The sequence below is a fragment of the Malaclemys terrapin genome, chromosome 8, assembly GCF_027887155.1.
Source record: "Malaclemys terrapin pileata isolate rMalTer1 chromosome 8, rMalTer1.hap1, whole genome shotgun sequence".
Classification (NCBI taxonomy): domain Eukaryota; kingdom Metazoa; phylum Chordata; order Testudines; family Emydidae; genus Malaclemys; species Malaclemys terrapin.
Window position 1 is genome coordinate 23376316 of NC_071512.1, and position 288358 is coordinate 23664673.

The 288358-nt window shown below is 41.4% G+C and overlaps 1 protein-coding gene across 5 annotated transcripts; it reads right to left on the reverse strand.

The window, feature by feature from the left end:
- Positions 1-2758: 2758 nt before the first annotated feature.
- On the reverse strand, positions 2759-238793 carry ATP10B (ATPase phospholipid transporting 10B (putative)). Of its 5 annotated transcripts, XM_054038560.1 has the most exons (24): positions 238430-238793; positions 212274-212358; positions 75330-75623; positions 74142-74336; positions 56723-56927; positions 51656-51741; positions 48031-48137; positions 44074-44205; positions 41051-41178; positions 39259-39511; positions 35857-36092; positions 26309-26497; positions 24297-24909; positions 23668-23774; positions 22341-22467; positions 20602-20786; positions 15678-15993; positions 13931-14007; positions 13302-13427; positions 11722-11922; positions 9790-9870; positions 9603-9707; positions 8861-9048; positions 2759-5277 (listed from the first exon to the last, which is right to left on the reverse strand). In XM_054038560.1, exons 3-24 carry the CDS (start codon positions 75602-75604, stop codon positions 4776-4778), a joined length of 4434 nt encoding a protein of 1477 aa, XP_053894535.1. In that variant the 5' UTR covers positions 75605-75623; positions 212274-212358; positions 238430-238793; the 3' UTR covers positions 2759-4775. The 5 variants fall into 5 exon arrangements, with proteins under 5 accessions (XP_053894535.1, XP_053894536.1, XP_053894537.1 ...); XM_054038561.1 differs by lacking the exon at positions 212274-212358; XM_054038562.1 differs by lacking the exons at positions 75330-75623; positions 212274-212358; positions 238430-238793 and adding an exon at positions 72223-72304 and having other exon boundaries at positions 74142-74214.
- Between the last annotated feature and the right edge of the window lie 49565 nt (positions 238794-288358).

The following is a 288358-nucleotide window of genomic DNA, read 5'->3' on the forward strand; positions in this document are numbered from 1 at the left end:
AACAATTTCAGTTTCAATGCTTTTTAATTCATTTTGATTCTTTTCCTTTTATGTGCGTCAATGGAAAATGGGAATGGAAGCATAGAAGGATGTATAAGGAGGGGTGTGAATTAGGCTGGCAAGTGTAGAAGGTGGATTCTTCTTTGTAACACTATGAGATTAAAACACATTAGATGGTGTCCAGTGAAGGGGCCATTGTTGATATCAAGAGATGCATTTAGGCCCTAATTCTCAGTTAGACCATCCCTGTGCTCAGCCACGTGCCTCCCATATTTGGGGGTGAGTGCAGCCCAAGCAACCTGTGGGCCTTAGAGCATTGTGCTATGGGCCACACTCCCACCTTACAGTACCCTGGCACCTCCCTCCCATTCGCCCCCCCAATGCAGGAGTTTGGAGTGGAGTGAAAAAGGCTGCTCTAACAGCTCTGTGCTGGGTGGAGGGAGCTGCCTTATACAGGAGCTAGTTTCTGGGGCTTTAAGGCAACAGAGAATCAGCTCAAAGTCATTTTCCTTTTGAAAGCATAATAAATTCAACCTCTGTTTTCCATCCCTGGCTTGTCTACGTAACTGAGAATAATCAGGTGTTAGATTATAATAGTTAGATGGCAAGTCCTATTCACATTTGGCTCATGTACTGATAATTGCTGTGAGTTCCAATCACCAGCAACGTCAAAAGTACTTTATAGATCGTGTTATTTGGTCAGCCCTCTATCTCCCACCCTCTGGGATCATTATCTTCAAGAGTCTCTTATCTTCTCTTAGCGTTTATATTTTTAGTCATCAGCACCGTTTGCAAGTATCTAATTCACACCGCATCCTGTCTTCAGTCATCTTCCCCCCACCCTCCAAAGCAAACAGCTTCGTACTTCTACAGTGCCTGGTACTGCAATCAAACAAATGAATTAAACATTACAGATGTAGCGCACAAGTTGCAAAATATATGGCAATCTATCCTTTAGGCAAAACAGACTTTCTTTGCTGCGGTGTTACACCCACCTCTCTGTATAGAATATTACTGTCAGTGTTGTGCTGAACAAAAGAGCAAACTGTGTCCTCCCCCCACCTCTTCTTCTTTTGGGCTTTTAATCTGAACAATTACAGCCAATATCTAGTAGGCCAAAGGGCACATTTCCAAAGTGTTGCACTAAGAGGTACAAGCACAAATTCAGTTAAAGTATAACAGGGTGTGTACACACCTCCATCCCCATGCACTTAAAACGTCCCCTCCTCTAACAGGATGGTTGGCTCTTCTCTGATCATTGCAAGCAGCTCGGGGTAGCTTGCATTACTTTGTGGATAGCCTAGTGTAGGTGAACACCTGCTCACTTATATGAGAGAGAGCTGGTCACTTACATAAGAGAAGTCACCTTCAGTTTGTCTCATACGTAACAGTGCCTCCTCTATGTGGCTTCAAGCATTGTTGCTTGTGCAATTACTTTATTATGATAAAGTGTCACAGACCAAAAGAAGATTATGTGGCAATTTTAATGAGACTCACTCATTTTTAATATTTTGTGGTCCAACTAAATGAAACAATGAAGTTGCTACCAGAAGCAGGCAAATGAAAATGCTAGAGACCCACTCTGCTTTTTGACCGTTCACACTATAACCGATGGAGTGTGTCCTGAAAAGAACTCATTTAAAATAAGCCACGGTGCATTTAGATTCATGAAAATAAGCAACCTCTGTCAAGCAAACAAAACAGCCCCTTGGGAAATAAATCCTCTTTGGGCTTGATTCGGCTCTGAGCCTAAGGCAGGATAGGTAACAGTGTTGCCACCATTCTCGCCCCAAGTGGAGAGCTGCCAAAGGACTGCTTTACTCTCCAGTTAGTATCCTGCTAGGCTTCTGAGGCCTGCTCTTGCCTGGTGCCTTGCATTTTGTGGGCTACATCAGTTCACTCTGCCTCCACCCCCAAATGGGTGGGTGGTTTACACTGTTCTGGTGCTGCAGAGCTTTCTGGTACTGAAGACCACAGTCCATTCCACAGATAGAGGAGTAAATTGGGCCATTTATTGTAATCATCTACCACTTAATGGCGCTAGCAGGTAGCTTGTTGACAAGCAGATTAAAAAGCACACTTACAAACGTCTACTCATTCGTCTAGGAGTAAATACTTCTGTTTTTAAGTTTGTTGGGCAGGCAGAGTGTCTCTCTCACTCTGTATAATAGGTGGCCCTAAGCATCATGGAACCTCTGGATACATTCAGACAGGTGAGCACATGGCAGGGAATCCTCCCTCTTTCTTTTTAACAGAGAACTGCTATTCCCTGCACTGCACCCTCGAACCAGCTGGGAGGGCAACCTGTATGATACAACAATTTTTCAGGTGGTGTGGTGAGAAGAAAAATCACACATTGATTCTTGAGGCTTGTAGACAGGGGACTCAATTAAGAGACTCCACAGCGATCCCCAGGTTTGCTTGAACTGGTCTTGGCTGCCCCCTGCCCCCTCTCCATACACCCACACAAATCTACAAGATATCCATTATTTTGCCCTTAACAAGTTGCCAGTGTGACCTGGTCGATAAAGCACTAGACTAGGACTCAGTAGACCTCGTCTTGGCCACTGGCTGCTCGGTGACTTTGGGCAAGTCACTTCCTCTCCGTTCCTCAGTTTCCCCATCTATAAAATGGGGATAATGATGCCAACCTCCTATCTAAAACACTTTGAGATCTGCCGATTAAAAGTGCTATATAAAAGAGTTTGGTATTATTACTTTTCTCCCCCTGTCAGGTAAGGCTCATCATGAATAACACTCTGAGTCATAAATGTATTAATTTTATTACAGTGGAAATATTCCACATTTTGTCATCATAAAATACATGAGAAAAAACTGGTGAATGGCACCTCATTTCCCCGAGTTCAGAGAAAATGGACTAGATCACATAAAACCAGTAGAAAAGATTTGATATCAAATATAGGCACCGAAGGATTCATTCTTACCCAGTAAGCAGGCCACAGAGCAATCTCACATCCCATTAACAATAACCTCAACTATACCTAATTCCCTTCATTCGTACATCACACACAAAAAATCTCTTTCTAAATGGCCTTCTACTTCCATCAGAGCAGACAATACTGTATTGGTTACAGTTATAAATGAACTACAGTTTTAGTACAAATCTAAGTGCTAGGTATGATATTCAGTCCTGCCTGACTTGTTTTAAAGTAACCACAACTTGAAGATATTAATTACAGTAGTCCTCAGATTACACAAAGCCAAATGAGTGTTTGCTAAATGGGTTATTAAAAAGGGATCACACATTGTGATATGTCATAATAAATTAGCTAAAATAATACATGTATATATAGGCTAAAAATATTTCTAAAATAGAGTCAGTGGTTGAGTCACAAGTGCCAGGCAAGATAAGTTTAGTGCATGATTGGGTTCAGTTTAAGCCCCACATTGTGAAGATTTTCCTGTGACATCTTGCAACCTGACATAGTGCTAATAAGTCAGTATTTCTATGAGAAACAACAGAGACATCATTCACTGCATTGCAACAGCTAGTAATGTTGGAGTCATTTATGATTATTCTTATTTCTTATTACTTTGAGGTATTGAAAAAGATCTAGAGATGTATTTTTTAAAAGCCTTGAAGACACACACTTCATTTTAGTCACCATTTGCTATTGCAACTATAATGTGATTAGCAGCCTGTATATGTTGTAAAATATTTTCCATCTCTTCAGCAACTTTCATCACAAAATGATCCCAACAATATTGATAAACATGTAGGGATGTCCACATCTATTATTGAATGCATCCAGCTCTGGGGTAGAACATGATATGTGTTTGACAGAACACAGCAACACTTCATAATAGTATAGGGCAAATTGAAAAGCTAGGAGAATTCTAGTTAGGTTGAACGTTTACTTGAATTGAAATTCGGCCAGGGTTAATATATTTCTATTTCACTTTTTGGTTTAAATTAGGTAGCTTTCAAAAGTACAAGTCCTACACCTTCCCCGAAGTTCTCCTGCAAGTTTTTGTGTGTGTGATTTTATATGAACATTTTTTTGTTTATTAAAATCTTTTCTTCACTGCCCTCTACTGCTGTGTAGAAGATCAACCCAGACAAAAAGGGTGAAACTGACTATAGAAGGGAAACAGTGAAACTGACTATACACAGTATTGTTACATGCATAAAGCATACAAACTGAAAAATATACCATTTTTTCTAATTTCTTTCTGTTACAGTCACCTTAGGTATCACTTGTAACCGTAGGAGATTACACATTGTCAGATAGAAGTGTGATTTTTAAGTTGCTGGTGCCCCTTGAAAAAGCAACAAAGCTTGAAAGGAGCTGGAATGGGATTTGCCGCTTTAAGGCAAGGCCTAGAAGACGGTTCCCTCTCACTGTAGTTACCATTTAATCAACACACAGGTATTCAACCACCATTATTGTGAAGGGAAAATGTTCCCTGGTGAGCAACCTCTTTGGTTTTCATCCATATTGTGCATTTCACAGTGACTAATTGATGCTCATGTCATATTGCCCTAGTTAATCAAAACCAACCAACTAGTGACTCCCACTCCCCAAAAAGATACATGAACATGGGCTATGTAAGTACTAGTGATTATATTACACTGTTCCAGCAGGTTTGTAAATCCATGTGTCTGTCTATCTAGAAAGCTTCACAGTTGAATATAAATAGAAACATTATCTCCCCCTTCTGTACTCCCTCTCCACGTGGGCCGCACAGCAGCAGCACAATATGTCCAGAAAAGTGGTCACATGACAAGTTCAAACACCCTTCCCCCAAATCTTTTACAGTGTCACTGCGCTCACAGACCTCCGATGGCTTCCAGGGGTAAGTTCTTCAGCGTTATCACTTGTCAGATGGCTAGCGAATGGCCCAGGAGATGCTATCCTAGTGGGCTCAAGTAGATCTCGCCCAGGGCAGGGTCTTGCTAAGGAGTTGGCAGCAGTAGTTTCTTCCCCTGCCCACCTCCTGGTGGAAGAATTACCTTCTCCATTTAGTATCCAGTCCCTTAGGTGATTCATTTCAGGAGTGGAGAGTCCCTGGGTATCGTTATTTCCATGGGGTGTAACTGCTGCTTGGCCCAGAAACTGTGACACATGTAAATTGCTGTTGGTTCGGTCAACCTCATCGCTGGGTGATGCCATAGGTGTGCTTCGGGTGGCTTGTTTTCCTGACCTCCACCTCTGGATTTCCAGCTCTTGTTGCTCTTTGGGGAGCTTATCCAGTTGCTGAGCTTTCAGAATCGGAGATGCTCTGAAGGTTCCTCGCACGGCCAACATAAGATACCTGGAGAAAGGTGAAGAAGAGTACTGCATTAATAACGGGCTTCACCAGTAATTTACCACAACATGAAAAAAAATCTAATTCTGTTCCTTCAGCTTCCACTGTTCTGCAGGTTTCTGGCAGAGGGGTGTAATGTTTCTAATGGAGGCACTTAAATACACACAGTCCTCCTATTGTACGGAGTCATTTACACTTATGATGCTATATAAATTACGATAATACAGGTTTGTGCAGTCACTGCACAGGGCAAGGAAGGTCAGACACAGCTCTGGTTTCACTGAGAGAAGCACTATCAGTCAGAACCCTGGGGTTATAGTCTCCCGTATTCAGAAAGAGGGTGGGCAGAAAGGATCTTAGTTTAACATATCATCTGAGCTTGGAAGTAAAAACAATCCCAGCTTGTGGGTGGCTCAGGAACCAGCAAAACAGCTGGCCTCCCTAGAGAGATGATTCCTGTCTCTACACTACCAGGCCATATTTGAAAACCAAAGGCTCCCCGTAAGGACGGTTTCTGAGAAGGGCTTGGAGCACGATTTGGCCTTTATCCACACGGCTGGCCAATATATATCCTAAACAGGGCCGGCTCCAGGCACCAGCCAAGCAAGCTGGTGCTTGGGGCGGCAGATTGTTCGAGGCGGCATTCCGCCCAATCCTAGGGTGACACCGCTGCTTTTTTTTTGTTTTGTTTGTTTGTTCCACTCCGGCCGCCCTGTAGGGGGCGGCAGTGCGGAGGACGAGAGCGCCCTGCAGCAAGCCTGGCGTCCTTCCCTCCCAGCCGACTGGAGCAGTGCGGAGCCTCCCGGCAGGTGGCGCAGTAGTCAGGGCCGTGTGGCAGCGCCCCGCTGAAGCCCTGGCCGCCCTCCTTCTCTCTCTCTTCCCTCCACCGCTCCCTTCCCCCTCCACCTCCCCCTCGCTAGCCGGCCCTGATCCTAAACCAATTAAGAGACTCCTTGCTTTTATACTGCCTCCACTGCACCCACTCTTCTTCCAGCTCCCTGGCAGTGCCTGAAAGTTGAGCAAAGGTGCATGAAACTGGGAGCTCACAAGCAGCGAGATTCATATTCTATACTTAACAGGAAAGCATAGTCAAATTTTTTTGGTCATGTGCATGGGTAGAACTACCACGGAGAGCTACTACAAAAACTCTGCACACAAGCAAGGGCAAATGGGTATGTCCTTCACTGAACACTAAATGTCTTAGCAACTCCAACCTATAGAATCAATAAATACAAGAAGTTGTGGCCACGAGGAGGAATTGAGGCTCCAGGATTTTAATCCTACCTCCTAGAGATAGTCAGGAGTCTCAAAGTTGTAAACTCCAAGTGGGAAACAGAGGAACTAAGGATCAATCAGCATGCCAAGAGGAAGAACGTCACAGAAAACTTAATTTGAGTGTGAGGCTGTACATCACAGGAAGGAGTGTTTTCGATATAACGGAGTTCTGGGGGGGGAGGACTTCAAGCTGGATTTTGTGTGAACAGAGACTCCTAAAGACAATATTCTGGGGTGCCTGCAAGAGGGAACAGCAGTGCTCCACCCCTGAAGTTATCAAGACACAAATCCTTAAACTCAGTATCCTGCTGAGGCAGCAATGATCTCAACCTTGCTGAATCCCCAAGATAGAGACATGAATTCCTAACTATGTGTTTGATCTAGCTCTTCGTAGCAAGCTCAGGGTCAAAAATGACAACAGTGAATATGGGCTGATAGGAACCCAACCAAGAACAAAACAGACAGTAAAAGATGCTGTACCCCAAAGATGTGGGCCTGCATTGAAATATGAGGCACTTCATCTTTACCTTATATAGCACAGCATATAAACAGAAGTAAATCTAAAACCACATGGAAAAATAGTACTCATTGGACAGGTATTATTTGAGGAAAAAAAAAGTTTAGTCTTAAATGGTCACCTTTCTGATAATTTCGGCCCATATTTTATAATGTGTTTGACAAGTGGTCCTACAGAATACAACATTAAAGGAACTGTTTTCATAACTAGTATTTACAGGTCATGACAACCACAAAAGTGAAACTGACTAGAAACAAAAAGTGAAACAAACTAGTCTTATTTCATTGTCCAAGTTGAACGTAGTGCAAAAAATAAATTAGCAGCATAATTTGGGAATAGGAGATTTGTTTTTATAAACTATTTCAGTTCTAATAACCTAGGGTGTTAACAATAACCCACATAAAGAAATTAAAGTATATATTTTTAGCCTGTCACCTGTTAAAACAATTGCATTGTCACTGAATATTTTCCAATACATCCATTATTTGGCATATAGTTGTGACTCTGCGAGCCCCTCCATACCTGCTGGCAGAGGGCACACTATACTGTAACTCACAATAGGTCTGACACACTCAGTGCCCTCAACACATCATTGCCATGATATTCATTTAACAGGTGTCTTGTAATAAGTCATTTGAAAACTACCACCATGCTTGTCATTAATATCACCGTGAAATGTATGTAACAATGATGTATGTGAAATTAAGCATGCCCTCTGATATTGTTTTGTAGTCTGTAAACAGACATAGGAGGCAAAACCGTTTCCTCCCTGTTTTTTCCTTGTCTGACCAGCTTAATCACAGGCAGAGGACAATGGAGGTACATTTACATATAAGGTAAACAAAGCCATCAAGCCAACAAGCAGGGGAAAAGACCACTTAATGATCACAACCACAGATGAAGTCTGTACCCCTCTGGAAGCCTTTCTGGCTCTTGAAACAGAGACAATGGACTTTGGGGTAATATATGTGGGGGCAAAGAGATATTTGAGTCATCCGTCTCCTGGGAGAACAAAGAAGTCAATTCACTGTATCTACAAAAGATGGGTCCTCCTATTAAACTAGTTGGAGAACGCTGATAACTTAGTGTGAGTAAGAAACCAGGGTGAGACCATTGTGCTGTGAGCATGCTGCTGGTGTCAGGGCTCTGAGCCAAAGGTGCACAGCACAGAGGCAATCAGGGTTCCAACGCAGGTGGTGAGAGAAGCCCTTTTTGGTCTGAGTGAACCCCAAAAGCATCACAATAGTAAATTAAGATTTTGGCTGTACGGAGATGTTTATATATAAAGAAGTTATTATTAATTATCCGCAGTAATGCATTGCCAAATTTTAAGATGGTAATTATTTAAAAATGTAGTATAATATAGTGACATGATAGAAGTAGATATTTTTCAAGATTTTACTGCATTTGGGGACAATTCAAAATTTAAACCTACCCTTTATCGAACAGTGGTACACTGAATATTGCTATACCCATAATATTGAACACTTGCATAGCAGCTTTTCACTTGTAAAATCACAAAGCACTTCACAGAAGCATGACCATGTCCATTTTATAGATGAGCAAAAGGAGGCACAAGTGATTTGTCAAAGATTAGATCATTGTATGAGCCAACGGCTGAACTGAGAATAGAAGCCAGGTCTCCACGTTTGACCAAACATGACTCTGAGACATCTAAGGAAAATACAGTTTTTATCTATACAAGGCATCATTATCATCATCATCATTATTATTATTTTACCCTAATGCCCTCAAATCCCAACGTTGGGAAGGAAAAAAAAAATCAAATGTTCAAACCTTGGTAAAAGTGCTATGACTGGTGTAATGAAGCACACTAAATAAAAGCTAGGATCTGACAGCTGATCCTCCATAAGCCAGTAGGGGCTTGTGGGTTCATTACAAACAACGCAGACAGCATTGTAGATAGTTGAGAAGGTGAAGTAAAGCAGAACACTTCCAATCATTGTGATCCAATGGAAGCATGTCTATGAACAGAAGCAGAGAACACATTAATGGCACCAAACACTGATACTAGATCCCATGACTTTAGTTTTAGTACAGGGGAACATATAAGGATATTGGAAGGAACATACCTGTACAGTTCATGTTATTGAGAACTATTACATAATGCAATATGTATATATTACAGAATAAAACACGCCCTCCTCCACATAACTCACTGAAAGGACAATAACTTGCAAGTAATAAAGACTATCTCTAAGAGCATGGCACAAAGTCTCCTATTCTCATGCCTAACTGCAAGAATTCTGCATTGTTCTGTCCCAAAGACATTGTATGAATAATCAAAGGTATTCCAGGGAGGCAATTAATCTAGGCAAATCATCCATTTTTGTTGGCCCATTGATGATACCTCGCTGCATATAAGGAAACGTATTTCCTTTGTGTGATCCAGAGTTAAAAAATGACTCAAAGACAATTCCATGGCTTTCTGTAGGCCCTATCTACACTATCTTATAATCATATTTAAACACACAAAAAGTAAAATTGTCATCTGTACACATCACATTTACAGACATACCCAAGTTTTCATTTCTAGAGCTTGGTGCAAGAGAATTGTGAAGAGAGAGATGGTATTGATGGGGGTTCCAAATGTGAAGACATCAATGTCAGAGTCCTTGTACATCTAGAAAATAGACAAAAATCAGATATGCATTCTGACTAGTCAAGGTTTAAAGAAGTAGTGTTTAAATCCTCTACTTACTTACCAAATAAGGGACAAAGAAGCAGATGAGACTCTGGTAGAAGGCATCCAACACGGCAATACTAAAAGTTGACAGCTTGTAGGTCTGTAGGAAGTGAGGGATAACCATTATCACTCCATTTCTGCTAGTTTGTAATGCATCCATTAACTCATCTTTAAGACCCTGATCCTGCAGTTCTTATTTAGGCAAAACTCCCATAAAAGCTGTATGTTTGGGCCAAATGTTATGCTTTAAAACTCCTTTCCATGGAACAGTAAGTTTAGGGAAATGTAATGTGATTGCACATGTTGACATTTAAGCCTTTATCATGACTTTTAATGCAAGAGCTGCAGTAACCGATAGGGTCACTATGGGAGTGGCAGGTTGATGAGGCCTTCAGAATGCCAGAGCACCAATGACTATGCCCTTTGAAAACATGAAGAAATACATTCCACCGAGACCAGGCCAACAGCGGGTGTTGGAAGAGGGTGGGACCTCTTCAGAGAGTCTGTTGGCAGCATGACTACCTTCCACATTTTGTATTCCAAGAGCTGGACTGTCAGAACATCAAAGTGAAACTATTGAGTCCTGGGCACTCAGCACCACTGAAAATCACACCCCAAACTAAAAATGTGACTGCTGCATAAAACGGAGGAGCCCTGACTCCTTCTGTATTCCACTGTTCTGGGACCTGAAAAGGGCAGGTCAAAATCTGCCCTCAAAAAAGGTTTTGATTAGAACAGATTAGAAAAGAACAGTTGAGCCCAAGCTAGGCTAAGCATTTTAAAATGACATAGAAAAAAATGTGTGCATTTGTAATAAATAAATAAAAGATCAGCCTGGTTCTCTGAACTTGACAGGGAGGTTTGAGAAAAAGCTTAATATAATCGCTTATACATATTCCCTGATTTTTATCAATTTCTGAGTATTCAAAGGAAAAAATGAAAGCATCCGGGCCTGGAAAAGCAGGGACACCAAACTCTTATAGTGACAAAAGAAGTACTTTGTATATTAAAAGGACTATTTCTAAACATAACAGCAGGAGCGCATACACGCAGTCTGACAGCCTTTTGTTGATCTAAAGTCTTAAGTTTATGTGTCACTTTCTACTGCCATCTTCACTTTAAAAGCTTTTCCTTTAGAACTCCTGCTTAGGTTACAAATACTCAGACCCCATCAGAATTTAAATCAGGGGCCATGCTGTTTTTACACTCAGCTGTTACCTTTCAACTCCACTCATTTATTTCTTCCTACATCCCCCAATAATGAAAAACAAAAGTCTTTACAAATTCTTCCACTTCATCTTTCTTCAGGTCAGAGACATTACACCTTTCTGATGTTAAGAGAGTCTTCAGGGTTTCAGTGTATAGGGCTTGATTCTCCAAAGCTGCTCTCCACTGACTTCAGTGGACTTACGTTGTTTGCAGTGGTGTTATAACTGTGTTGGCCCCAGGATGTTGAAGACATGGGATGGGTGAAGTAATATCTTTTATTGGACCAACTTCTGTCGAAGAACAGCTTTGTGGAAGCTCCAAAGCTTGTCTCTTTCATCAGCAGACATTGATCCAATAAAAGGTATTACCTCGCCCACCTTATGTCTTCAGTGGACTTACACAGGAATGAAACTGGAGTGACTCAGTGGCCAATCAGGCCCAGGAGATTTGTGACCGCACCAATTCTCCGGTTTACACCTTCCAACTCAGCCCCATCATTGGCACCAGCACTCAGCCCAGCTTCCACCACCACCTCCACTTTAAATCCACACACAGGTACTTCTCATGACCCTAGTTACACAATCCTTTGGGTGGCTGTAAGCAGAAGAGAAAGAATAGGTGGATAGTGGATATCGGGGGGGGGGGGGGAAGGGGGAGAGAGAGCACGAAAAGAGTTGAGAACCACTGCCTTATCAAACAAAACAGCAGATCTCATACAGTTACACCAGCAGCCAAGACCCACCTCTGAATTTTGCCCACTCTTGTATAGTTCAGGCAAACTTAGGAGTGTTTCTGCAGATACATCTTTATCCAGGATTCCAAAAAGGATGGGGGGCATCGAGGTGAAAAAGAGGTTGAAGAAGATCATCTGCCAGTAATCTATCATAGTGGTCCCTGAGAAGCCACAGAAGAACTGGTACCAGAAGAGCAGGCTGACGTAGCTCTGTGAGAGAAGTGAACAAAAACCACCAAACGATGCATTATGAGTAGACAGTCCCAACATTTCGAACTTGCAAGAAAAATTGCTTTTGGTAAGTATAAATTTCATTTTACTTTGGGCTCCTGAAGCCACAAAGTCACAGTTCTCCTGTGGCCTCTTCTTTGGACCTTCACCAATTGTGATGGTCTATTTGGGGCTGGTGTGAGTTCCTCATTTTGCAGTGCATAGTTAATCCCAGCCAATAGGTCCACCAATGGGGTTTAAATAGCATGGAGAGCTCTGAGATATTCTTCCACACCACATATCCATTCCACCTTTAGCTACTTGATATTCCACATCACACATCCATTTCACTAAGAGAGATCTTAAACTGATAGCTTTGCATTCCTTCACTTAATCAATGCAATGTACCTTTAAGGAATATTTTGGTTTTAAATCAATGCATCACGGTGTATTTCCTTTAAGAAAATACAGCAGAGCAATTCAATCATTCAGTTCTGAACACCAAGTTTTAAATCCTTTTACAAAATTGGTTGTGACTGTGGAATCAAAAGGTCTCTCCCCACTCCCAAATGGTAGCGGGGAGATAATGAACAACAGCATTCCACTTGAGAAAACTATTTCATGTCGCAAATAAATATCATTTAAGCTTTGAAAGCATGCCCAGACCAAAAAAGTTTTCCATTACAAATTTTAATATTGATAAGACATGATCCTTATTTAAAATGATGACTTTAAAAAAAATTTAAAATGTGAACACTTTGAATTCTAAGTAAATAGTCTTTCATGCTCAGAATGTATTTCAAGTTAAATAGACTTGTTTGCACAGGCTTGCTGAAAGTGTATTACTCTCAAGTTTATCCACTTTACATTATTCTTCAATGCACAGCTTATTTGCATTTACATTAAACTTTTAATAAAAATGCTAGATATGACCGCACCAGTGCTTGCAAGCAATTCCTATAAAATTAATAACAAAAATTCACAAGTTTCACATGCAATTCTTGCCTAATGTAAAGTCATCTTCCATCTTCTAGCACTAATCTACCATTCCTTATGCAAATAGGTAGCAAATTTTATTTTGAGGCTCATGAGTGTTACTGGAAAAGTTTCTGAACTAATAAAAGTCACTAAACTGAGGTATTTCCTCTTCGGGACAGTACTATCAACTTGTACAGTGAAAGATCTAGATGTTACTTTTTCTGAAGGCTTTAGGTCAGTAGAGTAGTAAGAGTGAACTTGTGAGTAATCATGAACTGTCCAAGTGAAGAAAAAGGAATTTCAATTCAATGAACATTAAAGAAACATGGCCTACAAGAACTGGTACTTTAAGCCAGCTTGACTGAAGTAAACCAAGGCATCCAGGATCCTTTGCATCTTACCACATTTTTGTAGAAGAAGTAAATCACCATCTTTGCCAAGCGAGAGTAGCACCAATGTCCATGGACCAGAAGTAGCTTCTTGAGATGTTTAAATCGAGATATTGCAAAGTCACTGGCCATCACAGCCTTAAATAAAAAAGTATTGAGATGATTTATTAAAAATTCTATTTCTCTACCCAGCATGATCTGATTCAAGAATGAACAATGAGGGAACCACCCACTATTGTGTTGACACTTTGAGGCTGGTTAACTAAATATGAAACTGCACCCTTCTGCCTTCCCAGAATGCACCATAAAAATGTATTAATGAATCCAGAATGATGAGGGAGGGGGAACATCTGGAAAGAAATTAGGGCAAAAAGCAGCCTTGTGCCAGAATCTTGGGGAAATTCTACAGAAGAGGTGATCCAGAAAGCTATTCCACTGATGGATACTCATCTGCTGATTTTTCAAGCTTAGGATAAACAGTTAGTCCCACAATGATGGAAAGGATAATGTCAGGATAGCAATAATGCCAACTTGTATCTTAATTTCAAGTTGTTACTTAGAATAAAGGTCCTTCTATAAGCCCTTGAAGCTACTCAAATATATTTCATAAAAATAGAAAGGGGGATAAATTTAAGGGATACCTGCATGCCTTCCTGGCCAGAAATTCCAATCCCAACATCAGCTGCTTGAATCATACTCACATCATTTGCACCGTCACCTTGAAGAGAAAAAAGAACCGATTTCCAGAAATATGAAAATAAAGGATAAAATAATGCCAAGGTTTGGTCTTGTTCAGTGTTATATGCCTGTATCTGAGAGCAACATCTCAAAGTATTGCTGATAGACAAGTATCTTTACAATAACACATTTAGGGTTGCTGGTGCCTTTCCTTGTGGTCAGGTGGATTAGGATTAGGTCAAACAGTCAAGAAACTTGAGTCTGATACCTCCTTGCTGTGAGCCTTTGGGTCACAAACTCTTGGGATGAAATTCTGGTTCCATTGAAAACAATGGCAAAACTCCCTCCATAATACTTGCAAGCATAAAGTATTAAGCAGAGTCAGTGACTGAGGTAGCAATACATGAACTCATGTATTTTAACGATCACATTTGTTCAGATTTCCCAAAGTACATGCTATTTTTTATGGACTTTCTACAAAAATAAATTTACTTCATGAGGTTCAGCTTATTTACTCCAACCATCACCAAAACCAACAAGCCAAACAAAAAAGCCTTAGAGAACAATTTGTTCCCCCTTCCTCCTATGGCAAAAAAGCAATTTTTTCCATTTTATCATAACTCAAAAATGGCCTAAAACATTCAGATTCAGACAGGTACCATGCATGGAAAAATTCAGCCCAAAAATGCACGTTTTCAAAAGTTCTGAGTAAAAGAAACAGGAGTTATAATAGTTTTATGACGGCTTCCTTCTCACATTCTCTCTATATCACCTGATACCAAATATAAAGCATATTAACAATCACTGTTATGTTTTTTCTTGGTGGAACCCAAATGATCAAAAGCATGCTTTTGTAGTAATTCATTTTGTAGATTTCTTTGACTTAAATCACACAAGGTAATGCAAATTATACAGTATAACAAGCCACTTTAAAACCACAATTCTACTCATCATAATTTTGGTGACATTTTCAAGATCTTTGACTACAAAGAATATCCCAGTGGCAAGAATATTCAGGTTTGTATGTAAACATGTAGTCTGTGAGCAAGGTAAACTAGTGAAGTGGCATAAACAAAATGGAAGTGTGGCAATATATATCTTGCTTTTACATTTTCCTTTAAAAAAAATGATGCAAATCTAGAAATGTAAAAAATTATCAGACCCTTCCCTTCCTGTTAATATTTTGTTTGGTCCCTGCAGGCCTTGGTTATGTTGTAAGTTTTTAAGTCAATTCTGCAAGGATTTTAGTAGAATCGCACATGCTGAAACAAGAAACTTGCTGATTTCACATCAACTAGTTTACTTGCAGGTTAAAAGCAAGCGTGTCAGTATCTAATGCTGCTCTGGGGATATGCCCTGTTTTGAAAAATTGGGAAAAATCCAAGAGTAAAAGGGAAATGTTAACACAACAAGCAGAGTAACTATTATTATGATTGGTTTTCCTGAACTGAAGAGTTTTGGAGGGAGGTGGGGAGGAAGAGTTGATCATATTCAAAGTTGCTGGGTGCCCTCATCTGATCTTTGACTTTAATGGGAGATGAGGTTGTTCAATGGTAGGAAAGAGGAAATTTCACCTGCAAGCGTATGGCTATTGCTAAGGAGAGAATATTTAGCACCATCTTTTTCCCATGTGCTCGTAACTCATGATGAATATAAAAAGCATAAAACCAAAATAATCTAGAATTTCAAGAGACTAAGGAAGTTAAGTACCTATTGACAGTGTCATGACTTTTAATTGTCTCCGCACTAGTTTGACCACCATGCTCTTCTGCAAAGGAGTGGCACGGCAGCACAAAACTGAGCGACAGTACTTGGTCAGCTCCAGAAACTTCTCTTCCAGCTTTCCTTGGAAAATGACGTTCAATGTTTTCCCATCAACTACCAGCCCAATGTCAGGACTGGGGGCCACAGAGGCTGGTAAAGATGATGACAGGCTAATGCCAAAAAATTTCCATTTTGTTCTTTCAACATTAGAATTCTTCCTTACTTCTTCCAATGTTAAATCCAAGAGGGATTCACAGGTTTCCTGGAGGGAGATGAGATCATTATATAATGCTTATATGCATCTCCCATTACACCATATCACCCATTGGTATGTCTAACCAGGCCAGGTGCATTAGAGGATGTCACAGAAGCATTAGGAACAATTAACAAAGCACAGCAATAGTTTACCACACTGGAGATGACATCAGTGATGTTCTCAGCTTCTCCACCCGTACAAAATATGTTGAAAACACTGACCATTTTAACAGCTATTTGCTTCCAATATGACCTTTCATTTTAAAAGAAAGTCTAGCTTTACAAAGAGAGCCTATATTTGCGTATGCAACGCTGAGAATTTGGGGAAAGCAACATGGAATAATTGTTTTTAATAATAAATTGTATTGTTGTAGCCTTTTCCATGCAGGGATCTTAATATTCATTCCTAACAATGTTAGTAATAACAACAAACATCCCTGTGAGGGACAGTGAAGTCATGATTCATATTTCTCTTTCAGACACGCACACATGGAATCTGACAACTCCCATGAGAGGGATGGTGAAGGCATGATTCATCTCTCTCTCTCTCTTTCTCTCTCTCTCTCTCTCTCTCACACACACACACACACACCCTGACATAAAAATTAAGGTCCAGATTTTTAAAAGTAGCCACTGGTTTTGAAAATTAAATAATGTGTTGTGACACATCAAGTGCACGGCATAGTTAGGAACTTAACCCAGGTTCCAACAGCACCTGCTTTAGTCACAGAACGATACTTCCCTCATTAGTGCATTTCCCCGTTTTGGACCGAATTCTTCTTTCGGAGGCACACAGTCCCTAGAATGGCTTAAGCAGGAGCTGGATACAAACATATCCAAGGATGGATAACTTGTTCCAAATTGCCTTCTTTTCCCTAAAATTTCATAAGGGCACAGTGACAGTGTGACATATGGTGTCACCCAAAGTTCATCTTGCTGTTCGTGCTAAAAGTCTTTTTCTGTGGCATGGCATAGAATACCTGAAGAGCTAATCACTCCCCTTTTTTGCCTTCTGTCAGCCTTACTGAGTGATGATTCAGCTCTAAAATGTTATTTTCATGTTATGTTGCATAAGGTGCACCTGTAGGATGCTGTAAGATTTAAATTACACGTAAGTGGGAGGTTCTGAAATCAAACGTACCTCTGACACCTAAGAGGAAGCTGCATCACTAAAATATTCTAAAAATGTTCCTGAGGAACAGAACCTTTCTATGTGTAAACCAGGAAATATATACTGAAAATTTAATGTATTTTGTAATTAACCCTAAAGAAATTGGCTAATTGCCCAGTGCTGGTCACTAGGAATACATCTAATTTCTAGGGTTTTGGTGAGTCTTTGGGGTAACTGTAGCTAGGAGAAGAAACGTCTGAGACCAGTGGGAAAAATGACGGGTTGGGACCCCTTCTTGCAGTATGTCCATCTGGTTTCATTCCCCACTATTCCAGTCAGGGAACCATAGCCCTTACTGACAGCTGCCTACCCCTGCAGCTGGGCCTCACCTCTTCCTCAGCTCAGGAGGAAGTTGAGTGATGCAGAACAGTGACTGAGGGTACAGATGTCCTGGCATGGAGCCAAGAAAGGTTTGATGTTGTAGCCCAAGCTGGGCAGCAAATAGAGTAGGTAAGAAGAGTAAAGTTCCCTGCCCACTTGAAGGGTGGCAATATCAGTGAATATGGTGGACTAGAGATTTGGGGGAAGTTTTCCACCTGTACAGAAATGGGTCATGTGATTTTGGGCTCAGGAGTGGGGTGGAAAACAGTGCATCCCAAGGTGCCTAAAATGGGCATATCTATCGTTAGCACCCTTGTGTACACCACTGAGTATGTGTGTTTTTATCTTTAAGGAAAAGTGACATCACAAATACAGTAAAGGAATTTCCATTTTAACAACCAGACCTTTACTATTGCATATGTGTGCCACTGCTCTCTGCTGGATGGGATCAGAATGCTCAGCTGTGTGTCATGAGTCATATACTGGCAACAGTTTCTGGAACAAGAGGATCTGAGTCATATCCCAACTACTGCCATGTAATTCTTGGTAGTCACTGTGACAACTATGAAGTCCAAGGTGATCATAGATTTGTTAGATTTACAATTTCACCAGTCATTTTTTTAACATTAAAAAGTTATTTTCAGACTGCTAAATATAATTAAAGCAGGGTGCAAGTTTTATCACTCTCAGTATAGGGCTCGCAGAATCACTGGTGTTTTTCAGTATTACACTGAATGCCAGAAGGCCCCCATACACCCATTTGAAATCAAAAACTTCAACTTTATATACAAATGAAAGTTTGCATGCACTAAGTGTATATCCCATCAGGTCAACCAGGGCGCTGCACTTAGTAAAATATATGCCTCTTTTCTTTAAAGCAGACATGTGTATCAAATCAAATTTACACATTGAAGCAGAGAACTTATTCCATGCCAGATTCTGTATCAGCTTTGAATGTTTTCTATTTCCAAAAAGAATATATTTTAAAAAAAGACATTTGTACAGAATTCTGTTCCTGTCTAGGGAGCTGCTAGCCACAGACAAAAGAAGCTACAAAGTAGGCCATCTAACTTCTCTATAAAAGTGTCCATCACAATAAAATATTCAACACTTATTCATTGCTTTTCACATTCAAAGCACTTTACAAACCATTTAGTTAATCCGCACAACAGCTGCATGGAAGCATGTGTGAAACTAACTTGGCTGTCACTTGGGCAGATAAATCACATGATCCTGCCATATGCCATCTGAGCTGTAGCATAAGCATCACTCCTGATCCCAAGCAAAGCCTAGAGATGACTTGTTCTAGCCCACTTATGAGGTGGTCCACAATTCTGGTCAGGAGGAGGGGTAATGTTCAGGCTCTCTTTTGGTTGGGTTTGGCCTCCCACACCACAGAGTATGGGAGATGGATAGATCTCTTCCATGGGGTTTAAATATCATCTCACCATCTATGCAGATTAGAGATGAATTGGCAGGAACACACAAGCCCTTGTTGCACAATTCAATACGTCTTTGTGCAGTAATTGTGCAGAGCTGGGCTAGGTCTTGGAAATGAGCAGGCCTATTGGGTGGGTCTTGGGTTTTAGTGGACAGTTAGAATGCTCAGGATGTGAGTAATGAAAAGCGAGGAGGTGGGTGGCAGCTGCCTCTCCCCCCTTTTAGGGCTGCCAGGGCAGGATGGTGTGTCATGGCATCTTATTTTGTCATCTGAAGTTACGAAAAAGTTGTGGTCATTTGGCCAAACTTGCATCTATCCTCATTGGTACCTCCCATTTGCAAGAGTTCACCTCACTCTGTTCTGGTTGTTTCAGAAGTTATAGCTCGCTCCATCGATTGCTTGCTGTGGCTTCCCTTGTGTTTTGAAAACTGTTAAAATTAAAAGCTAACATTGTCAGAGTAAGAGGTTTCCTGGTCCTGCTTGCAAACTAATGGGTTCTAGAAGGAAGCATGCAATCTGGGTCTTGTGCAGCCAAGCCAGTCTAGAGCAAGGTGGGTTCAATTGTGACCCCCTGCTTTAAGGAGCAGCTGCTTTGTCTCTGTTTGGTTTTTGGTTAGTGTGCGTTAGGGTTCTGGATTTTAAGAAATAAAGTAGTATTTTGCAACCTTCCAGAAAGAGTATTTTATGTTTTTATCTAACTTCTCTGTATGCTGTGAAACATAACACCTCTGAGTAGCAGTGGCTGAGAACGATAATCTAGAAAAGTTACTTTACCCACAATTTTGCAGGGTATGCCTGTGCTATTCACTGTATGAACCTCTTATTACCAGTGAACATACAGGTAATATTTGTGTAAATCAATGCTAGCCACACCACAGGGAGCATCTAGGAAATGATCTCATTATTTTTACAGGACCATGAGAACTATTATGAGAAGGTTAAATAGAATGTACACTGCTGACCCAAACAAAGAGGCGGTGCTAAATGTTCCCTACTAAATAACTAATTTATTTTGAAGCCTAACTACTCTAACTCCATTGTACTACACCTAGGGTGACCAGATGTCCTGATACTATATGGACAGTCCCGAATTTTGGGTCTTTTTCTTATATAGTCTCCTATTACCCCCCCACACCCTGTCCCGATTTTTCACATTTGCTGTCTGGTCACCCTAACTACACCTTGGTATTAGGTTTTGAAGGGAATGGAATCTACATCTGCACATTTTTCCCAAGCTGACTCATGCAGTACTTTAAAATTGTCCTCCTACAGAAATCACCTGGAGCTAAATTATCGTTGCAAGTGAAAATTCCATTGCAAGGAGCAAAGCCAAACATCAACACTATTATGCGATCAGGCACTTGAACTGCAAATTACCTTTTCTCAAAAGCATAATACTCAATGCCCCTTTTTTTTTGGGAAAAAAAAAAAAAAGATTATTTTCATGTGGAAAATTCATTATATTTTAATCTCATAAAAATAATCTATAAAACCTGCTTGAATCATACAGCATGATGTGTGATCAAAAGAGTCAAAGGCCTTTTTCCAATAGGCCTTGAGGGATTATTTTTTTTTGGCTTTTCATGAAGCATTAATACAAAATGAAGCATTTCCAAACCCCAAATCATTGAAGGAAATGGAGTGCACTTCCCAGCAGGCTTTTCACCCTTTTCTGGACGTACCTTATTTTCAGTATTAATGGTAAACACAGTGTCTTTTTGGTCCAGAAGTTTACAAGAATATGCAATATTAACTGCTGTTTCCTGCTTGTCTCCAGTCAGCACCCAGATTTGTATCCCAGCCTCTCGGAGAGCTGCAATCGTATCGGGCACTCCGTCTTGCAGCCGATCTTCAATCCCTGTTGCTCCTAGTAAAAGGGGAAGATGAGAAGTGAGCCAATTTATTTCCCTTTGAAAGCTGTGGTGAGATGGTTTAAAAAAAAAAAAAGATATCAGAAATCTTTGATTCTAAATAAATAAATAAAGATCCAGCATGTATCAACAGCTAAACCAATGCTACCGTCCAGTGGTTGATATAGACTTCAAAAGGCATAAAATTAAGCCTGAATTGAGGGGAAAATCTTTATGTAGATTCCCTATATTTTTGCATTATCTTAAGTCTCACATCAGTCCTGTAGGGAATATATGGATGAATACTGAACAGTTCTGGTGATTAACACATACAAAAATCTGCATTTAGATTGAGATTTAAAAAAAGAAACATAAAACAGCAATCAATGACTAGTGACCATTCATTTTACTTGGCACTGTAGTGACTCATTTCATTTCTTTTGAATACTCCAAAATGACAATGTACTGGCCAAGGAATATACTACGTGCATTTTTTAAAAAGTATGGTATCAGTTCCCATCACAGCATGCAATTCTACTGAATCTTGGCTGTTTAATTGAAAGACACTCTACTGGCAAGTCAGATGCTTCTTCCATCAAAGGAATGAGATAGGACACAACAAATGTCCTCTTTGGAAATGTGAAAACTTAGCTGAAGAAGCCAATACTTATACTGAAGGTAAATCACCATATGAAAGAGTGATAAACAGTCATCTCTTATCTCTTCCACTAGAGGCCACTTTGAAGTTGCTGTAACAGTGATACCATACATTAAAGATCAGTATTACTTAAAGCAGAAAAGGATACTTCTCTGAGGAAAATTAAGTAGGAGTGCATACAGAGGGTTTGTAGTTGGCAAAGGTGAGAGATTCTGACAGCTACACTAGCTCACCTACAGCTCTGTTTACAGTATTTACTGTTATTATCCTAATTTTTACAAATATCATTGCAGAGATTATGAAGAGCCATAATAACAACAGGCTGCAATTATATAGATCAGGATGACAAAGTGCTGAACATACGGCACATAGGTAAATAGGTTAAACCTGGGCTCCTTTGAAAAGCTAAGCCTAAAATAGCAAAACATTTGGACTCAAGATAGAGAACATTAAACTACTCTCATTTTTATGAAAAAATCATGATGCTTCGATCCTACAGGGATGGGTGCCATAAAGTACCAAGATGGATAACTTTTTGCATGATGTACTGTAGTTTTTTCAAAGTGGAGAAAACTAACATCAGAACACAGATAAATCATAAACCCATTGGTAAGCATGTGTGTGTGCATATGTATACAGAAAGAATGCATATGGTACCAAACCTTAGGTACCAATATAAAACACTGTGCACCAACGTTAGTGCTCTGGACACAGCTTATATATATAAAAATATTTGCCCTTGGAAGCTGCATCCAGCACTAAAGAGTTTGATATTTGTACCAAAGAATTGCAAAGGGCCACAGCAAGACCTTTTAATATAAATTCGTCGAAGTCATTGTTTCTTTGGTTACCAAGAACATCACTTGAAAGCAAGCAATGTTTCACTCAGTAACAAGTCTTTATTTTTAGCTACCTAGCAAGGTGAGTTTGGTCTCCAGATGCTGTGCTGTGTCCATTAGCAGCTCATCTCTGTTGTCAATCGCTGCCTCTGCCTCACGACGAAAATTGGCCCATTTCCGAAAGTCATCTTCACTCAAAACCTGTGCAACAGGGATACAGGTATGCCTCATATTCAGATTTAGATAGAGCAGTTGCTCAAACTGTGTGTAGTCTGTGGCCCACCATAGTGCAACACAACCCTTTCCTGGTGGTTCACAGAATGAAACAGAGCCAGGATCAAGCAGTGGGGAAGAATTGGGGAGTTGAGAGAGGAAAGGTGTCCATGAGAGGAGCACTGTCTCAGCGAAGTAGTATAGATGCGTAATGGAAAGTTTGCACAGGCAGAGTATTGTTCAGGTAGAATACCGAGTAACAGATTTTTAGAGAATCCTCGGCTACAATTATGTTTTAAAAATAACTTCTTTCTTTGCATTTGAGTCTTATCCTGTAAATCACAATCTTGCATCTATTACTTCGGTCTATTGGTATAAAATATTTTGATGCAATGTTTCAGCATTATGTCTTCCCCACTGCATCTAAGAAGAGCTCACCTTGTTCTAAACTGGGGAAATAAGGCAGCAATATTTTGGATCCCAGAGTGGTAATTACTATCCCAGAGTCCATTTGCAACATATCACATGACCTTTAACCTTGCCCAACTGAAAGCTGCATGGACAAGTAGCAATGAGGAAAAACAGACCTGCCTTCTCAATTTGCATAAAATGGTATAGACAGCAGCTGTCTTCTCTTTAAGAGAGGCATGGCCTGGAAAGACAACTGGTCCCAGTGCTGCTCAGCAAGGACCAAGATAGAGCATTGCATGCTGGGACATGTTGTTTCTGAAGGCTGGACTCCAGACCTCCATGGGCTGGATTTTACCCATAGGCTGAACTTTCATTAAAACCATCAGGATAAAGCACAACTGCTCCAAATTGAGTACAAGATGCTTGAAAGCTGAATGCCAAATAAAATTTAAAAGAACAGCTAATAAATTGTGATTCTGTTTGATCTTGCCTGGACTCACTAACTAGGAATGGATAGGGTAGTCACGGGAGACAGATATTGCTGACCAATGAACCATCTAGATAAAAGATCTTGTCTCTGACAGTGACCAAATACTTCAGAAAAAAGTGTAAGATCAATTTGTCCGTAGGAAAAGTTCCCTTCTAATCCTAGGCAGTTAGGATTTGGCTTGTGGCTTTATGCATAAGGGTTTATAATTCTCACATTTCACAAGTCATAAATCTGTTCACATGTACAGGACATCGTTAACAAATAGCATTAGTCCGATTACTCCTTACCTTCTTAGCTATGCACAGGGTTCGCAGGCCATATCGTGCATACCAGTCCAGGTGTTTCTGTGTTTTAGCATGTATTCTTCTCAGCTTCATCCCCATATTAATGTCAGCTTTGAAAAATAAGCAGTCAGCTACTTATTTCTAGTACAGAGCATTCCTTACCCAACAGCCAAATTAATAATAATAATAAACAGGCAACACAGGAGCTGGTGTACTAACACAACAGCAGTCCCTTGCAAAGCCCATAAATATTAATTTGTGTTCCATAACCCCACAAGCATATGCTCAAGGATGGCATTTCTTGGTCTTCTTTATGTTACTGCTCCATTGCTGCCAAGTTAAAATACACTGGTCAGGGTTGTATGACAATATTATTGCGGAGTACACCATCCAGTTAGTTTAGGCTGCCTGTGAATCCTAATTAGCCTTTTCCATATTTCAAGCCCTCTTCAGGTTAAACAAATACTTCTATTTTGATCTGCAGCAATAATACTATACTAAGGGACTTATTATTCCTGTATAATCCTAAAGCTTGGATATAGTATTGTATGCAGGAAGAAGTACTGTAAACTTCCCGTACTTATTAACAGACAACATAACGATAATAGTTTACTAGCTGGTGCACTAATTACCTTTGGCAGGGTCTTCCAGTAAATCCATTATGACAGAGTCAGCTCCCTTGGTGTAGACAATTATCTCATTGGTAAAGGGGTGCCTCACCACCACAGACATCCTTTTCCTGACTGAGTCAAAACCCAAGGTGCAAAGTATGTCAAAGGTCAGGAGGGTACCTTGTGGCAACCTCACAGTTACCTGCTCAGGGGTCCTGGACATTAAAGTGAAACTGTAAGCACAGGCAGCATGGACAAGGGCTGCCTCATCTGGGCTCTCAGCCTCGTAACAAAATTCTGGCTGCAAATGGCCTTGACTAACAGACCCAAACACCTCATCCAGGGAGGCGCTCCGCATCTCTGTGCTGGGCATTGCATCTGCTCTATCATCACCATCGTAGTCACCATCTGTTGAGTTGGAGCAAGTGTGGGTGGAAATGTCATCTTTCTTACAGGAGTCTGTGGCAGCTGGATTCTCTTTACTATTCTTTGCATTAACATTTGCTCCTAGGTCTGAACTGGACTGAGTCAATGAGAAAGATTGACCAAGGTTTGCTAATTTTAGCCGTTGGAGCAGCTGGTGAATCCTCTCCAAGGAGATCCCTGATGGTTTCATCAGTGGTGGCGCTGTAACCTTGAGACATGAGAAGACATTGGGAACATTACACCTGAAATTAAACAAGGTGAGCCACAAGAACATTTGCAAACTCCCAGGGCTGTGCTGTGCATCAAAGTAATGATTTTTAAAAAAATACGCGGCTGTCCTTTTTCTAACTAATTATGTCAAGGGATTTTCAGGACAACAGTTAAGTTGGCTTCTAGATTCAATGGTGATCTATGGCAGAGACAGAGTGGTGCCCTAAAAAGTTCACCAACTACCTGAGATAATTAAGCAAAGTTTTTCAGTGAGAACCTCGTAGCATTCAAAATATTTCCTAAAGTAGAAGGGAATGCTGCAGACACTGAGGTAGCCATATTGATTTATCTTACTTAAGACTGGCAAGTTCTTAAGGGCCACCATGATGGACAGGGAGATTTGTAGGTAGGGATAGAGAGGAATTATTTAATTTAAGAGCCAGTGTGGACACAAGACCAAAAAGAGATAACTAGCCATCAACAAATTTAGGCTTGAAATAAGGCAAAGGTTTCTAACAATCAGAGGAGTGAAGTTCTGGAACAGCCTTCAAAGGGGAGCAGTGCAGGCACAAAAGCTAACTAGATTCAAGACTGAGCTTGATATGTTTATGGAGGGGATGGTATGATGAGACTGCCTACAATGGCATGTAGCTGATCTGCGACTGCTAGCAGCAAATATATCCAATGGCTGGTGATGGGACACTACATGGGGAGGGCTCTGAGTTACTACAGAGAATTCTTTCCCAGGTGTCTGGCTGGAGGTCTGACCACATGCTGAGGGTCTACCTCAGGGGTCAGCAACCTCTGGCACACAGCCCATCAGGGTAATCCATCTGCACCACTTCCCACAGCTGCCATTGGCTGGGAACGGCAAACCATGGCCACTGGGAGTTGTGGGGGGCTGTGCCTGCGGATGATCAACGTAAACAAAATGTCCCGTGGCCCACCAGTGGATTACCCTGATGGGCCGCATGCCGAAGGTTGCTGACCCCTGGTCTAACTGATGACCATATTTGGGTTGGGAAGGAATTTTCACCTGCCTCTGCAGCGTGGGTCACAGATCACTTTCAGGTTTAAACTAGTGTAAATGGTGGATTCTCTGTAACTTGAAGTCTTTAAACCATGATTTTTGGACTCCAGTAACTCAGCCAGGGGTTAGGAGTCTATTACAGGCGTGGGTGAGATTCTGTGGCTTGCAATGTGCAGGAGGTCAGAGTAGATGTTCATTATGGGCCCTTAATGGTTGAATAGCACTCATTAGAATTATTGCAGACAGAAGATAGAAAACCATATGGCAATTCCAAAACAGTGCTTTTTTACTACTGCAGATAGCTTTCAATTTTAGTATACAGATTTTAAGCAAATCAATTCTCCTTATGTATTTAAAGTGAGATTACCCTTTGCCTTGGCTCCGTTGCTGTGGAGACCACAACAGTATTACAGATAGCCAGTGCAAGAAAAAAGTCAGTAACGGACGTGGTGGAGCAGGTGTCCTTTGCAGATGGAAATGATGCCAAAGACTCTATCTGGAGTGCAGCATCTCTCACTTTCATCAACAGCCTGTTATCAGGGGTCACATCCTTTTCCTGGAAGAGAAGTTATTCAGTAAGGACCACATTTGGGATTGTGTATGACCTGCACCTTAGGTTTTCTAGAGCCTTCAAGGAAATGCTTGTACAGTATTATATACTCTAATGTACCCAGCATATAGAAAAAAAGATAGAATTCCCACTGTTGCATAAATAGATGGTCAAGGTCACACATAATCACTAATGAAATCTTCAGGGATCTTCCTGAAGAAGAAAAGATTCTCTATCTCGGAGACTATGCAATGAGGTGCTCAGATATGATGATGATGGAGGGTAGAATAAGAGCCTACATAGAACAAAATAGAGAAGTGGTCACTTCGCTGGGCTTGCAAAAAGTGCAAGTCAGGCCAGAATCTGAACCTAGATCATTAAAATTCATGTTATACAATCTGCACTATGGCCCTAAACCCAAACCCAGACCTAAATGGGCAGATCCTTGAAACTGCTGATCACTGAGTTAAATGGAATGCTTAACAGGGACAAGTGACCACCCAATGAATTCAGGGCCTATGTTTAATTTTTGCTCTTCACTCTGTATGGCCAATTTCACATCTTGTTCTCATACCATAATGTCATTTCCAAAAAAATTAAAGAAATCAATCACACCCCTCAAAGTGTTTTCACTGATTTTTTTTAAAGAGATCATTAATTCCTGTGACATGGTATTGTAATCCCTAGGCCCCACTTGATTTTTAATACATTTGAATTTAGTTCAGGCCATATTTAATAAGATCTTCCAGTTTTAAAATACAAGCCTCTGTAGGAGCCAAGGCTTTTAGATTTCTTCTTTAAACTACTGCCAAAATAATTTAGCTTCCTTCTCAGTTCATCTCTGCCACTGCCCTCTCCTCCTTCAATCTGACACAATTATTATGAAGTTCCCTAGTATGCAACAACAATAAATCAATAACCTTCAGGGCTGTGTTGTGCTGAGCTAAATGTGTTACATTTTAACTCCCGCTTGCTAAAGTGAATAGAGATTCTTAAATGATCTAATCATTGAAAATTGAAAAATAAAATTCATCGCTAATTATACTGGACATATGCATTAAGCTCTCAGCTACAGTAGACCCTCTTGTGCCTCTGAGGTTGCTGATTTAAACTAACATTCCTTTGAAATAAGTGAAAGATTTAGACACACCAAGTACGTTCAGCAGCAAAGAAAGTGCATTTGTGTTTACTGGCTGCTACAGCATCACACAGTGGAAAAAACCACAACCTGAGGTTCCCTATTACTTGCATAATTTCAATGAAAAAACACAAATTGTACATACAAAATCCCAAAAGCCAATGCAAATTTTTCCAGGATCCTAATATAGTAACTATTAATTACTGATTACTGAACATCTAGCTATTTATTCTGTATCTGTGCTCTTTTTATCAAATCCATGAAGGTACACTCATGCAAGCAGCAAAGCACAATAACATACACCTCTCTCTTGCTCCTGTCCATCATCCATCCATCCAGTTTCTACTGCATCTATATCATTAGTATCCAGTCCTGTAGCACCATGCAGCAGATGAAGAATTATTTAACATCAGGTATGCTACTTGTGCAGAAACTTTCTGTACTATATTTCTCTGCATATTACAATTATTGAATGTTGAGGGGACACTGTCAGGTTTGAAAAGCTAGATAGTGCACAACTGAAGCTTAGAAGAAAAGTTTTCATTATCTTAAAAAATGAAAACAGATGTTGGCTTGGATTTATATGTTTCCATGTAGCTGGATGGTAATGTATAAGAGACAGATGGTGAAACTGACACATCTATTTTCACTGACCAAGCTGAGTGAAATGCAAAAATTAAACAATCAGCATTAAGAATGAAAAATCAATTAAAATTTAAAAATCCCTTCATTGTTAGTAGGCTAGTTCAATATTTATAAAATGGGTAAGGCCATTTACGTTTTAAAGGGTAATTTATTAATAGTTTTCATTTGAGTGTCCCTTTAAATGAATCCAAAATTAAAAATAAGTTATTGACTTTAAAAGACGTTAACTATGAAAACTGCCAGTCTTCAAGAAATATTTCTAATAATAGTGATATTTATAAGACATGCAATAGCAGACTTATTAAATCTAGATCAAGAGTGCTGTAAGAACCTTAATTTAAAATGCATAGCAAAGGGAATATGGACAGTGATAATCCTCTTTCTATCTTTTTCCATAATTTATTCCTTTTCATATTGTAAGGTTTCTCCTTCCATTCTTCTATAGTACAAGAAAGTCCATCCCAGGGTCTATTTTTTATTTTGTAGCACATGATTTGATGCAGCCTTTTTCGCATGGAGAAGTTGCAGCAGCAGCAGCAGGAGACAAAATTAATAAAATAAATTGGCGATCTCTCCACTTGAGACACAAATAGAAACCATGAAGCTGGCCAACATAAGGGAACATTTGTCGGTCCCAGCATGAAATGGGTAATTCCGATTGGGCTGCAGGCTGTTTCTCAGTGAAGCTGGGTTTTGATGGATACAAAAAGAATTAGTTTTCATTGTCATCTGCGTCTTGAAGGAAAGAGAAATCTGATTTCTCGCCTATAAACGTCTCAATAGGATTGATCTTTCACCTTCCCCACCCCGCCTCTCCATTTCCTCACCGAATCAGGGAGAAATTAATGACACAGAAAACATTCTATCTCTGTGGCTTTCTGAAATACAGCTTTTTTACCATTCTTTATTCCTTTCCCACCCATATGATCTTAAGTTATGCAGAGTCAATACAAATTCCCTGGCACTGGTATAAACACTACAAACTTGACAGGTATTCTGAACTTTAAATAATCTCTCTCTTTCTTCTTGGGAATTGATTAGGTAGACCGATTTTCAACCTGGCTTTAACTCGACCTCTAATTTTGCAGGGGTAATTGTTAATGGCACCAGACACAGGTAGCTTAGTATACAATTGCTGTCATTTATGCTAAAACTTACTATGAGGTGAAAAACATGGGCACAAGTATTTGCAGGAACACAAATAGAGGACACTACTGAAAAATTAGACTATGCTGCCTCTTGCATCATATCTTTGTAATTTCTATTCCAGAATGGACCACACCGTGCTGCTTATATTTTTCTCCAGGATCAGCAGACTCCATTTTCATTAACGCTATCAAATGCCACGAAAGAAACAACATCATCATCTGTTTCCTTCTCAGGATTACACTGACAGCAACATATTAATTGATGAAACCATCTCATATTTCAACAAAACAGCAAAACCTGTCAAGCATAGATGCACTCACAAAACATTCAAGCTTGGATAATTCTTGTAGCCACCTAGCTCCATAATCCTAAAACCTCTCAAGATATAGCGATAAAGTGTAAAACCCATACAAGAGGCATTAGGAAATGTCTGGGAACCCAACTGGGTTTGCGGAGGAGGCAGCCAAGCTAATGGCTGGCACCTCCTTGTGGCGGATGTCCAGTGCAGGTACTCCATAGGGAAGGTATACAGTGACCGGATAATGGGTTGGAAAAGGACTTAAAAAGAGGTGTCAATAAAGGAGCGAATGGGGGATGGTTTGGGACCCCTATGATTGATACAGCAGGGAGCTAACCCCCATTATTATAGTCCACCTTAACCCTCCTATGAGGTGGTGGTGGAAGGTAAGGTCCTGTCAATGGATTTGCTTGAGTGACCTGGGTGGAAAAAGAGGGGGAGCTGGTAAAAAGCCCCCTTGGTAATTATGAAATAAATATGGGGTTACCTGCACTGCACACTTTTATCTGCCAGGTAGTCCCAGACATCTAATAATAAAGGTGAGGCCTGATTAAACCCATGTCAAATATCTGCTGTCTTTCTTTCGGTATAGCCAGACAATAGAGTACTAACAGTATGAAAACACTTAAAAGTAACTAATGCAGACTGCTTATCACCGATTCATGTAAGACCACTTTCCAGTTGGCTTTGCAATCACAGTATAATAGAAGTGGTTGGAAACTTTTTGACAAAAACACTTTTTGTTGGAAAATGCTGATTCATTACAGAAATGCATTGGTTATAATTAAATTTTGATCAGGAAGATGTTTTAGGTCCAGAAAGAACTGCTGATGAGTGAAAGAGACCCATTTGCCCCAGAATAGCCTATGGCAGGGGTCGCCAACTTGAGCCTGAGAAGGAGCCAGAATTTACCAATGTACATTACCAAAGAGCCACAGTAATACATCAGCAGCCCCCCTGTCAGCATCCCCCGTCCGGTCCCAGAGCCTCCTGACCACCGACAGCCCCACCGATCAGCGCCTCCCGCTCCCTCCCCACACCTCCTGATCAGCTGTTTTGTGGTATGCAGGAGGCTTGGGGGGTGGAGGGAGAGGGGGAGAAGCGAGGGCATGGCAGGTTCAGGGAGGGGGTGGGAAGGGGTGGAGTGGGGGCAGGGCCTGTGGCAGAGCCAGGGGTTGAGCAGTGAGCATCCCCCGGCACATTGGAAAGTTGGCGCCTGTAGCTCCAGCCCCAGAGTCGGTGCCTATACAAGGAGCCACATATTAACTTCTGAAGAGCCGCAAGTGGCTCTGGAGTCAACCCCTGGCCTATAGTCTGTTGGAGAGTGCCGACAGAAACAGTCTCTCTCTCTCTCTCTCTCTCTCTCTCTCTGAGAGGGACACTAGCTCTACAGCCAGATGGTGAGAGCACTCACTTGTGATGTGGGAGACCCAGGTTCAAGTCAATGGTACAAATCCAGGCAGATGAGGAATTTGAACCTGGGTCTCCTGCTTCCCAGGTGAGTACCCCAACCAGTGGGCTGTTTTTCTCATGAAACAATTTAAAAGGTCTTTGCTTTGTCCTGCATCAAAATGGAAACAATATTAAAACCTTGACATTTTCTGCAAAATTGAATTGGTGTTTTCCAGCCAGTCCTACCAAACAGAGAACATTGTTTAAACAAAAAAAAAAAAAAAAAAAAAAAAAGGAACTCTTTATACTTCCTTTTGGTTCCACACCTATTTGGCATTTACAGAAGATTCTCTCTTGTTCAGCACTATATTACTTTCCATTAAAACTCAGCAAATTCCGTAGCATACTATTATATTAACAGCTCTCCTACTTTAACACTTCTCTTGGCAACAGTCCCACCAGGCGGGTGCTCACAGCAGATGCTGTGCTAACCTGTATCCAAAAAACACTCTTCTCAGCATTGCAAAGATTGCAAATTTTCCTTTTATCTGGGGCAACCAGTTTTCATAGCTGGTACAACACTTGGAAACTTGGCATTTAGAAGCCGAAAAAAAAAAAAAAAGGAGAATCCCAGCTTGCGGCCCTTTGGACACTCCTGTCTATTATATAGAGAAGAATTTTTTTCTTGCCCTTTGTCTGTTTGATACCAAAATTCAGGAAAACGTACATAGAGAATCCAAAGTCTAAAAACATAAGAATGGCCAATGGTTCATCTAACCCAGTATTCTGACTTCTGACAGTGGCCAATGCCAGATGCTTCAGAGGGAATGAACAGAACAGGCAATCATTGAGTGATCTGTCCCGTCATCCACTCCCAGCTTCTATGCAGTCAGAGGCTAAGGACATCCAGAGCATGAGGTTGCATCCCTACCATTTTTGGGTATAGCCATTGATGGACCTATCCTCCTTGAATGTATCTAGTTCTTGTTTGAACCACGTTATAGTTTTGGCCTTCACAACATCATCGGGCAATGAGATCAACAGGTTGACTGTGCATTGTGTGAAGAAGTACTTCCTTATGGTTGTTTTAGACCTGCTGCCTATTAATTTCACTGGGTGACCCCTGGTTCTTGTGTTATGTGAAGGAGTAAATAACATTTTTTAATTCTCTTTCTCCACACCTGTCATGATTTTATAAACCTCTATCATATCCCCTCTTAGTCATCCCCTTTCTAAGTTGAAAATTCCCAGTCTTTTTAATCTCTCCTCATATGGAATCTGTTCCATACCCTTAATCATTTTTGTTGCCTTCTCTGTTCCTTTTCCAATTCTAATATATCTTTTTTGAGATGGGGTGACCAGAACCGCATGCAGTATTCAAGATGTGGGCGTACCATGGATTTATATAGTGGCATTATGATATTTTCTGTCTTTCCCAATGATTCCTAACATTGTTAGCTTTTTTGACTGCTACTGCACATTGAGCAGATATTTTCAGAGAACTATTCACAATGACTCCATGATCACTTTCTTGCGTGGTAACAGCTAAATTAGACCTCATCATTTTGTATATGTAGTTGGGATTTTGTTTTCCAGTGCGCATTACTTTGCATTTATCCACATTGAATTTCATCTGCCATTTTGTTGCCCAGTCACCCAGTTTTGTGAGATCCCTTTGTAACTCTTTGTACTCAGCTTTGGATTTAACTATCTTGAGTAATTTTGTATCATCTGCACATTTTACCCCTTTTTCCAGATCATTTATGAATATGTTGAACAGCACTACTCGCAGTACAAATCCATGGGTGACCCCATTATTCACCTCTCTCCATTCTGAAAACTGACCATTTATTCCTACCCTTTGTTTTCTATCTTTTAACCAGTTACTGACCCATGAGAGGACCTTCCCTGTTATCCCAGCTCTTAAGTAAACTAAGCAGTCATAAGTGTGAGACCTTGTCAAAGGCTTTCTGAAAGTCCACTATATCCGCTGGATCACCCTTGTCCTCATACCTGTTGACTCCCTCAAAGAATTCTATTAGGTTGGTGAGGCATGATTTCCATTTCAAAAGCCGACTTGACTCTTCCTCAAAATATTATGTTCATCTATGTCAGGGGTGGCCAACCTGTTTCCTCCTAAGCCACATGTGGCTCTTCAGAAGTTAATATGCGGCTCCTTATATAGGCACCGACTCCGGGGCTAGAGCTACAGGCGCCAACTTTCCAATGTGCCAGGGGATGCTCACTGTTCAACCCCTGGCTCTGCCACAGGCCCTGCCCCCACTCCACCCCTTTGTGCCCCCTCCCCTGAGCCTGCCATGCCCTCGCTCCTCCCCCTCCCCTCCGAGCCTCCTGCATGCCACAAAACAGCTGATTGGGAGGTGCGGGGAGGGAGGGGGAGGCGCTGATCGGTGGGGCTGCCGGTGATCAGGAGTATCTGGTCGAGGAGGGGGGTGCTGATGGGGGGGCTGCTGATGTATTACTGTGGCTCTTTGGCAATGTACATTGGTAAATTCTGGCTCCTTCTCAGGCTCAGGTTGGCCACCCCTGTTCTATGCGTCTGATAATTTTGTTCTTTACTACAGTTTCAACCAATTGACTTGGTATTGAAGTTAGGTTTACCGGCCTGTAAGTGCCAGGATCGCCTATTGAGTCTTTTTAAAAAAATGTTATTATATATTAGTTATCCTCCAGTCATTTGGCTTAGAGGCTGATTTAAGTGATAGGTTACATACTACAGTTAGTAGTTCTGCAATTTCATATTTGAGTTTCTTCAGAGCTCTTGGGTGAATACCATCTGGTCCTGGTGGCTTATTACTGTTTAATTATTCAATTTGTTCCAAAACCTCCTCTACGACACCTCAATCTGGGACAGTTCCTCAGATTTGTCACATAAAAAGAGTGGCTCAGGCATGGGAATCTTCCTCACATCCTTTTCAATAAACACCCATGCAAATAATTCATTTAGCTTCTCTGCAATGGTCTTGTCTTCCCTGAGTGCTCCTTTAGCACTCAGGGAAGTTGATTGTCCAGTTGCCCACCGACTGTTCAGCAGGCTTTCTGCTTCTGATGCACTAAACAAATTGCTGTTAGTTTTTTTGTCTTTTGCTAGTTGCTCTTCAAATTCTTTTTTTGGCCTGCCTAATTATATTTTTACACTTGACTTGCCAGAGTTTGTGCTCCTTTCTATTTTCCGCAGTAGGATTTGACTTCCAATTTTTAAAGCATGCCTTTTATTTTGCCTCTAACAGCCTCTTTTACTGTGCTGTTTATCCACAGTGGCATTTTTTGGTCCTCTACCAGTATTTTTTTTTTTAATTTGGGGTATACATTAATTTTACTCTCCATTATGGTGTTTTTAAGTAGTTTTCATTCAGCTATATTCACCTCTTGGACCAGAACCATTTACGACTAAATCAAGAATTGCCTCTCCACTTGTGGGTTCCAGGATTAGCTACTCCAAGAAGCAGGAAACCCTATTTCTAACTCAATTTGCAAAGTGAAGTGAGAAAAATTTTAACTCCCACCCTTAAAAAAATGCAAAAAAGAACTGGAGAGAGAGGCAAGAAGCTATAGATTCTGACTCAATTATTTTACAATAATAGAAAAAATAGTTGGGGAAAAATTCTCTTGAAGGAGACGTTTTACACACCTGAAATGCCATGATCCATAAAGCAAATAGATACAGAGAAGTTCTCAATGTACTATGTGGAAAAATGGGATGGAAGACAACAGACCAGCAAGCAATAAGATTATCATGAATTAAACAGATTCCAGAAGTTAACAGAGTACTAACTGATGTCCACTTCTACATAACAGAGATACTGAGTTAGCAAGGCAGAAGCTTGTAATAAATGCATTCATAAGCCTACATCCCACAAACAAAAGTCACTGGGAATCAGTGGGCATAAGAGATTGCCATCCGGAGCTTCTTTGCAGAATGAGGGCTTAGGGTTCGACCCCCTAAAGTGATGAGCACTCTGGCTGAAATCCAGTAAAGTACTTGAGTGTGTGTGTGTAACAGAGCAGAGTGAAAAAGTAACAATATTTGGGAAAATTTTGTTCCTTTTCAAATTTCAAAAAAAAAAAAAAATCAAAATTCTGAATTTTCAACCTGCTGTCACAAAAATGGGACAAAATTTTTACAAAAATTAGAACTGAAAACGTTGACCCATTTTTTCTGCTGAAGTTCTGACAAACTTGTGATGAAATTCTGCAAGTTTTCGATCAGCACTAGTATTTAATTTTAAGCATGTGCATAGTCCCATTGGTGTCAATGAGACTACTTGTGTACTTGAAATTAAGGATGTGCCTAAGTATGTTGCTGGATTGAGGCCAGAGTGCTCAGCATTTTGTAGGATTACAGCCTTATTTTGGAACTACATTTTATATAAAACTCAAATTTTATATTTTTAACTTTGTACTAAAAATCATACTAGGTTCACTGTATTTTATCTGTAGTGAAGTGAGACCTGTCTTCTGACAGAATAACAAGATACTGGTAACTCTCCTGGTGGCTCAATTTGTCACTTTTCCATGATATAGTGTAATAGACTGAAATTCATCTGGGGTGACCATGTATAGCATTCTCCGGCAAGTAGCAGGTTATAGTTTCCTTGCTCCCAATCTAGTAAATGAGTGCTGTTTCATTGACTATTTTCTCCTTCGGCTCCCTCCTCCCCTCAAAAAGTTGCATGAAGCAGAGATCTCAAAAACATATTGACCGAATCTGAAGTTACTCACTATGGTACTGCTGAACGCCACTTGAGACTGAAGGCTGTCACAACGCCCCAATGATTTCTTCCTTGAATGTCCCTGAAAACGAGCCCGGGCACTTTGGCACCTCCTCAAGGGCTTAGTGTTTTTCTGTTTTAAAGTGTCTGGTTTCTCGATCTTGATAACAGGAAGAGCGAAATGCTGATGTCTTGTCCAGTCTTCATCATCTGAGTCCAGTTCCTTATGGGTTTCCAGGCGTTTGGCTGGAAGAGAGAAACCAAGATCTTGCCTAGTCTTTTCTTGTTATTAGCAGTATTACTGAGAAGATTTTATTATTATTATTACTAACTCTGATAATCTGTGACGCTCTGTACCTCAAAATGACACCCTGTACTCACATATTCACCACTGTTATATGATTGAATGTTTTGTACAAAGTGTGTCTTGTGAGGTATCATTCAAGAAGTCATGATCTGTGGAACATTATTATCCTGTTGAATTGTATATATTACCATTGTATGTGAAGTTATGGAGTTTGCTATATGTTTGATATTGAAATATGTTGTGAGTCTGGGAGATGCCCACAGCCTTTCAGTAGCAACAAAAGAGCAACTAACACCTCCAAACCAGATTTACATTAGGGATAGCCAGCCAGATTTGATGGCCCATTAAGGAGAATCCACTCTCCCAGAGGGTCCCTCCTGAAGCACATAGATGGAGGCCCAGTGTCACTTGGCCATTTAGAACATGTGACCTCACTCCATGTTTGAGACACTCTCTTTCCATGCACATGGATTGGGGGGGGGTATAAATTGGGGACGGTGACATCAGCCCCTGGCCTCTCTCCTCTCCCACCTATCCTGAAGGCAACAAGAACACTGGGAAGACAAAGACTTTGAACTGGGGAGATTGGTCTCAGGCTGAGAAGGGAATTTAGCCTGCGTATTAAGAACTGTAACCTGCCTGCAACATCCAATGGGGTAAGAAAAACTGATTCAAATCTTGCTTAGTTTGATAAAGTTTAGAATTTAGACTGTGATTTTATTTTTATTTCTTATGTAACCAACTTTGATCTCTATGCCTAACTCTTATAATCACTTAAAATCTTTCTGTAGCTAAAAACACTTATTTTAATGTTTTATCCTTACCAGTGAGTTTGTCTAGAGTGCTTGGGGAATCTGCTCAGATTATAAGGGCTGGTGCATGTCCACTATCCTTTGATGAATTGTCGAACTAATTAATGAACTTGTATTGTTCAAGAGAAGATCTTGAGCAGGTACATTTCTGGGGTGCAGAGTTGGGGAGATTTGCTGGTGTTTCCCTGTGTATGGTTCATGAGTGGCTTAGAGCAGTGTCTCTCAACCTTTCCAGACTACTGTACCCCTTTCAGGAGTCTGATTTGTCTTGTGTACCCCAAGTTTCATCTCACTTAAAAACTACTCGCTTATAAAATCAGATATAAAAATACAAAAGTGTCACAGCACACTATTACTGAAAATGTGCTGACTTTCTCATTTTTACCAAATAATATTAAAATAAATTGATTGGAATAGAAATATTGTACTTACATTTCAGTTTATAGTATATAAAGCAGTATAAATAAGTCATTGTCTGTATGAAATTTTCGTTTGTACTGACTTTGCTAGTGCTTTTTATGTAGCCTGTTGTAAAACTAGGCAAATATCTAGATGAGTTGACATATCATCTGGAAGACTTCTGAATACACCCAGGGGTACACATACCTCTGGTTGAGAACCACTGTCTTAGAGAGCATTTGTGCAACTTATCTGGGTGCATCCCTGCATATTGTTGACTGAGTGATCATAGCATCTGGAGGGGTTTGCCACTTGTCACTAGCAAAACATCACGAGAGACAGCCCAGGTTGGACAGTTAAGAGGGCACAGCAGTGCCACAGTTCCAGGTTGTACACTGGGGACACACACAATCTCTAAACCATCACCAGAAAAAACTTTCATGCACAGTTCAGTTTCTTGGCAAGCCTCCCACTGAAATGTTTATCATTACAAACCAAAACAACAAGAAACTGATTACTTTTATGGACTTCTGTTAACTACAGACTCTTTAGCTGCACTTTTTGCAGTTCAGTGGAACAGAAGAATGAACTATTGTAATTCACAAATTTGGTAATGTTTTCACTCACAGAGCATGAAAATCTATTTGGCAGCTGCTGGCCAGCTTAATGACATTCTAAATATAATGTAGAGGTGGAGTAGTTATATGCATAGTAAAGCACTTTGGGCCTAATCTTGCACTACCTACACAGGAAAAACTCCCACTGAAGAATACAACATGAAAGGGAGTTGCAGTGAAATGGGAATTTTGCCTTAGCAAGGACTGTGAGATTAGACCAATAATATTGTTATCCCTTTTTGACCTAAGTGGCTTGTGAAAGTTTGTGGCCCTGTGGGGGTTGCAGTTGGATGTAAAAATTGATGATGAGGTCTGGTGTTTTCTTTGAGACAAACTTATTTATTTAAAAGGAACATACAGAATCCTGCATCTCTGAATGCAGAAGGAATCAAAATGAGACACATTTTTTGCTTACAGTCCCAAGCATCTTTAGTCAGCACCAGACCCAGAAACCCATTCTCTAGCTTCTTTCATGGCCATAAACTGTGCTTGTCCAGGCTCTCTCAGTATGTCTTGCTTCAGTTTGTCTGTCCCCGCGTGCTCAGTTTGTCTGTACTTCAGCTTGTCTCTCTCTCACTTACACACACATTGTGCCTTCTGTCTATATGGTGTGAGGTTATGCCTGTTTTTAGGTGGGGCTCCTTAACTATCTCTTACAGCTATCTTAAATGAAGACAGCATTCACACCCATCAATTTCAATGAGGTTTTAACAAAATCTATAAGCAATATTTATTAATGAAAAAGTAACTATCAGCAATGGACCTAGCCAAAAATCCCAGATTCAAATACCCGCAAACTTTGGGGAACTTCAGATATGGACTTTGTCGTTTAGGCCTGTTCTAGCAAACAAATAATTGTTCCTACCTTCCGCATTACCCAGATGTTTGTATGGTAATTACTTTTGGACCCACTGAATTTAATTACCACTTATCTCACTTAGTAAGAATAAGGGAAAGGTAGGGCTGGCAGTTACTACAGTGTAGTGAATTTAAGAGGATATTTCTTCCTTGCAGTCCTGAATTGTTGATCACAGTAGAGCAGAGGCTCAGATGTTTGATGTGGGAAGATGAAGATTAGTTATGTGGCTTCAGAATAATTAAAAAAACTTCCACTCTCTGGTGAACCTTTATAATAAGACAGTCACCAAAAAAACCAAACCAAACCAAAAAAAAAAAAAAAACCAAACAAACCACAAAATGGAACACTAAGCCACATTTAGCCAGCCAGGAGAAGGTATAGTAGGATCATAATATAATAATATTTCTTTGAGTTTTACCATTTTCCTGATGTGAAAACTCATTTCCATCGACAGTACAGCGCCGAAACACCATCTTGTTCTCTGTTAGCGTCCCAGTTTTATCTGAAAAGATGTATTGGATTTGCCCCAGATCTTCAGTGATATTTAGGGCTCGACACTGTATGGGCAAATCTACATCTTCATCATACAGTTCGATGTCATTGTGAATTAAGAAAACTTGGCCCAGCTTGACGAACTCGATGGACACGTAGAGAGAAATGGGGATTAAAATCTGAAAGAAGAATGTTCCACAAGACGTTAGAACCTCAGTGGTGGGTCTTTTTTCTCTCTGTACTTTTCACTATCAGCCATGTCCCATGTCAGTTGCAGTCATGACACTTATGGAGGAGAAAAAGTTCTTTCTGGAGTCTAAGTCTTATTAACTCTGTGGCAGGGAGATTTTCACTGTCCCTGTAATTCACAGGGAATGTATAGGTCAAGGTCACCCTCACAGAAGCTCCATGATGTAACATCTTGACCATAAGCACAGAAAATAATGTTCATGCATCTCCTGACTCTCACTAAACATGTATATATGGAAATGATATACTACCAGGAAATTCATATTCTAGGACTGAGGCTATGGTGCCAGAAACAGCCATCCAGAAGTGGAATGATGCTGTACACATAATAGCACCCTATGGATAGGTGCGGTGGATGTGGGTCAAGAGGTGCTATATTTGGAAGTGCTCAGATGGGATTCACAACACTATCCAAAATGTGTTTCTAGGCCAATGTGCATCTTGCTCATATTGTTCCTAAAATAGGATGGACTAGCATATTTTTCAAGTCTTAATATAAATACATTTCATAAGTAACTGCTTTTTTTTTTTTTACCACTTTCCCCTCTCCTGTTATCCCCCCAAAAACCTCTAAATTCCCAGAACGTACAAGTATTCTATTTCAGAAATAATGCATAGCTTCCCTAGGGATTCTACCAACAGATCAGAAAGTTGTCCTCATATTTTATTCATATTAAACAAATTTTGCCTGTTTAAATCTCAGTGGCTATAATAATAAATACGAAAAATAAATCCCCATTCCATAAAATGTTCTCAGTTAGGCTTAATCAGATTCAGATATATGGTCTCCCAGTTCTAATTTATCTTCTTTTTCCACGCCAACACAGCCTTATCTAGTTATTATTCCCTGTTGGTAAAGAGTACAATAATTTTTGTTTCACTGTTTCCTCGAGCTACTAAGTAGAATTCTCATTCTGAATCAGGGGTGAAAACACTGAAAGTTCTAACATACTGATGGAATTGTCCTCCTCTGTGTGCATGCGATCAATTCTGGAACTAGTTTAATGATATTACCATCTCCTTCATATCAATACACTCGGGAAGGGTCAGAAAAAAATCTGTATCTTAAATATATATAATTGTGTGTATGTACATACATATACTCATACTATAGTGACTATTGTGAATTAACTACAATAATGTATGGGTTTTCAGATGCTGTAGAACCCTAAAACTTAAGAAGCTTTCAAGATAAAAAGGTGCTTCCACCTGATGTATAGCAACTGGTTCTCTGCCATTACAAATACAAAAAAGGCTGTTATCACTTAAGCATTCTAGAATACCGGTCCAAAATATTGCACTCACTGCTGTACACTAGTATTTTGGACCATTTCTGTAAAATACCGTAGTATTTTTACAAAAGTTTTAAAAATAAATTCAACTATCAAGAGTCTGTAACTTGACATCTGCTTGCCAGCCATTATATCACCATTTCCAAAGCTACAGATTTTTTAAAATTTCTATTTTACCTGTAACAGGATTATCATTGTCAAGAACATGTAGAAACCAGCAAGAGCTGAGGAAAGGTAGTTGCCATTCGCGTCTGGGACTTCATACGGTGGGCATTCTGAAAAATTCCCATTCCAAATGCCATGACCTATATAGAATCAACACTATTTTAGTGGAGTAAGCTGAGAAAAACAGTGGTGGGGCAAGAGTTCTGGAATATTCTATTTCTTTTACTCCTGTTACAAAGAAAAAAATATTCCACAGCAATGGCCCCAAGCAATGCTGTAAATCTCCTGTAAACTGCACCATTAATGTAGAACACCACAGCCCATTTTTATAAACGTTACATTAGTAGTAAACTTGAAGTGTGGGGATCTTTTAGGGAATCCTCCTCCTCCTCCCTGTTCCCACTGTCTGGGGGAGTTTCCCCAGAGCTCTTTCCTTTACCCTTTGCTCTTCTCACTTACATTCCATCTCTGGGTGATTCCATTTGCTTACACAGATTCAAATATCAGCTATGCTAATGACTCAAGTATAAGAGGACAGCGGAGAGAGAGATTAAATGTGTCCAGAACTTATTCTCTTCCTTTCTAAACTTCTTCACTTCCCCCCTTCTTTTACTGTTGACACTACCACTCATGCTCCCCATGACTCAGTCCTGCAGTTTGGCATTTATTTTAAATTCCTCTCTCTCCCTTTATTTACTAGTCTTAGGCAGAGGTGAAAGTAAGTCAGTACAGTCCGGCTGTGATTTAAAGGGCCCGGGGCTCCAGCCACTGCGGGGAGCATCGGGCCCTTTTAATCACCTCCGGAGCCCTGGCACCGCAGGGGCAAATTTAACGGGCCTGGGGCTCCAGCCGCTGCGGGGAGCCTCCTTCCACCTCCTACCGGGTGGCTCCAGCGGGGATTTAAAGGGCCCGGGCTTCCCGCAGTGGCCGGAGCCCCGGGCCCTTTAAATAACCTCTGGAGCCCTGCAGCCACTACCCCAGCCCTAGCCTGAGCCCTGCTGCCCCGGGGTAGTGGCGGCAGGGTTCCCACAGTGATTTAAAGGGCCCGGACCTCTGCGGCGGCTGGAGCCCTGGGCCCTTTAATTTGCCCCTGAGCCCTGGGGCTCCCAGCTGCCTCTGCAGCTGATAGCTCTGGGGTGATTTAAAGGCCCTGGGGCTCCCAGCCAGGGGCCCTAGGGCCTTTAAATCTTGAAAGGCCCCGCCTCTTCCCATTGAGGCCTGGCCTCTTCCGGTTGAGGCCACGCCCCCTCAGGACTTCGGCGTACCGATAAGTCCTTTAAACTACTTTCATCCCTGGTCTTAGGCCACATCCAGAAATGGATGATTCTTCGTCCTCAATTTCTCCAAGATCTCTATCCTTTTCTTTCCATCCCTGAAGACTCTCTTCTTCAAGGTTTCATTGCTTCCTGCCATGACTACTGCAACATCTTTCTTTCTGGCCTCCCAGATATGCATATTGCTCAAGAATGCTGTTAGCTTAACAACACTGGAAACTGAATTTCCATACAGAACTAGTGTAGTTTGATACTGTACAGGCAGTCAGCAGGAACACAAGCTTCCCCTGCACTGTTTTGGACTCTTTCCTAACACTCTTGAAGAAGATGCTATTAAGTGCCAATTGTGGAAGCAGTTTTTGTGGTGTGGACATCTGTCCTACTAAGAACTGGATAGAGACTCCCAAATTATTTCATGCTGGCCATGAAAACACCTGTCAGATGGCAACAGCTTTTGGCTGCTAGAGACCTTATCATATTTGAACAAGGATGATTATCCCATTACCACACTCATGAGTTACCTACTCCCCCAAGTTTTGCTAATATTATATTATCTGCAAGCAAGATACTGATCACTAAGTCATAAGTAATATTTTTTTTTCTGAAATCCTATATTCAAACAATTTTATCACATAAAACAAACTACTAAACCACTGTTGGCGCTGAAGGTCATTTTAAGAGGATGAAATCTAGTGGATTTATTACTATTTTACATGTTTCACTGTATGAACATTTCATGTTTAATTCTTCTTTTTTTTTAAAGATAAGCAGATAAATTGGTTTTTAAATATTGACTTTTTGCATTTGTGTCCACACATCGAATCTTAACTTAAAGGATTTTGCTACTCAGGGGTACATGAGCATGACAAATACAAGAGTCTAAATCTAAATGACAGCTGCCCTGGAACAATGAAAATAAAATCTCCCTCTCTCTCTCATATGCATACAACTCAGCTGTCAAACTGAAATCCCATTTCTAAGCCAAAAAAAAAAAAAAAAAAAAGCTCATTCCAACATGAAGTAGCAAAATTAAAAAGGGATTAACTCAGTTCTACTGTTCATCTTAAACAGATTCCTCTTTTCTGATGCTCCCTTACTTCTAGAAGTACTAATCTAATGGCTTGCTGATATGTCATATTACAGCTCTCATGGGAAACTACCTGGAAACTTGTTAGGGCTTTAGTATGGTATGATACAACTCTCTGTGAGTGAACTCCAACAAAGCTGTGGCACTAGGCAACTTCATGGCTGTGCTGCAATTTAGTGAAAATGCTTCAAAACCACAAGAAACCTACAGGAGCCTTTGTAACCTCTTTAAAGTCATGGCCCATGGAAAACTCATTGGACTCCAACTTTGGCCCTTTCTTCATTAAAGTTAAGAAAATGTATTGATCCTGCTCTAACTAGGATAGGATCACAGTCACTACTGGAATGCAAGCCTGTGCTGAAGCTTTCTGCAATGCAATGAAGACGACCTCCTCCACGATTAGCATCTAGCAAATCCTTCTAGAATTGGAGATGAAAATTCACACCCACAACTGAATTTCCTCCCATTTGGGATTATTCAGATTTGAGATTTTGATTCAAACCCATTATAAAGATATGCATCAACCCTGAATTTTCAGTTAAGTTCCCCAGAGTAAAGGTGTTCAGATCTAGGTTTTGGAACATACACACGCCTAATAAGAACAAATCTTAAATCACCACAAAGAAAACCAAACATTTCAAATGGAAGAGGAGATTTTCACCATTGCTCCATACCTAGTGCTCCGATAAGACACATGATGAACAGAAGCCCAACACAAAAGAAAATATCAATGTTCATGCGCCGTTCTATCTTGCTGCGTTTGTAACGAGGCCCACTGTTATTCAGCATGGCCTTGGTTTCATGACCTTCAAAAACACAAACGTAGAGAGACTTGTTTATTTAGTTTCTTACCTGGGGGAGGGGAGAGGGAAGAGAGACAGACTTAATACACATCTATATCTGACATGCTGGTGCCCACAATCTTCACTTGACTCCAAGTGTTCCACTGGGGGAGGGGGCACGGCGGAGGGGGGTTTCAGATGGGAGTGGTGTCAGGGCTGGAGGATCACAGGAGGAGAGGGAGTGTTTCCCTGCCTTCTCCACCTGGTATCATTTATCAGGAAGGAGCGTTCCTGTGCCCTAAGTCACAGCAAATGCATTGCAGAAGGGCCTTTTACCTGTACAGCCTAGTGGGGCCCAAGTCTATCACACACCATTCATGCCACTGTCCCAGGCATTCACATTTATACTAAATTGATGCATTTAGGTGGTAAATACAAGGACCCCAAATTCTCACTTACACTAAAGCCCCATAAGAATAGCCGCTTGCAAGAGGTCTCCCTGGCTAGCATAAGGCATATGCCAGCTCTGGTCCCAGTTCCTGCAATACAAGCATCTCAAGGGCTGACTGAGGTTGTGGCTGGAGTATAATGTACAATGGCTAATGTCTGCTTTCCGGAGACAAAAGGAAGCAGAGCATACATTAGAGCAAAACTGAGTGGACTTAACTTACACCAGCGCCAGACAGGTCCTGCCTTCCCCAGAACACAAGGGTGGCTTAAAAAGCTACTTTTCCTTCCCAGCCTGACTTCCTGCCTAAAACACTTCATTCCCCTAACTGAGAATTGAGGCCAAGAATTTGAATCCTGCTTTAAAGTGCAAATCTGAATGCAAACTTAACTATGGAGTTGCTTCTGACACTTTCATGATATACACACAAATAAGTACACACACACACACACACTGTACAATGTATATGTTTAACTACAAACAGAAGACACAGAGAAACTTTTAAGACAAAGAATTTCTATGAGACAGACGTTAGGGGGAGCATGTTTCACATTAGAGTCCAGCTTTACAAGCCCTAGAAGGAAGTAAAGATTCCAATTAAGTCTGGAAGGATTCCAAAAAAACAATTACATTACAGATTTCAGCTGTCACACACATTTCACTCTCACAAGGGCAGTAGAATCAGCGGGACCACAAGGCTTGTACCAACATTTGAAGATGTGGGGAAACATGTACGTGCTTCTACTTAACAGCTAAATCTGCTTGACGTGAAAAGGAAATAAAATAAGATTTGTAAAATATAAAAATCTTCTACAATAAGATAATATACATCTTATTTTACTTTCTTTTATATATAGAAATAAAAACCTTGATTAGGTGGTCGACTGATTTCTAACTACTTTTGAATATCTCAGCAGCTAAACTGGCTTAATTAGAAGCTGCTAGTCACATTTGCCATGTGCGAACTTACAGAAAACCCAATATGTCAGATCCAGAAGTGAATGATGTTAATGTTATTTAGCTCTTCATTATATGACTTTAAAGTATGAACAACACAGTAGGATAGAAAAATATTAAACTTATTAAATCTGAATCAAGTTACTACGCTTGTAATGGCAATAAGAAACTAGTGTAAGAAGTGCTAACATGAAACCTGCACATAAGAGCCTGCTTTTTCTATCCTATTAATTTTTCATACTGCACCCCTCACTGTGATAGCTAAATTACTTCCAGTGGTGCTTTAAATGATGTCATATGTGATTCTTTCTCCATTTATCTTTCCAAAGGATAAACTATGTATAGATTTTTGTTTGCAACTGCATGGTATATGGGAACGATGGGGTTGTTTTTTCTTTTGTTTTATATTATGCTAGATGCTTTTATTTGGGAAGACAAAGTCAAAGCAGCACGCCTTGAACATGAAGAGGAAGTGATCAGCAAGTGGTCCAGCAGTGCCACTAATGCTGTTGCTGTTCCACATCGTAGCCCAAATTCATATTGCACAGCATCTATTATTACTCTTTGTTCCTATTTCAGTAGTGCCTAGAGGCCCCAATCAAGATGACGGCCCCAATGTGCTAGGTGTTTGACATTTACATAGACACACCACCCTGACCCCAAAGATAATAAAATCTAAATAAATATCTCAGCAAGCTCAGAATGAAAATTTGATCTCGATATCATCTTGCGACAGGCTAAGACTATGAATTAGAGGTATGAATTACACTGCATTTCTAGGCCCTCCCCATAACTCTGAATATGCTGTTTAACTCACCCCCTTGCTTAGCTGCAGGGGGTAGCAGATGAACACTAATGTCTCTCTCACTTTCTAGTTGCTGAATGGAGGGAAGAACTGCTCTTGGCTGCAGGATTGAAGTTTCTCTCTTGCCTCCTACCACCTTCATGTCTGGGGTGAGTGCACCTCATGTAGCCCCTCCTCTATCATGGTTGAAAGAATGCATCACCCTGTGTTGGCTGAAGCTTCAGCGATGAGGCCTGTATGCACTTTTCCCTTAGCACAACTGCCTCACATTTAGCCATCTGCATAGACATGAAAAGTAAAGTCACACACCAGTGAGATGTGAGCCACACAGGCTAGGCAATCACATTGAGTGATTGCTCCACAATTCGCAGATGTCTCCATTAAAGGTTAGTTTAAGAGGTAACAGAGTTATACAAATGGAGAACATGTCATCATATAAATATAACAGAAGTGATAATGGTGATTCAGAAAAAGAGGTTACAGATCTTGATTAAAAGTCACAGTATAATCAATGTCAATGAGTCCCAGAAATGAAGCTAGTGCTGGCTCAGGGAAGATGCTGTACGTGAATCTAATTTTAGAAACAAAAACGTGAGAATAAACTCTTACATTGACATTAACAAGTGGGTCTCAGCTGAAAAAATCATATTGAAGGCATGCTAAGGTCACAGTCACCATGGCTCAAGAATGACTGCAAAATTCTAACCTTCAAAATGAGCGGAGGAAGCAGTGAACAGACATTCAAGTAAAGAGCAGAGATGCAAACCATATTAGGGTCCGTGATCAAAAGAACATACCAAAAATGACTGCAATAGACATGCAACGAGAGAAGTAGGATTCCTAAAAGGAGAAGTGAAGAGAAATGATCCCAACTTCACAGTGAACAGTTGCCCCAATTTTGTTTATAGTAGCTATTTCAAGGAGGTGAGTGATGGGGCTTGGCAGTCTGTGCTGGAGTAGTACAAAGGTTGCCATAATAGAAACAGGTATTTCTGTTAGATGGACATTGTCACAGCATTTGGCATCTAGCCAGGGGTGCAAATGAATGACACTCACGGTGAATGTCACTTCACATGTCAGCTAGCAAGTGTTCTGGGAGGAATGGCCATTGTTCTTCCTCTATAGCCTAACAGTCAACTGTGGAAAACATTTGAGCTCAAGCAGACTGGAAATAGAAGGCCTGACTACAACTGTGAACCTTGTGATGCTGCTACAGATCAGGGCACTGATGTCTTCATGGCTTGTATATGTATACGTGGTGTCTCTAAGCTCCGTTCCCCATCACCTATACTGGACTCAGTCCTGGGATGTGGAGCAGATCACTTTATGCCTTCTTCACTCCAGCAATTTTTGAGTAGCTGCTGCAGGACATCTGAAATCAACTAACAAGCAGGATCATCTGCCATCACTATTAGCCACCAGGCACCGACGGGCGGACACCTTAGCTTCAGATTGGAACCAAACCTTAAGAGATAAATGGCCAGTACTTTCACTTTATCAACCTATTTTATTCCCATAAACTACCACTTCTTAAAGTAAAATATTATGGTTCAGTATCAGACTATACATATTCATTGTAAGATATTTCAAGAGCAACTCCATGCTTAGCTAAATGAAAAGGTAAAAAGTGCATTGTTACCTGCATAAATGACAATTCCTATTGCAATCTCAGTATTTCTGATTGTACAGCCACGAAGCAAAAGGCTTTCACTGCCAAAACCAATCCGTTTGTGATCAGGCTGCTCCCTACAAAGAAGAAAATAAAATGATCTGATTTCCCTTTTTGTTCTGTTCTATGTATTTTTTTCCCCTTCGGGTTTGAATCTGCAAATTGTGAGGACTGAGAAATGTTTCACTATATCTGGCTTCAGTCAGGGATCCACACTGGAGGTGTATAGAAGTCTTTGAATCTTATGATACAGAACCTGTTTGTATGGACTAAAGCATCAAAATTTAAATCTTAAAATAATTTATGTGGTTGAAGCCTCTGATTCTGTTCTTTGCCTGGCAGATTTAGTATTTAATAAATGCAGATAAGACAGACTGTGCAATTTAACCCACAATTCAGATTTATTAAAGAAATCTTATAGGTGTTCTCTTTCCGAGGTTAATGGTTAAGATTAATAGATTTTGTAATATTGTAGAAGCACAACTGTACAGATACCACATGTGCATATAAAGAATATCCTTTGTCTGCTGTGGTTACCATTCAGAGGCTCATCTCTGTGAGGCACCAGGTGGGAGGAGAGATTTTTCAAAGAAGCCTATGAGTCTTCCCCTTCACAATATTATTGATCCCAGCATTCTTTCTCCTTTACAGAGTCCCAGTTTAGGATGCACATTCACAAGACAGACCTCATTGCTAGTAAGATGGGCAGTAGCGAAGGTTCGATTTACATGCTGAGCAAATCACTATGAAGCTGTTCCTTCAGGTAAACAAGTCATTATCTGCCTCCAGCAACACAACAGCGAAAGTCTGATGTTTTCAAAGACTCTATTACACACCAAGCTAGGTTCCTGCTGAGGTCATTCAAGTTGGGATTTATGATGTGGGTCAGTCCTAACATGGCGGAACTGATATTGCTACTTTAAACATCAGCATTGAACAGGAGGTTCCCAAGTGTTCATGGCTTCCATTTAATTTTTTAAAAATATATTCAGCCTCACTTCTGTGGGTTAAGTATGGTATTATTCATAGGTGAGGCCTGATTATACACTACCTCACACCTTGCATAATCACTTACACCTGTGCAAATGAGTGTAAAGTAAACGAGTGCACTCACAGTGTTTTCAAGCCAGTTTGTCCATTTGTAAATGACAACACAAGGTGCAAGGCAATGAAGAATTATGTCAGAATGTTTACAAAAACTCCATGACTGTTGGAAACCACTTTGTTCTTAAGTTTCATGAGCTAGGCAAAGTAGCATATGCTCCAGTTTGCAATGTAAACCCACAAATCAGTCATGGGAATGAAAGGACAGATTTTCAAAAGTAGCCTGTAATAGGCTCACATTTGCTCACAATAAAGCAATTTGCACATGAACATCAGGCAGTCAAACATTACATGCTATTTGTACATGAAAATCAGTTTATGGAGCAATAAAGATTAAGTGTCCCAAAATTAGTGACGTAGCAGCGTAAAGTTTTGAAGTGAGGTGAAACTTAGGGGTACGCAAGAGAAATCAGATTCCTGAAAGGAACACTGCTGATGTGTTAGTTAAACTGCATTAATTAAAGTGTCTTCACTAACACACAAAAAACTCTAGCAACCTCTTTTTTTCCTCATCTAGATAAGGCATTGGTAAGATCATTTCCTAAAAGCTTCTATGTGTCCCTTTGCTCAAATTTCAATCCAGTAAGGAACACTTTTTCAAGCATGTCAGACAGGCATTGTGATTTCAATAGAGCCAGTTCTTAGGAATTACTATAGTTTTATACCGAAGCTACAGAAAATAACTGTACAATTTAGAAATGGTTCTTGGAGGAATTCCAGTGACTCTCAACCTTTCCAGACTACTGTGCTCCTTTCAGGAGTCTGATTTCTCTTGCGTACCCCTAAATTTCACTTCACTTCGAAACTACTTGCTTACAAAATCAGACATAAAAATACAAAAGTATCACTGAAAAAATGCTTAATTTCTCATTTTTACAATATAATTATAAAATAAATTGATTGGAATATAAATATTGTACTTAAATTTCAGTGTATAGTATATAGAGCAGTATAAACAAGTCATTGTCCGTATGAAATTTTAGTTTGTACTCACTTTGCTAGTGCTTTTTATGTAGTCTGTTGTAAAATTAGGCACATATCTAGATGAGTTGATGTACACCCTGGAAGATCACTGCGTACCCCCAAGCGTACATGTACCCCTGGTTGAGAACCACTGTTCTAGAGCAAATTCTTTGCTGAAGACATTGTGTTCATTGTATGTTGGGTCACACTCATTTGTTGGAATATCAACTTTTGTTGGAAAATTACTTAAAATAATGCTGGTTTCCTCTGACTAGGCTTCTAAATTGTCTTAACTAATAGTAAAACTAGAGGGAAGAACTCAAGCCTCATTGATCATTAAATGCATTAAACTACAATGAATATTTTTTGCTGAAGATTCTTTCTGCTGTCTTTGGACCAACATGATGAGAAACATCGAATGGATTCTACATCCACTAAGCTTGGGAGGTAGTAAATATTTCTGGAATGGATTTCTCATACAAAACTCCTGTCAGAGTTCCAAAAATTGGGATCAGATCCTTGGTTCCATCTGATTTGCACACAGTGCAGTCTGTGTGTGCACAGAGGTCATATACAGCCCATCTTTGCACACCCCGTATCCTGGTGCAGCCTCTATGTAGGGCAGGTTGCCCTGTGCCACGGCAGCCTAATTGAGAGGGCTGTCATAGTTTATGCTCCAAGCAACTGGTCCCAGGAGGCCAAAACTGGATCAATATTAAATAGGGGTTTCCTAGGTGCACCCCTTGACTCTTCTAAGATGTCAGATGGGAGAGTAAGTGGAGGATCACCTTACACTGGGTAAATCTTCCAGGCCAGATTCATATGGATTTACACCAATGGAGCAGCACAAAGTGACTACACCGCAACAGAAAACCTGGCCCATACTGTATTTTCCAGAAGTTTTAATATTCTCATTGCTCCTCTGAAGAGGCATTATGTATGCTTTTTATAACCATTTTACAAAAGGTAACAGAAAATAAGAGGTAGATTCTTTCCTCACTTGCACATATTTTACATTAGTATAATCCTATTGACTTCAGTGGAATTACTCTTGATTTCTGCTAGTACAAGAAAAATCAAGCCACAGTAGTTCATCCCTGGATGCCTTTTATTTCCTGTGAACATACATATAGAGAAACTAGAGCCTTGAACCTGAACCCCTTTGAACATTAGGAGAGATTTAGATTTAGACACTGGCCCAGGACAAGTCCTTCTGGTGTTGGTTTCAGGTCAGATTTAAAACTTAAAGTGACTTTTACCTGGGTTCAGACATAGCTGAAATCTCATGAGAAGAGCTCATGTGATTCTGGCAACACTGAATCCAAACCCAAGTATTGGCATTGACTTAGCTACAAACTCCAAATCCCATCTACATTGGACCTACAACACAGCTTCCACAGCCCACATTTAGGCAGTGGTGGAGCTTTTAAACCCATTACTTTCTGTAAAATACTTAGTTCTAAGATGTGTTAGTTTAAAGCTCAGAGGTGATTTGACACATTTATAGAAACAGATAGCAAGTACTTACACAAAACCGTTGAATTTATTGAGATCATTATTTGGCTTTTCACAGACTATGGTATTTTGGAAAAGTTCTGGATCAAATGGAGTATTCTACAAAAGAAAATACATTGGGGATTAAGTCCAACATGTACTTTTAAAAATGTAACAATCAGAACATCTCACGGCAGTCGTGACTAGCAAACATATCTATGATTGCTAGAATGGGAAGCCTTCTGTTGGAAGGGTCATATAACATTAGATCGAATCCAAGTCACTACTGCAAAATAAAGAACAATGGGCAAGAGCTGCTGAGGGCAAATTCCTGGCTTGCAACATACAGACACATCCAGTCTTTTGTTTCCCATTATTGTATAAAATATGAATTCTGACCTTGGATTTGTATCCAGAGCTTTTATTGAATTCAGTGAGCTGTGGATGCATCCAAAGGCAGAAGTTGGCCGAAGTTGGCCTAACTTTGCTTCTAGCTTCTCCAATAATCTTGTTTTGATGAGGTATTTACAATATAACCTTTTTTATGTAAATCAATCCAGGCCTTTTCCTTATGCAAATTAACAAAAAGTAAAACTGACCATATTTCTATTTAACTGAGCATTTTCATCCCATTCAGCATAGTAGACATTTCATTCAATCTTTGGCTTTTCTGGGAGCACTAGCTGCAGTTCTATTGTTTCAACATTTATACAGTACACAAATACCCAGTGACACATGCTCACAACATGATGTGGTGCTGACAACAAACATACAAACAGCAGGAAGTCAAGGGAACAAACTGATTAGTTCATTAAACTCTAACCTCTAACACTACTAGATACCACCACAATCCAAACTGCTTTCCACCAAGCTTACTGAGATCAACATTTTATACATGCAAAAAGCACACATTAGGGCATGTGGTTTGTTTAGGTAACTTGAAGGTAACAAGGTAATAACCAAGCTAAATAATCTGAGTCCAAAGCACATTTAACTCAGAACACAACTGTTACTGAGTTGATAGCTGATGAATTGAGGATGGCCTCCTATTAGTGCAGAATTTTGTGTTTTGTTTAACTTTCAGGTTGCTCAATTATAACATAAAAGGTAGGAAATACAAAAGATGTAGTTCATAAGGTATCAGTAACATGGTAACATCACACATATGTAATATTTTCTATTCCTCTTTTTCCTTGTTAAATATGTAGTTCAATACATTTTGGTTTATGTTGTTAAATCAATAAAATAAAATATACAGATTTCAACTATGCTGGGCAGAAAACTTAGTTTCATGAAACATTTTGAAGTTTAAAAATTTGTTTTCATTTTGATGTGAATGAAAATGAGACTTTTTGAAATTTTGTTGTGAAAAGCAGAGAAAAATAAACTCCTTCAAACAGCTAATAACCCTGATACAGAGCAGGGACTTGAACCCAGGTCCCCCATATTTTAAGTGAGTGCCCTAACCACTGGGCTATTGGCTATTCTGGGATGGGTTGATTTCCCTGTTGCACTTCTTACCTTCCATCTCAAGTCAAGACAACTTCCCAGCAAAATTTTTGTTGAAATCAGTAAGATTCAGTTTTGATGATATAGCATCTTTCAACAGAAAAAAGTTTCATCAACCATTTTTCAGTCAGCTCTAGTTTCAACTCTTCTCACTAAGAAGAGCCTCTCCTACTTAATTGTTACAAAGCTTAGAGATAGTTTGAGGTCTATGGAACTATAGACTTGATCTAGCAAAGCACTTAAGCACGTGTACGAGATAAATTCCATGCTATGGGTGAAGAATGTATAGAATTAGGACACCTGACTGCAACCAGTGGTGATGGTGGTTTACCCTCATTTAAAGGATACAACAGGTTCTTCCTGCTTCTTCCCTATCTGCACCTACATTCAGAGGAGTGAAATCTGAACTGTGAATGGGTGGTATTGATATTCATATTTAAAAAATATATATAAAAAAATAAACCACATGCAATGAACTAATAATGCTGTTTGGGAAAGTGCAGACATTTTCTCCCTTTTTCCATTAAAAATTTGAAGTGTTCAAAATGTCCTAACCCACTTTATGAACTAATTGTGACAGATATGGCAATTTCCTGCCAATATACTTGAAAAACCATATTGAATTAAGTTAAGTATCTTTGGGGTGCATTGTACTCAATGCAAAGTTTATGTACTATTGTGGGCTGAGACTTTATGTAACCTCTCGGGGTCAGGAAGAAGAGAGATGTGATTTAAGGCCTGGCTGATCAAAGGACTATACTGAATGACATACCAGAAGAGAACTGACTTTTGGGACAACACTTGCAAAGTGAATTTCCTGGGAAATGCCTAAGGGGAGGTAAATGCAAGTTCCCCACCTCCAGTTATGCAAAAACCCTGCCTTTTGAAGCCACTCTCTGAGGAGAGGTTCTTTGTTTGCTGATTACCTGTTCCTGGATACTAGACATCAAAGCCACAGCTGTATGAAGAAACGGATGAACTGCCCGGCTGCTTTCTCTGGTTCTAAAATCTGAGACAGTTATGAACTAAATCTGAGACCATTGTGGGTTTTCGAAGGTTGACACCTACCAGAGTCTGAGTTTGGAGTTAGGGTGACCTCTGGTAGGCTTATTAGCATGCGTATAAGTTCTTTTATAGTTGTTAGAGTTTTCTGTGTATTGCTTTCATCTTAAGAATAAATGTCCTTGCTTACAAAACGTGGTGAAGTAACTTGTGACTGTTGTCCATTACAACTGTTCATAGCCTTCGGAGAGAAAACAAAGTACAGACACTGGCCTGTTTAGGCAGTCTGGCTTGCTGGGGATGTCACAAAATCTAGGCAGGGGACTCCGCAGCCTGAAAAAATCCCAGTCAGAAGGGACATAGACGTGGGTCTCTGCCCAAGAGAGGTGATGGCCGAGGAGCAAGGAGCTTAGAGTGGGTCCCCTCGAGGGACCACGAGGTGGAAATACAGGTGCAGTTGCCCTGAACTGTGACACTAATGATGATGATCTGTTGTTTCATCAGAGGATCAATTGTGCTGCAAGTAACCTCATGTTTAATGTAATAAAGTAAATATAGTCTTTCATTTGCAAAGAGGACTAGCTACAATTTTGGACTGCTTAAGACTACCAATTAAGTAAATAGTCTTAAGAATGCAAAATAACTGTGGGCTGCAAATCTATTCAATGGGAATTTTAATTAGGACAAATTTTTAAACAGTGAAATAAACAGACGAATAAAACTATTAGATTAATAGAAGATTACATTAATTGGAACATTAGGAGATGAACTGAAACCACAGATCCTTTCACATTGTAAATGGAGTGGAGAATTCAGAACGTGCAGCAGCTAGATAATAGTTACCGCACAATGCAGTTTATCATCCTGTACCTTAATAGCTAGAACAAAAGCTAGTGGGAAGACAAATTATTTGAAAGAAACAACAGATCAGTGCAATGGGCCATACTGATTTAGGGCCTGATGCGGGGAGGTGCTTATTGCCCTCAACTTCCATTTATCTTCATTGGGAGGTAAGGGTGCTCAGATCCTTGGAGGAGACAGAGCCTCGCAGGGTTGAGTCCATACATTTTAAAGACCAGTCATCTGAAAAAATGGAATGTTATTGTTGTTCAAAATAGTAGTATGGGCTCTGAACCTAAAAAGCACAAAACATAAAACCTACTGAGTAAAATTATTTCTTTGTTCTCTCCCCATCCTTTCACAGAAATGTTCAACTAAGTACAGCTCCTCCTTAAAAAAAAAAAAAAAAAAAAAGACCACAGTTTGTATGTGATCTTATGAGTATTAACTTACTTAGACCCTAAAGATCGCTGAAAAATGCCTTGTATGACAGCCGTAGGAGTCTCCACTGAATTAAATGAGGTGGGTGGATGGGGGATGAACTTGCTGCCAGATCTACCTAACTACTGAACTGCTGAAGTGAATTAAAAATGGGATTTAAAAAAAAAAAAAAAAAAAGATTTTTTTTGTGGTACAAATATTTATTTGGAGATTTCTGCAATAGTTGTTCCTATTTTTGTGCTTTATGTGTATTCTCACTTCCTGCTAACTAAAACATTGATGTTTAATTCCAGGAATTATCTACATGTTCTTTATTTTTGCCCTATTCGCAACTATGGTTCCAATGGTACAAATTGTTCCATTCCTCTTGATGTAGCTGATTAAACTTGTTTTGTCTTATCTGACACCTGTCACTAGTATGTTTGAAAAGTCATTCAAGAGTGTGATGAATACAACTCTTCTAATGTCAAACTGTCTCAATTTAGGATTTCTCAAAAGGTGGCACCAAATGAATAATTCAATCAACTGCTTCTGAGAAAGGAACAATATGAATTATGCAATAATATCAACATCAGATATTTAATTTCTCACTGCCCAACATACAAACTGATGACTAGACAGCCAATCTTCAATTTTAATTCAAATTTGTCCTAATAGCCTACACAATAATATATTGTACTTTCAAGAAGGGCCATTCACAAAGTTATTTTCAGTTTACTGTGCACTGGAACTATTTATCCACTAGTTAATATAAGCCAAAGTGTTGCTTAGGAACCTAACCATAAAAACTCATGGGGCAGAAGGGTGGCTGGAAATGCTGTGAAAGCTACACCCCAAATCTATGCACAAAGACTGAATTGGAAAGGGTGTAGTGAATTGCATTGCTAGTTCTATGCAGTAGGCAGGTCATCCCTCACCCAACTCTCTTGTTTTTGCCTTGTATCCAATCACAGTCTAAAGGAGATGGAATTCCTTGGACATTCGGAAATGGCCACTGCAGATTCTGCCCAATGGGAAGCAGAATACCACTTGCAACCCGGAAAGTACTGTCATCTGGTCCTACAAGCAGGAAATAAGCACTTATTTGTGTCAGATAATATTCATTTATAGTTGTGCATGTCTATAGCACACCTACACAAATCTGTTGCTTACCGTACTATACATTCATGGCATGCATCTGTGGCTGTATGAGACTGAGCAAGTATTATTCAGCCCTTCAGAACAAGCTTATATTGCATTTCATGACACTAGTTGTCATGGAAACAGAGGCAGAATAGCCTGAATATTGTCACATTTCCAGCAGGCCTACCTGATTAGAGAACCCTTTCACAACTTGTCTTTGTTTAAGATTGGTCTCCCCATCGAGGTTTGCAGTTTCCAAGTGACAGATCCCATTCTGATCGGAGGAGTACAGTAACAGGATATCAGCTGGGATGATCTCGTTACATTGCAGCTGCACAAAGTCTCCCACTTGCACATCTTTCCAGCACTTCTCAACATAGTCACTTTCTTTCCTGTTGTGTTAAAGAAGTGCCACATTTGAATAGCCACATTAGGAGCAAAAGGCTATAACAACTGGTTCTTTACGAAAAAAAAAACGGGTTATTCCATAATTTAGGTTTTGGTGCATAGGAAAACAGAGAGCACCAATCTATAGTCTCATAGCATCACTTCTACACACCTAACGTTGGAAAGCAAGTTGTGTAACATACACAATAAGATCTTTAACCGAATCCCATTCGAAGTAAAATGATACCATGGTGATAACTGTCTAAGACACTAGCATCACCCCATGTTATGTTTAGTCTCTTACTAGAAAATATTAGGTCTTTAAGCCTCACAATGGTGGGCACTTTTAAAAATATCGCATTTTAAGCCTGAAGCCCGAAAGCTGCACTGAATAGAACTTCTGTAGTGAGTTTCAAACTTTCCACAGAAAATGCTACATTACATGAGGCTGGAAGGCTATTTCTTCAAGGTTTCCCAACACCAAAATAGAGACGCTTGAACAAGTCAGACTAACTTCTCAGCTGCAGTTATTTCAGCTCTCCCCGGTTCGTAAATCTTGAAAGGTTATGACAATCCTCAGGCTTAGCCCATATGCATGGTTTCAACATACGCAACAACTGAGAGGTACCACCTTAAAAATAAGTAACATACTGTGATTTTTTTTTTAAAAGGGCAATGCAAATCTTAAGGTGAAGGACATCTACAGGTTTTGAATTAGTGAAAACAGAAAAGAATTTTACCAGATTCATTCCCAGTCTGAATCTCCTCCTGCTTTGCTAGCTTATCACCAAGTTTGTGTTCTTTGCTCGCTCCCCAGGTGTAAACAATTTTCTTGCTCTGGAGTAGCATGTGTATCCTAACACATCACTCAATTTTCATTTAACAATTATATCCTATTTAACCCTTCATTTGAACAGTTTATTCATCAAAGCCTTGACCCCGAAATTATCTGTTTCACACTTATGAAATGCTCATCATCTGCGTATACAGGCAATAAATACAAGTCACATTCATTTCTCTGCATAATTTCTTCATTTAGCCATGAGTTAGTAATGGGATTTTCCCCCCGCTTTCTTACTCCATGCTGCTCAGTTGTCCATCAGCTAGTGTTAGTGGGGAAAACTTATGCAAACTAAAGAATCTTGCAGAGAAAGGTTATTTTTGTAATGTGGTTTGTTTAAGTATCTTATTTCTGAACCTACAATAGGGAAAGATACTAGAATAGATGCCTGCTAAATGATTTAAGTGGTGATTCAACACCCCAGTTTCTCTTCAGTGTTTAATTACCAGAAATTGCCTTGTATTCTTCTCCACCTGAAGCGTTATCCCTTAATTAATAACTATGTCTCATTAGGAAGGTTGGAACAGATCTTTTAATTGTGCAGGTGACACTCTTTTCAATGTGGTCATGGGAGCTGAGCTGAGGTGCTCACTGAATTCTCTTCCACACTTTCTGATTATCCAGCTCTGCACCCTGACATACAAAATACGGTCATGCACTTTTCTGCTGGGTTCTCTCCCATCTTGGGATATGGGCTTCATTTACCACCCCAGTTACCCCAGAGGAATATTAACAGCTCTGAATTATCAATGCTAAACTAATAATGCAGCAGCACATGACTGAAGCATTCCAGAACACTGTAACTTGATTAAGCATCACATAGGATGAGATCAAAAGCACTCGGCATTGACTTAACTCTACTCCTATTGAAATCAAAGGGACTTTTACATTTGACTATAGTGGGAGTAGGGTTAGGCCAATGGCGAGTGCCTTTGAAAAACCCTGCGTTAGACTTGCAGGGGTCCAGGGCAGAAACTACGGCTTGGGCCCGCACCCCGCCTCCCTTACCTGCTCACTCACTGGATTTCTGCAACGTTTCTGAAGTCAAAGCCTGAGCCCCACTGTGCAGGGTCCCCTGTGGCACGTGGCCTTTGGCAAATGTCCTGCTTGCTACCCAATAACGCTGGCCTTGAACCCACAAACACAGCCTGTCAGGCATGAACCTAAGAGTTTCTGCAGCTTGATTTATTTTTAAAGTGCTATAGAAAAGGCCACAGAGCCATGCCAGATATTTCATTCTGAGGTTCCTTCCCACCCCCTTTCATCTTCACATAAATATCTCAGTAGTGCTCCACTCAAGGCTCTTCCAGAATTTAACTTTCATTTTCATTAACAGAAGAATTGGTGTCTACATCAGACTTGGAGTCAGGACTCCTAGGATTCTGTTCTATAGGTTTACTAGGTCTTACCTCTAATTAGATGATCTCTCAAGTTCCCTTCCAGCCCTACATTTCTTGGCTTCTATGACACCCAAGTTTTAAAAATCAGCCTATTCCCATAACTTTTGCTTACTCCCCGTAACACTCTACTCAATTCAACCATGATTTTAACAGCCAGCATGTCTCACGAAGCCCAAGAGCTAGAAATAAATGTTTTACATAATCTGAAAAAATCTGACTCCCAAGAGTTCAGACAGGGTAAAGTACTGCCTCTAATACTCTTGACCTACTCAAAATTAGGTCAGAATTGAAGTGGGAGGGGGAAAATGCAATAACAATCGGAAATACGTGATTGTAATGTCTAATATCTCTCAAGCTATCAGGGCTAGTAGTGAATCCTACTAGTGATAAGCATTAAATTTATAGCTCTGAGCAGTCACGAACTCTCAGGGCATAATAAAAAAAAAAAAGCATATCCCAGATGTTGAACCAATATAAAGTTTGCTCCACCTACAACACACATAATTACTACTGATTTTTGTGAATATGAAGATTATTGTCTCGGAAGATAAATAACTCTGCAGCTCAATAAACCTGCTTACGTATTGACAGATAACACTTTATATATTATCTACCTCTAGGGGTTTAAATGCTTGTATCTAAAAAGGTAGAACATAACATACTGCTACCCAGAAACCTCTTGATGCCAACACATACCATTTTCTGGTAACATTTTTTAATGCAATACAATTGTGAATCATTTCCTCATTGCATCCACTCCACATTATTACTTAAAAACCTATCCTGTAAGAATCTTCACAAACCCCTCTCAGTGAATATACTGGGTGTGAAATGTGTTTAAATATTTATAGCAATAATAGTTAATTCTTAAATCTTCCCTCATTTCTTCTTTTGTCCCCTTCTACTCCATACACACTTCTGCTTTTTGTATCCTTCACCCATTTCTGACTTTGTGCCTTCTTTCATGCCATCCTGCATGCTCATAAAAACTTCTAAACTAATAGATGTCAAGCTCTTTTCCCACCCTCAAAGAAAAAAAAAATACTTTCAACTTCTCAGAAAACTTCCAATTCACCCACCACCTTCTCAATACCTTTGAATAGGAAGGAAACATTAGAGAGGATGTGGTAGTTGTTTAGGTCATTTTTATTATTATTTATCATGTTTATTACACCTGTGCTTTGAGGCCAGCTGAAAACGGGGCCCCACTGTGCTAGGCATTGCACAAATATAGAAGAGACATCTCTCATGCTCCCATGAGCTTACACTCTAAATAGACAAGATAGAGAAAAGGAGGGGGAAGGGATAGAACATATAAGCAAAGCAAACAGTGCAATGGTGGCAAATGTCATGTCAGTTCTGTAATTTTTTTTTTGTTATTTAAAATCATTTCAGTGGGGCTTCGTTGGGGTGTGCGAGAAGGAGAGTATTTAGCTGGAAAGACAAAGGAAGAGAGGAGGTGGGAAAAGTTTGGTACAAGAAGCGAAACAGCACAGGGGAGAGGATGTTCAGAGTGAAAACTGCAGGTATCCATTCGATGAGATCATCAGTGTCCACAGATCCTTGCTCAAACTACTTTCTGCTGATGCTTTTCTGGATTCAGTCACTGAGATAGAAACTGCAGGGAAGAGTCAGCCAAAGACCACATGGCTTGGGGAGGGGGGATGCAGCATAGGTTCTAGTGTCCCCTAGTGTCTTTCAGTTGTCTCTTTTGCTTAGTTCTAGATCCAAGGGGTCTTGGGGGGGGGGGCAGGAAGAGGGGTTGGGTGCTCTGCTCGGGCCCTATTTTGCTCCCCTCACGCCCTGTGCATCAGTACCATCTTAAACTGCTTTCTGAAGCTGCTGTGCTGACTTCAATGCTGCATGAAGTGCTGTTTTCTTGAGCAACATTTATTTTTCAAAGATTCTGAGGCACTGACAGTCTAGTAAGCAGTTATCTCAGGGATTCCCCATTCATTACAAGGGGAAGGGGTCCATTTTGTATGTGGCAGTACAGATTTCCCTGGCACTTTTAGAACCTTTGCTTGTGAAGAAAGATCACTCATTTCTTCCCTGGCTCCATCTCTTCAGAGTTGGAAAGTCTATCTCAAATTTGGCTAATCTAATTACATAGACCCAAATACTAGTCACATTTAATAAGCTCTGGTATGAGTTGATCAGAGGGCTCTAGAACTGATACATAAATCAAGATTTTGTGCCTCTGGCAAAGAAGAGCTCTCACCATCCCGCATAGCTAGGGCATAAGTTTGCACTTGAACCCTGAACAAGTCTCATGACACCAACACTGTAGTTTTCTGCTTTTATGCTTTATCTGGTATAGCACACTGGTGAACAGAGGTGATTTAATGGGGTGACGTAAAGGGCATTTATGAAACATGTTGATTGCGGACAAGTTATTTAGTGTGATACCAGTTCAGCAATCCACTGGTCCCACAGATGGACGCTGCTCTGCCAGTATCCTGGGTGTAAAGCCAAGGTCTAGACTACATATTCCTGGCCAAACGAGTGGGCCTGGAGATCACATGGGGAGAATATCATGGCAGTCAGGAGGACGATAAACTGCCTTTATAAACATCTGACTCACTTCTTAAAGGCTTGTGTCTGTAAGGCACTGGCCGACAATGGAGGTATGCAGAGCTGCACTGCCCCAACAAGACTTCCTGGAGACATTGTGTTTCCAGGAGCACCTGGGGATCATGCCCACTGCTGCCTTCCTAGCAGGGTGTGGCATGTGCCCCATCTAGGGTGACCATTTCCTTGTTTGTCCCGCACATAGGTCGGGACACTGGACAAACAGGGAAATGCTCCAGAGCCCAGAAGTGCTCGCGCGACCCCCCCCGCCCCGACTCCGCCCCTCCTCCCCCGATTGGCTCCCTCCCCGAATCCCCGCCTCTTCCCCAGACTCACCATTCCTCCTCCCTCCACAAGCGCTGGAGGGAGGCCCGGGAGACACAGGGGGAGCCGTGAGTGAGAGTCCGGCCTGGCCCCGAGTGCAGGCAGGACTCGGTCTGGCGGTAGGGAGAATAGGGGGCGGCCCGCGGGGCCAGGCGGCAGCTGTTCTCCCCCCCGGGCAGTGGGACTCGGAGCAGCCGCTGCTGCAGCTCCCACTGCCGCGGGGGGAGGAAGCAGCCAAGCACATGGCGCTCGGCGGCTGCGGCTCTGGCACCCGGGCCCGGGCCTGCTGCGGGGACCCAGCATCGCACAAGCTGTGCCCAGCCCCTGGCCAGTCACGTCTGGGCTGCTGCCCAGCTGGTACAATCCTGCGGGCGGCCCCGGGGCAAAGGCATCGGCAGCCCTGTTTGTTCCCCTGCGGGACCCGAGCGGGACGGGGGGGCTGGGGCCTGCTGCCCCCACTCCGGGGCCTCCGCGGGATAGCACCAGCTGGGCAGCAGCCCAGAGGCGACTGGCCAGGGGCTGGGCTGGGCACAGCGTGCGCGCTGCTGGGTCCCCGCAGCAGGCCTGGGCGCCAGAGCCGCAGCCGCCGAGCTTGGCCATCGGCCGCTTCCTCCCCCCGCGGCAGTGGGAGCTGCAGCAGCGGCTGCTCCGAGTCCCACTGCCCGGGGGGAGGGCAGAGAACAGCCGCCGCCTGGCCCCGCGGGCCACCCCCCTCCTCTCCCTACCGCCCGACTGAGTCCTGCCTGCTCGGGGCCAGGCCGGACTCTCACACACCCTGGCCCTGCGCTTCCCCTGCGTCTCCCGGGCCTCCCTCCAGCGCTTGTGGAGGAAGGGTGGGGTTTTTTTTTTGCCCCGCCCCCTCCCCCCCCCCACGTCCCGATATTTGACTTGGGTGATCTGGTCACCCTAGCCCCATCCACAGTTGGCTAGTCAGGGTAGAGGGGGAATGGGGCTATGAGTACACTTCCCCACCCCCACTCCCTTTGGGGTGGGGAATGGAATTAGCAGCACTAGTCAGGGAACAGTCCTTGAGCCCATGCAAGTCAGAGACATGCAACTGTGGCTAGATCATGCACAGGGAGCAACTCCTTACACCCTCATTCTCTGCACCCCTATGCACATCCACATAGGGGCCTGACAGAATCTGGCCCTACATGTTAATTCTGTTAGCACAGCTGTTCTCAGAAATCTGTCCCATCTGTGAAGCTGGTTGCTAAGAAATATTTTCTTGCTTACAGAGCCCTGCAACAATGAGCTGAAAGCCCACACCCTAAGAAGTCAATTCTATTTTAAGTTAAGCTGATGTTCAATGTTATTTATATATTAAAAAATTAAAAAAGGTTTCATCCCAGCAACTCTGACAAATTGCTGCTTAAAAAATATTTAAGCAGCTGAGCATTAAATGCTTCATAAAAGTGGGGACAGGTATTAATAGGACACAAATGCTGAGTGACCTTTAACACTAACAGCGCTTAACACCTTCCTGGTAAAACTTTACAATCTGTTTGTACAGATCATAAAAACAAAAGGACAGAGGCAGCCGATAGTAAGCAGATGACGTGTCATAACCTTTACGAGACATACTTGGGCACAGTGCTAGAGACTGCTGCAATGCAGTCCTGTCGTTCTCTCTCCCCACCTCTTGTTTAATTCCAATATCTACCAAACTCTTTCTTTCCATTCATGTTGCTCACAAAGATCTTTGGAAAAGCCCGGCCCAATTACTGGACATCTAGAAGGGACGAAAGAGTCCATCTAAACAAAAATAGCCTATTGAAAAAATGAACTTGAATTTCAGTGAAACATACACAAAATTACAGGAAAGTTGTCTGAATAATAAAATTGTTGAGCGAGTAAACTGTCAGAAAGAGCTGGGGATTATAGCCTGATTAAAGCATTTATGATGCATAATGCCTTTCATCTTCAAGGAGCTTCAAAAACTATAATTTTACTACTATTTAACTCGTTTTGCAGAGGGGAAACTGAGGCAGGAATGCCAAATGATCTACTCAAGGTCCCAAGGAGAGTCATTTTCAGAGCATTTTTAGAATTCAGGAGTTCCCAGCTTCCAGGTCTGTTTTCTCACCACTAGACTCTTCCTCCCTTCATAGAGAATTAGAGCTGTCAAATGAACATATTTGCTTTGTATCAAAAGACTACGTTTCCCACATTTTTTTTTTACAGCACTACCTGTTATACAGTTGTTGCAGTGAAATTAACAAGTTTCTTCCGTACAAAGCATCAGGTATGTTTGAATACTTTGTAGTGCCTTCTCTATGGATACAAGGCAGGAAGGAGCTCTTTACATGCAACCCCTCCTGCTCCAACCCCCTCCCCCCCAGCTATCAGCTTTGAAACCACATAAGACCTTTCAAATGAAGCAGTTTCCTCTTAGCGATTCACGTAGACAGGGAGCAATGTCCATTTGCTATTCATGGATTTAAATGCATAGCCCAATCCCAAGCTCCCATTGCTAAATAAACAAAGTGACTTCGCAAATCTAGGCAGTTTTGGCAATGAACAAATACAAAGCGAACAATTATGCAATTTAAAAAAAATAACATGAGGTGATTTCTGATAGGTGGGGAACTTGAAACCTGAACTACTGCTTCCAGTAAGCAGTGTCAGGACATTGGAATCAGGAAAAGAAGCACCCAATTAAATAAATAAGACAAGATGAGAAATGTTACTGTACAGTCTCTGCTCAGAGAGAGAGAGTTGAGGGGGTGGGGTACAGGAAGAACAGGAGTCTGTAGGCAAAAAAAGTTGAACAAATAAAAAACAGGGACTGGATCTTTCAAAATTAGGGGTTTTCAATAGAGTCATTCTTGCTCCCACCTCCAGCTGATGGGCCTGCATATCTTATGCTTAGGATAATCATTTTCTCTTCCTCCCAAGTTGTCCCAAGGCCCACCCAACAGTCAACCAACAGCAATCAGTTGTGCCCTGGGCCACTGTTACGGTCTGCTGCTCTGACCTCTTTCCCACTGACGCATCCATTGGCATGGATCAAAGGTCCTTTCTGAATCTGTATCTGAGAAGAAAGGCTCATAAAAAATGGAGTGGCTGCAAATTGTTGGATATGGGGACATGAATAAATGATTTGCATTGTGTCAACAATGTTCTCACAGTTTATTTCTTGGACTCAAACAAGACTGGGATTTCCAAACCAAGACTGGGATAGGGAGGAAGGTGAAGGGGCACAAATGGGTATTAAGAAAAAATAACATTAATCTGTCCAAGTGGAGACAAATCAAAGCTAGCCACTCTGGAGCACTGTAATAGCAAGACTTTACCTCGAGGGTGCCTCTGTGCGCCTCAAGGGGGCGTTGTAAGGGTCATCGCCTCTAGTGCCCCCTCTTGATCACCTCCGCCCGCTGGCCAGGTCAAATTTACATTCAGTCCCCTTTCAGGGTAACAAAGGTCCAACTTTAAGTTGACAAACAACCACACTAGTAATTCTCATGCTTCTCTTGGGCTACTCAGAAGTTCTCTGCTTTTGCCCCTGTTCCTGAGCCTGCAGAGCTTTTTCTCTGTGCTTCTTCCAATCAGAAGTTTCCTCCACTGCCTCCATTCCCTGGGGACTCTGGCCAATTCCATTAGAGATCTCCCTGTTCCTTACAGGCCCTATTACAGAGTCCTTTCCCACGGAACCTGACCTACGTTCTGTGGGTCTCCTCCAACCTGACTTTCCCAGGTCATTCCCTGACAAGGTAACTTCTCTTGCTCCACTCTCCTGTGTCTCTTCCTTAGGAGGAGTTCACAGCTGTGTTTAAGTACTCTTCTCCCTGATCCCCTGCAACTGAAGACAGTCATAATTAAGACTCCATTGCATTCAGCTGGGGGATAGCTGTCTGGTCACAGGCAAGGCTGAGCCTGGCTTGCCTTAAAGGGCCAGCCAGCCAGCCACAGGCAAAAACAAGAGGATTTCTCTGTGACTCCTTCTGAAATAGTCATCTAGTCAATTCCCTGAAAGGAAGAGTCCTCAACTATTCATCATTGGCAATTTTCAAACCATGTGTACTTTGCTTCCCAAAGTCAGCTGCTTTTTTTCCTCCTGTGACCGCATCACCTTTGAATCCTTCATTCTTCCACCCCAAAATCTTTTGCAGTGTTTTAAAAAAACCCTTCCCCCAGTCCTCCAGCAAAATGCTCCACGGTATATCTTTTTAAACATTTACAGTGCCACATTTGGACCAAAGCAGACATTTCCATTTATCACACATACATTTGATAACCTTCCACATTTTAAAACTATATCAAGAAGCATCATCTATAGCTTCTGATTGAAATTTTAATCAAGTCTACATTCGTCAATGCTATATATTCAGTAAACAGAATTACTGCAGTTATTTATTCTTCGTAGGTTATCTTTGCAATCAGAGAGGCTAGAAAAAAAATTCAACAAAAGAACAGTTCAGCAAGAAAGTAGCTAGGTCCCCACGGTGTTCATTCATTGGTACTCTCACAACATTGTCACCAGGGTGTCAATTAGAGTTGCATGTAAGTGATTTTTGTGAGGCCGACACATGTCTGTTTGGAATGAAGAGACCTACTTGTTTCTCAGAGGTCAATTCTGTACCAATCTTTCATTCACTACATTTTAGACTGGATTCAAACCTGTGACCTAGAGGTGAAAGTTCTGTACATCATTTGCAGATTGCGCAGTCAGACAAGTCCTAATTTGTGAAGAGATATGTATGTTCCTTGTAATTGGAAACTCTTAGGATTGGCCTTGAATGATAAGATAGTAAGGTAACAATGAACATCCTTGATATTGCAATGACATGCAATTTTCTCGAAGGTAATAAAGTATGCAGTTAAAATAATCCTACTTTCTGGGGATTGAATGATCCTTAATGCCACAAAAGGACCCTACATTTCTACTTGATAAAATAATCTATTGCCTCCTATCATGGGCACTATTCTCTCAATGCTAAAAGATGCCTATATTCTTAACTTATGGACTAACAATACCAAGTCTGTACTGATGTAAAACAGGTACTAGTCAGGAATACTTTATCATCATATAAATGTATTTTTTGATTTATCTGATTTGGTCAGATCCATTTGGAAAACAATGAGCCAGATCAACTGAAAATGTATTTATTTATTTTACAAAAAGCATTTTTGACTGTTGTTCAAACTCCACTGTCCAGTAACTTTGAGGTTCATTTTCTAAACGATGCATTCATTTGACAGTTTTTTGATTTCACACCTCAATGTTTCTGGTGCCAGGTTCTTTTGTATTAGCATCGAGAGCAGAATACTGCTGCTAGGATATTGTCTGACAGCAGATGGAGTGAGCACAACGCCACTTAAAGCTCAGTTACTTAATGATTGCTAATCAGATTCTGCATTAGCTTCCAGTTGCTTATATTGACCTGTAAAGCCTTTGGGAAGCTCAGTCCAAACCACCTCTGTCACCTCCTGACACCCCCAAGCACAATTCTGAGGGCACCGGACTGTGGCCTGCTGCTTGTCTCCTCGCATCTCCTCGCATCTCAATAAGCTGTTCACCATTGTTTCAGCCACTTAGCACCTTCTCCGTGGCTCTCGATGTCAGGGATTCTGCTGTTCATTAAACCAGAAACATAGGCTTCCATTTGCACTTTGCCTTTAGTCATTAGTTTGGTGTTGAAGTCTGTTAAAATACTGCACACTTTTTTTTTTTTTTTTGGTGAAGCAAGCTTGAGAGGTCTTGGCACAATAATGCAATAGACCTTGAAGATGTTGTTATTAAAGCAGTGCACAAACAGGTGATGGCATTAGCAATGTTATGGCAGGTGTTAATTGAAAGAAGCCAAGAATCATGACTATAGTGATGTGCATTGACTGGCAACGAGAATTGCTAATTCACTGCTCCTTGATTTGCAGTGCTGTAGCTTGGGCCAAACCAAAGTAAATGTTGAGAATCTGATGTTCTTTTAAATTTAGTCAGCTGAGCAGGTTAGATATTCTTTTACCAGATAGTTAGATTCTCCACGGTATGAATTCAATTTTTAAATTTTTCCTTCACAACTTTGATACCACAATAAGTTGCTTGGCAGCATGCAACACAGATCTCATTTATTATGATTCTAGAGCCACATTCAGAACTTGCTAGAAGCCCCAAAAGTACATCTAGCTTGCATAATAGGGGCACGTTGTATGCACCTATCCAGACCATACAGGTGTGAAAATTCCAGAGAATCTAAGTTTCACCTAGACAGTTTTTAAAGAATAGTAGAATGGACCTATATTAGCTAACTAGTATCTCCTTGTTTTCGGTATGCCCTTTCAGTATGAAAGATGCTAGATCAGTAATACTCAACCTGAGATTTTAGAGCAGTATGCAGCTGTTGTAGAATTATGGATTTCTTTTGTGCTTCTCAGGCATAGGAGCGGAGCACCAATCACAGGAGTGCTTACCACACTGGCACATCGGGCAAAGTGGTTAGTTCTTAGCAAACAGACAGGATTTGTTAGCATCCCTCCCTGATGCTCTCGGTATTCAGGAAAAAAAGATACAAGGAGGGAAGAGAGAGTAGATATTATATCAAATGGAATTACAGATTCATGAGATGATCATGGAGTGATGTTCTGACATTGCACCAATATTTGATGACACTAAGTTGCAATTTTTCCTATCTCCTAGAACTGGAAGGGACCTTCAAGGTCATCAAGTCCAGCCCCCTGCCTTCACTAGCAAGACCAAGTACTGATTTTGCCCCAGATCTCTAAGTGGCCCCCTCAAGGATTGAACTCACAATCCTGGGTTTAGCAGGCCAATGCTCAAACCACTGAGCTATCCTTCCCCCCAATGGGGAATTTTGGTGAGATGAGCACTAAAATATGATGTCCAAATTACCTTTTTGCAGTGAATATAAAATTTTAAATTAATGTATATGCTTTTATTTAATAAACTTCAAATTTTAAGATGATTCATGCTTAAATGACATTTCATGTGCTCATGCCTAATGATATTAGGCAAAACCCATCCTCAGTGTGGCATACACATGTTTTGACTGGGATGAGAGGGTAGGAGATCCTGCATGAGGGCAATCTGTGTATATGCCACAAGCAGAAGGCCTCACTGGGTTGTAGAAAGCCAGTTGAAAAGTCAGTGAGAAATTTTACCTGAATAAAAGTAAAAAGACTGAGTAAAAATCACATCAGGACTCCAGGATCTGTTCCCTACAATGTAACGTTTAAAGCAAATGAAATACTGATTTTCCTTCAAAGCAGCAAATATACCAAAATTCACATTACAGCAAAGTTCTCCAGTAGCCTACAGTGTCCTGTTACTCGACTTGATGAAGAAATGAGCTCTACAGCACTTCAAGGTTTGCTATCATGGTTGTATGTCCAATGTTTATTGCAGATGCAGAAATTTTGAAACTTGCTTTTAAAGCTGATGCTAAGTAAATTTGATAGTCACATAGACAGCTACCCTGTGTTTATCACAATGCAGACCTTCAGTGAATCAGCAGAGAAACAGCTGGCAGATGCTTGTGGAACCTAGCCAGAAATCCCTAGGGATTGAAAGTGACACAAAAACGCTCCAGTTTCAGTCTCTTTGTGTATAAGGCAAGCTCACATATGTACTCTATGCAGAGTGTATAACTATGCTCTCCTGGATTATTATAGACCATTGCTCTTACTGGGTGAAAGGATACCACTACCGTTTGCCTAGAACTTTTGGTATTTGAAATTAATGACTCATCTCCTCCTGCCTCTTCTGTGGGGAGGTTGGGGGTTTGGAACAGGATTGAACCATACCATTATTAGTTTGGAATGCCACATTCAGTTCTAGGCCCCTAGTCTCAGAAAGATGACGACAAATTGGAGGGAGTTCAGAAAAAAGCAACTAAAACAATGAGGGGGGCTAGAGGAACTGACCTATGAAAAAAGATGAAACGAATGAATGCAGCATATCTGTGCCAGGAGATAGCTGGGAGTGTGGGGAAGGGACTTTGATCACGAATATTTAAAGGATATAATTAAATACTAAGGATAAAGAAGAATTAATCAGGCTTATACAAAGGAGTATAGCTAGAAGAAATTGAATGCAATTAAGAAAGAGAAAATATAAGCTGAGTATCATAGATGATTTCCTGATAATGAAATTTAGAACTAGGCAGAAAATGTATATGTAGGGACAATCCTGTACTGGCACGGGGAGGTGACTACAGATAGGTCTGATCAATCTGCAATTAGAGTATTAACTTTTTAATTTATCTGGCAAATTAAGATGCTACAGTTTATAAACCACCATTACTATGATTCTGTGAACCTGCAGCCTATAGGTGCAAGCTTCCACAACCAATTACCAAGCCCATAAACCAGCCAATAGAGCCTAAAACACTCTTCAGTGACTAGTGCCCTCTCTCCTGTTTGCAGCTGAGTCTTATTTAAATATGCTACTAAGAAAGGTTATCTCTTACCAGTAATGACTTTACATGTCAGTTTATCTCATTTAAAAAAGGCAAAATGAAAAGGGCTGTGTTACAAGATACCCTATTTAAATTCACTAGCTCCTCCCCCTCCCCCCCATGATCTGGGTAAAGGCAAGATGGGAGATTCCCCCACCAATCTCCTAGCAAGTTTTTGGAAAAGCATCTTTCTATCAGAGATTAAAAAAATAGAATTCTGTCCTCATATTTCCATTAAAACTGGAAACCAGAATTCATTATATTGAAGTCTGAAACAACAGCGATAACACAGTCTCCAATTCAATTTCTCCTAAGGTAATACTGTAAATCTGATTAATCGTTCACCTTTAGATGGGAGATCAGTTACTGTATTAAAAGAGAATGCTCTACTGCAACAAGATTATAATTCAGTTTTACAAGGCTTCCAGTGTCTAGAAGAAGAGTTTCAGGTACAAAATAATGTATGCCAGATGATTCATAGGGAAGAAAAGAAAACTAGGAGACACCAAGCTCCTCCGTGAAAGTGCAGCTAACAAGAAGAACAAGAAATGTCAGCTTCCCATAGAATTAAAATTATTTATATTAGTTACAACACATAACAAGTCTGATGGCAGTTGTATTATCTACCATTTTTTCCAGGAGAAGGGAATCTCTATTGTCCTGAAGACACCCCACGTCCTCTGGCTTTACACCTCCTTTAAGGCCACAAATATCTGGTGAAAGACAACTGGAAAGGGCTCTTTTCAGAGCCTTCTGATATCCCTGCAAACCAAACCACCACAACATATTGGGATAGCCCAATGACTATTTTTAATGTTTGACTGACTACGTATCCCATGGCTGGAGAAAAGTGAGCCAGAGACATGATGTTCACGCAAAGCATTCATAGGTCTATCTGTAAGTTGGTAGATGTTTTTCATACACAAAAAAGTTAAAAACATATACTGGATCTTTGGGAAAACCAAAGACAGTTCATTGCTGTACTAAGGTTGCTAGGTTCAAAAAGAACATAGAGCAATACAAAATGGCACAAGAGGAAGGGTGAAGAGCAGAAAACAACTTCTGTGCATTCCCCATTTAGCACTTAGAATTAGCCATCTCTGGTAAATGGTTTTCAGAAGCAATTTATCATGCCTCTTTTGTAAAAAAGGGAGATAATTAAGATTTCCGGCACAGACTCACTCAGCTAATGTCTAGCTTATTTGTTATTTCTCTCTCTCCGTCTTCTTTGTCTGAGCAAATGTAAAATTAAACAATAAAAAAAACACCTTTTTATCATTGTCTTACCTATCAAGTTGTCAATATTTTTTCATTACCTCTGTTACAGTGTGTCATTTTTCTTAAGAGTGAAAATACTATCAATGCTACAGTTTGAAGGAAAACAGAAAGCAGCAGTTCTGCAGGCAATCCAGGAAACTGGGATCATGGACAATTTTGGTGGTGGGAAAGAGAAACTTTTTAGATAAGGTCACACATTTTTAAAAGCTTCTGAAATTAGTCTTTTCTTAGTCAATTTAGTAGGATGATCATCCTAATTTTCCCCTTACAAGGCATTATTTGTAAAGTTTGTTTTGTGATACCCCTTTAATTTTAGCTATCAAACACACAAATTCATTAGTTTCCTCTGTGGAAGAGTTTGTTCCCCAGTAGTTATTTTTTCCCCCAGAGAATCCTTCATTTTTTAAGATGCTTCTGAAAAAAAATTGAAGCAATTTTTGGTTTATGTAGAAAAACCGTATGATTTATTTACCTGCTGTAAACGAGGCAGACCATATTATTGATCTCTTTGTCCAATTGGTATCTCCGAAAGTCCTCCCAGGCATCTTTAACTGCTGTAATAGCCATAATAACACAAATTGGGATCACAGAAACTGCTGGTTGAAAAGCATTTACCACTGGCACAAAGTTCAATGCTGCAATGGCCACAAAATATAAATTGGCAAAGCGGTGAAACTGCTCAAAGATATTCTTTGGGATGAAGGATAGGAAAGTGTATTTGGTGGTCTTGATTTTATTACAGTCATAATGTCTGTTTGGGTTCTCTTTCCACTTGCAGCTTTCAAAGGGTAAGTTGGATACGACCACCCATTTATTTTCATTTTTCTTCTTTCTTTTCTTTCCTTTTCCTCTCTTCTCTGACTCCTCATTTTGTGTCTCAGAATCTGAAGCAGCATGATGGCAGCAAGCTTTCTTGAAAAAAAGTTTTTCCCTTATGATCTTCATAGAACAGCAGCCTAGAGCATATTTCCTTGACATCTTACTTCCCCTTAAAAATGTCGTTTCAAATAATAATAAAAATAAGGCACAGTGGTTTAAATAATCCAGAAGGATGCAAAGCAGTAGAATGAGGATTTGAGTTTCCCTGAAACAACTGCTGTTTTTCACTTGATGGAAAGCTACACCTGTTGGAATACAGACGTCACAGGAATAGGTAGTATCCTCCTCGAAACCAGTTCTGCCACTGTCAGTCAGGCTGACTCTGGGTCCTAAAGTCTGCCCCGTTGCAAGTCACTGATGACAAAAGCACTCCTGAAATGTGCTATTATTTGTGCTACTATACTTCCTGAAGCTTGTGCCAGGCAATCTTCTTTCTGCATATTATTATAGTGGGTGGATAAATTTGAAGACATATGCCCAGTCCTCTTCTTGAGGCTTTTCTGAAACACTCTTTTTAAAGTTGTTAGAAGCTAAAATTATTGCCAGTAAGTTAGTTCAAAGGGGAAGCCCTGATTTCACTGAAGTCAATGGAAGGCTGCTATTGACTTCAATAGTGCCGGGACTTCATCTCCTAAAACTATCCCTATCTGCCAATTGCTTTTGTCTCTACAGAACCAAGTTTAAGAGAAAAAGAAAACCTCTTGACCAAGGGAACCCGCAATGCGATCATCCTCTTTTAATGCAAGTTTACCACCTTATCATGTAGTCCCATCAGTTGTGGCAAGCTAAGAAGGATCTAGTCAGGGCAGCACTTGGACAAGAGACCTCTGATGCTGTAAGAAGATAGTAGAAGCCATTCTCTTCCCTCTGAATCAGTACTGGCAAATGCCCCAGCACAAATGTAAAGGATATTATATTTCTGGAGGTGCAGTCATTCACATGAAACTTGTAGGGACTGGCCACCTTTGGTTATTGGAGATCTGATGGCAGAGATAAAGTGTTAACACTTATGTCCAGGTCACATTCTAATCTACCGATGAAATTTCCCGCTCTGGTTTCAGTTGGATACAATATTCTTCCCTTTCTGTTGCCAATGAGCAGTGTTATGCCATGTTGTTAAGCAGCTGCAATGTTCTATTCCAGAGTTGGCTGCATTTCAATGGTGGGTGAAGGATCCTCACCATCCCTAAGATCCTTTACCTATTGAGAAGGGGTGTTGAGGCTTAATTATCTGGTATTGGTAAAGTGGTTAGAAAACTTTAAGAGAAAAATGCTATAGCAATGCAAACACCCTGCGTGGTGGAATAAAGGTTATTGACATCAGTCTAAAATTATTTCCTTAGCTTTTTACCAATAATATCATTAGGAACCAGTCCCTATATAAAAACCTTTCCAAATTTATTAATTTCACTTATTGTGATCAAATGGGGGAAAATATTGCAAAATAATGTGCTTAAACTGCACCAAATAATGTAATGTAAAAACAAACAGTCATTGTTTCATTCCACTTACTCATCATATGCTTTGGTTTTAGAGGAGTTTATCGCCTTATCAAATCTGTATCTCCTGCAGTCTTCAGTGCCATCCTTAACCATGATTACTAGCAGCACCACACCCAAAGGTAGCATCGTGATCTCCCTATGGAAAACTTCCACTTGTGGGAACCAGTTTAGGATGACCAGGAAGAAGAAATAGAGATTAGCCAACCTGAGAAGTCAAAAACAAATGACAATAGCCAGAAATTAAATGTGTCCTTTCCTGATTCATAACACTGTTTATAGGTCAAAACAGCTCGCTCGCTCTCTCTCTCTCTCTCTCACACACACACACACACACGTCTCCTTCCCCTCCTTCTCCCTTCCTTCCCCAGTAAAAGTGCAGAATATTTCCTGACTACAATGTGATGTCTCCATTCCTTATGAGGATTCTATAGGAGATATATTTTCATAACATTAAAAAGAATTTCATTTAATTTGTGTATTAAACCATTGTTTAAATCCAGAAACCTAAAAATTGTTTATCTCATGACTTCCCTCACATCCAGGTTTCCATATTTGCATTCATTTTTGATTCAAGGATTGCCAACTTTAAAAAGCAAAAAAGTATTTAAAACTCATATTCAGAAATATATGGGATTGTTTTTACAAGAAGCGGACGAGGCCCTCTATGAATTTACAGACATAAGGTAAAGAAAAAGATAGGCCAAACCATGGGATGACAGAACCTGGCACCATATTACAGAATGTTTATTTCAAAGTGAAAGATGGATGGGCAAATTTAATCTATCTTGATCAGAATGGCATTTTCCACTGGCTGCTCTTGGCAGGATTCTTCATGCCAAGGTCACTAGTCCTACAACCAGTAGTTAATCGGAAAGACTGAGCCATACAAACAACTCAGCTCTGACCACCCTTTATGGACAAGTTCTATATAACTTAATATTGATGACATCAACACGCTTATGTAAAAATTAACATAATTGTATAAAATTACTCTAAAATCCTATAGAAGCTAAGAGAATAATTTGCTTTCAGCATGTTGTTTTGAGCCCTTTGTATAATTCTAAATCAGGGATATTAATTCTCTTATAGGATTATTCAAAAACCTATAGAAACTTTATACATTTCTATCAGAGATCACTTATGATGGGACAGATCTTAAAGCTGATAAATCATTTCCTTAGTTTTGGCAAATGTATACCTGTGAAACTGTTCAAAGAGGTTTCGGGGCAAAAAGGAGAGCAAGGTGTATTTCGTGGTCTGTATCCCATTTCCAGAATAAAACCTAGAAACCTTCTCCCAATCTTTTTGAAGTCTCTTGTTGTTGGGAAACACAATCCTCCATTTGTTCAAATTGTATCTCAGCCTCTTTTTGACAGAAGACAGCAGAGGTGTTGATTCCGACTGAGTCCAGGTGGATCCTTCGGCAGCCAGCCGCTGACAACGATACAAAGCTGAGTCCACTGACAAAGCCATTCACAGAAGCAAGGTAAGGCTGAAAGAGAAATGCATTACAAGGCCTGAAAACCAATTCCATTATGGTAACAAATTCACTTTGTGTCTTGCCAGTGATGGTTTTAAAGCAGCAAACAATACAATTCAGCATATTACCTGGTCAGCTTCACGCTCAGTGCTTTCTGTACAGAAGTTAACTGGTACAACAAAAATATTTAATATGGAAAAAATCCATTTCTAACTCTATGAGAAAAATGCTTTATGATCTGTGAGTTCTAACAGTTCTAACTGTGAGTTAATGCAAATAAGGCAGATTCAAGCTGATTGTTCACAATTGAACTTCCCAAGTCTATATCATTTATTTATCTATATCATTTTATCTTTATCCAAGTCTATATCATTTTCTTTAATCAAACTGCCACAACCAAAGCTGTTGGGTAGTTTTTCTTTGACTGCCTCAGACTTGTGCACGATGGTTCTTCTGTTCATGTTCTTTTACAAAGGTAATTGGCTCAGGTGCTGAATCTTAAAGCACGCACAAAGGCTATGATGAGAATGCACTGCATGGTCATTTTAAACTCATTTACATTCACAAAAGGAAAAACATTCTTCAATCTCCATAGAAATCTGATTCAAATGCAGAACTCAACAAGGAACAATGGGTATTTTACTGGTTGGATAGATCTAGCAACTTGATTAGTAAATACTAGTGCCCTTATATAATGTAATAGTTTGAAACACAATCATACAGTAAGACCCTGATTCTGTTCCCATTGAAGCTAATAGCACAACCTTCTCCTTGGGCTGCCAACTTGACGTGGTGGAGAAGCTTGCATATACTTAAGACCCTAAGAGTGATGCCGTCAGGAGTCCTGTACTCCTGGTAGGGTTACCCATAGCGGTGAGGTCAAAGGTGACAAAGTGAAGCCCAGCACAACGCAATCCAGTATAAGCCCTCAATGACAGAACAGGCAGATGAAGCTGGATCACCTCTCAATGGCTGTGAAGGCGGACAAAGGCTGCAACAGAAGAGAAACCGCCAGTTGTTTTGGACCTCCTTGCCACTGGACACCGGTGCCTCTTCCGCCAAGATTTGTGTGGCTGCTGGTGAGCATCAGCTCCCGCACACTAAACTACTCTTGTGCAGGCTTCTTTCATAGGAGAACTTTTTCCTCACCTCTACCCATAGAAGTCCTGCGGCAATGGGTGAATCCCACACACACTGGGAGATAGCAGCCCAGGATAGGGATAACTGGTGAAGACTTGTCAGAGAGGGAACTTCCACTTTTGAGGAAAATCGCTTTGCCCAGATCTCAGAAAAATGCAAGAAAAGAAAGGAAAGACAACTATCATGCAGCAATCCCGGCCTTCCAACACTAGCTGCAATGTCTGCCAACGAGCCTGTGGCTCAAGAATTAGACTCCTCAGTCACCAAAGGACCCATGAAAAATAAAACGTGTGAATGAGATCATCTTTGCCCTCGAGGGATTGCCGACAAATAGCACAACTCTCACTGACTTCAAAGGTACGGCACTGGGCTCTATACCATTATGCCCAATTCAAACCACAGTAAAATGCATGAGTGTAGGGGCTGGAGGGAGACACAAAACGAATGGTATGGCACAAACAAGAAAAAGGATAAAGCCTTGTCTATATTCAAAGCTGTACTGGTTTAAACTCAGTTGTGATTTGAAACCAATTTACTTAAACTAGCAGAACACACAATATGGACAATCTTAATCTTATTTAAAGTATGTTAATATTGATTTAGTTTAATTCAGTAAAGAATCTGCTTAAGCAAATTTGATATCAATCTCGTTTAAATAGGATTAAGAGTACCCACATTATGTTTTGCACTAGTTCAAGTACATTACTTTTTATACCAATTTAAAATTTGACCGATCCACATTTAATATAGACAAATTCTCAGTTTCCCTACACTCGCAAAGCTACTGCCTGTGTTGCCCCCTTCCAAATCTCCTTTCCTTTTAAAAATTGTGAACAGCCACACATTCTCCTCAGGAAGAGCCATATACAAAATATTTATATTTTAAAAATTATTTTCAAAGATGTATATAACTGAGCCATAAGGAGGAAAAATAACACGCTGTGACAGTTTATGCTATGTGCCACACTGATATAGTGCTCATAGGCATGCAGTTACAATAACGTAATGCAAGTCAGACCTATGCGCTACTATTTATTAAATACTTAAAAACGTAGTTAATGAAGAGTTAAGATTGCCCAGTGGTGTCTTGTGCCTTTGCGGAATGTGGAGTGGCTAACTCGAATCTCTGAAAACCTATTTATTTCAATGTGGCTGATGATGGAGTGAGATACTGCTCAACATAAGGGAATACGAAAGAATCGGGCTCTTAGTTGTTCACTGATTTTTTTATATTCTGACTCCAACAAAATTACATATACACTTAAACTAACCTATCAGAACCCCAAATTATTAATCCTCCTAGTTCTTCAACTAGTTAAAATAAAAGTAGGTAAAATGAAAGTCCTCTACACTTACAGATAAAAATGAAGCAGAGTTGGTCCTGCTTTGAGCAAGGGATTGGACTAGATGACCTCCTGAGGTCTCTTCCAACCCCTAATCTTAATCTTTTTATCTAATCGTCATTCACAGAATCATAGGTATTTAAAGTAGAAAATATATATTAAATCAGAGCCTCTCCTCCCACCAATGCAAGTTTGTTTGCCAATTGTCTGGACAGTCTAGCTTTAAATTTCTAAAATAATGTCATCCACCACTTCTTTTGAGAGACTATTCCACAGCCTTACAGATCTCACAACTATGAAGTTTTTCTTGACATTCAGGCTGATTTCTTTTCTTACTATCATTCTATTTCATTAAAACAAATTAATGAAAGAATAAACTCGCCCTACTTAGCTTGATTCGGTTTAGGAAGCAACGTTCTCATCATGGCTTCCTTTGTAGTGAGGCCGTGAATAGTGCTGTATCTATGGAGAAGGAAGTTGACTGATGCCAACATACAATTAACTAGGTCACAGGAGATGTCAAAATGTCATAATACAAACTATGCAAAAGGACAACGGCTATGCAATGAAAAAATTATATTGATGGATATATAATCAAAGGAGAAGTTAATGACTTCCTTGTCACAGGAATGAAACTGTTGGAAAAAACAAAGCTGCAGAAAGCAACCAACATATTTTGGGATCATTAAGAATAAAGATGAATCTGACTTGGCACCTCAGTTAGGAGATGACTAGGGGAAAGGAAGGAAGATCTCACAGAGACATTATTCTGTAAATTCAGTATCACCTTACATCAGCCAACTGGTATCCAGAATCTCCCAAGTATACTAATTGCATTTCGGTGTGTCATCTGGGTCACTTTCTGAAGGGCACGGAATCCATTTCAAACATTTACTTCTTAGTAAAAGCATACTAGCAGTTCCCACAGGATTTCTCTCTCTCTCCTTTAAAAGGGTGAGGTATAAAGCTAAAAAGAAGCAGAGATTGCCATCTCTGCAAACCCACAAATATAGTGAACACATTATTTATAGCTCTATATTATGCATATATTGGTGGGGGGCTATATCTGATGAAAGTAAAGAGCAGATCTTTTCAGCATATGGTTATCAGAACAAACGAGCATCTCCCACCTTGAAGATGATGTTTTTGTACCACCAGAGGCACCCCTAAAGAAAAAGAAGGGAAGATCCAAAGAGAGTGGTGAATTATTTTTCCAGATGCTGTGATGTCACTTGGGATTTGCCTGCTACATTACTCCAGTATTAGGGTTACAGCATGTGTCGATTCTTATCCCAATACAAGAAAACAATTGTGTTCTCTCAATGCTCTCCACAGTTATCAGAAATTTAAAATATTTCATTGCTGTTAAAAGGCAATCAGCAGGCCTTAGCAGTGTGCTTTATGCCCAGGTATGGGACACAGCCTGGATTTCTAGTCATAGTCTATCTCTGAGCAGGCAGAAGCTAGAAGTGCTGGAGAGGCACATGTTCAGGCATAGGTGCAGGGAATGCCTCCATCATGTTGTCTGAGTAGCCCTCTGGCTAACCAAGAGATAGAGCAGATGAACTTCACAGGGAATGCTTTTGGCAGTGTCTCCTCTCAGCTCTCAAGCTTGGATTGCTGAGGACAAATGGCTAATAAAGTGCATTAGGGAGAAATTTGGAAAGAAGTAGAAGTTTGATGGTCTCTGCCAATGCACATTGTCCTTGTAGAGCACACTTGTCTTAAACATTTTGTCCAGTCTTTTTAGAAGTTCCAGTTGATGAGGTTTCCACCTTTTCCCTGTGGAGTTCTAATCTACACCCTAATAAATCTCACGATCAGGAACCTGAAGTTTTCCCTTATTTCAATTTATTGTTCCTAGTTGAACCTCCAAGTACCTCACAATGAACCAGACTGTGAAGCTCTTACTTATATTGATGAGCAGTTACTACTACGCATAGTCCCACTGGAACTAAGTGCTCAGAAATACGAGTAAGAGGTTCACAAGCTAGCCCAATTCCTCTTCCTCCTTTGTGTTGATACCCTTCAAATATTAAACTGTAATTATATCATTACCATAATTATCTAGCCAAACTTCACATATTGAGCTCTCAACCTTCCCAGCCCCCCGTCATTTTTATTACTCTTTTCAGATCTTCCTTAGGAATTCTTAGGACCCCGCAAGGTGTGTGAATAGCCAGAGTGTGTATAGATAGTTATTTATTCAAATACAGAAGGTCAAGAATTGAAGCTGAGAAGGAAAGCAATATGTAAGCAATTTAAGTAGCATCTGATTACATCAAAGTGAATTGAAATAAAGCACAGAATGGCATAATCAGAACTAGAAGCCCAGTTGTACAAACTGATCCAGGACAAAGCTGATGGGATTTCTGGGAAGGAAAAGGAAAGGGATGCACATAATACACAGTTTTGCAGAATGAGAAGCACATGATGTTGGTTTAGGAGGCCCAGACATTATGGTTATTTCATGTGCCTCAGTTACAATCTCTTCTTTTGTGTGTGCGCGCATGTGTGTACACACACACACAAAATAGCTGCTCACAGATGTCTGAAAGATGTTTCACCTCCTTTAGACAGCTATGGAAAGATTTACATATGAGAAAATTTATAAGAGATACTTTACCTGACAAGACAATGGAATAAGAAGCCAGTCTACAAACAAAAGTGATACAATTCTCAATCAAGAGGAAAGGTTTTGAAAAATCTGAACTTCTTTGCAATATAAGGAGAACTAACATCGTGCTATTTCTTCAGAGATTGGCAATAAGCTTTGGGGTGCAATTTGCTAGCATTTATTTCCAGGCATTTCAGAGTGGCTTCAAGTTTACCTCAAGCATGTCAATGCACAACAAACTATTCAAAGAGAATCACATTAAACAGATTTCTCCTTGCCATTTTCACATAGATTAAACTACCAACATCTTATTAACTTCAAAAGTGTGTTCCATGCTATTATTGGAAAGGAATACAATTTTTTGCCTAAAGGTTTTATAATACTACTGTAGAAAAGACATTGGTTGTGAAATACTATTGACTATACTGTCACAGTCAGGGATTTTACATATGGCTCAAAAACAACAGTAATGTATTTACTGCAATAAGCTGCCATGAATTACAACTCATAAAGCCCAAGGCTGCCATTCCTGAACCCATTATTTTAAAAGACTCATTTATTTTCCCCTCATTTTATTTGTGAGGAGAACTGTCACCATTGTTAAGACTAATGCTACAGATTCACTATATTTGCCTTGCACATCTCATCCAGAAATGAAATGTGCTCACGCCCTATGCCTTGTTAGCATCTCCTAGATAATCCTCACTGTGTTTTAAGGCATGTGCTCCCAAAAAACGAAGTAGAATTAACACACGATCCTTGAGGTTCAAGTCCCTCAGTCTGAGGCGGGTTCTGAACACCTTCAGAAGCTAAAGAGATCCAAGATTAAGATTTACTCATTTTAGTGGAGGGAACAAGTCAGGTGCCATGATGGAGCAGAAGCTTGACAGTATGTTGGCTAGTCATGGGGTGGGAGGGATGCTGTTCAAATTCGCTAAGTAGAGGTTTGGCTCAAATGGTTCAATATATCACATCAATGAATGGATTACTGGGTGCTTGTCAGTACCAAGCACGGTCCATTTGTACAATACTGCCCTTTATTGTGAAAGGCATGCTGCAACTCACTGATGCCAAATTCTCTCCCGTTCCCTCCCTCATCACTCCCAAAATAATGGGGAGATTCTCTCTTGGTTCTTCACTTCTACAGGAATTTACAGTTCCTCATACATGGTCAGTGTGACTATCAGACCGCCTACGACAGGGGTCGGCAACCTTTGGGAAGTGGTGTGCCAAGTCTTAATTAATTTAAGCTTTCGCGTGCCAGTAAAAGGTTTTGCGTGTCAGACTGGCAGCGCGGGCAGCAGACAGAACCCCAGACCGGCAGCGAGCTGAACTGCTCAGCCTGCTGCCGATCTGGGGTTCCATCCGCCGGCCCCGCTCAGCCCGCTGCTGGCCAAGTTCCATCCATCCAGGCTGGCAGCGGGCTGAGCGCAGCCAGTGGCCGGGACCCCAGCTGGCAGCAGCGTGCCACTAAAAATCAGCATGCGTGATGCCTTTGGCATGCGTGCAGCAGGTTGCCGACCCCTGGCCTATGATCTCGCAGTTTTCTCCCTACCTGCCACTAATGAGAACCCGCTTCCCAGTCTTCCTTATATTACATGGACAGTTAGCATTAAGAGACCCATGCCTACTAGGGTTGCCAACTCTGACTGAAGCTATTCAGGGAGATTTCTTTTCCTCCCAACATGACAATGTCATTTTCTTAAAATAGCCTATGAAAATCTCCTGGATTGCATTCAGTAGTCACTGGGAGATGGATGCTGATTCCAGGCCAATCCTGGAGAATTGGCAACCCTAAAGCCTACAAACCCTTATCAAGGAACAAGGCCTTGTTGTGCTAGATGCTATATAAACATCATGTCCCTGCCTGAGAAATTATAATCCCAGTTTATAACAATATGCAACAGGTGGGTGCAAGGGACAAATGAGGGGAAAGTGGGAAAATAAGGTATCAGTAAAACAAGCATGGTTTTCTAGGTGTCATTTTGCCACCAGCCTAGCCATTGTCAAAGGACAGCATTTAGCAAATATATTATGCCTTGACTTATATTATACTTTCCCTGGTTTTATATCTTTCTATTGCTAGTGTCTGTGTGACCAAGGGGTTGCAGCATCATGTCCTTTGTATTCTGTTCATAAGAGGGATGAGAAGCCCAAATTCTGGAAAATATCCTATACACATATATGTATGTAAAAACATACAGACACTAGCAATACAAATGTAAAAAACCAGGGGTAACATTTTCAAAAGTTTCTGAGTTACTTAGGAGCCTACACCAATGGGATGCAGGTGCTTTTGAAAATTTTACTCCAGGGCAAAAGTTTAGACAGAATGGAAGTTTTAAATGGAACATATTAACAGGAGCAATTTCAGTGAGGACCTTTCACTGGGATGTGTGCATTAATCGAATGTTACTAAGAAAAAGCTAATTTTTCTCTCCAAACTCTTACCTTACATTTCCACATTGAAAGAACCTATAAACCTACCCATAAACTAAGAGAACACAGATGCGCACACACTCCCTGAAACACTTAATTCCAATTTTTTCAAGTTTTCTCTCGCAGTTCGTAACTGAAAACAGCAGCAATTATTCTTTGTGTTGCCTTATAATGAAAGATGTGGCACCCATTCAAGTGAATCATTTCCAGGACGGTTTGGTTAGGGAAATAAACATCACTGAGTGAGTAGAGCACTACAGAAGGCTGAACTACACTGTTTTTAATCTGCATTGCAATTATCTGCTAGGAAGCAGCCTGTTTTTTTTTTTTTTTTTTTTTGCTATGTTATATAAAACCTCCTGTAATCAGGATCCAGTCAAACCAATCCTGAAAAAAATATTTGGCAGGTGAAGGCTGATGAATATATTGAATGGGGTGAGAGAGGGAGGCTATGATCGTTCATTAGCAGCATCTAAAATGCTGTCTGGAATTATGTTACACTGTGCTGAAGAAATAATGCATGGGGCGAGGCATCAACAAGAGTTAAAAACAGGTCCTAAAGAAATGATTATCCAAAAATGCTAACCATTGCAGGCTGCCCTGTCATTCATTGAACAGAAATGCATTATGGATTAAAATTTATATAATGTTTCTTTTTGCAGGATAAATAGAAAGGAGCTTTACGTAAGTCTAGTGCGTCATTAGACTACAATGTATTGCTATTCTATTATTATTCTATTAGATTAACACAGGCTTTTCATGCAGTGACTAGATTTTGTTTCCTTGTGGGAGAAATCTATCCTGAAATCTCACAACAATGGGTTAATTATAACACTTTTCCCAAGGCAGACATAAGATTTTAGTGCCTGACAGAATTTTCCTTCAGCTTCAGCAGCGCAGCAGCATGTTCAGAGAACCTGATTTTGCAAAGGGCTACAGCTGCATTATTAAGACTTGCTCCAAACAGATGTGCTCTCAGCAGATGCCAACACACAGGTCATAAAGACAACTATGATTATCAAATGGCTTTTTCTCAAGTAGGATGCTGCCAGTCTGAATGTAGTAATACTGGATGCTTGGTTTAGTTCATTTTTATGGAAGAAATCAGATACTGCATAAGGAAAGAATTCTGCCTTGCTGCCAATATTATTTGCTTGTCCATATGCAGAATTACACAGAAATTAACTATCCTCTTGTACAAGTATCAGGGGGTAGCTGTGTTAGTCTGGATCTGTAAAAAGCGTCTGATGAAGTGGGTATTGACCCACGAAAGCTTATGCTCCAATATATCTGTTAGTTTTAAAGGTGCCACAGGACTCTCTATCCTCTTGTAGACCTTCTTGCACTGTGACTATCAACCTAACCTTCTCAGATAGAGCAAAGGATAAGTAAATAAATTCTAGCCATACATTTGTCGGTGTAAGAAAATTCTGAGCATAGCCTAACTTTAAAGATTAATGTGCTATTTAAACATACGGTATTTCTCTAAAATGAATGGTCAACCTGATAGCCAACAGAGTGATCCAGCTCCACTACACCCATGCTCAGGAAAGCTCCCGTGGCATTTTTCACAAGCATAGGGTGTGTTAACCTTGGCATCCTAACCTAACTCCAATTCTGTAATTATATCTGGCCTACTTACATTTTTCCTGTCATTTCAGCTGAGTAGCAAACAGGAAGAGAGAATATAACAGTGGTTCTTCACAGCAGTTACAGAGGCAACAGGTTACTAACCTGAGCCTAGGGGTGGCTAGGACTAGAGTTTTCAATCACTGTGGACTATAGGTTGTTTTAGTATCTCACTGATGCATTAGTGGCCTGATCCCACAGCTGGGCAGTGAGTTCTAACAGGCTATGCTAGAAGATTATTAGGTACATGAATCTCTTGGAATGAGCCCGCAATCTAAACTTCATGGGAGAGAGATCCCTGGGTGCCGACTGGTGTAGACGTTGAATTAATCACTATGGAAAACATGAGTGTTCTTAGGTTGCCCTCCAAGAGCATATACCAAAAGCATAAATTAAAGCTGGCTGTAGCAACCATAACTGACTTGCATTCCACTGCATACATGTGTACACAAGCCAGGTTTAAGTCTCAGGTTAGCCAATTATTAACTATCCTCACCCACGTATTGGAGGCAAGAGATGAGTACCAGTCAGAGATATAGATATGTATGTGAATAAGTAACCAGACACATACACATCCCAACTTACAAGGACAAGTCAACATAAGGTCAAATGTAAATGTATTGTACTGGCAGCCCATTTGATTGGAAATAGCATGCTGGTCTGCAGGTCCACCCTAGACTTATTTCATTAGTATCTGTGTGTGCCCATTTGATCATCAGCTAATTACTCCTTCGTACATGAAGAGCATCTGCACTGGTGTGTTTTCAACCTATTTCATGTTCTAGCCAAACTGGGCGTCTTGCTGCTCTGCTGTCTGTGTTTCACGGGTGCTCAGTCGAAGCGTGGTATAGAATTCTACTGCCTCATGGGGGGGGGAGGGGGATAGCTCAGTGGTTTGAGCATTGGCCCGCTAAACCCAGGGTTGTGAGTTCAATCCTTGAGGGGGCCTCTTGGGGATCTGGGGCAAAATCAGTACTTGGTCCTGCTAGTGAAGGCAGGGGGCTGGACTCAATGACCTTTCAAGGTCCCTTCCAGTTCTAGGAGATGGGATATCTCCATTCATGTCCATGCATCTTTTTTGTATTATACAGTCCCTGCTTGTATATGGTGCCAGTTTTCCTAAGCAGTACGTACTTAGAAGATGATATATCCCATCATGCCATTGTGGAATCTATTTACTTCTTAACTGAGAAAAGAGGACACTGGAATCAAAGCAATCCTTTGAATAATAAACTTCTTTGTTCCACTTAATTTTCAAAATCAAAGTAGAGTGGCCTTTAAAAGACAATCTAATATTTATGGCATGTATGATTATAAAGCTCTTGTGATCAAGATTATTATGTTGCAGATGTACAACACTGCTTAGTTCCCATATGAACAAGTCCAGAAGGAAGCAGAAAACTTGAAAATAAATTGGGAACTGACCGGAAGATCCTCTTGTGTAAAAAACTTTTATGTGAGGATTTTTGTGAGAACATGTTGATTTGTTTTGATCTCAATTCCCCATATCTGTATGGTAAACTAAAATGCCCCAGAGAGAACAGTTATTTCTTTATGTTAAACCGAAAGAGACACAAAGAGTCTAAAAACACTGCCAAATTATATAAGGCACACTTCCACGTCACTTGATCAGCTTGGAAAAATCTCAATGAGAATTTAATCATACAATCATTTGAAAGGAATGTCCATTAGACACCTGAGACAGTGAACTGACTGCTTGTATTTAATAAACCTATTTAAATCCTTGACCTTATTAAAGTTCTTTGTAATAAGGATTACCTGAAAATGTATGTGATCAAAAAAAAGCCAGCCCAACAGTGGTGAATACACTGCTTATTTGATGTATCACTGTTGATTATGCCAGGCAGAGAGGAAGGTTGGGACAGTGATAACCTTCTTGTGGTCTGGCTTGTTACATGTTAAGGCACAACCACCAACAGAATCAAACATGCCCATCTAAAAGCCACTACCTAAAATCCCCTGCATGAAACCCATATTGAAGATGATACTTAAGAATCACAGTGTTGGATTGTCGGCTACAATCTTGTAATTTTCCTCTATCACCTGAAACAAGGTCTTCCCATATATATCAAGCAGGGCATTAAGGAAGACATGATAGACAGCAGGACCAAAGTCCACTTCGGAATCCCTCAGAATGCCTCCAGAACCATTCTTGGTATCTTTTCATACAGTTAGCATTAACTGTTGATAATCCTTGCTGGGACTGAACTCCTAGTAATCTTCCATGAAAAATATACATGAGAACAAGAGGCATGTAAATCTTGTCCAGAAACCAGGAGGAACAACCTGCAGAGCTGATGCAAAAACTCTTCAGATCTCTACACTGGATCCTGTCTACTCTACTACAGAATACTGCTCACCCAAGTTGGCAAGTGTTAAATTGAGAGCTGGCAAGTGATGTGTGGGAGCTATGTGTCCAGTATTTAACACTGCCATGTGAATCATTACAAGGACAGTAAAATCAATGCCACAACCATGGCTTCCCATGCTGGCACACATCCATCCACCTCAAAGTTGCCATGACATGAGAATCCTTGGAGAGTCCCATCATTTTAGAGGGATACAATACATGAAGACCCAAACAACACACCAAGATTTTAGCTAAAAAAACAGAAAATCTTTTGGGCTTGTAGTGCAAGAGCTCGAAGACTTAGGGTTCTTCCCTGAAACTCAATAGCGAGCAAAATGGAAGGACCCCAGCATCCTTAACAAACACTTCATCAAGGACCCAACTGAAGAACCCAATGGCTTTTCACTCCCATGGAAAATATGGCCCACTCTGAACTGCAACCACATATCATGTGACAGATGAGCCTACTTTTTCCATAAATGGGGACTGAGACACAATTGTATTTGTTACTGTGGAAAAGGACTTCACACTATGAAATGCCTCATCAACCAATGTCCCAAACTATTACATCCAAGTGGTATCCCAGCCATCCACTCTATGATACTCGAAGCAATTAACTGGAGTACAAACCTAGACATGGACATCTAACATTGCTGGTTTTAAGCCATTATAAAGATGAAGAATGTGATGAAGGGCAATAGCCTGGGACTTGGGAAATCTATGTTCAATTCCCTGTTCAGCCATGTGTGTCTTCAGGCAAGTCCTATAACCTCTCTGTATCGCAGTTCCCCATTTGTAAAATGTGAACAATACCATTGCCCTAACTCACAGGGATGTTGTGAAGATAAGTATACTAAAGACTGTGAGGCCTTCAAATACTATGGTAATGAGTGGCATGTAGGTACCTGACATGGAGATTACTACTTCTCACTGGGAAGCTATCAGTGGTATTGGCTAAAGGTGTATCTGCTGACTTGGAAACTAGTCAGACTCCATTTTACATTTTTGTCATAGACCAGGATATAGATGATCAGAGCAGTCAGAGCAGGAGTCAGGGGTCAGAGATTGAGTCAGGCATCAAGCCAAGAGTGTCAGATGTGGTGTCAGAGGAGAAGAGATCTGGAACAAGGCAGGAACCAGGAACAGGACAGGAAGGCAGGAATCAGGAGTAAGGCAGGGCTCAGGAGGAAGTGAGAAGGGAGGGTCCAATGCAGTAGCCAGACAGGCATTCACCTAGTTACTCTGACAACTCCCTGTTTCTTCTTCTGGCTTAAATAATTAGTCTGAGCCGGCTGGAGGTCTCCTTCAATTAGGAGCTTTATGGGCAGTACCTATGGTGAGCCCACATTACATGCTAGTACGAGCAAACTGCTGGGTGGTGGCTGAAGTCTGATGTTTTCCTATAGACCCGCAGACCTCGGTTTGAGATCTGCAATCCGTTACCATTTTTCCTGTCACAGAACTCATTTATTCAAATTGGGATTTTTTTAAAGTAGGAAAACACACACACACACACACACACACACACACACACACACACACACACACTTAAACGCAGCCAAAAATCTACTAACAGCTCCTCAATCAACTCAACAAAAGCCCCATTTAAATTAGTGGTTTTGGCAACAGCTAATTTAAATGGGGGCCTTTGCAAATAAAATCAACCTCCAGGGACTGTGGTAAGAGTCCAAAACTGCTTAACATGTTACAGTGCCAACTGTCTGAAGTGATGGAAAATATATTGAAAATGGTTTAAAAGCTAGGGTCATTTGTGTATGGCTAATGAAGTCGATTCACTCAATTAACTGTTCAGTAATACAGCAGTGGTTCTCCGTCTGCTAGAACAAAAGTCCAAAGTAGAGGAAAAGACAGTTTTAGGGTTTTCTTGGGAGAGGGAATACAGTAACGGTCTCCATTGCATATAATCCTACTTAAAATGTAAGCCTCAATATCTTGTGGCAATGAGTTTTACAGATTAATTATGCAACATTTAAAAAGTATTATATAGTAAGTTTATTGCTTTATATTTGTTGCCGTTCAATTTAGTTGAATGACATCTGGTTCTTGTATTATGAGAAAAGGTAAAAAGGAGCAGGTCAATTTATTGGTTCTATGCTGTTTGTCATTTTGCACTCATGAAATTGCACCAGCAGATACCTTGATAACTGTAAGTATCTAGGGTCCTGTGAAAGTGTTGAAAATTCTTCCAGCTACCTTTCCTACTGTACTTGGTCTTATTTCTTAATTTCACTCTGGCTAATTTGGGATGCCTTGTCCTTTGAGTCTGCAAAGAGCACAATATGTGAGGTTCTGTCAGGTTCACATATACCCACGCTAACTGGTGCAAGACAACTACAGGAGAAGGAGGAGAAAGCAAGAGTATTATGGTGTTCCCATTTAAGTCCTATGACCAGAAGCAGAGTTGGTGAGAAAAGAATGCTATAGAGCTCTAAATTAAAAATCGCAAGTCTGCTCTTTCTGGATTTCTATTTTCTGTTACTTTTAAATGAAACTGCTTGTTTTTCATTGCATATGATTTAATACACATTTGTAAAAGGTTTTCACTTTGTCCACTTGCTAACATTGTAACGACAAAAGATTTAACAATCTGAAAACAAAATACATAGTGACCCAAATACCACTGAAAAGTCCCACGTGTTACTCACCACAGAAGTTCTATACATTGCTTAAGGTTTTCATTCTGCTTTAGGGATGAGATAATAATATTCAGGATATTTTAATTCATATTTGTATATTTATTTAAGATAATTGTGTGGAATAGGAGGGATCAGAACTGCATAATGAAGAGAAACCCATGTTAAAAGACCACAAGAAAAGCATTTGCACAGAAGTTCATTTGTTGTACACCATTTCTTAACATCCCTGCATTAATAAAATCTTTAGAAGGACCAACATTTATTGTCAATCAAGACCAGCTGTGTAAGAGGTTTCTAATACCATATTCCATTTAAATTTCACATCCTCCATGTCCTTTCCCTTCCCTGCTTCTGCCAGTGCACAGTGACAAAGTATCAGTCTTGGAAATTACACCATTACCCACCAAAAAACAACAACAATAACAAAAACCAACACAAAAAGCAAAAGCTTCTTACAGGCAGGCAGTTTTGCCCTGTATTGTCGTGACAGTAGGAAGGGTGTAAACACTGCAGCACTCATATTATTTTTAAATTGCTGCAGGTGCCTGAAATTAATTACATACATATTGGACTCTCTTTTAAAAGCAGGAATTCATGACGTGATGGCTTTTCAGGCAACGTTCCACAGAGAAGAAGGTGGGAAATAACCAGGTTGTGAAATGACACAAGCTAGGGCAAGTCGAGCTAGTGTGAGCAGAGATTGAGAGATATAGAATAATTAGTTTTATATATTTAGTTAGGGAGTACAAAGATAGAAAAACATTTAAACATGATGGAAATGTTAAATATAAATTTAAAGCCAAAGGGGCCAATTCTGTCTTATTCCCCCTCCCCTCCCACCTTCCCCTTTATACCACTCTCATGGTAGAAAGAGGCCAGGTTGGCACTATGGGAATACCATTTGTGTTAATGGGTGTATCTGCTGGTACAGAGCTAGTGGCGCCGCTCTAGATTACTCTAAAGTGCAGCTCTGATGTAGAGGCCTGGGGAAGGCTTGTCCAGGAGGAAGTTGTTCATGAGAAGGACAGAGTATGGCTGAAGTGCACTGTGCTCGGGCTATTCTGGGGCACACAGTGATATACAGGCAGCCCTGCAAGGCTGAGATAACAGAGAGCATCACCATGAGCTTCTCTAAATAGGGCCACAGGCCCTAGCCGAATTCACTCATAATTTAGAAAACACACAGATGATATAAAGCCACCTTGTCTGCCCTTCTTCCCCCAAGCTGTGTCTTCCTGCAAGGCACAGCACAGGAATCTGGCTCCAGGGAACTAGAAATAAACTGCAAAGATAAAAATTTGCCAATTTTAAATGGTAAAGGTTTTACAAAAAAAAAAAAAAAAAAAAAAAAAAAAGACTTTTGTGCCCACCTGACACTGTCCTGAACTAACCTTATGGACTTAAGATAAACTTCACTGAATTAAAATAAACCTAACTGAATTAGGGTTAATACCTTTGGGGTACATTGTATTAAATTGTGTATGTATGGCATTGTACGTACCTTCTCTGATAGGGAGGAGCTAGGATTTCCAATTTTCTTATCGCACAAACCCGAACATCCTTGCCCTCATCCCGCCACTTCTCTGAGGCCCCGTCCCCAGCTAACTCCATCCCCCCTCCCTCTATCGCTCGCTCTCCCCAATCTCACTCATTTTCACTGGACTGAGGCAGGGGGTTGGGATGTAGGAGGGGGTGAGGGCTCTGGCTGGGGCGTGCGGGCTCTGGGGTAGGGCCAGGGATGAGAGGTTTGGGATGTAGGAGAGGGTTCCAGGCTGGGACTGAGGGATTCGGAGTGCAGGAAGGGGCTCAGGGCTGGGGGAGGGGGTTGGGGTGCAGGCTCTGTGAAGGAGTTTGGGTGCAGGAGGGGGTTCCAACCTGGGACAGGAGGTTGGGATGCGGGAGGGAGTGAGAGGGTGAGGTGCGGGAGGGGGTGTGGACTTCTGGAAGGGGAAAGGGGGCTTCCACGGGTTGATAACAGAGAAAGTATATTAGAATTGCTCCTCCTAGGGTTGCCTTCAAACTGGATTTTCCAGGGACCAACAGACAAAGAAAGGATTTTTGGATAAATGGATTGGTTTTAAACAGTCTCAGGGCCTTCCTGATCCAGCAAATGGATAGGACCCTTGGTCCATGGAGGGCTCCAATTCTTAGCAAAGGATTGGGCCTACTGAGACCTCACAAAACTGAGGGCTAGTTCTGAGCTGAGTCTGTGATGAACTTGTAGCCACAAGGAATCCCTGAGTGTGGGGAATTCCACTTTAGGGTTGAGGTGAATTCTCATTACAGCGTATTAGCATATGTGTAGGCTCTTTTATGGTTTTTAATTTGTTTTCTCTGTAATGCTTTTTTATCTGAATAATAAAGTAGGCTTTGTTGCCCGATATATGCTAGGCTAATTATCTACAGATAGATCACATTATCACTATGTACTATTGATACCACATATATTAATATACATTAAGCGCACTATATCAATATTAACATTATATTGTATACATATATTTCTAGCAGTTACTTGGCCTGAATGGGCATATCTTTTTATGCTAAAATTTATGCCATGCTGAAGTAAGCATTGGCACAAGAAAATAAGATTGGTCAGCAATGTTCTGACCAATACAAGCTGTGGAGATACCTTCACAGACCTGAAATAATAGTATCCAAAACAAAGATAAGGAAAGGGGCAGAACAAGTTAAGGAATTAGGATGAACTGGTGGGCTGGACTTTAGTGACACACACAGAGTTTTGTAATCTGTAAAATCATGCTATAAATACTCCTAGCTGAAACTTGTAACTTTGGGAGCACATTTTCTGTGTAAGCACAATTTAACAATACTGCCCAAGATGGCTTCCCAGCAGCTGTTACATTGAGTATTTCTTCCTGTATTATAGACTTCAAGGGCTATTGATTATTTGGTCTCAAACATATGTCATAACAAACCAAAGTCTGGTCAAGCAGTTGGCTATTCAATTTATCAACAGCTTGCATGGGAAGTGGTGTGTGGAAGTGCTTAAAACTGTCGTAATTATACCTGTTAACCGCCTCTGAAGAGCAAGCAAGCAGGTGTCCTTGGGCTGCCTGTCTGTGCTGGGAACACAGTGAAGGGAGGGAAGAGAGGAAACTGTGCAACCTAGAATTAGGGCAGGTCTTCACTACGGGGGGGGGGAGGGTGTCGATTTAATATACGCAAATTCAGCTACGCAAATAGCGTAGCTGAATTTGACCTATCGGAGCCAACTTACCCCGCTGTGAGGACAGCGGCAAAATTGACCTCCGTGGCTCCCCGTCAACGGCGCTTACTCCCACCTCCGCTGGTGGAGTAAGAGCATCGATTCAGGGATTGATTGTCACGTCCCGACGAGACGCGATAATTCGATCCCCGAGAGATCGATTTCTACCTGCCGATTCAGGCGGGTAGAGTAGACCTAGCCTGACTCCGGTCAGAAGGTAGAGACACACAGGTTTCCACCCAGAAATACAATGGTATTGGAGCTAGAAGCCCGAGAGAGAATACTGGTCCATTTGCCCTGAACTGTGACAGCATACACAGCATTTATGCTGGCAACTTCTTGGGCCTGATTCTCTGTTGCCTTGCACATTGTGTAGTCATTTACATTGGTGCAAAATGTTCAAGGTAACTAGAAATCAATTAATGATTCCAGCAGCACAAGAGGCAAAACTCACTATAAATAGTTTAAGAAGAACAAGTGTGAAGAGAAAACCCTAGAGGGGATTTAAGAAAACTAATTCCAAAGCAGAGCTAGGCTCTTAATAAAATTATCAGCTTGCAACTGGTTACAGGCCTCTGAGACCACATTAACATAACTTGTCTGGTTAATTACCTAGCCAACAGAGATAAGGAACCTTGAACTCTAGGACATTGTCAAGTCAGAGGCGCTCAAAATCAACTATTAAGAAGGCCTCTTTCCCCCCCCCAAAAAAAAAAAAAAAGGGAGGGGGGGGGAGAAGAGAGGAGATATTAGCTGAGGGGAAAAAAAGTCAATTCACCACCACCACCACCCTTAGAGGTTTGCAGACTGTAAAGCTCCCTGGAGGCAAACGTGATGCTACAAAAGATATTTCAGACAGGACCAGCTTTAAAAGGTGAATTTAAAAAGTTTTTTTAATTAAAATTATTGTAGATCCCACATTTTAATGATAAAAAAGAGTTTTTAGGATAGATTCAATGCACAATCTATATGCTTTTGGCATCCATTGTTAACAATATTACAGTAACAAAGGCATAGGAATATAATGTGAGATGACAAAACATAAACCATGAAGCTATAAAACAGAATAGTAAGTCTATAGCCACTCGTATAATCAGTAACTAATGTGGTTTTCAACAGAAGATGGAAATACATTTTTCATTGCCTGTATAGTATGGCTGCTTCCAGAGGCGGATTAAGGTTTCCTGGGGCTCTGGGCCAGAGCAAGTGGGGGGCCCTCCCAACCCCTTCTGCCTGATGCCCCACTCGTGACCCCACCCCTTTCTGCTCTTTCTCTGGGGCCCCGGCCCTGTTCCACCCAGGGTCCCCTCTATTCCACCCCTCCCATTGCAGCCCCACAACCTATTTGTTCCTTTCTGCCCCTCTACTGCAGCCCCAGGACCGGAGAAGCTCTGTCCCCATGCCAGGGCCCCAGGGTCGCAGTAGAGAGTGAGAGCTCCCACAGCCCAGCCCTGAGGCCATGGCAGGGAGTGAAAGCTCCTGTAGTCCCAGGGCCGCAGCGGGTTTCGAGTGCTGGGGCTTCCCCTGCCACCTCCCACACTACTTCAGGAGACCAGGGTCGGGGTGCTGGGGCTTCCCCTGACGTCCTGCATCTTCTGCTGGGCACTGGGGGCTTCCCGTAATGTCCAGCGGCTTATGCTGGGGATGGGGTTGAGGAGCGCTGGGGCTCCCCCCCACCCTGCCCGGTGCTGCTGTCGGGGAACAAGGTTGGGGAGTGGGGGCTTTTTCTGCTCCGCCCGCCCGGTGGCTGGGGATCGAAGCTTCTGCCACCCCGAGGCAGATTTTTTCCGGTGGCCCTCCAGTTGGCCTGAGCCCTGCATGCCCAGTGGCTAATCCATGACTGGCTGCTTCAATTTACACAGTGCTACACTCCATTATAATCCAAAATGGCCAACTTTCAAGGACAAATACCACAAAACAAGGTCATTATCTAAAGATAAAGTTGTGTGTGGAATTAATGTATAGTTTCATTGCTAGGCTTCCTTTTTAAAGGAAGACAATGCAATGTTAAATTTGTACCAATATGCATGCCTGCTCCTGAATCAAAAGGTGGAAAATACAAATTACTCACCCCCTTTTACTTACCCCTTGAACTACAGTTTCTAATCTTGGATTTCCTAAACTTTCCAAGCACTGGGACTTGATAAACTTCCTTGCAAAACACTTACAGACTGCATGAAACGTGCTTCTCAAACATCAAATTCTCAAATGCAATGTTTTCATCTAAAGCAGCCAACTTGCATTTTACAGTGATGATTTTATTGCGACTTCTACAGCTTTTAAAAGCATATGGCTGACATTTTCACCCATGTACAGCAGCTGATTACAGCTTGCCCATAAATTCAGTGCCTGATTCAGTCTTCTTTGCTAATTATTAAATGAGCCACATTAAGCTACGAGCCTTTTGTGGATCACAGAAATTATGGCTGTTTAACAGCTTTGTTGTGAACAGGGAATACTGCTTGCCAAATATAAGTATAACACTTTAACTTGCCTGAATTCTGCTAATTTACTAGTTATTTTTTGTAGGTTCCAGCTGGGTTCTCACTGAAGTCAATGGGAATTTCCTCACTGAATTCAAAGGGACAGGATCAAGCCACTAATTTGTATACCTTTTTCTCTGCTATTCCTTAAATATCCCCTCTAACTGGAGTCCTAGATTTACTACACGCCCCATCTTGCTACACCAAGGAATACAATGATTACAAATATCAAAGACTGATGTGTGTCATATGTTTCCTGTAATAAAGGTAGGACTAACAAGGGAGTGTTTGTAAGAGGCTGGATTTTATATCCTGGCCCCAGTCACTTTACATGGATCCAGGTTAGAGAATTCACCACTGCATTACACTGGCCCACTTTCGATAGAGACAAAAGCTGCTCTCTTACCATGCTTGCAAAGCACTTAGACTGCAATTCCTTGCCAGTTTAAGATTCCCAGAAGTTTGGTAGTTTGCCTTTCTGTAGTTACTGGACCTATCCCCATAAAGCAGGTTCCCCCTATTTTACCTTCTTTTTGTTAGATATTTTGTGATCATATCAAGGACTTTCTAAAACAATATGTTTTGTTCTATTATATAAATACATTACAAATGTGGGCTCTTACGAAGTCACCAGCCAATCTCTTCATCGCATTGAATCCCTAGAGCTGGTGACCTCAGTAAACCATTAGTTGTTCATGCTGCTCATTATCACAGCATGATGCATGTGACATAGGTCTATGGTCATATGTGCTATGGTCACATGTTAATTCTGCAACATTAATCATTTCAGTAGGGTCAGTTCCTATTGGCTGTTACTATACAACTACAGGTCAGGACTTCAGTAAACAGTTTTCATATTTAGTATTCTACAAAAAGAATGCATGAAAACTTTAATATGAAAGAATATTCTGCAGAAGTCCCAATCACTGACATCACCAGCAATGGAGATTCTCTTTGGTAACATTAGGGACCAAAAGTATAGTCACTATATATTTCCACAGCCAAAAATACATTGCTAATGGAAGTTAGCTAGTGACCAACAGACAGCAAACAGAGTTTGAGAGGGAGAGGAGGAGATTCCCATGCTGACCAAACAAGGTACATGTACCAATCTTGGGGTGAGTGAGTTTGTTTGGCTCTCTCTTTCAGGTTACCGTATTTAAAGTTCTGGAGTCGGTTGGGATTGTGTGTTCGGGGACTGTTTGAGTCTTTGTTCCCTGGATCATCCTTGATCAGCCTCTTTAATAATCTGAAACTCAAAAAAGAGTCCTACAAAAAGTGGAAACTAGGTCAAATTACAAAGGATGAATATAAACAAACACTACACGTGTGAAGGGGCAAAATTACTACACGGGCCAAGGCACAAAATGAGATTAAACTAGCTAGAGGAGACATAAAGGGTAACAAGAAAACTTTCTACAAATACATTAGAACAAGAGGAAGACCAAGGACAGGGTAGGCCCATTACTCAAAGAGGGGGAAAAACAACAACAGAAAATGTAGAAATGGCAAAAGTGCTAAACGATTTTTTTGTTTCAGTTTTCGCTAAAAAGGTTTGTAGCAATGGGTTGGTCATCTAACATAGTGAATGCTAGTGAAAATGAGGTAAGGTCTGAGAAGAGGTGACACACAATGGTGGATAGTGGGAGGGGGTGTGAAGAAGGGGACGGGGGACAATTAAAAGGTTCTGGGGGGGGCACATGGCCACCCCACATGTTGCCTCTGCCTTCACCCCCTGAAACTTGTTATGTATGTAGACAACATAAGAACAGGCATATTGGGTCAGATCAAAGATCCAACTAGCCCAGTATCTTGTCTTTTGACAGTGGCCAGTGCCAGGTGCCCCAGAGGGAATGAACAGAACAGGCAATCATCAAGTGATCCATCCCCTGTCACCCACTCCCAGCTTCTGGCAAACAGAGGGTAGGGACACCATCCCTGCCCATCCTAGCTCACTCTCACAGATCTTGGGAGACAGACCTGTCCTCGCTTACAGACAGCCCCCCAATCTGAAGCAAATACTCACCAGCAACCACACATCACACAACAAAAACACTAACCCAGGAACCTGTCTTTGCAACAAAGCCCGATGCCAACTCTGTCCACATATCTATTCAAGTGACATCATCATAGGACCTACTCACATCAGCCACGCCATCAGGGGCTCGTTCACCTGCACATCTACCAATGTGATATATGCCATCATGTGCCAGTAATGCCCCTCTGCCATGTACATTGGCCAAACCAGACAGTCTCTATGCAAAAGACTAAATTGACACAAATCTGATATCAGGAATCATAACGTTCAAAAACCAGTAGGAGAACACTTCAACCTCTCTGGTCACTCAGTAACAGACTTAAAGGTGGCATTTTGCAACAGAAAAGCTTCAAAAACAGACTCCAATGAGAAACTGCTGAACTTGAATTAATATACAAATTAGATACCATCAGTTTAGGCTTGAATAGAGACTGGGAACGGCTGAGCCATTACACACATTGAACAAATAAAAGGAAGTTCTTCTTCACACAGCGCACAGTCAACTTGTGGAACTCCTTGCCTGAGGAGGTTGTGAAGGCTAGGACTATAACAACATTTAAAAGAGAATTGGATAAATTCATGGAGGTTAAGTGCATTAATGGCTATTAGCCAGGATGGGTAAGGAATGGTGTCCCTAGTCTGTTTGTCAGAGGGTGGAGATGTATGGCAGGGAGAGATCACTTGATCGTTACCTGTTAGGTTCACTCCCTCTGGAGCACCTGGCATTGGCCACCATCGGTAGACAGGATACTAGGCTAGATGGACCTTTGGTCTGACCTAGTATGGCCGTTCTTATGTTCTTATTAATCTATTTCCCCATGTTAAGTATCCTCACACCTTCTTGTCAAACTGTCTGAAATGGGCTATCTTGATTATCACTACAAAAGGTTTTTTTTTTAATTAATTAGCCTCTTAGAGTTGGTAGTGCAACTCCCACCTTTTCATGTTCTCTGTATGTGTATATATATCTCCTTACTATATGTTCCATTCTATGCATCTGATGAAGTGGGCTGTAGCCCACGAAAGCTTATGCTAAAATACATTTGTTAGTCTCTAAGGTGCCACAAGTACTCCTGTATTTTTTAAATTAGTTAGATGTCTTCAGGTCGCCAGGGCCTGATGAAATACATCCTAGAATACTCAAGGAGTTGACTGAGGAGATATCTGAGCCATTAGCAATTATCGTCAAAAAGTCTTAGGTGACGGGGGAGATTCCAGAGGACTGGAAAAGGACAAATATAGTGCCCATCTATAAAAAGATTTTAGTAAAGATGTGGACAAATTGGAGAAAGTTGAGAAGAGCAACAAAAATTATTAAATGTCTAGAAAACATGACCTATTAGAAAGATTGAAATAATTGGGTTTGTTTAGACTGGAGAAGAGAAGGCTGAGGAGGGACATAACAGTTTTTAAGTACATAAAAAAAAGTTACAAGGAGGAAGGAAAAAATGTTTTCATTAACCTCTGAGGATAAGACAAGAAGCAATGGTCTCAAATTGCAGCAAGGGAGGTTTAGGTTGGACATCAGGAATAACTTCCTAATTGTCCGGTTAGTTAAGCAATGGAATAAATTGTCTAGAGAGACTGTGGAATCTCCTTCACTGGAGGTTTTTAAGAGCAGGTTAGACAAACATCTGTCAGGGATGGCCTAGATAATACTTAGTTCTGCCTTGAGTGCAGGGGACTGGACTATAAGATTTTTTGAGGTCCCTTCCAGTCCTACACTTTTATGATTCAAGTAGTAAATACAGAGATTTATAGGTTTGCAGGCCAGAAGGGACCATTTGGTCAAGTCTGACCTCTCGTATAACACAGGCCATACACGTTAATCTATTCACCCCTATCTTGTTCCCAATAGCTCGTGTTTGACTAAAGCATATCTTCCAGAAAGATATCTATTCTTGGAGACATCAAGAGGTGGAGAAATGAAATAATGAAGCTTAGGCACCTTCATGGACATATTTTAATCTTGTAATGTGATGCCCAGGTGTAATAGTGACTAACACGTTTGAAATACACAAAGTGAAAAAATGCCAAAGTGTCATCTCAATATCATTTCCAAGGAATAAAACTGCTTTGAAGAAAGATAGTCATGTATGAGAGCACCTTTTGCTGCCAGAGATTGGACAGCACTGTAACATGGTGGCGGTGCTTGAAATTAGCAACAAATAATTAAATGATTCTCTTAAATGGACCAGCAGCATCCTAATCTTCACACTGGTAATTACAGAAAGAATTGCTGCACTGTTGCTGAGATTAAAAAGGACGCGTGATTTAATGATTTTGCAATGGAGAAACTTCCATGAGGTTACTTAGCAACCACAGTTAATCATCCAGGAACATTGTGACCCTGCTGCTAGATGTGAACTCAGAGTCTACAATCTGTACCGTTAAGAAATGGAAGCTCTAGTCAACAGGCAGAGAGTTTAAATTTTAATTATTCTCATCCAGAATAGATTCCAACTCTGTTCAAGATGTGGATGGGAAATTCTTCACCAGCTACCATTTTAACATCTTCAGTTCAGTTTACAATTCATTAACTAGTTAGTTATCATAAAAAATTCTTGTAAGGTTGGTAAGCATTCTACCTATTTTGCAGAGAGGAAAATAGATATTGCTACAATTCAGGGCATCTGCACCTGTATTTCCCTTCCATGGTCCCTCCCAGGTACCCACTCTAAGCTCCAGGTTCCTCAGTAGTCTTTCTTGGGCAGTCTTTCTCCTTCCTGACCTGGATTTTTTCCAGGCTACACATTTCCCTGCCTACATTATGATATTCCCAGACTGTCTAAATAGCCCAGTGTCTGCACTTTGCTTTCTCTTTGAAGCTTATGAAGAGCTATAATTGCCACCAGTTATGAGTTACCCCACAACCCATTAGAGGCAAGCACATGTATTCTTAAGGTAAAACAATTACAGAAAAAAAAGAAAAAACAATAAAAATTGAATGCAAAAACCTTACTGGAGGTCACCCATCAGTCTTTAGGTACCTGCTAGACCAATTTGTCATAATTTATGCGGCCAACATCCTCTTTTTCTCAAAGTCAGGCACTGTCTTGGAAAGACTCTGCCAAAACCACTTCTACAAGAACATTGATACATGAGAGTGGAATTCTTGGAATAAATTGTCTTGCCCAAGGGACTAACCAGGGTTCCGCACAAGATGGCAGCAATATCTGTGTGAGCTGCATCCAAGGATGTATGCAGGGTGCAGCGATTCCTTGGGTTCACCAATTTCTACAGGTGATTTATTAAAGGATTCCCTAGCCAGGTTGCAACCATAATGGCGCTCCTGCAAAAGGAGCCCAGTTCACCTGGTCCATGAAGGCTCAGTTGGCCTTTGTTTGACTGAATAGAGTATTCACTGCATCATGCATCCTGATTCACCCAGATCCCACTAAACCATTTACAATCAAGACCAATGCCTAGAATTTTGCCATAGGTGCAGTCTCATGCGGGCTCCTGCAACCAATTCCACCTCTGTGCCTTTTATTCTTGGATGCTAACCCCAGTGGAAAAAAATACAATATTTGGGACAAGAAGCTACTGGCTACCAAAGCCGCTTTCAAGGAGAGGTGCCACCTCCTAAAAGGAGTTCAATTCCTAGTCCAAATCCTGACAGACCACAAGAACCTATGGACTGCCAGACATCTTAAACAACGCTAGATCTGCTGGTCCCCCTTCTTCACTCGATTTAACATTGTGGTAGCCTATCACTCAAGGATGAGAAACGGGAAGGTGGATACCCTATCCCAGAAAATTGAATATCTTGAACCTGGCAAAGAGCTCTCCTGCCACAGTGCTCAAGATGTCCAATTTTGTCAATGGGATGATCAACGGCAGTCTGACATCCTCCATCCATTCCCTGTTCCTCAATGTCCCATGCACAACTCACATCTGCCAGACCCTGACCAATGCAGGTACCCAACCTGACTCTGAATTCTGATTTCAGAATGGTCTTCTCTATGTCAAGGGTTGTAATTTATGTTCTGGAGGGACAACCTAGGCTTCAAATATTGAAACTATGCCAGGATTTGCTTTTTGTGGGCCATTTTGGCCAATTGAAGACCTGGAATCTGGCCTTGAGCAGGTTCTAGCAGCCAGGCCAATGAGCACCTATACCAAGAACCGATGATCAAAACCCATAGGCCTCCTCCAGTCTCTGCCCACACCTCTGCAGCCTTGGTCTACTTTATCAATGGATTTAATTGTGGAATTGCTCTGCTCTCAGGGATACTTAGTAATCCTGGTTGTCATCAGCTTCCTAACAAAGGTGGAGCAGTTCATCCTGTACTGTTCCTACCATACGGGAGATGGCACAGCTATTCCTGGAAAATGTCTTTCGCTAACACAGGTTACCCACAGGCATCGTATTAGACCAGGATTCCAATTCATCTCCCAATTCCAGTGGGAATTTATCAGACTACTTGTCATAGAGTCCCTCGCCTCATCCACCTATCAGTCACAGACTAATGGGCAAACAGAATGAGTCAATCAAATCTTGGAGCATTTATCTTTGCTGCTTTCTGAGTTAGCACCAGGATGACTGGCTGCGCCTGCTCTGCTATGCTGAATTTGCATATAAGCAATGCAACCCATGCCTTGATCCAATATAGCCCATTCTTTGCAAACTATGGCTTCCACCCCTGCTTCCACCCAGACTTACCTGCAAGTTCCCCAGTACCAGCTGTTACAGATTTAACCTCCCACCTACACCGGGCGCACCGGGACTCTAGGAACACCTGCAGTCGGCCAAAGATACTATAAACACCACATGGACCAAGAGCATCGGGCTGCTCTCAATCTGGCCATAGGTGACAAGGTACATCTCTCTATCCAGAACTTTAAATCGAGCTACCCATCTGCCGAACTAGACTACCAAAAGCTGGGGCCTTTTCAAGATTACAGAATGGGTAAACCCAGTGGCCTTCAGGTTACAGTTGCTTGAATCCGGTACCTGGTGGACTGGGAAGGCTACGGTCTAGACAAACAGTCTTGGGAACCAGTAGAGAACATCCATGCTGCAGACCTATTGCAAGAGTTCTATCAGAAGTACCCCAAGAAACTGGTCCCCGAGGTCCCTAGGAGACACACTCAAGATGGGGTAATGTCAGGAATCAGGCACTGCAGCACAGCCAGTCTCTGGGCAACCTAAAGAGCACAGCTGGTCTGCAGTAGGCTCCCTGACTGGCATCAGCTGACCAGCTCTTAAGCCCACAAGTAGCAGCAGTTCAGCACCTGCTCAAAGCATTCGCCCATAGCAGTGATAGCTCCTGCCTGCTTGTTCCCAGCCTTGTCCCTGCATTGGACTCAGTGCTGCTCTAGCCTTGAATCCAGCTTTGCCTTATTTGAGGTAATCTAGCTCCAACCCTAGACTCTGGCATTTGATTCTGGCTCCCACCCTGGGCTCCTATTCCTGGCTACAAACTCCTGCTCCAACCACTAGGCTGACTCCTGCTCCAATCACTTGGCCCAGCTGCCCACACCTGGTCTCTGACATGAGTCATGTGCTAATATACTTTTCTGGTGCTTATATTGTGATCTATGACATATTGTAATAATTACATCCAAATAATGAATAGTAAATAAATCACAATGCGGTGTAAATCCAAGGTTATGTCTATTAAAATAGGGTTACCATAATCCAGCAAGCAAAAAAGAGGATGGGAGGAGCCCCGCCCCTGTCCTGGCCTAGCTCTGCCCCATCCTGCCCTAGCCCCACCCCTGCCCCTCCCACTCCCCCCCTCAGAACCACCAACCCTCCCCCCGCTCCTTGTCCCCTGACTGCCCCCTCCTGGGACCCCTGCCCCTAACTGCCCCCCAGGACTCCATCCCCTACCTAAGCCTCCCTGCCTCTTGGCCCCTGACTACCCCCTCCTGGGACCCCTGCCCCTAACTGCCCCCCAGGACTCCACCCCCTACCTAAGCCTCCCTGCCTCTTGTCCCCTGACTGCCCCCTCATGAGACCCTCCCCCCATCCTAACTGGCCCCCTAGGACTCTACCCCCTACCTGTACCCTGACTGCCCCAACCCTTATCCACACCCCCACCCCCAGACAGACCCCTGGGACTCCCACGCCCCATCCAACCACTCTCCACCCCTTGACAGCCCCCCCCAAAACTCCCAACCCATCTAAACCCCTCTGCTCCCTGTCCCCTGACTGCTCCAATCCCTCTCCCCACTCCTGCCCCCTGACAGCCCCCCCGAACTCCCAAACACCCCCCCCACTCCTTGTCCCCTGACTGTCCCCTCCTGGGACCCCTGTTCCTAACTGCCCTCCAGAACCCCACCCCCTACCTAAGCCTCCCTGTTCCTTGTCCCCTAACTGCCCCCTCCTAAGACCCCCCCAAAATGCCCCCCAGGACCCTACCCCCTACCTGTACCCTGACTGCCCAAAACCTTATCCACACACCCCCAGAACCCCCCCCGAACTCCCAACCCCCCCGTCTCTTGACTGCCCCCTCCAAAACCTCCCTGCCCCTTCTCCGACCCCCTGCCCCCCTTTTTATTGGCCTTTCTTCGCCTAATGTCTCGGTGAACTTGTTCAGGAACTGCATGAGCCGCTCGTCCGGCACGCTAGGCAGCAGTGCGGGAGGAGCTCCAGACTGCCGGAGCCGATCTGCGAATGCAGGGAGGGAGGGAGGGAGTGATCTCTGCTGCAGGGGAGGCGGAGGACGTGCTCTCTCTGGCTGTCGGAGCCCCATGTAAGTGGCACCATCCGGCCGGCTGCACTGTTAGCCGCGCGTGCTCTGCATGGGGGGGAAGTCCGGACATTTACAAATTCCCCCCAGACGCTATTTTTAGTTTAAAAAGCCGGACATGTCCGGGGGAATCCGGATGAATGGTAACCCTAATTAAAAGTAAGATCATTATTTTAAAATGGAACAGAATGTAAATAAGAAGTCAAATCTATAGCAATGGGAGAAACGTGGACTAGTTAAATTCCCCTATTTTTTCCCCTTAGTTATGTTTTTTAAGTTTGCAAATCATTCCCACACTTAAAAATATTAACAACACATTTTTACCCTAATTGTATAAGGTGGCTGGCTGTTGAAAGCAAACTAATGTATTTCAACAAAGAGATTTTTATGCTTTATTGCCCTTATGGGAAAGTCTTATAACCTTGAGTGAAGAAATATCCATCTCTCTCTGTCAGCTTGGGTTCTGATCCCAAGCCATGGAAATCAATAGGAGGCTTTAATTGACTTTAACGACATTAGGATAGTTCAACATGGTGCCAGTCCATAGAAAGTTTCAGAGAATTATTGAATTCCCTATCAAGGAATTCTTAGATACTACAGACTTTTCCTTTACCAGTTCATCAGCTGATTAGTCTAGAAGAGCCATATGTTATACAGGGATGTACAACACTATAAAGAGGTAACAGAGTATCAGGCATATAGTGTGCAGCAGGTGCACATCTACATCCAGCTACAAACTTCAGAGCAGGAGATGAAGTAACTGAGGAGAAAGCTCACAAATGATTTTCCACTAAAGTTTCAGCCTCTATCAGACAGTGACTAAGATGGTCTAAACAGCATGAAGACAACTCCTTAAGTAACTATATTTATTTTACAACCTAAATATCCTGCCTGCCAGTTCCCCCTGTTGAGCACTTTCCTACACAAACAGCTCTCCTGAAAGCAGTTACATTTATGAACTCTTTGCGTGCTGTTCGCATTGCCAGCTGTCAGCAGATGAACAATCATTCACTCTGAGGAAAAGGAAACAGGGTGAAGAAAAATGTCTCTTATGGAAAGTCCTCATAAATTCAGACAGACAAATAACTGCACAACACTACCCATAACCTTAGTTTTATTAACGACACCAAGGCTTTGTTTAAATCTTCTTAGTTTCACCTAGTAGCCAAAATTTTAAGATGCATCATTTCATCCCCTTTTGCTATCCTAACTATTACAGTGCCTGCAAACTATTAATTCCCTGGGTTTGGTTTATGGGACTGCCCTGCTCACAGCAGTATACTGTTACAGAACTAATAATTACAGTACAATACAAATAATCACAGAAGGCTGAGCAGAGAGCCCAGTCAGGAATCAGAATTCAAGTCCAATGGCCCTGACGAGGACAGCTCAAGTGTCTGAACAGGAAAGCCAATGGGCATATCTAACCTGAAGTCTCTATGAAGTAAACTAACAGATTATAATTGGAAGGAAGCAGTGTGACCGAGTGGATAGCGAACTGGACTGGGACTCAGCATACTTGATTCTATTCCCATCTCTGCCACTGGACAGTTGGGTGACCTTGGATAAGTCATTGCTATTCTGTGCCTCGGTTTCCCCATCTGTAAAATGGGGATGATACTACTTGGTAAAGTGCTTTTACATCTACTAATGAAAAACATGCAAGGTATTATTATTAGAGCCACATGAAGTCAATTCTTGCTTTTCTTCTTCACAGCAGTAGTCCAATTGAGTTCAATGGAACTACCTACTTCCTCACTAAGGCTAATTGATTTAGTCTACTGTATTTATTTAATAATAAATTATTCAACACTTTTCCTTCTCCTTCTAACTATGGATCTCACAGGGTTGTACAAAACATTAATAAATTAAGACTCCACAGCTAATGTGAGGTTGTGAGTTATTAATATACACATAATCCAAGTGAAGAATGCTGCACAAGATTACTCCGGAAATCTGTCTAGAGTCAGCAATAAACCTTAGGGCTGTGCTTCAGCCTACAGCCATTCTGTGTCATTTTTGAAGAATGACAAGTAATGGAGAGTGGACCAGATTCAACCTGATGTTGCAACATGCTTGAAGAAGGAGTTAAAGTCTTTCAGAATTTATAAAAAGTTTAGTTTATATCACAGATGCTCTTTCATACTTAGGCCTGGTCCCCACTAAGTCCCCAAATCGGACTAAGGTACGCAAATTCACCTACGTTAATAACGTAGCTGAATTCGAAGTACCTTAGTCCGAACTTACCGCGGTCCAGATGCGGCAGGAAGTCTCCCCCCGTCGATGCCACGTACTCCTCTCGCCGAGCTGGAGTACCGGCGCCGACTGTGAGCACTTCCGGGATCGATTTATCGCGTCTTAACCAGACGCGATAAATCGATCCCAGAACATCGATGGCGTGCCGCCGGACCAGCCGGTAAGTGAAGACTAGGCCTTAGAAATAAGAGTGGATTCAGCAACATAATGGTACATATCCAATGCCATATATCTTTCCAATTTTTCATTATTTGTTAACAAAGCCATGGCATGTTTTATTTTTAGATTTCTCTCCTAGGACCAAATTGCATTCTAATAGAGCAGAGAGACAGTTCAGGGGGTCCCCAATAAAAAGGAGTGAACAAAAACGGATCCAATTCAAACACTCACAGATTATGTCGCAGTGAATTCTATTCATTATTACAAAATTCACAGAGCACAGACTTCATGAGGATGTTACCAAGTTTTCTTCAATAGCAGCAATGTTACATATTCAAATCTACAGATCTTTTAGCGGGATGGTCATGACTGTGTTGTTTTCAGCTTCTGAAAACAAGTTTGCAACTCTCCACGGTACTCTGTAGCCTTTATTTCCCTTTTTTTCCCCTCTTTCTTGCCATTTGTGAATAGAACAGGAGGATGTCTCCAAAGTCGAGACTTTTTTCAGGTCTCCCAAATACTTACGGTAAGTTAGTTTACAATTTTCTGGAAAAGAAGTACTTAAGCTATATTGCATAGTTGAAAGGGTTTTTTTAAATACCTTCATGCATATGTATACCAGGAGAGGGAGAGAGGTAAAGTTACATCGAATTTACTGAATGTTCACAAGCCTCATAAGCACAAAAACAAACAGATACACAATTGCCTGCTAAATGCAGTTAAGTGTAGGAGAATTTGTATAATTTCTTCCTTCAGTATAAGCATCCTGCAGTATTCATTTTAGAGAGCTGAATGATAAAACACAGTGAGAGTTTTTGGGGCCAACTTTTCAAACATCTATGTGACCAGAAGAAATCCACAATATGTGCCTGAGTGTACCCACTAAACAGACAAACTCCCACCTTGTAATTGAAGGCATTGATATTCAACTATAAAGTCCCATTAGAGTGACAAAGTGGGTGCCATAATATCTTTTTTATTGGACCTTCCATTGGCGAGAGAGACTAGCTTTCAGGCTTACACAGAGCTCTTTTCCAGGTCTTCTTCAAAGTCCTATGGCAGTGTTTCCCAAACTTGGGATGCCGCTTGTTTAGGGAAAGCCCCTGGTGGGCCCGGCCGGTTTGTTTACCTGCCGCGTCCGCAGGTCCAGCGGATTGCGGCTCCAAGCCAATGGGAGCTGCTGGAAGCGGCGGCCAGTACATCCCTCAGCCTGCACCACTTCCTGCAACTCCCATTGGCCTGAGCGGCGAACCGCAGCCAGTAGGAGCCGCGATCGGCCGGACCTATGGTAAACAAACCGGCCTGCCCCACCAGGGGCTTTCCCTAAACAAGCGGTGTCCCAAGTTTGGGAAACACTGTCCTATGGGACTAACAGAAGTATTGGGAGCATAAGCTTTCGTGGGTAAGAACCTCACTTCTTCAGATGCAAGAAGAACTTGCATCTGAAGAAGTGAGGTTCTTACCCACGAAAGCTTATGCTCCCAATACTTCTGTTAGTCTCAAAGGTGCCACAGGACCCTCTGTTGCTTTTTACAGATTCAGACTAACACGGCTACCCCTCTGATACTGTCCTATGGCATACAGTTTGCATCCTAGCTACCTTCAAGACAGCATACATCCCTGTGCACTACTTTGCCAATTCTGATTATCTGATATACACTCCCTCAAAGACCCTAGATTTCAAGTTCAGAGGCAGGGCATTTTCCACAGAGGGCCCTCAGCTCTGGAACCTGCTTTCTATGCTAGTCAAACAAGGCTTGAGTTTTTTAACGTTCAGGACACATTACTCACATTACCCATCATGGACACTAATGGTTAACATGTTATTAATGAGGCCCTACACATTCAATAAAGAGAAAGAAACACTGAAAAGATAAACTGATGGCAAGCTACTGATAAATTAGCCAGAAGTAATTAAATGTCAGGTAAAAAGTAAATACTCTTGTAAACAGAATTTGATTTTCCAAAAAACTGGCAGTAGAACTTTAGAAGTACGGCTAGCACAAATAAATCAGTAGGCAGAGGGCAGGAGGTGAGATGTGGATTTTGAAAACAATATATCACATGGTTTTACAGTTTATTACATGAACATCACCACAACACAGACACCAGGTCATTTCACTTGCCACTGAGATGCAATTGCCTTTAGGGTGGAATGCAGTAGCCAATTAACAGCATATAGCAACAGCTATATTATATTATATTATATTCATAGATTCATAGATTCATAGATTCTAGGACTGGAAGGGACCTCGAGAGGTCATCGAGTCCAGTCCCCTGCCCGCATGGCAGGACCAAATACTGCCTAGACCATCCCTAATAGACATTTATCTAACCTACTCTTAAATATCTCCAGAGACGGAGATTCCACAACCTCCCTAGGCAATTTGTTCCAGTGTTTAACCACCCTGACAGTTAGGAACTTTTTCCTAATGTCCAATCTAGACCTCCCTTGCTGCAGTTTAAACCCATTGTTTCTGGTTCTATCCTTAGAGGCTAAGGTGAACAAGTTCTCTCCCTCCTCCTTATGACACCCTTTTATATACCTGAAATATATATTATATTATATTATAAAACAGCCTTTAGTGAGGGATTTCAAGGAAGTACAACAGGAAATTTAGACAGGTAGAATCTAATTACCCATTTGGAATTTGACCAGGACACACACAACTCACTGAACTCTGCAGATGCTGCCAATCTGAATTAACTCCTCATTCCACAACTTTTCAATGGTACTATAGCTAGCCCATTTCACAGATTAAGTACTGGGCATCTGATGAGCATTTTGGACCCTCGGCTACAGTGAATCCTGCTGTCTGAATTACAAAAAAAAAAAAAAAAGAATTGAAAATCACGCAGAATGATAATTCTCAACATCTCTTATTTTAAAGTCAAAGGCAAAACCTTTCACATTTAAAGATGTAAAAAGTTATTTCACATATCAACCTCCACACAAGCAGCTATTGCCATCTGGCTTCCCTCCTACACAACCTCCTTTATTTAAATGGCCCTTGGGAACTTCACACATTTCTGACAACTCCAGCAGGCTGACAGGGTACTTTCCTCTCAAACTTCTTATAAACCAACATATTAGTGCTTTGGCTAACAGTTGGATTTCTGCTTCCAGATACATTGGTGAAGCTGGAAATGTGTGCCAGGAACCTACATTCTATGCATTTAACAGGCCATCTAAAATCCTCTAGGCACATGTTCAATATTTTCCTGCAGCTATCAGATTTTCCCCATCATGCTATCCATTTCAGGGGACAAGCATATTAGCAACTAACAACATATTAGCAACTAGCAACGCTCTGGGATGGAAATTCGGCCCATCCAGATCACTCCACCTAGTTGGCATTGGATGGAAGAAACATCATGAGGTACAAGTGTCTGGTTTACTCCTTTTCGAACAGCATAGCATAATATAGAAAATTGGCACCTGATTCTTGATTTCTATAGCCAGCCCTCCCACTGATTCATTATAATGATCCTGGTCAACTCTGCTGACCTCTCAGTTCTAAGCTGATGTGTCAGCAGTGTTAAGAGCTTTGTTGACAGCAGTAAAACAGAATTGCGCAAATAACTGATTTTTCAGTTGGCCGGCAGTTCTGAACAATCAAACACAAAATTGTTTCAGGTCAGCCTGAAACCATTTAAAAAAAATTTCAGTGAAATTAAAATTCTGAAAAAAATCATTTTTTACATTTTAACTTTTTAAATTAAAAAGGGGAAATTTGGCAACAAAGGGCAAGATCCAAGAGGTTGTCCTCCCCCCTCCAGGTTAGGGCACTCACCACCAGTGTGTCGAGTTATTCTCACGCTCTCCTTCTGGCTCAAGGAATATTTAATTACTTACACAAAGTGGAACAGCTTCAACAAGAGACAGAGACCATCCCTCCAGAATAGCCAACAACCCAATGGTCAGACCGTGGTTCTCAGCCAGTGGCACATGTGCCCCTGGGGGTACACATAGATCTTCCAGGGGGTACATCAACTCAGCTAGATATTTGGCATGCATCCTATGAAGTGGGCATTCACCCACAAAAGCTATGCTCCAATACATCTGTTAGTCTTAAAGCTGCCACAGGACTCTCTGTTGCTTTGTTCAGTAATAGTGTGTTATGACACTTTTGCATTTTTATGTCTGATTTTGTAGGCAAGTATTTTTTAAGTGAGGTGAAACTTGGGGTATGCAAGACAAATCAGACTCCTGAAAGTGATACATTAGTCTTGAAAGATTGAGAGCCACTAGGTTAGAGCACTTACCTGGGAAGGGGGAGACCTGGGTTCAGGTCCCTCTCCCGAGTGGGATTTGAATCTGGATTTCCCATGTCCTAGATGGGTGCTCTAACCCTTTGGCTCTGGGGGAGGGGAGGGAAGTGAGAGAAAGGGCACCTCTTCCTTCTCAGATTTGTGACTGGAACCTAAATCTTCTTGTAAATCTAGCCTGAAAAATCAAAATGCTTAGTTTGGAAAGCTTGTAATGAACCATTTCAACACTTCCAATTTTTTTTTGACTGAACCAATTTGTCAAAATAGACATGAATTTATGAAATGTTTCAGCTGACCCTAATCTGCATTTTTCAGTGAAAAAAGTTTCAGCTGATCAAGTTCATCCAGCTCTAGTAAATTACTGAGATGTTTAGCAGAAAGGTGCAAATTAATATTTTTATTACAATAGTGTCCAGAGGTCCCAATTGGGGTAGTTTTAAAATATATAATAAATGCTCATGCTTCAGGACATAATCCAGGAGGAAACTTTCCCTATGATCAGGTTATTCCATAACAAACTGTCTGTTGCAAGGACTCTTGCTCCTTCCTCTAAAGCAGTGTGAGATAGATAAACCACTGGCCTGACATAGTATGACCATTCCTGTTTCTATTAGTACTAGCTATAGTAGTATTGTCACTGGCAGAAAAAAGCTCAGGGAAACCCAGCACTGCTATTCTGAGCTACTAGTAGGTGCTCAAATACTACAGCAAGGAGGATAGTACAAGAATCTATTTAGAATAGAAATACCTGCCAAATTCCAGCTGTTCCTTTCAATGCTGGTGAGTAGGACTCTTGTCAATTTCATATAGCCCAACATCACTTACAACAAAGCACCAAGTAGGCTTAAAAATAGGATAGTGCAACAAAGTGTGCAACATTTATTAGAAGTTGGAAAAACATCAAGGGAAATTACTGGAAGCACCAACACTAAACAAAATAATAGAAATAGACTGTAGGGGAAAAAATCCTGCACTAGCAGGGGATAAGCTAGCTAACTTAATATGTCTTTACTTCTGTAAGTTATAGGATTCTAAGATGCCCTGGATAGGCATCACTGATGGGTCAAACATTTTAGCAATCAAAGAATTTAACATGACTGTAGCCTTTATTATGGAAAGACTGACTACTTCTTTTATCAGGGGGACACACATTTAGGACTTGTCTACCTTGAGAGCTTTCCTTTAATTAGCTACTATATCAGAACAGGAACATGTACTTTATTTCCAACATGGAATAGTTTAAATGATAGCAGAAACCATTCTATGCAATTTCATTCGCGGTCAGGGATTCAGTCATCCAAAAAGAAAAAACAATACTTCTCAATATATGAAATTTGCTTTCATCCAGAAACTAGCTGCAACAATCACTTCAATTAAGGTAGTCCGTCAATTAAATTTCCATTACACTTAACTAGGGACTGCCTGTGTTATTATTTTTAAAACAGACCGCTAACTTTTTAATACTGGGCTTAGAGGTTAGTCCAGCCAATGGATACATCCAATCTTGGCTGAAATTGACTATGACGCTCAGAATAATAAAATCAATATTATTTTAAACTAATGGTCTTATTAACAAAAGACTATCAGTAAAATCAGACTCAGCTTTTCCATTTTACCAAAGCTTTAGAGGCTAAATCCATTTCTATTACAATACACCCCTAGAATGCGGTGTGGAGCATCATTCTAGGAATGATGAGTTACCCTAGGTCTGATGTGTAATGATTACAGGAGTTCAGTCTACAGAGATTATTTCCACTTTGCCTTTGGCTAAGAGCATGTTAAACCATTGCAACAAAGTCTGTGCTGATTCAAGTGCAGGTTGGACACAAATTTCGTACTAGAGATGAGCTGTTCTTATGAAGTGCTAAAGAGGGCAGAAGGGTAAGGGGAGAATCCAAAAGTAAGTACAGCAGCGTGTTTTCTGGATAGCTATTGCTTGGCTGACATTGAGCAGGGACCAGACCTGTCTGGATGAATTATTCAAACTGCAGCAGCACGCTGTCAGTTTGCTGGCAGAAACCTTTCCCCCCTAGTCCTTGGTAAATCCCCACCTAGTAACTTACCTGCCAGGCACCACCGTTTCCAAGTCTTCCGCACTTACTTCCTATGCTCATGGCATCTTCGCTTGAAACTCATCATTTTAAAAGAGAACCCATGTTTAAAAAGGTATTGTTAGAACTGTGAAAGCAAAGTCAGGTTAGAAGCAGAGAGCAAGAGCCCATAATGCAATTGTCTGGCACTGTTTACTCAGAAGCACTGCAAGTGAGTCTGCTAAAAAAGGGGCCATGGCACTGGGTGAACCAGTAAACCTCTAAACACCCCACTGCAGAGTTTTCAATTTCAGTCATGTCAGCTGCTATTTATTATAAGATTTTATTTAGGGGGGTTGGATGCAGGCTTTGAACAGCCTGAACAACATGGAAGTGGAGCATTGTGACACTTATATTTTCACTTGCAGGAGCACGACTTGCAAAACAGCTCAGTTTGCTACCATAGCAGCCGAGACTGTCATAACAGATAAGATGTTAAGGTCCTTCTAGATTCTCTGTGGACTTCCTGAAGAGGGAAGCAACAGGCAAGCCATGGATTTAAACAGAGTATCCAATGGCAAGGCCAAGAACAGGTTGTTTAGAATAAAGAACTGACCCTTGCAAATGGTGTTCTGTTAAAGCTCCTGGAAAAAACAATACCATACTGGGTTTTCATCTCTGGAGGTCCAGGAGTCAAATCCTGTTTAGGTCACAAAGGAAAATGAGAGCTGGGCAGTGTCTTGGGAGTACTTGTTCTGGTCATAAAATGGCAGCACTATTGGGCATGATTGGCAGTCTTTGCTGGAGACAAACTCCCACCGGGTGTCTCCCAGTGTCACAGGCTCAGTAGTAGAGCTGTCTGGGGAAGCTTGCAGTATGCCTGGGGACACAGCTCCTGTCTCTAATTACTGTGTTAAATCACATGGGATTAAATATTCAAGAGTTTACAAATGCTTAGGCATTTGCAATTGAGGCCTGATTTTCAAATGTGCACAGCACCTATCGGCTTCCTTGGTGATGATCCTGGTTCCTGCTCGGCACAACACATACCGAGTGCTTCTGAAAATCTGGCCACTTACTTTGGCGCCTAAAATGGGGGGCAAGATCTTCTGAAATTCAATCCTTACTCACTACGGCTTTCCCTGGGGCAGCACAAACGTGTCTAGAGGAAATTGAAGGAGGTAGAGTCTCTGGAATATATTTAGCTAGGATTGCACAGAAAGTCAGAATGCTGTCAAACAGTGAATTCTGAATACAAAGGCAAGGGCAGCAGTTTTCATGACCCTGCTCTGTTCCTGTAGCAGCTTAAGCTTCCAATACAATGTCTCCCCTAAATTCTCAGTCTAGATGAGGAGAAATGGAGGAAACAATTGCAGCTACCAGGGAAAATAACAGGTGAGCAGGCTGATGGCGTCCTCAAGCAACGTTAAGGAAGGGGGATTTACTAACTAAGTGAGCAGAAAGGGAGAAGTCCTCACTCCTAACCTGGAAAGAAGGATTGCATTAGAAACTGCTAGGGTGGGGACTGGGAGGAAGGGAAGGGAAAGAGGTCTGCTGCTCTTTATTTATGCAGGTTTGTGACTATGTTGATCGGCAACATGTGTGGACAGACTGGTCACATTCCTGGTGTTGGTGTTTCTTCTCTCAATATCACCAAGCCTCAAGCTTTCAGCTTGAAACTCAGACCCTTAAAACTTCCTCCAAAAAGTTTCCAGGTTTTGGAGGTACAGTTACAAAGCGGTGCTGAATAGAAGACAGGAATAGCGCCAAGATTGTCCTGCCCAGGCAGGCTGCAAAGAAGGCAGAGATCCACAATTGTCTAGACTTGCTTGGAAAAATGGAAGATCATTTTATTTTTTATTTATTTAATTTTGAAAAGTCAAATGACAGAGAGAAATCTGGAATATTAAGCCAAGAGGGAAATTTCGGGCTTTTCGATCCATTCCATGATTTCGTAGTCTTTGATTTATAGAGACCCTTTGGCTAGTCAGTCTGGAAAATAAAAGGCCAGAAAGAACGGAAAGGTATCTACCTCTGTACAACAGCCAATGGGCTTGTCTACACAAGAAAGTTGACGAGGACAGACAGAGCAGGATAAACTATTCTGGACTAACTCCCCCTTGTGGCCACCATTCCTGTCAATTTCTCCATGCAAACAAGGCCTAAGTAAAGGTTTACCTTTGCATTCCTTACAATGGCTCTCTGTTTTCTCAGACCCCTGGAAATGCTGCAGCTGGCTGCGAGCTGCAGAGATCCCTTGAGGTACAGAGTTTATCTACATTCATAAACTGCTCTCCTCCTTAAGGCTTTAGTCACACGTAAAAACTATTTTCAATAAAGTAAATTGCAATGTTGCAAACTGGATCAGTACATTTTCCCTATCTAACCCAGCCCAACAGAACTGATCAATCTTGAATTTTTCACCTTTAAGCCATCCCTCTTCACAAAAGCCCAGTGAAATGGGCCTTGCAATATGCCCTGAAGATCAGGCAAACTTGGCCTCAGCTGATCTCAATTGCTGCAGTATCATGCAAAGAGATATGGTCTCCAAAGGCAGGATCTTGCAAGCCCTTTAGGACTTTAACCCCTTGAAATGCACATAGCCAGATGTTGGAAGCTCTGATGTGTTTCCTGCAGGCAGTAACATTAAGAAAGCAGATACACATAGTGCTCTTCATATATAGCCCCACATAGTAATCTAGTCTGGAGACAAGTAATCTCGTCTGGAGACAACAAAAGCATATATCCTTGTAGTGGGGTCCGCACCCAAAATAAATGTTTACAATCTTAACAAGCGCAGATGGAAAAACTACATTGTCACTTATCACCTGGACAACCAGAAGCAGCTGGGAATCCAATCAGAGCCTCAGTTCACATACATGGTGATGGGCAGTAGTAGTAAACCTTATGATGGAATTTGCAATTTTAAGTAACAAAATGGTGGGCAAAGCCCTTTGAATTGCATGTATACATAGTATCTCCTCATGTAAGCTCTCAGTTTCTTGATCCCTCTTGTCCCCGTGCCCATGCAGCAGACAGATTTTAATCTGCTTTTGGCTCTTACCTCCCCCCTAAGATACCTTACAACTGGACTGGACCCAGGCAGGGAAATTAGTACATGTTCTTCCACTCGTAACAGAATGAACCAGGTAAGCTGCTGATCCTTGTTACCCAGGCAACTGTGAAGAGTACAGCCTGTTCACTCTCATTATAAATGATAAAAAATATCTATTTTCTTCAAAGTCCTGGTTTCTGCTGTGCTCCAAGTAACTATATTCAAAAGACATATGTATTCTATAGAGGCACAATGTTTAAAGTAAAGTTTTCTGCTGGTTAAATTAACCAAGCAAAGTGACCAGTTTCAGAAATGTAATTAGCAAATTAATTTGCAAAATAATTTGGCAAAGCACTCGGTCATTGGTACCGTGACCTGGGTCTATTGGGGGTTCAGTAGTCTGAGGCTTTATAAGAGGAAATCTAGGAATCTTGGGAGCACAAACTAGATAGCGCAGAAGGGGGAAGGGATGCCTCTCTTTTAGCTTAGTCTTCGTTGAACTACTGTTTCAAATCTTCAGCAAAGGCTCAGCAGCATTTTTTGCCTATTAGCATGAGGGAGGATGTGAGGCAAACCCAGAGCCAAACCAGTGCTGCTTGCTCAGCCATCCCTCCAAGAGAGCTGCAGTGAGTCTTCACTCAGACATGCAGCATCTCAGCTGCACTGACTCACCCTTCTGACAGAGCCTGCGGTCACTCAGCCTTCAAAGCATGCAACAGCAGCCTGTCCCCTAGCAGAGCCTGGGTCTGATGATCCCCCCAGGCTCAGGTATTTCCCCAACCCAACAAAAACAGCAGATCAGACTGTGCAACACCATTACCTGGCCAGAAACTACCTTGAAGTGTAACAGATCCTCCAGACTACTCTTGATCCTATTCTTGCCCTAGCCCTGTTCTAATCTTGTCCTTACCCTCCTTTGACCTCACTCCAGCCCTGCTTCTGCCTTCTGACCCTCAGGCTCCGACTACTCGGCTTTGATCATTGGCCTATATCTAGACTCTGGCTACGGTATTAATTCTGGCATGGCTATGGACACTGATCTCAGTTCTGATCCTGGCCTGTTCTCGGATTTCAGTTCCAGCACTGCCCTCAGCTCAGTCCCGACCCTACCTCTGGCTTTGACCTCTGCTCCAACTGCTAGGCCGACTACTGGGAGGCAGCACCTGACAGAAGGATCATTTCTCCATCACAGAGAGGGATAGTATATATACCACCAACTAGGGCTGAAACAATTAGTCAAATGATCTAGAAAACATAGGACACATTATATTTTAAGGAAGGAAAACTGCAAGATTGTCCAGTTTATGGCTCCTGTTACTCTAAACTGCAGCTCCAAAATCAATTATGTTAAAGAATCTGGATTTGATTATGTATAGAACATATGCTTGTGGAGCCACACCCTGAGACATTTAAAACTGAAGTGTTTGAAAGAGCCCTTTAACCAGGGGGAAGAGGTAGCAAGCACTGCTGCCCCAGCTGCCTTGCACCACTTTGCCAGCAGCCCTATGAAGAGCTGACAGGAGCCATGAATACTCTGAGGAGCTGCCAATCCTTTCCTGCAGCAGCAGCTCAGTAGCACCCTCAATGACTTCCCATTACTTTGCAGGAGAAGGAGTGTAAATATAGGTGCTCCACTGCCTGCTTCCTTGCCAGGCTATAGGAAATCCAGGGAGAAGTAGAATAGCTGCTCAAGTGACTCTGCCTTAGCCCAAGGGAGCACCTAGCAAAGGATGACTCACCTTCCACACATGTCAGGAGCAGGGTGGGTGAGAGATAGGGAAAGCTTAGCGCCAGCTCAACCCCCCAGTTTCCTGCCCCAGTCCCAGAACAGTTTAGAACAACTGGAGGATAGCTCTAACTTGTGACAGCTGAGTGTGTGTCCTTAATGAACTACAGGCCAGCTGAGGATGGCTGGCACACTATGCTTACCAACCAAACCCCTTCCCCACTCCCAGCATGTCCTTCTCACCAGGACCTCTGAGAGATATAAGCATAGATCCCACCTACCTTGACTCTAAGCCTACTAGGGACTCTTGTCACCTCAGGGTAATCCCCACTAGAGTTGGTGGATGGTTTCTATTTATTTTGAACCACCTGAGCTTAGAAGGGAGGCTTAGGGAGCTTATGAGCCATAAACAGGGCAGCAAACAGGAGAGTTTCAGAGGGAGTTTGGAGATGGAGTGAGAGGGGCTTCTTTTCTTCTAGGTACAGTTCTTCACTCAACAGGACGGCCAGAGATGGAACAGTGATTATGATCTGCAATGTTTTCTTTCCTGTCTGAAGTCAGAAGGGACTTACTGTGTATAAAGTGCAAGTGGGTGGCTGTGTTGGAAGAAAAGTTTCTTGGATTGGAAGGGCAGGTACAGATGCTAAAGCCTCAGAGAAGCTGATGAGTTCCTGGACAACCAGATTTGGGTAGCATCACTATTCTAGCTGTAAGGAAGAAAGGAACTGGCCACTGAGGAATCAGAAATGAAGGAAGAAATCAAAGAGGAGGCTCAGCTCTTCCTAACCACTGGAAGCAAGAGGACAAGGTCACATTCTACACAGCTGGCGGCAGATGAGGATGAGCAGGCTGTGACCACCAGAGAGAAGAGGACCAGGAAGAATATCACAAGTTAGAAATTTCCAATCGATAACAGGTCCTCACAGTGTGGAAACTGCGGACGATATCTCCTGCGTGCCAAGATTGATATCAAAGTATGTATCTTGCAAGTTGAATGCCATGAACCAGTCTTGGGGATCTATAGAAGGGATTATGGAGGTCAGAGTTACCATTCTGAATTTGAAATGGTGGCTGAATCCGTGGGGAAATCTCAAATCAAGAACTGGGCATCATCCCCTTTTATCCTCAGGTTTAGAAAGTTATGGAAATAACCAGCCCCCCGTGCTCCCCCCGTTCCCTCTGAATTTCAGGGTCACTGAATCCACAGCTCCAAGATTCAAGAGGGAATACACTTCCTGCATTAAACAGAACTCATGAGAGGTGTCTCTGAGTAGCGGTGGGTGGGTGGGGGAAGGAAGTGACTAAAATTGAATGGAATATATATATAATATCGAAACCCCCTGATCTGAGGTAATCAGATTCCAAGTCTCTTGAAAATGAAAAAGACAGTTGCCAAAAGGGGGGTGGGAAGAGGAAGAGGAAGAGGGATATAAATCCTCCAGTGGTTTTGACTGGCTGTTGATGATGTTGCCAGATTTGCTGCTGCAAGGTAGATGCAAAGTGTGCAATAGAGGAAGAGGCAAAGGGCCTCTTGCACTGGAACATTTTCTTCTTAGTCAGCTCTGATGACCCCTGGGTTACTGTAATAAGTAGAGGGCCTCTGTCTAGTAAAACTTCTCCTAGGTACTAGTCAGTGAGTAGACTCCCAATGAGCGGAGAGTGGTTCTTGAATCTTTCAGAGAATGTAAGGCTTTATCAGTACACGTTACAGGCAATAGCCGTAAATGGGAGGTCTTTAACTGTTTGAATCTCCCTTGGTATGCTCAAAGATTGGAGCCAGGAAGCCCTGAGTTGATATCTGTACTGAGAGGTTGATACTGGGTGAATTGCAACTGTTGTCTCAGGTGGTACCGTGTATTCTGTAACGGGACTGTGTCAAGGTATCCAAGGGACCAGATTTGGGCTGCGAACTGCATTTTGGCTAAGCAGCTTGAGATTTTCCCCTCATTTTATCAGGCCGTGGGTAGGGTGACCTAGGTTTGTACTCAGTGTGGGAACAGAGTTCCCTATACTCCCTTCTGATGACTGGGTACAGGAAGCCTTAACTGCTTTGCTGGACTCAGCCATTGCCATAAAGGCTAAATCCCAGTACAAGGGAAATCCCTATCTTGAACAGAAAATCTTTTGGTTTTTGAAAAATGCCAATGCTACAGAAAAAGAAACGGTACTATCTAAATATTATTTACAAGGCTAAGGAAAAAAGTGCACAGTACCTCGAGAAAATGGACAGTGCAGGGTTTCTGCCTTGCTTCCAAGAAGGAACTGAGGGACAATTGGGCCTACTTTGATCTTTAAGCTGTTGTATGTGTATCCATCCATCCATCCAGAGTGCAGGCATGCACCTCAACAGACACTGCTGACCAAAATAATCCAATCTCATGTGCATGGGGTGCATGTGAATCAGAAGTGGAATCCAGTTTGACAATCACGTGAAGAACTGATTGTAGCCTTTGATCTTTTTAAAATAATCAGTTTGGTCCCTAAAGTTGTGCATCACTCCTCTAGTAGAATCTTTGGTTATGATTCCAAAATAGTTTTTTCTAGGTAAGGAAAGCATCGGAGAGAGCAATAGACTTCAAAGCACTCATTTGTTGGACGGTACTTTTTTCAAAGCATCAACTAAAATTATCGATACTGTTTTTTAGGGCTGCCCATAAACGAAAACAACTTTAAGGATATTGATGATTTGAGGTAAAAAATAATTTAAAGTGAGCCATTTACACCAAAATTCAGCTTATGCAATTCAAAAGAGCTAATACGGGAACCCCTATAGAATGAAGTTGAACGGCAGCTATAAGAGATCCTTAATCAAAGTAACACCAACCATTACTCTGCTTCTTGTCTACCATTGTTGCAAATTATTCTCACAAAAGCAGATGATAACCATCATCCCCAATATAGACTCTCCCCCCTCAGGAGATTTATTGAAGTGGACATTTTTATTAGATGTCTTCAGAAATGTAAAAGCAAATTTAGTATTTTTCTTAAATGGATGATAATTTGACAGGGATCTTTTGAAGTGCCTGACATTATGCTCATTGACATAACCCACAGAAGTTGCAAAATCTTTAATGTAACATTTAACTGTCAAAAACAGAAAACATATAAAATTACATTGTTTGGTAGAAAGAATCAGCCTTTTTTGTCAAATGTTATCATTTTGTAATTTAATTTTTTTGCCTTTCAAATAACAAATGCTTGGGGGGAGGGGTGGGGATAAATAAATAAATAAAATGTAAAAATACGAAGGCAGGTCAAAAAAAAATGCCTCATCAATAGATGCTCAGGAAATGCACCAAAAGCTGTTCTAATACACGAAGAAACCAGAAGTTTGTAAACATAAGTCCATGCTTATGATCCTGGAAAAGAATGGTTCAGCATAACCCATCAGCTTAATCTGCAGCAAGGGAGATTTCAGTAATATATTAAGGACAGTTTTTCTAACTATAAGGATAGTTAACCACTGGAACACGTTACCAAGAGAATTTGTGGTTTTTAAGAACAGGTTAAACAAACACCTGTCTGGGATAGTCTGGGTTTACTTGGTTCTGACTCAGTTGAGGGGGCTGGACAAGATGACATGTCAAGGTCCCTTCCAGCGTTACCTTTCTATGAAACAGATAAACAAGTCTCCAGAAGTTCAATGCTTGAGGGGCCACTTGGGGATCTGGGGCAAAATCAGTACTTGGTCCTGCTAGTGAAGGCAGGGGGCTGGACTCGATGACCTTTCAGGGTCCCTTTCAGTTCTATGAGATAGGTATATCTCCATATATTTTTTTTTTATTTTTTTTACCACCCGCTGGGGGAAATTGCATACTGGTTTGACTGAGTTAAAGCAACCCAGAAAACAGAGAATTGTATGAAGTAACCAGCCTGATATAGAAGAGGGGTCATTCTCACCCAATCCAAGAACACCTATGACAGGAGGGACGGACCCAGCAGAAAGGATTTGAAGGACTTTGAAACCTACCAAGGTCTTCAGGAGGAAGATGGGTGGCACCTGGTACGACAGGCATCCATGCAAGTTGCTTATTGTTTTCAAGAGGCATTTTGTCCATCATACTTTTGCTTTATGAAGACTGGATGATCACTGGCTAATCCTGTCACAACCCCTTGGAAAGAACTGGACAGCAGGTGCTGAACTAAACTCAGACTTACTGAGGTAATCCCAGTGAGTTTCATGAGGAAATTGCAGCTTGAATGCCTGGCCTAGAGAGAGATGTACACGTTTCCACCTAAAGAGGTGATGGCTAGAGGCCCAACACCTGAGTGAGGTGTTCTCAAGGAGGTCATGAAGGGGTCAGAGGTGCAGTTTCCTCAGCAACTTAACAGCCCTGGTCTAGGTGACATTTAGGTACTACCTAAACAATGAACACGTCATGTACTAAAATTACAAGAACAAGAGGCAAACAAGAACAAGCAAGCACAACCACTAGCAGAAGCAGCTTTTTAATTTCCCAGCCTGCCACGGCTACATGCTTTCCCAGGCCAGTGTCACCCAGCTTTCAGGTGAAAAGCCCATCATGGTCCCCTCCCTTGTCATAAAGGGGAAATTGCAGTTGCTTTGTGGACTTTGGAAAGAGATGGCTTTCCGCCATCTGGAGCCCTGTGCCCTAGTTTATATCAGGCAGGTAAATCTTGTCATTTGTTTCTTTCATGGCAGTTACTTCCAAATTTCTTTCAGAAATGTTCACGTTTCACAAAAATGGAGGACAAATAAATAAAATAATGAAAGTTGACACTCCTTGCAGCTTTAACATTAAGAATGGGGGTTGTTCCAATTAAAAATGATGCTCAAAAAAGCTGAGTGGAGGGACACATTTAAAAAATCTACTATGTTAAGAATGGACAAGTTGTCATGACAGCAAGATCTTCAGTCAAACTGCAAATGCAGGGAAACTTACCCTTTGAATAAGATACAACATGACCTTCAACAGGACTAGCAATCTAGAAGTCCTCATCCAATTGTATTTACATTCAGAATCCCTACATTTTATATACCAGTTACATAGTGTGCTAAAACATTAAAGCTTGAAATTGGTTCTTTATCAGTCTGTTTCTGTTCAGTGCTGATGTTACCCGTCATTAGTGGAGAAATTGCATTACAGCCTTTTAAGACTCTTAGGCTTGGTCTACACTAACCCCCCAAATCGAACTAAGGTACGCAACTTCAGCTACGTGAATAACGTAGCTGAAGTTCGAAGTACCTTAGTTCGATCTTACCTCGGTCCACACGCGGCAGGCAGGCTCCCCCGTCGACACCGCGGTACTCCTCTCGCCGAGCTGGAGTACCGCAGTCGACGGCGAGCACTTCCGGGTTCGACTTATCGCGTCCAGACAAGACGCGCTAAGTCGAACCCAGAAGTTCGATTGCCAGCCGCCAAACTAGCGGCTGGGTATAGACGTACCCTTAGTTCCCTTGTTAAAAATCTGTAAATTGTTTTAGAGGAATGAGAATGAGATTACTGCACCTTCCACTTATTTCGATCTAATCCATGCCTATCATTTTGACTGATATATGTAATTGATCTTGTTTAACTATATAAATCACCCAGGCCTAGGGCAGTTTGCACAGCGCAGGATAATACTTATAGTGTTAGCAGTGATGACACTACAACCTTCAGTTGTTGACATTGTATCATATAGGCTCAGTCTTCTTCAGAGTCCTGGCTTGCCTTTTTATTTAAAATGACATCTCTCTTTAACCAATGACTGTGTTATCCAGTAACCACCTAAAGTAATCAAAATTGATTTAAAAAGGGTGGAGGATGTATTATTTTTAATACAAATGATTTAGTTCCTGAAGTCTTAATCCAATTAAATGGAAGAACAAGTTATGCAGACATTAAACAAACAGAAAGTACTATAAAAGCACTGGCTTCAGTCACGCACAAACTGTGCAAAAATCCACCCCCCTCCCCCAATTCTCCCAACAACTTCAGTCCTAACAGCTGCAGAACACCAGTCAGAGCACTCATGTGACGAGAGATTGGCATGGTGTGGTAGCTTGGAGAGGTGCATGAAGACAGATAAGGTAAAACCACCAAACCATTTTTCAGCCATCCCCCAAACCAAGATTTTTAACTCAGGCCTTCAGGGGTGAAAAGGCTAATCTGTTAACCTGCTGTTCAATATACCCCCAAGCATCTTTTCTGCACAACACTACAGTAGATATGATCAGGCGCTTAAAATCACTCTTGTTGAGTTGGGCAAGCTAAGTTCCTATTTCTCTAAGGACCGTCCGTGCATTCCATGTCAAATTCAAATTTACAGCTACGTGAAATATGATAGGCTGGCCAATTATATAAATGATCTTTCCATTATTGGTAGCCAGGTGCTTAGCACATTCTCACTTTAGTGTACAGGATAGATTAAAACTCTTCTTAAATTCCCCACCAGATATCCAGCTGGCCAATCAGTTATAAATCAATGATGACCCTTTACAACCACCATTACTCCTGGGGGGGGGGGGGGGGAGATGAGATAAGTGCAGCCTTAAAGGATTTGAAGGAAACCAGAGGTCAGCAAAGGTGCTAGGAGTGATGAAATTGACATCAGGCACAGCTCTGTGCTTAGACTGGGAAGTGCAGTCTTTCCCTTGAGGGAGGAACAATGACACACAAAGCACAAACAGTGAGAAGATACTTTAAAAATATAAAAAGCTTTAGCATTGGAAATCAAATACCACACACATAGTAACAAAGTTTCCAAGCAGAATTGATTGTTGGAAATCAGGGAGCTTCAAAAACAAAGGCCATTTGAAAGAAAGGATGTGAAATGCTAACAAGAAATTTACTCACTTGTTCTTTGATTAGCCATGAATGTTATAATTAGTTTTAACTACAGACTTCCGTTCCATCTCCCCCCATCTTCCCCCCCCCACCACCCCATTCCCTCAAATGATCTAAGTTTGATGTAAAGGAGAAACAGTGTATGTTTTATTTAAGGGGGACTTATTTTAAGGAAGGGAAACTGTTTTCTACTGTCCATCCTCAAAGTTGTACAATAGCACATTCACTTTTTTCTTTTTTTGCCCCCCAAAGTGATCTTCCTTACTCCTGGGTATCCCTGGAGAAATGTTCATTTCCTTCTAAATTTTGTATTTGGTAGGGTTTGTGATAGTTTTCGTTTTGAGGCCTGTGACCTAAAGTCTAAATGCCATTATAGTCCTGTGGATAAGACACTGGGCTGGGAATCATCAGACCTGAGCTCTATTCCCAGTTCTACCACTGATCAGCTGCATGACTGTGGGCAAGTCACTCCACCTCTCTGTGACACTGATTCTCCTGAGTTGTCTGTCTAGATAACTAGCTCTTAGAGGCAGAACTGTCTCTTACTCTGGGTATGTACAGCACCTAGCACAATTGGCACCACTAGGCAGAACAGCAATACAAATAATATAATAATAATAATAATAAATATAAATAGCTGTCCTTCATTTAAAATGTTATTAAAATCTCTAGAGTAACAGATAAAATCTAATCAGGTACTGTTCTGTACTGTTATTGGCTTGGTAATTGATTTCTGTTTTCCTTTTTTAATCTACCACTTCTCTCCATATCCCCCAAACACATGAACACCCACCTCAGCTACACACCATCAAACTGAGCATTGTTTCAGGATTACAATGATCATTAATTACTTCTTCCAATATTTCTGGTGTATTAGCAGGCCAATTCTTTTTGGATTTACATCTCCCTATTGAAGATACATGGGGTGTAATTCAAAGCAGATTCTGAACCGGGCTTAATAATTGTTTACATCTGCCTGCTTTGTGTGTCAGAAGGCCTTGTTAAATCAGTATAATTTACTAGTGTAGACATCAGTTTAAAAATATTATTTAGTTAAACTAGTGCATGCCCCAAAGGGTACGTCTACACTGCAATCTGAGGAGTGATTGCAGTAGACATACCCACGTTAGCTTTACCAGAGATAGCATGGCTAAAAGTAGCAATATAGATGCAGTGGCACAGGCTTCAACATGGGCTGTATAAGCATGCTGGGGCCCTAGGTACAAAGTCATGTTCTTAGTCCACACTGAAGCCAGTACTGCCATATCCTGACTGCTATTTTTAGCCATACAAGAGCAGATATGGATACCCGCACTGCAATCACACCTCAGATTGCAGTGTCTAATTTAAAAGCATTTAAACTAGTTTAATCCTTGCTTATATCAATGAAGTTGTTACCAACTCAGATCCCTGGAGAGGCAATACATTAACATGTCTTAATATTATTTCATGTGACTATCTAAAAATAGCATTTCAGTTCTGCTAGCGAAGGGCAAAGTTCTCCTCTCAGATCTATGCAAGATTCATTACTTTGTGCTCAGTCTGCATGCACAGATTTCCCATTACTGCGATCAATGAGCGGTCTACCCATTTAGTAAGAGCAGAATTCCAAAATAAAGATCCAATATGAGAAGAAGCTGGCATATTAAAAAAACAAAAACAAAAAATACAGTTACTATTTGATCAAATAGAATTTAATTTCCTTTAGACCCCGCAAATGTACCTTCCTAAAAAAACCGCAGTATCTATTACTAAGTACCTTTAAAATCATTAATGAGTCATAACAGACTTCCACTCTGTGCAGAAGTGTCTAATTATTTGTATTTTTGTACTTATAAATGAGGAAAAGTGTAATTAGATGGACATACAGTGAATCCACACTAAAGATACTGTCACATGGCTGCTTGTATGATCCAAGAAGTGCCCTGAATGATTCACAGGGGCATGTATGATGCCCTGCATGATGCACAGGGGGAAAAAAAACCAACTATACCCATATTTACAGTACATATGCTATTACACCTTCTTAAGAGTGTTTGAGATTTAGTGTGCCAGAGGTTTGTTGTTCTATACCGTAGGTAGCAATTAATTCGGAATTCTTTCTGCATTGATTGAAATATGGCCATTGAGTATCTGTGCTCCTTGATTTCACTGCAGTTTATCATTAATTAATGTCCACTTATTACAATAGACGGTTAGGCAGAGATTGCACAGGGCTGAGATAGCAGAGCTGTTCCTTTGTTCAGTAGCACAGTACTTTGTATCTAACCTTCAGTACTGACTTTTCCCCTTGGTTAACTAATTATTTAATCAACCTAATCTAATGTGTGTTATGTGACCATTAACCAGATGTGCAAGACAGGCTTTGTCTTACAGCCTTTGTTTTACAGGAATTTAAGAACAGAAGAGAAATTAAAAAAATCAAAAGTTTACACCGATAGTTTCAAATACATTTCACTCTGAGCTCTTGCATAAATCTCTTGAGGATCTTTTTAGACAGACAGATCCAGAGGACGTCCTGACATAGTAAAAGATGCTCAACTAGCTCAATGAATGACAGAAAGCAAGAAACTGGGGAACGGCTTGTGGAGAGTGGGGGACCCCTTTTTAAAGTTCTAAAACTAACACAAAGGGAGGGTGTGACATACCAGGGCACAATCCAGACTGGTGGGAGGCTATGTTACCCCTGCCCTGCAACCTTGGTACCTGACAATGCCTTGCTGAAGTAGCTTCCACCTATTAGCTGTGTGTACTAAAGATTTAGTATAAACACACATGCCATTTACTTAAAAAAAAAAAAAAATAGGACCTCCTGCAATGATAGTGTAGCTGAGTGAACTGTTAGACATTGGGTTTAAAGAAAGTTCCCATTACAGCGTCAGACATCCTGAAGTGGCATATTGCTTTTAACCAGATGCAAAGTAGAACAAAAACATTCTTTGAAATAGATGCATAACTATCACAGTAGGGTCTTTGAGACAGGGTCATTACTAGGCATTTTAGATACAGATGCACTGCCAACATTTTAACAAGAGGCTTCCCCAGAACAATTCCCGTTCAGTGAGATATGTGACATTCCTGAGGCAAAATAAATCCATCAGTCATATCTCCCTCTACTTCCCCTCTCTCCCAAAAATCAATTCCACACTCTCCCCACTTCTACATCCATCAATCCTTCAGTACCTATCCCAGACCCCATTACCTTTTGATGTACGGTGCTTGTCCATCCATAATACTTTAGTGAATTTCCTCTAGGTGGCCCCGCCTACCGGACAGTTGTGTATTTCAGCAGCAGCAGTAGGAGAGAGATTATGTGATCTATTGTTGGGGGTAGTTGGTTAGATGGGGTGGGTCCTCTCTGGTGGTGGGCTCCGGGGATGTCATTTGAGGAATAAGTCCCCTTTGGTTTTTGAGGTAAGTTTTTTTCTAGCTAGTGCAGGGGTCCCTCTCCACGAACCCCCTCCCCTTCCAACTGCTCTCCATAGATAGGGAAATTAAGTGATTCCAAGTTCCATCTACTGTTGTACTAACCAGGCACCCTGTGTCTCTTTATATCAAATGCCTGTCCCTACCAATTCTCAAGATCTAATTAAGATACTGAAGGAACACTGCTCCAGGTTCCCTCCCAGGGCCAGCGCTTCAAACTTTGCATTGCCCATACAGGTACCAGTGCGGAGAGAGTTTTGTAGAAGCAATAGAATTTCCACACACAATAGCCTCACCAGGCCCGCCGAGAGCCGGTTTGGGCCCTGGTGAAATTTTTTTTCGGACCCCCCAGCAAGGGCGGACCGGCTAAACAGGGCCGACGAGAGGGAGGGGAAGCTGAGGAAGCCGGGCCCGGAATCCGGCAAGGGCGGACCAGCTAAACAGGGCTGACGGGGTGTGGGGAGGGGGAAGCTGGGCCCCCTTCCAGACCGCCGGGCCCCGGTAATTTGTACCGGCTTCCCCCCCCCTCGTCGGCCCTGGCCTCAGCTTGGGCTGGTCTCTTCTTCATGCACTGATTCAGTGGCTGGTGCTGAAGATTCCAGGACTATGTGGTACATTCTTCATTGTGGGAGATTAAAGAAGGGAACTCCCCTTGCAATAAGTGATGCAGCAATAGCTAGTGGTCTCAGGAAGCTGAATATTTTAACAAGCAGAGCAAGACTTAGCATATTGGGTAGACTGCAAAACACATTTTTGCCACCTTCTCCCCTAACCTAGCTACCGTCTATCCATGAATATTACTCCTCTGTCTATACACATGGCTAACCAAAGGGATAGCTAGGTGACTCTTTGGAATACACTTACCCTTTAACTGACTCATTTAAATGAAAGACAAGCAGGTGTGTGTGCACATGTGGGGCAGTGAACTTCAGGTCTCCACAGCGTCATGTTGTGGAGACCAGCAGCATATTCCTTTCAATCTTATCAAACAGAGGTACAGCATGTTTTTTTTAGTAAGAGCCTAGATTCTTCTTATAAGGTGCAAAGGCTGGCTCTGTTATAGAAGGTGCAAAGGCTGGCTCTGTTAACAAGAAGTTCACATCCAACTCCTCCAGTTCACCAGCATTTGGTGCAATATAAATAACTGTTAACAATAAGCTTGAGTGAACAATGCAAACCCATGCTAAAGGGAAAATCTGTGTGTCTTATTATTTTATTCCTTCCTTTCCATTTCAAATTAATTGTATTTTAACGATTATAGTCCCACAAAATAGTTTCAAGGTTGGCAAATCCAAAATGCAACCAATTCATTTTCTGAAAGAAAAGAGAATAGTGAAACCCAACGAGCAGCAAAGTATTGGCTCAACTCTACCTCATGTGCAATTCCTATAATCTTCAATGGAAATGGTCCCCATGTAACTGAAGACAGAATTGGGCCCTGAAGGCCCAATGCAGGCTTTGATCCGTGCCATTAACTCCCAAAGATGAGTGGGAGTTTTGCTGAGAATTGAGGGCAGCATATAGTGATGGTGAGATAATTATCCTAGAAGTTGGGATTTTAACAGCATTACAGACCATGGTTTACAAGGCTAACAATGGAAAGACTTCCCGGGAGGCACACTTTGGGACCTAAAGAGTTTGATGGTATCATCCTTAATTTCATCCCCAAAGATTCCAGAGCATTTTACAAGTTTTACCACAATCACTTCATCTACCACTGAAATTTAACCACCTCTGAGTTGGAGCTAACACTGAATTCACAGACAGGAAGCGTAGAATACTATTTAAACTGCAGAGCAAACAAGGTTATTATAATGCTGATGTATACCCAACTAACATCCCCCTCTTCAGTCTGCTGAAAAAAGACTCCTCGTACATGTACATGAGGCAAGACTTAAATACTGCACAGTACATTTGCTTAACAGAGCAGATAACTAGATAAGTACTCTGTAAATCCTAATTGTTGTTATAAATTCAATTGGGTTCCAAATGCAACTTTTTCCCCCTTTCAAGGGCTCTCTAATAACATTGCCAAGTTTATTCTCTCACTATTCAGTCAATTACGAAAATCAACAAAAGGGGTAAAGTGTGATTTATAGAATGAACAGCTTGAAGTACCTGGAATCTACATGGCGTACAAATTGTATAACAACTATACATTCAACACATTCTACACAATTAATACATTAAATTAAATGACCCAATTCCATCTGTGGTTGTATTCTCCAGATATCTTAGGTCTCTTCATATCAAATAACATGCAGGTGTGCAAATACACATTCACAGTCTATACCAGATGTCAATGTCTAATTAAAATATAGAATTAAAAAGAGAAACCATTGATTTCAACAGCATTTTGACATAGGACAGTGGCTTCCAACACAATACCTTGGTACTGAGGGAGCAGTGATATTTTTAAACACAAATATGTATTTACACATGGTCTTGAAAACCCCCATTTAATTACGAATAAACTAAGATCAAAAAGAAAGTTGAATTCAAGTGCTGAAATAGTCCACTGGGTGTCTGCAATTCCTCACTCTACGGGAATGTCTACACTGAAGGTGGAGATTTGCTTATAGCACAGGTAGGCATATCTCCACTAGCTTTAATTTAGCTAGTGTGATAACAATAGCAGTAAAGACACAGCAGCATGGGCTTCAGCATGTGCTACCAATACAGACACACATGCAGGTTCCCCAGAATGTGTTGCCATGTCTTCACTGCTGTTTTTAGTGTGCTAGTTAGATTAAATATGACACAAGTATGTCCATTTGTGCTGCAATCACACCTCCGACTGCACAGCAAACATACCCTAAAACTGAAAACAGCTGGAAATAGCTCTCCCTGTTTTCCATGTTATGAAAATCCAAGATTAAATAAATCTTAACTGTTTGCATTTAAGAATAATCTGAAAATCTTTCTAAGAATGTATTAAAGAAAAAAGAGGTTGTCAGTCACCTTGGAATTTATAAATTCACAGTCCCCTCCGATCCACCCAAGAGTTGTGGAATTTTTTATGAAAGTTTCCCACTGTTGTGCAGTAGTGTTTGCAATGTTGGGAAACCTAAGGCAGATGTTTCTTTGACAGCTCCTATCAGTACCATGTCAGATAACCATCATCAGAAGCGCACATCCATGTGTCTTTTTGGATTGGTAGGTATAAATCATCCTTGCAAAAAAAATCACACTGAAGATCTTCCAGCCTAGGAAGACAACCCACTTGTCCATCCTTACCACTGTGATGATGGTGTAAAAATATATAGCAATTTTACTCACTGCTCATTGCAGCAAATCAGAGACTGGTCATTATTTATTCATTATAAATAGCTTGGAAAAACCAAGTCATGCAATTGATGAATGAGGATTCAAACATATATAGCTTCCAGGAAACACAGATTGGAGTATCTTCAAACAATTAGAAATATCCCTCCTTTTATTGAAAAGTGTAGCCTTTGGGTGCTATATTGCCTTTTTATTTTGTGTGTGTATATATATATACTACATATATTTTTTTCAGTATGGGACAGTCCTGCAAGGTATGGAGTAGAGCTGTTCAGAAAAGAAGGGGAGGGGAGGAAGAACTACAATTTTAATTTTCTCCCCCTATTTTTTTTCCAATTTTGAAAATACAAATTTCTATTTTTAATTTCTTTTTTGCCAGCTCTATATTTGGTCAAACAGTGTTGTGAAATGTAATGAAAATTGTTCCACTGTCCCTTTAAATTTCAAAAACATTTTGTCTAACACTAATAAAGAGTAACTTTAATTCTCAATGTGCCTCAGTCCTCTATTGCCATGTTCTGGGGGGAGGAGTCATTTCGATCCAAACATCTCATCTACCTGTACCAGCATCTACCTTTTGATCCACGGTTTCTTGTATTTTACATTAGAGGAGAAGACACTGAGCAACCCCAGTGTCATCTCAGGCATGTGTCTTGAAAAAAAAGATTTTAATTGGGTGCTCTGAACCTGAAAACACTCCATCTCTACATAGTTCCAAAAGGAGAAGAAGAGAAAGCAGCCCTGACAACCCTGTTAAATATGTCCTTTAGGTGAAAGGAGGCATTGTCCCACAAAGGGCACCGAAAACTACCAAGAAATATTGTGCAATTCAGAGGCCCCTTAAAACTTGGTTCCAGAATAAAACAGCAGTGAACAGATACTATATAAAAGGTAGCTATGGTGATAAACTTTCTATACCAGCTGCTCCATTGTGCAGTAAACGTAGTTAGGGTATCAGGAGGAATTAATAATATTTACTTTACTAAGACTAAAAGCAATTAATCAGAAGACAAAATGGTGGCACAGAACGAAACTTGGCCACTTGCCACAATGAGGAATAATGAAGTTCACTGGAATAATAATAATTACACAGATTTTTTTCAGTGGTGCGGAACTTTCCCTCCCCTATTTACACATCAGGCCTTAGGTCAATGAACATTTGAGAGGAGTTATTTTTTCCCTTGGGGAAAAAACCACGCATGCACACACAAAATAAAATAGGCTTCATAGTGGACATAACTTAATGAGAACACATTTTTTTGTATTTTTGTTTATTAGGGTAATAATTCTTGTCACAGCAGGCAAATAAATAATGACAAGTGGCATCAGAACATACCACCATGAGGCAGGTTGGCAGGAGGTCAATGCAGCTTGATCTAGAGCGTGCTGTACTGACATTTTACAAACTTTCTGCCTACAAATTAGCACCACAGGTCACTGAACTTTCCTTGCTGAAGCTAACACTATACAACTTGTGAGCTTAGGCTTTGATCTGTGAAGGACAAACTGCATTTTAGAATATATATTTTGTGAATTTCAATTTGGGAAATAGAAGACAAAGTTTGCCAACCGCATACTACTTTGCTGTGAACTGATCAGCAGTCATGAAAGCCAAATATGACATCCAAGCTACAATTGCCACAGAATGTATTTATTTAGAGAGCATAACTTCCACATTTTCTGCCATGTAGGCTTTGCATCTGTTCTACCATGTCTTCACTTCTTCACAGCATTTACATCAATCATTACTTGGCTGTATAACCCTGAATGGTTGAAGTGCTGTAAAACACCCTGAGAAACAGGATTTTGTGATGGTAGGAAAGAGTGTGGTGTGTTATCTGAACATTTCACACACTTCGTCTCTTCCTTTATTCAAAGATGTTCTAACAGCTCCCTAGTTTCGACCCCAACAACCATGGGCTCCCTTCCCACAAAACCCTTTAATAAACAAACCCTGCCTACAATCTTTCAACGGTTCCTCTGGCTATCTCTTCTTTCATGACTGTCCCAATCTGATCATTGCAACCCCTCCTCTATCCAGTACTCCTTTCTAGCTTTAAAAGATACTAACCACAGGGTATATGCCTCACTGCCTTAGACAATTCCATGCCTTATTATACTCTGATGTGAGCTGATCCATACCTGAATAAAGTTGTGGAGACAGGTGAAAGTTAGAGCAAAGTTTTATTTTTCCTGAACCATGTTACCCATAACCATCTTTATTAATCTGAAAAAGGGGATGGTATGAGCAACTCACCTCAACTCCTCAAAAAAAAAAAAAAAAGGATTTTAAGAATAGATTTTTAACCTACTTCTGTTTTGCCCATCTGTTTGCCTCTTCTTAAATAGCCTGCATCATTGTTTCACACTTATCTGCACCTGTACACCCATCTGTAATCATTTTAAGAAAGGTTTTATGATACTTTAAGATAAGCATGCCAGACAAGTTTTCAGGCTCACTGAAGTATAATCTTCTGAGTTCTGACCAACTATATTTTTCAAGTGTAGACATGCTCTCACAAAGATATAAACTACAGGCCTATCTATTCTTTTTATCCTGCATCAAATGATGTTGAAAAATAAAACAGATTCCCCCAAAAGTGCACACAGTTAGCAAACTGGAGAAGACGCACATGTAAGGTGAGGTGGTGGCCTTGGGGTGAATAGGGAGTAGGGGGGAATAGAGGGATAGTGGGGTGAGAAGAGGGTGTGAGATGAATTTGGGATGGGCAGGGCTGTGGCGGCCAAAGAGCTGACTTTCCCCAGCTCCAGGGCTGTAGCTGCTGGGGACAGATGGCTCTCCTTCCCAGCCTCAGCTCTGTGGTGGGGCAGATACCCCCCTCCTTCCCAGCCCCAGCTCGGGGGTTGCCGCGGCGAGGGAGAGACCCCCCTTCTTCCCAGCTCCAGCTCGGGGGCTGCCGTAGTGGGGGAGAGAGGGCACATCCGTTGCATTAGAAAGGTAAGCCTACTGATATTAAAATATGAGTTGTGTGCTTTTATTTGTAGAACAAAAAACATTAGTTATTAGGGGTTTTTTTAATATAGCATTTTTATCCAAAGCGCTTTACAATAGTTAGCTAACTGTACAAACAACATTTAGAAAGACCATTAAGTGGTCCGCCGAGACCCTCAGCAATTTTCAAATGGTCCACGAAAAAAAAAGTTTGAGAATCACTGAATTTTAGGTATAGGTAGCAGAGGGACTATGTGGGGCAAACAGAGCAGCTACTTTGAACTCAATAATAACTCCCACAACCATGTAGGTCCCAAGTCCAGACTGCCTGGGAAATGGGTCAGGGTAAATTAACAAAAAGGGTGGCTTGGAGGATGGCAGTTATAATAAGAACTAGAATGATAGTGTGACTTTTGGTTGCTTTGAGAAAGAGGGTTTTGATTTTCTTTCATTTTAAAATTAATTAATTAATGTAGTATGACCTATTAATCATTCTGAACACGAGGCCACAGAGGCTTGGTTTCTTTTCTCAGAAGCTCCATAAGGGAAAAGCAGCTAGTGGCGATAATTCTGTGCGTGTGTTGATGCGTATTTACACACCACACACATACGCTCACTCTGTCTAACTATATTTGGAATCTCTCCTTTCTAAAGTCTGGAAAACAAAATGGGGGTGGGGAAAGAAAGAAAGGTGGAGATGGAATTAGATTTATACTGAAAACAAAACAGTTTGCATTGACTAGTGAAGTCCATGGAATGGCCCAGTCTGATCTAATTAGACGGGAGTCTGAGGATACTCATCACGCAACTCTTGCCCTCTTCCAAACTGCAGCAGACCTCCACAAGAGCCCTCTCCAAAAGCTAGGAAGAGTCACTCTTCGTGCAGCAACTAGATGTCACTACAGGGGAAGACATCAGTGGAGAGGATGCCATCTCTAAAGTGCCCCCCCACACACACATATTGTTGGTGTTGGCAAGAGGCCAAATCCATCTCTCTAGTTGTTGTCTGGTACACAGTAGCTAAAAGCAATGGATCAATCCCGCAAACCACCTCTCTGATGTCCAACTTGCAAGAAAAGAAATGAAAGTCTAAAATGGAGGTGCTGCTCAAGAACCATCAATACAACTAGTACAGCAGCATGGTGACTGTGAGCCTAATTGGTTTTTTTTTTCCATTCATTACAACTTTTGTCCATTTTTGGTAACCTACATTAGTTAATTATGAGTCCCAAAGTGCATACTGTGCTAAAAGAAATAAAATTGAATCACATTAAATGAGGAAAGGTGATAAAACCAGATAAAATCATTCATTAATGTACATTTTGGTAAAGGACAGGAAAAAGTTGCTTTCTCAACTTCAGTAAATTGGGGTTTCATCATTTAAAAAAATCTTCTAATGCCTTATAATTATGACCTATAACAAATGGAAATGGAAGACTTTGGAAAACAACTTTCCTACTTGTTCTGATCCAAGTGGCTGGAAAGCATGATTAATAACTGCTGTGGTTTACAGCTGTAGTTACAACTAGCAGTCAGATGTGAAGGTTATTCTACAAGGATTAATTAAATGATTTAATCACTCTACAGAGCTCTTGTCTTTCTCTCCTTGTTGGGATGAACTACAGAATCAGGGTTATAACACCGTGAATGTGCCAGCAATGCCTTTTGATGCAAGACATTCTCCCCTCTGCAACTGGCTTTGCACTATTTAGCCCGCTATCTTGATCAACCACAGAAGAGTACCACATAAGTCCAATTTAATAAGGCACTTCTGAATGATAAGAAATGATATAGCAGGTTGACCTTGGAAAGTTATGACAAACGGATTATTTGATAAGTAACATTATTGTAGATTTACCACCTGTTTTTTTGGTCCCTGGACACAACCACAGAGAATCAAACTGACAGCAGCTTTATCAGTTTCCAATCTAGTCCTCAGTTTGGTAACACTTATCTTGTCCCCTGGACAATGCTGGAAGAAGTGCAGAAAGCCAGAACCCTCGTGTTGCTTAGCATACATTGTTTTCTCAACACATATACAGAGATGAGGCTCAGCACAGCGTGCAGCAATGTAGAGACTGCTTGTACATAGTTTAAGAAAGCAGCATGATGGGGAGGGGTTATGGGATGTGGAGTGTATAGGAGAGGAAATACAGAGACAAAGGCATCCCTGGAAATTTTTCACTTGGCACATTCCAGTGCTCCCTGTCTCCTCCCGGCTGGCTCCCCGCTGTTGGCACTCACCGCAAGTCCACATTCTTGTAGCAGGTGCTGAGGCTGTCTCTGAGTGAGTCCTATGGGCAGAACAGAGGGCACACGGGCTGCAGGAAGCAGGGCAAGACCAGGCAGTCTCTCAAGGGGTAGGCCTGGTGCAAGAGCCAGCCCCACTGCAGCAGCAAGGAACAGCAGCGCTGGCTGCCCCACTGCCTGCTAAGGTTTGGCCCCATGGTCCCTCCATCACTCCGGGGTGGTGGCCCACACATGGCTAAATTTCAGTGAGTAGCATGCAACCTGGTGCACAGAGGCCACAGCACTGCTCAGGTTTGGCCCAGCTGCCATCCCGCCATGATAGACAATGCATAGGGTCAAACCTGAGTGGGCAATGAGCAGGCTGGTGCTGCTCCTACATGCTGCTGCCACTGGGAGGTTCCAATGCTGATGAGCCCCTGCCAATGGTACGCACTGTGCGTAAGGCTGTGAGCACCACTCTACTGTGTGGTCTAGTGGATAGAGAACTGGTCTGGGACTCAGGAGAACTGGATTCTATTCCTGGCTCTGCCTCTGACCTGCTGGGTAACCTCTGTGCCTCAGATTTCACATCAGTAAAACAGGCATAATGATACTGTCCTCCTTTATAAAGCACTTTGGGATCTAACAATGAAACAAACTGTATAAGAGCTAGGTATTGTAAAGCAACATCTCCAGTTTTATCACTCTTAGTTATTACTAAGAGTGATATTCTCTCACTGAGGTGACAGAAGTCATGGATTCTGCAGCAGCTGGTGCTGATTCCAGGGTGCCTGAGCGGCTGGCCCTGGGCTGCCCCGGGCATGCTGTCAGGCACTCCCTGGGGCTGCCCTCAGGACCACTGCTTGTGCGGTTCCTGGGCCAGCCACACTGGCCGCTTCTTGGGAAGCCTCGGGCAGCTGGCTCCAGGGGACGCCTGAGCAGTGGCCGGTGTGGCTGGCTCTGGAGAGCTTCTGAGCAGCGGTCCTGGGAGCGCCCTGGGGATGGTTCGAGCAGCTGCATTCTCGGGGCAGTATCAGACCTAGAGCAGCATCCCCAGGGGCACCCGAAGGCCATCCAGAGAGCGGACCCAGGGAGCAGCGACTGCGGGCAGTCAACTCCCAGTACTGGAGCAGGGGCCCCCTGGAATACGTGCCCCCCCCCCCAGAGCAGCAGGGCCCCAGAAGTAGAGATTTAGTCATGGATATTTTTGGTAAATGTCATGGACAAGTCAGGGGCCGTGAATTTGTATTTATTGCCCGTGACCTGTCCATAACGTTTACCAAAAATACTGGTGACTAAACCTCAGCCTTAGTTATTACTACTGCCTACCTGGGGCCATGGCTCACACAAGCATGCCAAGGACCTGAGCTCAGAGACTCTAGGCTGTGATGAGCAAAGGCTGGCATTTAAATCACATAACTATCCTCCATTTTTGATATATGAGTAAGAAACTGAGCACTGGGAAGCCAACTGGAATCAGCAACGAGACCTCTGAAAAACTCTCCTTTCTTGGATGTTCTGTCAAATGAAAAAGGCGAAAGCCAGTACTCAGCTGGAACATGCTTTCCGGTCAAGGCATAAATGCAGAGAGTTTCAACTATGTGGAAGAGAGGCTTGATAGCTAATCGCAGGAGATCAAGCATTTATTCCCTCTCTAACATGGAAGTTGGTGACAGGTTGTACAATAATCTCCAGCACCCTGTATTGATAATTCACAAGTTCTGGACAGGTTTTTCTTTCGTCAGCTAGGCCAGCTGTTTGATAGTTATAAAATATTCCATTTGGAACTGCAGTCTATCATATAAGCAAGATACTTCTTCATATAAATTGAAATGTTCAAGTTATGTGTAAGTTTTGCATTCACAGTGAGAAAATTCTAGAGTCAGTATATCACCAAAAGAGGCAACATCACCTGAGAATGAGTCACCTTCATGCCACAAAAAAGCTTATCTACTGATTGGCAGGGAATGCTATCTGGAAAAGCTACACATTAATTCAAGAGCAGTAGTAACCAAGCTGAATCTTTTCCTAGAGTTTTATTCCTACTTTCAGCACTGCAATATTAAATAGAAAGAAAAAATCTTCCAAATATCCTTGAGTTAATGTAATTTAATCTCCCAAAAGTGAAGGGGTAAGGGAAAAAAAAAAACTGTTGGGAGAAATAACAAGAAATAACATACAATGTTGTAACTTTTACTAGAGTTTCAAGTCTTAATACAACTTGCACAACTTGACAGTTCCACCCTTACTTTCAAGCCAGAAGGAACCACCAAGGGGCTTATTGAACAATACCACAAAATATTCCCAAACAAGATGTATAAACTATATACATTCTTCACTCTTGTTTCTCAATAAAGAACTTCATAGGGTCCTGAAATATGAACAGCAAAAGAGCATTCAGGGCAGCGTAGCTGCTATTCCCACCCATTGCATGTGCCGCCCTTAAGGCACAAGGCATAGCAACTTCATTACATGCTCATGTTCTCATACTGCAATGCAATGCCAAAGTAAAAACAAACAATGTTCTCTATTACCAGGGGAGAACAAATACAAGTTGTTTATAAAAAGCACCACCGTGTAAGAGATAATAAAATACATTGTACAAGACTTAGCCATTTGCCATTTTAGTCCCCCTTTGCCCTCACCACGCCATTTATATACAGCCAAAACAGCCATGAGGCAAACGGGTGAAAGTCCAGTCAAATCAATGCACCCACTAACTCCAGGGCTGAATGAAATGTTGGAAGAGTTCACTGCATTACCAAACATTTCGTAAATACATATTTTATCAGACAGACCAAAAAAAGTACCATCAGCCCTCTTAACTGCTGCTTTATGATGTTTTGATTGCCCTTAATAACAATGATAATAATAGGAGTTAAATCATCCTGACTGTAGCATTTTAGTCCTAGCTCTGTTATTGCTTTGTTGTGTAAACTTGGGGAAGCCATTGAAGGTATACTGACTACGATTGTTACATATCCTTTAACTCCTAAGATTATTATAATCAAAAAATTAGAGAAAAAAAAAATCTTCTCTTCCCCCCCAGTTCCTTTACTTTGATAGCACTTCCTGTTTAGCCAATTTCCTGTAGCGTCTGTTGGACTGCGGCTACCACTTATTTTTAATTTCCCAGTATTGCAGTACCACAGGTGGTAGTAATGGTTTGGAGCACAAGTGCAGCCAGCCATTAGCATTTTAACCATTGAGTTACCATAGACTTACTCTGAGCAGGGTTAGGTGACATGTTGGTTAAGATCCCAGTGGCCAGGCTGCACATTGGTGATAGCACAAGGGTGGGAGAGTGAGAGAAAGACAATTATAGACAAGGCCTTAGTCGGTCAACTGCCCATTCATGCAGGTCTTACTCACAGTAATAAAGAAGGGAAGCATATATAAATAGCTGTAAAAGCCAAAAAATGAGTAGGGTTTCAAACATAGGTAGTATCTGAAACAACTAACTCTTTCTACATTTGACTAGTTTCCAAGTTGACATGGGGTGCTACTGTAATATCTCTCTTCTTTAGTTTACTGCTTCTCTGATAAATAGCCATGTAATCCTTTTGCCAAGTGTTACTGGCAGCAAAAAGGGTCTCTTAAATTTAAATACCACCATCTTAAGCCTGCACCCGAAACCTGGAAAAACTAAATATCTTCTCTGGGGACCCTTAACAGGGAATACTTCCCACACTACTCTCAAAAACTCTGAGTATGTGCATAAAACAAGGAAAACTTTAAAGGGGAAAGGAACACAGCATTTAATTTAGGAAAAAACGCAATAATAAATCAACAATATGTTCAAATGAATATCTTTAGCAGTAGACTTTTGCCTCATTTTCCCCATCTATTGGGGTGAAGTCCAAGGGACAAATGTTCCTTTTACATGCCACTTTCTCCCCCGGCTGTGCAACCTATTCACAGTTTGATGTCAGCAGTTAGTAGAAGCTTAGGGTCCAGGAGAGAACTTGGGCAGGCCCATCTCCAGTCCTGAGGAGGAAGTGCTGCCTGACTGTTGTGAAGACACACCTTGCCCTCACCATCATGTAGTGAAATCCAAATGTAGGTAGAGTGACCGTGCCTATAAAATGTATTTGCTTGCATTGAACCCAAAATAACCACAGATGCATTTACAAGTCAGGTAATTATGCACTCAAGTGCTTTGGTAAAAGCAGTTACCTGAACTGCAAGAGGGGACAAGTAAATATGTTTAGGATACAATAGATGTGTGCATATTTTGCAGGCACAATTATTAATCACAAATTTGTCTATCTGGCCCTTAAAATAAAACAAAAAACAAAAAACCAACCTAGCAACAAATTCTAATTGGATTAGGTAAAAGGTGAAAGGTGAGAATAAGCTATACAAAGAGGCCCTAATTCAGAAAAAGTCTGAACTTCCCATGTCAACAAAGACTAATTCAGCCACTTAAATTTCCAAAGAGAAAAAGCTCATATCAGTTCCATCAGCCATCTGTTCTCTCTATTGTCAAGTTCCTAAAGAAACTCTTAGGAGCAATATCTTGGAAGCTCTTTTGATAAAAAGAATGCAGTGAGTTGGTGGAATGAAATAATAAAACATCAGAAACACATATAGGCTATTTCCTGAATAACCAAATACACATAAGTTATGAGATGAGTTAATCTTTTATATGGTCAGTGTTGACCCTTATAACAGAAATATAATTATAATGACCACTGAATAGTAATGAAAGAACAATTCTGTACAGCAGTTACTTCAGTTGACAAAAGAATATCATGTTCTACACTTGTCTCTCTCCCCCCTTTTTTTGTTAGCCACAGTTTCTCTTGAACTTTTTCCCCTCTCCCTGTATAACTAGCTTCTTGTGTTTGTACAGCACCTAGCACATAAGTAGGGCTCTATACTGCTGATCCATAAGTAGGGCTCTTAGGTGGTATGGTAATACAAATAATAAATAATAAGTCATTTTAAACAGGTGCCCAGTGTACTGTGATAGAAACAAGAGGACGTGTTTAGATTCTGGTGCCTCCAACCACCTCTGAGATAAGCATTAAAGATTGGATATTCGAACCAGAACCGGGTATTCACAAGCTGCTCCAACAGCTGGAAGAGTCAGTCCACAAATTAGTTTATATAAGAGGCTGGAAAATTTCTTCTTCAGTTGCCTTAGTATGACAGGTTCAGTAACACTGTCCAGTCTGTTCAATAGGAATATTCCCTGATTTATAAATATCAACTTTTAAAAGACATTTAATTATTCTTGCATAGAATATATATGCTGCATAACTGGCCTACCTCCAGCTTCATGGAAATGAAGTATTACTAAAAGTTGTTTAGACAGAGTAGTTGGGCTGAATCAGCTCATGCTGATTATAATACTCTAAAACTTGATATTCCCATATAAATTGCAATTATTAAAGAAATATAACAACTTAGATTATGACTAAAGGGAATTACATTTGCCTCAAACTGACTAACAAGATAATCAGGGAAACAAAGAATGCTGTGGGTGAAATGTCACAAATGGTAGACAGACAACAGACAGAAAACAGGTGTTTGCCCACAGGCTTCAGAAAACTTTTTTTTTTTTTGCTTCATTGTGTATTGCCCAAACTTTTTTGAACCCTGTTATAGTCTCGGCCTTCACAACATCCTCTGGCAAAGAGTTCCATAGCTTGACTGTGCATTCTGTGAAGAAATACTTCCTTTTGTTTGTTTTAAACCTACTGCCTATTAATTTCACTGAGTGACCGCTAGTTCTTGTGTTGTGTGTTTATTTTTTGCATAACACTTAATTAAAAAATGACAGTTATCTGACTAAGGCTCTCAAATTTTCCAAGAACACACCCCAAATACACACACACACACCATTTAGGTGTTCAGAACTCCCAGTGACGGCTCTCAGTTTTGGGGCTATATGCATAATCACAAAGGCCAAGATGTGCATGTGCTGTGTCTCTGCAAAAGTGCAAAGCCAGATAGGCATGGCACATCTTTGTACGCTTCAGCACATCTCTAAACATTAATCAAGGTGTCTTGACATACGTTTTTTAAAAGTCTATTGAAAGCCTGAGGAAGAAGAGGAAGGACAATGGGAGATGATTAGAGTGCAGTAAAACCTTCACAGAACTCAGGGTGGTACAGAAATAGGTATGAGACAGTAAAAGGGCAGAGACAAGACACCCAACAAATCTGAGAATTTAAGACTTGTACTTCTCTTATAGGTAAAATGTTACCGTTCCTATCTAGCTATGCTTACCTTTGATTTTCTCTCTACTCTCCATTTTCTGAGGCTGACAAATGTGTGACTTTCAGATAAGATAGATTTACATATTGTTGGGCTGCAAACCCATTCTCAGAGTGAAGGAAGACCCAGCCTCAGGATTCAGATAAGTCCAAGTAGGGACTCTGGCCTGTAGGAACCTGCGGCAGTACTTGCTCTAAGTCTCACCAGATTGCTGAACAACCTTCACTGCAGGACACAGGAAAAGCCTAGCAATCAAAAGGGGAGAGAGGCATCCATATCTGCAAATTACTAGGGAGAACAATTGGGGAGTCCGCATCTATTGTTGAGAGGGAGCTGGAAATGGATGCTTCCAGAGCACAGTGTTACCTAAAGATCCAAATAGCTTTGAAAAACAAATATTGTTTAGTAGAAAATGCTACTGGAAAATTAATATGTTTGTCTTATTAATGAATGGATAGCCTCAAGGAAGTAAAAAGGCAGAGAACATTGCCTCATGAAACAGGAAGAGGTCTTTATTTCTGAAGATTGGAAACTACACACACACTCTCTCTCTCTCTCTCTCTTTCTCACTGGAGGATCCCCTTCAACGGGCCTGTTTGCTATATAGTATCTCTCCCAGTCTGGTATAGCGTAGGGTTACCATATTTCCACAATCAAAAAAGAGGACACTGGGGGGGAAGCCCCGCCCTAGCCCCGCCCCTGCCCCATCCACTCCCTCCCACTTCCCACCCCCTGACTGCCCCCCTCAGAACCTCACCCGCTTCTTGTCCCCTGACTGCCCCCTGCTGAGAACCCCCCACCCTAACTGCCCCCCCCACGACCCATCCACTCGCATGGGTGGCAGGGTTGTAGAAATTTTGGTGGTGCCCAGAACCCCACCACCACCTGCCTAAGGCTATGGAAGGGGGGTTGGGTGGGGGGAGGAGGTCTGGGGTGCAGGTCCTGGGCGGGGGATTTGGGTGCAGGAGGGGTGCAGGGTGCAGGTTCTGGGATAGAGTTTGGGTGCTGGGTGCAGGCTTCGGGCTGGGGCAGGGGGTGGGGGTGGGTGTGCAGGAGGGGGTGAGGGGTGCAGGCTCTGGGATGGAGTTCAGGGGCGGGAGGCGTTGCAGGCTTTGGGAGGGAGTTTGAGGGCAGGAGGGGGTGTGTGGGAAGGGGGGAGGGAGTTTGGGGATAGGAGGGGATGCAGGGGTGAGGGCTGTGGGTCTGAGGATGGGCGTTCATGATGCAGGAGGGAGCTCAGGGCTGGGGCAGAGGATTAGGGTGCGGGGGGATGAGGGCTGGGGCTGCGGGTTTTGGGGCGATGGAGAGGCTCAGGGCTAGGGTGGAAGGGCAGGGTAAGGGCAGCCTGCCTTGCCATTAGTGGATGGGGGACACTAGGACCCAGGGGCAGCAGACAGCAGTTGCTGCTGGCTCTGGCAGTACAAGGATGCAAGGGAGAGGCAGGCGGGGAGGGCCCGCGGGGGAGGGGTGGCAGGTGGAAGCCGGGGTCCCATCCAACACTCCCCCGCTCCCTGACTTCCCCCCCCCACTCCCCTTACCATTCTGGCTCCACGTGTTTGCAAAACACGCTGCCCAGTGGGTCGGTTTGTGTGTTACACAGGGCTGCAGACAGAGGGAGGGGGGAGCAGGGGAGGACTCTGGCTGCTGGAGGCCAATGGGAGCAGCTCAATCGGTCCAGCCGCCCAATCAGCAGCCGCACTCTGCATGGAAGGGAGGCAGGGAGGCGAGGGAGAACCCCCCCCCCCCGGACATTTTAACCTTGTTACCAATTCCTCCCGGACGGATATTTAGAGCCGCAAAAGCCGGACATGTCCGGGGAAATACGGACGGATGGTAACCCTAGTATAGCCCACAGTTTTAAATAATGTAATAAATGCAATAATCTGCTGCGTTCAGTTTTGTTTCAGAATAGCTATGAGATAACTGCTTTTAATACAAGGTCAAGAGCATGAAGAGGGCTGCAAACTTCATTTGGATTGGTGTGACAGAACGGCTGAAAGAGAGCTAAATGACCAATGGGATGTGACTCTGTAACAAGGTCTTATTAAAAGTTAACCCTTAGCACACTATTCAGTTTCCAGAAGAACAACATGGGGAAGCTAAGTGCTCCAAGGATCAGGAATAGACTGACTGGGAGCACATGACTTGTTTGCTTATGTGTGAGGATTAAAGGAAGCTTGTAGTCAGTGAATGATGCTGAGAGATACCAAACAGGGGGAAGTTAGAGTAAAATCTGTTAGCTTGGAATTCATCCAGGGTGCGGATTGACAGGTTTCTGGCTGCAATGCTATATCCCAGCCTGCAGTCTATATAGGGGGGACAGCCCTTGCAAAGGAGGCATGGATTGACCTTCCCTCTATGTCCAGTTGACATACTAACTTGTTGAGGTCACTGGTAGATGACCAGATCTAGAGTAGACTTCAGGCTGTTCTAACTTGGACCTGTTGACTGTGCACAGCCAATTCAGAGCTGGGAGAGTGCAAAGGGGATTTGTACAATACAATTAAACCCCTTTCCTGGTCTGCACTAGGTCTTCTTCAGACACTCAAGGTTCTTGGTCTTTAAGTCATAGGAACAGCTTTTTTGCAAAGCTGTTGAAGCTTTCCCTCGGTCTCTGTTTATGAAACCAATACACTTTGGGAAAAGAGAAGTGTGCTGAAGAAAACAAGAGTTCTATTTTATCCCATTTTTATGTGGGTAATGTAAAAACTGACACAGTGAGATAGTAACAGCTGTGTTGATCAAGATCAGCAATCTGAAAACAAAAATTACAGTGACTTAAGGCAGAGCACTTAGAAAGATTCCTTGTTGATTGAATAGAGACAATGTCACTAAAGTGCTGGTGTCTCCATTTTGTCACTCTACGGCTCATTATAGAAATGGGCAATAATAATGCATAGCAATTTTATTGCTCTAGCTCAGTGGTAGGCAACATGCGGCCCATGGGCCGCACACCATTTGTTTACATTTGCACGACCGCCAGCAGCTCCCAGTGGATTATCTTTTGCATAGGTGTTTACATTTGGTATTTGCATTTTAAATATATTTCTTCTCAGAGGGGGGTTATGACTCTGAGCCCAAGAGCATCCTGGGTACTAGCATGCAAATATTATACCAAATAATAACTCTGCAGGCTGGTAGATCACACATTTTACAGATACAAGCAAAGGCTGAACATAAAGGCGATCTAATCTTTGAAGTGATTTTTCTCAAAACTAAGCTTTCAGTGTTTTAACCAATGCCAGAAACCCAATGTTACAATAAGCAACCCTACAGTAACAAAACCAAATATACTACAGTAATGCCAATGTGAGGGCTATAATGGAATACACACATTGGTAAAGGAAGAGTGTATTACTGCTTTAAAATGTAATACTGCTTATGATGACATACAGTCCATTTTAAATGTGAAAACACTGTATACTTTATGAGCGTCCCTTTAATTCTTGTGTGACACGGCAAAGAAAAAAAAGACATGGCGCACAAAAAAGCAAGGAAGCCCATTGTACAGTTTTCTATTTCAGATTGGTGTTCTCTTAAAGAAAAAGAAAGACATTTGTTTTTAATTCACATTTCCTTGAGAATTCCTTCATTTTCATATCTGAACTTCTGCACATTGCCCCCCTCAAAACAGATCTTTTATACTCTCCTGTTAAGTATTAACAATATTATTTTCCATTGTTAATACACTATTGTGCTCCACAGCCATGCAGCAGAATACCACAAAGTAATCAGATTGTTTGACGTTTTGGAGCAATAAAGATTATCTTCTCTGAACCCACTGCATAGAATGACAGCCTGAGTTTTAATGGATTACTATTTGGGGGAGTTTAAGATTTTACCCAAAGTATAAAACTTTAACAGTAAATGTTAGTTTCAAAATCCATCAAGACAAGCTTTCCAAATTAAAAATGAATGTTCCTATTTTTATGTTCTATTTCTTTCCTATATGGATTACTTGCTATGTTGTTAAAACCCCCAAAGAATTCTATTTTGTCTGTTCCAGGACCCGTGCATGTGTATAGACCCCGGAAAAATTAAAAAGTCAAATCAGCAATGCATATTAATGTTGCTTTGTGTGTTATTGAAGTCTGCAGCTATGTTTACTGTTTCAAGGGGAGTTTATAATTATGCAAATTGCTAAGCAGTCTGCATAATGTACAACATATTTGGGTTCACTGGCTAGAAGTCGAGATGTGTTTCTTTAATGCTGCTTGTCTTCTGTACGATTCAGTTTGCATTTCTTATGCTCCACTGCTCTGTACCTATGTCTCCAGTAGCCACAGCCTTTCAGCATTTATATGCTACCTCCGTACCTTTGCAGACATTTGGCTTTAGGAAATTACTTAAATTATTTATGTGCATCAACTTAACATTTTGCAAAGCATTACAACATTTTGATAGCACTGGAGTGGCTTACAGTATAGTTAAAAGTCTATCACCATTTCCACTATAATCTCTATTTTTCAGGGCAAAATACAATTTAGATGTGGTGAATGTTGCTCTAAGCTGAATACCTGACATGATATTTTGAGAGGGTTTTTTTTAAATTGAATTTGTCTTAAAGAAAAAAAGCACTTTCAACACCACCTCTCCATCCTGGAATAAACTGCCTGGGGAGGTTGTGGAATCTCCATCTCTGGAGATATTTAAGAGTAGGTTAGATAAATGTCTATCAGGGATGGTTTAGACTATATTTGGTCCTGCCATGAGGGCAGGGGACTGGACTCTATGACCTCTCGAGGTCCCTTCCAGCCCTGGAATCTATGAATCCTCTCAATTTAGAGCTTTTTGCTTTTGTCCAAAGTAAACTTTTTTCCCCTAAAGATCCACATCATACCAACTTTGTGTAAAGAGGGTTGGACAGGTCTGCCGTGAGCGCCCACCAATGCTACTCCCAGTTTGGCAAGAACAGATGCTGCAGAATAATCTGGGGATTTTTTTTGGAGGGTGGGAAAGCGGATTTGATTTTCTGATTTAGTCCCATCCCTTCTGGCCCATTAGACTCTCAAGGCTGCAGCACCCTGCTAGAATTAAGAATATTCTTCCACATGCAAAAAAGGCTATTCCACTCAGTTATATTCTTTAAATACCACCCAGATGATTGGCTCCCTGTAGATTGGGAAACAAACAGTGATTAAATACCCCTGTGACACTCTGGCACGCCCTTATTCACCACTGTCATATGATTAGGATATGCTTTGTACAAAGTGTGCCTTGTGAGGTATCATTCTAAAAGTCTCGATCTGCTAGACATTAATATCTCATTGGATTGTCTGTGCTATCATTGTATGTGAAGTTATGAAATTTGGCTATGTATGTGTTACTGAAATATGTTGTGTGGTTGAAAACACCCACAAGCATCCTTTCAGGTACAAGAGTAAAAAGGCCAAACAATGTTAATGGCTTATTGAGGAAATGCACACAAGCACAAGGATTACCCCAAGAACTGTTTAAAAGAGATATCACTCTCAGAGATATCACTACACAATGGGAACAGTTTGACCCAGGTCACAGTAAAAGAGCTTTCAAGCAAATGGGGGAAAAGATATAAACGGGGGAAATGACATCATGATGGTACCTCACCATCCCTACAAAAACACACCTGGAAACACCCGAGGAACGAAGACTGAACTGGGGGAAGTGATGGTCCCACAGTAAACGGATTTCTAGCCTGTGTATGAAAACCTGGGAAACCCAAGCTGTAAAGCAAAGGCAGCTTGTTCCTTTAGAATCTGCCATCCTATTTATCACTCAGGGTGAGAATTTGCTAATTCACATCCTACCTATCAAGTATGTTGAGCTCAGTTTGAGTTTTTGTTTATTTACTAAGTAATCTGCTTTAATCTGTTTGCTATCACTTATAATCACTTAAAATATACCTATCTTTTTGTAAAACTTATTTTATATCTTAATCCAAACCAGTGTGTGTTTGACTAAGGTATCTGGGGAAAATCTCAGCTTGGTTATTACAAGTGTGCATGGTCCTCTTCACATTGAGGGAGAGGCAGACTGGGTATTAAACCCATATACTGTCCAGATTTGACCAGGGCAAGACAGTACTTCTCTAGGCTCCTAGGCTGGTGGTTAGAGAGCCTGCGTGTAACTGCAGCTGGGTATGTCCCTATCTGTGTGAATGCTGGTGAAAGTGTAAGCTTGGAGGGCTTTGCAACATGTCACAGCAGCACAGTGTGAGAGGGAGCCCAGGCTGGTGGGTCAGAAGGCTCAGTGATATCCCGGTTCCAGGTGGATCCCGAGGGGTGGGGAACCCATTACAGCCCCTATCAATAAGTCTAGGCAAAGGCAAGGCTAGTACAAAACTCCCCTCCTTTGAAATTCCCACTGTGAAGGTTTGACTGGCATTTTGTCATGGACTCCTCAATACTGTATCCCATTCAGCGCTATATAGGTGTATTCACCTGAACCTTTCAAGTCTTTGGTATTGTATCAGCTTGTTTTGGTGCTAGACAAGCGTTTAGCTCAACACTCCAAACTCTCACTCCCCAGATTCTCTGATTAGACAGACCTGCTGCACTTAGCATGCACTAGTTCTACATCTTTTGTGAAGATTCTTAAATGAATCTTGGGAAAAAAATAGAATGGTTAAAAGAAAGATATAAATGGTTATAAATTCTTACCCTGATCAGACACCCAGGGCGCTCCCTTCACCAACACTGGCTAATTGCAGGTTTTACTTTTTGCAGTTAATCCCTGCGCCTCTCATTTGAAGTTAAGACCCTCCACCTACCAAAGCTGGCAGCTTTATTTCAACACTCACAGGTTCAGGATCAAAGCTTGCTTTAGACTGTGCACATGTGAGGCACAAACCATTCACCCACCTCTTAGGTGAACATTTTTTGGAGGAGATTTAATTAGACCAATTATTAACCACAGTGCAAGCCCAGGGTGTGGACTGTGCTGTGCAAACGGCTCAACCCAAATCCCAAAAGTACTAAACTCAGTCCTGGTTAGCGTTTTAAACTGTATCTGTGAAGCAGTTGTGCTTGCTTGGATTATGTTAATATCTGAGCACTTCCTGCAAGAGTTTTAAAAGTTTTGTTATTTAGATTGCAGTAAACTTTTTTAGGCTACTGTTCACCATGTATTAATGTATTTGTAGTTCAAGATTAGTTCATTGGGGTAGGTCGCATAGAGAAAATAATCATGACTGGATTCACATGACTTTTCCTGTGTCTGACTCGGGCTATTTCCTGGGATTAACAGGTTCCAGCAAAGCAGAACCCATTTTCAGCTAGTTTCTCACAGAGAGAGGGACTGTATTGCTAAGTTTCCTTCTCTTAATCAACAAGGAGAACCTAGGGAAAATATCTTTTTGCCCTGTGTCTGCCTTCTACTTTTGTTACCTTCGGCAATTCTTTTGGAAATGGATTTTATATTTTATGTATGCCCTAACCCCCATTTTTAAAATAGGAAGTAGTATTTGTTTCACAGTTTTCCAAGATCCCTCGCGTAATTACAAGAAGTATATAAATGCTCTTGCTTCAGGTGATAAGTCGACTTCTAATTCCTGGGGTTAGGAAGACATTCCCTCATGAACAGGTTACTCGATAGTTGTCCATTATGGGGTTTTTTACACCATCCTCTGATACATCTGCTACTGGTTACTTCTAGAAACGGTGGACTAGATTAACCACTGGTTTGAACCACCATCGGAATTGCTATGTTCCTAGCAGACTGAAGCATAGTGCACAGAAACACTTCCATTGAGAGGACATATCATCATCTACAGTGCCAGTTATCAATGCCTTCTTTCCCCCTCTTTTTTAAATTCCTTTTAGCTAGTTTTTCTTTCACAATTGCTTCTTTATATTTAAGAATCATCTTTAAATAGGTAGCAATGGCCCATTCTGTCTCCTGCTACTTTAATGTTCTGTATAATTTTTTGGGTACTCCTCTGGTGAGGAGAAGGCCAGTATGTGCTGTCAGGCCTGACATTATTCTGTGAAACTTTACATTTATTCATCTTTAACCCCGTGACTACTTACAGAGCAGCCTGTGTAGCATGGAGGTCTGATCCCATAATGCTCTGGCTATGTTTTTGCAGAAGTCTGATACTGAACACCCATGCCTATCACGTGGCAATGCACCACAACTGCATAATTTTGTGCTTGTACAGCCATGAATGACAAGTGTTGAGTTCACATAACCACAAACAGTTGACAAACGTATGGTGTCCATTGTGTGCGTGAAGCAGGCCAAAAAGGAAAAATAAATAACCCAGAAAAAGTCAGAGTTGGGAGGACTCAAAGCCCTAGATTTGATTGCTATTTCTGTGCCATATAACTTGCTCAAACATTCCCCACTATGGCGTGTTTCTCTTTTGTTTAAGATGGCTCTTAGGGTTCTATTTATTTTCCCACAGACATCAGTGAAAACAAGGTGAGGTTCTAATTAAATCACTCAATCAAAAAGTCTGACATGTCCTGTTTAATTTTATTATATTTGTATTACAGTAGTGCCTTGAGGCCTTAATTACAATCAGGTGATAATTGTACTAGGAACTTTACCAAGCCACCCATCCCTGCCCTGATGAGCTTAGAAATAGAACCTAGGTTTCTGGAGTCCAAGTCCAGTACCTTCACCATGCATCATCCTCCTTACTGTGTGTTGCACTGAGGTGTTTGCTCCCACCCAAATACATTTCCTAAAATACAAGAAAGAAATGACTGTCTTAAAGATCACTAATGTTACATCCTTGGACTCAGCTTCTCACGGCCAGCATACTTAGTCCCGTTGCTACTAGCCATTAAACCCCAAGGCTGCAGCATCTTGCTGGAACTAAGAACATTCCTCCCCATGCAAAAAACTATTCCATTCATTCATACTCTTTAAATGTCAATGCTCAAAGCAAACAGTGATTACATTCCCCCTATCAGTGAGTTTAGGCAACATAAAGTATATAAAAACTAGACAAAGAAAAATTTACAAGTTTCAGAGCAGCTGCAATGCTGCAGTCCATATTCTAGACTGCTGGAAACAATAAAAGAAAAAGCAGCAACATTATTTCAGGCAATGAAACCAGGATTGGATGAATTTAACATGAATGAAAATAATGATTTAAAAATAATAATCCCACAGATTAATGAATGTTTCATTTTTTTATTTAAATCAAATTTACTTCCATTTTGCTCAGTCTTCAGTCTTCTAATTACTGGTAGAATTTCAGATAGTTTTACAAAGCCTCAAGCTGTTGTAAATCAATGATTTTTTAAAAAAAAACCCACTAAGTGATTTAAATAAATTATTTAAATGCCATCTTTAAATTGCTCCACCATTAATGCACTATTTTCTTTTTATTACTTGCTGTTATTTCCAAACTGAAAGGAAAACTGTCTGTTGTGTGTCCCTGCTTTCTCTGTGGTGTGGAAATGGTGGGTCCTGTGGAGATGGAAGAAAGGAAGATACAGGTTGCAGAAAATATTATCCAGAGAAGAATATCATACAAGTGGAGAGTAGCCAGAGAGCGCATGGAAGAAGTTAGGGGAAGATGGATTTGGGAATCGATATGCTGGAGAGTGCATGTTTGAAGTGGGCTGGACCATGTGATAAGAATAGAAGAAGAACAAACACCAAAAAAAGTATGGAAGAAATAGGACAGCAAGAAAGGACATGTAAGACCAAGGATATGATGGAAAGGCTCTAAAGGGATGTGTGAAGAGAAAAGGACTGGAAATCCAAGACCTATAAACCAATGCCATGGATTGGCAGGAGTGGAGAAAAATTGGGGGTAAAAGGGAAAAGAAGTCTAGAAGTGAAGTGAAGTAGATTTGAAAAAAATAGCAAAGTATAAGTGTAATCCTTCTGCCTGGTGGTGTTGGCAGCAAAAAAAGGACCAGATTCATTTTTTCTATAGGTTCCTTCTAAAGTCTTAGCACCTACTCAAGTACCCAGCCAGAAACCGGGGCAACTCTCTACACCACTCTGGGATCTCTTGGTGGCTATTACTTCCCCACTCCCAAGCACTGAGTCCAGTGGTGAAGAGAAAGAGAACTTTATTAAGGAAGGACATGGGGAGACAACAGGATACATTTGGGAAAACCAGCAGTTAAAAAAATTAACAAATTCAGTGAGGTAAAACACCCCCATCCCAGGGTGTTTTTAACAACAATCCCAACCTCAGTCCTCTTTTGTCAGCTGTGAGTGGCTGATGTGTTCTACTACTTCCCTCCTCCCCAGCTCCTGACTCACAGTTAGCTGTCCTGGAAGGAAAGGTCCAAGGATTCTAGCAGGTCAGTGCTGCCTGGGCTGCTCCGGGGACATTACTACCTGACTCAGCTGAAATGATTTCAGCTTTAACTGCTGGGCAGGGAGTCCCTTTGGTGGCTTCAGCCTAAGCTGCCTAGCTCTGAGCCAACCACCACTGCTTGTGACATCCATTGCCTTGAAGCTGCTGCTACTGCTACTCTATATCATCTATCACCTCAAAGCTGCTTCTGCCTTCTCAAACCTGTAACCACCATGCACTGTCCACTGTTTTGCAGAAATCTCCTCTCAACTCTTAGGGAGAAATCAGTAGTATCTTGTACCTTAGAGTCATCACCTATCCAGTCTCCCTTATCCAACCATGTCTGACTGCTCTTTCAGTCAGGGTGACCCCAGCCATGTTTGAGATAGATCTCTTGCTCCCTCATCTCCCAAAAGTGTCAATTGCATTTTATTACCTGTAAACTCAAAACTTAACTGTATTTTAAGCAACGTGCCCCAAATGGTCACATAAAACTGAAGTGCAAACGAGGCCCGGCCCATGCAGTTAATTTCCTTGCTTTCCAACAGATGCTGACAGAGATCACCCTCCATCATGGAATCCCTTGAAAATTCCCATGAAAGCCCTTCTGTAGTTCTTAAGCATCAATATGCACCCAGATACCAAGAAAAATCTCCACACTATGAAAGACCTGGATCAGACCCAGCATAAGGTAGGATCAGCCTCTGAACATGATAATCACACACAGAAAAAGAGGTTTCAAAGTTTCTGTTACAAATATATTAATTAATTAATAATTCAATAATAATTAATTTAATTAAACTGGAAAGGAACTGCCACATGGTATTGGGGTGGAGTTTGCCAGCTTCCATAACCTCACAGTATAGCACCTTGGAAACCTGTGGATAATAAAAAAAAGCCCAAAACAAACAAACCACCATGTGTTTCCCCAGTCCCCTCAAATCAGTGAGCTTATCAATATCACTGTAAAAGGCCTGTGCTAGAACAGAGTGGTGCCAATGGTGTTTCTTCCACTGCAGGAAAAGGAGGAAAAAATTCCTTAGTGTTGCTTTCCTGTACGAGAAGTAGGGATGTCTGCAGAGAGATATAGGAAATATTGCTATAAACATAAAACATAGAGACGTTGAAACCAAACCAACATTAAGCCATTTAATGAAGTGTTTACAGATCTCGTTACAAGGCAAATGATGCAACAAAGTAATAAATCTCAAGGGAGGAACAGACTATAAAAGCTGCACCCAGAACAATTGTATGGAAAAAAGTTCTTGCAGTTCTTACCTAGTTATTTTAAATAAGTATTTCTATAGAATATGGAAATGAAAAAACATCCTACTCTGCTAAGCACGTGATCGGCTTCTCTCACCATCTAACAAACCAAGATAGATCAGATGTGCAGCATCTGACTACAAGGTGACATTTTTCATTAAACCTAGAAAGCACAACAGTTGCTTTAACTCTGCATGAGTTTCTTCATTAGGTTTTGATTGCTTGATGATATTCAAAGGGATTTGCAATTCAAATGTGACTTTGTTTAGGATAAAAATCTGCAGATATTTCAAGGGGCAGAGGGCTAAATCACATCTGCTTGTTTGACTTTGACTGCATCAAACGATGAAGAGCTAATCTTGCTCTAGACATGGCCATGTATAAATTAGACAATAGGAGATAGTGATAGCATCACAGTTGGCCTTATTCCTAACTCTTGCTTTAGGGCCCAATTCTGCAAGATTAATCAAATTTAGTAATTTGGTACGATTCAGTGAAAGACTGGCAGAATGAGTCTCTCAGTAGTCTAGAGTTAGCCAACCAGGTACACCTACTTTGGCTGTTGGGACATTCTTTATGGGAATGACTCATACATATAGGCTTATTCATACCAATACATAAAGGGCCATATGCTACCTTGTGATTAGGGCACAAAACTGCCCTTAACCTCGCAGATCCAGCCCTGGAAGAATCTCCTCTGTTTATGTGGTTCCTCTGGTGATGTAGAACTGCCATAGCTCCTTCACCATCCCACATTCCTAAAACTGATGCAAGGGATGTAGTGGGGGCATTCCTTGGACCAGTAAATCATGTGGCAAATTAGGAAATTTATAAAATAACATTTAATCCCACTAGATTCCAGCTATCAGAATATAAGGATCATTATTATAACAAATAATTACTTAAATGGCAAAGAGGGTGACTGAAGGGTAAAAAGGGTCACTGTCAACTCAAATCTGATTCCAGAATCTTTTTGTCTCCAAATAAATCCCATTTCCTTGGTTTGAGCGTATAAAGCGTCCCATGACTATGGGACAAACTCTCTCTCCTCTACCTCCACAGGAACAGTTGCTTTAAGCCAAATAAATATTTACCTGCAATGTTTGTATTCTAAACATTGCTGTATTGAGAACTTGAGAATATGAAACAAAAGGTAAACCAATTTCATTGATTTGCATCGCACAGCAAAATTCAAAGCATAAATGGAGCAAATAGTTATTCTAATGTGTTTTCACTAACATATGTAAAGAAGTTTGTTTGCAATATGATTTAGCAGTTTTCAGGGACCTTTAATTCTTAGATCATCTCAGTAAGCAGGAATATAAAACAGATACCAAAAACATACAAGTGCCATATAAACAAAGTAATAAACATAAAATATTCATTGGAGCAATTCGTAGAGAGCTTCAAAAAAAACTAAAAAGAGGTAAAATTTCTCTTTAGTGAACAACTGCAGAGGCGTAAGGGTAAACAAACAAACATTCCTCCCAAGAAAACATTCTTAATAAAATTCCAAAGCTCCAGAACACATTTAAAACCCCCTTTTTATTAAGCAGGACGCCAGCAGTTTTATGCGTGGCTATCTACTCACTGCGGCATCTACTGGTCTGTTATTTTAAAACGGGCAATGTCACCAGTAAGAGGTCACAGATTGAACCTACCTTAAAAATATGTATTTTTACCTTTAACTGATAAAAGAAATTTCCTCTTGTTCTGAAGAAAAGTCACCTCAACCCAGGGTGGATTTGATTTAAATCAAATTTGATTTAAATCACTAGTCAGGAAGACTCGATTTAATCATGGATTTCTACATAAAAGTGCATTCTTTTTGGTCGTTATAACCTTAATAAACATTCTTCACAACTCAGAGATAGATGTAGGTTTCATTTTTAGAAGGTACATACTATACATTTTTTAAGTGATATACTGTGGCTATTTGACATACATGATGTGACTGAAACACTATCATTGGCAGATAACTCTGAAACTATAGAAAACGATGGTGATCTTGAAGGTGAATAGTCTTCAGAATCCTGTATGTTGAGGATGGATTCTCCTAAACAAAATAAGTCAATGCAGTTATTTAATTATTATTACCAAACTGCTCATTTAGTATTACTCATTGCATTCACTGACACTCAGTACTACTTTAAAGGTGAAATTGTAAAAGGAAGATCTGCCTATTTCAGCTATTTATTTTTTTTAATCACAACTGCATCTAAAATGATAGTACCATAGAGTAACAACTATATTTTTTGCTCAAACATGAGAATTCAAGAATAGTCCAGAAGGAAGACAGGCAGTCTTTAAGAAAGAAGTATGAAATAAAAAAGTTTACCAACCTGAAGATCCTGCATTTTCAGACATGTTCCTTTCATCATCTTCAGCGCAGCTTCCTCCTGAGAAGGAACACGTCTCATGATGTTGTTTCACTTGGAAACCCAGGCCTTGCATTTCTTTGTTGCACTGTTTACATTTTGCATGCATGCCTGTCTGACCCACAGGTAGAGGAACTTCATTAAAATATTCCCAAACTGGGTCTCTTTTATGGCCTGCTGCCATTATAGGTTTTCTCTTCTAGTGAGAGAATGGTATGGTAGATCCAGGGTCGGTTCTAGGCCCCAGCAAAACCAAGCACGTGCTTGGGGTGGCACATTTTCAGGGGCGGCATTCTGGCCATCTTTTTTTTTTTTTTTTTTTGCTTTGGGCGGCAAAACCCTAGAGCCGGCCTTGGCAGCAGCGCATCGTGTGCGGGGGGTGCCCTGGGGCTGCTCTGGTTTGCGCCGAAGGGGAGCAGCGCCTGCACCTTGTGGCTGGGCCAGGCAGGCTCTGAGCGGGGGACACTCGGGCTGGCGGCCGCCCCGTGGGGCACACAGAGCCGCCTGCAGGTGCCACGTGGCAGCAGCCTCCCAGAACTGCAGCCGGGGCTGGGCGAAACAGCCCGAGCCACCCAGGGACCGCAGCAGGGGAGCTAGGAGGAGCAGCGAGGCCATAGTGGGCAGGGCGCTGCCATGCGCGGCCTGCGTCCCGCTCTCCGGGGCTCCGCTCCCTCTGTGGCTACCCTGCCCTGGCTCCTCAGCCCTCTGCCGGGGCAATCCCCCAGCTCTGCCCTCCCGGGTCCGTCTGGTCCTGGAGGCGGGAGCCCCGGCTGGAGGGTCCCTGGGTTGAGGCGCAGCCCAGGAGCCACGCTGCTTACCCCAACCCTGCCAGCACCGGACCAGCTGGAGGCGAGGGCAGAGTCAGCACTGGTGGGGGGGAGCCCAGCACTGGGGTGGCAGGGGGTGCAGGTGGGGTGGGGGGGGGGAGCCCAGGGCTGGGGCGGCAGGGGGTGCGGGTTGTGGGGAAGAGAGAGCCCAGGGCTGGGGCGGCAAGAGGTGCGGGTGGGGGAGGGCACTGTGGGGGGGTGTGTGAAAGCCTAGGGCAGGGGTGGGGGGAAGCCAAATTTTTTTTTGCTTGGGGCGACAAAAAACCTAGAGCTGGCCCTGGGTAGATCAATGAAGGCTACACTCAGAAAGACCTCAAGATTTCTGGAATATGTTGCTTAAACAGTTTCACTTTTGTTTCTACTGCCTGTCCCTCCTTTCTCACCTTTATCTCCAGACTTCTCCTTGTCCAGATCTGCCCCCAACAATCTTCTATTCATTGAACTTTTTGAAACTTTGCACTTTTAGAGAGAGGTAAGGGATTTACTCTGTGTACACAAATTTGAAGAGGGACAATAGGGTTGAGGTCTGTTATTTCTCACCTCTATATATTAGTTAGTTAGTTAGTTAAACAATTTTTTTGCTGTTAACAAGCATGTTATCTCTGGAGACACAAATCCACAGTTTCAGAACTGCAAAACTAAGCATCTCTGATGGTATCTTCTAGACTGAGCACTGGAGTCCCATTGGGTAGAAAGAAAGATTAACCTAAATAATCTATATGGAAGCCCCTAGAACTCCATAAGATTGGGTCCCTAATCCATGAACTATTGGAATTCATTTACAAAACTTTTCGTTAACATTACATGAACATATTGTCTCATACTATAGAATTAGAATTTATAATCCCTATTCCATGATGGGATATCTTTGAGCTATAATGTATCTTAATTAAAACAATCTTTAGATAGGGTTTTTCTTCAAAAAAACATTTTATAAAAAAATCTGATTTAAATAAAAAATATCTGTATTTTAAATTTTTTTTTTAAAAATCATTGATTTTTATCCACCCTGCCTCATCCAATATGAGAGCTGATTAGCTGCCATTATGAGGTTTTTTGCAATTCCCCTGAAACATCTGAAGTATCTGGAACTGGCCAATACCAGGGCTGGGATACTCAACTAGATACATCCATACTATGGCAGTTCCTATTAGCAACACTATTAATCATAACTCCCATCCTGAGTGATGCAATGACAAAATTATTCTCCACATTTTCATCACACCATAGCTGTTACATAGCATCACTGAAGACTGTTTGTATTACACAGGGAATGTCCTGTAATAGTTTTTATGGTCCTGTTTGTTTTCTAGTTAGAACTGTTGATCTGATTCCTCTTCTCCGTTTTTTATAATTGGCTGTATGTTGCCTGGCTTGGAGCGCAGAATACTACAAACAAGGCTAAAAGGACTGATTGCAATAATATACTTTGGACATCAAAATTTTCTAGAACCCTCTGGTGAAATTTAAGAGTGTGTAATTGACAGTTGTACATACAACTAGTCAGACAAATAGGTGACCAATCCAAACAGTTAATTTTGTAAATAAGATCTCCAAATGCTCTCTTTTTTCTTCATTTACATTCTACACCCACCCGTCCCCCATCTCATTTCCTCCCCCACTCTACCCTGCAACACATACCTGACACATATTTTTGAAGACATAGAAAGTTACACACATGAAGGTAACATTTCAAATTGTGTCAATACCACAAGTTTCAGCAAATCCATACCCATAACTGAACATGCAACTTGACAAATGCACATGAGAAAGTACGGCCTCACAAGTCAATCACTTTTTTTTTAAACCTTTCACAGTAGGTTTCTTGTAACAAAATCCTTTAGACAAACATCTTCTTAGGCTGGGTCTACACTACCCGCCTGAATCGGCGGGTAGAAATCAACCTCTCGGGGATCGATTTATCGCGTCCCGTCGGGACGCGACAATCGATCCCCGAATCGACGCTCTTACTCCACCAGCGGAGGTGGGAGTAAGCGCCGTCGACGGGAAGCCACAGAGGTCGATTTTGCCGCCGTCCTCACAGCGGGGTAAGTCGGCTGTGATATGTCGAATTCAGCTACGCTATTCACGTAGCTGAATTTGCGTATCTTAAATCGACCCCCCCCCTGTAGTGTAGATGTAGCCTTAGAAAGGGCACTTTATTCTAGCCAGTCAAAAGCCAAGCAGGGATAGGGTTAGCTTTCCCACCCCAGGGGCCAATTAGCTGTAACAGTGTTTGGGGAAAAAGAGAAAGAATAGGGAAGGGAGTTCAGGAGTGGGAATATATACAAACGAGTGAATCACAGAGTTGGGTGCAATGACTCTTCCAGACAACATGCGAAGGTGGCACAGAGTGAAAGGTAAGGACAGGCTCTGAAGTGCGTCTTTACTAATCAAGTTGTAACTAAACTCTGAAGATGAAGTTTTCAGTTTGATGGTTAATTTCCTTGTTTCTTTCCTTTTCCTTTTTTTTTTTTTTTTAAATTTGCAGTATGAGTCACTTCTTTGTAAGAGGGTTTAATAGAGTTTTGCAATGTCCTAAAATTGTGGGATTTGTCAGCTACTGAGGTGCATCTGGTACTCACTATTTGCAGGGAAATATTTTCTCCCTAAATATTAATACACAAATCAGGAACTGTTACTGAACCATCCATATCTTGCTTATCCAAGTACACAAGATACTAGCTATGCAAGTTGGGAGCCATGAACAGACAGCTCTTCAGAGATCTATTTGCAATCTTCACTAAGAAATATAATTTCACATCCAAAACACTTCTAGTTTCTTTGTGCTCATGAGAGAGAATTTCAAATCCAATTTGTAAGCAGCACACATTGCTAGAGCATCTTCAACTATCCCATTGCGAATTACAACTTTTACAAAACTCATTTGCATTTCTATGCATATGCATCACCAGGCTAATGAAATTAGAATCATCCTCTTAGCATGGCTGTGCGGATATGACACATTAATTCTTCTCAGCATCTGGAACATGTGATTTCCAGAGACAGAAACAAGATCTTAGGAACTCTGATCTCCCTCCCCCTTCTTTTTGAAACTTCACTTTGAAATGCTCTGTACATCCCTTTTGACCTTCTGGTGGAAACAAATCGGCCAGACTCTGACCTCAGTAATACTGATGCAAACTAGCTCTACATCCTATCCTATCCTATCTCCTAGAACTGGCAGGGACCTTGAAAGGTCATCGAGTCCAGCCCCCTGCCTTCACTAGCAGGACCAAGTACTGATTTTGCCCCAGATTCCTAAGTGGCCCCCTCAAGGATTGAACTCACAACCCTACATCAGTATAACTGGAGATCAGAATCTGGGGCAATATAGCATTCAGGGACTCATACTACTTTCAGTGACCTGCTACATACATAGCATCATCTAGAGTCTGAAATACTTTTATGAATTAGATGGTAAGCTCTTTGTGGCAGGGACCATGTCTTCCTGTGTTTTTATACAGCATTGAACCTAACTGGGACCTCTGGGCTCTGCCACAAAAGACAAACAATAATAATGGAAATGACTTTTACGGATACTGAAATCTCTCACTATTGAACTCTCTTAGTCCAGTGTCCTATAGTGATAAATAATAATCAGGACAGTTGCATTGTACATTCATTCTGTTCCTCTCTCTTATCTGCTGTGTTACCTTAGGTTACTTCATCTTTCCATATCACACTTTTCATGTTGGCATATAGGGGTTAAATACAGTTACCTTTCTTTTGTAAAGTGTTTTGTAATCTATGGATGGCCAGCGCTATGTAAGAGGTAAGTATTATCACCACACACAGGAACTAGCCACATAAGCTTCTACTTTTTTAAAATGAAACAAAAAACAAAAACAAAATAGAATTTAGAACAAAAGTAAGTTTGGCGAATTTAACAAAATGCCCATAGCCTTCCCAGTCTTGCTTCCACAGAAGTCAATCACATGCCAGTGAATTAAAAAATACTCAATGTAATAAAATATATGGACACTAGATGGCAGTGTTAGATCTTATTTGGTCATGTGATTTATGTAATTAATTAAAGTGATAGATTTAAGAGAAGGAAAAACCTCCTTTTGGGCAAAAGCAAAGGAAAAAATCTGGTTTGATCTAGTTAGAGAAAGAGGGAGGAACTGAGCTCTAATGAATAATCTATCTGAAATCATAGGAATCAGTGGAAACGACTTTTCTTGCAACATACGGGGTTATAGAATAATTCAAGTATAATAACCAAATAGTGGTAATGAAGCACATATGCACCCTACACTACATTGCAAGGTTCTTTTTTAGTCTCTTCAGAGTATGTTAAAAAGTTATGTCAAATATTTCCAATGTTTAAAAGGAAATGAGAAATAAGTGAACTCATTTTTACTGGTGCCTATGAATTTAAGAATTCTTCTACCAAATTCTTCCGATGCACATATTGCAAATTCCCTCAAATATCTGAGCAATACCAAGACTTCTGTATTGGTCACTAACTTCAACTAGCATTCCACCATTGTCTCTGTCCTGGACAAATGGATGTAGTCAAATCAAGAAAACCAATATTTGCAAATAAGATATGCAACTGTGGATGGAAAACATATAATCTGATAAGCTATTTGTGAATATTACTGGACCATCTGTATGGAGAGATGATGCTCCAGTTCTAGAACATTAATGCATGATTTGATCCATTTCACTGACTCAATACAATAGAGAATAAAGTAAATTGCAGGTAATCTTGGTTATTCTGCGTATCTAATAGCAGCAGTAATTGTCTTCCTCTTGATGACTATTTGTCTTTCCTTTTCCCTAACTCTTATTCAATGCACAGAAACCAGTTTATTCCCTTCCTGCTTTAAAATTCCCTCCGAATTGTTCATTTGCTTCTGCTATATAACACTGTTTATTCCTCTGACCATACAAAGGGAAATGGAAAGTCAAAGGATTGGAATAATGTACTAACATTTTAGATTTCTCTCTTTATCTTAGTAATCACCATACCATATGAAATAAGATAAATTACTCACTACGTGCAAACAAGCGATATATTTATAAATAAATGCAACATGCTTTCGTTATATTACCTAACACTCAGCACACACTAGCAAAATGATTTCATTTTGTAATATACGCAGAGTAAGTGGGTCGCTTCTCTGTGCTAAATGGTCTATCCATCCATCCTATTTTATGCCCTCTATACATTCTCTATTGGAAAAGTGAGCCTTGTAGGGGGCAGGGATTCTAAAATAACTCAATTATCCTACTTTCCCTATTGAGCTCAAATGGCTAGCCAAATCTCCATTAGAGCCGCAATCTCCACACTGCTCTAGATCGAGTGAAGAGCGAGTGAAGTGCTCTATATCAAGTGAAGCTAGCACAAGTCTGTCTACCCACGCTAGGAGGCTCGCTCCCCGCTGCAATGTAGACGCACCCCAATAGCATGGTTTGGGGAGAACCCCATCACTGTCACAGTATCCATACCAAAACTCCATCAAAAGCCATTTTCCTTCAGTCCCAGTCATTCCTCCTCCTACTCATGACCTTTTAATAAAAAACAATATTTATACCAAATGAATACAGTAAAAAGCTGCTGCATGAATAGAACTTTTTGAATCCAAATGACAATATAATTTTAGTGGTGTGGACCCCAGAGCTCCTTCTCATTCCACCTTCTCGGGGAAAATACAAAGCTCAATTCAAGGTTAAGTCAATATTGGCTATAGGACAGCAGCATTAACGAAGCCTCATAATGAACTCCCCAGCATTCTGATTATACGTCTAGTGCTCTCTAACCTAAGAGTACTAACCAAATCTTATCTGTCTTATGGGAAGCTATGCTGATGCCTTTTCAAAGCCACAGGGACAAAAATGTCTGCATGTTAATCTAATTAGCTTGCAGAACCACTTTAGGCAGCGTGGTTAAAGAGAGAAAAACAGCAGGAAAGGCAATGCAACTGCACTACTAAAACCAATCGCAGATGTTTTTCTACCTGTCACAGCCAAATTCATCTGCAGTCTTTTCTTCTAGCAGCTCTATTATGGTTCAGATTTTGCCTCATCTTTCTAACTGCAGCAGTAAAATAAACATGATGCCCAAAGGAAAACAAAATCTATTTTTAACATCTTTTGTTATTTTTAAATTAAGTTTCATATAGAATTAGTAACAGATGGACACTAAGGACTCAAATAGATCTGGCCCTGAAATGCAGAGGAGACACAATTAAATAAAATTGCAGATTAATAACTTCCATTTCAACAGACTGTGGTTAATGTGGCTAAATGGAGTTGAAATACACATTTTGTCAAAGGCTTTGAGATTCCCAGTGGGAGGAAGCGATATTGAAATGTAACTTCTTGTAATCTTATTATTTATTTCTGCTATGGCCGTGCTTTGAGGCCTCAGCAAGATCAGGACTCCATTACTCTAGGCACTGTGCAAATAGAGAGGTGAGAGAGAGTCCTGCCAAAAGAGCTTAAAAGGCAGATAATGATGGGGAAGGGAAAGAGAGGTGAATTGACTCTCCCAAGATCATACAGTGGATCAATGGTAGAGCCTGGGACAGAACCTAGGTCTACGGAGTCTCAGTCCAGTATTCTTAGACAGTATGCCCATGCATCCTGTCTAAGGACTTATTCAGGCTCACAAAAGCCACTAGTGCTCATGGGAAAGACCATCATTTTCATTTGGTCTGGATGTTTTCATAAATAGCCAATGTGGGAGTGAGGCCAGGGCAAGGAGCTGACTGATCACAGAGGAGCCCCCAATAACTGTCGCAAAGGCAGCTCATAGTAAACAACGGTGGCCTCCATGAGGGTCTGATGCTGAAGTCCTGATGAAAGCAGAACTCTCATTAAAGACAATGGAAGTTTTACCCACCTCAGGACTCGAGGCCCAAAAGCTTATTTCTGGGAGCAGAATTTCAGCACAATAAAATAAAAATTAAGAAATCAGAAAAGTACAGTTTTAAACCATGTTGGGGTGTGGCATGGTAGAAGACTATGGGCTGGTCTACACTGGGGGGGTCGATGTAAGATACACAAACTTCAGCTACACGAATAGCATAGCTGAAATCGAAGTATCCTATTCAACTTAGGACGGCGGCAAATCGACCGCTGCGGCTCCCCCATCGATGCCGCTTACTCCTCCTGACGAGGTGGAGTACGTGCGTCGATCCCCAATAGATCGATTTCTACCCGCCGATCCAGGTGGGTAGTGAAGACGTGCCCTATGAATAAAACACATTCCGCATGTAAGGAAGCCACCCTTCCCATGACCCAGTGTTCATGATTAGAGGAGTGCGATATTAACACACACACTGGAGATGACTCTTGCAACGATGGCTAGTGCCCAACACAAAAGTTAAGTTTGCTCCATGCATTCTTTTTTTATTCCCTTAAGACCTGCTGCAGCAATTGCTCTGCCTCCAGGATTCTCATGGACTTCAATGGGAAGGCCAAGGAACATCTTCTGATTCAGACCCCTAAACTCCCAAAGCCAGGGCCAGCGCCCCAGCTGGGGTAAAAATCACATAATGCGATTGACGTCAACACAGCTATGCTTATTTACATATGCTGAAGATCTGGCCTTAAATGTTCATTCTCAACATGACTTGATTTGCTTTTAAAAAAAGAGAGAAGAAAACCTGTTTTAAAGTTAAAAGAATATATCAAATATACATACAGAAAGGGGCTTCTGACGGACAACTTGTGGGGAGATTATTTAGATTCTTTGCAAGCTTATCAGGACAGAATTCCTAATCTTCATTTGATATTTGGAAGGTTTGGGGTATATTTTGTGGTAGTATTTTTTTTAATGGCCCTATTTAGTAATCGTCTCGCAAGGATGCTACCGAAGTCTTTTCTCAGGCAATGCACCCATCTAATGCAAAAAGAGTTTGCCCAAACAAAGTCTTCATTGCTGTGTAACTGCAGAATTGAGTCTTGCTTCCACGGCTTCTCTTCTGCTCCTTCCCAGGCTGCAGTTCAGGGACTGCATTGTACTGTGTGCAGAACCACTTACAAAGGGTGTACATTAGGGGGCAGTTTGGCTTCATATTTGTAATTCAACTGCACAAAAAGTAAAGTCCCCAAATTTCTAATACAATCATTCATCTTGGATTTTTATTCTAAGCATGACATGCTAAAAAGGCTGCATTTAGTTTCTCTTCAAACCAGACATCAATAATACTACAAATCACTGATTTAAAAACAGTTCAAAGGGGTGTGGGAGGAGAAACAGAAAGAATCAGAGTTTTAAACTGCTCCTTTCAGTTCAGAATCGAGGCACAAATCTGCTTTGTTAGAGTGTGTAGGTGTGTGTGAGGGGGGAATGGATTAGAGTAGCATCTGATGTTTTGTTGATAAAATCTTGGTTATTCTGATGGACGTGTGCGTCCCTGAAATATCTGCCACAAGGGAAGATCTACTACTTGCAATGGCAGTAAAACTCCTTAATTAATTCTAGTTGCATAGCAGAGTGAGTCATGTAAATTTAATTGGACCATATTATTTCTGATTATCAGAAGGGTTATCAAATGACAACACCCACTTATTCTCTATCTCCCTTTTCTGATTATCCAAAGGTTTATGTCTACTCTATGATGCTTACCGGGGCACCTAGGGTTGTGAGGCTTGTCCAACTCATTAGCTAAGAGCCGCCACTAGAGAACCGCAAATCCTCTAGTTTAGGAAACATGCGGTGGGTCAAAAAGTGTGTCCTGAAGTGCCCATGTAATGCTGACAGTAGGTCAGCAGCAGCAGGGATCGAACCTAGGATCTCTGGATCTTAACACAGGCCTCTACAGCCTGAGCTAAAAGACACTGTGCTGTTAGCCACAGCTGTAGCAGGTTCATCATCCTCTAGTTGGCCTAGTCTCCCACAGAGGGCAATAAAATCCTCCTCACCCCCCGTACAGGCATGCCTTACGGCAGTGGTTCCCAAACTTGTTCCGCCGCTTGTGCAGGGAAAGCCCCCGGCAGGCCGGGCCAGTTTGTGTACCTGCCACATCCGCAGGTTCGGCCGATCGCGGCTTCCAGTGGCCACGGTTCGCTGCTCCAGGCCAATGGGAGCTGCTGGAAGCAGCGTGGGCCGAGGGACGTATTGGCCGCCGCTTCCAGCAGCTCCCATTGGCCTGGGGCAGCGATCCGCTGAACCTGCGGACACGGCAGGTACACAAACCAGCCCGGCCCGCCAGGGGCTTTCCCTGCACAAGCAGCGGAACAAGTTTGGGAACCGCTGCCTTACACACATTGGCATGTACACAGTGGTAAAAGTATCAGTGCATGGAGAGGCCACATCAATAATCAAGGGCCTGATTCTGTATCCCTTACTTACAATCAAGCAGTAATAGGGCTATTTGAGGAGTAAGTTAGTCAAACACAACAAGAGATGCAGAGCTGGGCCTTAAGCAATTCCAGACATCCTATGGCCCAGAACCAGTCCAAAAGATCAGCACCTCCAAGACCAACAGACTACAGCAAATGTGAGTTTCTAGGCCAGCTAAGCTTTTGAGTTATATCTACCCATGGGTAGAAAGTGAAATCACCTCATTTTTCACAACATTCATTGTTCAGAAACGTCAGGTTTGATTTCAAAATCAAATTTTCCAGATAAGTCCCACCATAGCATAAAGTCACACCGATGAAATTTCTAGTGCATTGGTTTATATTAATCAAGGTAGCTGGGATGTAAAAACTGAGATTATAATGGAAGGCATGTTTCTTCTTTCAGCCCCTCATAATAATTCGTACTACTACAATTCAGATATCAGTACAGAACTAGGTTAACTTCTGCAATCTTTATGTAACCCAGACACCCAATTAATCAAATGAATTTTAGGTGCACAAGGACTTCAGAACATGCCCCTTGTATGTAAAACTTACTGGAAATGTAAGGACCATTTTCCTTTTCAACCCTTTGGAGAGCACCCCAAAATGTACAAGCATCCAAAACTTGATTGACGATAGCAGATAGTATTTTATTGTAACAGATGCCATCCCAGAACCTTGCACATCGATTAGAACATTTCTAACGGACTTTAAAGCCCTACGTGAAAACACAGCCAAAGCCAGCCTGCCAAAAAGAGATAGGTTTAGATGCTGATTGAAAATATAAGTGGCCTTGAGTTTATGCACTTCAAACGCTCACATTTCCCAGTGTTGCATAGAAACACTTTCAAGAATAACAAAATACATGTGTATTCTAATTCAAAACATTCCTCACTCAGAGCTACCTTTTGACCACTGCAGTTTTAACCAAAACTGGCACTGGGTTTCATGACATGAGTCCAGAACCCAGATGTAAGCAGATTAGTGCTGAAATGAGCCCACGACCGAAATTATCTGTTCTAGCTGAGCTATTCTCAGCATAAAACGTGGAGCAGGAAGGGGGTTGCAGAAAAATGTTGGTTTTGAGCCGCCTTTATGCTCCTCCAATACTGGGGCTGACTAAAACCTAGTCTATTCTCTGGCATTACAGGAGCCTGAAGACTACTCAAACTGGTGCTTTGCTGCCCACAGCCCCAGTGGGCTATTCTGGCATCCAGAGATAAGTGGGCTGTGGGGACACCCTAAGTATGACCCATTTTTCTGGTCATGCCCCTATGCAATGGGTTATCAGAGCAGCTGTGTTCTGGGATTCCCCTTACCAGAGGAGTCGATCCAGATTTCCAGAAGCTTTGCTCCACTGGAGCAACGCAGAGCAGCTCTAACAGAACAAAGAGCTGGGCCCAAAAGCTGTACCGCAGGAGGGCAGAAATATTATTGAAGTATTGGAAGTTACATGCCTATTTTCAATTATTAAAATGTTAAATGCCAATTGATTATCCAAACCATTAATTTAGGTTTAAGTAATATTAAAAATGTACCTTGTGCAACTGGCAACAAATCCATGCTTAATAATCAACAGGTATTTAACTGTATCTTTTTAAGTTTAACTGTCTTCTAAATCTTAATTAAAATCCATACCCAAGATGCAATTTAAATTGTTGCTGAAATCACTTATTGCCAGTCCATTTTAGAAATAAAATCATCTGAAGTGACTATTGATTTTTTTCTTCTCCAGTCTGACTACAGTAGTACACGCACAAGCCTCTCTCCCGCCTACCAACCATAATTAACCCACATCAGCCAAAGCCAGAAAACTGTCCAACTTACTGCCAAGACAGACGGGACAATAAAATATAGCTGCATTGGCAACAGAAACAAAATGCTTTCTCTTCAGTATGTGATGATCTCCGTGGAATCCTCATTGGACTTGCTAGTGTTACAGGTGTATGTAAAATAATAAAGGACCACACAAAATTATGGGTTGTGTGTAAAGACAAAGTGCATGAGGCCCCTCTGGACTGTCGCATGCTGAGTGAAATACAGATGCCCCCCCAACTTACGCAATCATTCTGTTCCGGAAAGCCTTGGGTAACTTGAATTGTGCGTAAGTCGGAAACGTATACCCATACGTTATGCAAAAATTTCTGCAACTCGAAAATCCTATTTCTGGCTTATGGAACTTTTTCCGTAAGTGTGAATTTGTGTAAGTCAGGTCTTGCGTAACCCAGGGAGGGTCAGTATTACAATTATTGAGTTTGAGTTACAATGGCTCAGAGACGCTCATAGTTTAGTAGTTAGAAAAAGAGGATTAGGAGTCAGGACCCATGGGTCATATGCTTGTCTGTCACTTACAACTTGTAAATACAAAAGTCAGCGACGTCAGACTTCTGCACACCAAACTTTTCTTTAATATCAACCACCCTTGAACTGGCACCAGTGTAGCACTCTGCACAATCCGGCCATTGACATCTTCTAGATCCGCTCTGAACGGAGTTAGACAACACAGTGGTAAAAACACCTGCAATCCCATTGACACTAGTGTCAACATCATTGCCAGCCTTGGCAGAGCTACTGTACAAAGGGGAGATAGGAAGACCTCAGGCTAGCCATAGTCCAAATGGGGTGAGGAAAAAGTGACTAGAAAGGATGACTCCAGAATAGCATGGAGATACATCAACAGTATTGCACGAGGAAGCATACCCCACCTCTGCCTACTGCATGTGTTAAACAAATAGGGCTGATGGACACCTTTCAAAAGCATTAATGTTTATTAGAGGAATGCTTTGGCTCACCATATTTTCCTAGCATATCTAAAAATGTACAGGAATGTAATTTGAAAAAATCTTGCTGAGATGTTTTAGAGCCATTAGTCCTAAGTGTAGCCTGGTTTCTTTTAATAGGCCTATGGTACACAGAAAACAGGAAGAGCAAACAATTTTAGGGCAGTTTTTAAACATCCAGTAACTGTAGAATCCCCTTTTTCTCTGTTCTCAGAGTACTCTGCTACTCATGGTAGATACTTTGAAACAATTTCAGAGAAAAATGCTGGAGAGTAATCCTGCCTGTGTCAACAAAGCCTTCCAAGACAGAGGGAAGATTCACTTGGGGCTTGTTCCAGGAGTGGGTAGCCATTGGGACCTGCAGAGGGGCACACCAATCAACTCTTTCCATGGCCACTTTAACCACGCCCACTCTCCAGTCAGTGCTGCTTGGGTTGCACTGACCCCGAGAGTGATATGATTGAGATCACCACCCTGACAACCTGAATCCCCAGCAGGTCATTTACACCAGAGACCTCGACCAAGATTGATACTGCATAAAACAGTGTAAAACCCATGTGAATCTGTTCCTCTGTGAGAAAAATTCAGATCTTGGATCTATGAAGTGGATGTTTATTACAAAACTCTTCTTTTTCTATATACTTCACACCATGTAAAATCTTCATGCATGACATAATATGTCAGTGGGAACCTTGTGTTATTATGGTGGGCAGAATATTAGAGTGGAAGTGTACCATGTGGGTAAGAATAGATTTCTGCCCTGTGTATAGTTTTTCTTTCTCCATGTATTTTGGAAGTTACAGGCCTCACGCTTTACTCCCTCACAGTTCAAGTTGACTTTTTCCTCTTTGGAACACTTTATTTTACTTTTGTGATAGCTGCGTACTCATCTATCTGTGTTAAAGCTCATTTAATGCACTGTGGCTCAGTTATACTTCAGGTTGGAATCCTTTCAAGTCTCCCTTATTGTTTGTTCCACAGCCGCTGCTGTTCCAAATTTAGTTTCATCAGCAACTAACTAGTTCACTCTCCCTGTCAGTCATGTATATAGATTAGACACTGTTGATGCCCAAGGACTACCCTCTTTGGGACCCTATTTAGTAATACTTTCCAATTTCGAAGAGCTTTTCTGACAAGCAGTTGCTTGTTCCCATTTTATAGCCAGTCTTTATCTTCTGCATCCACTCTGACATCCTCCCTTGGTTAGCTGCAGCGTTCAGCTGACGCAGGAGCCTGTGAAGTAGAACTTTAGCAAAGACCTTCCTCAAAAATCCATAAATTCAGCCACATGCACTGCATTATGAAAAACAGAAATCCATCCTTAAAAGCCTGGGCAAGAGTTTGAATGAATAAGAATTTTCTCTTTTGTACCCATACTGGCCATTTCTTATAAGGTAAACAGAAAATGCAAATGTTTTAGTGCATCTCATGCTATAATACTGGGGTAGATTCTGTTCTCAGTTACAGCAGTGCAAAACCAGATTAACTTCACTGACTTCAGAGGTTTTGTCTTTCTCCTCCTTCCTCTCTCTCAGGGAAACAGGTCTAATCTCTACATCTGGTGTTACATATTCCTAGCATTTAGTACAGTCACAAACTAATACACCTCAAAGTGCCTCTCCCCCCACATGCATTAATCCGATTGCATTTGTATTTCAAGAGTACAATTCTCCTCTCCACCCTTCTAGGCATTCTGCACTGGAGGTAGACACTGAAATCCAGGCAAGTTCTGCACAGGGAACAAGGACAGAATATGCCTGAGATCTGTACTGCACAAAAGAGTTCAAGGTGGAGAGGAGATATTTGCCTTAAGGGCCAGACTCTTAATCCATGCATCCAGCTCCGGCTATCATCAATGTCAGCATAGAGCAGTTAGATTTTTAAGAAGTCTGCATCCAGTCAACCTTCACACCTATTTAAAGTCTCCACAAGGACTTGCTTCTGATTTGTAACCATAGCATCTGCCACCTCTTGTTCAGTTATACATCTCTCTCCTAAAGTCTCAGTATGCACCCTGATCCTCTGTGAATACAGAGCCTAAGTGTGCCTGCAAATATACTGAAGATTGTTCTGAAAAGTGCAAAGGACTTAGCTCAGTCCTCATTTTGGGCAGCTTACCAACGGGGCTGCAAACAAATATCGATAGTTTCTTGCAAGTATCCCATAGGGACACCAACAGTTAGGGAGGCATTAATATTTAACACACCAAGGGCCTAAATGTTAGTAAATGTGTCCTCAACATTCTCCTTACCATGTGTTCTCTCCATGCCCCCATAAAGAGAACAAGATCCCACATGTGCTCCAAATTCCATCTCCTGCCCCTCCCCAGCCATCTTCCTCTTAGCTAGGACCTGCAACATCCATATGCACACACACCGGGATATAGTAGCCTTACGCTCCCCATCACTCCTTGTGGCCAGGGCCGCCCAGAGAATTCAGGAGGGCCTGGGGCAAAGCAATTTCAGGGGCCCCTTCTATAAAAAAAGTTGCAATACTATAGAATACTATATTCTCGGGGGGCCCCTGTGGGGCCCAGGGCCTGGGGCAAATTGCTCCACTTGCCCCCCCCCCCCGGCAGCCCTGCTTGTGGGTCCACTTTCTCCTCACTCCTCCTCTCAATTCCATACTAGTTCTTCCCTGCCTTCTACTGTACTTCACACCTTCCTTCACTTGTTCCCAACCTGAGGGATAAGGCAGGAACTGGTCGCAAGATAGGTCACACTAACAACTGCGACCACGGGAGAGGATCCTAGCAAGGAAAGAGACAAGTCAGGGTCAGACTTGCTGCACTATGGTTCCAGGATTTGCTCAATAGTCAGGAATACCCCCCTCCCCAACCTCCTGAGCACAGTCCTCACAAGAGGAACCCCCTTTAGAATAGGCTGCAGGTGCATGTTGCACCATAGCTGTGATAAAAGGAGTGAGGAGGGAGAATGGAAAAAGAGTGGGAAATTGGAGGCTCTTGAAAAGGGTGGAGAAGGCTCTTGGATCAGCCTCCTATCCTAAATCCCTAGCTCAGTGAGGATGTGACTTTGGCTAATATGAAACGACAATGCAGTGTGGGGGCCAGGATGTAGGCAGTAGGGTCTAGTGGTCAGAGTCGGAATCAGAGACAAGGGGCAAGGATCAGGAACGAGGCAGGAAGGTGGAACAAAGAGGGAAGCAGCATTGAGGAGTCAGGCAAGAAGGCAGGGTCCAAAGTAGCAGCCAGATAGAATCCAGTTGTGCAAACTACTCCCTCTGCCTCTTTGGGTTTAAACAGGAATAGCATAATGGCCAACAAGGGTCAGGCTAGAGACTCTTGCCTATATGCTCGGGGTATTACTGATCGCCATATTTGGGGTCGGGAAGGAATTTTCCTCCAGGGTAGATTGGCTGAGCCTCTGGAGGTTTTTCGCCTTCCTCCGCAACATGGGGCAGGGATCATTAGCAGGAGGGTCTCAGCCGATTGAAGTCACTAAAACACAGGATTGGGGACTTCAACGGCAGAGTCCAGGGAAGGGTCTTGCGGCCTGCATCATGCAGGGGGTCAGACCAGATGATCATAATGGTCCCTTCTGACCTTAAAGTCTATGAGTCTATGAGGAAGCCCTGATGCATCAAAATTCATAGTGTTGCTCCAATCAGGCCCAGGGAAGCCCTCCAGGATGTAAGTTCGGGTTTCATGGTCTCTTCTGCTCAGTCAGTTAATAGCAAACCACTAGATGGGAGCAGGGAGACAACGGTCAACTAGGAACCCAGTGGACCCAGACTCAAGACCCAGGGCGTCATGACACTCAAATGTCCCTCCTGTGGCTGAAAGACTTCCCTGGAGTCACTAGGAGCTCTAATACCCAGGGAGTCTGCCTGACAGGATGCCATGGTAGTGGGGAGCCTGGAACCCCTTGCAGCCTGGTCCGCTGGGGCTCCCAGGGTTCCTAGCTCTGGGAGAGCCATCAGGCAGAATGCCTCAGAGCCTGGACTCAGAGGCATCCCACCTGGTAAGCTGCTGGAACTTCAGGAGCTTGGGTAGCCTTGGAGACATTTCAGAAAGGTCAAAACAAAGATATCGGATTCCCCTCCGCCTCCCCTCAATACTTCCCCCCACAAATTCAGAATTCCCATTCTGCGGGAAATTTCATTTTTGTTCCATTTTGGAATGACTTTTTGTTTGAGATTTCAGAATCTCCCAGAGGAAGGGAATTCTAGTTTCTGGCCACCTCGATTATGTGACATGCTCATGTTTTACTAAGTTTCATGTTAGTCCAACCGATACATAATATTTCTGTGTGCTTTTACCATAGTAGTGCGTAAAGGCCCCAGCCAATATCAGGGCCCCGCTGTGCAAAGCATCATACAGACACACAGAGAAAATCTTTTTTGCAAAGATCTTACCATCAAAATAGACAAGTATTACCCCCATTCTACAGATTGGGAACTGAAGCAGAGAAATTAAGTGACTTGTCCAAGAACACAGAAGAACCCAGGTTTTCCAAGTGCCATTCCATTGCCTTAAATCCAGGGCTTTGGAACTGTGCTCCAGCTCCGCTCCAGCTCCAGGCAAAAACCTGCAGCTCCACTGCTCCAGAGCTGCTCTGTGCTCCACCCTTTCTCTTTTTCTACATCCCTCTTCAATCATTTCACGTGCACCACAAATCAGCAAGTGGGCTAATAGCTGCCTTTTTCATTAGCTCCTATATTTGATGCCAGAATGGATCTCTGTGATCTAGTCTGACCTCCTGCATAAAACATAGATCATAGAATGTTACCCATTAATTATTTCATCAAGCCCAGTAATTTAAGGAGGACAACAGCATGTCACTGGATGCTTGATTTAAATACTTTGAATGATACAAATTCTACTACATCCCATGACAGACTGTTCCAATGGTTAAAGTTACAATTGTACCTTATTTCCAATTTCAGTTTTTCTAATTTCAGTTTCCAAGTATTTGATCTTGTTATCACTTTGTCTGATAGACTAAAGAACCCTCTAGCATCAACTACTCTTTTGCCTGAGTAGGTACTTCTGCATTTTGACCAAGTTTCCACTTAATCTTCTCTGAGACACCAAGCAATTGTGATGCATTTTGCGGACCTCAAATCATTCTTGTAGCTGTTCTACTTTTCCAACATTCAAAGCATAAACACCAAAACTGTACACAGTATTTCAGCAGTTCTCACCAATGCCATATATACAGGTGATTCATCCTTCCCTACTCCTATTCAAGTGTCTTCTGTTTTAGCTGCAGCCTTTACCCACATTTGCTCATATCCAAGTAACTTGCCTCACTCCATGTTCTCAAGTAACAAAGAAACAGGTACACACCAACATAATTTTACATACCAGAGCATTTTTTTCAGAAAGCAAACCTCAAAATGTCTTCCTGAGCCAATACGGTATGCAGTGTTGCTGTAACGTGTCTATCCCACGATATTAGAGAGATAAAGTGGGTGAGGTAATATCTTTTATTGAACCAATTTCTGTTGGTGAGAGAGACAAGCTTTCGAGCCTAGACAGAACTCTTCTTCAGATCTGAGAAATTTACTCAAAGAGTCACAGCTAAATACAAGGTGGAACTGATTGTTTAGCATAAGTAGTTAACACATATTACAGGGGACCAATTTTGCAACAGAAAAGCTTCAAAAACAGACTCTAACGAGAAACTGCTGAGCTTGAATTGATATGCAAACTAGATACAATCAACTTAGGCTTGAATAGAGACTGGGAATGGCTGAGCCATTACAAACATTGAATCTATCTCCCCAAGTAAGTATTCTCACACTTCTTATCTAACTGTCGGTACTGGGCTATCTTGATTATCACTTCAAAAGTTTTTTTCTCTTACTTAATTGGCCTCTCAGAGTTGGTAAGACAACTCCCACCTGTTCATGCTCTCAGGCGAGCACAGACAACAGCAGCCATGAGCCAAGCAGCGGGGGACACAATGCAGATGATTGCATATGGAAGCTGCGGTATGTACATGGTCCTAGCGGGGGGTGCCTGAACAGAGGTATGTCTGCATGAAGTGCCGCCTAATAGAGCTGCTGGAAGAAAAGATCCAAGGTTTGGAGATGCAGATAGATACCCTGGTAGAGTTTAGAAGGGGGTTCGAGCAGCTGATGGAGCAAAGGCAAGGAGTGGCTGAAGGGGAATGTTCAGGGGTACAGGTGAAAGCAGGGGCAAAGGAAGCATGTGACCGTGAGAAGCAGGCCAAGGAAAAGGAGGGCCAGTGAAGGAGAAAGAGAGCTCAGGAACAGGTTTGGGTGTTTGGAAAACAAGGAAGGGGTGCAGCTGGTGGTAACTGAAGGTGGGAGGGTGAGGAAGAAGAGAAGAGCAGCTAGTCCCATAGAAAGAGGGGAGAAGTTGATGGAGACAGCACCAAATCTGGGCCCCGGGAGGATACAGGATGGCATAAGGGGGATTATAAGGGAAAATAGGAATGGACAGGGTTGCAACTAGAGGGAACAGGGGATAGATTAGTAGATCGCACTGTCACCAGGCAAAGGCAGGTTTACGTGATTGGGGACTCCTTACTGAGGAGGTTAGACAGGCCTGTGACCAGGGCAGACCCAGAGAACAGAAGGGTGTGCTGTCTACCGGGCGCTAAGATACGGGATGTGGACCTGCGGTTGAAAAGGATCCTGAAAGGAGCAGGTAAGAACCCCTTGATCATCCTTCACATAGGAACGAATGACACGGCTAGGTTCTCGCTGGAGAGAATCAAGGGAGATTATGCCAGGCTGGGAAGACGCTTAAGGAAATCAAGGCTCAGATCATCTTCAGTGGGATTCTGCCTGTTCCTAGAGAAGGGCAGCAAAGGGGTGACAGGATTGTGATGATAAATAGTTGGCTAAGGGAGTGGTGCTATAAAGAGGGCTTTGGGATGTATGGTCACTGGGAAGCTTTCGGGGACAGAAAACTGTTCTCACGGGACAGACTTCACCTAAGTAGGGAAGGAAATAGACTTCTGGGAGGGAGGCTGGCATATTTCATCAAAAGAGCTTTAAACTAGGAATTTGGGGGAGACGGTTGGGAGATGTCCAGTTAATCTCCACACCAGATTATAACATTGAGAGGGAGGACAATGAGATAAGAACGGATATAGCCGGGGGAAGAGACTGGACATAAGGAGGAGGGGGAGAATGGATACTAGACTAATAGGTCATACTGGCGGTACGGTGTCCGTACCAAATTGGACAACGAATGTGAGAGAGGCCAAACGGCATAAATTAAGATGTTTATACACCAATGCGAGAAGCCTAGATAACAAAATGGAGGAATTGGAGCTCCTGGTCCGAGAAATGAAACCGGATATTGTAGGAATAACCGAAACGTGGTGGAACGGTAGTCATGACTGGAGTACAGGTATGGAAGGGTATGTGCTGTTTAGGAAGGACCGGAACAAAGGCAAAGGTGGGGGAGTAGCATTGTATGTCAATTATGAGGTAAACTGTAAAGAAATAATAAGTGATGGAATGGATAAGACGGAGTCTGTCTGGGCAATACTCACACTGGGTAAAAGAACTACTAGAGCCTCCCCTGGGATAGTGTGCTATAGACCACCGGGATCTAGCCTGGATATGGACAGAGAACTCTTTAATGTTTTTAGGGAAGTAAATACTAATAGGAACTGTATAATCATGGGAGACTAACTTCCCGGATATAGATTGGGGAACAAATGCTAGTAACAATAATAGGGCTCAGATTTTCCTAGACGTGATAGCTGATGAATTCCTTCATCAAATAGTAGCTGAACCGACAAGGGGGGATGCCATTTTAGATTTGGTTTTGGTGACTAGTGAGGACCTCATTGAGAAAATGGTTGTAGGAGACAACCTTGGCTCGAGTGATCATGAGCTAATTCGGTTTAAACTAATTGGAAGGATTAACAGAATTAAATCTGAGACTAAGGTTTACGATTTCAAAAGGGCTAACTTTAATAAACTAAGGCGACTAGTTAGGGAAGTGGATTGGACTAACATATTTATGAATCTAAAGGTGGAAGGCGCCTGGGATTATTTCAAGTTGAAATTGCAGGAGCTGTCGGAGGCCTGTATCCTGAGAAAGGGAAAATGGTTCGTGGGCAGGAGATTTAGACAGAGCTGGATGAGCGAGCATCTCAGAGGGGTGATTAAGAAAAAACAGAAAGCGTACAAGGAGTGGAAGATGGGAGGGATCAGCAAAGAAACCTACCTTATTGAGGTCAGAGCATGTAAAGATGGAGTGAGAAAGGCCAAAAGCCGTGTAGAGTTGGACCTTGCAAGGGGAATTAAAACCAATAGTAAGAGCTTTTATAGCCATATAAATAGGAAGAAAACAAAGAAAGAAGAAGTGGGACTGCTTAAGACTGTAGATGGAGTGGAGATTAAGGATAATCTAGGCATGGCACAATGTCTAAACGAATATTTTGCATCGGTCTTTAATGAGGTTAATGAAGGGCTTAGGAATAGTGGCAGCGTGACGGATGGGAATAAAGGAAGGGCGGTTGACATTACCATATCCGAGGTAGAAGCCAAACTCGAACAGCTTAATGGGACTAAATCGGGCGGACCGGATCTTCATCCGAGAATATTAAAGGAACTGGCGAGAGAAATTGCAAGCCCGTTAGCGATAATTTTTAATGAATTGGTAAACTCGGGGATGGTACCGTTTGACTGGAGAATAGCTAATGTGGTTCCTATTTTCAAGAAGGGGAAAAAAAGTGACCCGGGTAACTACAGGCCTGTTAGTTTATGTAATATGCAAGGTCTTGGAAAAATCTTTGAAGGAGAGAGTAGTTAAGGACCTTGAGGTCAATGGCAATTGGGACAAATTACAACACAGTTTTACAAAAGATAGATCGTGCCAAACCAACCTGATCTCCTTCTTTGAGAAAGTAACAGATTTTTTAGATAAAGGAAATACAGTGGATCTAATATACCTCGATTTCAGCAAAGCGTTTGATACGGTACCACATGAGGAATTATTGGTTAAATTGGAAAAGATGGGGATCGATATGAAAATCCAGAGGTGGATAAAGGACTGGTTAAAGGGGAGACTGCAGCGGGTCATACTGAAAGGTGAACTGTCAGGTTGGAGGGAGGTTACCAGTGGAGTTCCTCAAGGTTTGGTTTTGGGTCCGATTTTATTTAATCTATTTATCACTGACCTCTGAACCGAATGTAGGAGTGTGCTGATAAAGTTTGCGGATGACACAAAGTTGGGAGGTATTGCCAATTCGGAGAAGGATCGGGATATCCTGCAGGGAGATTTGGATGACCTTGTAAACTGGAGTAATAGTAATAGGATGAAATTTAATAGTGAGAAGTGTAAGGTTATGCATTTAGGGATGACTAACAAGAATTTTAGTTATAAGCTGGGGACGCATCGGTTGGAAGTAACGGAAGAGAAAAAGGACCTCGGAGTCCTGGTTGATCGCAGGATGACTATGAGTCGGCAATGTGTTGTGGCCGTGAAAAAAGCTAATGCGGTCTTGGGATGCATTAGGCGAGGTATTTCTAGTAGGGATAGGGAGGTGCTGGTTCCGTTGTACAAGGCACTGGTGAGACCTCATTTGGAGTACTGTGTGCAGTTTTGGTCTCCCATGTTTAAAAAGGATGAATTCAAACTGGAACGGGTACAGAGAAGGGCCACTAGGATGATCTGAGGAATGGAAAACCTGTAGTATGAAAGGAGACTCGAGGGACTCGGTTTGTTTACCTTAACCAAAAGAAGGCTGAGGGGGGGATATGATTGCTCTCTTTAAATATATCAGAGGGATAAATACCAGAGAGGGAGAGGAATTATTTCAGCTCAGTACGAATGTGGACACGAGAACAAATGGATATAAACTGGCCGTCGGGAAGTTTAGGCTTGAAATTAGACGAAGGTTTCTAACCATCAGAGGGGTGAAGTTCTGGAACAGCCTTCCGAGGGAAACAGTGGGGGCAAAAGACCTCTCTGGCTTTAAGATTAAGCTTGATAAGTTTATGGAGGGGATGGTTTGATGGGATAACGTGAATTTAGTCAATAGGTCAATAACATGCCCTCGCTGGTAATTAGTAACAATGGTCAATGATGGGATATTAAAAGTTACTACAGAGAACTTTTTCCAGAGGGTCTGGCTGGAGAATCTTGCCCGCATGCTCGGGGTTCAGCTGATCGCCATATTTGGGGTCGAGAAGGAATTTTCCTCCAGGGTAGATTGGCAGAGGCCCTGGAGGTTTTTCGCCTTCCTCCGCAGCATGGGGCAGGGGTCGCTTGCTGGGCAGGGGTCGCTTGCTGGAGGATTCTCTGCGACTTGAAGTCTTTATATCATGATTTGGGGACTTCAACAGCTGAGTCAAGGGAGAGAATTATTCCAGGAGTGGGTGGGTCAGCTTTTGTGGCCTGCATCATGCGGGAGGTCAGACTAGATGATCATAATCGTCCCTTCTGACCTTAAAGTCTATGAGTCTATGGTGTATATATATATATATATATATAATCCTCAATATATGTTCCATTCTATGCATCCGAAGAAGTGGGCTGTAGCCCACGAAAGCTTATGCTCAAATAAATGTGCTAGTCTCTAAGGTGCCACAAGTACTCCTGTTCTTTATTCAAGGTGAAATGGCCTGTTAACATCCCTCCGGTGATAGGGAGGAAAGGACGGGGAGGGAAGCAGCAGGGGAGGGCGGGGAGAGTTTAGTGGGTTACAGATAGTTGTCATAACCCCAATTTTTTTTTTTTAAATCATGGACTGAACAACAGACATTGGATTCATGACTTATGACAATCCACTAATATATTCCGCCAATTGCTCCTCCACTTCCCTTCCTTCTTATGACTGGAAGGGTGTTAATGGATCACTTCACTTTGAATGGTCCCTTGAGATACATGTTAACTATCCATCTATTCTTCAAGGGAAGAGATTTCAAGGATTTTCTCTCACACACACTTTCAGGACTGTTTTAATATACTGATTTTTAGCTTAGTATTTTTTGAATTAGTTAGTTTCCCCTACTTAGGAAGAATAACAACATCAGACAGGAGATGCGACAAAAATCAGAAGGATAAAGCTTGCAAAAAAAAATTTCACTGACTTTCAAAGACTTCTGTGTTGTTGAAAGTTAAAACTGCACAGCCACACTAGATTGCTGAAGTGCTACATATGGTCAACTAATGGTGTGTAGACTCACCCAGCGCCGCCTCCTGCTGGTCGTCTCAGGGAATTAGCTCTCCAGCCTCTGCAGCGCCCTCTGCAGGTCGGTGTCTCACTGCCGTTTTGCCCCCGTGTCCCTCCCTGGATGCCAGTGCTCCGTTATCTGGGGTGCTGCCCCCTGGCCGTACACCCCTCAGTCTCAGGGTCTCCCCTCCCCGGGGAACCCGCACCCCCTATCCCCACCTCGCCTCAGGTCGTAGGCTACTGCCAGTCACCAACTAGCCCCCATTCCCTGGGGCAGACTGCATTATAAGCCACTCAGCACTGGCAAGGAGGGTTTGGGCCTGCTGCCTTCCTCTGCCCTGGGGCCGCTCCCTGCAACCCCAATACCTATTCGGCCTTATACTAGGTCTGCAGCCTGGGAGGTTTCCAGGCCAGAGCTCCCCAGATCCTCAGGCCTTCCCCCAGCCCTGCTCCACCTCAGGTACGCTCCCCAGCAGCCAGGCCCCTCCCTCTCAAAGGCTAGAGAGAGAGAGTGTCCTGAGCTCCTGGCTCACAGTCTTTTTATAGGACCAGCTGTGGCCTGATTGGCACATGGCCCAGCTGTGGCTACTTCCCCAATCAGCCCAGGTTTCCCCTACCATAGCCCTCTCCAAGGGCTGTTTTAAGCCCTTCAGGGCAGGAGCGAGTGACCACCCCGCTACATCAACATTCCTGTATGGATGTGAGAGCTGGAATCTTACAAAGGACATAGAGACAACTCAGAGGTTCAAGTTCTGGTGTCACAGAGCAGCGGCAGCCAACAGGGCGGCTAACAGGGGAGTTTGGAGGGAGTTCTCATTGGAGGAGAAGGTACCTGTATTTGCATCTGTCCTGTGTGTTCTTGGGTGTTCTTGTGTGTTTGTTTGTAGGGGCCGGCAGGGGCTGGGTGCTGGGACGGACGCCGAGCCCTGAGCAGGGGGCGGGGCTTGGCTGATCAAGGGGCCCATAAAAGCGGCCGCCCAGCCAGGCAGCGGTACAGCTGCGAGCAGCGGCAGCCAACAGGGCGGCTAACAGGGGAGTTTGGAGGGAGTTCTCAGGGGGAGGTAAAGGGGGAGGCAGGAGGGCGGGGTGTGTCGTATGCTCTGTGTCCCCAGGTGCTGTGGGCAGAGACTGCAGCAGCCAAGAGCCAAGCAGCAGCAGCAGACAGAATGCAGATGGTGACATGTGGAAGCTGTGGTATGTATATAGTCCTAGCAGGAGACCCGGAACAAAGGTATGTGTGTATGAAGTGTCGCCTTATAGTGTTACTGGAGGAAAAGATTAAGGGGCTGGAGATGCAGGTAGAGACCCTGGTTGAGTTTAGGCGGGGGTTTGAGCAGCTGATGGAGGATGGGCAAGGCAGGGCTGAAGGGGAAGGCTCTAGGGTGCAGGAGGAGGCAGTAGTAGATGACAGTGAGAGGGGAATGGAAGGAGGAGATCCAGGGAAGTGGAAGCATGTGACTGTGAGAAGTAGGCCAAGGAAAAGGAGGGCCAGTGAGGGGGGAATAGAACTCAGGAATAGGTTTGAGTGTTTGGATAACGAGGTAGAGGGGCAGCAGGTGGTGACTGAAGGTGGGAGGGTGAGGAAGAAGAGAAGAGCTGCTAGTCCGAGAGAGAGAGGGGAGGAGTTGATGGAGACAGCACCAATTATGGGCCACGAGAGGACACAGGAAGGCATAAGGGGGAGCATAAGGGAAGATAGGAGCAGACACAGGTCAGGACTAGAGGGATCGGAGACTAGATTACTAGATCGCACTGTTGCCAGGCGACGGCAGGTGTATGTAATTGGAGACTCTTTACTGAGGAGATTGGACAGGCCTGTGACCAGGGCGGACCCGGAGAACAGAAGGGTGTGTTGTCTACCGGGTGCAAAGATACGCGATGTGGACCTGCGGTTGAAAAGGATCCTAAAAGGAGCAGGTAAGAACCCCTTGATAATCCTTCATGTAGGAACGAATGACACGGCTAGGTTCTCGTTAGAGAGAATCAAGGGAGATTATGCCAGGCTGGGGAAGACTCTCAAGGAGATAGAGGCTCAGGTTATCTTTAGTGGGATTCTGCCTGTTCCGAGGGAAGGGCAGCAAAGGGCTGATAGGATTGTGAGGATAAATAGTTGGCTAAGGGAGTGGTGCTATAAGGAGGGCTTTGGGATGTATGGCCACTGGGAGGCTTTCGGGGACAGACACCTGTTCTCGCGGGATGGGCTTCACCTGAGTAGGGAAGGAAATAGACTTCTGGGAGGGAGGCTGGCTCATCTTATCAAAAGAGCTTTAAACTAGGAAGTTTGGGGAGATGGTTGGGAGATGCACAGTTAATCTCCACGCCAGTTTCCGGTATTGAAAAGCTGAGTGTAATAAGAGGAGACATAGCCGGGGAGATGAGATTGGACATAGGAGGGACAGGGGGGACGAACACAAAGAGGCCCGCAACATACAGTGCTAGTAATGGGAGACAGGCTAAACGACATACATTAGGCTGTTTGTACACCAATGCGAGAAGCCTAGGTAATAAAATGGAGGAATTGGAGCTCTTGGTCCGAGAATTGAAACCGGATATCGTAGGAATAACTGAAACGTGGTGGAATGGCGGTCACGACTGGAACGCAGGTATGGAGGGGTATGCGCTGTTTAGGAAAGACCGGGATAAAGGTAAAGGTGGGGGGGTGGCATTGTATGTCAATAGTGAAATAAGCTGTAAAGAAATAATAGTGGATGGAATAGATAACACAGAGTCCGTCTGGGCGATACTCAAGCTGGGTAAAAGTACTACTAGAGCCTCTCCGGGGATAGTGCTTGGGGTGTGCTATAGACCGCCGGGATCGACCCAGGATATGGATAAGGAATTGTTTAATGTATTAAGGGAGGTAAATACTAATAGAAACTGTGTAATTATGGGGGACTTTAAACTTGTCATAGATTGGGGAACAAACACTAGTAGCAATAATAGGGCTCAGATGTTCCTAGATGTGCTTGCGGATCAATTCCTTTATCAAGTGGTAGCTGAGCCGACGAGGGGGGAGGCCATTTTAGATTTGATTATGGTAAGTAGTGAGGACCTTGTTGAGGAAGTGGTAGTGGGGGACAACTTGGGCTCCAGTGATCATGAGCTAATTCGCTTTAAACTAAATGGAAAGAGTACCAGAATTAAGTCAAAGACTAGGGTTTATAATTTTAAAAAGGCCAATTTTAACAAATTAAGGGGACTGGTAAGGGAAGTGGATTGGGCAAACGTATTAAGGGACCTAAAGGCAGAAGAAGCCTGGGATTACTTTAAGTTAAAGATGCAAGAGCTGTCAGAGGCCTGTATCCCCAAAAAGGGAAAAAGATTACTAAGCAAGAGACTTAGACCGAGCTGGATGAGCGACCGGCTGAAAGGGGCGATTAGGAAAAAACAGAAAGCGTACAAAGAGTGGAAGAGGGGAGGGATCAGTAAGGAAACTTACCTTAGTGAAGTCAGAGAATGTAGAGATAGAGTGAGAAAGGCCAAAGGCCGGGAAGAGTTGGACTTAGCGAGGGGAATTAAAAGTAATAGTAAGAGGTTTTACAGCCATATAAATAGGAAGAAAGCAAAGAAAGAAGAAGTGGGACCGCTGAAGACTATAGCCGGAGAGGAGATTAAAGATAATCTAGGCATGGCGCAATATCTCAATGAATATTTTGCATCGGTGTTTAATGAGGCCAATGAAGGTATTAGGGATACTAGCACCGTTACAGAGGGGCATACGGGATGGGGGATTACCGCATCCGAGGTAGAAACAAAACTAGAACGCCTTAATGGGACTAAGTCGGGTGGACCGGACGATCTTCATCCGAGAATATTGAAGGAATTGGCGCGGGAAATAGCAGGCCCATTAGCGACTATATTTAATGAATCTGTAAACTCGGGGGTAGTCCCGTTAGACTGGAGAATAGCCAATGTGGTTCCTATTTTCAAGAAAGGGAAAAAAAGTGACCCGGGTAACTATAGGCCTGTTAGTTTAACATCAGTAGTGTGCAAGGTGCTGGAGAAGATTCTGAAAGAGAAACTAGTTGAGGACCTTGAAGTTAATGGCAAATGCGATAAATTACAGCATGGTTTTACAAAGGGCAGATCGTGCCAAACGAATCTGATCTCCTTCTTTGAGAAAGTAACGGACTTATTAGATAAGGGAAATGCGGTGGACCTAATATACCTGGATTTCAGTAAAGCGTTTGATACAGTACCCCATGAGGAACTATTGGTTAAAATGAAAAACATGGGGATCGATATGAAAATCCAGAGGTGGATAGGGAATTGGTTAATGGGGAGAATGCAGCGGGTCGTATTAAAGGGTGAATTGTCGGGTTGGAGGGAGGTTACTAGTGGAGTGCCTCAAGGTTCGGTTTTGGGACCCATCTTATTTAATCTATTTATAACTGACCTCGGGACCGATTGCAAGAGTGGGCTGATAAAGTTTGCGGATGATACGAAGGTGGGAGGAGTTGCAAACTCGGAGGAGGATAGGGATACTCTGCAGGGAGACTTGAATGAGCTTGTGAATTGGAGTATCAGAAATAGGATGAAATTTAATAGTAAAAAGTGTAAGGTGATGCACTTGGGGACGAATAATAACAATTTTAGTTACAAGATGGGGACGCATTGGTTAGAAGTAACGGAAGAGGAGAAGGACCTAGGGGTCCTTGTGGACCGCAGGATGACTATGAGTCGGCAATGTGACGTGGCGGTGAAAAAAGCCAATGCGGTCTTGGGATGTATTAGGCGAGGTATATCTAGTAGAGATAGGGAGGTCCTGCTTCCGTTGTATAAGGCGCTGGTGAGACCTCATTTGGAGTACTGTGTGCAGTTCTGGTCTCCCATGTTTAAAAAAGATGAACTCAAACTGGAACGGGTGCAGAGAAGGGCGACTAAGATGATCAGAGGAATGGAAAACCTGTCGTATGAAAAGAGATTAGAGGAGCTTGGGTTGTTTAGTCTGACAAAGCGAAGGCTGAGGGGGGATATGATTGCTATCTTTAAATATATCAGAGGGGTTAATACAAGGGAGGGAGAGGAATTATTCCAGTTTAGTACTAATGTGGACACGAGAACGAATGGATACAAACTGGCCGGGGGGAAGTTTAGGCTTGAAATTAGACGAAGGTTTGTGACCATCAGACGGGTGAAATATTGGAACGGCCTTCCGAGGGAAACGGTGGGGGCGACAGACCTGTCTGGTTTTAAGATTAAGTTGGATAAGTTTATGGAGGGAATGGTTTAATGATAAAACATAGTAGCCAAGGAAAACCAAGCAATGGTACATGAACAGCATAATGGCCAACAAGGGTCAGGCTAGAGACTCTTGCCTATATGCTCGGGGTATTACTGATCGCCATATTTGGGGTCGGGAAGGAATTTTCCTCCAGGGTAGATTGGCTGAGCCTCTGGAGGTTTTTCGCCTTCCTCCGCAGCATGGGGCAGGGATCACTAGCAGGAGGGTCCCAGCCGATTGAAGTCACTAAAACACAGGATTGGGGACTTCAACGGTAGAGTCCAGGGAAGGGTCTTGCGGCCTGCAGCATGCAGGGGGTCAGACCAGATGATCATAATGGTCCCTTCTGACCTTAATGTCTATGAGTCTATGAATGTTAAAAATTGGCTGGATAACCAAAACTGCAAATGATGAGGTGGCAATAAGGATGAATTTTGAAAAACAGTATGATTGGAGACCATAGGTAACAGAATAACATCTTCTGCAGACACATTGCTCGCCGATTGCATATTGTCAGGTAAGATCACAAGCAAACTAGGAAAAGATAGGAGAGCCAGCTATGTTAGATGGACTGATATCACTGGTCTACAATTTTTGAGAAGTCGTCTGCTTCAGAGATAAAATGTGCTATTTATTATGTATTTTGATGTGCTGAATTCAAATATGACAATTAAAACAACTGATTGGCTACTGTTTCTAAGATATTTAAGTTTTTACATTTTATGTCTATGTATATTGTGTAGATAGGAGAGTTTTAATCATAAATTGTAAACCTAGGTCTTTTCATGTGTTTATGGTTGCTTTACATGATAATATTTCCCCTGTCCTGTTTATGTAACACTTTAAAAATCAGCAAAAGGGTTATATAAATAAAATTTATTATGAAACAAAAGGCAAAAAACTATTATGTACATAGTTTAGTCCTATTCAGTGTCTACTCAGCGCTTCTTGGCTTGTCTCTTGTATTCATTAAATGGAGCATCTCTTGTCACTGTCCAGCAATAGTCTGCAAGCATTGATGGGCTCCATTTGCCCTGATAGCGTTTCTCCATTGTTGCAATGTCCTTGTGAAATCGCTTGCCGTGCTTGTCGCTCACTGCACCGCAGTTCGGTGGAAAAAAATCTAGATGAGAGTGCAAAAAATGTATCTTTAGTGACATGTTGCAACCAAAGCTTTTGTATGCCTTGAGGAGGTTTTCCACCAACAACCTGTAGTTGTCTGCCTTGTTGTTTCCGAGAAAATTTATTGCCACTAACTGGAAGGCTTTCCATGCCGTCTTTTCCTTGCCACGCAGTGCATGGTCAAATGCATCATCTTGAAGAAGTTCACGAATCTGAGGACCAACAAAGACACCTTCCTTTATCTTAGCTTCACTTAACCTTGGAAATTTTCCATGGAGGTACTTGAAAGCTGCTTGTGTTTTGTCAATGGCCTTGATAAAGTTCTTCATCAGACCCAGCTTGATGTGTAAGGGTGGTAACAAAATCTTCCTTGATTCAACCAGTGGTGGATGCTGAACACTTTTCCTCCCAGGCTCCAATGACTGTTGGAGTGGCCAATCTTTCTTGATGTAGTGGGAATCTCTTGCACGACTATCCCATTCGCAGAGAAAACAGCAGTACTTTGTGTATCCAGTCTGCAGACCAAGCAAGAGGGCAACAACCTTCAAATCACCACAAAGCTGCCACTGATGTTGGTCATAGTTTATGCACCTCAAAAGTTGTTTCATGTTGTCGTAGGTTTCCTTCATATGGACTGCATGACCAACTGGAATTGATGGCAAAACGTTGCCATTATGCAGTAAAACAGCTTTAAGACTAGTCTTCGATGAATCAATGAACAGTCTCCACTCATCTGGATCGTGAACAATGTTGAAGGCTGCCATCACACTATCGATGTTGTTGCAGGCTACAAGATCACCTTTCATGAAGAAGAATGGGACAAGATCCTTTTGACGGTCACGGAACATGGAAATCCTAACATCACCTGCCAGGAGATTCCACTGCTGTAGTCTGGAGTCCAACAGCTCTGCCTTACTCTTGGGTAGTTCCAAATCCCTGACAAGGTCATTCAGTTCACCTTGTGTTATGAGGTGTGGTTTAGAGGAGGAGGATGGGAGAAAATGTGGGTCCTGTGACATTGATGGTTCAGGACCAGAAGTTTCATCCTCTTCCTCGTCTGACTCAAGCGAGAATGATTCTGGTGCATCAGGAATCGGCAGTCCTTCTCCATGGGGTACTGGGCGTATAGCTGATGGAATGTTTGGATAATGCACAATCCATTTTTTCTTCTTTGACATACCTTTCCCAACTGGGAGGCACCATGCAGAAGTAACAATTGCTGGTATGATCTGTTGGCTCTCCCCAAATCATTGGCACTGCAAAAGGCATAGATTTCCTTTTCCTGTTCAACCACTGGTGAAGATTTGTTGCACAAGTGTTGCAGCATATGTGTGGGGCCCACCTCTTGTCCTGATCTCCAATTTTGCAGCCAAAATAAAGGTGATAGGCTTTCTTAACCATAGTGGTTGTACTGCGCTTTTGTGATGCGAAGGTCACTTTACCACAAACATAGCAGGAGTTATCTGCACTGTTCACACAAGTACGAGGCATCTCTGCTCACTTTGGCTAAACAGAAATGTGTCCCTTTGCAAAATCAAACACTGACAAATAAGAGCACAACACTATGATTTCTAGAGCTGATATAGGGCAATTTGTTCAGCAGAGTGATGTAAGCTTCGTTATGATTGCATCATCCATGACTTCTAGGAATAACATGATGCAATTCATATCATGTATGACGCAATACCAGCTTCAGATTGCATCATTCATTGTTTTGCCTAAAAAGCAAGTACTGTCCAAACCCAGTCATAGATTTATTCATAGATCCAGTCAAAGATGTATTTTAGTCATTTCTGGTTTAAATTGAGATCCCTTCCCTTTATAACTCACTTATCCTCTGCCATTCCCAAGTCAAGCATCGTATATACTGACCCAATAGCATATCTTGAAAACTAGAGCCAATCAACAATTTTAAGCATCATTTTTGTTCTCAGTGACCCAGAATTAGTAAAGTTTGACTACATTTATTTCAGAAGCATTTTGGCTGTAGAGCAGTGTATCCAAAGGATTGGAAACTTTATAACTATGGTGACTGCAAAAGACTAAGTGGGGGTTAACCACCATATTGGAGGCATCACTGCACGAGAGCCCTCTTCCCCTCTGAATTAGAGTCATGATCAATTTTTATAGTGACTAGAGCCGCACAGCACATCATCATGACCCACAAAGGCCTAAAACAACCTAAGTCTTGTTACACCTTTTGAACCAGCAAAGTCAGGAGAAATGTGAATGCCACCTCTGTCATTACTGCTTCCTATTATGGTTACCTGTGAGAGCAGACCTTAACTTTCCAGTTTTCCTTAGTGATACACAGATCCATACATGATGGGCTTTTGTGACTAAAGATTTAAAAGTGTCCAGTATCCTTTCCCAGATGAATCTACTGCTGCTTAACCAACCAGTCAATTCCAGATAGCTTCTATCCTCTTCACCCTTTAGAAGTGTAAGTGTTTTTGAGCAAAAAACAGCTCTGTAATTCCTTCTCCTTCATGTACTACTCCCATCAGTCAAACATGCTTTCCTCTTAGTGATTTATGGACCATCAAGGAGGAATACCTGGTCTTATTTCCAGATAACTGATGCAAGCTGCCCCATCAGTATGAAGCAAGCAGAGCCTGGACTCACTCCTCCTCCCCCCCAAATATAGTGTTCTTAAAAAGACATTTTTCTGCTCTGGGTTGTAAGAAAGGTTTTTGAGATATGCCAACCTGTTTTGTCTTGGTAGAACAGATGTACAGCATGAAAATACACTTTACATTTTAAAAAACTGTAATACAAAAACCCCTTTAAAATGCTTAATAGAACAATTCTCCTTTATGCAACAATTTGAATAACTTATTTTTATGTTAGCTCATAAAATATTCTCATTGTATAATACTGCATATGGAACAATCGTGGTTTCTGAAAGAGACCATTCTATGGTAAATATAACCATTGACCTTCATTCGGTGCTCATTCACAATCACATCAACTCTGCAAATATTGCTTATAAATGGACATCACAAAACCCATCCCTTGGCCTACAAGCACTGTTCTTAAGCCCAAATTCATATGATTCATTCTCCTTCCCATTGCAAGTCTAGAAACAGTTATTGCAAATAGTCACAAATCATTAGTGAATCAGCATACATCCTCCACTACACTCGAAGAACTTCTTTACTGGACATCACAAACACACAACGGGCAACGGCTGCAATTCTAGTCTGTGACAGGATATTGCAGGATAACAAGCTAAGAAGTTAAGTTTGTGACTGGATTTCTTTTCTACTACTTACATGGATAACGACCAAAACCAAACCTCTAACACACTTCACATTAAGTTTTCTAGCAGAACACATGGAATATTTATTAAATAGTTGAAATACTCTGTCATGTAGTTTACCCAGTCCCTTGATCTCCAAGACCAATTCTATGAGAAGTCATCTTGTTTATGTGAAGATGCCACCAAATAAGTACACATCATAGTTATGTATGTTTGTGTATATTTGGGAAAAGAAAGGAAGAAGAGAGAATTCTGGCTGACAAATGTATGATAAACAGGAGTTCACACATAGGTAGCTCTGATTTCACCATTAGGTGATCCCTGCAAACAATAGGAATATTAAAAATCAGCTTACAATTTATTGTTAGAAAGTTTCAGTGAAGCAACTACACAGGTGTTTGCATCACTACAGCCAAATAAATCTTCTTTACAAGTGTGTAAATGACATTGATTAATTGAATATAAAAAACTTCAAACTACTAACACAACATGAAAAAAAATGTAAACATAAACTCAAAGGAATTACTTTCAAAAGTAGCATAGTAATTGGTAAAATAATTGTGGAAGTGTTTATTGTTTAAAGTCTTTCAATGCACAATGATCAATGTGTAATAAGTTAAATATTTGCACACTACCCAATGCAGAAAGGTAGACCCTATTATATTACAAGCTGTTAAAAAAACAGTCTGGTTTTCAAGCAGGATAAATCTCTCACACTCACATCCTCACACTTAAGCTAGATATTCCCCGAGGATGCCGTACTATTTGATTGATTTTTTCAGAATGCTCCATTATTATATCAAGCTTGCTTGACAGTAGAGGACAAAATGCCTTTCACATGATATAAGGTAATGTGCCAGCAATTCAAGAGAAAAAGAAAGATTCAACAAGACCAGGTCTGTTGAATTTATTTACACTGAGTATTAGAAAACATTGTCCTCAAGAAACTTTCAGTGACACACTATTTAATAGAATCAGAATAGCCTTAAGTTTGAAGGATTATACTAAAATACAATGAATTTACCTCTGAGCTCAGTGTAATAACATGAAAAAGCCCCAAAGCATACATCAGTTTCCAAATTCATATTGACCTTTTCAACGCAGCATATATACGCATAGTGTTTCTCAGCCATGAGTTTTTACATTTTAGGAAGACAGGAGACAGCACCTGGGTCACCATCCCAGATTCCCACTGCCAGTGAAAATGTACAGCTGAAAGATATTACTTTAGCCTTGAGCTACAGTATTTGTTTAAGTACAAATGATCCACTGACATATTGTTTTTCAATGAGGACATGCCAAATACAGTGCATAGGGCAACATAGGAGATGTATTTTGTCCCATGCATATGGGAGCATTAGAAACAGTTAAACAACGCTCCCCTATTGCATAGAATGATTGATAAGTAGTTTGTACATAGTTCAATAGCCACCAAAATTGTCTGGGCCAGTTGGGAGTGATGAGGATGACTTGTGCCTTTTCTTGATGAATTTTCCACAGGACCTGAGGTAGGAGTGGTAAAGGAGGGAAGGCATAGTTCAGATGACCTGATCACAGAAGGAGGAGAATGTAGCTCTGAGAGCCAAGTTCCATGGCCCCTCTGGAACATTTCTGATCATTTGAGAGGCAAACAGGTCTCTTGCCGGGGATCCCCATGGAGCAAAAATACTATCTACCAAAGTGGTGTAACTCCGACTCATGGTCGATAGCAAAGCATCTGCCAAGGGAGTCCACCAGCACATTATGATCCCCTGGAAGAGAAGTTGCTGACAGTGTGATTGGACTGCCGATGCACCAATTCCATAGGGCGACTGCTTCTGCACACAGGGGAATGGAGCTTGCCCTTCCTTGCTTGTTGATATAAAAAACTCATTATAGTGTCTGACATGTTGAGGACATGGTGACCTTGAATGGGAGAAAGGCTTTGCAAGCTTCCCGGACTGCCTACAATTCCAGAATGTTGATGTGCATGCTGGTCTCTCTGAAAGTCCAAGTGCCCTGTACTGTGTGGTTATCCATGTGAGTTCCATCCGCAGCCTAAAAAGGAAGCATCTGTAATAATCGCCTTGTCTGGTGAAGGGGAAAGGAAGGGAATACCCATTTACACATGATGGGGATTCTTCCACCATAGTAGAGATGAGGTTCCTTTGGTGGGCACAGTTACTATGGCATTCATGAGTGGTTTGCACGGTGAGTACACTGTTTCAAGCCACACTTGCAGGCAACAAAGGTGGAGTCTGGCAAATTTAAGTACAGAGGTTGTGATGGCAGAGATTGTGGATTGGCCTCCAGCTGCTCTTTTTGGGGGGGTATTAGGAAGCAAGTTGAGTAAAACCCCTTTCCTTGGCACTGAAAAACCATAGCCATTTTGACAGGAAGCGCCTACCACCTCACCTTTCCCCTAAAAATAACTATCCAGCACAAGAGGTCTGTGAAAGCCCTGCTTCACATCTATTCTAGTATTACAAAATTTGACCAAGTTTGAATGTCCTCCCAAGATATCAAAACCTTGACTCATTGATTAAGAGGGGAAGGGGACTGGAGAATTCACATTTGATAACTCACTGTATCAAAAAAATCTATGGCCTCATTATAAGCTGTCCTTCTGCAGCTGTGCAGGGACAGGGGTTGAAAGCAAGAAGCGAACCTCTTGATTGGATATTTGAAGGCTGCTCACAACAGTAGTGCCCTAAGATCCCTGAACTCTGGGGAGCACAGGCACCATGCGCTTCTACTCCCCCAGTAAGCAGGATGTTGAAAAAGGGTGGTAAGGAGGCAAGGCCATGTCCCAGCCTGCAAAGCAGAGCCTGCAAACCAAAGGAAATAATCTGCTCCATCCTAGTGGATGCACACTTCCCATGTGCAAGGAGCAACGCCAGGAGAGAGTGTCTCAGGCAGACGGTCTCTCTAGTATGCAACCTGGGTTGGTGCAGAGCCAAACTGCCCTTAATAAGATTGTGTTAGAGCCACTATCTAACCCACCAAAGAACAAGAAATTTGACCACACAGAGAGCAGAGAAAGATGAACAAATCAAATCAAAGGCAATGAGGAATATGTACAGCTTCTTACAGATGCTTCTCTGGCAGGTAGCAATCACCAGACCATTTAGGACAAATCATTACTACTTAATTCAGTAACAGCTGGTACAAGCATAGGCTAGAAGCTAGCTAGGGAGAGAATTTTACAAATAAAACAGTATGTTTTCATCTCATTTATTACCAGCAGTGGGCACGTGGACTGCCAGATGCCAACAACAACAGACAGATGCTTAAGGTGAAATTTCTTTCCCCTCATCCCCTGGAGTGTCTCAAGAAATCAGCTGTATTCACAGAATCCAAACACATCTTCTCTTTTACCATACTCCAAAGGATTTAGTACAGTAGATGATAGAATTTGTTATAACACACATTGCCAGAAGAATTAATAGAAACAAGCCTTTGGGATCTGTAGTTGATAGCAGACCCTTCAAGACTAGTGTATCATTCCATTTGGAAAATATACACTAGCAATTGGAAATATGAATTATCTTTGCCAGGGACCCGTCCATTAATGCAGTTGTCACTCTGGGTTTAATCTCCAGGCCTGCTTTCAGAATTGTGCTCTTCCTTATCAGAAAGACCATCAGACATATTAACTTTGTCCATCGGATACAGTCCCACATGTCTGATGGGATTTCTTGGCATTCAGTTGAAAACTGCTCCTTTGATACTCCTCTTTGGTGTGTGACAAACTCTGCCAAGTCTGAACTAGAACAGGCATAGCCAAACTAAGAAGTCATTTTAGGAATGGCTGTTACTATACAACAAAGTAGTTGTGGCAAGGTTCTTATCTTCTGAGGCATTTGCCCATCCTGTAGTTTCCTTCCTGCTTCCCTGGTGCATTTTATATTTGTAGCCACAGCATGAAGTGGTACCTTTCCACCTAACTTACAGCCCATTCATTGGGAAGCAACTGATAGTCTCCAATACTGTCATCACCTCCAACCTGTAGCAATGTTTTGTCCAATATAAAATGTTATCATCCAGGAGCATTTCTGACACCTGAAGATTACCACAAAATTTAACTCTTAAAAACAACCCACAAACATTTTAGAAGATAGACATCACAGACATGATGTTGCCTAACTCAGTCATTAGAACATCTCAATTTTAGCACATTCTCCATAAAGTCAGCAATGAGAATGGATTTCTCTCTTTTTCAGATAATGGAGGGGGTTAGCTGGAGACACAAACACTTTTGAGAGACTGCAAATCTTAGTGCATAGGAGTTCTCATTTAAAACTCATTATCAGGAAGCACAAGTAGGGGTTGTATTAGGTTAGTTTGCTTTAGTTCAGCAAGTCTTTTCTGAAGTCATCCATTTTGTGCTCCAGAATCTAATCTCTCATTTACACAGTATTATATCTCTTAAAAATTCACATTATAAACAGATTCAGTAATGTTTGCCAGAGTGCACAGACTTAGAGTACTTAAAACAGCAATCCTGAGAGGAGTGATCGACACCTATTCATCTCAGCAGGTTATTGGTGCCAAAGCCTGATGATGTCAACATTGATAACTACTATATTTTATAGATTATTCAAGCATGCAAAAGCAGAGAAAGACTTTCATTTATGAAGATCTGCACAATCTGTTGAGTGGCATCTCATGTGAATAAGACCCAGAATGTAAAAAAATAAGTCACCACTTTCTTTTCCTCCCCATTTTAACCCTAGTATAAGTGAAGTAATACCTAATCTCAACCCAACGGGTCCCTGACTGTGACACTTAATATGTTCTTAGTCACATCTTGCAGTTGAATTAAGTATATTTTAATCACTGTCAAAAAACATATTAGGTATATTTGATTAGTTTAAACCAAAGAATTTAAAAATTACACTTCTAACAATAGTAACAAGTATCAAAATAAGAAAAAATATTTGCAATTTAGGAGGTAAACAGAATTGAAATAATTTCATATATTTCTGGTAAGAAAAAAAAAAGGCCATCAATTCAAATGAAATGAAATGAAACATTCAGTAGATGTTATTAAGGGTAATTATAGTAGTATCTAAAAAGAAAACAACGTATCTGATTTTCTTGATTAGTGACTTAATATAACAGTTCATTTTTTTAACGATCTGGAATCCCCTGGTAATCCTGACTGCATTAATTCAGGACTTGAAAATGGTACAAGGTTAGGCACTGAGCTATTCATTAAGCTTTCATCTGTAGAAAAATTTCATTTTTGTACATCAAAAAAGTTCACATCCACTGTTTTACAGAGGGATATCTTAACTTTAAGGTCATAGCAATTATCCAACTAAAAGCTTTAAGTTTCCATGCTGCCCAACCACATAATGCCATGAAACAGTTTATCAAGGCCTTAAAAATTGGAACTTTTAAAATGGCATAGACTGCATCTGCTTCCTCACAATGAAGATTTAACTATAACCAGAAATATACATAGTGCAGCCTGAAGGATTAGTGTAACAGCATTGGCCAATCAGAAGGGGTCCAAAAAAAAAAAAAAAGGGAAAACTAGTAGTACTCACCTAAGTTCAGCCAACAAAGCAATGCTCTCCAACTCGGAGTTAAACTATGACTTAAGTCTCATTTGATCTTCATAATACCAACATATCTTATTAAGGCTGAAGGTTAGGAAATGTGGGAATTCTAGTCAAGTTACCTGAGCCCAAATTTGCATATCTGGAGTCTATACCTTGCCTTATTTACATAAATGATAATAATTACCAGAACTTAAGTGTGATATGGCTACAGGAACACAGGAATTGCTCTGTTCTGAGCTGGCTCTGGAATCACCCTGGGTGACTCCAGCAGCTTCTTGAGACTCTAACCCATTTGTTCCTTGTCGTGGCGCAGTGGAGGGCTGTAGTTGGGTTGCTGGTTATTGCTTGTCCCAGCATGGGTGAGGAGTCAAATGCTTCCTGCCATAAACAAATGCCCAGCTCTGGCTGTGCCTTGTTCCTCTGCTGGAGTGTTCCGCCTGCTGTTCACTGGTAATTGATAGTAAGCCTCTCCAGCCCAAGAGAAATGGCTAGAGCGTTATCCAGCATTGCTCTAGTCCCAGTTCCAAGTCTATGGCCATGGCTGGGTAGTGGGCTATGTTCTAGCCTATATTTCTGTGTACACAGTCCTCTCAACTAGTTCCTACTGTTAGAGTCCATCTAGAGTGGCCCCATTCATGAAGAAACAGCACAGGATATCACTTCAGTTCTCCAGACCAGGAGAATGAAGTGCCTAGTTGGAGCAGTCTGGGAAGTAGCTATAAAATGGAGCCTCCCAGCCATAATGAGAGAGGCAACAGGTCTGTAGCGCTGTCTTTTCCCTCCTCCCCTTTTGGTCAGCTGTGAAATATTTAATCTGTCATTTGACTTCAGAGTTAGCATCACTGTGAGAGGAATGAGGAAAGTCTATAATTCTCAAAGCTATTGTTTCAACTGTCTGCAGACTCACCAGTTACCCTTCATTCTGTCCCAATTTTAAAAGGTTACATCTTCAATCAAAAGAGCTAGTGACTTTATTTTTTTTAAAAATCTTAAATTCTGGAGCACAAAATGGTAGCTTCCAAACTGGGGGAGGGAAGCGAGAATAACCTGTTCATTATACTGGGAAGAGGCACAATCTAACTACAGGACTCGCCTACTGCCATTGATTTAAGAAAAGGAACATGGAGTCAAAAGTATGTTACACTAAAAACTGTTAAAGTGAAATGTATGCACATAAATATACATAAGTATTGTGATCATTTAACTAATGTTCTAAAAGCTATCTGAACTTCCAGTGAATTGCTCATCTTTGCAATGCACAAAACATAATTCTGGAATGTACAGGTTTTGTACTAATTTCAAAAGGTTAATAAAAATGTACTGCAAATACATTTCAAAGAAATATGTAAGATTTTTCTTAACTACTATCTAATGAAGCTGAAGAACTGCCATTTGGTATTATATATTGTACACATCGCTACAATGCAAACAAACATTAAGCATGCAATGTTTCACTTTTACAGCTTGTATAAAACAGACCGTATTCAACTTCTATTCTTGCTTTCCATCTTAGAGTCTCAATTTAGAAGTGACAGAAGTAACAACACTAAAGGGTCCTATGTAAGGAAATACAGAAAGCTGCATTTTGTTTTCAATATTATGAATATATAGATTGGCTATATTTACATTGCTAAAAAGCTTCACTTTGCAGAGGGAAAGAGAAATCTATTGCCTTCCATTTCAACCTAATGTCTACATTATCCTATCCATTAATTATTTCCAATTTGTTTCATTTAGATTCATTACAAACCTGTTTATCTCTGTTTTGTTATGTTATCCAGTTCAGCTGATGCATCTCAAGGACACTTGAGAATAAAAGTAAAGGCACTTTGTACTGTTTTTAATTAAGATGTTGGCTATTATACCATGCCCAAGGTTAATAAATCTGCTGTTTGAGATAGCCTACCATACTGGCTATTGATTATAGTTTGATCATGTAAGATAAGGCTAGTTGAAATAACCAATCATTCTTATCTGTGTACATCATTAGCAAATACAGAGAATCAGATGCACTTCCATGTTTGCTGATCAAACTGATTTATACATAACCAAGGATGTTTCCATGTGTAATCTTTTGAGTTGTCAGTCACTCAGATAATTGAAAGAAACACTTTCAGACAGTCATGTCAAAAGATCAGTCATCCATCTCACAAGCAAACTGGCAGTCCAGTAGTCACTGGAAAATTTTAACATACAGATCACCTTTGCACTGATCCTAAAATCATAGAGTTAAACTGTCTCAATCAACAGGCTGAAGAAAAACAACAAAATAAGTTATTCTAACTGAAGTTTGCATACCCAAAAAACGGACAATGATCAAGTTAATTTGTGGGCTCCCAACAGTTGCCTTTTGGTAACTCTCTAGAGCAGTGCTTCTCAAAGTTGGGCCACCGCTTGTTCAGGGAAAGCCCTTGGTGGTTCGAGCTGGTTTGTTTACCTGCCGCGTCCGCAGGTTTGGCCGATCACAGCTCCCACTGGCCATGGTTCGCCGCTCCAGGCCAATGGGGGCTGCGGGAAGCGGTGCGGGACGAGGGATGTGCTGGCTGCCCTTCCCACAATTCCCATTGACCTCAAGCTGTGAATCGCGGTCAGTGGGAGCCGCGATCGGCCGAACCTGCGGACACGGCAGGTAAACAAATTGGCTGGGACTGCCAGGGGCTTTCCCCAAACAAGCAGCGGACCGGCTTTGAGAAGCACTGCTCTAGAGAACTCCGACATTGCAATGATACTAGAGCATGCTGATTTGTTCACCTATTTATTTGTTTCACAGTTGATGGCAAGCTTAAAGCATTTGAATGTACCAGCTGGGTAGATTAAGATGAATAAGGCTCAATGACAGTCTCACTATATTTCAATTAGATACTCTAACCCACTAATCAGGTGTTTGCGGCTCCGTATAAAGAACTAATTTCCATATGCCTGTTCTAGATGGTGTCTAGGATATCCTAGCTTTGAAAAGTCATTCTTGAAAGATACTCTCAAGTACTCTTTCAGATACTTATAAACAGATCTATAACCATTTGGGAACTTCACGCTATGTCGTGCATGTCAAAGTGCACTGAGGAACTTTTAGTGCACAGTAGCAGGATCCACACAGCAATTTAGCAAGCAGCAGGCTAATGTGCTATATATTCACACCCCAGCTTGTCGCACACTAAGTCTCCATGTAGATAAGCCATTTGGCACAGATGGGCTAAGTGACTTATTACACAGCTAGTTACTGGATAACTCCTAGTCTTCTGTTCTACCCACTAGATGAGACTGTGTGACATCACTGAAAGTTAGTCAATTATTAGAAATCTAGTAATAAGACCATCCGTAGCCTGCTTGTCTCTGCTATTAAGAGATTTATTACATTACATACAAGAGACCTAAACCAGGAACAGGGCCCCATTGTGGAAAGCCATGTACACACAGCAATACTAAAATATTCCGTGCTCTGTAAGACTTTACACGAAAGATCGGCAACCTTTGGCATGCACGACCCGCCAGGTTTGTTTACCTGCCGTGTCCGCAGGTTCGGCCGATTGCAGCTCCCACCAGCCGCAGTTCGCCGCTCCAGGCCAATGGGGGCTGCGGGAAGTGGCGGCCAGCACATCCCTCGGCCTGCACAGCTTCTTGCAGCCCCCATTAGCCTGGAGCGGTGAACCGCGGTCAGTGGGAGCCGCGATTGGCTGAACCTGCGGATGCTGCAGGTAAACAAACCGGTCCATCCCACCAGGGGGCTTACTCATGTAGGCCACATGCCAAAGGTTGCCGATCCTTGCTTTATAATTTATATAATCAAGAGGGGCAAAGAAATAATCTACCCACAGAAAATTGGATACTGAGGCATGGAGAAATTCACAGATTTAGCCAGCATCACATTGGAAGTCTATGGCAGTGCTTGGAATGGAACCCTGAGTCTTAGTTTAGTGCCTTAAGCACAAGGCTAACCTTCCACACCCAACCATCCCAGAATCAAGAGACTACAGCATCACACTGTTTTAAATTCAGCTCTATCAAAACATTAAATATACTTTAAAAATAGATTACTCCAGATCTTTGAAATATGAGACTTTTAAAGGGTGCTGAGCTGAACTACTCAAACAAAAATCTCTTTTCTAGCCAGTAATTGATGCTGAAAAACCATTGACAGTTAAAATGCAAATCAAGTATGATAGAGCATCAGTGCAAGTCATGAGAAGGTCATAGGGAAGAGCTTGTGACTCTTTGAATAACAATTAATTCAAATCAATATAGAAATTAGAGGGAAAGATTAGAAAGTGGTGAAATTTACACAGTGAGAACTAATTTATATTTTTAACAAATTGTGTCCTGCTGTGTTATCAGTAAGGCTAGAATTAAGATTCAGATCCAAGTAGCCCATTTTCTTTTTTAACATAGTGCCAAAGAACCTTCAGTAAGGAATGCAGGCAAAAAAAGATAATGCAATTACTGTGATTTGTAATAAACATCTGGCTGGTATTTTTGGCTCTTAAGATGGTGGATTCCTGAAATCTGTGTGTTTTAATTGCAGCCTCCTTAAAAAATTAATGAGTTCTAGCAAGAGTTACACAACATCTGAACAAGACTAAAGTTTTGTGGCGGGGTTACCATTTCTAAAGTCTGCATCAGGAGAACTTTACAAGAACATTTGAGACACAATCCGTAGCAAAACAACATTAGAGGTAAACATCTGAATATACTCTAGAGATCCCCAGTACTGCAAAAATAGGATATGAGAGCTTAAGAACTGCTTGAATATATGATTCTTTTGTCCAACTCCTACAGCTAGGAGACAAAGACAAAACTTGTGGTACTCTTTGCAGAATTACTTTATTAGTATGTGTACGTGGTTTTTCCCCCCCAATGTAAAAAACCTTATTCCCCATGCTTTTTATCAAAATTAAACACACACGTACTTTCAAAAATCCTGTCCTAAGTGACTTAGGAACTCAAATCCCATTGAAAGTCAATGGGATTTTTGTTTCTAACTCCCTTTGGTGCTTTTGAAAATCCCATCCACAAAAAGATACACACAAATCAAAAATCTGTCCCTATCCTTTATAAGCAGCATTAATCAACCAAAAACTCAATCAAGCAAAAATAATACCCCACCCTCTGCAAAGGCTGTGAAAATAGATGGGCTCTGATGTGACTCAAGATCAGACATTTAAAAAAATATATATTATATATAAAAATTTCAGACCCAATCAAGGGAGTGTGTTCCAAAGTCAACTGGCCTCATGGAGAAAGCACTTGCAGCATCTCCTCTTTTTAAACCAACATTGTTTAACTTTGAGTGGTTCTGCAGAGCACAGCTGTAGTAGTGTCACTGGGGAAGGGAGGGGGGAAGGAGGAGAGAGAGAGAAAGTCCCCCAGCCATTCAGAGCTTTATAGGTCAACGTACCAACACCTTAAACTCCATTCAGAAGCCAATACGCAACCAATGAACATCCCAGAGCACAGATCTAATATGCCTGTAGCAAAATTCCCTTAACAAGCCTCTGTTTCTGAATAGATTTAAGGTAGCCCCATATAGAACACACTAGTTTCAAGGTGACACAGACATGTACAAGATCGCCATCTGAATCATAGGATCATAGAAATGTAGGGACATTTCTGGAAGGGACATCAAGAAGTCATCAAGTTCAGCTCCCAGCACTGTGGCAGGATCAAGGAAACTGAGATCAACCCTGACAGTTGTTGTCCAACCTGTTTTTAAAAATCTTCCAATGATGGGGATTCCACAAGCACTCTTGGAAGCCTATTCCAGGTCTTAACTACCCTTATAATTAGAAAGTTTTTTTCCTAATATTTAACCTAATTCTCCCTTGCTACAGATAAAGCCCACTGCTTCTTGTCCTAGCTTCACTGGATGTGGAGAACAATTGATTGTTCTCTTTAGAACAGCCCCTAACATATTTGAAGATAGTTGTCAGGTTCCCTCCCCCGGTCTTCTTTTCTCAAGACTAAACATGCCCCATTTTTTAACCTTTCCTCATAGGTCAGATTTTCTAAACCTTTTATCATTTCTGTGGCTCTCTTCTGGACTCTCTCCAACTTCTCCCCATCTTCCCTAAAGTGTGGCATCCAGAATTGGACACTGTACTCCAGCTGAGGCCTCACCAGTGCCGAGGAGAGTGGGACAATTGCCTCCTTTGTCTTACAGACAACACTCCTGTTAATACACCCCAGAATATTAGCTTTTTTCACAGCTGCATCATATTGTTGACTCATATTCAATATATGATCCACTATAAGTTCCAGACCCTTTTCAGCTGTACTGCCCCAACCAGTTACTGTTCATTTTGTAGTTCTGCATTTGATTTTTCCTTCTGAAGTGAAATACTTTGTACTTGTCTTTATTTATCTTGCTTCCACACCAATTCTCCAATTTGTCAAGGTTGTTTTGAATTCTAATCCTGTCCTCCAAAGGGCTTGTAACCGCTCCCATTTTAGTGTCACCTGCAAATTTAACAAGCATACTCTCTACTCTATTATCCAAGTCATTATTGAAAATATTGACCAGTACCAGACCCAGGACTGACCCCATTTGGTATGCCCTCTCAGTTGGACAGCAAGCTATTTATAACTACTCTTTGAGTATGCTCTTTCAACCAGTTGTATACCTATCACCTTACTAAAGCCTTACAAAAACTCAAGATATATCACACTTATTGCTTCCCCATATCCATTAGGCCAGGTATCCTGTCGAAGAAGGAAATTAGGTTGGTTTGGCATGATTTGTTCTTGACAAATCCCTGCTGGCTATTCTTTATGGCACTATTACCCTCCAGCTGCTTACAAATTGATTGTTTAATAATTTGTTCCAGTGTCTTTCCAGGTATTCAGGTTAGGCTGACTGGTCTATAATTCCTCAGGTCATCTTTAAAAGGGGGAACAAAGAGAAATTCTGTGTTTGTCCTTCTCCAGTCTTCTACAACCTCACCTGTACTACAGGAGTTCTCAAAGATAAGTGCTAATGGTTCCCAGATTGCTTAAGTTAGTCCCTTAAGTACCCGAGGATGAATTTCATCAGGCCCTGCTGACTTGATTATATCTAACTAATCTAAATAATCTTTAACCTGCTCTTTCCCTATTTTGGCTTGCATTCCTTCCCTCTTGTTGTTAATATTAATTGTGTTGAGTACCTGTCACCATTCATCTTTTTAGAGAAAACCAACAAAATAGGCATTAAACACCTCAGCTTTCTTGATGTCATCCGTTATTAGCCCTTCTTCCCCGACATGCTTCCATTCTTCTGGAAAGACAAATTAAGCTCCTTTTCTCCACCAGGAAACTCTCTCATAGCTTTCCGAGAACAAGCCATTTGTGTTCAGAGCAACGCTGAGGAGACTGCCTGGTGCTGCATTACCATTGCAATGAGTCAGTCTCTTTATCTCTCTCTGGAGATCAGTATCCAAGATAGTGTGTCTCTCATCTTTTCTCAGTCTTGGTTGTGACTCACCATATGCACATGTTCAACTATTCTATCTTTATCTATTTTTATTTATTCATTCAAACAGAAACTGTACAGCATAAAATTCAGTGTGATAATTCAAGGTAACTTTCCCTATGGATATCTACCAGCAAATTCTCATTATGTATCAAGGCTGACAGGAAAGCACTGCATATTCTAGATAATTATCTGAACTTTCCCCTCAAAAAATCAAATAAAATATTACTCTCTACTCAATTGCAGTTCTCCCTCTCTCAAAGATCCACTTATTTCTCTCCATTTCAAACGTGAAAATTAACTTTTGGGAGCATGTACTCCATGACAAAAGGAAATAAAAAAATGCAGAATACAAACATGTACAAGCAAAGAAGACAGCCTGACTAGAATTGTAGATTCTTTGAGGAAGGGGCTATTTCTTATAACCTTTCTGCAATGCGTTTGACATGTAGTAGGTACTCTGAAGAACAATGATTGATTATCTGGAATAATGTAATAAAAAGCATATTTCCTATAACCCCTTTCTGGGGGCAGCATTACTTACTGAACAGATTCCTTGCCTCTCCTCCCAACTCATTTGCCTGAAGCTTCCCAACAGTGAATTTATGTAATCTGTCACACAGTACTAGCTCCGATAGGATGAGGCGTTGGTGGGGGAAGCAATCCTCTCTCAGTCCTTCAGCCCTTTTGAAAAAAGCCTCACCTTACTTCACTTGCAAAAGTTTGAACAGCTCTAATGGATCTGCTGCACCAACAGGTGAAACTGGAATTTCTAGAAAGATAACTGGTCTCAGACCTCACTCATCACTGGCATATTTTTTATTAAGAGTACAGGGATCTTGAAAGAGATAAGGCCATGTACTAATATTGGACAATGTTAACAGGGTGGCTTTTGCATTGTGCATTGATACAGGAAGGTGATTTACCTCCTTCAAACATTTGACTAAGTGAAATATGAAGTTAAGTACTGACATGAGCCAGCAGCTTCCCCCACCCATTGACCTTGACATAGAAAAGGTCAACCATGCCCCTGAGCTCAAGCGTGTGCTCTTTCAAAGTTGCCCAGGTGCCATCCTGACACTTTGAGATATTGCCCACCTCCAAATAACACACACTTTGAACATTAGCGTTAAAACAGGTGAAGGTTGTAATGATCTTGGGGTTCATCAAACAACAAATGAGTGAATGAGAAAGAAATAAAACTTTTAATGAAACAAACGGTAGTGCTTCTCTGGTGAACTGCTGTACACAGCTACGCTGTTTTCTCAATCCCAGCTTCCAGGGCACATCTCTAAATGCCTACATTCACAATACTGCCTCTTTTGAGGGAGCATCTCTAAATTATAATCTTCCAAAAACATCTCTCTACAAAGATGAAGGGACAATATATAAAAATGAAAAGCTGCAGGTGAAAGAGTTGACTGTGGAATTAATCCATCCCTCTCCAAACCTACATACTCCACTCCATGCATCCTCCAGGCAATAGCAACGGAAGGGCACTTCAGGTCAGGCTTAGGCATAAGAGGAAGTAGTTCATATTTCAACACACACAGAACCCAAGCCAACAGATTCGGCACGCATATCCCCAGCAGAGAATCCTATCCTTCTGGGAGGAATACTCCGCAGGGGAGGAGGAGCTTGTGTGTGTGTTTTGGGTGAAGGAGGGTGGGAGATCATTTCATGGAACCATGTCTAGTGAGAACCTGGATCAAACTGTGCACATGGAGGGTAGTTGGCCTCAGTGAGAGAGAGACAATGAGAGTCTGCCCCATTTCATGCAAAACAGATTTGCCAGGGGCATGGTGAGAGGGAAGAAATTACACAAGTAACAACTGTGGAGTCCTTCCACTCCTCAGATAAAACTACAAACTTCATTACTGACAGACACTGTAACACATTTTATTATTATTATTTTATTTTTGAGGCAGACTAGAGGAAAAGTGGCTCAAACTGGAGGCTTGAGTTGTCTGAATGCTTGCTTAGCTTTTTGTATGCATTCAGAGGTTCAGCGGATACCCTCAAGTAAACAATTGCACGAGAAATTACTTTGCAAGCAATTATAGGTGCTTGTAGTATAAAGTCACCTTAGATAAACTCCAGACAAACATATTGATTCCTAATTTATATCCCACTAAAATAAAATTCCTGCCTGCATAGCTAAAGGTTCTGGAAAATGCTTTCAGGGAACGAAACATGGTCTGAATTAATGAGAGATAAACAAAAATATAGTTTAAAATTGCAAGATTTATATCATAATTCAGCAACTCAAAAGTCTTCAGTTGATAGAGTCTGTAAACTAAAACGCTGATAACAGAAAGTTCCTTTCACCCTTTACAATGGGAGATTTCTTTAATGAATGGGGAAAATATCTGTTCAAGAAGGAAAGTGTGAAAAGACATTAAAAGGACAATGTCAAAATAGGCTTCAGAATTTTAAAAAGAGCTACTGCTTGTAAATACGAATGGGTCAAGTCACAAAGCTAAACTACAGATTTTCCAATCTGTATAGAAATATTCTATAGAATTTAAGAAAGAATGACAAACTTTATAAGTTGTTCTTAACGTTCCTTACAGATACCTATAGCAAGACACTGCATTCTGTATAAATTTCTATGAGAATGTGAGGGAAAAGTTTTACATAAAGCCAAAAATAGTTAAGTCATATAAACTGACTTGAGGGTGTCAAAGCCTGGGCTTTTGGATTTGGACTCTATCTCTAATTCATAACCCCCTTAAAAAGACTGCAATGGAATCAACTTCTTTATTGGCTTTTGTTGCTTTTACTCAACATTGACAACCTGGTTCATAATTGTATGCTCATGGGTGTTGGGCTGTATGCTAGCTAACTTTAGAAATGGGGAAACCTCGTCAGCACTGTAACATCAGGAAACTGTGAAACAGGTAGTGAAAATATCTTCCCCTGCTCATGGTAGCAATGGACTCTTATCCTTGGGACAGGTTGGCAAGACATGATCACACCCATCTAACCAGTATGTTAACATATACACTTTACATTTCATGTTGGAAGTTACCTGGCAGAGGATGGGAACACACTGTAATATGATCTGGAAAGACTACCATACTCAAAAGGCAGGTAGCTACATTCTGCAATAGCTGATATTTCTGCTGGTCAAACTACCTGTTCTGCATAATATTAGTTACACATTTTTCTTTTTAGATCATAACTATGGCTAGAAAAATAACTGTTCAAATGTGGCATCTTGGAGTTCTATTTTTCTTCCTCAGAGAGCAAATTCAGTATCATATTTGCTGTTTTTAGTGGTTACAGCGAGATTTTCCTACCAACCAGAATTAATCTGGGATTTGGAGATAGAGCCATGTTTCTTTCACCACCACTAAAAAAAGATTAGATTCCTAAACCAAATTACACACAGAGATGTAGTCAATTACATTTCCTGAAGCAAATAAGGAATTCTGTGATTTAACAGAAAGCCGTTTATGGGCAGTTTTAAAGTTATATTTGCTTCCCAGACAGGTAACTAGAAAATCTGATTTTAAGAAGATTTTCTTTTGCCAAGAAGTTATCTTGTACCAGTAGGTAAACAACAGCAAAATAATTTTCAGTTTTAGTAACTTGTGTGAATAGGAGACTGATATAAGGAATAGGGCAGCTGTACCTACTTAACTATATATGTTGTATAATTAAATGTACATACTCTATACAGTATTGCTCATGGTCTTAACACGTCATCACCACCCTCAACATTTATCCCTGATTTAATTTACACCTTTAATGTGAAATATGCCAAAAAAATCTTTTGCAACACCCTTTTCACAGTTGCAATAATTTCTTTATTTCTTATGTGTGAAGCTGAAAAGCATAAGCCTGACATCAAGGCCTGGAAATCTGAAAGGCTAAATTGTTCCAGAAAATCAAAGCAGATTAAATACAGTGAAAACTGCATCCAAATCATTCTTTCCTATTAACATTTTCCTTTTCCAGCACTTTCTGCGTCCCATTTAATTCTTTTTCCCCCAAAGGGGAAAGGATCTGAGGACTGGAGTTTTGAAATGAATGTTCAACAGTGTTACTAAGACTTTGAATGGCTTCCCAATTCCATACATATTTTCTCCACAACATACACAATCTTCCTTCAAAAAACTTCCGAAGACGTTTCTAGTCCATGAAGCATTCAAGGCCATGAATCACAGCACAACTGGCCAGGTATTGTACCTTATTCAGTTGTGCAAGAATATTCATTTAGAAGAGTCTGGAAAAACAGGAGAGTAAAATCACTACTGCCATTTGTACAGTAAGATAATAAAAACTATTGATGAATCATGTAGAAGATTTACCTAGAAACACGAGACAACAAAGGTGTCATTTTAACAGATATTTTTCTAACCCAGTCAGTTGCTTATATTGAACACTATCTATTCTCGCCCACCATTTTAGTTGCAAGTCATTTTAGTTGTAAGTTCTGAGTTTTTCATGGAGCACCATGCCAAGCAACGCAATTTCACAACACAAGATACACAAAACAGGCCAAAGGAATCAGAATTCTAACAATATAGTTTTTAAAAGAATTGAAAGATATAGGAAAATTGTAATGCAAAGGGTGCCATTGATACCACTAAGGTACCATAGGTGGATTATTAGCACAGGGAGCCATTTATTAGAGAAGTGTTGGAGGCGCACTGGTCAAATGAGATTAAATTATTTTTTACACTTAAATTACACTATCCGTGACATGAAGACACAGAGTTACAGTAAGATTTGACGGTATTGAAATTTGGCAAATCTTTCCTTGCAAGGCGCCTGTTCTTCTGCGCTGAAATCTCAAGAGAACCGCAGACCTTGCAAGATTACTTTCATTCAGAATAGCAGAAATCTCAAAAGAAGCTGGTCTCACAAGATTATAGCAGAAGACGTGACATTTTAGGTATAGCTAAGACAGAAAATAGGCCTCCCTCCTAACTTTGTATCGTACCCAGAACCAAAACCATGGGGAAAGGTTACGATCCAGAAATTTAAATCTGAACTTCTCTGAGATTCAGAATGGTTCAATAGTGTCAAAGCATCAACTGTGTTGATTACAGCTGGGGACCAGCATGAGAAAGAAGGGCGAGAAATCTGAGTAGATGTTAACACACCATCATAAATATGCTAGGAGTAACAACTAATTAGAAGATAAGGAAAATGTATTAGCACAGAAAAATTAATGACAAAGAAGAATAGTTGGGGGAAAAATATCAAAGGTTACAAGAGGGGACAACAGCAATTTCCAGTCTTAAGCCTATCTAAATTTAAGATTTTAATAGAATTTTTAAGCCATCCTTTACAAAATAAAAACAAAAGGCCTCTCAAAAGTTCAAGCTATTTTGCCATTCCTTACACGTACACTTCGGTTAATTCTGTAGCCATAACCTTCACTGCCCCCATTCAAAATCAAAGCTCTGCATTAGAAAATATTGTTTCAGTCCCTGAATGCCTTTCACTGCTTCTCATTAAGGCTGAAGGCTTTGCTACACTAGCTGGTGAAGAAATTACCGCATAACTCTATTACTTTGTAGAAGCAAAGACAGGCATCTTTTAGAAGGAGTCTTCTTCAACAAAATAATACGCAGCTGGGTGAAGGGCACATAGAAAGGGCTTTATTTTTGAAATGTTATTACTTGAGGTATTCCTAAATCACTCAATCATCTAACAGAACGTGAGAAAGGCAATTTGTTTAACACTAGCCACAAAGTTATAATGGGGCTAGCTGGAATGAATGAGCCAGATATTGCTGAATTTAAATTTCTGATGGGTAAACCTCAAGTTGTTCTTGGATTAGAAGCACAAAAATCTTTTGTTTATCTGAATCTTTGAGGCCTTCAAGGCTAGGATAGGAAGCTTGCAAGAGCCTTTTCCAGTGTATGCTGGCACTAACAATTTTGTTCCTCATTAAACTAGTGCAGAGAGGTATTCAGAGTTAAAACAGCTAAATAAAACAATAACTGTATCTTACTGAGCTTGCTTCAATTTGAAATATTGCCAATATATTCAAGCAAGTCTTGATTTTCTTTCCCACATACTCTTATCTCTATTATTGTATGCATTTTGTTGTCCAGGCAGCTAGCAATGCAAATTAATGCTATACAAGAAACCCAGGCTTCAGTTTTCCTGTCCTTGATCCATGGGCTGGGAGCAATGCAGAAGGTTGCACTCAGCCAAGTGACATGAGTACTTTGCACTACTGAACAGTAATGAAGTAATTCAAATGAACTAAAGAGAATACAAAGGGTGGGAGAAAGGAAGCATCTTCACCGAACTGTTAGTGAACAGAGAGAATGAGTGTCTTGTCCAAGATCATAAAGGAAGGCTGTGGCAGAACCACATATGTCCCAGTCCAGTGCCTTAACCAATGGATCTTCCTTCCCTCACATATTTTAGACTCCAGGTACAGTAAATATACAGTAGTTAAAACAATGAAATTAGTGTCTGACATGCATACATGCCACACTAGGTACAGACATAGAAAAATGACCAGATGAACTCCTGTACAGAGGACCAGTTCAAGGCCTATGAACCACTCAAGTCCTGCTTAAGCCAATGTGTCTTAAGTGGTACATAGACCTTTTGCTGGTCTTTTGCACCAGAGTGAATGTCGCCCAGTGACTTTGCTGAAGTTACACTTTTTGTAGAGGTTACATTAAAAATAAATCCACAATCGTGAACACAATGTAGTAAATGCATTTTTAATCTCCAAATGCATTCATTATGTATCCAAATGAGTAATAATAAGTAATTCATCGATGTAGGTCCTCCAGTTATATGGATTAATAAAATTAAGATATGAAGAGTAAATATAACTACACTATAATTGCATGGGATAATTACAGCCACCATATTACAGGATGTAACTTAACAATAAAACTACACTTGACCCAACATAATAAATTTAGCCTCTTGTAAGTGTTTGGAAAATATTTCAAATCCACATACTGTACACAGTGCTTATTTTTCCAGGGGTAGTTTCTTTTTAACATTTTGCTATGGATTAAACTTTATATTCTCCCCTGTGAACTTTCAAATGTTATCTCACTATTTACCATAGCAAATAGATTTTTTTAAACAGCTATTGCCAGCATTCAGATGTTTAAATCTGGATTCAGTCAACCAGAATGCATTTGCGATAGATTTTACAGAGTTGTGAAGTAACAAAAAGCAATGGGACTTTTATTATGTAAATGGATACATTCAATAATATTAATGTGATGTTTTCTGTTCAAAATGCTAAATATCTATATATTGTATGGTCTGTTGGAAATGAAATATTACAGAAGTGTTTGATACAATTTGTTTTGTGTCATGTTAATCGTGATAGCAAAACAAGTTCCTAATTCAAAGAAACCTCATTCAAGTGTGTCACAGCATTAGACTGCTTTGCAGGTGCCATTCATAAATAAATGAAAAAAGATTGTATGTGATGGCTCCTGCGCTAGCATGGAGAACAAGAGAGAAAGACACTAAGACACTGAGCACAAATGCAGAAAGTACATGAAGCTAGGTTCTGGACCTGCCAGTTGCAGTAGAGGGACCAGACCCATTACCTTTTAAAGGTTCTTAACCACTGAAAGAACCACTGAATGTGATGTAGTATCCAAGTACACAAGCCTTACAAAATAAACTCCTAACCCATATAGGAGGAACATGTGTTTTTTATACTTGTAAGTGGAATCACCTTAAATATGTGCAGATACAGTAAGCGTGTGGGATGCTTACACAGGGATTCTGGTGACAGGTACCTTCTATATGTAATAAGAGGAGCAAACAGATTTTCTGCAACTAGTACCTGCATCCTGTCAGGAACCTAGACCGTCTGCCAGTCCTTGAAGTTGCAAACTGGTGCCCAATTGTTACATTGATGTCACTCATTTGATGATTACACATGAAATTAACCATCTATAATCATGTGTTGTAAGATGGATGACTTATAGCATATAATAATATATCTATACATGGATATAAGAAATCCTAGTGCACTAAACAGAGCATCTATTTTAAGGTATTTCCACTTGTAATTAAAAGCAAGTTCTCAGTTATGTCTGACTGTGGAATAAATCTTACAAAACACCAAAAGGAAGCAGAGCAACTGAGTCACAGTTGTGGATGGCTGACCATTATCCACAAATAAAAGTCTAAAAATAAACTGAAAAGTGACAATACTTCAGGCAGTCAGCAACTAGCTTATTCCTCGAGGCACAGTGCACTTTTCCCCAGGTTTGTTTCAGATTGTCTAAAAGTAGGTAGGTTCTGATTTGCACTTTTAATAGATGAGTATGTATCATTATCCTTATTTGACAGATGGATAAACTGAAGCACATAAATGTTAACTGACTTGCCCAATGTCACACATTGCATCTGTAGAACAGTGGGGGAACCTGAGCCTTCTCTCTCCAGACACCCATTCTATCTCCTAGACCTCATGCTGGCTTTAGGCGGCCAGCAAAACAGGGACCCACCTGTCCCTGCCATCAGATCAATGAAGGACAGTTCCTCAACCATTTGGTATAACCAAAATAATGGTACAACAGAAGTTTGTCAAGGATTCAGTGTGGTGCTGCTTATAAAATCTTAGCTTTGCCTCCAAATTTTCCATAAATGCCGAGGCTTTTATATAACAGCAGGAAACTCTTACCCTGTTGCAGCAATCATCTCTTAAGTACAGTCATATAGAGAACTCCGTACATAATATAATAAATGTTACTCTTTATGAACAGCATGGGTTTGTGTGAGTTTAATCATATCCATGCTAGCCCCTAAAGCAATACTACATTCTTTCCTTAGAGCAGTGGGTTACTTATGGTCAACCAAGTTCTGAACAGTAAAGGAAACACTGAAGTTGTACTGAATAAGTAGCAGTAATTGACAATATTGGTAATCATTCAAATAATCAATTGTTACAGTGTCCCAATAAATTTCCAAGCAGAGGAAATTTTATTAAATTAACACTATCTGTGACACGAGGACAAATTTTGTAAAAAGAATCAGAAACAGAAATTTCTGTCTTGGCCAGACAGAAAGTTTTTCATATATGACTAAGAAGTAAATGAAACTTGTAGGTTTCAAACCTTCTGGTCAAGCTTCAACTTCCATCTTTTCTCACAAGGTCCATGTTTGGGAAGGGATGGTTTGAAGAGTTAGCTGTTTGTTGACCTGCGATGAAATGGATTATAATAGATAATTATGTTAGATTGTCAATTTCAATTCTAGTAAGGAAACAGGAGGTGCTGCTTACTAGAATAAGATCTCTTATGAATGGAGTACTTAAATCATGAAATCAGACACTAAGTGATATCTACCCAGTTGTGTTATAAACTGAGAAACCAAGTCATGTTTACAGAAATTGGCAAAACTAGGCCAATTTAAAATAGGATTTTCAAAGGAACCTAAAGGAAGTTGTGTCTCCAAACTCCATTGGGACTCTCAATGAGATTTGGGGCAGCTACTTCCCATAGGCTTCTTTGAAAATCCCAGTCTTACTTTTCAATAGAAGCCCCTTGAGTCTGGATGAATTTTGCTTTAAGACTTTGGGTGCATGGAAACCCATAATTCAATGCCAAACTTATGGCTCGTGAACCCACGAGAAACAGAAAAGGGTTCAATAACCTCTGCAGAGTAAAGAGATTGGCATAGCCTTATATTGTCTCTCAGCACAGAGAGGAGATGCAGAGCCTTGAAATAAGTTATACACCCCAATGGCTGTGGTAGGGGGGGAAAAAAGAGTGCATATTATCAAAAGTTTCCTGATTCATATTATATAAAAAACAACAATTCCTAATGAGAAATCAGTACACTGTGAGCAAGTTATTGTGAATTTGGAAGTAGCTTTGGTTTTTCTGGCATGGCAAATTTCTCACATTTTGTTCAGAAGAAATTGCACAAAATGTCAATCAATTAACAAAGAAAATAAAGTGGTGAAATGATGCCATTCATGTAACTATCTGCCAGCATTTCAGTAGCATTTGACTTAATAATAATAATAATAATAACTAATGGAGATATCCCATCTCCTAGAACTGGAAGGGACCTTGAAAGGTCATCGAGTCCAGCCCCCTGCCTTCACTAGCAGGACCAAGTACTGATTTTGCCCCAGATCCCTGGGTTTAGCAGGCCAATGCTCAAACCACTGAGCTATCCCTCCCCCCACTTGGAATGTGACCTTAGCTTAAATCACAAGAGATCAGTTTGGTGGGTTTTTGTCATTTGTGACCACATCACCAGTACATAATCTGGAACAATTTAGACAAACAGCAAAGTTCAAGTTCAAGACCATCTGGAGTGTAAATCAACAGCACAATTGATTAAGTGGATTCTCAACATACATAAAGATGGCAAAATATGACTCATTATTTGCTTGGAATTATGCTAAATTAGGGCCTGAACAAATCTTCATTCATGAGAGTTTGTGGGATTGAATTTTCCTGCAAATCACGACTCGTGATCAGGTCCACAGTTTGCACAATTCAATCTGTTGGAGATGCCATTCTCCAGAAAATGCTCTGTTAAACACATTGAGACTTGTCTCTACAGGACAAATCCAATTTCAACTAGGTCAATAGTCACCAAAAGTCATTACCATCTGATGGATCTGTGATAGCCTGTATGAAAGGAATTAGTGTCCTCAATCCAATTCCTGGTGGATATGGCCACATGACTAACATCACCATTGCAACTGGGACTTTAGTTAAGCATATCTACAGAAAGGCCGGAGATTAAATTGCTTTACTCTGTCACTAGAGATGGTCCCTTCACACCAGGCTGAAGCACGCTGAAAGAGAAGTATGCTGAAAAGAAAGGTTGGAGTCTGCACTTCTGTTGCATATGCTGTTTTTGTCCTACAAATAGAAGATTTCAGATTTTATGGCAATCAACCTGGCACTTGTCTACCTGCAGTATAGTCACTTGAAAGGGGAGAGATAGCATGGATGCAAAGAAGCAACCCATTAGATCCACTGGTTGTTTGAGTGACTGATGGTCAGTAATGATCAGAGACAAAACAATGATAGTAAAGGTTTCAGAGCAGCAGCCGTGTTCGTCTGTATCCGCAAAAAGAACAGGAGTACTTGTGGCACCTTAGAGACTAACACATTTATTTGAGCATAAGCTTTTGTGGGCTACAGCCCACTTCATCATATGCATAGAATGGAACATATAGTAAATATATAAATATATACACATACATACAGAGAACATGAAAAGGTGGAAGTAGCCATACCAACTGTAAGAGGCTAATTAATTAAGAGGAGCTATTATTAGCAGGAAAAAAAACTTTTGTCGTGATAATCAAGATGGCCCATTTTAGATAGTTGACAAGAAGGTGTGAGGATACTTAACATGGGGAAATAGATTCAATATGTGTAATGATCCAGCCACTCCCAGTTTCTATTCAAACCCAAGTTAATGGTATCTAATTTGCATATTAATTCAAGCTTTTCTGTTAAGCTGGTTAAATGTTCCTTAAATCACAGGATGAACTCCCACTAAAATTCACTTGCAGAGAGGACAAACATTACATGCAAAACATTTCATTTCCATAGTCTGTGGGCAGCTCATTAACTAAAATGAGCACGGCACCAGGACTTGCAGGCACAGAGTTCTGTATCTCCAGCAGCTTTCTAATCACTGATGCTTCACACACTTCCTATGTAGGAAGTCTATTTAAATTCCACATAGGGCAAGATTAGCCATCAGATATTAAACCTGACCACATGGCCAACACATAGAGCTGTGCAGACAGAGTGGGCAGCATTTACATTTTCAGCAGCCTAAACAGCACATTAATGCAGATGCTAGTCCTAGGGTCTGCAACAAGTCCCATTTGTAACCCCACATTCTGAGTCTATTCCAGTACATGGGCTCAACCCAAGACACCGAAAACTCACTGCTTTGGAACTTTCTGAGGCATTTACTTTCTTTGTCCTCAGATCATAACATGGAAAAAGAAAGCCTGACATTAATTTTGTAGCAACAATTGAAAAGCATGCAGCTCCCCTTTATGTCATCTGGAAGTTTGGAATCCCATCCTTCATAACTTGGTAAAGGTTACGCCATCCAGCAAGGTTCTTTTTAGAGGGGAGGAGAGACAGTTTCAGACTAAATAGAAGAATCCCAGATCTCAGGCGAAGGTAAACTTCTTTCTCCATCATAACAAAGTTGTACCTCCTCCACAGAATAAAGAGCTCAATTCTACTTTTCATTATGCAGGTGCAAGATACATGGATTCTAAATTTGCACTTTGGACGAGAGTTGAGGCTTTTTACCCATCACACTACACTACTGTTTAAAAAAAAAAAAAGTTAATTTCAGAGAGACAAGCCAGAACAACAGATGCAAAACCTGCAGACATATCTCCGCAGCTACAATGATCAACACCCCTTTCAAGATCCATGGATCCTACACAAGCCTATCACAACATGGGGTGTACTTCATATAGTGCCCTAAATGCCCCAACAACAACAACTATGTGGGTGAAACCAGACCATCACTATGCTCTCAAATGAACTCACATAGGAAAATGACAAAAGACAAAACTCTGTCACCTGTGGGCAAACACTTTTCACAAAGTGATGATTCTATATCTGATCAATCATCCCTATTCTTGAAGGAAACCTGCACAACACTTTCAAAGGATAAGCCTGAGAGCTTAAACTCATAGAATCATAGAGTTGGAAGGGACCGCAAGGGTCATCTAGTCTAACCCTCTGCCAAGATGCAGGATTTGTTAATGTCTAAACCATCCAAGACAAAGGACTATCCAGCCTCCTTTTCAAACTTCCAGTGAAGAAGCTTTCACAACCTCCCTAGGCAGTCTGGCCCATTGTCCTACTATTCTTACACTTAGGAAGTTTTTCCTGAGATTTAATCTAAATCTGCTATGCTGTAGTTTGAACTAACTGTATCTTGTCCTGCCTTCAGTGGCAAGAGAGAACAACTTTTCTCAATCTCTTTTATGGCAGCCTTTCAAGTATTTGAAGACTGCTCTCATGTCCCACATAATCCCCTCTTTTCCAAACTAAACATACTCAGTTCCTTCAGCCTTTGCTCATATGGCTTACATTCCATCCCCTTGATCATCTTTGTCACTTGTTTCTGGATCCTTTCGTTTCTCTACATCCTTTCTATACGTTGGTGACCAAAGAGTATTCCCGCTGAGGTCTAACCAGCCAACTAGAGCAGTACTATCACCTCCCATGATTGCATACTATGCCTCTATTAATGCAACCTAAAATTGCATTTGCTTTTTTTGCAACAGCACCACACTGCTGACTCATGTTGAGGTTGTGATCCGCCATAATTCCCAGATCTTTCTCAGCAAAGCTGCTGCCAAGCCAGTTATCCCTCATTCTTTATTTGTGCATTTGGTTTTTCTTCCCTAAGTGTAGCACCTTACATTTGTCTTTGTTGAATTTCATGTTGTTGTCTATAGACCAGTTCTCCAATTTATCAAGATCCCTCTGAATTTTAGCTCTATCCTCCAAAGTACTGACAATCCCTCACCCCCAAGCTTTGTGTCATCTGCAAATTTGATCAGTATGCTCTCTATACCTACATCTACATCATTAATAAAGTGTTAAATAAAACAGACCCAGAACAGATCCCTGTGGAACCCCACTTGAGACCTCCCTCCAATCTGACATCATTCCATTAACAGTTACTCTTTGTTTGCAGTTGTTTAACCAATTATGGATCTACTTAATGGTAGTTCTGCCGAGAGAGTGTTTCTCCACTTTATTTATCCGAATGTCATGTGAGACTGTGTCAAAAGCCTTGCTGAAGTCCAGGTATTCCACATTCCCCCATCCACCAAACCAGTTACCCCTGTCAAAGAAGGAAATCAAGCTTGTTTGTCATGATTTGGTCTTAGTAAAATCCATGCTGGCTGCTAGTGATTAACCTTTCATCCTCCAGCTATTCACAAACTGAATGCTTTATACATTGCTCTAGTAGCTTCCCAGGTATCGAAGCCAGGCTGACTGGTCTATAGTTCCCCAGCTCCTCCTTTTCCCCCCTTTTAAAAATGGGTACACATTAGCCCTTCTCCAGTCTTCAAAACCTCTCCAGTGATCCATGAGTTTGCAAATATTATTGCCAGTGGCTCTGAGATTTCTTCAGCCAATTCCTTCCTTCCAGCAGGGTGAATAGGCTCTGCTGATTTGAATTCATTCAAATTGGTCAGAAGATCTTCACTTCTCCTGATCTGCATCCCATCCTCTTTATTGTCCATGGTAACTTTGCTAGTTGTCCGGTCACATGTTATTTTTGGTGAGAAGACTGAACCAAAGTAAGCATAGAGCAGCTCTGCCTTGCTATCATATTTCGTTACCAGTTCACCTTCTCTATTGAGAAGTGGACCCACACCGTCGTTAATCTTTCTTTTTTGTCAGATGTATTTGAAGAACCCTGTCTTTTTGTCTCTAACATTCCTTGCAAGGTGTAATTCATTCTTTGCCTTGGCTTTCCTGATTTTGTCCCTACACGCTCACACTATTACCAGGTATACTTTCTTGGTGCCTCTCCTTCCATTTCCTGTATGTATCCGTTTTGGTTTTTAGATAGCTAAAAAGCTCCTTGTGCAGCCACATTGGGGGAAGATAAGAAGAGCCGCAGGAGACCAGTGTCAGAATAGCTCGATGTTAAGCCTCTAGTAATACATCTTTTAGGAACTGCCAGCTCCCTTCAACTCCTTTTCTTCCTAGTTGGTCTTTCCATGGAATCTTGCCTGCTGTTTCTCTGAGCTGGTTGAAGTCTGCCTTTCTGAAGTCCAGTGTCCTTGTTTTGCTGTTCTCATACCCTCCTTTCCACAGGATCTTGAATTCTATGATATCATGATCACTTCCTCCCAAATTCCCAACCACCTTCACTTTTGCAACTAATTCATCCCTGTTGATCAAAACCAGATCCAAAATGGATGACCTCCTAGTTGTTTCCTCAACTTTCTGAATCAGAAAATGCTGATTCATAACTCTGCTAGACACTTAAAAACTATGGGCTGAATAGACATACTGGATTTATGGCTTATTACAACAATCTATAACCACTAGCGCCCTCTTTTTGTCTTATGTCTGCAGAGGTATTAATGGGCCACTCTACCTTCAATGCTCCCTTACAATATGTGCTAACTACTTATGCTAAACAGTCTTTTCCAACCTGTATTCAGCTGTGACCTTGGGAGTACCTTTCCCAAACCTGAAGAAGAGTTCTGTGTGGCTCAAAAGCTTGTCTCTCTCACCAACAGAAGTTGGCCCAAAAAAGATATTACCCCACTCACCTTGTCTCTAATATCCTGGGACTGACATGGCTACAACTACACTGCATACATAAGTAAATTTCAGACATTTGCCACCAGAGGGAGTTGACAAAGTCCTATAAATAATAGAAAAGCAGAAATTGACTAAGACAGCTAAAAATGTTTCTTTTCAGCTACAGAGCTAAAATCAACTGCATTTCACAGTAGATACCAAGTTCAGTGTGCATGCCACATGTAATGAACATTAAAACGTTATTTACTACTTTTTAAAAAATCTGATACAGCAAGAACCTGCGAAGGAAAGAATTGGATTTTCCTGTTACAGGGCACTCTTAAAATGCTGTATTTTAACTATTAACATTTAAATCTTTTTCCTTTTTCTATAGTCTAAACTCTTGATTGACAGATCCTAAGAGCTTCCTTTCCTTAACTTAAATATAGATATACATATGACAGACAAACCATTTGATATTCAAGGCATCATAAAAATCCCAGGTAAGTCAACAGGAGTCAAAGTCAATGGGAGTCAGCCCATTGACTTGAATGGGTTTGTGATCAGATCATAAGGCCCTCAATTTGCAATGAAATCCTGTAACGACCCCTACACGTATACGAAGCTCACTGCAGAACTGACATCACACTGTAAGTAACTAGAGTGAAAAGTGAGAATAAGAGTATGTAGGGTTCTCTTTCAGCAGGACTGAACTTGAAGCAGAATTTGAGCTATTGTCAAGACAATGTCTAGCCACTGTAATTAAACTCTATTTGCATTTGGCACTGGCCTCAAGTTTGAGCTTGCATTCCTTGAACACCCCCTGACCACCACTGAGGTTAGTGGGAGATTTGAGTGTGCAAAGAATGCAAGATCAGGAGCACATTCTGTCCACCTGGAATCAATGAAATTTTAAAATTAGGTTGTTAATTACAGAGAAATACAATAATGAGAGGGAAAAGCTTTTTTGGGGTTCTAAGAAGTTCATCTTTCTTTGTCAAGATATTTCTTAAACCTCTCTCTCTATTGATAGAATTTCTTCTGAATAAGATTTATATTTTTCAGACAGAGACCAGATCTGTGAAATGTCTTTTCATACCATGCTCTGACCTTTCCCCCAGATAATTAACTCCTCTAATTTCTGATGTTACATCTGGCAATGACTATAGCAGGGATCAGCAACCTTTGGCACGCGGCCTGTCAGGGAAATCTGCTGGCAGGCCAGGAAGGTTTGTTTACCTGCAGCATCCGCAGGTTCGGCCAATCGCATCTCCCACTGGCCGCAGTTCGCCGTTCCAGGCCAATGGGGGCTGCAGGAAGCGATGGCCAGCACCTCCTTCGGCCCGCGCTGCTTCCCGCAGCCCCCACTGGCCTGGAATGGTGAACAAACCGCCCTGGCCCACCAGCAGATTTCCCTGATGGGCCGCGTGCCAAAGGTTGCCAATCCCTGGACTATAGTGTAGTAACACCTGCTGGTGGAAAGGGCTGTTCCAAGTGCAAGAATCTGGAGGAGACTGCACCGGGCCCAAGAGCCACTCAGACAAGAGAAATCTGGCAGCTGCTTCATCGTAGAGCTCAAGACTGTAACTAAATCTCAACAACAGTGCCAGAACTCGGACATCACAATGCAGGAGTAGAGTGTGAGACTGTCTACAGCAGAGGTTCTCAACCTTTTTTTTCTGGCCCCCCACCCGAATATGCTATAAAAACTCCATGGCCCAGCTGTGCCACAAGAACTGTTTTTCTGCCAGGGCTGGCTCCAGGCACCAGCCCTCCAAGCATGTGCTTGGGGCGGCACCTGGAGGGGGGCAGCGCTCACCCGGGGAGAACGGGGCCGCGGCCGGGCTCGCCGCCCTCCTCCCAGCACTCCGGCTGCCGGGGAGAGCAGAGCTGCGGCGGGCTCGCCGCCCTCCCCCCGGCGCTCGGGCCGGCCGGGGAGAGCGGGGCCGCCCTCCCCCCGGCGCTCGGGCCGGCCGCGGAGAGCGGGGCCGCCCTCCCCCCGGCGCTCGGGCCGGCCACGGAGAGCGGGGCCGCCCTCCCCCCGGCGCTCGGGCCGGCCGCGGAGAGCGGGGCCGTGGCCGGGCTCTCCGCCCTCTTCCCAGCGCTCCAGCCAGTCAGGGAGAGCGGGGCCGTGGCCGGGCTCGCCACCCTCCCCGCGGCCCTCCGGCCGCCCGGGGAGAGCGGGGCCACCCTCCCCCAGCGCTCTGGCCAGCCGGGGAGAGCGCAGCCATGGCGGGCTCGCCGCCCTCTGCCGGCACTCGGGCCGGCTGGGGAGAGCAGGGCCGCCCTCCCCCGGCGCTCGGGCCAGCCGGGGAGAGCGGGGCCGCGGCCGGGCTCGCCACCCTCCCTGCGGTGCTCCGGCCGGCCGGGGCGAGCAGGGCCACCACCGCGGCCGGGCTCTCCGCCCTCCCCGCGGCGCTCCGGCTGGCCGGGGAGAGCGGGGCCGCCACCGCGGCCGGGCTCTCCGCCCTCTTCCCAGCGCTCCGGCCGGCCGGGGAGAGCGGGGCCCTGGCCGGGCTCGCCACCCTCCCTGCGGCGCTCCGGCCGGCAGGGGAGAGCGGGGCCGCTGCTGGATTCGGCACCCTCCCCTGCCGCGCTCCCCGCCGGGGAGCGGGGGGTGGCAGGAGGCTTTTTTGCCTGGGGTGGCAAAAAAGCCAGAGCTGGCCCTGTTTTCTGCATAGCCAGTAGATTAAAAGCTATATTAAAGTGATAGCAATACAGTTAAACAAACACACACAATATAAAAAAGAAAAGGATAATATACAGGTACAAATGTAAAAAACTGAACGTTATTTATATTTTACTTAATCAGTGTGAAACTTGTTGCTGGGTGGGCTGCTGAGGTGAGTCAGAACTCGCTCCCTTAGCCCTGCCACCCAGGCTGAAGCCCAATTTATTTTGGCAGACCCCTGAAACTTGCTCATGGCCCCCGGACTCCCGAGTTGAGAACCGCTGGTCTACAGAACTGGCCCACTGAACCTTCCAGACCCACAGAGCAGCTTTCCTAATGTAGATGCAGAATACACGTTGGAAAAGTGATAGAGAGGAACAAAGAGAGAATGGTTGTTGCCTTTAAATTTCCTCTAAGCTTCTCTTATCATATTTTTAATATGCAGAATTGACTGTGGGGGATTTATATCACATCAGAGAGAAATTGAACGAAGCAAATGGGAAAAAAATGATAGTCTATGCAAACCAGATGATTCATGTTAGCAAGTCAGCAAAAAAAAAAAAAATCAAAAGAGAAGCAGGAATTTTAAGGGGAAGAACTTCACAGAGCTAAATTTGAAAAACTATTCAATATGGCTTTTGAGACTCCTCTACTTACTAAGACAACCCCGTACCACTGATGTCAACACTGACTTCAGGTGAGGGCAGGACTGCCCCCAAAGTTCGTTGAAATATTTTCTTGGGGTTTTGTTTGTCCCGTCCCCAACCCTCCCCCCCCCCAAAACCCTACTTTGTGACCATGTATCTATAATACAAGCTTCTGATATTTGGCTATATTACATTTGAATAATTAAAAGTGGGGAATGCTTCAGAACATAAGTTGATCAGTAGTTGAAGTAAAAAGAGTGTCCTCCTATTGTATAGCATTAGACAATGAGGCGCTTCATGTAGATTTTGGGTCCCGACTGCATGCAGTATTGGTCACAGCACGAAACAAGATATTTCACTAGTCGGATCATTGGTCTGTTCTGCTACACCAATCCCTATCTTCTCATAAATAGGGCCATTTTCCAGATTTCAACAGAATCACCCTTTTAATTAACACCATTAACTCCACTAAAACTTGTCTTAATCTAATCAACTAACAAGACAATGAAGAACACTGTGCAGAGGTTTCCCCTGTGACGAGAGCAATAAAGAAAGGGAATGATGAAATGGGTAGTTCACACCCCATGAAACAACATAACAACCAAGACTGTTAATTAAAAAGCTTTTCTTCAGCTTCCTTCCTCTTTTATTTCTAAATCATTTCTATCTCTTCAAAAGGAAGGCAGGCAAAACCCTCTTCTCTTATATAATTTGCTAAGAGCAACTGTTCAAACAGTTGGATGCAAGTCCTGCTAGTGAATTAGGAGTTGAAATGTACACCATATGCTCTTGGAAAGGCAATCCTCAAAGATCTATGATCTCAGAAGTTACCAATGTCCTTTATGTCAGGATAATTTAACCCATTCAGGATACGCATAAGGGTCATCCCAGGTTCAACCTGGATTATTAGGAGTTGAAGATTCCACCATGTTTCAATATCTAGGTAAGCTCCCGCCGAATTGCAATGAAGTCTCCTGTGTTAAAGGATGGGGATTTTAAAATATGCATTTGTTATTCAAACGGGCATCGGCAGTGGATTTATACAAGTTTCACGCCATACATGCAGCCCAAGATAAAATATCTCATCAAACCTGTAAACCCTTGTGTGTCAGGTTGTAGTGGGGGGAGGAGGTAAAAGGTTTAAGAAATACTCCAGGAGGAAGGAAGAGACCAATTCTCAAGGACTCTGTTTAAGGTAAGAAGTTGAGACTTCTCTTTATATCTCAGTTTAAGCATCCTGAGAAAACAGTTTCTATTTTTTCTGTTCAGCATGGGAAACTTTGGACAAAACCGTGGGCTTGGAAGGTGGGATTTTTAAAAGTGCTCAGTGGTGGCCTAACACTATCCCTAATGAAGTCAATAGGACTTGACTTCAATGGGAACAAAATTAAGCAAACCCATGGCACTTCTGAAAATCCCACCCCAGGGTCTCTACCTATCCCCAGAGGATTATAGCAAAAATATATATATATATTTAATGTTTTCCCCCACTTCATAGCTCTGTTCACCAAAAGGATGGATGGACTGGATAAGCAGTTTTCAAATGGTGGGACATGACCCAAAAGCAGGTTGTGAGAGAGTACCAACTGGGTTGCACTAAGACCAGCAAAACCCAGGGTCTTCAGGATCCAGCAGGAATCTTGACCAAGACGAAAAATAGCAGCTCACTACACCTCTGCCTTCCACTGCTACTTCAGCCACCCTTGCTTTGTCCCCTTCCATCCACCACCTAATCCATGAACTACTCCCAACATCCATTGGCTGAGGGGCTGAAGAAATGCTTGAACCATGACTAGTTTACACATGTCTAAACTGGCCTGGATTTGCATAAATCAGGTTGCTTTATAATCCGTGACTCATGAAAAGACAGAGCTAAATTTTCAGTGAATATTATTTATAACCAGTGGCCTGAACAATTCTAGCAACACTTTCTACTTATACATAGTGACTGCAATTAAAAAAACAAACATTTGCCAATAGTTACTGTGTTAATCTCAGACTCCAGATATGTGGTTTCCTTCTAAATTTAAAGAAATCTGTGATAAATGTGAGGCACATATTGGGACTTCTTAGTGGATACTATGAAAGCTTGTGTCAGGCAACCATTGCAAAGCTGTTTGTAAATATTAATTCTCATAGGGCTTCTGCAGGGTAGATAAATATTTTGTTAATGTAAATAGCTAAACTGAAACAGAGGTCAGCTGACTTTCCCAAGGTCTAACAGCAAGTCAGTGATAGAGACCACCAATCCTTAGTTATTGCGTTGTGCTAAAAGATAAATTTACTACCTTCCTTTCTGCACGGCTAGTATTAAAAAAAATTGAGTCCTAAAATAAAAGATCCCTCTGGAACAAACTATTTATAACATGTATGAAAGATGTTTTGTAATACCATTAAAATATTTGTTTAAAAAAATTAGTTGTACTTTGGCTATTTGTTATATCACCTAATTAGTTATCATATATCAAGTTCAGTTAATTACCAGATTGTTCATTGTTCAACAGATTAGTCAGAATTAATTACCAGAATACTCATTAAAACTTGTCTGCCATATCAGCATATTAAAAACTACACAGCAGGGAGACTTTATCATTGTGTCTAACACATGCCTGCAGTAATGCACAAGACTCTCTCACTCTAGTGTTAGATTGGAAACAGTATGAAGCACAAATGACCCCATGAGCTCCAGAATCTAGAGCAGATTTCCATGTTCTTCGGTCTCAGAGCTAGTCATTTCTGTCCAGGAGAATTTTTGTATTCCGTAATCCACAAAGAAATAGTTCTCCCCTCATTACAAACCAAATTTGTTAGTTAAGTGGATAACTTTTAAAAAGAAGACTAATAGATAGCAATATTATAACAAACCATAAAATACATGGAACAATAACAGAGTTATAACAAACAAAACAAGTTATGAATTTATGCATATAGATATAACAGTGAACAGGATTTAAGGTTCTTGCTAGTGCAGCTGGTCAGGAATTTTTCAATTAAACTTTTGTTTACCATCCCGCCCCCCCTAAAAATGCCAATTTGTCAAAACCAAAACTGTCTGAGGGAAAGAGTCACTTTTGACAAATTTCCCAACTTGAAAAAGTTTTGAAATTGTTGAAGTGTCACACTTTGACATTTTCAAAATGAAAATTTTTTTGGATCAAAATTAGTTTTTGTTTCAAAATGTAACTTTCTTTAACTTTTTGTTAAAGTATAAATTAAAGTGGTGCTGGTTGGGTGGGGGGAAGGGTGTAAACATTGGGGAAAAAAAACATTTCAGTTGACCCAAATGAAAGGGGTTTTTTTAGTTTCCAAAATATTTTGTTTGTCCCAATTTGGGACAGGAAAAAATTTCAAAATCCTCATGGGGATGGAAAACAATTTTCCATCCAGTGTAGTCAGCAAGCTCCACAGAGAAGTTGAGGACATGCATTACAGATACTGAAAGTGGGCTGCTAACTGATGATTCATTAGTGTTAATCCCATACATTCATACTAAAATATATCTTCGCATTTAATAAAGGTCTCGAATTTACAACATGGGAGACTGAAGTTTTCTATGATCCACAGAACTGGTCTAGCACGCGCAGCAGCCCAGTAAGCTTCCCCACATCACACCCTGCCAGCATGCCTCAGCCCTGAATCACCACCTTGTGGTGGATAAGAAAGTGTTCCACTCTCTGTGCTCCAGTAGCTACTGAGACTGCCAACAAGAATATGAATTAGCACCAGTTCTGATGGTGACAACAACTCTCTACTATGACCACCACCATTTCTTACAGAAGCTGCTGAACAACTAAGGGCTGGTCCACACTAACCCCCCAGTTCGAACTAAGATACGCAACTTCAGCTACGTGAATAACGTAGCTGAAGTTGAAGTATCTTAGTTCGAACTACAAGGTACTTACCGCGGGTCCACACGCGGCAGGCAGGCTCCCCCGTCGACTCCGCGTACTCCTTTTGCGGAGCAGGAGTACCGGTGTCGACGGCGAGCACTTCCGGGATCGATTTATCGCGTCTAGACAAGACACGATAAATCAATCCCAGAAGATCGATTGCTTACTGCCGAACCCAGAGGTAAGTATAGACGTACCCTAAGACTGTAATGACTTTTGACTCCCTCCTAGTACTTATCGGGACCCTGGTTCAGCAATGCACTTAAGCAAAAGCTTACACATCGATTTTCAAAGGACTAAATATTTACTTCAATGATTTGCTGAATAAGGATAGGATCATTACTCCCATGCTTCAAGTTACAGACCTCCTTAAATGCTGAATCAGGGCTTAGATTCTGAGTTTACACCAACATTACATTCTAGATTCAAACCATATCCTCTCCTAAAGTCACTAGACTAAATATAATTCTCCTCCAATTTGATTTGATCTGATGGGGAAGCCTTCCACTTCTTTCCTGCCTTTCAATCTTTTAAATCTATGCCTCCATCAACAAGTTTTTTTTTTTAATCAAAAGAAATGATAGCCTATATTTTAATAGTCTGTTACAAATGACACATTGTGTACCTAACCCTCCTGGTCTGAAAACTGCAGTTAAGTAACAAACACTTCTCAGAGCTGTGCTGACATTATCAATGAGATGAAACTAGGGCAGATACAAAAACATTTTGGCAAGACTCGGCGTTTGACAACTTGAAGATGTGGCTGTTGTTCAACAGAAAATAGCCAGGCTAATGTCAGCAGTCTGCCAAATACAGCAGAGAAAGAATGTCTGTTAATAGGACAGAACCGAATTAGTAGGGAGAAAATCATTTCTAGCCTAAGAAGGCATTAAACAACCAACGAGCCATTACTTCAGACTAACAATGCACTTTTATTTACATAAGCCCACCAAAAGCCAAAGTGACAGAAGAAGCACATCCCAGTGTTTTTAAAATATGGGGGGGAGGGGTTCATTTTAGTGTCCCAATTAGATTAATAAACAACAACTAAAATCACAACTGGAAATACTAGGCAGATTTAGATAGTTTCTGGAAATTTTTTTATATGACTAGCAGGTCTAGGCATTTAGTGAAGTCTCCAAAGCATGTGGCAAGTGAAGCTATTTGGAAAAAAGTTAGTTTTTTACCTGTTGAAAATAAAATGTATTGACTAGCTCTATAGATTTTTAACAAACAAGGGGAAACGGTTGGGAAAATTTCATCTCAAACTTGTCCACATTTTTCCACCAAATTTTGACCAGCTCTAGCAGCAAGTTTGGGGGTTTGTTTGTTTGTTTTCTCCTGTTGAACACACTGCCATGTTAAAGGTTCAGCAACATGCTACAAACCCATTTTAAGATTAATGGAATTAGTTGTGATAACGAAAAAGATGCTAAGGGGCCAAATTTAGAAGAGAACCTAATTCAGTCCAGAAAGTTTACTCTGATGTAATTTTCACCTTCACGTCTCATCAATGAATGTACTGCACCAATTTAAAAAATTCCTCTAAACAGACTTACAGTATTTAAATTACCATCAGTTTACCAATATCTAACATAATCTCCCTCTTTCATCTGAATTTGGCTGAGTCCATAGGAGACTCTACAATGGTGTGACTGGTATGCACAGGGCTGTAGTAGAAGAGCATAGGACAAAAAGTAACCAACAGCAGGATGCAAATAAAAACAAACCAGTCCTTTCTTTAGCTTACAGCTTCTTCTGGTTCCTTGGCATGTAAAATGTATCAGTTTAGGGATGCAGATTCAGGCAGCCAAAATCAGAGATTATTTGTATTACTTTGTCGCCTAAAGGCCAAAATTGAAGTTGGGGCTGCACTAGGCAAGGCACAGTACAAACACAGAGAAAGTCCCCGCCCTAAAGGGTTTGCAGTCTAAACAGATACAATGGTAAAGGATAGAAAGGAAAATAGACACACAGAGTGGAAATGACTTGCCCATGGTCCACACAGCAAGCTAGTGGCAGAAAGGAATAGAAGTCAAGTCTCTGAACGCTCAGTCTGATGTTCTAGTAGAGAAATTGAAGATGCACATGAATTTAAATTTATAAACTAAGGGCCCCAAGAAAAGTTGTAAACATACCGGCTTAGATTTTGTTTGCATTTGGTCCAGTAATTTTGAAACTCGCTAAATAACTTCACAACAGCGTTTAACTTTTTGTTTGCACAGCTTTTCCAAGTCATATAGGCAAATATGCTTTAATAAGAAAGACGGAGGGCGCTACAAATACAGGTGTTTGTCAGTAAGTCGGTATAAGTCGTTACCTAAATATTGTCCAAAATGCTGGCCTTATTCTGTTCCTGCTTACACTCCACGTAGCAATTGTGTAACTACACTGACTCCTTGCAAATTACTCCTGATTTTTACACTAGCGTAGATGAGGAGGAATTCGGTCTTTAGAGCTTACCACCTTCACTGCAGGCTTGCCAATGCTGCCAAAGTGTAGGAGGAAGAGAAAGAAAGAAATCCAAAGATTAATTTTACCTGAACAACCACCCAAAATATGATTTGACATACAATTAATTTTTTTCTGAAGATAGAGGGCAAATGAGATGTCATATCCAATGTTTTTACAACAACAGATGCAGAAAGCAGAGAATGCTACTTCACATTGACTTTTTACAAGAAAACCAAAAAGCACAGTGACCACACTGTATAAAATTCATCTCCATTTCTGCTTCTGTCTCCAGTATTCACCTCACTTCTGTATTAGTTCTCAATTATATTGAGGTTCTGATACAGCAGTCATCACTCGAGTGTTTGAGCACCTTCCTGCAGTGCATTCGGCAACATGACTAACAGGCCGTTTGCTGTTTGGTCTTTCATCTTTTGCTCAGGGTAGAAGCACATGCAATGGAGTGTCTTGTTTTGGTAGGGGTCTTTTTTTGGGGTGGTGGGTGTATAAATATACCTGTTGCTATGTGTTTATGTTAGCAAACACAAGTAATGTACCGTGCACTGGGAGGAGAAGGTGGTGAAGTTTGTGTTCCTTAGGTCCACAGTCTCAGATCAGTCCCCAAGGAAGTTATCTCCTACACTGATGAGCTTTACTTTTATTCCATCCTCTTAAAAACACATAATTGATGACACCAAATGCAGCCCTCTTCTTTCTAAAAGGAAGGATTATTTCCACACCAATATGAAATATGGTACTAATATTGACCAAATAGGAAAAAATATTCTAGGCTTCATGTTGAAAACTTTGGATATAAGACATTTTATATAGAGAGAATAAAATATATTGTTTAGTATCCAAACACTGTGTGTAGAAGGAACTGTGTAAATTCACATGGAGCTCATGATGCTTAAAAACAGTTCTCCTAAAACAGCTGTGCATTGAAAAAATTATTATTTTATAGAAGGCTAGCTGAAGTTAATAGAGAAGTTAATTCACTTGGTAAAAGCGCTTTGGATAGAACCGTCCAATCCAGATTCCTAGTCTCCTCTTCTAACTGGTCTCTTTGGAAGACTTTTCAATACAGTTTAGCTCCCACAATCTGACACATCTTTTTGATGACGGACAATGTAGTCTGGCAAATAGGGGGCTGGACTGAGACTTGGAAGGTTCCATTCTCATCTCTGCCACCGACCTGTTAAGCAATATTCAGCAAATCACTTCAAAATTCTGCACCTCTATTTCCCCTCCTATCTTTTGTCTATCCAGTTTGCTTAGACAGTAAGCTCTTTGGGGCATAGACTGTCTTACTATGTGTCTGTGTAGTGCGTAACATAAAGGGGCTGCTAAGTATTATCATAATATAGTTAAATAATATTTTTCAAAAGAGTTCAGCACACTGAGTCCCATTCATGGCTCTTTTACTGACCAGTATTATTTTAGGCAAGTCACTTAACCTTGCCCAATGTGCTGGGTTTGTAGGAGGTGTACATCACACAGATTTTAGAATCCAGCACCCTGAATCTTGGCTGTTAATAATGCTTGTGTTTAAGCACCTTGAAGGCTCTGGCTACATTTCAGGAAAAGAAAATACTCAAACACTGATCTATATATTCAAAGCAAATACTGATTGTAAAATGCACCTCTTTCATCTTAACCTTTTTCACTATCACTAAACAGGTTTCAGGAGAACAAAAGGGGAAAATACCTCATGCTACATATCTACAGGACTCAAAATCTCCAGTCTAATCTCTCAGACAGCCAAGGAAGTGCTTTTACAAGATTAAGTGTTCACTGTAATATGTTTGGATGTCTCTCCTTAAACTTTGCTAGTTATCTTCTCATTTTCCTTTCCTCTTTTAATTTGGAAGTTGCACTAGCAGAACCCCCCTCTGGAAACAGTTCTGTTGGGTTAAAGATACAAGAGTGCTTCAGCCCCATACAGACTCTCAAAACACTTTGTCATAACTTCTGGCAGCTTGAGCAGAGGTCAAGGATTGAATGGATACAAAAACTTCACTTCCTGCTTACCCATAGGTGTGTCTTAGAAGCACACACCCAGTCACTTGATAAAAGCACAACGTTTCACTTGTCAATGATTCAGTCTGGCACCACACAATTTCTATGTTACTTCAGTAGTCATGTATCTATATGCCATGTGCATAAGGAAATAAAAGTTTCAGTTTGCTGGTGCCATTGCCTAAAATGAAAATTGTTCTCGCTCACAATACTGAGTTGCTTTCCACAAAGCCTTCATAGTGAAAGGGTCCTGACTATTTCTGTAACAAACATTGATATAAATGTAGGCACCAAAATAAGTTAGAAGAAATCATTCATCCATGTAATAATGTGTCAGATGTACACAAGCATCAAGTAATTTAAAGAAATATTAAGAGGGGCTGTCTGTATTTTAAGGGCATAATGTGAGATAAATACATCATCATTTGAGTTTGAGTGGTTATTATTCACTTTACCAAATATGCAAGGACTACTCAGGGAGAAGCAGACTAGGAAAGGGACTGAGAATGAAATAACTGCCTACACGGGTATCATTTTACAGCTCAAGAAATCTTACATGTTTAAAGGAGAGTAGTGAACAGGTTATGCTGTTCCCTGAACACATGTGAAGGTCAAATGCATCAGGACTAAATTCATCCCTGATGTAACTACATTGACTGTAGTAGAGTAACCCCAGGAATGAATTTAGCCCTTTAGGTCCTTTGAAGTAAATAGAAGTCTTCCAGATTGACTTCAGTGTGCACTGGATCTATAAAAAGTTTAAAATTGTATGTACTGGGGAACACAACCCTGAACCCAATTATATAGCAGCTTTTTTCCCCGCAAGTTCTCCAGAAAAGCAATTACAACAACAAAAGTTAAAATAAAACATGAGTCTTAGCCAACAGATTCAGCTTATCCCTGCAAAGCCGCTAAACCAAATGTTGCTCTCATTTGCATGATTACACAGCTGGAATCACCCTGCTGAACACTGATGAAAACAATCATAGAGAAATGAATAGAAAGTTGTAACCTTGCCAAACAATTTAATGAGCCAACCTGTAATATTTTATAGGCAGTTATATCCTCTCCCAAACTCAGAGTTCTATCACATGATTTAAGAAACCTATTGAGAGGGTGTTATTGTTTATTCAACTCTGTAGGTTTTTAGAGTAATTGGAATTGGGCACTGGATTGGACTCAGCAAACCTGGGCTCTGCCAGAGATCTCTTGAGCAAGTCACTTTGATGTCTATGTTTCAGTTTTCTCATCTGTAAAATGGGGATAATGATACTGTCCCACACTGCTTAGGTCTTATGACATAAGTACTGAGGTTACTTACACGACACAAGGGAGGCCCTAACGCTCATTATGCAGCATAAACCACTAGCTAATCTTTGTTACAGACAGACTGTCCCAGTCTTTAAATCTGTTTTCTGATGTCTGCATGCTGCTGTACCTGATGACAGTCTAACTGGTGTCAAGTTATATTGAACTGACTCTTTCCTATCATACAATAGCACTTTCATAGAGGTTCACCGTGAGGAAGCCTTGTCTGAACCAGACATGGGCCAGCTCCGCAACTCTGCCGACTATGGGCAACACAAACCCTCCCTTCTAGGCCTCAGAGGCCTCGCTGTTACTCTACAGCAGTGTTTCCCAAACTTGGGACGCCGCTTGTGTAGGGCCAAGCCGCAGCTTCCAGCAGCTGCCATTGGCCTGGAGCAGCGAACCGCGGCCAGTGGGAGCCGCGATCGGCAGAACCTGCGGACGGGGCAGATAAATAAACCGGCCTGGCCCGCCAGGGGCTTTCCCTACGGAAAGTGGCATCCCAAGTTTGGGATACACTGCTCTACAGGTTAGTGATTGGCACATGGACCCCAACCCTTGAGCCCTCTGAGTGTCTCCCTGCACCGTCAGCCCCAGCCCCTTGCAATAGTCACTGATTTGCTGCTTCCAAAAACAAACAAACAGTACACCCCAGATCACGTCTCTTCCTAGCACACAGATATAGTGTAAGTATAAGTGTAACTTCATTTAACAAAGCACTGAGATTCAAGCGATAGCAAATCAAGATCTTGGAAACAAATGGTTACATATAAAATAAAATCATAACATGCATTCTAGAGCCTAGACTTAATTAACTAGATACTCTCATTTCTTACAGTGTCTTGCTCACCCAAAACTCTTTCAACGCTTTACTGCCAAGCCCTCTGTGACCCTTCTTTCATAAAACACACTGTCAGTTTGCATCCTCAGTGAAGAATGCCACGTATTTCTTTGCACCCCAATATACAACAATTATTTGTCTTTATTCAGAAACAAGACACCACCACCCCTTGCTGTTTGTTTCATCCTGTAAATCTTTCATTCGGCCCCTGGCTTCATATGCAAATAGGCCTACATTGTGAGGCATATAGTTTGCAAATGACCGGACAGGAAAGAGGTCTCTGTTACCTTGGAAATGTTCCTTTAAGGCAGGAGGTATGTCATCTCCTGGTGACCTGCTATAACTCCAAGACGTTAAGAACACATTTTTAGTCTAGCTATATAAGTTCTTAAATATTATCCGTACATACATTTCACAATGATTATGATGATCAGTGGGCTACTGGCTCTCGGTAGAGATCTCACATGCCACTATTCAGTGAACTATTATGCCGATATCTGACCCAGGGAATCCCTGTAAAACATTATCCTCCCCATGTCCTCTCCCAGTTGGTACCAACAGGTTCCAGGGTCACAATCCGATAATATCAAAACACCCCATGATGGTGGCTATAGATATTCCCATTTTATGGGCTGTAAAGGGCGGCAGAGAGAGGAAACCTTTAGCCCAAGGCCACAGGATGAGTCAGGAATAAAACCAAGATATAAACAGACTTGTGTTCTCACCACTAGAAAAAACAACCTTTTTCCAAGTGGAGACCTGATCCCATACTGAAGCAAAGAGCAACCTTTCCATTGACTTCCCTGAGAGTTGGATCAGGCCCTAGGACAGATGGACAAGGCAGACATAGGAAGAAAAGTTGTAAGAGAAGAGGAATAGGGTTGTTCTTTCATGAACTATAACATTCCAAATGTTTTAACATTTACGCTATAGGAATACTTAGATAGCCTCAATGTATATTAGAATAAAAGTTCCCATTAGTGGTTTATTTGTAGATGGTGATTAGGAAGAAAAGCAACCAAGGATATTCCATCTCTTTTATCCTTCATTTATTCTCTGTAACTCAGCAGCCTGAGAATCTTTTAGTTTCTCTCTCCCAGATATATTTTTATGTGGTTCACATTATCAACTGCTTATAAAGATTCTCACTCATAATTTGTCTTGTTATGCAGCATCAGACCTTTATGCAGCTTCCCACAGGGTGAAAAACAAAAACAAACATTTACAAGAGTTATCCCCACAGAAGCTGTAGGATAACATTTCTAAAACTTCCTAAATTACCAGGACTCCAAGTTCCATTTTCAAGTGATTTATAACCAGATTTGAAATCAATAAGAGTTAGGTGCCTAAGCCACTTTCAACAATTTTGTGATTTAGGCAGCTTTTAAAACTTTGCCCATATTATCTATTGTTGTGGTCACACAGCAGTTGTAACCTCTTTGCCCAATTTGGTAAAAAACGGCTTACAATTTTCCAAGTAATTTCTTGCTACGAGCAAAATGGAAGATGAAACAATTGGTGATGAGTGACACTCAAAAGTTATGAACATAAATATAGTGACAGTAACAGCAATTTAAAGAACTGTAAATGAGAACTGAGACAACTGGCCAGAAGGGTTCAGAAAAGGTGATATCAACACTAGGCTTAAAGGCAATGAAATACAAATCAAAGATCTGTTCATGCTCCCCTGACCAATGTGTAGCAGCACCGAAATGACACTCCTCTGAGTCTCATGGCAAAGAAACAAAGAACTCCCAGGATTAGTGTCCAATTGCCACAGGAGAACAGTGATACAAAATAAGGTGATGGTGTTTAACCCAAAGCAGGGGCAAAGGCCGATACTCCAAACAAGTTTTTTGAGTCACATGGTTCCTTACCAGGCGTCAAAAGCACCACTTAAGAAGTAATCACACCAGCAGTCTTCAGCAAGGGATAGGATAAAATGATCCAAAGTATCACATGAATGCAGGTTGAAGCAAGCAAGTGTGAAAAAAACCACAACACAAAAAAATCACCAAAATCTAAGGCAAAAAGGTTGGCAAATAGTAGATCATAGCAGCCAAGTACCCTATGGCCAAATGCAAATTTATTTATTATTTTACTACCAAAAAAACCTCATATGGCTGCAGTTATTAAAGAAAATAATGAACACGTAATAAGTCATCCAGTTCACCTGGAGACAGTGGGCAAAGTTTTCAAATCACCTAAACAGAAGTGTCCTGATTTTCAACAGTGCTGAGCCACTCCAGCTGCCATTCAAGTTAACCTGTCATTGATTAATCTGAATTTATTAAAAAGCTGCTTAGCAACTACAGTTTATGCTAACATGCCATGGTGACATGTCATGCATGTCACCAATCATACATTTGTTTTCAGAGGCTGCTTCAAACACACATTATTGAAAGTTAAGAGGCCTGGAAGCCCATCTCAAAGGTATACCTCCCATGAAGAATAGATGTCCAGCTACATGATTAGGTTGAACAGGGTGCCTTTTCAGTACCAAGCCTTTAATCTATGAATAGTGGGTGAGTTACCATCTAATCCTGTATTTATCATCTTTTGTAGTGGAAATACTAAAGGCATGTATGTGTGGCAGTACTAAAAAGTGGAACCAGAAAACTTGTGCCACCTGATTTTTATTTCTCAGGATTGTAGATCTTCTCAGATGAAGAAGATATGTACTATCTTGATCCACGCTCACAGCTTCCATTGAACCTAGGAGTAGGAGTCAGGGCATGTGGAATGTAGGCAAATTCACCCTGGGTGATGAAATTCAGATTTGTGTTGATTAAAGGGACAATAGGCCTTATTATTCCTTCTTATTATTCTATTACAACGTAGAAAGAGCTACAAAAATCTAATACAAGCATGGCCTCCACAAGTTAGCAATAGGAGTTTTTCCTCTTTTGATTACATGATCTTTGCATTCAGTGGTGCAGGAATATTTTTTATAGTGGTGCTGCTGAGAGCCATTGAACCAAACTATAAACCCTATATATGATAGAAACCACTTCAAGCCACCCCAGTTCCAGCACCTATGTTTGTATTAGCTGTCAATGCGCATGGTTGCAAATACCCACTGAAACAAGTTAACAGACTCAGATCTCACTGGGTGAAAGATATGGAACACTGCTGAACATTTAACAGCATATGCAAGCATACAGGGAACTATCACTTCCATAACTCTCAGTCAGTCAGTAGTATCTAGTGATTTGAACTGAGGTACAGAGCTATGTGAGAGTCTCCAATGATGAAGTTGTCAGGCATGGGCAGTACTTACACTATCAGCGTCAGTTTCATCAGTTATAAAAATGGGGACAGTAATATTAATTTACCTAAATCATGGAATTGTGATTAATCGTAATGTTTGTGTATAACACACCACGTCACAATTAACATTAATTAGGACCCTAATCCCATAAAGAGATATTCTCAATCCCAAATAGCATTTGATTGAAATCAACTAAATTCTGGGTGGAAGAAAAGCTCTGCTTTTGGGGGACCCTTTTGCAGGACTAAGCAAGAAACAATTTGAATCCAGCTCTCTGCAGTTGGGGATTGAAGCATACCACACACCCTCGTCATTTGCAGAGAATATCCAGTAGCAAATCCAGGAAAATATTTCATCATGCTATGACATGTGAAAGTCTGAGAATGGTAAACTCTGAGTAGAAATAATTTACCCTTTAAAAGATGTATCACATGTGGCAGCTTGGTTATTTGCTTATTCCTCCCAAATTTTTACAAGGCATTAGTGCTCTAAAAGGACCTTTTTAGGATATTCTATGATAGGCCAATTTTGTGTTGCAAATTGGAATGGCATCAGACCAAGCAGAAGGGTTTGGCTCAGTAACTGGAAGCCATTTTTTATATTGCACCTCATGCCTTGGAGGCAGAAACCTCTGCATTTTGTTTGGCACACTCTACCTAGCATATAGTGCCAAATACATTTACGGCACCATATAATTAATAAATAACTTTTTTTGTAGTAGACACTTGTTTTTTTTTAACCAAACATGCCATGGGAACATATGCTACATTGCTTCAACCTTATTAGGTTCCAAAATTTACCTACCAGGAATATAGTTTTTCCTCACAGTCCCAAAGAGCAGCATTTGCCCACCCTTCCCACCCCACCCCCCCAGCACATCTATGGATCAATGAGAAATCAGTATCACATTCATGTCCCAATCCTCTCTACCTTATGCAAGCAGAACTCAATCCAAATTTTTTATTGAGTAAGGAGTCCAGGATTGGGCCCACTGTCATATTACTCTGGCATGGAAAGACCTATCAGCTTCTGCACAGAACATGTGAATTTTACAAGTTCATTGTTTTGGCAGTTAATAACATCTTGGTACACAAAAAACTAGTTAGCACATTTTCAAGTCTTGTTTTTTAGAAGAATTTTGTACGGCGGTAGACTGTTAAATTACTATATTTTACTTAGAAAACAAGTTCCATACATCAAAGCATGTATGGGATACACATGATACTAATGAAGAAAATAATAGAAGTTTTGGAATAAGACAACAGTTTGTGACTCTGGGCTCTACGGAGAGATCGACACTGCTGCAATCGATGCAGCAGGGGTCGATTTAGTGGTCTAGTGAAGCCCCGCTAAATCAACTGCGGAGCACGCTCCAGTCAACCCCGGTATTCCTGCTCCCCGAGAAGAGTAAGGGAAATTGACTGGAGAGTGCCTCCATGGACACAGCGCAGTGAAGACACCGGGGTAACTCGACCTAAGCTACGCCAACTCCAGCTATGTTATTCATGTTAGCTGGAGTAACGTAACTTAGGTCGACTTACCTCTGTTGTGAAGACAAGCCCCCTACCTATTGGTACAAATCATCTTCCCATGCAGTATCAATTACCGCACAGACCTTACATAAAATTGCGGAACACTGATACACTGTGTTAGCACTATAAATGAATAGCTGGCCATTTTAAAAACCAAGTGGTGGGATTGCCCCAGAGTACAGATTTACTGGGAACAGGGCCTGATCCTCTCTACCATACTCCTTTCTCCCATACATGTAACTCTTTGAAATGAATCTTAAAAATATATTTTCCTGAATCCTCCCACAAATATACAGAGCCTTGCAGAACTGATATGATAGAGAAAGTGAAACACATTCACAATTTCGTCTGGAGTGCTTGAGGTTGCCCACACGTACTGTATTTTGTTTGGATTTAAAAAAAAAAAAAAAAGTGCAGTTCTCTCACCATTCCCCATTTTGTATCTTTAGTCTTAACTGGCCATTTCTCAGTTTAGACTTGTTGATATGGGTGTCTTTCCCCCAAATAGTAAAATAGATTTTGAAGTCAATAGAGTTGAGTACATGCTTAAATGTTTGCAGAATTGGGCCTTTACAGCCCAGCTACACAACTGGCCCCTCAGATACACACCCACACCAGCATAGAAACTCCAGGGGGTCCAACCACAAAGAGCCAGTTGCTGGATCGGGGCCTCCCATTGTAATCCCCTTGAGACAGGGCCTATGTCTCCTAGTTTGCTGCTATAGTAAGTTAGAGCTGCTTGAAAATTTTCCATTTTTTTCCCCAACACCATAAGGCTCAATCTTTTGGTGAAGATTTTTGCAAAAAAAACCCACAAACAAAAAAACTCAACACCAGAACACAAGCTCTCTGTTAGGCCAGCTCTCCTAATAGCAGTAAGAACAAGGCACATCCCTCTGTACTGGAGGAACTGGTTTGCAGTTAAACGCTGCCTGTTTGCCTTTCATCACTGCAAGGATTAATGTTAACACGATCCCTGCTGAGCTTATGATGTGTGGCTTCTCAGATGTGGGAAATAATTAAGCTGCAGCAAGCAATAACTAGGGGATATAGACAAATAATGTCCAAGACACAGTTTGACAAATACAAACAACCGCTTCTCAGCCGTCCAGCTTCAGGGTGTGCGCGCAGCAGGGGCAGACAACAAGAAGGGAGAAAGACCCTCACTCCCCCTTTCCAATTACAAGGAGCCTGCCCCTCTCTAATGCTCTAGTCGCAGCCTGCCCCAGCGTTTCACATCCTCACCTCCTGTCCCCGCTCTTGGTTCTGATGATCGCTGGTAACTTTCACACCCACCTGGCCACTCAGCTGTGGGAAAGGGAGGAACAAAACTTCAGCAAAGGGCACTTGCTTACCTCCTAGGAACAACTCATCCAGGGGGAGGTTTAGTGTAGGAGAGGGGAGTGGATTCTCCTGGCTTTCCGAGCTGGGGGAGGCAGGTGCCGGGGGGCAGAATGTCTCCTTAGCTCTTCTCTTGTTGGCTGGATGAGAAGCGACTTTCCCTAATTCCTCTGGAAGGACTCGCAGGCAGCTCCCAGCTGGGAGTGGGGCAGCTGTCAAGCGCTAAGAAAGCAGATTGCTGCCTATTGTTTCCCTGCTGGGATAAGGAGCTGCCAAGTGCAAGAGGAGAGGTAGGCACTCTGCAAAAGGTCCCCGGTCGTAGGCTGGGGGGAGCTGCTGGATTGCTTTAAACTCCTGTCTCGCTTCACTTGGTAGCGAGTAGGTCAAAAACTGCTCACTGGACTGAAACCGCTGTTTGTTATTTGCAAACAACCGCTCACACGCCCCCCCAGCCCAACGCCAGCAGACAAGACTTCCCTTGGCCAGTTCCCCACCCACTCAAGGCTCGTGGGGAATTGTGAGTACAGAAGGGTGTAGCAAGGTGGGTGGCTATTCCAGAAAGCCTACGAGCAAGGCACCTAGGGTGCAGCTCCACACAGCTGGAGAGGGAGCTGCTAATATGCAGGCGTTGCACTAAAGTGGGGTTTTGAACCTGGCTGCAGATTTTGCAATCAAAAGTTTGTGGGTGGAAGAAAGCAAACAGTTTAGCAAGTGCTAGCGTGGGGGGATTAACTGGCTAGTGTCTATGCAGAGCTTTGAGGAACTGAGCTATTATTATATTATTAAATTAAGCTCTTGTCCTCTCAAGGTGGAAACAAGCCTTTGTAGTACAACATTATTAACATTTAACCAGTTAATCTCAGCTAATATTTACCATGTCATATCACTTGAACTAGCAGGGAAATCTTTTCTCAGTGTATGTTCATCTACACTGTGTGACTCATTTCTGAGCAACCACATACTGCAGAAATACCTGAGATTTATACGCAATGGGGAAAAGCCCCTTCCATCCATCATTTTCTATGAATATTCAATAATTTAAGAGTCAGGGAAGATATTTTCTCCCCTCTCCCTCCTGCTGTAGTTTGCATGAGCATATGCTAAACATACCACCGGCTGTTAGTTACATTGCTGTGTAGCATTCAGATGTTCATGCCATTTTTCACTTCTTCAACCAGAACTCTCAATTACACCATGGTGCTAGCCCCAGCATTAGAAGCTGTGCATGGCACACTGCAGCTGGAGTCTAGGGGCTAGGGCACTGAGCAGGGACACAGCAGAGTTGGCTTTTCTTTCTGGCTCTGCTTTCTGGCCCAGATCCTCAAAGGTATTTAGATGCCTGACTCCCACTAAAATCAAGGAGAGTGAGGCACCTAAATAGCTTTAAGGATCTGGGCCTCAGTTTCTCCATCTTTAAAATCTGGGTTATAGTATTCACTCTGTTTTATAAAGAGCCTTGAGATGGCAGAGCTGTGAACCCCTTTAAAGAAAGATGGTTTAAGAAAGGATCGGTACCTAAAGAGATCTACATGAGATTTTCTGTTGCCTGTGCACAATTTATTTCCTACTCAAGAGAACAGTTAGAAAAGTTCATATTCAAGTAAAACACTATAACAGAACTCAGTTTAGAAAATTTAATAATTTTTTTCCTGGTAGAGAGTACCCTAATATCCTTGAAGACATGAATTTATCTGTCAATGGATATTTCCTGATGAGAGAAATTCAACAATTTTGGAATTTGGTTCAGTAGCCAAAATTTGTATGCAAGCTTCAGGAGTTTGTAAAAATTGGGTTAAAAACCTCACAAAGAACAGGCTTCTTCATCAGATCCACAGATTTCTGGTTTCAGCCTCACTCAGCTGGAGTGGGACTGGAACTAAGGGACCCCCCCCCCATGACCATCCAACTTCTCCCCCTGCCCCCCACACATTTATCTGGACATTTTGGAACTGTAAAGAAGGGCTTAGGTCTAAAAAATTAAGGTTTGTGCAGGTGGAGAGAATTGGGAAACTTCAAAATCTATTATCCCAACCCCAAAATTAAGAGCCACATACTTTCCTTAAACTGTGTCTGGAACTTTCATTGATACTTAAGTGGAGCTCACAGTTTTTAGTTAGTAGTGGATGTACTGAAGTAAAACATAGGACCATTTTGAAAAGGACTTTTCTTTTTTACTTTAACACATGCTTTCACAGGTCATCTGCAAAACTCAAGGCGTTCCTGAGTCCCAACTCTAGAAAAAGGCCATTTCTCCCCAGCAGGTCAGAGTTAAACCATCTCCCTTTATTTGAGATGTGTGAGCTGTTTCCTCTCTGTTGCTATTAAGCCTCTCAAGCTTTTCACTGTTTGAGGCCGTGTTAATGTCTTGTAAAGCTGTACTTAGTGCAAACATTGTGTTCACAGCTTGTTTTTCGCATAAAAAGTCAGGATGAGGGGAAAAAATAAGCCACAAGAAACCCATCACAGAAAGTTTTCTCCAGTCAGAGACGCTGCTTTTAAAATGCTGGCCTTCTTCAGATAGTCTTGATTTTTTTGTTCAAATATTCACTTCACGAGGAAGGCCAAGATTCTCCAAATGGTGCATACCTCGCTCAGAAATGGATTCACTGCATACCTCCTTTCTGTACCCATTTATCACTCATTTTAGACATGTGGCCCTAGAGTTGTCAATGGCAAAAATAGCATTCACTTCTCCTGAGCCCAGATTTCACCCCTCGTGATATCAGTCTTTTTATATCTGACCATTATTGCGATGAGAAATGCAGCAATTAGAAGTTAGGGTTTTTTTGTTTGTTTGTTGTTTACAAAAATCCACCTACACTGAAAGAAATAAATATATCACAACAGTGTAAATATAAATCTTCCTTTGTTCCCTCTATGGTCACCTGCTGTTGTCTCAGAATAAAAAAGGGTAGGATCACACCTTTTGGCCTTGGTGAGCAAAGTTATGTCTTGTTTGAAAGGATGTTTTTCTACTTCTCTAAAAACAACAAGGAGTCTGGTGGCACCTTAAAGACTAACAGATTTATTTGGGCATAAGCTTTCGTGAGTAAAAACCTCACTTCTTCGGATGCATAGAGTGAAAGTTACAGATGCAGGCATTATATACAGACACATGGAGAGCAGGGAGTTACTTCACAAGTGGAGAACCAGTGTTGACAGGGCCAATTCAATCAGGGTGGATGTAGTCCACTCCCAATAATAGATGAGGAGGTGTCAATTCCAGGAGAGGAAAAGCTGCTTCTGTAGTGAGCCAGCCACTCCCAGTCCCTATTCAAGCCCAGATTAATGGTGTTGAATTTGCAAATGAATTTTAGTTCTGCTGTTTCTCTTTGAAGTCTGTTTCTGAAGTTTTTTTGTTCAATGATAGTGACTTTTAAATCTGTAATAGAATGACCAGGGAGATTGAAGTGTTCACTTACTGGCTTATGTATGTTACCATTCCTGATGTCCGATTTGTGTCCATTTATTCTTTTGCGGAGGGACTGTCCCGTTTGGCCAATGTACATGGCAGAGGGGCATTGCTGGCACATGATGGCATATATGACATTAGAGGATGTGCAGGTGAATGAGCCCCTGATGGTGTGGCTGATGTGGTTGGGTCCTCTGATGCTGTTGCCAGAGTAGATATGGGGACAGAGTAGGCAACGAGGTTTGCTACAGGGATAGGTTCCTGGGTTGGTGTTTCTGTGGTGTCGTGTGTAGTTGCTGGTGAGTATTTGCTTCAGGTTGGGGGGTTGTCTGTAAGCGAGGACCGGCCCGCCTCCCAAGGTCTGTGAGAGTGAGGGATCATTTTCCAGGATAGGTTGTAGATCGTGGATAATGCGCTGGAGAGGTTTTAGCTGGGGGCTGTATGTGATGGCCAGTGGTGTTCTGTTATTGTCCTTGTTGGGCCTGTCCTGCAGTAAGTGATTTCTGGGTACCCGTCTTGCTCTGTCAATCTGTTTCCTCACTTCCCCAGGTGGGTATTGTAGTTTTACGAATGCATGATAAAGATCTTGTAGGTGTTTGTCTCTGTCTGAGGGGTTGGAGCAAATTCGGTTGTATCTTAGGGCTTGGCTGTAGACAATGGATCGTGTGATGTGTCTTGGATGGAAGCTGGAGGCATGTAAGTACGTATAGCGGTCAGTAGGTTTCCGGTATAGGGTGGTGTTTATGTGACCATCAATTATTTGTACTGTAGTGTCCAGGAAGTGGATCTCTTGTGTGGACTGGTCCAGGCTGAAGTTGATGGTGGGGTACAAAAATGAGACAAGCCATTTACAATGCACACTTCACTTCTCTACAGAGGAAAAAGGACTGTAAGCTATCTAAACTAATACCTGCCACTGGGGGCTATAACAATGGTACCCTCAACTCATCTAACAACATTGTCAATCTTTCCAACTACACACTTAGCCCAGCAGAAGAGTCTGTCCTATCTCGGGGACTCTCTTTCTGTCCCACCGTCCCCACGAACATGATACAGTTCTGCGGTGATCTGGAAGCCTACTTTCGTCGTCTCCGACTCAAGGAATATTTTCAACGCACCACTGAACAGTGCACTGACCCACAGGAACCCTCCTACCAACACTACAAGAAGAAGAACTCTGCGTGGACTCCTCCTGACGGTCGAAATGACAGACTGGACCTCTACATAGAGTGTTTCCGCAGACGTGCACAGGCTGAAATTGTGGACAAACAACATCACTTGTCCCATAACCTCAGCCGTACAGAACGCAATGCCATCCACAGCCTCAGAAACAACTCTGACATTATCATCAAAGGGGCTGACAAAGGAGGTGCTGTAGTCATAATGAACAGGTCAGATTATGAACAGGAGGCTGCCAGGCAACTCTCCAAGACCACATTCTACAGGCCACTATCCTCTGATCCCACTGAGGAATACCAAAAGAAACTACACCATCTGCTCAAGAAACTCCCAGCTACAGTACGGGAACAAATCTACATGGACACACCCGCAGAACCCCGACCAGGGGTATTCTATCTGCTACCCAAGATCCATAAACCCGGAAACCCTGGACGCCCCATCATCTCAGGCATTGGCACTCTGACAGCAGGATTATCTGGCTATTTGGACTCTCTCCTCAGACCCTATGCTACCAGCACTCCCAGCTATCTTCGAGACACCACCGACTTCCTAAGGAAACTACAATGCATTGATGTTCTTCCTGAAAACACCATCCTGGCCACCATGGATGTAGAAGCACTTTATACCAATATTCCACATGAGGATGGACTACAAGCTGTCAGGAACAGTATCCCTGATGAGGCCACAGCAAGCCTGGTGGCTGAGCTTTGTGACTTTGTCCTCACCCACAACCACTTCAGATTTGGGGACAACTTATACCTTCAAGTCAGTGGCACTGCTATGGGTACTCGCATGGCCCCACAGTATGCCAACATTTTTATGGCTGACTTAGAACAACGCTTCCTCAGCTCTCGTCCCCTAATGCCCCTCCTCTACTTGCGCTATATTGATGACATCTTCATCATATGGACCCACGGAAAGGAGGCCCTTGAAGAATTCCACCTGGACTTCAACAATTTCCACCCCACCATCAACTTCAGCCTGGACCAGTCCACACAAGAGATCCACTTCCTGGACACTACAGTACAAATAATTGATGGTCACATAAACACCACCCTATACCGGAAACCTACTGACCGCTATACGTACTTACATGCCTCCAGCTTCCATCCAAGACACATCACACGATCCATTGTCTACAGCCAAGCCCTAAGATACAACCGAATTTGCTCCAACCCCTCAGACAGAGACAAACACCTACAAGATCTTTATCATGCATTCGTAAAACTACAATACCCACCTGGGGAAGTGAGGAAACAGATTGACAGAGCAAGACGGGTACCCAGAAATCACTTACTGCAGGACAGGCCCAACAAGGACAATAACAGAACACCACTGGCCATCACATACAGCCCCCAGCTAAAACCTCTCCAGCGCATTATCCACGATCTACAACCTATCCTGGAAAATGATCCCTCACTCTCACAGACCTTGGGAGGCGGGCCGGTCCTCGCTTACAGACAACCCCCCAACCTGAAGCAAATACTCACCAGCAACTACACACGACACCACAGAAACACCAACCCAGGAACCTATCCCTGTAGCAAACCTCGTTGCCTACTCTGTCCCCATATCTACTCTGGCAACAGCATCAGAGGACCCAACCACATCAGCCACACCATCAGGGGCTCATTCACCTGCACATCCTCTAATGTCATATATGCCATCATGTGCCAGCAATGCCCCTCTGCCATGTACATTGGCCAAACGGGACAGTCCCTCCGCAAAAGAATAAATGGACACAAATCGGACATCAGGAATGGTAACATACATAAGCCAAGTATCAGGGGGTAGCCGTGTTAGTCTGTATCTACAAAAACAACAAAGAGTCTGGTGGCACCTTAAAGACTAACAGATTTATTTGGGCATAAGCTTTCGTGAGTAAAAACCTCACTTCTTCGGATGCACCCGAAGAAGTGAGGTTTTTACTCACGAAAGCTTATGCCCAAATAAATCTGTTAGTCTTTAAGGTGCCACCAGACTCTTTGTTGTTTTTATACATAAGCCAGTAAGTGAACACTTCAATCTCCCTGGTCATTCTATTACAGATTTAAAAGTCACTATCATTGAACAAAAAAACTTCAGAAACAGACTTCAAAGAGAAACAGCAGAACTAAAATTCATTTGCAAATTCAACACCATTAATCTGGGCTTGAATAGGGACTGGGAGTGGCTGGCTCACTACAGAAGCAGCTTTTCCTCTCCTGGAATTGACACCTCCTCATCTATTATTGGGAGTGGACTACATCCACCCTGATTGAATTGGCCCTGTCAACACTGGTTCTCCACTTGTGAAGTAACTCCCTGCTCTCCATGTGTCTGTATATAATGCCTGCATCTGTAACTTTCACTCTATGCATCCGAAGAAGTGAGGTTTTTACTCACGAAAGCTTATGCCCAAATAAATCTGTTAGTCTTTAAGGTGCCACCAGACTCCTTGTTGTTTTTGTAGATACAGACTAACACGGCTACCCCCTGATACTTTCTACTTCTCTGTGTTTGTAAAAAAAAAAAAAAAAAACCTCAATTGCATATGAATTTAGTACCCACCAGTGAGGATGATGAATAGGTCTGCAGTGCACCTAAAACACACAGTACAGATCTGCTATTTTCCAGAGCAGACCTTGTTAATGGAGTAGTCTGGGAATAAACACAAATGGGAACCAGAAAGAGGTCCCTAATCGATTTTCTGTTATTAGCAAAAGTAGAATTTTACTTTAGCTCTCCAGAAGTGAAAGGCTAGCAGTGGAATTTAGGCAGATGCATTACAGAATTCACCATAGCCCCAATCCTGTAAAGATTTAGGCACTTGATTAGTCATGTGAGTAAATCCATTGACTTTGATAAAGTTAATATGTGCATAACTCTTCACAGGATTGGTGCCATATTATGTTGTTAGATATCTGCACAAGTTTCATCTTCTCTACAACTGCAACTCAGATATAGCAGGGCTTCTCAGAGGTTTTTTGCTGGGACCCCCTTTGAAAATATTTCAGGATGTGATGAGCCCCCTCCCAAAAATACCATACCATGCCACCCTTACTTCTGTGCTTCTGCTGGTAGCTGTTCTGCCTCCAGAGCACCCCAGCTGCCACCAGCAGCAGCGCAAAAGTAAGGGTGGCAATACCATACTATCTTTTGGCCCCCCTACAATAGCTTTGAGACCCCCTTTGGGTCAGGACTCTCAAGTTTGAGAAATACTGGATTATGCTAAGTTCTGGATTCTACTACTGTATTTCAAATAATCTCCTTGCATAACTACAGTTTCTATAAAGATCTCTTTGTATAAGATCATTCAACCTTTGCCTGTAAATATAATTAAAACAGATTACATTTTCTCCTCCTAATGTCCATAGTAGCAAATCAAATTGAGAATCCATGCCATTTCATTGAAAAAAAGACAGTTAAGGACAGAACTTTCCATTTGGATTGTTGGTTTTTTGGAGCATTTCTCTGGCAATGCTACAAGGAAGCTGCAGCCAAAGTTTGAGAGAGGAGTCACAGTTGTTTGCAGGTGCATCAGGCAAGATGCTCTTGGTGCTGATTTCCAGTGTTCCATGAATGTAGAAGCCTGGCCAAAGCTGTAGAGTAAGCATATCATTGCATTCCGACGGGATTGGATTTGTCTTGTGAGAGTCAGGATGCCAGAGTTGCTAAGGCTTTTAACACAAAGTTGGCAAGCCCAGGGCAAACGAACACTGAGGCTTTTTGTTTTGAAATTTTGCTGAACTATAGCACAACTGCAAGGTTTCTCACTAACTTATTCAATGTTCTAATCAACTGTGGTCTTACTCTACATGCCTGCCTCTCTAACCTAACAATGTTATGTTTGGTCCTGGAATTTCCTTGGATGCCTGGGTCCTGTTAAAAACAGTTTACCCATCACGTGATAGGCACGGACTGGAGTTTTGCCACATTTCTTTCTTGCAGAGGGAAAGTACTGCTGTTCTCCAGTGGTTTCCATCTCAGGGCATTAGGGTGACCAGACAGCAATTGTGAAAAATCGGCACATGAGGTGGGGGCTAATAGGAGCCCATATAAAAAAGATCCCCAAATATCAGGACCGTCCCTATAAAATGGGGACATCTGGTCACCATACTCCAAGGTGTTCCTTAAAGTTCTTATTCAAATACTGACTCATCCCATCTCCCCTCTTGCTGAGCTGCTGCAGTGCATTATGGGAGATATAATCCTCAGAGGAGAATGGGGACATGAAATAGTCTAACAACAACTCCCATGAGGCACAATGGCAGCATTTTCAAATTGAAATTTTGTGTTTCAGCTGAAATTTTTTGGTGTTTGGGGTTTCAACAAAAATACAAAGTTTTCCACAAAAAGACATTTTTCACAAAAATCCTTTAATTAAAAAGTGGTTTTGACAGAACATTTTCAACCAACTCTACACCGTATATACTGGAGCTCAGTGTTACTGGGTGCCTGGGATGGATCACACAGAGAATGCCACACCCAGGGCAGATTGCAAGAAACAGGGCAGGCAATCCCCCCAAACGAGTGGTTTATTCTATATTTAGATTCACCAAGCCAGTAACAAAAGAGCTTCTGCAGTACGCACTGGTTAAGCAGAAGCCAAACACTGTCCCCCTTAGACATTCCAGCCCTTATCCCCAATCTAGACAAACAGGTCTAATATAGTGAGAGGTTACTGAATATCCAATTCACCATACGTGAGGTTCTTTCTTACTAATCCCAAAGGATCAGACACTTACCCCCAGGTCAGTATGTATCTCAAATCTTACTCAAATATCATGCTGTCAGCCAATCCTTAGTAAACTAACTAAAGATTTATTAATAAAAGAAAAGAGTTATAAAATGGTTAATAGATCATATGCATACAAATGATTGCAAAATCCTTATATCAGGATCATAGCAGTGATGGAATCGCCTGCTGGCTTGCAAAAGTCTCTCTGATAACTTTCAAAAGATTGGAAGATCCTCAGTCCATAGTTCAAAATATACCTTTTAGTTGTAAATCCGCAATCCAGAGAATTTGGAGCAGGAAAGAGGCAAAATTGAGATGTCTCCGGTATCTTTTATATCCTCTGTCACATGCATGGAAATTTCCTATCCCAAACAAAGCCTACGGCCCCTGTATATAGAAAGTTACTGGCCCAAGATGGAGTCCCGGGTCACATGAGCATATCACATGTTTTGTTGAATCAAAGGGGGTAACCATTGGCTCCTCACTGAGGAATCCACAGGAAAGGCCTACTGGGAGGGATGAAATTCTTCAACGACCCATTGTGTGAGTGGAGTGTCCATAATGGGGCAACAACACATAGCTGTCTAATGTAAATCTATCTGGGGGGTGTCACCCACAAATACAACAGATGTTTAAGATACAAGTACATAGCCAATATTCATAACTTCAGATACAAAGAGCACACCTGCATATGAACAAGATAAGCATACTTAGCAATTCATAAAACTTTTCTATTGATACCTTACATGACATACTTTGTATAACCACAACAGTGATATAAATGATCACCTTTCTTATACACAGCATCATTCTCAGTATGTCACCTCTTAATTCATACAGCTGCTAAACAATAGGACTAAAACTGTCTAATGAACAAAAAAGCCCATCTCGCATGAGGTACGTATACTCCTTTTTATGAGAGTGTTTTGGGGACAGTTTTGCTTTTTAGTTTTTATAGAACCTTTACTAGGTCCTAAATAAAGTATGATATTGGGACCAATCTGTGGTATAGAGTCCACAATGCCCAATTTAAATTTTCTCTCTGCACTAAAAGTCTTGCTGAAGGGCACTATGATGGGCTCCCATTCAAGTTAGAAATCTGCCAAAGTTCATTTTAATTATTCAATATATAAACCAGTTTGGAGGATATCCTAACCATATATTCACTCTTAATTCAAGCCATTACAGACTGATCAATTAAATATGTAATTATAGAGCTTTTAGGACAATAAAAGGCAACAACAAAACTAAGGCAAGTTACATAGAAACAATTAATCGAAATAATGTTAAATATAAATTTCAGTAGGATGTAAACACATGTTTAAAATTACTCATGTGCTTAAGTTCTTTTGCTAAATCAGTGCCTACATGTTGAAAATCTGAATCAGTTTTCTGATCTTGTCTTGCACCACTGTGACTAAAGTACCAAAACAACGAGGAATCCAGTGGCACCTTAAAAACTAACAGATTTATTTGGGCATAAGCTTTCGTGGTTAAAAAACCCACTTCTTCAGATGCCTGGAGTAAAAATACAGATATGCCTGTATCTGTAATTTTCACTCCATGCATCTAAAGAAGTAGGTTTTTTACCCATGAAAGTTTATGCCCAAATAAATCTGTTAGTTTTTAAGGTGCCACTGGATTCCTCGTTGTTTTTGAGAATACAGACTAATACAGCTACTACTCTGATACTTGGCACTAAAGTACTAGTTTCACATTCTAGCACCAGTTAAGACTGAAGTATCAGATGACATTTTAGTCTAATGTCTTGGGGTTCTGTAGGTTTGAGTCAGAACTCTGATGCTACTTCAATATGGAGTTTTTGCAGTTGAATACTGCTACATTCTGTTTCACCTAAATATATTAAATTAAAAAAAATCATTTATATTACTACTGCTAATCTGATTTCAAAAAATATAAGGTGAGTCAAACAAATTGTCTAATGAATTTGTCTTCTGATGTACAGCACATAAGGGCTTCCTGGGCAATAGTCCAACATTGATATAAGTGGAAGCCAAAAGGTGCGAGATCTACAGTTCCAACTTGACAGACACAGAATAGTGTTCACTGTTATTGACCACGCATCGTCACTCACAACATGCCTGTGTTTAGTAACTTATGCTACCGGTTTTGTAAATGCGTATTTAATAGCAAAGCTACAAAATGATACCTGATGCAGGATCTGATGTACCTTTTTTGCCATGTGGGAGAGAACATGCTCTTCTTATTTCTGTCTTTCAATGGATTTTTTTGGGCAGTGAAAAACTAAAACCATGGAACACTTAAACAGGTGTTCTCCTGACTAATTCTTTAATTAAAGCAGTTCCCAAAAGGACTTTTAAATTCTGTAGAAAAATAGTCAGGCTCACAGATTTAATTTTATTCAAGTTCTTCATTGAATTGCAAATAAATACAATCTGGTTTAAATCAACTAAGGAAAAGAGGCTAGAAGAACCAACCAGGCTGTACTCTTGCACATTAACGAATGCCCCATAGGATGGTCTAATATCCTGGAGAAGAGCATCAAAGTTATATTGCTTTTTTATTTATAAATATTCAATAACATACAAGTAATATAATATCACATCCACTGTACAGTAAATGCTTTGGGAAGCAGTATGATTTTATCATAATAAGTATCTTACCAAGTACTTACCTAAGCAAGGATGTTTCTCAAGCAAGACTGTTTCTTCAAGCAAAAGTATAAAGTTTGGTTTAAAAGTTATAACATACATATAGTACATAATCTGCAATATCCCAAATTTAGGTTAATATGTAAGCAAAAAAAGTCTCTATTTTCCTGGTATGCAGTTTCCACAATGTATCCTGACAGTTAAGATTACTAACTAGAGTTACATTTCCAAAACTGACAGTTTATTCACTTCAGCTTCTGTTCTAGGTGGTGTGGATTTTTTTTTCCAAAAACTGAATTAATGGAAAAAATCATTTTTGATATTACATTGAAGCAGTTCCTAAAAGTGCTCTGCCCTCACACAGACCCTGTCTACCAAGCGGTAGCTAATCAGCTGATTCAGTCTGAAACCAATGAGTTAGAAGTGGTCCTCAATGTAAAGTGGCTGAATATTCTATTCACAATGAGAATTTTGAAGAGGAAGAAGTTGTTCGGTGCTGTTCTAAACAGAGAGTCAGATTAATCTGCCTATTCTAGAGGAACTATTAGCACTGTTGCAGGAAGCTCATATCATCCAAGCAACTACAGTAATTTAACCCAGTAGACTGTCTCAAAGCCATAGTTTCTCCCATAAAGTTTCCAACTTACTGTAGTCAATTTTCTATTCTGATATTTCTGGCACAGTGTGTGCTAAATCCAGTGACTCATGATACAGTATCAGACATGTATGATGCTATTCCAGACCACTATTGACCCTTCTGAAATTGACACATCACTAACTGTGAACTGGCAATTCCAGTGAAACCAAGACAGACTCAAAATAGACCTTAGTGATTTTCTTCCACTTTACTTCCTCAGTGATCAATTTATGGCCTAATCTGTTCAGAAAGCATTGTCTTCAAGGTATACTGTAAAACCATTAGAGCATTTTATCTTGGAAATGATTTTTCACAAGCGGCTTTTATACATCATACACCAGTTTACAATTGTAGTGAATAGCGAGAGAGAAAACCCACATTTTTAGTAGCTAGGGGATTGTACATCACAATTCCCTCTTATAACATGCAGCTGGTGAAACTCAGTTCATTTCCTAGAAATCTGGGAAGTTGAAGATAGAGATCACAGATGACAGTGGAAATTGCACACTGAAGTTGAATTGGGCATCTTTGTAACCTAGGGCCAGATCCTCAGCTGATGTAAAGTGGTGTAGTTTAAACTGAAGTAAATTAATTTATCAATTTATACCAACAGACAATATGACATCCTACACTTCCATGTACTGGATGTTCACACATTATGACTGCATGCACAGATTGCCAGGACTAATTTCTTTAAATACTCAATAAAAAGGACAGATAGTTAACAGATGTTCCTGCTTGACACTTTTGGCATCAGATGTACTAAACCTGTTTTTCTGAAAACAGAATGATTAATATCCTATTTATTCCCATCACCACACTTGTTCTGTTTTCAGTTTGGTGTCCATTTTGTTATCATTCAAAACCCTGAAAGCTAAAGTAAGGATGCACTACTTAGTCTGAGTTTTTCCATGTAGCTGAGACACTACATGGAAAGGATTATAGTCCCTTACTTTTATTTAGCACCTTTTATCCCAAAGGAAGCAGGATTAAGAGCTTCATGGACTCTGTGCACAACTTTGCCTGCAGTTAAAATTGATTGAAAATGCAACAGCAGCACAATATAGTGCTCTTGTAATGAGAAGTAAAGAACATCTCCAGTAGAAACTGGTGGGTCATGCAAACAGACTGTAATTACTTGTGTTGTAATGTCACCAAGAATGTAGGATTAGCAATAGGATGGAGTGAAACAAAATCTGAAACGAGGTGAAGCCCGGAGAGTTATTACTGAGCAAGGAATTCTGGTGTACATGGGCCTCCACAGTGGTAGAAGAGCAACACAGTCAACTGGAGACTGCAGCTGTTGGATGACAGAGGTGGGAAGCAGTAGAGCATTCCTTGGATGGAGTATTTGATGCCATCCTCCGAATCTAGGGGAAGGGAAGTCAGATATTGTACAAAAACCATCAGAACTAAGGCAGTGTTGTCAGAATTGGGCTCATTGGGCCTACTTGTGAGGTTAACTGTAAAAAGTGAATGTAAGTTTGTAAGATATAATAACATTACAACAAATGTTGATGAGAAAAGGTGCAAAAAAAAAAAAAAAAAAAAGGAGGGGGTGGGACTAAATTAGTCCAAACAAAAAATCCCACTACATAATTCAAGGACTGTGTTTAGATTAAGCCTGGTAAACAAGAATAGCATGAAACTGGAAATCAGTGAACCAAAATTGGTGTGTCAGAAATTAGGCCTATTGGTGAACAAAATTATGAGGGGATGGGCTATTTCTTTCCTTAAAGAAAGATTGAAGAAGAAAAATTGGCTACTGGAGTGAGCTTGACCATCATGGCTGCCAACCCTACAATCTCCTGGGATCCAGGACCTTCTTTGTCCTCGTCTGGAGATATGTCCTGACCAGACAAGGCCAGAGAGAGGAAACCCAGATGACACTGCCACCTCCACCAGCTCTGGCTGAATGCTAAACACCACCTGGGATGTGAAACTGTCTCCTCATCTTCCTCCATGTGTCCTTTTCCTTCCTTACCCTATTTTTCTCTTTACCATCCCTCTTCTTTTTCCTTCTGTCTAATCAGAGTTGGCTCACCTGGCCAAGACTGTATAGTTTGCAACACTGCTGTAAGTCTGTGACTAGAAAGAGGCAGCCTGGTACAAATTTGCCAGGGCTCTCAGTAGCTGATAAGACTGTTTGCTGAGCCTATGTTTCTTCAGGGTGGGTGCAAGTGGGAGTCAACAGCAGAAATAGAAGCTACATTTTCTATTTTTGCTTTCTTTTCTTTCCCCTTAGTGTGTGTGTGTGTCTTGTTTTGTCTTTGAGGGCTCGGACTTTAACAGCAGCAACAACAACAGTTCTTCTCCTTTTTCGAAAAGGACAGTTATTACAATGTAAGAGACTGTCGAATAAGGGTTTTTTTTACCTTCTAAAACATCTCTCCAGCTAAAGGGAAAGGGAACAAGAGATATTAAAATGAAAGTGTTACTTAAGACTTTACATTTCAAATGTTTTGTTTTTCCTTCTTTTCTGTAATAATTTTTTAAAATAAAAATGATGGTGTGTTTTCCACGTTACTAAACAGGCTGAGGTCTCTGAATACAGAACCCCAAAACTTGTTTAAAACTGTGTAATGCTGGACAGTAACTGGGTTACGTTGCCACCTTTAGCTTTTCAGGCCCATATATTCCATCTCAATTAATACAATATGAGTTATGACTGGTTTCCACTGCTTCTTCCTGATAAGCTTGCATAGGGTAAAGGAAGTTCCTGGGAAACATGGAGAAGGAAGTGGATGTTAAAACTTGCCAACTACATAGTGATTTGAATCAGGTTTGCTTGAAGTTTTAAGTTTCATGGAAATCTCCAGCAAAAATGAAAGAGGAATGGCTAACCTTATAACTACCTGAGGTTTGTAGATCCCATTGAAGCAGAAGCCAGGAGGTTTTGTATATCCAGCTAACACCTCTATTCTTTGAAAATGTACTGTGGGATCTTTAATCTGACAAGTGACTGGAGCCTTTGTTTTATATCTCAATCAAAAGATGGGACCTGCCGAGCACCACACTGGGGCATTGCCACTACTGATTTAGAGAGAAGAGTGTTTTAACAGCTAGACCACTTACATTTTTGGGGGTTGTTTGGAGGTTTCCTATTCAAGTTTTGGCCCAGCACATAGTGATGTGCTTATTTTAGGAAAGCATAGTCCTTGGAGCTATTGGTGGAAGCTCTATTTCATGTGTGGCCACCCTTTTTGTAGCTAAATCTAAGCCACCTTGATTATTATGTTATTTATTATTTTATTATATATATATATAATTTTATAATATATATGATAGTATAACCAAGGTGGCTTAGATTTAGCTACAAAAAGAATAATAAAATAATCAATATCCTGACAGATTTCTTGAGGTAATAATAGCCAAACTGATTACACTTATTTTACTTTATTGTATATTAAAGGATTATTTTATTTTTATAGTCTGGACTTGTCCTTTCCAAATGCATTTTGAATTGATATACTATTCTTAAAAAAAAGAAAAAGAAAAGAAAGAAAAACAGATTAAATTATTTGATTTTATGATTGAATATTTTTCCATGAAATGCTTCCACAAACTACAATAGATTAAATTACAAATCAATTTATCAATCATATCTGAAAAGTCATTGCAAAATGTCTGTGTTTAATGTTCAGGGCAGAATATTTAGCGGCAGTTGATAGGTTGCATCTTACTTGAGGAAGGATATTGGAAATACAAAGTATTGGTTTGGTATAATAAACAGATAAAATGTCGATGCCTAGTTTAATTTCCTAATATATCATCTCAGATTTTCAGCAGTATGTTTCATCCTGAAACATCACAATGTGCTTTAGAAACACAAATAATTTTACTAAATACAAATGAAGCTGCATCTGGGGTGGAACACAGTAGTTCAATCAGCCTGGCATGAGTTTGGCAGGGTTTCACAGGTGAAACAGGAAGGTTTTAACTGATTTTAACGTTGAATTCTTTGATTCAGCGAAACCAGAAATTGAAAGGAAAATTCAGAGTACTGATGGGGATAGGGGTGAATCCAGGTGGATCAAAACCAAAGAAGATTTTCACACAAACCCTTGTGAAGTTAAAACAAATGCATTTCATACAATGTTAGACATAACCTGAAAAGGGGATTGATAAGAAGATGCCATTTTTACATAATCCATTTTCTGACCATCCCATACTTAGTAATAATAATTCTTCCCTTTTCAAACAAAGCCTATTACAAGAACTGGCTTATGGCCATTAAGAGCCTGGTTCTTTATCTTAATGAGAGCATTAATGATCCGTAGATTTAACTATCTTGAATATCAGGAACTTTGTGATATTATGAAAGCATAGTGCTGGTCCCTCATGGATAGTCACCTTGAGCTGATGTAACTCTTCAGAGCTGGAGGCTGAAACATTAAGGCCACCATAGAAGAAAAATGTATCAGTAGCTCTCAAATTGGGGATAAAAATAATGAAAAGGAGTCAGATGCATGCATGGACAGCCCAGTCCCAAGATTCCCACAGTGTCAGTCTGCTCCCTGTTTCTCTGCAGCCTAGTGTCACAAAGGAATGCTTAGTTTCTTTTCTTATGGCTTCCATTGCACCAGCAGGTTTAGTTCTGCAGGATCAGCTGATCAGGTGTGAAGATAGTTTTCACAGCTTTCTGATCCAAAAAACTTGAATTTTCTGGGCTGTGTAGTATATACACAAAGCAAACTTTGTGCAGGTATGTTCCTTATCTCCGAAGGTGGCTAGCTTGGTGGTGTAACGGTAACGTGGAACATTATTAAGCTATTTAGAAACAGAATTGTGCTCTAAACCCAGACATCTCCCTTTCCGTCTTCTCTCCTTAGAAACACCATTTCTCTTAAAGGGAAATGAAAAAGGGGAGGAGGCATAGTCTTGTGCATCAGGAATGAGACTCAAGAAACCAGAGTTTGTTCTTTTTCTCTGCCTCGAACCTTCACAGGTTGTCACTTGGGGTATGTCTACACGGCAGTAAAAAAATCCCATGGCACTAAATTTCGAAGCCCAGGTCAGCTGACTCAGGCTCATGGGGCTTGGGTTCTGGGGCTATACAATTGCAGTGTAGATGTTCAGGCTCGGGCTGGATCCCAGGTTCTGAGGCCTGAGGGGAGTTGGTCTCAGAGCCTGGGCTCCAGCCCAACCCTGAACGTCGACAGCACTGCAATTTTATAGCCCTGCAGTCCAAGCCCTGCGAGCCCAAGTCAGCTGACTCCAGCTCTGATACTCAATGCTGTGAGTATTTATTGCAGTGTAGACATACCTTTAGGACAAGATTTTTTAAATGGTATTTAGGTGCCTAAAGATGCAGATAAGCACCTATTGGGACTTTCAAAAGTGCACAGATGTCTATGTTTCTGTACCTATAAAATGAGGATAGCAACACAGGTACCTCACAGGTAAAGGTGAAGCTAGAAATACTTTGTAAAATGCTTCATTTTCCCTGGCATATATATATAGTATAATACGAAGCATTATTATGTGTGTCTAGAAAATGAAGATAGGTATACAGCATAAACTGAGCCTGGGATTTTCAGAGGCCTAAGGTAGCTAGGCACCTAACTCCCACTGATTTTGGGGAGTGGGATTCCTACCTCTATTTGACACCTTTGGAACTCCCAAGCTGAAATACTAAACATTCAGATAACGCCACCTTGCAGATCCCACTACAGTGTGGTTTACAGATGAGCTATAAAACAACACTGGGGCTGCGGTGAGAAGAGGGCAAAAGGAAACTTATGAGGAAAATGTACCTGAAAGTGTAGGAAGTATTGTGTCTTTTGTTCTTTATATAGAGATAGAGATAAAGCAGTATGAAGAAATGAAAGGGGCACCATTGGATTCCAAACAAGCGTTTACTAAATATACACGAACACACCTACCTGTATACATCCTATTGCTCTGACTTGGTTGAGGTGCCTTCTAAAAAATAAAACACATTGAGTACAGCTATAGGGCACACATACTATTCCTATATACTACAGGTAGGAAATGGAAGAGGAATGAGGAGAAGACAGAGGACAAAGTTAAATGGGATGAGAAATGTTAAACTAAAAATTCCCAGCTCTGTAAAGCAATCTGAAGTTCTACCTTTGGTTTATGTGCTTTGGGACATTTTATATGGAGGGATCCCAATTTAAAAAACGTATTACATATGTTAGCAATGAATTCCAACTTATTGCTTGTCTTGAAATCTCAGTGATTTAGCTTCACCACACAGAATATTAACACATTTTTCTTCTCTAATCTGCAGGCAAGCCAGCATCAGAGCTAGCGAGCATCTACAGATCATGCTCCGTTGATTCTCAGAGAAGTAAGGGAAACTAAGAAAAGCTGAACAGGGGCTTTGAATGTCAGTAAAGCTTTGGCAGCAGCCAAGGTTCACAGTGCTTTCTAATTACAATATCCTAAAGCACAGAAGATTCAAAGGACTGAAATATGCTTAAACAAAATCATATCCTAAAGGCCAGTGCTGCTCAGAAATCATTGGCTGTGCTGGATATTCCACCATAAAGCCAATTGAAGGAATTTGCTTGTGCTTCATACTCAAATGGCTAAGTTTTAAATCTTGATAAAAGTTAGTGCTCAAAATAATAGGGCAACCAATTGGTGTTGTGCCATCCAAATAAAACGAGGGCAGCTTGCCCCAAAGAAATACCAAACATATTCCATGCAATATTGGCTGCATTCTGGATTTATTACTGTAACTGCCCCTTAAGAATTATCCATGTGTTTTCTAATGCCTAGTCATATACAGTCTCATCACTGTTGCAAAGCCAATTAAACCCTTTGTGCTACTGACCAAGGGCCAACAGTTGTAGCCAACTTCCCTGTGCATAAAGGTAAATGCACCATGCTGTCCACTGAAGCACACACAGTCTCCAGGAACAAGAGAAGTGTTTGTTGCCTGCCAGGTAGTTAATTGTAGAGTTGGTGTCTGCTGGGAAGCCAACTGCCTTTCTAGCCTTCCAGATGGAAATGAGGGGAATGTTGAGGGAAAGTAAACATTGAAAAATACATGGAAACCAAATTAAACAAACACCATTTACCTTACATTTGCTCAATAGTTTGATCTATTCTGATTGGTCCTATGTTATGGAAGGGATTTTAGTGCTTTTTTGCAGGTAATACTTGTGCAATAAAAGAACTTAGCCTATTGAATGTGGAGAGAGCTTCTCTAATATCCAGACTTATAAGCCAGTTTAGTAGTGATGAGTGAAAGTTTTCAGACGTTCACTTTAGATAAGCACCCAGAAGTTTGGAGGCTTACATGAATCTTATCTGAATCACTTTATTTGCAAATCTTGTAACAACTGGCTTTCTCGCTGTATTTCTTGCACTCACTGTTTCTAGTCAGGTCAGAAATACTAACGTTCTCCTTTTTTCCATTGGGACTGAAAGATCAAATCAGAATAATAATAATTAATAATAATTATTAATTATTTTTTTAAAAAAGACAGAGGCATGCAGAACAAGAGAGCTAAGCAGTATAGAATCATGGAAAGCAAAGGTTTGGTTTCTGGCCCTCATTCTGTTTTTTGCTCAAGGGAAAGATGAAGCTTTGGGTAAGTTCTTATTTTTATCAGAAATAGTTTGCTCATCCTTATAATTTAGGCTGCTAAATATTTCTTTCTGGATTTATAACTGATCTGCCACAGTATTTTTGGTGGCATCAATATGGGAGGAGAGAAGTATATATTACATTACCTGGATCTACAGTACCTTTATACTCGGTAAATTTGTCTCCACTAAAAATCATTGACATACACTGAAAACTCATATAGCAAATATAGTTCTGACTCATCTAGTAATTTATGCTGGCATACTATTCCTTCAACATTTAGAATGACAGGGACCATGTTTTTGTCTTTTGTAGAATATAGCCCTTATCTTTATCTAGGCCTCTGGGTGCTACTTGTAACAGGGTGAAATTGACTTCAATAAGGCCAGAATTTCACCCAGCAATTTGAACACCTTCTAATATTGTCAAATATAGTGTCAAATTACCACCCGGATTTCCCCACTGTCAGCACACATCTTTGTCCACTGTGACTAGACCACATTTGAAAAAGTGCTTAGGAGTCCAATCAATTCATTGTAGGATTTTAAATGGTCATTTCACTTTAGTCTCACTAACATATTTTGATATATACTCCAATGCATTTACTCTTGTCTGTAAGCAAAACATATATTTAACTTATTTTCTCATCCCTCTTAATGTTATTGAAATGTACGAGTTGGATAAGAGTCCAAATAATATCACATAGAATTTAGAGAAGAGGATGGTGCAAGAAAGAAAAAGGAGAGGGCTCAGGCAATTTAGGCAAGCAGGAATGCAAATAACTTGTTACTACATGAAATCTCACATATTGATTGCTTCTTGAGTTAGAAACATTCTGGAAAGATCAGAGGTCACTTAAGTCCTCCAGATATAAAACTGCAAAAGAAAGAAATCCTGCCAATTTCCATTCCTCCCAACAAATGGGGCTAACCTCAATTTTCATTTTGCCATTGCTCCCGATGGAAGAATAATGGATTAATGCCAGCAAAAGATTGACCAGTTTACCAAAACATCCTTACAATACCTTACTATTGGGTTAGTCATTTTAATTGGTGTAACTAGGGAGGACTGAATTGCAAAAGTGTAATCTCTAGAGCTTGGATAACTGTATCCAAGCAGGATACAAGGAATTGAGTTCATGAATTCAAGGAAAGGATTCCATTGATAGACTATTTGCAGAATAATCTAGTTATTTACTTAGAAGGTTATCACTTGCTTAGAAAATGCCATTTGTTCCACTCCAACCAACACAACACCAGGAATTCCCTAATGGTTTCCTATTGCTGTTGTAAGAGACTCTCTGGCCATTATAAATTATGATAATAGTTGGCCCCATTCTCTAGGACCTCTTCCTGACTATAAAAAAAAAAAAAAAAACAACAACAACGAGCCCTTGTGGCACCTCAGAGACTCCTGACTATAGCAATCTTATCTTGATTGTTTCTGGGTCAAAATGATCAGTTTCAATATGTAAAACAGATATTCCCATCAACTCTTGTTACAGGCATTCATTGCATCCCAATACATAGTAACAAGAGAATAGAATGAGTCAATAACATACACTAAGCATAATCAGGTCTTCATGTTTTCTGTTGATTTCCTTCATGTCACAAACCCTGCCCAAATTATTTTTCTCTCCAACGTTAATGGTAGCTCTTTATCTTCCCATTTAGTCATGACAGAGGATGATAATTCACACACTGTCACACAAAGGTTCCCAAATTGTGGTCCGTGGACCAGGATAATCAACAAAGCTCACAGGTGGAGTTTTGGAGAGCAGGTCAGTCATAAGGGTTCTGGCTCACCTCCTGGTTCCCAGCTGAGAGGAACAGAATGCATACAAGCTGAATTAGCTGCACTAGCTCATACTTGGCACTATGTGAGAGAGGAAAGTGGCTCTGAGCCACATTTCCTCTTTCATCAATCCCAGGACTGCTGGAGCCAACCCACTGAGGCCAGCAGGGATCCAAATCTGAAAATAAACACCACTTATTTAAGTACTAACGTATCAATTTAGGACCCCAAATAGGCACCCAGGTTTGAAAACATTGGCCTAACAAACCTTTGCAGTGCCATTCCTTCCAGGCAGCAGCAACTTTTGGAGGTGATACACCTGGGAGTGATAAGTAAGGATAGCAGCTCCATCTTTTGCTGCAAAACATACCCATTGATGAGTCAAAATATCTTGGGTAGGTTGCGTATTTCATATCCAGCACAAAGTCACTCTGATTTTCCACCTTGCTATTTTTCTTTACATCTCCATTAGTAAATACACAGGAGGAGCTTTGACCCCTATCCTCAATTTAGTATAGCACCACTGACCTCTTCCTAATTTAACGCCTGATATCAAATATTTCCACATAGAAATTAAACTCATCACATTAAATTCTAAATACCTATCACTGATTACCAGATACTGAGGCCCTGATCGAACAGAACACTTCAGCACTTGAGAAGTCCCAGAGACTTCTAATGTGCTTAAAATTCATGCATGTGCTTTGTTGGATCAGGGCCTGAGTGCCTCCTGGCTCCCTTAATCCCCACTGCAGAAGTTCACCACCTCACCGCTGGGAGCTGTGCCAGTTGAGCTAGAGGATCAGCGCGGCGAGCTCACACCAAAGACTTGGTTAACAATTTTCACTCATCCGATCTACAGTTCTTTAGAGCGCTCAGTGGATTTGTTTGTTATCGTTATTACTGGAGCTCCTGTACTTTTCCCATATACGTATATATATAAGTATATATTCTACTTATATAGAAATAAAATCATCCAGGAAACCTATCTTGGCAGCTTAATATTACCAAGCATCACTGTTTTCTGTTTTTACCATATCTATGACCTTAGAATGTCTCCTGCAGTTTTCCTACCTGACATTACCTTAACTACATGCCAGGTATAACAGATGGCACAGTAGATGTCTGTATTTTCTTTTTCGAATCTGTCAACAGGTTATATGGCAGTTTATGATATGCTGCTATCCTTTCTCTTTTCTGTTCTACCAGGCTTTTTTCCCAGGTGTAAGTGTGGGCAGTGGGGTTGGAAGAGGAAGGAGGAGGGAACATAGGGTTAATTAGGGATTTGGTGTGGGTGGATGGGAAGTAGTTTATTATAGTGGGTGGGAAGGGATTTTTAATGTTCTTTTGTTAGATGAAAAGTGAAGTTTAATAATGCTGTTCAGTTATTTCTAGCCTTAAAAACTTCTTTCCATTTCATGGGAAAACAATCTGACATCTGTTTAGAATATTGTTTTTTAATGATGCCTTCAGTGTCTTAAATGATCATTAATATCTCCTGTCATAATTTTTCACGAAGTCCCACACAACTCTGGTCTATTTTCATGGTTCTTACTTCGCTAGCATTGCATAGCATCTCCGAGCTTTTACTCCTGTCTGAACTAGTTAGGGTAATAGCCGTATCCATCACCACTTGGATTCAATGACTTTTTGTTGTACTCATCCTAAATAGTCTCAGGGTTTTCATAATTTACAAGCCCTCAAAGCCTGTTTTTTTTTTTACTCTGTGTGAAACCATCCTGTTTTCTATCTCCAGCTTCTCTATATCCTTTGTCTCGTCAACCTGTTATAAGATATCACGCATTGAGTGCTCCAATCCAACTTGATCAGTGCCTGTCAGAACCTACTGGCAAGACTTGTATCAATCCCATGGTTAAATAAATCTGTCATAAAGATAAAAATCTATTCTTAGTTCTGCCATCTGGTAGCTTCTGTATTCATTTCTTTCATTTTCCTTTCTACTATTAAAGAGATAAAGGTGTTCAAGTCATTTTTCTATGCAAACGTTAACAATCTCTGTACTACTTTCATTTCCCAGCTTCTTACTAAACTTCTGAAAAAATTTTCTGATCGTATTTTCACTTTTATTACCTCATTAAACAGATCCACACCTGCATTCAAATGTCTCCTCTACTGCTAACTTTAGCATTAAAATTAATTTACTGCTGTTTCATTTAAATGGAAACACATGTAATAAGAAATTTTTATATTAAACCATGTTTTTTTTAAGTTTATATGATCTGAGAACCTCAATCTTTCCACACCTAATTTTCTTCTATTCCCATTTCTTGTCTTCTTTTCCATTCTCCTCCCCATGCATGCCGTATACCTTATTATACATTCTATTTATTGTTTATAAGCAATAATGGACAAAAGTGAGGGCAGTTCCTAGCTGTTAGTCATGAACTGTCAGGAAATGCCTTATCCAGAGGTCAGTATAATTATTAAAAATCATGCAGAACCAATATATGAAGACAAAGTAATTAATGTTCAACTTAAGATATTAAGAAGTTAAGAGATGAACATCACCATTCCTTGTAGGTAGAGTTATGTTTAGAGTATCGATCCTTACCTAGCAATTAAAGAGTGGTAGATAGCATGATAACTAGAGTGGGAAGGTATACAGTGACAGAATATATGGCTTGGTAAAAGACTTAAAAAGGAGGTGTTGGTTAAAGGAAGAGAACGGTGGGGATGGGGGGATGACTGGGGCTCCTGTGAATGGTACAATCGGGAGCCAACCACCCTTTCTTATAGCTCACCTTAAGCCTCCTAAGGGGAGGGTGGATGGTAAGGGCCCACCTATGGGTTGGCTGGAGGACCTGGGTGGAAAAAGAGGGGGGGCTGGTAGAAGCCTCCCCCAGTAATTATTGAATGAACACAGGGTTAGCTGCACTGTACACTTATTTATATATGCCAGCTAATCCCAGATATCTAATAATAAAATTGCAGCCTGATTAAAACCGTATCTTGTGTCTCCTGTCCTTCTTGTGTTATTACTGGGACTCCTGTACTTTTTCCATCATTCTGGTATTCTACTTATATGTAAGTAAAATCATCTGGGAAACCTATCTTAGAAGCTTACTACTACAGAGCATAGCCGGACAACTAGAGCTAGAAAGAAAATAGGCTTTTGTTCCTGTGAAAAATTTCAACTTTGGTGAAAAATTTAAAACTAAAATATTTAGGTCAGAAATTAAAATATTGAAAATATTGCCATTGGTGCCCTGTGGGAGTGGTAGTTCAGGTGCCCTATGCTCCCATTCTCATCTATGAGTCTGATTCCCACTGCATCTCCCATGAGGCACCACGAATTCCCTTCATGGTAAGGGGAAGGTGGTTGCATTATGGGAGATATTGTCAAGTGCAGGAGCTCAGCCCATAAAGGAAAATGGGGAAATAAAGAAACCAAAGTGCAACTCCCATGAGGCACCACAGTGGAATATCGACACTGAAGCATTTCCATTTTCACCCCAAATATTTTGATTTTTGATTTTTCAGTGAAAATTTGAAATTTTCCACCCAATGCAGACACTTTTCTTAAAAAATTGCATTTTGTCAGCCCCCGCCCCAATTTCCATTAAAATAAAAAGCAGGTTCTAACAGAAACCAGTGGAGAAAGTAAGGCTTCAATCTCAACTTTCCATTAGGTTTAATCCACTTGATCCTTAGTACCTGCCACCTGATTCCTAATTTAGATGCTGTGTATGTTTTCCCAGCCCTGTGACATGATTTTCATAAGTTAAGTTATGGATTATATTTTGTAAGGTTTCCATGTGTCCTCTTTTATTTATGCCTATTTTATTTTTAATTAATTTGTCAGGAGTGACTAGACTGTGAGATATGCCTTTTTGTGGTCTAAAGAAAGAAATTAATTATTTAAGGTTGTAGGACTAAAGAATTCCTAGCCCCACCACAATAAAAACAAATAACATCCCTTCCAACCTTGCCCCCTCCAGTCTTTTCTCTCTAGTGCAAAAAGGTCTATAAACTATGCAGGTTCTGCTTATGTCCTACTCCTTTAAAAATGGTGTCATGGTGGGTCTCTATTATCTCAGTGATTCTAAATCAAATATTTGCAGTGCAAATGTAAAAAGAGGTTTATTCTAGCTTTGTCAAAGGAGCTTAAGCCATTTAGGCATCTAAATCCGGTCATATTTCAATGGGTACCTAACTCTGACTCCTTTGAAAATTCTGCCCACTATCTCTGCAAACTTATACTGGACTCCAAGTTACACTGGGTTCTTTTTATCTTGTACATGGTCATCCCAAATACTGGTCTACTAGTCAATTGGGTCTTCATTGGCATCTGTGCAACCTCTTTGCAAAGGGAGTTGCACAGGTGTAACTTATTGGAACTTAGTAGGTAATTCATTTGAAGAATGATGATACCTAAGAAGAAAAAGTATCTCCATCAAAACTGTATTAGCTTTACAGTGTTTTCAGGAGAACAAAGCGATAAACAACTTGTGTCTCCAACATAAACAGTTCTGAATCTGACATACCTGAAAAAGGTCTTCTGTGTAAAATGATGCCCTTTTTATATGGTCATTTTTTTCCAGGGTAAAACTGATTTAATATTTAAGTGCCCCCTAAGGTCACTTGCAGGTCTCCTCTGCAGTTCTGGGTGCATCTGTGTGGAGAACATTGCAGAGTGCAATATACAATTGCAGTTTGTTGTGGTTTTCTGTTGCCATGGGCAAGGTAGGCTGATTTATAGAAACCATTTGAGAATAGGAATGTCATGGAATCCCCTAGGGAAAGCATAGAAAACACACCAGTCCAGTCACAAATAAAAACAGGCACTATGAAATGTGTGCATGGAAACCAAGAACTGATATTTCCCATTTCTTAGGATTGACAAGAAATATATGTAATGTTATTCATACGCATGTATATCTCCTTGCAACATAAAATTCCACCTTGTTTTCAATCCTGGTTTCTCTCGAGGCTTGCCGCTTCTTCATATATTGCTTTTATGACAAGATCTAGGGCAGCATACAGCACTGGGCTGTTGTGTTTGATGACAGGAGGATGCATGTCTTGTTTGTTTTTCATTTAACAAGGAACATTTGTTTAATAGGAAAAAAAAGCTCTCTGTGGGACTCCAGAGGGTAAATACATTCCAGATGGAGCCACTCAAGGTAGGACAATTTTTTGGCCTAATAACTTTGACAGCATCTCTTTAGACTGACCTTGACAGAGGCATCCTGTAACTAATCTATAAAAATTGTATTAAATGTATTTTATTCTAATGCTAATCTATATATAATATCTAACTTTCTATAATAATCCAATTTTATATATAAAATTTATACCCAGTTTAACAACTATAAAGGAGTAGGTTTTTAAGGTCAAGCTTGACAAAGCCCTGGCTGGGATGATTTAGTTGGGGATTTAGTCCTGCTTTGAGTAGGGGGGTTGGACTAGATGACCTCCTGAGGTCCCTTCCAACCCTATGATTCTATGACTTTACTTAGTCTTTGAAAGTGAAATAAAATGGACAAAAACAGAGTAATGTCGAATGAATGTAGGAAGAGTTGAAAGGAATAAAATTAAGTTCTGACATAAAATAAGAGTGAAGGAAATTCAGTAAAAAGTTAAACTCAAGGGAGAAGAAATCAACACGAGAAACTTTTAAGCTATCAAAACCAAATAATCAGATTATCCAAGTGACATTTTCCCTACAGATGGTTTATGGAAAGGCTGTATTTAAAGATACGATACATATGGCCTCCTGGGTCTCGTACTCAAGAGGGGTGTGAACTCAGGTAACAGTGCTCCTAAGAAATTGTCAAATTAGTCACCCTGGGATGATGACAATAGGAAACCTGGCAGGAGACTGAGCTGGAGTTAGCAAATTGTCTGTCTGCTAAAAGGACTGGTGTTGTTGCCCCTGCATATTTATCACTAGTTTGCTTCCCCCTACCCAGTGCTATTTCTTACTTGTAATTAGATGTGCAGCGTTACAAAGGCTGCCTTACTGCGTAGAACAGTTAAACAAAATGAGGAGTGGAGATGATCACTAGGAGAGAGACTTTGCTCAGGATATATCTTGCTAAACAACCTTTTACATTGTCAGTATGGGAAAACTTCTTTGGGGTGGGTAGCATCTGGGCATGATTGGATTTTAACAGACTTCTCAGACAGTAGATAGTGAGATACAGAGCCTTTCAGTCCTGTATCCCTAGGACAATTCCAGTTCAACTCTACAAGGATTAGAAGTAATTTCCCTGGTCTCTGTGCAACATTACTTGGTACTCGTCACACAGGTACTCCTGGTGGACAAATGTCCACATTAGTTTTGTCCTGCCTCATAACCCGACACCAAGGATTGAAAAAAACAATTAGGCTCGGTCTCTTTCCTCCATCCCCACTAACTTCCCTCCCAAAAAATATAATCTCCACTCTCTCTATCATGGTGAAGGAAGTAAGTGGTAGAGGGTGATGGAGTGGGAAATGGGGTGGAGTGAAGGGCTGGGCTGCAAGGAAGAATGCATCCAAAAGGAAGAACGGTAGGAAGAGTCATTGAGCTGGTAGGGAGAAGAAAGAGAGAAAACAATATGATCAGGTAGGAAAAGGTTAAACAAAAGGTCAGCGAAGAGGGATGGAGACTGGGGGAAACTGTGATAGTCATGGGAGGAAAGGCGCTTGGTAGGACAGAGATGAAGGAGATGGATAGGGGGTTAGACAAGTAAAACGGATATTTAAAAACAGAGGGAATGAGCTTGATAGGAAATTGATTGGGTGGAAGAATGTTTTGAAGACCAGGGAACTTTTTTTTTTTTAAACTGGATTTGGACATGTTAGAAAACTGATACTCTGTCCTTTCAGGAGTCAGTTATCCTTGATGCATTGTGGCAAGACTATGTACATGGGTTATCACTTCCCAGCATATTCCAGAAAGGCATCCTTGGTTTACTTTGTTATGGGCTCTACAAAAACAAAGATCATAACCCCCACCCCTCACTGTAGGGGAAGTTCAGACACAGCTTATGTCCACCTGTAGTTTATTTGTTCAGCACGTTGTCAGATGAGATTGGCAAATACTGTTTTGTCCTTACAGTCAGGCAGAGGGATGGGAAGAAGTTTGACCTTGCCTAGAGGACAGCATTGCTGGGAGAACAGAAGAATTTGATGGCTCTGAGCCCAGCTGCTATCTATTCTTTTTGTTGGAATATTTGGATTTCTGAGGTTATGGATTAAATGGGAGGGGGGGACCCTTCAAATGGAACCATTGGGTGGGGGGGGGGAGAGGCAGCAAGATCAGCAAAATATAGATAGATTTCCAGCATCCTTTGTATCTCCTAAATGGGAAGCTTATCAAAAAGAGCAATACTCTGGTCAGACAAGATAACACAGTAAGTGGCAAGTGAGAGAAATCTTAGCCTCACACAAGCCTCTTTTTGCTACACAATAAGTTCCTGAGCTTTCAGTAAAGGACACATGGCACACCTACTGATGAATGACTGGAAAGTTTAAGTGGTCAGTCTGAGAGCACATGAAAAATGCCAGAGAAGGAGCTGTTTACCAAAAAGTGAAAACTTTTCAAATGTTGAGCTGCTGACAGGCAATTCATAGTCTGACAGACATTGATATAGTGCTCAGGGAATTGTAAGGAAAAGTTTTATCTCATGTTATTAGCCCACTATCTGTGGCTGTGTGGGTTTTTTTGTTTGGTTGGTTGGCTGGTTTTGTTTCACTTTGGGCTGTGTCTGGGAAACAACAAAAGCAATGTATGTGCTCCATCTGCTCAGGATACATAACAGTTAGCATCTTTTTCTCCTTTGAAATCTAAGTATATTTGGAACTTAGGTTGATTTGCTGTCTTGAATTTTTTTAAAAAACAATAAAAGGCTGTACTTTTCAACATTTTCTACCCCATCCAGGGGCTCAGCCAGCATTTTTATTGCTTCTACCTCCTCCCAGTGCAGCTGGAAGTACATTGGGTCTCCTGTGCACAAGAGTAAGGTTGAGAATGCTATTTCAGATGACCTATTAAGCTATCTGAAGCCTTCACCCCATTGTGGATGGCTTATCTGAAGAATTAGCATTGCACTGGGAGCATCTCCAAGAATGTTCTGAAGCACTGATAATACAGGCCATGTTCACTGGAATGTCAAAAGTGGGAAGACTACCAGCCTGAAATGAGAGTGTGGGTCATGATATGTAGACCTCTCTTGAACTGGCTTTATATCCAAACACTCTGCTTCAGGGAAGGGCAACATGCTCATAGCACATGTTCTTGGCTGAGTACATAAGAAAGCCCACACTTTAAATCCTTATTGTCACGAATAAAAATTCAAGAACTTTGCACATTTTATTGTCTCCCATCATTGCAAAGGAATGGTGAGTAGCTCTCATGCAATCTTGCACATCTCAACACAGGCAGAAGGGGTGGAGGAGACAGAGAACTGAAGCAAAAATGCTATCCTTTCTATGGCAATTTCAAGCCATCCTATGAACAATTCCATAGGCCAGATTGTCCCCATCTGTTACAGGCTATAGTTGGGGATTGTTTCGGGGGAATCTTTGCAAGAAATCCCTTGTGGGGATTCCCACACATCATCCCACTGGAAAGAGGGAAGAAACTCTTTGGGGCAAGGCTGTCTTTTTGTTCTGTTTGTACAGCTCGTAGCACAATCGGGTCCTGGACCACGACTGAGTCTCCTATGCACTCTGGTAATAGAAATCAATAATAACAGGCTCTCCCCTCCTCCCCCAGGGAGAAAGCAGATTCCAGGGGACCAGTGGGATTCCAGACCTATATGCATTGAGGCCTCTCTCTCTAGCAATATGGCTCCATTGGATTTGAGGTAACAGAGACTCTCAACTACCGATAGGTGTTGGCAGCTACTGAAATTCTTGTGGGTAGAAGTGAGGATACTACACAGAAAAGGTAACATCAACTGGGACCTCTCTTACTTTTTCCAGCTAAGGTTTGCAGGATGGAAACTGGACTGATGTGTTTTGGCCCCACACCTGCCCATCCACTCCTTCCCTCCATTTACCCACTCTTCTAACCATCCCTCCGTGTAGACCTGGAAGCAAACAAAGTTCTGCTGGGACCAGATTTGGGCATGGCAGTGAGAGTTGGGGGATGGGAGGGAAAGAGGCAGTAGGTACTACAAAGTTAATTGAACCCCCTCCATGAGAAAAGGGGAAGATCAGTGCATGGGAGGGCCTCTTTACCTGAGGATGCCATACAATCCTGCCAATAGCAGGGGTATACCAGTAATTAGAATTTGTAAACCCTTCTTTGTTACAAAGCCTAAATTGTGTTCCTACCTGATAGAGTCTCCTTTAATACCTAATGGAATAAATCTGCAACTAACAGGAGATGTGGGTAATCGCAGACAAGGTCTTGATGACTAATTAAGAACATCTGATTAGTATTGCACACGTGAAAAGAGACAATGTTTTTAGACTGCAAGCCTGCTTTGCAACAAGCAACCCAATAGGGATTTGAGGTTGGGGGGATGATTAAGTAAAAGTAATCTCCAAGATTAAATCCAAATATTTTAAATAAATGGTTTATGGTCTGGTGCAGAGGTAGGAAACCTATGGCAAATGTGCTGAATGTGGCACGCGAGTTGATTTTCAGTGGCGCTCACACTGCCCGGGTTCTGGCCACCGGTCCGGGGGGCTCTGCGTTTTAATTTAATTTTAAATGAAGCTTCTTAAACATTTTAAAAACCTTATTTACTTTGCATACAACAATAGTTTAGTTATATATTATAGACTTATAGAAAGAGACCTTCTAAAAACCTTAAAATGTATTACTGGACCCGAAACCTTAAATTAGAGTGAATAAATGAAAACATGGCACACCACTTCTGAAAGGTTGCCGACCCCTGGTCTAGTGGAGCAACCACAGGGTTGGAAGACAATCGACATATGTTCTATTCCTGACTGCCTCTGACTCACTGTCACTTGCGCTGTCACTCAGACATTCTGTGCTTCAGTTACCCCATCTGGAAAGGGGGATAACAATGCCTACACACTCTTGTAAAGCACCTTGAGATCTATGCACTGTAGAACATGCAAACTATTGTCACTTTTTAGTATTCCAAGGCAGTCTGGATTTTTAAAATTCTTTTACACTCTCTCTCCCCCCCATCCCCTCCCTTGATAATATTTACAGGTCTTATCTCTAGTCTAAGGCTTGTGTCTACTGATCCAGAAATACCACATTCAGGTGCCAGAAAAGAAATGAGAAGGAAAACCCATCTAAAGTAATACCCGAGTCTCTTTCCCTCCCTTATCTCTACTACTTACCTCCCAATCCTTCATTTGCCCCACCTCCTCTTATTTGACTTTTTACAGACACTGCATTATAGTCCATTTAAAAATGAGAGTGGTTGAAGTTTCCTGAACTTTTGATTAAAAAGTCAATTTTTGACATTAAAAAAATCCCCAATTTTTTGACCAAACAAACAAACAAACTTGGAAGTCATGAAATTGACTTATTTAGAAAAAGTGATTTTTTTTTCAAAATATTCCCCTGAAATTTTATACTTTGACCAGATCTGTTAAAAATAAAAGCAAATCCTCACCTGTTTCGTGAACTTTAAAAATTCTGAAAGTGGATTTAGGTTCCTTGAGATGTTGAATTCTATAGTACTCCGAAATACAGACTGCCCACAGCATACATCAGCCTTCCAATCACTAGCACTTATTTCTTGATTTTTCTCTCAAACATTGCACAGAAATAAATTTCTTACTTGGATTTTGGCAGAATTTTAAAGACATTGATGTCTGAACCAGTGTTTCAGTTATCCAGACATAAGCAGTGCACTATCAATCTACCTGCTGTACATGATTTTAAAAGGGGAAAAACAAAAAGATCAGGCTGTATATTTGTTATTTAGGACTTTGCTACTTTACTCCCCTTTATTTAAGGAATTTGATTGTTACCAAGCTGCTCTAGCTGTCTCCTCTCATGCTGAGAGGAAAGCATGCTTCATTCATTACTTGCTTTTCAGACCTCCTAAGGAGATAATTAGGCATTGGAATTGATTGCAATTTATTAATCAGACAGTCTGTTATATGATTTAAAAAAGAAAACACAGTGCTGTAGTATAAGAAAAATGCATGTAGAATAACAGACCAGATGGGGGAAACTAATCCCGAAGCAAAATTCATTCAGCAGTGTTCCTGTTCCCCTCTTTTAAACACTTTGTCTTGTCTGGGATTTCTATTGGAGCTATTTAACTTATACCATGCATCAGAACAGCGTGCATCAAAACAATGCCCCATCACTTAAGGCATGGAGCCAGAACACACTAGCATTCTTCCATATACTGTGGTAATGCAAGCACATTTCTATCCCATTCATCCCCACAGCCCAGCACCATTTGTCTGGTGATTGCTTTTCCTTCTTTTTGTATATGAATTATATGAATGGCTGGTGGCTCAGGGCTGGGATTTTTTTTTTTAAGTCATTGGCAGCAAGCTAAGGGCCACATATTTCAGTCCCCCTCAAAGCAAAATCCTTGTAGAATTAAGTGGGATTTGACCATACGTGTTTTTATGATTGAAGCTCAAAACCATTCAGCAAAACATGAAGGCACTGGAAACTGTAGTCTTTCGGTTTAATCTCTCTGGCACTAGCTAATGGTGTACTAGCATTACAGTGATATTTGATTGGCGGATGTTTGGAGCACTAGTAGGGCGATGATTCTGGCCATATCACAGTAGTATAATTCCTGAAATATTCCCCATAAAAATCTTAAACCTAGTGCTGTTGTGATGGCTGCCATTGTATCATGATCAATGGACCTGGAGTCAGACAAACTCCCTGATACAGGACAGAATGGTCTGCAGTACTTGGGATCACCATCTGCAGGAGCAACAGCTCCAGGAAGGCGATCTCAGAGTAGACAGATGCTTAGACATAGAGCTTCACTCTTTGCTGATGAAACAGCCCTCTTGACCAATATGCCAGGATCTGAACCTCCAGAGCTAAACCATGAGTTTGTAGCAACAGCGTGAGCTAAGGAACCAGAAGTGTTATTTAAAAAAAAACAAAAAAACCCACAATTTCACTGGTCCCAGGTATTTTAAAATAAAAGGACCAAGGCAGTAGCCATAATACACACAGTTTATTTAAAAAGATACATTTTTTTTGCAGGACATGTCTTTACACTCAGAGGTGCCTCTCCAACTTCTTGTTGAAATTCACAGCCACCTTCCTAGGTGTGGTACAACTCATGCCAGATGTGAGTCAGATGTCAAAGATGGACAGGGGAGAACCCTTCTAACTGGGCCATCTACTTCCCTCTGTAAAGACCTGATCCAAGGCTCTGACTCTGCAGATCGGGCACAGAGGGGGATCCTAACACACTGAGCAGTGGGTTAGGTTGTCGCAATGATAAGAGTTAGTGTTTGGTACTTCCAGGGAGACATAATGGAAACAAAGGTGTTAGAACTGGATTAGAGCTGAGAACACCCATTGGAGGTTCGTGTGTGTAGTGGAATACAGCACAAATCCCTGATTAGAAACAAAGCCACACTTGGAGCCACAATAGCTGACCGACTCTTGTATTGCGGAGAGAGAAGAAAAACATAGTCACCACCACTAGATTTGACCTAAGTAACTGCTTACCAAATGATAACTGCAAATTCACAAACAGATTTAACACTCTGCTCAATACATTCAAATATAGCACTAAGGTGTAACCACTTACTCACAGTGGACTGGTAATATAAGGACGGTTTAAAGGAATTTTCTAGATGGTGTCACCACTCCAACAGCAACTAGTTGGCTTTCGATTTCATAGCCTCACATTGATTCCAGAAATTTTCAATATCCTTGTAGCTACACTAAGTAAAAAAAGCTTTTCTGGTCTTCTTCATTTGATAGTCTGTCTCAACATGCAGTTTGTTTTCAACTCTGTCAACCTGAGAAGAATAAAAACACCCCTTTTCAGTCTCCTCCTGTCATTTCTAACCTCTTCCTGACAAGCGGAGATAATATTTAATCTATTACTCATGTTGAAACACAGTACAAGTTTTAAATCAGGCCAATGGTCACAAAGGGAGCATTACGTTGGGTATGGAATGCATACAAGCCAGGGAGGCTGGAAGTTTCACATTTCAGTTGTTTCAGCAAGCTGCATTTTTCTCCCTCCATTTATTTCTTGTCTTTGTTCATATGATATGAACAGACATATTTCCAAAGAGGAGAGGTAATCCTTTTACCCTTGGACTTCTGAGGGGTTTTTTTTGTTTGTTTGTTTGTTTTTACTCTGACCTATTTCTTTTTGCTATTACAGAAATTAACCATGGAAAAGACTATTGAGATCATCTGCTACATCTCATTGTCAGTGTATGAAGGATCTTAATGGTAGTTATACTTACACTGGACAAAAGCTAATACATAAATGCCAAGAGTGGACTTCCCTTCCTTTGGGAGATTATTCCACAGTCATATGGATTACTTATTTAATCAGATCTAAAATATGGTTGACAAGACATAACCTCCACCAAAAATAGTTCACTATTTAAGGCATCCAATTCTGCAAACGCATATGAATATTCTGATCAAAATTAGCCATATGTGTATATGAGTAAGATGCAATAACATTTCATTCAACTAAGATAAATAAATAGCTGCCCTAATCAGTGTTTTTCCTTCAAAATGAAGTACAGTGGTGGCTCATAAAACCTTTTTAGTTTTACCTGTGAGATCTTTCATGTTTCCTATACTTACAACAAAAATACTTTGCATAATGTGATGTTTAAATTAAAGTCTCTTCCATGTTTAGAGATGTTCTCTTCAGAGAGAACAAAATATTATTCATTAAACATTTTATAGGACTTTTCCAGAAGGGCTGGGACTACTGATCTGAACACCACCAAAGTAATTAGTAGGCACATGCGAAGCTAGCAAATTACTCACCTTAACCACAGCTCTCTAAACATTCCCTGCTTCACCAAACTTGATTTAATTATAGTGACATGTTTTTAAAATTCCTATGTGGCCACAATCACATATCAGTGACTTCTCCTTTAGTCTTTTACCTTGTATAACAGCATGATATAGACATCATTCATTATTATTGCAAATACACTGACTGATACGATTTCAAACGGTGGCAAATAGAGTCTGTTATACAATTACATTTTTCCACCTTTTTTTGCATAGCAAAAACCAGTCACTAATGTAAGAAAAGTACAGCACAGCACATCATGATATGACTAGGCTGCGGTAATGATAAAAATCACTTGTAGAATATGAAGGACTCCCAATGGAGGCTCTTAGGCCTGTACAGAACCACATCTAACTGCTGCTTTATAAAAATTGTGCTGGCTTTTTTTTTCCCCCCTAGCCACTATCACTGAGTGAAGAAACCCTGCCAAAAGCACTTTGGCACATTGTAATATATTCAGCAACCGGTCATCCAAGCTAAAGTTTGAGGAATAATTAGCATCCTGCATGAGAAGTGAGTATTTTTTTTAATCAATGTATATGAGAACTGATTATGAAATAGATGCCATTGCTTATTCCTCCACTATTAGATTCAGAGGTTTCTATTTTTGGAAAAGCAATCTCAGTCATGTGGTGTGGAGGAGGATGAGCTTGTGGCTTAAAGCAGGGGGTTCTTTTCTCAAACTTTTTCCTTCTGAACCCACCGACACCCTCCCGTCGCCAACATGCTATAAAAACTCCAGGGCCCAGTGAAGGGGAGAGCGGGGAGGGGAGGGTGGACTCGGGGCTCCGGCTGCTGGGCAAGGCCCTCAGGCATAGGTGTCGTTTGACTTCTTTTTTGAGGGGGGTAGGACCCGGGGGAGGGCTTGGGCCAGCTCTGCACAGCAGGGCCCGGGGAAGGGAGTGCCACCTCCACCCCCTGATTCACCTCAGCAGGTTGTTGGGGTTGGGGAGGGGTACAACCAAAAATTATAGATCAAACGGGGGGGGTTCAGCTCAAAAAGTTTGCAACTGCTCAGGGTACAGGCAGGGAGCAGCTAGGGGCTGTGTGCAAGCAGGGGGTTGCTCAGGGTGTGGGGAGAGGAGTAGCTAGGGGCTGTGTGCGGGCAGGGCGGGTAGCTCAAGGTGTGGGGAGAGGAGTAGCTAGGGGCTGTGTGTGGGCAGGGCGGGTAGCTCAAGGTGCAGGGAGAGAGGTTGCTAGGGGCTGTGTGCCAGGAGGGCCCCCCCTGCACTCGCTGATTCCTGAGGGCTCTGCTGACCCCGGAGCAGAGTCGCCCTGCCTGGGTGGCTCTTACCGGCTGTGTGAGCAGTTAAAGGGGGCTGAGAGCTGAGGAGCAGCCATAACCCCAGACACTAGGAACAGCAGCAGGAGAATGGCACTGCTGCCCGCTCCCTATCTCCAACCAGAGCAGCAGCTGCCCCGCATTGCTTGGCTCCAGCTTGCAGCCTCCAACCTGGCCAGGGGACAGGGCCTCTGGGTGTGTGTGGGGAGAGCTGGGGGAGAGATGGAGGTGTGTGTGTGTGTGTGTGTGTGTGTGTGTGTGTGTGTGTGGGCGGGTGTGGACTGCCCCACTCTAGGCACTTCAGTTTCGGGGGCAATGCTTCCTGTGCCTCCCCAACTCTGCCCGTGGGCTCTGGGGCTCAGGCATTCAGCCCGGCAACTGCAGTCCCGGCTTCAGCGCTTGGGGTCTGTACTTGGGTGGCTAGCCTGTGCCTCAGAGTCCACGTGACTGTTTTTAGCATGCTGGCTCGAGCAAAGCTAGCCCATGTCCAGCTGCAGTGCAGACATACCCTCAGGCTAGATCCACAAAGGGGACAGACTCAGGATTGTATCACCTAACTCTGAGGTGCTCTGCATGTCAGAGTAATCTTCAACCCCAAGTTCGGCTATACAGTGCATGAGACGCCTAAATGTGATTCACAAAAGGCAGCAAGCTGATTGAGGAGCCACCTAAAATGATCAGATATTAAATGCAGAAGAAAGGGTGACAGAGGGTAGGATGGCTAGGCACCTTAATCCCATTGTGAATCTAGCCCTTAAATTTCTCTGTGCTTCAGTTTCCTCACCTGTAAAGTTGGGATAATATGTTTCTTATTCCACAGGGCTATTGGGAGGTTGTAGTTCATTAATGCTTGTAAAGGCCACATAGAGCCTCATATTTCACCAACTGCTAGAAACAAAATTTCCAGCCGATCTGCCCCAAGAAACTCCACATACAACCCTCTATTCTGCTGAAAACAAGCAGTTTCCAAATCATGGCATTAAAAGCCTTGGCTTGATGATAGTACCACAAGAAAGTGTGCTTCTGGTATTAAGAAAAGAAGCACCTGATGTAGTGCACAGAGCATGATCATGATGCTCCTCGGCATACATGGGACAGCTATCACAGTATCCTAAGCAGTAACCCAGGCATAACAATGGAGATGGGGGTGTTTCACTTCACACCAGAGGTGTAGCCATGGGGCCTTGTTTGCAGGGAGAAATGTGAGCAATTCTCCCACCATCCATCCAGCCCTGGTGCAGCTCTAGCATAGCCTGGTTTCTAGTACCTGTACTGTTATGCAGAGTTGGATGACCCACTAGTTAAAGTGCTGGTGGCCTGTCTACATTAATACAGACTGAACTGCACAAGTGGTAGGAAGAGTGGGAAATCTTAGGGATGCCTAGAGTAAACACTACTAAAGTTTCTAAGCATGTTATAATTTATGCAGAGACAAAGTGGATATGGCTTTTATTGGATATGGCTACCTTGTCTTGCTAATATCTTGGGACTAACACAGCTACAACACTGAATACATAATTTATGGAGAAATAAGTAGCAGATACAATATCTGAAAAACAGCGTTAATGAGTAAGTAACATGAATCTGCAAATAAAATGTAATAACCTGACCAAAAATTTTTGAGTACAAATTTTAAATTCTCTTTTTTTAGAAAGCCATAGATAGGTATATAAACATTTCAGATGGTGATGGACTAGGATCAAACAAACTGACAACATTTCAGTGATTCTCCCAGTTTGATAACAATGGTGTCTCTAGCTCTGTCTACACTGGCCAAAGAAACCAGTTTAGCACAGTGTTTAAAAACTATTCACTTGAGAAGTGCCAGCACCTTTATTCTAGATGCAGAAAATGCACATATACTCTGTATGTCTGTATCCACTTGTTGTCTCTTGTTTTATATTCAGATTACAATTGCTTTGGGGCAAGGACTAACTTTTTGTTTTGTGTTTGTACAGCCCCTAGCACACTGAGGTCCTGGTCCAGGACTGGAGCTCTGATGCGCTACTGCAATACAAATAAATAATAAAATAAAATATACTTATAAGTTACAACCCCTATTGTGTCCAGTAATATTACTGTACTTGAGCTTATGGCAGCTTTTCTCTCGAGTTTCCCCAAATCATCTTTAGTACCAGATTTAAACAGCACAGAAACAGGAGCAGTTGGAATTTCATCTGTAGACCAACAATACAATCAACATAGTTGGCAAAACCACGTCACTTCAATTTTATTATCTTTTCTGACTTCCTGGGTTGCTCACTACCCATTAGCTTCAAAACTGGGCCAAAGGAGTCAAAATGAAAGTGAAAAGAATATGTAACAATGAAATTGAATGACAGTCATCAGTATAATGAGAAGAAATTTTAGCCATGTCCATGCTAAATCCCCTCTGCTCCACTGCTCTCTCTCTCCTAGTAAATGACAGTAAGCACTGCATAATAAGGTTAGCTTTTGGGCATAGTGGAGAAAAGCAGGGAGGGAGGAAGGGTGCATCTTGCTTAAATATGGGGAACTGCTAAATCTATTTACTTGAAATTTGGCATAGTCCTTGATTATGTCAGAGTCTGTGAAAGAACCAGTGACAGTGAAACTGGATTTTGGTCAACTGATTTAATTATCAAGAGACTAAAATCCAGGAATGAAGGACATTGGGTCAATTCAACTCAGACATAGAGCACACAAAACTCCCAGTGATTTTGGGGAAACTGCACAGATGTATCTTGAACATACCGGTAATTTGATTCTTTATATTATGAAGGCACAGACTGCATAGGAAGGTTTGATTCTTTGCCTTATTAGCATACTGAATACACCCTAGTCTCAATCATTATTTGGATATCAGTGCTTATCACTAGGCGAGGTCTGTAAAATCAATTTTATTTATCAATTTCCCAACTTTTGGTATTGCATTCCTTCAGCTGACACTAATGTAGAAATATGCAATTCTATAACGTCTTTGTGAAGGAATGAGTCATATTTTTATTGTTCTCTATTAGCATCAAAGGAAGAGATTATTCATAGGCATTAATCATATGAAATTCTTTGCACATAGCTTTTTCTAGAGCTACAGGATCCAAACTGTAAACCTTTCAGTCCTTCTAGACTGGGCTTGAGCTATTTGGAAATATCCTTTTAAAAGAATGAGAGGATATAAAATTGCACTGGGTAATCATTGTCCGGGTAGAGCTGATCTGTACTGCAGCATCAGAGTGGTTCATAGTAATGAAACATCTGAGAAAAATCTGGTTGAATTTAAATACACAATCAGGCTGTTTAGTGAGTGAAAACACGTCTAAGGGTCTGTCTGCTTGACATCTGACAGCAAGCCAAAAAGAAAGCTGCAAAATGCAGCCCCTGCATGACAGCTGTTCATGGGCTATGGAATTCCAGCATTTGAAAGTAAAGTGACACAAAATGCTGCTTTCTCCCACCAAAGTAGATTTTGGCAGAAAACACAAGGATCACAGTGCATTTAAACAGGCTGCCATGTTACATACTACTCATTTAAAATATTGTTTTGAGGGTTTAAGAGAATTTGGCTTTTGCAAGACAACCCAGGTCCACTTTAGTTACATTCTTCTCCCTCCTAAATAATATTTTTGAACAAAATTATTTATATGAATACTGCCAAATTCTTTATATACCATATTGGTATATTTTGTTTACTTTCCATTGCTTATCATAGTCTCTTAACCCTCCAAAATGCGTTTTCACGACTGGTGTGGTAATTTTCCCTGAAGCACAACCCAATAGGACTGTGCTTTAGTTACTTGTTTATGAAAAATTCTTTAGTGGTGAGGTCAGGACAATTTTGGAAATAACGTTTCTTTATAATTTGGACTCCCTCTTCTGACAGGCTAGTGCTGCTCTTGCTTAGGACAAATTATTACAAACCATCTATGGATGCATGGATGGATGGATATCGAAGCCTGGGATTTTCAATTTCAGAATGACAGATGGAGTTGCAAACTGGGGCAAATGTAGCCTACTACGGCACAGTCAGGGCCAGATTCAGCAAACATATAAATGGGGGAATTAATACACTTTCTTAACCTGATATAACTTCAATGCAAAGCTGTAGAAAGTATTGCAAGGTTTGTTTCTTTGCCCAGGTTTTTCAAAGTTATTTAACTATGATATCCTCAGTCCTAAACTGAAGGATAAAGAGTTTCAAATGTTGTATCCTCACACCTGCTCTGCTTATAGTGAATAAAAGGGACAGACAAGCATAAAGGGGTTCTAAAGTCTCTTGTTCTGATTGTGAGAGAAATCCTTTGACACAGGTACTGGGGAAGACACCCATAATGCCATTTTCTGAGGATCCCCTCACAAGCCCTGGCACGTGGGAATCCTAGGGGGTGAGGTGTCTGCAGTATGCAACACTGCAGAGATTCCAGTTAGCGTTGCTGCCTATAGGGCAGCCAGAGGACCTCACCCATCGTGACCGTTACAACCACTGAAAACGAGCATAGTTTAACAGGTGTACAGGGATGGATTTGAGAGACATACTAGTCAACACAAATGATTTTGTTTGTGATTATTTATCCAAATATGCTCCCTCTCTCTTTTCACATTTCTGGGTGTTTTCTCCTTAGGCACCACTGATCAGATAATTCTTTGACTTCAGCCTGTCAACTTTTGCCTAATTTCTTAGGGTGCCAGACATTTGTTGGAGATCTGTACCTTGCAGAGTCTACCTGTGCAGGTTGGGTATTTCATTCCATGTCTATCGCCCGCAGTTATGGAGGCTGTATTAATTTGTCAATCAGACATCAAGGAATGAGGACATCACTGGCATTTTAGTCATACAAACCCTTGGAGGATCTGCATCGCTTTAAGAGTAATAACTAGTTTGACACGTCAAGACAGGAAATCACCTAATGCTGTACCAAATGATGCAGATGGTGAATCTATTAAAATCTATCTCTTGGCATTCAACCATTTTCTTCCATCCTGGATGTAAACTGACATGATAGATGCCATAAATGGTGCACTGTGGTACAGCATAGCACATTAAAATTTCAGATCAGATAGTCAATACTAGTACTCTGCAGTTATATACTGCTTTACATTTTCAAAGCGCTCTATGTATGTTAACTAATCATTGCTAATTTATTAAATGAATGGAAACAAAGATAATGGAGTAGGCACAACTGCTTTTAAAAAAATAAAAATAAGTTTAATGCTCATGAAAATGTGCAACTAATAGGATTGGCTTGAACCTGGCACAGAGCAAGTGGTACTATGTAAGCTTCCCCGAACACCCTCTCCCCCCCAGAATGCACCACTGATCTGGTCTGATTTGCACTAAAATATGCAAAAGTGACTATTAATCTCCATCTTGAGACAGTTTAGAGGTACCTGATATTCAGAAAGAGCTGAGCACCCACCCTCTGAAAATCAGAACCCTTTAAAAATTGAGTCCCCCCCCCCAAAAATCACTAGTCGCTTTTGAAAATCTTGACCTTGCTGCACTCCTGCTATTTTAATCCTGGTCTTTCAGTTTGCAGAAACTGCTATTCTTGAGAAGACATTCTTAACTGAGGGTGGATTTAGTGATGTGCTTGAAAGATAATATATTTGGTACATATTGTAATAGGAAGCAACTTCATCTGGCTTATGATTAATTCAAACTCTTATCTCTGGAACTGAAAAGCAAGTCTACTTCAACTGCACCCCCTAACCTGTCTGATCTGGAGACCACCATATTTTGAAATAGTTTTTCACAACGTAGTTTGAGATGGACTGTTTCTAGCTATCAGGAGATGAGAAAGAACCCTACGGCATCCAGTCTAAGTACTAGCAATATATTTCTCTTTGCCCCTCATTAGTCTTCTCAAAACCTGGCCAAAATACACACGCACACGGACTAGCTTACACACTCACGCATCTTGAGGCTGCTGGTATGCTGCTTGCTAGATGCTCAGAATACTCAAGATATAATTCAGTCATCTTCTGCTTTCATTTTGGTCAGTACATCTGCCCCAACATGGAAACAAGAGATGGGAAACTCCCCCATTTACAGAGTTATTTGTGCTATCCATTCCACCAGCACCTGCTACTATTTCTGATGCTATTGAATAAACAATGAAAGCAGTTGGTGCTACTCACCGCCCTGCACTTTGATCAAGGGGGAGGGGGGCTTGTCTGGCTGGCTGGGAGAAGAGGGCAATGCTTTCTGGCTTGGGGGGAGAAGGGGAGATGTAAAACTGCTGAAACAGCAGTCAGCGTGGTGGATGACTCACCAACTAGGAATGGGCCTGGACCCTCCTCTCATCACTCAGAGCAGACTAAGCAGCACCCATCCTCCCTCCCTATTTAGGTCAGAAATATGCCGGGTGATTAGCTATATCTGCTTTGGGCATTACGCCAGCTGCTCCATTGAGGGGGGCTGGAAAGTTATTTTTTCTTTACCACCTTATTGGCCAGGTGCATTTGGGGTTTTTTCGCCTTCCTCGCAGCAGGTTCAGTTGGGCTCTGTTCATGCAAAGAATGACGGGCGGTAGGCCATATGTTGCAACTCTTTAATTAAATGTATAGCGGATGTTCAGTGCAGGTACTCCATAAATTAAGGCACAAAAGAAACAGATAAATGGCTTGGAAAAGTAATTAAGGAGAGTTGCTTGTTAATTGAGCGAGCTGGAAGCAGTTGGGGACTCCTTTGATTGGTACAGCAGGGAGCCAACCCCCCATCATTATAGTCCACCTTAACCCCTCCTACAAGGGGGGTGGTCGCTAAGGGAATTGCTGGAGGGACCTGGATGAAAAGGGAGGAGAGCTGGATGAAGCCCCACCGGAATTGTCTGGAATTGGAGATTCCCGGCAGTGGATCTGCTGGAGGGACATGAATGGAAAGGGGGGGAGAGGCTAGAAAAAGCACTCCCCCCCCCCCCGGCCAGTTAATTGTGGGGGTTTCACCTGCACTGCACATTTTATCCACTGGGTTTTCCCAGACATCTAATATTAAAGTTGCGGCCTGATTAAACCCATATCTAATGTCTCCTGTCATTCTTTCGGCATAGCCAGACAATCCACCACCAACCACTTCTCTAGGTTCTCCCGCTCCAGGTCTTTGTATTCCTCACAGTCTCTATATACATCCTGCTATTACACATGAACTGGTACTATGACTGAACAGCAACAGGCAGAAAAGTCAGTTCAGCAGGAAAGAATCTTTGTAAATACAAACCAAAGCTAGGTACAAAGGCAAAAAGAGTAACAAATAGAAGCTTCCCCAGCCTGGGGATCCCCTAAGAGCCCAGGAAGAAAGCTCTGCTTTTCCTCAAGCACTGTTCTCTTTTTGTCTCTGCAGCAGCCTTTCCTCTCCCGCCCTGCCCTGAACACCTGTGCAAAAGGGAAGGGAAAGGGAAACTGGAGTTAACCCCTTTTGTACATGGGAACAAGCCAGGTCTCTGCATTCTGCCACAGGAGGCTTTTCAATTTTAGATCACTTGAATAACCCCTAGCTGGAGCAGAGGATGTATTTATACTCCAAAACTGAAATAATGTGATTATGTTGCATAACTTCCCATTGAAGTACCTGCTGACAAGGTTATCCAGTTGAAATAGGTTCTGCACAGCCACACTGGCCGACGAAGTATGAAACAAAAGCGGGTGTCTCTGATTTAGATGACTGCGGACTCTGCTCTATGACAGTTATTAAAGATAATCAGCATGGCTGAGCTTTCTTAATAACTGTCACAACATGCACTCCAAATTCAAATATAATGCATATCCCCCCTCCTTCCCAACCCAAACACGGACAGTATAATGCATAATGGTGAGGATTAGGCATTCAACAACATACAGTCAAATCCCGTTCGCTTATCAAGGAAAAACAGTGCTGTAGAACTGGCTTGTATATCCCTCTTTTTTTCAGAACAATAGCTTTCGTTTAAGATTTCTGCAATAATAGGGAGCTACAATGCAATGTTTTCTAGCTGGTAACTAAACCAACTCAGTATCTTCTAGTTGCTCCTTTGCTCAAGGATACGAAAAGAAAAAAAATGATTTGAGCATTATTTTTGTAAATGTAACAGGCAGTCAAAGAGGATTTTATTATTGTCTTGCCAGGACACACACACAAGAGAGATGAAAAGGCCTCATCCTATTTGGCATTATGCTGAAGTCTTGGTAGTCCAAATGGTTATAGTTTGACAGCTGCTCAGGACCAACATGCTATAGATTCTAAAGTTTGTTTCAACCAGCAGACAAGCTCCAGTGTTATTTTTTACTTTAAAACTCAAAGCTCAGAAAGGAAACAAAAGCCAATTGCCTTTGTCCCAGCCCCATATCCCCCTACTGCAGTAATATTTCACTGCATGGAACATCACTGATGACTAGTCAGAAGGCTTCTATGATATATGGCACTGAGATAGCAGATTTATTCTCCCTTCTTACCTACCCCTAAAAAAACAGACAAACGCACAGCACTTTGCAATTCCCAGAGTGCTCTCTGCACACACCACTAGTCTTAAGAAAAATCCTTATGGGAAGAATGAGAAGTGGAGGCAATCAGTCAAAGTCTGTTGTTTGCTAATTGAAGAAGCATTAACCTTAACCACCATTAACAAGATGCTGGGGTAATATTAATAAGCAGCAGAGACATACATTTTGCAGTTCAGAAAATGTGTTTCTATTTTTCTTCCCCCTCCCACCCAACCACTTCTTGCAAAGTACAGTGATTTTCCAGATACTTGCTCTGCCCCTGCAAAATAATGAGGAATGCTGCAAAAAATAATATTGCTTTTTGACTTAAAAGTGAACATGTAGTCATCACCGAAGGTACAGAAAGAGAAAAGACACCAAGTTGTGAAGGATTAAACAAAGAGGTTAATAGTTTCAAAGCATATAAGGAAAAATATGTTGTTTCTTTCCCCATTTATATGGAGACTGGCAAGCATCCAAATAAAATAATATTTTCTCATTATGAAAGGAAAAGCCTAGCAAATCTTCTCTGCCTTTGATTAACATATCAGTGTATTTGAGCTATCTTCAGAGCCCTGCTGCCTTTATGCACTGCCCATGTGAAGGTTTAGATATCAGCATTGCATTTGTAGATGGTTGTCCAAGCCCATCTACAAGGTACAGGGGGTCAAATTCATCCCCGTGTTGCTACAGGTTCAGGGGTGGCGAGAAAGTGCCTTGTGACTTCCCTGCTCAGGGACTACTGGCCATGGGGACCAGTTTGGTGGCTGCTTTAATTGCATCTTTGTTGCAATGGCCCTATGGGCCATAGCAGGAAATCAGACCACCCAGCTCCCTGCTCCCACTCCACAATTACCCCTCCCTCCTCTGGGCCTTCCCTGCCTTGGAGCATCCCTTTAGGGCTTCCCTCACCAGTGAGGGACAGGGTGGCTCCTACCATCCCCATGATGGGGAGACAAGCCACCTTTCTCTCCCCCTGCCCTGGGCTAGAGAGCCAACCAATAGCGTTTTCATTTATAAAGAGGAGGTATAATATTTCTGAACTACTCATTGGATTGTTATTAATGTGGGTAAAATACTTTGGAGATAAGTGTTAAGCAGACAGGGTGTTAATACTGAGAACACACCAAGGGATGAGTAGGCGCTATTTATTTAACTGGTAAGATGCCAGTTATTCATTGCTTAGAGTAAAGGATTGACAGACTAATTCTCACTGGCCGGAGAGGAAAGCTGTGAGAGAATACACACACACACACACTCACACACACTCTATTATCTGTCCTGTGCCATCTGATTTTTTCCCAACATAAAAATATCTTTTGAGATGGGTTGTACTACAGTTAATTGTTTCTTCTATTTTATTTCTCTGTATTCCTATTGTAAATTGATACTTGAGCAGCTCTGTGACAAAGACTAATTTTATAGAATATGCAACAGAGGGTCCTGTGGCACCTTTGAGACTAACTTCTGTTAGTCTCAAAGGTGCCACAGGACCCTCTGTTGCTTTTTACAGATTCAGACTAACAAGGCTACCCCTCTGATACTTTATAGAATATGAGAAGCATCTGCTATATCTGTGGTATGTTTTGACCTGTTCCCTATCTGGAAATGTACTATGAACTACCATTACCTCAGAAGACATTGAAGTGAGGTGTCTGTGACCCCCCTTCTTGTTGATTTTAGGGTACGTCTACACAGCAGCTGGCAGGTGTGATTGCAGGGAAGTACATTTGTTAGCTGTGCTTGAGCTAGCATGCAAAAGTTAGCAGCATAATCATGGCAGCGGCTTGGATTCACTGCCCAAGCACCCTCCCACCTGACCCCCTGTGTACGTATTGGGAAGGTTAGCCAAAGATGTTGCCTGTGCTGCCATGGCCACACTGCTATTTTGAGAGGCTAGCTCAAGGAGAGTTAGCCCATGTATGTCTATCCAAGCTGGGAATCAAGCCTCCCAGCTGCTGCATAGATATACCCTTAGAAAAATGAGATTAGAGCTTTGTGCTCCAGAGGTGACCAGGCCTAGTCTGTAGGTGCAGATTAGGCAGATAAAGAGACAACCCTAATACTTCAGGGGGCAGAAAACAAGAATAACCATGCTGCAATATTTCAAGAGAGACATAGGCTTTTAGTTATTAAAATAAATAATGCATTACTATTCCAGCTGATCTGGTTTACGTTCCATAGCGCTGCCATCCCATTTGTCCTGAAATCACTCGCCCATTTCACAATGTGCCATAGGGCAAATATGTCTCCCAATAACCAGGCATAATCTTCTCCCCAGGTTTAATTCTCTTCCTATACCAAAGTTACTTTTTTACTATTAGAACAACTGGTTTTAGATGTACTTTCATTTTATTATTTTAAGGGATTTTCTCAAGTCTCCCTACACCTATGTGGAGCCCCATCAGCACTTTAGAAGGCATCTTATCTTTTGAATAGATTGGGTTTTTTTTTAACCTATGCCTAAATTCACAAAGAATGCTGCCAAAAACATAAATAGGGCCAGAATTTACAATCTATATAAGTCCAGACAGACTGCTCCTCTTAAGTCAATGGAGACACTCTGGATTTAATGCATGGAACTGAAATAGGAGTCTGGTCTATAATACCCAACGATCACATTTTTCTCTAGGGGCTGCAGGGACTAAGTTCTCCAATATTTTCAAAATGCTATGCATAATCTGCATGTTCTATTTTAAGTTTAGTTGTCTCCCTCTCTGGTCACACTTGAGCATTGATGGGCATGAATACTTGGTTAAAATAAAAACCAAATGGAACATTTTTTTATCTCGAGCCAAATTGCACTTGACCATTTCTTAGTTCAGTTTGAGGGTATTTTTGTCAGCTCTGAAATGTTCCTTATCACTTCCCTTTGTATTTTTGCAAAAAGAGAAAATGAAAGTGCTGGAATATCTTGAGAAAGTTGGTCCAGAAATCTGAAGAAATTTGCAATTTCCTGACCAAAGACTTTTACTTAGCCTCCCTCTCTTTCCCCAAAAATGCAAACTGGATACTACTTCAGAAGACATGCTTTTCTCTTCTATATAGGTTATTATACTACCTTTCACCATAGTATCTGAGTAACTTCCAGTAGTACATTAGGTGATGAGACATGATTACATGAGTTTTTTCCTTTTTCTCATCCTCTCCCCAGAATTGTGTGTGTTTTGTTTTGGTTGGGTTTTGGTTTGGGAGGATTTTTCTTAAAATGTACATGATTGTGTGTGCTTATAGAGGAGAAAGCAAGGCTAAAAAGTATTCCTGGCACTTACGACAGAAGGTGATGTCAAGCCAGGCCACTTTTTCCTCATCACCTGTATTCCATTAAATAGGTAACATGAGTGTTTCTAAGTCCTTGATTCTGTAACGTTAATAGGTTTCCACTGGGGATACAGGGGTTGGCTCAAGCAGAGAAAGTCCCAGAAACAGGACTATTTGTACAGCACAACGGAGATCTGATCCCAACCACAGCCTCTGGAGTCTGCTACAATATAAATGAGGATGACATATAGGGTGAAATCCTGGCCTCCTGAAAGTCAAAGGAGTTCTGCCATTGAATTCAATAGGTCGGGTGACCAGACAGCAAGTGTGAAAAATCGGGACAGGAGGTGGGGGGTAATAGGAACCCATATAAAAAAAGTCCCAAATATTGGGACTGTCCCTATAAAATCGGGACATCTGGTCACCCTAGTTTAGCATAGAACTTCTAACCCTTTTTCTTTGATCTGGGACTACACAGTGCCAGTCCCCTCCACTATGGTTCATGAGTGAGTGTGTCTAATGGAATACAATGCTCCACATCTACTTCTTCCCCACAAAGATAATGTCAGACAAAGAGAAACTCACTTTAAAAAAAGGCACAAATAAGTGTAATAGATGGGAGCAGTGGACTTTGATCTTGTCATTCAAAGATGAAATAAAAGCCATCCCCACAAATATAGTGGATTCCCAGAGTATAACAAAATTTACATCACTACATCAAGGAGAAAAAAATTGAGAAACACCTCTCCCCTGTTTAATATGTAGCTACATATCAGGGGATGACTCCCAGAAGAATCACAGAAAAGAGATTGATCCAGTTAAGTTCATCATTCCAACAGGGAAAGGAGACAAGGGAAGCTGGGAATTTAGTTTTATTGTGAGGAGAAGAGTTGTTTATCATTTGTGGGGTTTTAACCAAAGCATTGTTAAAAACAAACGGCACAGCTGTTCCTTCAATGGCTCCCGTGCTGTGGTTCTCTACTCACCTGGGGCTACACTTTATGAACACATTACACTTACTCTCAGTGAGAGGACAGGCTGTCTGAGCAGGCAGGGCCAGATGGCACATATTCCATGTGAAGGGAGTGCCTTTTACC

Excerpts from the sequence above, each read along its gene's own strand:
- ATP10B (XM_054038559.1), bottom strand. The coding sequence starts at position 72,728 with ATGTCAAGGAAATATGCTCTAGGCTGCTGTTCTATGAAGATCATAAGG. Across the intron at positions 56,928-72,222 it reads GTCTGCCTCGTTTACAGCAG|GAAAGAAAGTGACTATGTTG; the intron begins GTAAATAAATCA and ends TTAACACAACAG. Across the intron at positions 11,923-13,301 it reads ACTTCTTCTACAAAAATGTG|AGCTACGTCAGCCTGCTCTT; the intron begins GTAAGATGCAAA and ends CTTCTCTCACAG.